Source organism: Hirsutella rhossiliensis (genome assembly GCF_020360975.1).
Source record: "Hirsutella rhossiliensis strain HR02 chromosome Unknown scaffold00018, whole genome shotgun sequence".
Taxonomy (NCBI): Eukaryota; Fungi; Ascomycota; class Sordariomycetes; order Hypocreales; family Ophiocordycipitaceae; genus Hirsutella; species Hirsutella rhossiliensis.
Genome location: NW_025408684.1, coordinates 1,237,250 through 1,485,710, shown reverse-complemented (window position 1 = coordinate 1,485,710; position 248,461 = coordinate 1,237,250). Strand labels below are relative to the sequence as shown.

The following is a 248,461-nucleotide window of genomic DNA, read 5'->3' as shown; positions in this document are numbered from 1 at the left end:
ATAAAATGCATAAGTTAATTACGAGTAGAACGGATAATTCTATTGCCTATTTTGGCCTAGCGGTTCGAAGATATCCGCGATACGAGAATAGGTAGGCATAGAACATTCTAGTTAAATCTACTACTTATACTAGAACCTATAGTCTACGTTAACTATTACGCTATAATTAGACCACCTACTAAGTTCGGAAGATATACTATAGATAGAGCTTTTAAGCACTATAGAATATACTAGAAAGCTAACTAATTAGTCTACTAGTAGGCGAGCAATAGTCTATGTAAGACGAAGGATTTAGAGTAGTAGATAGAATAAGTAAGTTTATAAGTATCTTTTACAACGCTATATTCTTAATATATTATTCGGCCCTTATATACTGTTATAAATTCAAACAAAATCCCCCTATACTCCTTTAACTGATCTTTCCGCTTACGTTATCGACACCGATTCTACGCTATTACTTATACCTTCTTATAGGTTATAAGCCTAGCTTCTCTTTATAAGTCGGGTAATAACTTCGAAAAATCTTCGAAATTCTAATACGACCTCGAATCTAAAATAGGCTCAGGGATAAGTTCGAATTTACTAAACTTAAGGGTAGTTCTAACTATACCTCTAGGCTATCTAATATGCTCTTTAGTTAGAGAGAATACTACTATATAGCAAGAAAATTACCTCGAAAATAGAAGAACACTTACTTTGATTTTTTTTCATTAAAGATAGTCCTTTAACCTAAATAAAGTATATAATAATGCTAAAGAGTGGATAGGCTAAAAACCTATATAACCTATTTCCTTTACCTTAAATTACCTACTTATAAAGGAGCTTTTAACACTTTAGTAGGGATTTCAATCCCTAGTAAGGCTACCTAAATAAGGCAAAAGAGGTATTCGAAGAGCTAAAACCACGGAATATTATAATTCGAAGAAGTTATTATAGCTTAGATTTTAAACAGCCTTCGGCCTGTTTTCTAGCTATATAACTAATATAACGAAGCTCTTCAAATAACTCGAAGCTTTTAATCTAGAGTCTCTCTCTAGTAGTCTTATAGACGAATTTAAGAGGACTAAGTCTCTAGAAAATCCTCCTAACAGGCTTTCTTTACTAAGGCCCAGAAAAAGAGGAAGGAAAGAAATAATGCACTTACTATAAGAAGAAAGGCATCTAGTTAAAGATTACTATCTTACTTTGAAAAGGCCCTGTGCGCTTTCTAAAAATTTAAAAATTTAAATAAAGGAATACCTCTAAGAGGCCTAGAAAACCTTTTATAGAAGGAAAACTTATCGATTAGACTCTTTACGTCGATAAGAAGACGAAAACCTCTCTCTATATATATCAGAAGCAGAAAAAATAGAAATCGATAATTAAATAAACGAAGAACCGAAATCGATTTTCTATTCCTCCTTACCCCTAGAGGCTATAAAAGTCTGAAGAAGAAGTAGAGGTATATATCTCTTCGAATATCTCTTAAAAAGCCATTTAATAATAGGTAATAGGACCTTTAAATTCCTCTCGAATTAAAGACCTTATATATAAGGTAAAGAGAAGGAAATCCTTATAAAACCTTAGAAAATAGTAAATTTCTATAATTTTATATATAATACCGGTACTACTAGGTATAAGTATCGGAAAAGAAATCTCTATTAATTTTCGAACCATTCTACGCATAATTAGTGAGCGTAATCCTATATAATTATTAAAGGCTACGGAGATCTTCTTTTAGATTTCCAAAAATAAAAGCTATTTATCTTATAAGAAACTGCCTTTTATACCTAAATTAGTGTAAATATTATAAGCTAAATCGTATTTTTAAAAATACTTATGCCTTTATTAATAGCAAGGAAATTTTCCTGCTAGATAACTAGGCTAATATTATATCTAAAGGAAAATAGTAAGATAACCTTTATATCTTCTCTTTAATCTTTCTTAGAAGACATTCCTATATAATAATAATATAAGGAATAATATAAAGGACCTTAACTTTTATTTATAGCATTTAAGGCAGGATATATAACGCTTAAAGCATTACTAGAAACCTTTAAAAGATATAATAAAGATATAACTATCCCTAAGAAGGATATTATAAAAATTAAAGAATGCGAGGCTTATATTAAAGCAAAGGCAACTAATAAGAGGGATAAACTCATCTAATAAGGTATATAATTACCTTAATAGAGTTACTATTATTATTTAGGACCTATAAAGACCCCTACTTATACAAATACACCTCCTTTATATCCTTTTAGATATGGGATAAGATATTTAGAAATATCTCTAATAAAATCTAAGGTAGAAGCCCTAAATAAATCTTAGAATATAAAGCCTTAGTTAAAAATAACTGGATAATATTACTATAAAGGAAGTCTTTTCGATAACGTAAAAGAATTCTATATAAATAAAACCCTACTGCTTAAGAAAGGAATTAATATTATACTAGCCTCCTAGGACTCGAATTAAACGGAGTAATAGAGAGGATTAATAGGACTATTTTAAATAAGTCCGAGCTATTTTATTTACGGCAAAACTGCCTAAATATCTATAGGAGAAGCTATTCAATAGCAGCCTATTTATATAATAGACCCCTTACTTACGAATAGTTTCTAAACTCCTATAGAGAAAAGAAAATAAATCTCTAGCCTTAAAAGACTTAGAGAAAATTAAGACTTTTAGAAGTACTATTTATTATAAAAATAAAGACCCTTAGATAAGCTAGAGATAAGAGCTTATAGGGTATTATTATAGGCTATACTAAAAATGCTTATAAAATATATAACTTTTCGAAAAGAAAGGTAATAATTTCTAGAGATATTATTATCCTAGAAAATAAATTTATAGAAAATTAAAAGGAAGAAGACTCTTGAATTTGACTTTAATACCTTACCTTCTATAAATAAGGTCCGGATAATTATTTATAAAGGGAACCTATATATAAAGAAGGCAATTCTCTTTGAAAAAGAGGAAAATAACCCTCTTATAGAGAAGGAAGATAACCTCTTTAGAGAAGGAAGATAACCCTCCCATGAGAGAAGGAAGATAACCCTCCTATAGTAAGGAAAGATAAACCTTTTATAAAAAGGGAAATAATCCTTTTAGAAAAGGGATTAAATAAGGATCTAAAACCATTAATATACCTAAGAAGCTAAACGGATTTTATAAAGACTATATCGTATACCCTGAAATAAACACTATATTAAATAGTAAAAGTAAAGAGATTATTCTATCTTTACTAGAAAATAAGGACCTATAGAGCCTAAAACATTTAAATAGGCTATAAATAGCTTAGAAGCTATAGAATAGAAAAGAGCTATGTTTCTAGAAATAGAAGAGCTCTTAAACTAAAATACCTAGGAATTAAAGCCTCTTCCTGCTGATAGGAGGCCCTAGGCGCCGTTAGGTCTATAAATAAAGCAGGATAATAATAATAATATTATTAAATATAAAGCCTGCTATGTAGTATAAGGATTTAATTAGGTCTATAGCCTAGATTATTTAGAAACCTTTTTACGATAGTAAGAATTCGAATCTATTAGAATTACTATAATAAATTATTTCTAATAATTATACCTACTATAATATAATATAAAAAATGCCTTCGTATATACCGAAATAGATATAGATATTTATATAAAAATCCCTATAGGCTATAAAGAGCTAATACTTAAAGACTAGTTTAATAAAAACTAGTATAAGTATAATATTAGCTATTCGCAGTTTCTAGAGCTATATAAAAAGAAAAGGCTAGTAGTAAAATTAAAGAAAGTATTATACGGCCTTAAATAAAGCCTAAAGCTTTAGTATAACTATCTTAGCTCTATGTTAGCTAAGATAGATTTTCGGCCCTTCCTATGTATTTAGAAGGTATATTTATAAATACGCATATAAAATGCATAGTAATCTACGAGATAACCTCCTAATATAGGGCCTAATAGAGAGTATAATAAATAGTCTGCTTAAAAAGGTAGTAGATTATATAAAGGTTTAGCCTCTAGGCGAACTAAAAGACTTCTTAGAATATATATAATTTATAAACTAGAGAGAAAGGAGATATTTATATCCTAGGAAAATATACTGTAATAAAATACGAGAATATAATAAAGAAGACTTAGGGACTTTAATACGCTTACTATAGTAGAGTAAAGCCAAAAGGCTACTATAACGCTTGAAAAAGAAATCCTTATTTACTAAAGGGAAATAAGGGCTCTATTATATCTAGCTACAATAAGTGCTAGACATTTTATATACTGTTATTTCCACGCTAGATTTACTTTTAAACTAGATAATATATATTTTAAAGCGTTAAATACTATCTAGAAATATTTAAATAAATATCCTAACCTAGGATAATTTATTATTATAATATCCCTTATACTTATAATTTTATAAAAGGTTATTCGACGCTAGCTAGGCGTCTAACCTTATAAACAGAAAATCCGTTTCCGGATACTATTTCTATTTATAAAAATATTATAAGTTAGGCCTACTAGAAGCAAAAATCTATAGCCCATTAATCCACGAAGCTAAATTTATTGCCCTTAAGGAGGCTAATAAAGAAGCTTTATATCTAAATCGGCTATTTTATATAATAAATAATAGCTTATTTATTAAAACTCCTAATACTATACCTCCTATCTTAACGGATAACGAGGTAGCTATAAGAGTCTTTAACTATTATAGGTAATAGGCTTAGGCCGCGGCCTAAGCCGTATAGTTACGTGCGGAGGGCCGGATCCCGTAAGTATAGGGGCGGGCCAGCCGCGCATAGAAGAGCTCTATATAGCTTATTAATATCATCCTACGGACGGCACCTACGCGCACGCCTCTGCCTACTCCGTGATAGTACAAGCTATTAATTAATAGATCTAATAGATATCTCTCCGGAGAGGGCGCCTCCCCCTCGAGGAAGCACTCCGCCCCTCCCCGGACGGATAGGAAGTATCGTAGCCATCCTAGAAGCGATTAGGAGCGCGATAGCTAGCGAGAAGGACGAGGTTCTCGCTATACTAAGGGAGCCGTCTACGAGACCGGCTTTAACACCTACGGCCTCCGCAACGCCGGTTACGGCGGCGACACCACTAACGAGGAAGCCGCTCCCTTAGCCGACTTAGGACGGTAAGCCGGAGTCCTTTTACTTCTTCCTTAGCCGGCTATAGACGAAGTTTATAACCGACGAGAATGGCGTCTAAATAGCTATCGCGATATAGCGTGGTATTTGCTCCTCTATACGCTGCCGGAGCCCTAGATACGGCGGATCTCAGGATTCTAGGATAAGGGCGGCCTTAGTAGACGCGACCTATAAGACTTCTTCTAATACCTTATATACGTTCGGCAACGTATAGGAGCGGGAGAAGGCGTAAGATGAGCCACGGACCCTTAAGTAGAGATAGATAAACCTTTGCGAATTCCTTCCCGATTTCGAAGAGACGCCTTACGGGCAGCGGGGACTACGGTATAGGAAGATAGCGCGAAGCTTATAGCTACGAATTCGATTACGCCGGCCCTACGAGGCTGCTTATCCCCGTAATTATGCCTACTAACTACGGCGAGTACGTGCCGGTTAATAAAGGTAGCTTAGGCCACGAGTAGACGCCGCGTTTTGAAGTTCGCACGCCGTATAGCGGCGACGGGATTACCGCCCCTCCGTAAGATAAATAACCGGCTATCGACACGGACGGGGACACCCTAATATCGGCTACCCGCACGGACCGGGCTAGACGCGGCAAGAAGACACCGTCGACTACCCCTTATACCGCCCCGCACTCTAAGTAGCGGGTAAAGTAGGTAATAAGCAAGGAAATCGGGAAGAGGAAGGCTAACGGCCGCTGCCTATATTACGGAGTATCTACGTACTTTATATTAAAATGCCCCTTCCTTTTAGCTAAGCGGCCTATAGCGGTTTAAGTAGCGAAGATAGAACCGCTCCTCGCCTTAGACGATAAGGAGGACTCCGCCCCCCTAGGCCTAGAGGAAAAAGAGTAGCTCCGGAGCAAAGATAAGCTCTAGAGCCCTAATTGCTAGTACTAGTAAAGGAAAAGGAAGAATTATCCGCCTATATAGAAGAGGAGCCTACTTTAATATAGGTTATAATTAATAACTCCTTACCCGTTGCCGCCCTTATAGACGAGGGCTGCTAGTGCTATACCGTAGTTAACGAGGCGCTTACGTAAGAGATATAAGTGCCGGTAGAAAAGATCGCCCTAAGGCGAGTAAAGGGCGCCTTAGGCGTAATAGAGGGTACGGTAATTAAGGGCATTACGTAGCTAGCTATAGAGGTCGACGGTTACTATAAGCTTATTATAGCCTATATAATCCCCTAACTAGAGTTTCCCTTAATCCTCGGGAAACCCTAGTTATTATATATAGAGTTATACTCGGTTCTATACTAAAGGAAGCTATGGTTTAGGCCTACGCAACGGTAGGTCCGCTACGACGACGGTTCCGTAGGCGTAGGACTAGGCGTGCGAGCTTTATGCTCGGCATAAGAAGTCCTTGCCTCTATCTTCGTAGGAACCGTGCGACGGGTAGAGCGGGGCGGGCAGCGGCTAATGCAGCGGTCTACGTAGTTAGCCTAGCGGATATCGATAAGGCCCTCCGGATAAAGAAGCCGAAGTCGCCCTCTAAGCTACGGCAATAGATACCAGAGCGCTTTTACGACCTCCTACCGCTATTCGAGTCCTAGGAAGCGGATAAGCTTAACCTATATAAGCTAGGGGTAGACTATAGGATCGTACTCCGTACTAATAAGAAGGGGCAGGAACTACCCGTACTATTTAGACCGCTATATAGTATATTATACGCGGAGCTACTAGTGCTAAAGAAGACGCTAAGGGACCTCCTAGATAAGGGTTTTATTTAAGTAAGCAGCTCTAAAGTAAGAGCGCCGGTCCTATTCGTGCGTAAACTAAGGGGCGGGATATAGTTCTATTACGACTATAGGGCCCTAAACGTAATTATAAGGCCGGACCGCTACCCCTTGCCCTTAATCTTAGATATACTCCGTAACCTTTCGAAGGCGAAGTAGTTTATAAAGCTAGATATAAAATAGGCGTTCTATAAAGTATAGATCTCGGAGGGTAACGAGTAGAAGATAGCGTTCTATATACGCTACGGCTTATTCGAGTAGCTTATAACGCCCTTCGGCCTCTTAGGAGCGCCCGCTACCTTCTAGCGTTATATTAATAACGTGCTTTAGGACTTCCTTAATAAGTTCGCCTCTATATACGTAGATAATATCCTTATCTATATAAGCGGCCCTATAAGGACTATATACGGAAAGTATAGAGGTCCTAGAGCGCCTTTAACTTTATAAGCTCTACTCGACCTAGATAAGTACGAATTCAGGGTTAAGAGGGTTAAGTACCTAGGCTTTATTATCTACGTAGGCGTAGGTATATAGGCGGACCAGTAAAGATCTAGGCGATTTAGGACTAGGCTGCTAACTACGTAGATAGGCGTCGGAGCTTCTTTAGTTCGCGAACTATTATAGGATGTTTATTAGGGCTTCTCTATATTATAATGCCCTTAAACGAGATTACTAGGAAGCGGACCGCCTTTCGCTAGGGGCCTATATAGGAAGGAGCGTTCTATACGCTTAAGGACCTATTCTCTTAAGCCCTAGTACTACTCTAGTAGGACTTTAACCGGTCTACGTTAGTTAAAGCGGACTATAGCGGCTAGGCACTTAGAGGAACGCTCTCCTAGGAGGTAGACGGGCAGAAGCAACCGGTAGCGTTCTACTCCTATAAGCTAACCTTAGTAGAGCGGAATTACGCTATTTACGATAAGGAGATACTAGCGATTATTAGCTACCTCGAGTAATAGTAAGCGGAGCTCTAGAGCTATAAAAGCTTCGAGGTTCTTATAGACTATAGGAACCTCGAGTACTTTATAACTCGCTAGCACCTCTCGGAGCGGTAAGCCCGCTAAGCGGAGTATCTCTTACGCTTTAACTTCTCGATTAAGTACCGCCCTAGGCGGGACTCCGCGGTCTTAGACGCGCTTTCCCGGAGGGATTAGGACCGGCCAACGGGAGCGGATATCGAGGCCCGGGATCTATAGCTTATCCCGTAGGAAGTACTACGGACTTATATAGGAGCTTCCCTAGTAGAGGAAGACGCGGTGCTAGCGAATAAGCTTCCCCCCGCGCCCTTACCTCGGTCTAGGAGGGATAGACCGGCCTAGGGCGCGGCGGAGAGTATTCTAAGATAAGGCCCTATAAGCATAGGATAGGATAGCGGCTCTGGGCCGTACCTACGAGGGCGTGCGCGCCGTTAAGTCCGGCGCTCGACGCCTAGATCTAAAGCTAAAGCTAAAGGTATAGGTAGCCGACTACTATATTAACCTATAGGGGTATCTACGCTAGCGGGGGAGACTATAAGTACTGGGCGCACCGTATACTACGGAAGCTAAGGAGAAGGAGGGACCGCCGGAGCTAGACGAACGGAACGAGCTCCGAGGGAGGCTAGTCTAACTTATCTATAACTCTAGCGTCGTAGGTCACCTAGGCAGACAGGGCATAGCAGTAGGCCTTACGAGGGACTTTTACTAGCCCCTCCTATAGTACTACGTTCGTCGCTTCCTCCGTAACTATAATATCTACGGCCGTATAAAGATCTAGAGGGCGTAGCTTAAGGGGCTACTTAAGTAGCTTCCGGTACCTAACTAGTTCTATACGTATATATAGATAGACTTTATAACGGACCTCCTACTTATAGAGGGCGGCAACCGCTATATATAGGTAATTAAGGACCGACTTAGTAAGTTTATAGTATTAAAGCTAATACCGTTTATAGATACGGAGTCCTACGTAAAGCGCTTCCTATAGTACTAGGCCCGCTCGTATAGCTAGCTAGCCTCTATTATAAGCGATAGGGGATCGAATTAAACTAGCTGCTTTTAGCAGCACCTATACTAGCTGCTTTAGATTACGTAGCTACTTAGCACGGTATATTACCTATAGACCGACGGAGGGCCTAAGAGGGTTAACTAGGAGGTATAGGCTTACCTATAGGCTATTATAGCCCGTAACTAAGTAAACTAAGACCGGTAGCTCCCCGCGGCCTAACTTACGTTAAATAGTAGACTATATACCTCTATTAGGATAGCCCCTTTCTTTATAACGTATAGCTTCGAACTACCCTTACTAGTTCCCTTTACCGTAAACGTAGTAGCGGAGCAGTATAGTAATACGTTACTAAAGGGCCGCGCCTCCGCGTTCGTACGAAAGCTATAAGAGACTACGGATTATTGCTAATCCGCGATAGCCGCCGCGGCGTAAGATTAAGAGCGGCACGCTAATAAGACTAGGGCCCTAGTAGATAGGTTCGCGGTAGGAGATAAGGTATAGCTAGACCTCCGTAACTATAGGTCGGCACGACTAAAGAAGAAGCTTAACTAGCTATACGCGAAGTTTACGGTATAGAGGGTTATTAGCCCGTAGGTTATAGAGCTCGATAGTCTCCTAACGGGGGTCTATAATAAGATTAACGTAGACCTCCTTTATAGAGCCTCCTTTAACCCGCTGCCCGGATAAGAAGCAACGGACGCCTAACCGCCTATAATCGAGGTAGAGGGAGAGGATAAGTTCGAGGTTAAAGAGATATAGGCCGCGCGCTAAAAGAAGGTTAGTAGGGGGAAACGCTAGGAGGTCCTCGTTAAGTAGCGCGGGTATCTCGACCCTACGTAGGAACCTATATATAAGTTTACGGGAACTATAGCCCTCGATAAGTTTAAAGCCTTATTTAGAACGGTAGACGAGAACGATAGACTAACGGACTACCGATAGTAGCCCGGGCTAAGACTACGAAGTAGGTATAGCGGAGGGGGCAGTTACGGCAATATAGGTAATATAAGCGCAATAGTATAGGCGGAGATAAAAATAGCGTTTATTATAGGGCGGAGCCCCTAGACTACCTAGGCCTATTCCTTATCGTTATTATTATTATTATCTTCGTTATCGTCGTCCTTATCGGCTTCCTCTTTCTTATTAGCGGCGGCGGCGGTCTCTAGGGCGCTAAGGCGGCCCTCTAAGCCCGTAAGCTAGTCGGCGGCGGCGGCGGCTCCGGGGGTAGAGCGGCGGCGGCTAGCGGCGGCGGCAGGGGCAGCGGCGGTAGCGGAGGCGGGCACGGCCAAGGGGGCCGCCGATAGGGGGACGGGGGCAGTGTCCCTAGCGCCGGGGACGTTAGAGGCGGGAATAGGAGCGGAGGAGTAGGACTTACTTAGGTGTAAGGCCCTATCGCTTAAGGGCGCGGAGGTTACGGTAGGCGGCGGCGGCGGCGGTAAGGCGCTTCTTAGCAGCCCCCCGCGCCTACCCGTGCGAGCCGGCCTTCTAAGCCGACGCCGTAGTAAGTAGGACGGGAGGCGCCACCTTATAGGCGCGGCCGGCTCGCGCGCACTAGTAGCAGCTACCGCCGCGGCGGCGCCCGGCCTAGTCGGAGTAGTCGAGCTCCTACGACGCACAACGCATATAGGGGGCCGAGCGGGCGGCGCCGGCCTATACTTAGCGCTTATGCTATAGGAGGTTAGCGGATAACGTCTATTACGCTTGCCTAACTACGGACTTACGGGGGTAGCGGAGACGGAGGCGGGGGCCGAGGGGCCAGGCGTTACGGGTAGCGGCGGGGACGGCGTCGTTACCCTAAGGGGCGACGTGAGAGCGAATAGCGCAGCAGAGGCGGCGGCGGCGGCGGTAGGAGCGGTAGCAGCGGCGCGGGCAGGAGCGGCGGCAGCGGCGGAGTCGTCGTCGGCCGCGGCTAGCACGGCGTCGACGAACGACTCCGCACGCTCCGAGAAGGAGGAGGTAGGAGAGGGAGAGGCGGATATATCTATCGCGGAAGTTAGCACGACGGAATACGGCCTCCCGCTCTATAAGGCGCGGAACTTACTAGTTAGAGTTATTATTGTTATTAGGGCTATTGTTGCTGCTGCCGCTGCTACTGCGAGCATACGTTAATAGAGCGGCCCGTATAGCTAAGAACGGACTAACGCCCTAGGTAGAGCGGAACTTACCTATTAATACTGCTGCTGCGGTTAAAGAAGGGAGAGAAGGAAGGGAAGAGGGAAGGGGGGGATACCGCCTTATATACCCCTTAGTAGAGGATGCTGCCTAAGGCAGAGGGGACGGGCAACCTAAGGCTTACGTAGGTCCGGACTAGCCGCCGGCTACCTAGGGGCGTATATAATAGGTTACGCCCCTATTTAAACGGTTAGCCGGCCGACGAGTATAGAGCTAGGTCCCGGCTGCCTAGGCTAACGGGCGCGGGGATAATAGGGCTAGTAGGGCCGGCCCTATTAACGGGAAAGGGCAGGGAAGAGCCCGCGGCACGGGCCTAATTATACGGGAGCCGTTAATAGGGCAGCACTACGCCGCGCTCGAGGGAGGGCATTATATAAGAGTCTTTAACTATTATAGGTAATAGGCTTAGGCCGCGGCCTAAGCCGTATAGTTACGTACGGAGGGCCGGATCCCGTAAGTATAGGGGCGGGCCAGCCGCGTATAGAAGAGCTCTACATAGCTTATTAATATTATCCTACGGACGGCACCTACGCGTACGCCTCTGCCTACTCCGTAATAGTAGCTATTAAATTAGCTAAAAATCCGGAATTTTATAAAAAGACAAAGTATATAGACATTGCTTACTTCTATACCCGAGAAAATATTAGGGAAAAGAAGATTCGGATTTTCTATATTAAATCCGAAGATAATATTACCGATATATTTACTAAGGAACTAAGAAGAGAAAAATTCTTTAAGTTCCGAGGGCTTCTTTCCCTTAGGGAATTAAAAGAGCCTTAAAAGAAAAGCTTATATCCCCTTAATAGAGGTTTTTTAGCTATCTTTTGCTTTCTTAGCTTTTCCTCTATATATAACTAATAGGTTTTTCCTTTAAAAAGGTTTCTTATTAATAAAAAACAACTTATAAAAATAGGTTTTTCCTTATTAAAAGGTTTCTATAATAATAACTCTATAAGGCTTTTTCCTTATAAAGGTTTACCTAAAAGAGGAGAAATAATTATAACTATAACTAGGATTTTTCCTACTAAGGTTTTTCCTAGAAAGGGTTTTAAAATTTTCCCTTATATTCCTATTATATACCTTATTCTTAATAAGGATAATTCTACTATAAAAGAAATAACTAGTAAAGAGTACTATTTACCTAGTACTCTTTAAAGGAGGCTATAAGAATATACCCTTATATTCCTATTTTACTATTATAAAGAAATAATAGGCATAGGGAGGCTTTATAGAATAAGCTAGTAAAAAGAGGCTCTATAATATAGTCTAAGGGAATAACCCTTAAAAGACAAAGACCTCTACTAGACATCTATACCTTCCTCTAGGAAAAGCGGGTTAGGATAAGCCTATCCTTATAAACAAAAATATGCATAAAATGCATAAGTTAATTACGAGCAGAACGGATACCCTATTGCCTATTTTGGCCTAGCGGTTCCGAAGATATCCGCGATACGAGAATAGGTAGGGCATAGAACATTCTAGTTAAATCCACTACTCATGCCAGAACCCATAGTCTTACGTTAACCATCACGCCACAATCAGACCACCTACTAAGTTAGGAAGATATACTATAGATAGAGCTTTTTAAGCACTATAGAATGTGCTAGAAAGCTGACTAATTGGTCTACTAGTAGGCGAGTAATGGTCTATAAAAGACGAAGGATTTCCCTAGGAGTAGTAGATAGAATAAGCAAGTTCGCAAGTATCTTTTGCAACGCTATTCTTTCAATATATTATTCGGCCCCTTATATGCTCGTTATAAATTCCGGACAAAATCCTACCCTATACTCCTTCGACCGATCTTTCCGCTTACGTTATCGATTACCCGATTCTGCGCTTATTGCTCATACCTTCTTACACTAGTATAGCTCTTCCGCCTATTGCCGTAGCTATTAGTGCTAGGCTTCTTCCTATAGTAGCTGCTGCTACTGCTGCTGCCTTAGCTAGTGCTGCTAAGGTTCTAATATCGGGTCTAATATAATAATAGCTTATACTATTACGGGGTAGGCAGAGGGTCATGCCGTAGGTGCCTTCCGTTATATTATAATAATAAGCTATGTAGGATCTAACTATGCGCCGCGCCCACTGCTGCTAAATACGCGTTTATGCGTGCGGCCTACCCTGCCCCGCAACGCTTGTCGGCTAAGGTCTAGGCTAATGCCCAGACCCACACCAAGGGTAAATACCCTTACAGCAGGGAGTTTCCTAGGAAAACGGGAGCAGAAGATAGGTAGTCTGAATGACCAGGTATCTAGCACAGCTAAGAGGGACATGCACTCGGATTCAGCCGTACAGGGAATCTTGGATTTAATACCTTCTTCCTATAAGGACTCGCAGACGGAGGTTGAGAGACTATATTTAGTAGACGGATATCCCTACGTAGGAAGCCAGTTAGTTAGACTCGTTAATTATAATTAACAATTTTCAGTACTTCTCATCCATTTTTAGTATCCTTCAGCAAATACTTCTCGCAATCATGAAGTTTATAGTTGCCCTTTTGGCTGTCCTAGCCGGAGTAGCAGTGGCGAGCCCTACGAAACAAGTAAGCAAATATCTAGAGGACCAAGATTTGTGCAGCAAGAGCCATCATTAAGCTCTCTCGTTACTAATAAAACGGGAATCATTTAGTGTGTAAGTACCTCTATATAGTCAACGGGGAGTCTGGTCGAGGAATGCTAACAGAGCTAATAACTCTAGCTTGTATGTTCTTACCCCCGTGACCGACAGAGCGTCTATTGCTAGCGACATACTGATATAGAAATGGACTATAGCAAGTAAGCTCCTATCTCGAATATTAATAAAACGTCTGACTAAGCTAAATGCTAATAAAGCCGGCGATTTAGAATGTATGTTCTCTCCCCGTGACCAACATGTCCGCTGATTGCTAGCCACATGCTGATATAGCGTGTGACTTTAGGGAGTAAGTTCTTGCCCGGCGACGGACTACTGTTATTAATACTGACGTATCTGGCGACTATAGGGGGTAAGCTTCTCTCTATCTTGGTAGGCTGTCTAAAGGGTAGCAGGCGCTAACATAGCCGGCGACATTAGCAAGTAAGTCATCGAATCTTGATTTAGTAGAGCGTCTGAATTCATAAACGTGGCTAATCTAGTTGTAAACGTAGTGCGTAAGTTCCTGTCCCAATACGACTAGGGCATCTCATCCCAGCGGCATACTAATATAGACGGCGACACTAGTATGTATGTTTTACCCTGAGATTGACAGGATATAAGATAGCTTGCATCATGCTAACACAACTTGCGAGCTTAGTCCGTATGTTCTTACTCCGTAGCTTATCAGATAGGAGATAGGTTAAATCATTGATAGCGTGTGACTAATACGGCCTATAACTTTAGTCTGTAAGTGCCTACTAAACGACTAACTGGCGGTTGGATTTTTGCAGAAACTGATGCAGCTGGCGGATAGAGAGTTAGTTCTAACCCAGGGTGCCAAGGTGTCTTATCTCTAGTGCCATACTGATATATCTAGCAACTCTAGTCCGTAAGTTCCTGCCCCGCACTTACTATACTGTCTTACCCGTGATAAAATACTAACGTTAGTATATCTTAGTGTGTAAGTACCTTGAGATTGCTCTTTAGGGCGCTATATCTTACGGCATACTAATTAAACCGGGACTTTAGTGCGTAAGTTTCTGAATATAACCTAAGGGATACACCGTTGGCTGCCAACTAATACAGATGGCGATTCTAGCCCGTAAGTCCGACCTTGACAGGCTTGACTGCTGACGATATGCTAATACTACTGGGAACTCTAGGGAGTAAGTAGATTCCCGTGATAGGCAGAGCATCTGACTGCTGGCAGAAATGACTAACATAGCTCGTGAATCTAGTCCGTAAGTTCCTGCCTGCAACTAATAGATTATCAGGTTGCTGGTGGCATGCTGATGTAGCGGACTATTTCAGAGAGTAAGTCGTTGATCCGCTCTGCTAGGGCGCTCGAATTGTTAGCAGAATACTAATATACTTGTGAAATTAGTGTGTAAGTTCTATTCGATAATAAGGCACCTGCAGTCTAATTACTTGCAACATGCTGATATAGCTGGCGACCATAGAAAGTAAGTTTCACCCTTAGGATAAATATAGAGTGTCTAGTTGCTGGCGACATGCTAACAATGGTTGCAACTTAAGCCAGTAAGCGCCCACCTCGTGCAATGATTTTTCTGCTAGCAGAATATTAGTGTAGCTGACAACTAAAGATTGTAAAATCTACCTCCTTCATTCGTGTCCTCTGATAGCCAGCAGCATGCTAATATAGCAAGCGACCAGGGAGTAAGTTCCTACCCCTTAAGTTATAGGGCGTCTTGATGACTGGCAGAACACTAACTCAGCTAACTATTTTAGGGAGTAAGTTCATACCTTAAAATTAACAAGGCGTCTGACAGTTAGAAGAATGCTGATACAGCTAGCGACTGCAGGCTGTAAGTTTCTACCCCGTGATAGCTCCGATTGGTTGCTAGCGGCTAGCTAATATAGTTGGAATTTCTAGTATGTAAGTTTCTCGCCTGTTGCTGACACGGTGTTGTGAGCCGGCAAAATTCTGATGTATCCGGCGACGATAGGTTGTAAGTTACCATTACTAAGAGACAAGTCTGTCTATTTGCTGTCCGAATGCTAATAGTGGGCGGTTTTAGTATGTAAGTCATCATTCAGCATACTGCCCACATGCTGATATTGCTGGCGACTCTAGCTTGTAAGTTCCCTCGGCATAACTAATCGGATGTTTAGTTACTGCTAGAATGCTAATATGGTTGGCAACTCTAGATCGTACGTTTTTGCGCTATAATGGGTCGCCTTGTTGCTAGCAAACATGCTAATACAGCCGGCAACTCTAGGCTGTAAGCTCCTACCCCGTGGCTGATAGGACGTCTGATTGCTAGAGATAGGCTAATAGAGTTGGCCACTCTAGGGGGTAAGTTTTATCCCTCCGAGTTCGTGATAGATACGGTGTTATTGCTATTCTAGAGCATTGCTGATATAGCTGATGGGTTCAGCGTGTAAGTTTTTGCCCCTGACTGAAAGCGTGTTCAATTGCTGGAAGAATGCTAATATAGCTTTAACTGTAGTGCATGCCACGTAACGCATAGAACGGTAGGTCGGCGGGTCTAGGAAAGCCTTGAGGAAGAAAGTGCCTTGAGGAATGGGGAGACGAACGACTTTCTAGCTCGCCCGCCGACTTGCGTTGAGGAAGCAAGATCTTCATGCCTTAGGGAATAGAGTGAGGAAATGCTTACTGCCGCTTAAAGGTGATTGTTCTAGGCTAATCGAGGTTATAGCTCAGACTTCGTGCCTGGAGGAACAAAGAGACAAAAACGCATTACACTTTACCACCATTCGACTCTCATGGTGTGCGGAAAATAGGGTTAGGGAACGGATGTTGTTACCTGCTTCTATTCCCTAGGAGGGGGTTTATAAATATATAAAAGTCGAGATTATTTGCGACATCTCGTATATCATGAGCACGCTGGTAATACCATCGTGACCGCTGCTTAGCGTCGCCCATAGGTATATCCCATCATCCCAATTAACAGCGTAGAAAAGCCTTAACCCGGTACTGATCGATTCTCTCAGGTCAAACCCTGACCGCCACAAGACCCGTTAGCTTCCTGAGATAATTCGGCCCTTTTGCCTGTCCGTGCCTTTATAAGTACTGTAAACTAGGCATGCCCCTCATTCCTATTGATACATGCTTTGCAAGTTTGACTCGACCAGGTTCATTCCTCTGCCTAGTCGCTACACAATTCTCGAGAGATCTTGCAATTCTCACTGCTAGCAAAATCTTCTCCCGCTTGCTTATAGTGTCCCTCCTCGCAGAAATTCAATGTGCCCAGGCAACTTTGGAGTCGCTTGTTGACCTCATTTGCCTCGAGCGCAGCAGTGCACTACACATGCTTGTCTATCTTCGACTGGCTCCTGGATATTTTTTTGTCGGAGGCTCGTCACGGTAGATACTTTCCAAGTTCTGATTTCTCGTCCTCGCTTGGTGGGCCAAATCATGGGAAGCTACGGCCTAGTTAATGGCCGCAGCGTGCCATGTGGACACAGAAGTGCCAACACGCCTTCCAATCTTACTGATCCGCCAAGCGACATAGAGCTGGGAACCAGATGCGACTCGAGAAGAGGAAGTCCTTCTATAGTGCAGTGCGGGAGGAGTGAAGGTGCCAGCAGAGGCGGCTCGGTTAGATTGAATCGGATGAGGACTTATACAAAGTCATCAACTGACACAATTTAGGACTCGATTAACAAGCAGATAGCTTACGCTATCAAGCGCACACAAAAGCAGGGAAGTGTGGCTGGTCAAGGCGCAGCGCCGATACTACATATTTAGGTGTGCATATTCCCTGCGCCTACGTTGCAAACTGTGAGGAAACCACTAGGTTGTGCAGGCAAAAGTGAAGTGACACTCCGACAGATGACCTGGAAGTGGACCCTATATGCCATGGAGGTGCTGGTGGCAGCTGACACAAACTATAGCAGTGGACTATTCCCACCACATCACAAGCAACATAATAGCCCCAAATTGAAGCTATTCGCACTACACTTTTCGTTACAAGCCTATAAAGCTACGGAGTCTCTTTTCGCCTGTTTGTTTCCCTCTCTACAGGCAGCATAGGTAACTGTCAAGCTGGTAAAATACCGCTACACCATGCGAAATGAGGGCACCCCCAATAGAGGTGTTACTAACGCGTATTATAGGCCCTTTCTTGTCCTGATAGTAACATATAATGAAACTGCCAAGGAACAAGCCTTCGCCTTCGCCGTCCATACAGAAAGGCCAAATGCAGCCAACCCAGTATACACTTGCCTTTGCTACTTAAAGAGCTACAAGCCTGTAGACCAAGGCAATAAGGCTATCGCCAAATACTATAAGACAAATACATAGATAAACTTGATGCCCCTTCCAGCTAGGCCTGAAGTTTAACAAGACAAGTGGACATCCATTTGTCCAACGTAATAACGCATAAGTAACTTACATACAATACTTGAAGTGGAACTTGCATAGATGTATTTGTAAGCCATCATTGTTTGCCTCCAAGATGAATAAGAAATGTCAACCAACCTCTCCTTACCTTGTCTTCCGCCTGACATCACACCCACATCGACACGCTCTCGGCTGCTCCGTCTGCCATGGCTCCCATCCTCTCCTCATCTTCGGCGGTGCGTCGATTGGCTACGCGTACGACAGGCCCGAGGCCGTGTCGGAATTGCTCAGGACGCTCCGGTCGCTGGGCATCACCCGGGTCGACACGGCTGCTCGCTACCCACCAACTAACCCCGGGGCTTCCGAGCGCCTCCTGGGCGAGGCTGGAGCGGCCACACAGGGCTTTGACCTGGACACCAAGATCCTTTGCTGGGGCGACGGCTCAGGCACTCTCGAACCTGCCGCCATCGAGAAATCGCTCCACGAGAGCCGTCGGCGCCTGCAGTTGCGTGACGCAACGGTCAACGTGCTCTTCACCCACATGCCAGATCCAAAGGTCTCCTGGAGGAGCAAGCCGCCGGTCTGAATGCTCAATACAAAAGGGGTCTCTTCAACAAGGCAAGGCCTTCGTCGGTGCTCTTTTCTGAAGAATCGGACCAAGAGTCTGACGTTGCATGTACCAGCTCGGCGTGTCCAACCTTTCCCCAGAGATGCTATCCGAGTTTCTCGGCATATGCGACGACAAGGGCTTCGACAGGCCGAGCGTGTATCAGGGGCAGTACAACTTGATATTCCGTGGAATCGAGACGACGTTGTTTCCAACCCTCCGCAAGCACGGAATGACTCTTAATGCTTACAGGTAATGTCTCCTTTCTTCAATGAACTGGGCCTTTGGTTCACGCATCACAGCCCTTTGGCTGGAGGCTTCCTCAGCGGTCGGCTCTCTGCCGGAGAGACCGAGGGTACCCGCTTTGCAGAGGGAAACATCATGAGCCAGTAGTTTTAGGACCCAGTACGACAAGGAGGAGATGCATGACGCTATCGATCGTTTCAGCAAGACAATCGAACCCCTGGCAATCTCCAACATCGAGGCGAGCATGCGCTGGATCAGCTCTCACTCTGCTCTTGGGCCCGATGATGGCGTCATCCTTGGAGCGAGCAAGCCGTCGCAGCTGGAGCGGAACCTCGAGGGCATTGCCAAACACAAAACTCTCAACTTATCCCCGGAGAGCCAGCAATGGGAGTCCCCGAACCTTCAGCTGCAACACCAACCTTGCAATTGTTCAGGGTACACCTCGGTCATTCAATGGCAAGACGATCGTTTTGACCATCTTGCTCATGAAGCCGTGCGTGCAAGCAGTGGGACAATCGCGAAATCGCCCGACGGAAAGGAACACTGCTCGACTTTGTGTTTCTCAGCGATGCGACCTGAGACCAGAACCCTATAGCTAGCTATGCTAGTGAGAATGTGGACATGTTGTGCGTTGTTGCCGAGCTCTATGACCCACTTTAGGTTTTCCAAAGACTTCAGGGGGACGGGTTTCTGCTGGATAAAGTATAGGAGATGCTTAGGCTGGCAAGGTCGAAATGCTAGGATTCCCGAGATACTAGAATTATCAAGACGCTGGGATTGTTGAGTTGCTAGGAAAGTTGAGGTACAGGGAAGACTGAGATGCTAGTTACCTTAGTATATTTCAAGGCACATAGTTTACCTGCTATTCAGGTGAACTACGGGTAGTTATAACGTATAGTACTTGATACGCGAGCCAGATAGACAAGCGAGCTGGACACTCAACCGCCGCCATCTGAAGGTGTTTCAAAAGAAATTTAGCCTCAGAGCGTCAAATCAATCGAAATCAGCTGGAATCATCTTGCTTAGATGTCTTTATATCTTACAAGTTCTTACGTTATGTTAGCCTCGTTAGGCAGGCCGCAGGACCAAGGTTCTGACAAATGTCTGCATCTGCTTAGGTAAACCTACCGCCGCATATGCCCCTTGGGAGGATAAACGGTAGGGGCCTCTTCGCTGAGCATACCAGCGGGGTTCGCCCGGCTCACTCGCAGTCGCCTGATTGGCCGGGGCGCTGGAGCCAAGCACGCATTTCCCTCTGTGTCCCGACGCGGGCGTTGCCCGGCAACCAGAGCCAAGTTTGCTTTTGAGCTCGTCCACCGTTCCACCATCCCTGCCACAGCTTTTGCCGGCAGCCAGCCACATTACAGAATAACGGCCAGACGACAACCGACGCCTTTTCGTGCGGACCCGGGCGATTGCTTGCATGCATCGGTAGCATCTTGGCGTCTCGAAGCTCAAGGGGCTTGCTCTCTCGCGGGCGGCGCAACGGCCTCTTCTCCCTTCCCCCGTTCTCGCTTCTTCTTGGCCCCCTTTTGCTCCTCTGCGGCCTGTCCCTCTTGACAGTCTCTGACGTCTTGACTTCGCGCCTTCAATCCTCCCACCGGATGCCGCAATGTCCATCCGGGTCGTCGCGAGGATACGTCCGCTGCTGGAGAAGGAGCTCGACAAGGACATGATTGTGCGATCCGACAGGGTAGAGCCGGGCAAGCCTGACACGATTGTCAAGATTCCGAATCCCAAGAACGAGGCCGAGGAGTTTTCCTTTGCCTTCAACGGCGTCTACGACCAGCCCACGTCCCAGGAGACCTTGTTTACTTGCGAAGGTGCGGGCCCGTCACCATGCAGGCACACACGAGGACCAGCACGAGCTAACATGGCCATGAAAACCCCCAGTACAACCGCACCTCAAGTCCCTCTTCCAGGGCTACGATGTCACGATATTCGCCTACGGCGTCACGGGCACGGGCAAGACGCACACGATGCGAGGCGGCCTCAAGCTCGCGGAGCGCGGCGTCATCCCGCGCCTGCTCAGCGGCATCTTCCGCCGCGGCCGCAAGATCGCAAAGGACACGGCCGGCCAGACGACGGCGCGGGTGAGCCTGTCGTACTACGAAATCTACAACGACAAGGTCTTCGACCTGCTCGAGCCCCCCGAGAAGCGCACCCCGGCCGGCCTGCCTCTGCGCGCCGAGGCCAACGGCAGGACCGTCGTGGCCGGCCTCTCGGAGCGGGCGTGCGAGGACCTGCGAGACTTTGAGAAGCTGTACATCGAGGCCAACGCGAACCGCGTCACGGCCGCCACCAAGCTCAACGCCCACAGCAGCCGCAGCCACGCCATCCTGCGCGTCAAGCTGACGCAGACGACGGGCGGCGCCGTCCTCGAGAGCACCGCATCGGCCATCGACCTCGCCGGCTCCGAAGACAACCGGCGCACCGACAACGGCAAGGAGCGCCTGGTCGAGTCGGCGGCCATCAACAAGAGCCTCTTTGTCCTCAGCCAGTGCATCGACGCCATCTCGCGCGGCGACAAGCGCATCCCCTACCGCGAGTCCAAGATGACGCGCATCCTGTCGCTCGGCCAGAACAAGGGCATCACCGTCATGATTCTCAACCTGGCCCCGCTGCGCAGCTACCACCTCGACACGCTGAGCAGCCTCAACGTCAGCTCCCGCGCCAAGCGCATCGAGGTCCGCGAGATTGAGAACGAGGTCGTCTTCAAGCAGGTTCCTAGGGCGAACCCGGGCGTGGCACCGGGCGGCATCGCCCGTCAGCCGTTGCGGCCGCTGGCCAACGCGCACAACGTCCACAACGGCAACATGGCCGCCAAGGCCGCCGAGGCCAACAAGCCGGTCAAGGCCTTTAGCGTCTACACGGACAAGGCCAAGACTTCGTCGTCGGTGGCGGCGGCGGCACGTTCCGCCGTCGGCGCCGCCAGTCTCGTGCCGCGCCCGAGCACGCACAAGCGCCCCCTAGAACACGAGCAGGCTTTGAGGCAGGCCAAGGCCGCCCGGCCGGCGGCAGAGGAGCAGATCACCATGTCGGCGGCCGATATTGAGGCCATGGTGGAGAAGAAGGTCAGCGAGATGCTGGCAGCGAGAACGGCGGCCGCCCCCGCGTCGTCGTCGCAGGCTGGCCCTCAGCAGGCCGACTTGAGCGAGGCGGTACAGAAGCGGCTCGAGGCGCTCGAGCGGCGCGTGGAAGGCGACGACTGGCGTGGCGACACCAGGTCCGATGGGCTCCGCTACCTGTTGGCGGCCCGACAATGCAAGCAAAGGGGCGACGACGCCGCCGCGCTCAGGGCCTACGAGATGGCGTTGCCGTATTTCCCCGGGCAGGCCAAGCTGCTGAGCAACATTGAGCGACTGCGGTCTGCCTTGAGCGCCTCGGCTGAAGACCCACTCCAGTCGGCAAAGGAAGGAAGACGCGCCAGGGCTACAGTCCATGACGACGAAGAGTGGGAGGAGGGGGAGGAGGAGGAAAGGGGGAGCGACGGCGGCGAGTGGAAGCCTCGCAGCAGAGCCAAGCCCAAGTCAAAGCCGAGGCCGACGTCCCTGCCGGCCATTGCGGACAAACATTCCCCCTCGGCTCCAGCATCGCCACGCACGAGACGGCTCCTGGATGTGGTCAACTCGCGAGACATGGCGCGGATCCGGGGCCTGGCGGGCTTCGGCGCCAAGAGAGCGCAGGACCTGATCGACTATCTGGAACTGGCGGCGCTCGAGGCCGACGACGGGAGCGGCGGTGGCAGCATCGAGAGCCTGGAGCAGCTGCGGGCGCTGCCCGGCATGGGCTGGCGGACAGTCGAGAGGGCCCATGCGGGCCTAACGACGATGACTTGAAGCGCTCAGAAGCGGGAAGCTATTCTTGGCTCCTGGCCTCCCGGTTTTTGGGCATTGAACAGCGAGTTTTGGGAGGGAGGCGCGGTTTCAGCATCAGGTGCGGTGATGGGCTTATGCGCGTCGTCCTGTTTTCTTCTTCTTCTTGTTCATTATCTTTGGCCTATTTCGAGGACGATGTCGTTTCCTGTGCGCTGCAGCGGAGTTTGGGTGGGCGTTTGCTGGCCGCGCGACGGTCGAGGCTGCATCGGCTTCGTTAAGGTCTGGCTTCGGGGGAGGGGGGGGGGGGATGAGCATTGCGCATAATTCTTCTTGTTTTGATTTCCCCTGGGCATCATCACACCGCTACGCCCAGTGTTTTGACTATATGCTGCGGGCTTGGGATGAAATGCCTGACTCCGAGAGTCGTGTTCGAATCGTCTGATCCTGGACCCCTTTTTTCTGTCCCTCCCCGTGGCCGAGTCTACGTGGAGATGCTCTGGACCCTCGTCGATGGCGGGAAATTCATGCCTCAGTTCCACAGCGTACAGTATGTATGCGAGCGTATCCATTCGGCTTAGCTGCAAGGAGGGCGCAAAGCTTCTTAATCCACCATCTGACTTTTTCCTTTCCACGGCCGTCAGTGCGAAGCCACCCACCCACCCCCTTTTCCAAATTAACAACACCAACGCAGCCGTTACAGACTGTCGAGGCCGCCGTCGCCCGAGTCAAACATGGCCTGTCGCACCAGCGACCAAGAGCGCTGCCCGTCTCGGGACCCGCCGCCCTTGTCGCAAAATGCTCCGGGGCGAGACACGGGCCTCGTTTTGGGGGCGTGTTGCTCCAGCCCGGACCGGACGATTCGAGGCGGCTGCTGTGCTTGGTCGAACGCATGGGGAAAGGGTTCACAGGGCCACCCTGTCGGCAACATGCATCCGTATTTCGGTCGCGTGTACACACCTACACGGTACAACAATGTACATGCTTCTCTCCCCCCAGACTGATATCCCGTCATTCCTTCGGGCCGTAAACATCGGCGTCTCGAAAACCCCCAGCTCCCTCTTGCAACCCCTTCCTAGCCCCCTCTTCTTTTCCCAGTGGATGAGGCATGAGGCTGTGTAGTCCCATCCGTGTGGGTATCCGTCCACACTGCCAAACTGCGTCCTTACCAGCGCGAAAGCCCATCACCTTGAGCTCCAGAAAATCAGAGAGAGCATCGTGTAGTAGTAGTCGTCGTCGTGAGAGACAAAGTCGCCATCGGTCGTGCGCACCGGAACAGGTTCATCATGTCCCAGTCCGCAGCCCCTGAATCGCCCCCCTCTTTCGCACTGTTTCCGGCTCCGGAAAGGTCACACCGGAACGGCGCCGCAATGTGCCGCCCAAACAGCAAGGAATACCGCGTAACTTCCCCCGTCTCTCTATCTGATCATGCTGGTCTGGCGTTCAATGACCTGCGGCCTGTCCTTGCCAAAGGTGTTTCCAAATCCAGGCATTGAGCTGAAGCGGTTCAGTCTCTTGCGCTCGGGCGGAGGGGATTGGACGGCCTCGGCGACAGTCATCATGGAACCGTTGTTCCGGGCGGCGGCGGCGTCCGCGACGGCCTTGTCGCCGTGGAGAGCGTCGACACGAGTTGTGCTGGAGTCGGTCGACGAACCGGTGCTGTTGGGGGTTTGGTAGACGTACTCGCCATCAACGTAAATGGCATTGGAAACAAAGGTGGAGCGGCGGTTGCGGTGACGGGTGTAGCGCTGCTCGAGGCGGAACAGCTCGAGCTTGGCCTGAATCCGATCGATGAGGCTTTGACCCATGGTTGCAGAGGAGCCCGGAGTAGCAAGGGGAGACGGTATGTCGCCGGAAGGTGATGTGTTGGAGAGAAGCGTTTGTGATGGCTTGCCGACTTCGTATCGACGGGCAAAGCCGTTGCAGTGGCCGGGTTCGAAGCCGTGCTGGCTGCGACTGGTATGGGGTTTTGGCAGTTTGTAACCGGCGGTTTGTGGGGGAGCCTTTGGACTCTCGAGACCGGTGATGGAGGGCGTTGCTGTCCGACGTAAAGGAAAAATAGGGAGCGAGGGTGGCAGTCAATGGGTCGGAGGATGGAATCACCAGGATTCAGGTTCGAGACGCGAGGCCAGGGCAGACAGGAGCTTGTTGGACAAGGAGGGCGTTTCAACTGCGTAGTGAGCGACAGACTGTGAAGGAGATGTGATGGGAGCTGGAGAGAGCGGGAGGAGCATGATTAATTAAGAGAAAATGAGCGGCAGCGAGAGAAGAAACACGACGTTGTAGGGGAAAAAGAAGCCGGCGTGGAAGAGGGGGGAGAAAGACTGGGGGGGTTGCAAAAGAAGACAGGGGACCGAGGGCGTTACAGGGGATGGCCGAGAGGGCGGGACGGACAGGTGGGGGGGATGGGGGGGATGACCAGTCTGGAACCTCGACTGTTGCAGGGCTCGCGTCGCCTGGACAGGCAGCTGTTACGGGGGCTGCGCCCATGTACCGACGCTGAGGCGCGAATAAGCAAAAGACAGGCAAGGCAGGCAGGACATCCATGTCCCGACGCTGCGGTGCACAGTAGGACAAGAGCCGAGACGACGTTTGTGGTCTCCTTGCTGGCAAAAGAAAGGCCACACATAATTAGGTAATTAATCAAGCCACAGACGAGTAAGGAGCCTCAGGCGCTGGTGCCTTCATCCATCCTCCTCCTCCTCCTCAACTCCTCTACTGTGCTGCCGTGTGGGAGACGGGGGGCATTGGGGCATTTCTTGCCGGCTCGGTTCTCACCGGGGCAGCGACCCTAATAAAATACACCAAAACGCCCAAGTTACAGCGGGCAGGCACCCAAGTAATTACGAAGTACCGGTAAATAGTCTCGTTGCGAGGGGTCACGTGGCGTCGCGCATAGGGCTCTGACGCGCATGCGCCCACACGCAAGCCACAGCCATGACTTGCCCCAAACTTGCCCCAATCAGCCCATGCACGTTTCTTTGTTGAAAACCCACCAGCTGAACGCCTCTTGTCATTGTCGTGTCCATGGTCTCGGCTGCAGCACCGCCAAAGTCTGTCTCCCGCCAAGACCCAGCATCGGCAGCGGTGACGACTCGACTCAGCCAAAACCATGCCCGAACCGTCGTATACCGTCCATCGGGCGGCCTCACCGCGAGCTCCGAGACCTCAGTCGGCCTCTTTGTCACTCAACAACCGGTTGCGCCTCGCTTGAGCCAGAACAGCTCCCGCTAGAACCGCGCCATCCCCACGACTCGAATGACGAGCCCGACTCGCGGAGCGATTGGCTGCACCGAGCCGTCTTCCTCGCCCAGAGCTGCCGCCAGCTTCGTCCCTGCCCTCTTCTCCACCGTCGGCCTCGTCTCTACTCACCTTTGACCCATTTCATCACTTGTCCGCTTCGCCCTCGTGCGCGCGGCACGGCGAATCTCAAGGCCACGCGCACCCATGGGCAGGACGTCCCAGTGGTCTGCAGAGTGGGGGTCCCCATACGGTCTCAACGCCGCAAATCGCATCCTGTTAATACCCGAGGCCGGTCAGCTCGCGCTCCAATGCACCCAAGTCGGAGAGAGAGCGCCCACGTGTAATTCCCCGGTGCAATCTGCGTTCGGTTGGTCAGCTCGCCAAACCAGCGGTACGACATCTTGCCGCGGGGTACCCTGTTGAAGGGGAAGCCCGTCGCTTTGCTCTTGTTGTTGTTGTCGTCTCCCGCCGACTCCTTCAAGACTGGAACCGCGGCGACGGAACCGACGTAGCCGCCTTTGTTCGCCTGTGGCGGGTACACCCAGTCTCGCTCTGTCCAGTTGCTCGCGAAGATCTGGAAACTTGGTCAATGGCCGGTTCAAAAGCAGGCATCTGGGCTCGCGCCCTCTCTGGGGTCGGAGCGACTGACATCCCACCGCAGATTGGTGCATGGATACGCGAGGACTGCCTTCAATTCCATGTACTTCTGCGTGTCCATGGTCCAACTACCGTCACGCCTGCATCAGCGTCTGGCGGTAGTGCGGCGTCTCAAGGTCTACCTACGTCCAAGTGCCGTTGTCGTTGGCGGTGCGGTTGACGTCTCGAAACATGGTGGCGAACGCCTTTCCCGTGTCGTATGCAGCCCCTGGTCGTCTTGTCAGCAGCGAGTACGGCATGATCGAGCCACTCTATGCTCCGTCACCTGCGTATGGGATGCAGAGCTCCTCCCCGTTGTCGCCCTTGATCCAGATCTTGCCGCCGTATACTGGAAGCATGGAGTCGTTGGCTTTCAATGGAAGCGAAAAATTTAAACTAATAGAATGCGAGTTAACAGTGGCGACCTTGGGCAGCCTGACAACAGTTCAGACCTACACGATAGACTTCATCTGCCCGGCCCTCACGACCTCAGGCTTCGGGAGGGAAATGACTGGGTCCAAGCACGAGGGCCTGAGTTTGGGCAATTTTCTGATGCCATCATGGCCATTGTAGATCTCGACGGCGGATTGTGACTCCACCTCGAAGCGGTACTTGACCTTGTCCTTGCCCTTGTTGACGATACCTACTTCCCACTTGGGCTGGAAACGCCTCGTGTCTCGCAGGGCAATGGGCTCGAACATGAGCTCTGTGGTGTAGCCAAGGACCTTTCCCGCGTCCACCAGGCCGGTTCCTACCTGGACAGGGGGGGCCGTTGCGTTCTCCAAGGACGTCTGGTTGTCCAGAGCCGTGTTTGCAGACCAGCTGACGCTCTGCCCGCTGCCAATGATGCGTTTTGCCAAGCGGCGCGCAAACTCGGAACCGTGAATCTCGCGCCCGCCGCGCTGGCCGATGAAGAGCGCGGCCACGCCCGCGATATACGGCGCAGCCATGGACGTGCCATCCAGGGCTTTGAAGCCCTGTTTCAAGGCCGTGCTCATGATTTTGACCCCGGGGGCCCCGATGTCCGGCTTCAGCCACAGCTCGTTTGTCGGCCCCCACGAGGTAAAACGGGCCGGAGTGAACCGAACTCGCTTGCTCTTGGCATCCTCGGTGATGTTGATGGCTGCCACGGACAGGACCCCGCGGCCGTTACAGCCATTTCCCGAGGAAAAGGGGCCGTTGTTGCCGTCGTTGCCCGCCGAGATTGTCACGACAACTCCTCTGCCTACGATGCGAGAGGCCACCAGGGACCAGGGACCATCGCTGAAGCCGCTTCCCATGCCAATACTCGAGGTGATGATGTCGGCCTGAGCCAAAGGTCAGTGATGGGCTCAATCAAGCAAGACGGGCCACCAAGGCGGGCGAGTGATGGATACCCCGGCACTATAAGCGTCGCAGAACGACTGGATGATGACATCTTCGGTAGTCCCATTACCGGCCTACGTGGTTATCAGCCTCAGCCATCCAGAGCGCGAAGCATGGGCCGGGTCCATACGTCGTCGAAGACCTTGTAGGCCAAGAGCTGGGCTTCCGGCGCCACACCCAAGAACCTGTGCGAATGGAATGCAGTCAGAACCGCACCAGCCTTTGGCGTCTAGCATGCGGAGAAGCAGCAGCCTACCCATCGGCGTTTCCGCCAACGATACCCGCCACGTGCGTGCCGTGCCCGTCGTAATCCACGGGATTGCCGTCAGGTTCCGGTTGGTGTTCCCCTGGTGGAAACCAACAAGGCCCAAGTTAGCCCTCAACACCCTTTTGCCTCCGTTGTTGGCTCCCGGCAGACCAGGGGGAGGAGTGCGCACATTTACCGCCCACAAAGTCGTAGCCTCCCATGACCCTGCATCCAGGTCCGAAGCACCCCCCGAGCTTTATGCCGTTAGCCGTTGAGCCGGCCCCCCAGCCAGAAAACACGTGTGATTCTACGCATACCGCCTTGTGCGTGTAGTCGACGCCCGAGTCGACAATGGCAACCTTGACCCCCTTGCCGGTCATGCCCGCGGCGTGAAGCTTGTCCACGCCGGTCCACCGATGGACCGAGGCATTTGCAGCCTCGGCTCCGCGGGGAGCGCTCTTGACCGTCGGGTGCCGCACCGTCGGCGGCAGCCGCACCGTCCGGACCGGCCAGGCGTTGATGACGCCGTCGATTCCGCGCAGTTCCTCGACGCTCTCGGCCTGCGCCTCGACGACGAAGCCCCTGAAGAGGCCGCTGCAGTTGAATACCTGGTAGGCGCTTGAGACTCGGGGGGCCCCCGCGGTCTCAGGTTGCCGAATCAGGTTGGAAGTGCGAAAGCCCTGTAGAGAGAGTTTTTGTGTGTCAGACCAAACACACGGCACGCGCTTTATCGGGAACCCAGTGCCGGGTGGTTTTAGGTAGGTATTCTAGGGGTCATGTGCGAATTTTGTCTTACCGGCTGCACCTCGATGATGAACTTGTTCTGCGTAGATCTCGGCCCTCGCCCAACATGGCGGCGTCTTGCCCGCCGAAACGCCTCGTCCCGCAGATGCTGCTGCTCTTCTCTCCCGGCGGCGACGGCGTCGGGAGCCGACACCGCCAACACCAGCACCAGTGCCGAGCAGACAAGGGCGCACAGTCGCGGTAACTGCATCGTGTCCGACTTCAGGGGAGAGTTCAGCCGGGGAGGAGGGACGCGCGCAAGACGCTCAATGTATTCACCTTATATATACCCAACCTAATACTCATTAACGTTCCTCATCCCAGATTCGTTGGGGGTATATTATTGGGCTTGCTCAGTCAATTGTTTTTGGTTTTCGCCACGTCGGTGGGTTGAGATTAAGAATCGGGTAGTTCAACCGTTGAAGAGGGGGGCGAGTTTGAGTTGCCCAAATGGGCGCATGCTGCTCCGCCGCTAAACTGTTCTTTTAACGGCCAGAAACAATATTGCCAGAGCTATCAGGCAGCTGAGAGTCCAAGGAGGCTCTATGGGGTCTCTTTTCCCTCTCACACACTTTCCGCCCCTCTTCTGTTCATCACGCATGCTTAAGAATAGCTCTCATCAGTTCAAGAACTGGTGTCATTAACAAGACTAGTATCCATTCATATTAGTTACAGTACCACGGACTTGGTCGTCTAGCTATATACTGAATCTGTGTCTGAACAATGGGGGAATGGAGGGCCCGCGCTATCCCGGCCTGCAACCAGCTCAAGCTGACTCTGCCAAGCATCACCACCGTGGGTATCAAATTCTTGTCGAGGTGCGGTCAATAAAATCGTGTCCATCATCAAGCGGCCCTACTAGGCCCATTTTCCAAGCAGACTCATCAGGGCCATGCCAGCCACAAGACCGAACCCCGCGAGGGTGACGGTGAGCATGTTGGCATCGGCCAGCTCAGCCCGGTGGCCATGGGCGCCCACCATCCAGTCGGCCGCCCACATCTCGACCACGCCCACCCAGACGAGGATGCCGGCCGAGAGGGCGTCGAGGGTCCCGATGGCGATCAGTGTCGATCTATCGTTGCCGTTGAACTTTTGCAAGACGCCGATGCCAATGGCCATGCCAATAGGAGTGATGAAGGCAAAGAGGGCCGCGAGTCCGAGCTTCTTCTTCATGGAGAAGCCGGTGCTGGAGGCCAGGGGGTAGGAGGACGCTGACGAAGACGAAGGATCGGCGACGACAGCCGCGGCGGCCGACTTATCGGCGTCTCGGACGTTGCTGTTGGAGGTAGTACCAGACGAGTCGTCTCTGTGATGGTCGGTACCGAGGGTTGCGATCCGGGTGCCGAGGGCGAGGCCTTCAAAGACTTGGTGGAAGAGAATGACGACAAAGAGGGTGACGAAGAAGGAGTCGCCGGCAACGACGAGAGTGAGGCCGATGACTTTGGGGGGGGACAAGGTCAGCTTGATCAGCAGAGGTGGTGGGATGCAAGACTCGAGGAAGATGAAGGGGGGAACACGATTTTCCAAGGAGGCGACTCACGGAGCGAATGGAAGAGGATGCCCGCCTCCATGACAAGAATGCTGACCACTTCAGCCGACAAGAGGGCATGGGCCTTTTCCTCGGCGGTGAGGGCCGAAGAAGACTTCGTCTTAGCCTGGACGATGCGCTGGCCGATGTACTCGATGAGAAAAGAGAGGAACAGGCCGGCCATGAGGATGGCTGACGTGGTGCCCTCGTAGCCGAGCTGGCCGAGGCATTTGTTGCCAAACATGAGCGTGGCATGAGTGTAGAGCTGCCAAGAGGGTTAGCGAGAATTGAATGCCAGCCAAAGCAGCACCCTCTCCGTGGATGATGGAAAAGACACGGAGAAAGCAAGGGAAAGATGAAAAGGGCATGTGCTGCAGCGGAGAGCACGAGAGCGTCCAACATACATGAACAAACGCCGTGGAGACGATGATTCCGGTACCAAACTGCTTGAGGACGATGAAGGCCAACGTGAGCTTCCGTGGAAGAATGCTTTGCAAAAGGATGGGGGCAAAGACACCTGGTGCGAGACAAGGTCAATAGGAGCAACAGAATCAGGCCTTACGCCCAAGTCCAGAGATAGGGCAATTTACCGAGGGCACTGGTAGCGAGGATGGCAAACAAAAGACCGACTCGGAGGCCGACGTTGTAATCACGCTTGGCACCCTGGCACTGGGACCCGGAAGCTGCCTCGTTCTCGTCACCTCCCACGCAATGCCTGTTTTGTTTTCCGAACAAGTCAGACATGAAACCTTGATTGCGAGAGGAAAGAGAAGAAGAAGCGGAGGAGAGGGGGTTGTTTCAAAGCGGGAGAAACGCACTCGACGCCGGCATGGAAATGGCAGTGCTTGTGGCCGGCAGAAGCGTCGCCTTCGGACCCGTGGTCCTGGGTTTCGGCGGCGTTACCGGCCTCGGGGCTGACCTCTACATCCTCGCCATCAGGACCGATACAGAACCTGGGGGTGAAGAAAAGGAGACAGGTCGTTAGCCAAGTCGAAGCGGTCAAGGGAAGCCGGCTCTCTGGAAGCTTACATGTCGGAGCCATGATGATGGCAGCCGGTAAACTGCGCGGGAATATTCGAGGTCTGCGTAGGGGTCGTTTTCACCACGAACTCGGTTCCTCCCGCTATACAAGCTCTGTATTGTTTTTCGAAAAAAACTCAGTTAGATTTCCAAGCCAAAGCTGTAGTTTCCAGCTCCTCCAAGGTCCCCAATTGCCAGCCCTGGCCAGTGAAGGCTGAGAGGGAGATGAAGACCGAGGACGAGAAGGAGGGCTTGGAAGACGAACAGTTGCGATCCATGAAGGTGGCAGCCAGTCACGGCGGTGACTTCGGGGGCGGCGGAGCCGGTGGACGAGGGCGCCGGCGTTTGTCGGGGGAACAGTCGGTCGGCGGCGGCGATGCTGTGCCAGAGGGCAAGGCAAGCGCACAGCTTCTTCTGATTGACGTACATGGCTGCCGGTGTCGGGGAAAGCCGTGCCTCGCTTTTTCTGGTGGCCGATTTCCGCCCTTTTTATCCCTTTGCGCTTGGTGGTTTGTTGGTGCGCGGGGGGGAAAACAGAGTTAAGCTTATGATGAGCCCAAAATACTTGGCCAGGCAAGCCTCGACTGCGCAGGAGAAGTCTCTTGTGCGTGCGCCGTCGTGTTTGATGGCGCTGATACCTTTTCCTCGCACTCTTCCTCTCACCCTCTCACGCTTTCTCTCCCTTGGAGGATTCTTCAACGGGGACGATGGGAAGACGTGGCGGAGGTGAGAAAAAAGCGAACGAACAAGGGGGAAGAGAAATGGGACGGGCAGGGGGAGATGGATATCGAGCAGCGGTTGGTTATAACCCAAATGTGGACACGACGGGCATCAAGGCGGCGAGGCTATCAGACTTGCCCAGCTTTCTCGTCCGGGCCATGGGACACACGGTCCAGGGGCCCGGCTGCATGCCTCCCCTCTTCTCTTCTTGGTCTTCGTTGTCCTTGACCACTTCTTCCCCCCCTCCCTGCCGAGCCGATCACTGGGGCCCCCGGCCGGAGCGAGGCGAACAGATGGTGGCCTTGGCGGGGGAGCCGTCAGTTGAAGCAGGCTTTTTGGGACGACTGGGACGGGGAAAAGAGGGCCAAGCAAGGCGTCGATTGGAGAGGGAGAGAGGGAGAGAGAGTGAACAGAGAAACAGAGGGGCGGTGGGGACGAATGGGAGAGGTACATACGTTGAACCTTGATGGCCCACGTTGATGGGAGAGGGGCGGATGGGAGAGGGGCGGGCGGCAAGAACCTTGATGGGCCGCCGCCAGAACGGCAGCCACCGATTCGCCTTGTAATTAATTAGTCAGTCATTGGACATGGAATACGAAGTACTGTACAGCGGAGTTGCAGTGAGACACGGCCTGGAAAATGTCGAGAAGCGCCTATTCCAAAGGAGGGGGGGGGATGGATTCATGCGCGCACCTCATCAGGGTTCCCAGGCCATCGTGCTTCGTCGTCTTTTTTACACATGACAAGGTCAATCCACACAATGGATCCCGCATCCGTGGGCCTTGACGGCCTGGTTGTCGCCAGCCTGTTGTCTTCAACAAGTCAGTACCAGCCCGGACATGGTTCATTGCAACCTCACCGGATCCTGTGTCACCGCCGCCCCAGCTGGCCATCCGTGTGGTAGCACAAGGCAATAATATGCACACGATGGCATGAGCGTCAAGAAACGTCCCGCCGTCTCGGTTGGCAACCGGTCGGCGAGGGTTTGTTTGCTCCCCCTGTCTGACTTGCATGAGGTCGATGCACCCGGCTCGCAGACGTTACCGCTCCTTGTCGACTTTTTCTGTTGTTGCTGTTCTTCTTCTGCTGTTTCCCTCGGCCGCTCTCCCTTTCCCGCTCGTTGGAATGCGTGCAACCATTCACCAACCAAGTCGAGGCCCGCGAGACGTGTCGAGGTCGTCGGGCTGCTCGAGTCGAAGCGGGTAACGCCGGCTACAACCATCCAACCACCTCGTATGCGTTCCTCATTCCACCAATGCGACCTGCTTGAGCAATATTGAGCCGAGAAACGTTCAATCTATAAGCGGATGCCACCAACCTGGCTGATCGCCCGCCTCGTCCTTGCCGGCTAGGAGTTCAACTGCATGGCCGTGCGTTGCTGAGCCTACGGCCGGGTTGTTTCCGACGATGACGATTTTCTATGACAGGGCGTTCCCAACTGCAGATGAGCAGGATGCCGCGACTTGTCCTCGAGCTGCGGAGCCATGTCCACGAGAGTCTTTCACTCTTTTCCCAATTGTCGTTCACTCGAGAGCGTACATAAGCCAATGGCAGCCCTGCCTTAGTCATCCGTACGTCCAGGCCGCCAGCACCAGTACCGTAGAGAGACGCACGTGCCATGTCAGGTGATAAAAGTTGTACCAAGTACTGAGATTCACCACGTGCAGAGTCCCCGCCTTTATCTCTTTAATTGATTCTGAAAATCGCGTTTCCCAAAGCGCGTCGCGTCCAAGCTTCGACACCGCGACTTCTCCCACCAACTGTCGCATCTGTTGGCATCCCCCTCGCCCTCACCAACCATTGCACCCCGGACAGCATCGAATTGAGCTCCCTTGTGGTGCCCATAGGCCCGGCTGCTGGCAAACATGGCGTCCAGACCCGAGCTCAAGGTGAGAAACTGCCCCTGAACAACCTCGTCATATCCATGGCTGACGAGGCGCACAGCTCGATGACGAGGGCGGCTTCATTCGCTTCTTCAAGTCTCTCCCCGCCGTCGGCGACGACACGATCCGCATCTTCGACAGAGGGGACTGGTACACAGCCCACGCGCAAGATGCCACCTTCATCGCCAAGACGGTATGCCTGAAGCAAAGGAAAGTTCTTTTTCCTAGCTAACCCTGCCTTCGCGACAGGTCTACAAGACAACCTCTGTGGTTAGGCAGCTTGGCCGCAGCGACCACACCGGCCTCTTGTCCGTCTCAATGACCATCACTGTCTTCCGCCAGTTCCTCCGCGAAGCCCTCTTCAAGCTCGGCAAGCGCATCGAGATATGGGAGAGCCCCTCCGGGCGCATGAACTGGAAGTGCACCAAGCAAGCGTCTCCTGGAAACCTGCAGGACGTCGAGGACGACCTCGGCGGCCAGATTGATTCGGCCCCCATGATCATGGCGGTCAAGATCTCGGCCAAGGCCTCCGAGGCCCGCTGCGTCGGCGTCTGCTTTGCCGATGCCAGCGTTCGCGAACTCGGCGTGAGCGAGTTCCTCGACAACGATCTTTACTCCAACTTCGAGTCTCTCCTCATCCAGCTCGGCGTCCGCGAGTGCCTCGTCCAGCTCGATAAGGGCGACAAGGACAAGGACCCAGAACTGGCCAAGCTGCGGCAAATCCTCGACAACTGCGGCGTCGCCATCGCCGAGCGCCCTGCCGCCGACTATGCCACCCGTGACATCGAGCAGGACCTGGCCCGTCTGCTCAAGGACGACAGGGCTGCCACCTTGCTCCCGCAGACAGACTTGAAGCTCGCCATGGGCTCTGCCTCGTCCCTCATCAAGTACCTCGGCGTCTTGCAGGACCCGTCCAACTTTGGCCAGTACCAGCTCTACCAGCACGACCTGGCCCAGTACATGAAGCTGGACGCCGCCGCCCTCAAGGCCCTCAACCTCATGCCCGGCCCGCGCGACGGCTCCAAGACCATGAGTCTCTACGGCGTCCTCAACCACTGCAAGACACCGGCCGGCAGCCGCCTGCTGGCCCAGTGGCTCAAGCAGCCCCTGATGAGCAAGCCCGAGATTGAGAAGCGGCAGCAGCTCGTCGAGGCCTTCTTCTGCGACACCGAGCTTCGCCAGACGATGCAAGAGGAGCACCTGCGCTCCATCCCCGATCTCTACCGCCTCGCCAAGCGCCTCCAGCGCGGCAAGGCCAACCTCGAGGACGTGGTGCGGGCCTACCAGGTCGTCATCCGCCTCCCCGGCTTCATCGGCACCTTTGAGGGCGTCATGGACGAGGCCTACCGCGATCCGCTCGACGAGGCCTACACGGCCAAGCTGCGCGACCTCTCCGACAGCCTGGGCCGCTTCCAGGACATGGTGGAGCAGACGGTCGACCTCGCCGCCCTCGACCGCCACGAGTACATCATCAAGCCCGAGTACGACCAGAGCCTGCGCATCATCCGCCGGAAGCTCGATAAGCTCGACAGCGACATCCGGCAAGAGTTTACGGACGCGGCGCGGGACCTGGACCAGGAACCCGACAAGAAGATCTTCCTCGAGACGGGCCACAAGGTGCACGGCGTATGCATGCGCCTGACGCGACAGGAGGCCGGCTGCATCCGCAACAAGGCGCGCTACCAGGAGTGCTCGACGCAGAAGAACGGCGTCTACTTTACGACCAAGAAGATGCAGGCCTACCGCCGCGAGCATGACCAGCTGTCGCAAAATTACAACCGCACCCAGAGCAGCCTCGTTAACGAGGTGGTCAACGTCGCGGCCTCGTACTGCCCCGTGCTCGAGAGGCTGGCCGGCGTACTCGCGCACCTCGACGTCGTCGCCTCGCTGGCCCACGCCTCGCTGCACGCGCCCGAGGCCTACGTCCGCCCCACGATGCACGCCCGCGGCGAGGGCCAGACGAGGCTCGTCGGGGCGCGGCACCCGTGCATGGAGCTGCAGGACGACGTGCAGTTCATCACAAATGACGTGGAGCTCGAGCGCGCCTCGTCGTCGTTCCTCATCATCACGGGGCCCAACATGGGCGGCAAGTCGACCTTTATCCGCCAGGCCGGCGTCATCGCCCTCATGGCGCAGGTTGGGTGCTTTGTGCCCTGCGCCGAGGCGGAGCTGACCATCTTCGACTCGATCCTCGCGCGCGTTGGCGCCAGCGACTCGCAGCTCAAGGGGGTCTCGACCTTCATGGCCGAGATGCTCGAGACGGCAAACATCCTCAAGTCGGCCACGAGCGAGTCGCTCATCATAATCGACGAGCTGGGGCGCGGCACCTCGACCTACGACGGCTTCGGCCTGGCCTGGGCCATCTCGGAGCACATTGTCGAGCAGATTGGCTGCTTCGCCATGTTCGCCACCCACTTCCACGAGCTGACGGCCCTCGCCGACCGCCACCCGCAGGTGCGCAACCTCCACGTCACGGCGCACATTGGCGGCACCGGTGCCGACGCCGATGGCCCCTCGGGCAGCAAGCGCGAGGTGACGCTGCTGTACAAGGTGGAGCCGGGCATCTGCGACCAGAGCTTCGGCATCCACGTGGCCGAGCTGGTGCGCTTCCCGGACAAGGTGGTGCGCATGGCCAAGCGCAAGGCCGACGAGCTCGAGGACTTTACCACCAAGCACGAGGACCAGGCCCAGGCCGCCTACACAAAGGACGACGTCGAGCAGGGCAGCGCCATGCTCAAGCAGCTGCTCGTCCGCTGGAAGGACCAGGTCGCCGGCGCCGGTGACTTGTCCCCCGGCGAGCAGGTGGCCAAGCTCAAGGAGCTCGTTGCCGCAGACACCGACTTGCTGGCCAATCCCTTTTTCCAGTCGGTCAAGGCATTGTGAGAGTAAGCGAGCTCATATGGGCCGTACCAACGGGTTTCTGTTTCTTCCTGATTGCTTTGCTTCCTTTTCTCTTCAAGAAAATGGGGCGTATGGAAAAGACGGGAAAGGAATCTGCATGACCAAGGGTCTGCTGGGGGTACCGTTCTTGATGCGCTCACACCATGTACAAGCGGGCGTTGCGGGATAAGACTCTTGGGGTCCGGACAGGACGGGGCGATATTGGTGCCTGGAATCTGTTTTTTTTTTATAGAAACATCTTGCCATGTGGACACCGAAGCACCTCCTTGACGAGTCAGACAGGACGTGAACCAAGAAAAAGCTCCCGTTCTCTAACAGTAGGAGCTGAGGGGGGGGAAGTCGTGGCAACAATAGTTGTCGCGCTTGAGATGGCGGCGCAAACTCCTCTTCCCTCGTCCCAGAAGAGGCGGAAATATGTATTGTACATGGGCATGTCGCTTGGCCGGCACCGCGACTCCTATTGGCTGCCATCGACGGTTGCCTTGACGGGCTTGATTTCGAAGCCGTACTTTTCCTTGATGCGCTCTCGCCTCCGCTCCTCGTACCCCGGGGGCTTGATGCCTGTTTAAGTTGGGCCCCTACGTCAGCAAGACGGCGGTAAGGGGAACCGGCGTAATCGTGTACCGGGGGGCACTCACCTCGCCCCTCGCCAATCTCGGCAATCGTCTGCTCAATGGGCACGCGCGTTGTGCGACGAATGATTTCCTTGCGCTCAAACTCGTCGTCCTCCTTCTTGTAGGAGTCGATGCGGCCACCGAGGTAGTAGAGGGGTCCTTGGACCGAGAGGACGAGGGCGCCGAGGCCAAGCACGACGGGCATTTTGCGGGCTGTGTAGGTAATGGTGGCCCAGGTCAGCAACTGACTCCCCTAGTAAAGGGTATTGCGTGGAGGTGGATGAGTGTAATCGAGTTCGAAGTCGAGGGACAGTCGTCTTAGGGGGCGAGAACGTACAGGGAAGGCCGAGGATGGCGCCGCACATGAATCCACCAAAGGCCGCGGCCCATGCGTCGTCCTTTTCGCGAAGGTTCATGGCGGTCCGGGAGAAGAAGGCGTAGGCAGCGGGGCCGGCAGCTAGCAAGGCAGATTAGCCAACCAAAAAAGAAAGAGAGCCGGCAGGCGATGGGCAGCATGAGAGCATACTGCATATGCCGATGATTGGGGCGCCGCGGGTAAAGACGCTCATGGCGCCGACGTTGCGCTTGGACATTGCGTTCCGGATGGCGGCGATGAAGAGGCCGCTGCCGAGGCCGATGAGGGCCGTGTTTGCCGTCTCGTCAAAGACATCGTGGGGGACGTAGGGCGCGTCCGACTCGGCAGCCATTGGGCTGGGACTCGTCTGGCGATCCATGGCGCCGGCTGGGACGAAGAAGCGACGGGCGGGGACGGGAGCGGTGGTTGAGCAGGGCCGGGGTTGCGGGACGCGAGGGTCGACAACGTCGGTTCGCTCGTTGGAGCTTGAGGAAGCTTGGGGTGGTGCGGCTTAGCTAAGGTGCAAGATGGGCTCACGTGATGATCAACTTGTCAATTCAACGCAGCGGATTGGGTTGCCTCAGTAGAGGGTACTGTGCGAAAGGTCCTTAATTCGCACATGAACAGGGCTAGACTCCTAACAGGTTTATCTGAGAAAAGACGGGCTTTACTGCTAGAGGCTCCGCACTACAGACTGAGCCGAGCACCGTTTTTTTCCTTCGCGAGGCACGTTGCACCGTGTAGCTTCTTCTCAAGCTCTCTTCACAATCCGGAGCGTCTTTTCACTTCGTCTTACGGCCCGCGACTCCATCTTGGACTGACCGAGGCCGGCATTTCGAATTGTTTTCGGATTTTCTCACAAAGTCTGCAGACAATCGGCGTTTGTAGAGTCCCCGTCGAGACGCTGGGAAAGCCGCCATCGAAAAGAATTTACACCAAGCAGGGAGACAAAAGCCATCAGGACAAGAACCAGGGCACAACCCGGCTGTCCGTTGATTTCTAGCTTTATTAACTGCTTTCCAGGCCTGAGGCTTGAGAGAATCAGGCGGCGGGAAAGCAAAGCCCCAGCGTTGGAAGACCCTTCTTGTCCAGCGTCTCGGTGTGAGTGGCTGGAATCTTCACCATGACTTCCGTCGAGGCCGGCCATGTCGGGCCCCAAGACGCCAACCAAGCAGACGCACAGCTCGATGCCCACGACGCTGGGACCGCAGAGGCTCATCTGCCATCGTCGGCAGCGCAGCAGCAGCAGGCAGAGGCCACCTCGGAGGATGCCACAACCACCGCCGCACAACCACCACCAGAGGCGCCCATGTCCAAAAACGCCCTCAAGCGCCTCCGCCGCCAGCAAGAGTGGGAAGACGGCAAGGAGGACCGGCGCAAGCGGCGGCGCGAGAAGCGCCACGACCGGCGGGAGCGGCAGCGCGAGGAGCGGGCGACGCTGCTCGCCGGGGGGGCCGACCCGGCGGCCGTGGTGCCCCGGCGCAAGCAGCAGCAGGCCGGGGTGACGCTGGTGCCCGTGGCACTCGTCGTCGACTGCGACTTCGAGGCCTACATGAACGACAAGGAGCTCGTCTCGCTCGCCAACCAGGCCACGCGCTGCTACTCGGACAACCGCAACGCCCGCTACAAGGCGCACCTGTGGATGGCGGGCTGGGCGGGCAAGATCCGCGACCGGTTTCGCGACGTCCTCGGCGACCAGCACCAGCACTGGAAGGGCGTCGGCTTTGTCGAGGGCGACTTTCTCGCGTGCGCTGACGAGGCGAGGCAGCGCATGAAAGAGCGGCCCGGCGAGATGGTTGCGCCTTTGCAGCGAAGCCGGCGGCGGGATGAGGCCGCGCACAACGGCGAGGAGAAGGGGGTGGACGGCGAGGGGCCAAGCGGCGGGTCCTCGTGGATCAAAGACGCGCCCGGCGACGAGCCCTTCCCCCTCCCGGGCCCCGAGCCAGTGCTCAACGAGGCCTACCGCGACGTCGTCTACCTCACCTCGGAGTCGCCTTACACGCTGCAGCGCCTGGAGCCGCACACGAGCTACGTCGTTGGCGGGCTCGTCGACAAGAACCGCGAAAAGGGCCTGTGCTACCGCCGGGCGCGCGAGCGCGGCATCCGCACCGCCCGCCTGCCCATTGGCCAGTTCATGGTGCTGCAGAGCCGCCAGGTTCTGGCCACCAACCACGTCGTCGAGATCATGCTCAAGTGGCTCGAGTGCGAGGACTGGGGGCAGGCGTTTATGGCTGTCATTCCCAAGCGCAAGGGTGGGAGGCTCATTGAGGACGGCGGCGCGGCCGAGGGTGAGGATGAGGATGAGGCAGGTGATGAGAGCGTCATTGACAAGGATGATGGCACGGTAGAGACCATGGCGACGGTGGTCGACGACGAGGCCCAGCCTGAAGCAGGGGTGATAGAGCCTCGTGACGACAAGTCACGGTGAGCCCGACCTGCCTCCGTCTACACACGCCGGCATTCCAGCCATTGTCCGCTTCTCACTTTACCCTCCCCCAGACGCCTAGACGCCCGTCAAAACATTTCTGGAAAGGGGCACGAAAGGGGGACAAAACAGAAAGGCCTCGCGCGTCATCATGATTGTGCGCCCCTGAAAGCCCTCGGCTACCCAAGCCTAGCCGCCCCTGCAATGCAAGAAAACAGCCAAAAACGCCTCAAAACTCCATCGTGTCCTCGTCACGCTCCCTCTTGACCCGCACGTCCCTCTCGTCCTTGACAATGCCCGCCGCAAACACCCTAAAGTACTCGACGTACGGCTTCAAGCTCGTCTTTTCCCAATCCGCCACGCCCCGGCCCTTGTCGGCCCCGCCCTCGTCGTCCTTCCACGCGTCAATCTCCGCCAGCAGGCCCTGCACCGTGGGGACGCCGAGCGGGTCAAAATCTTCGAGGGTCCTCGTGTCAATGGGCACGCAGACGCGGCCGGTGCCCGGGTGGACGACAAAGGGGCTCTTGAGCAAGTGGTTGAGCTTCTTGCTGACCTCGATGTCGAGGCGCGGGTACGTGTACTCGAGGACAATGTCCTGCTTGGCCTCGAGCAGCGCCCGCGGGTCGAGGTGCTTGCTGGCGCCCGTCTTGGCCATGGCGTCGATGTCGGCCCACTTGGCCGCCGAGGCCCGGCCGGGCGCCGCGTCCCACTTGCGCCGCAGCGAGTCGTTGAGGCCCCGGTCCGGCAGCAGCTGGAGGAGCCTCTCGGCCTGTTCGTTGGAGGCCCAGGGGTCCTGGACTTCGAGGACGTCTTGTTGGAAGTGCGTCTTGAGGATGTCGAGGCTGCGACTGTGGTTCAATTGAGTTAGCTCATCTGCCTTTGAGGGTCGTCACCCTTTTTGTTGTCGATTCTCCTTCGGACCGGGCCTCGGACGATGGGGGACGGGCCAAAAGCGGAGATTGAGAGCACGTACGATAGGTGAGGATGCAGCGGCCGCCAGACATTAACCTTTTTTCCGCTCTGCGCACCGCCCTTGACCACCTCGAGATAGCCAGCAATAGCCCTCCTCTTGTGGTCATCCAAGGCGCGGGCCTTTTTATCGCAGACCCATGCGTGGGCGCCTCTGCGGCCCGAGTAGACCCAGAGGATGTGCCTGAAGCCAAAGTCGTCGCGCAGGGCCACATCGACGACCTTGATGGCCATTGTGATGAAGGTCCAGCAGCGGTTACAGATGTTGGCCTTGTCGCAGCAGGTGCGCACGTCGTCGTAGTCTGTCAAGTCAATGTCGAAGCAGAGCTCCTTGGCGAGGGGCTTGAAGGCGGACGAGTTGCGGAGCGTCTTGCGGTCGCGCGGGTTGGCCGAGTAGACGGGGCCGATTTCGAAGCGCGAGGGCATGAGGCGCAGCACGTCCTTGCGGAGGCTAGGCATCGTCGCCGGTCAGTAAACAAGCGTCAAGCCCAAGGGGAGGGTGTAACGCACAGGTCGGCGGTGGGGAAGGACTGGTAGCGCAGGTAGGCGTCGTTTGGGAGGGTAAAGGCAAACTCGCGATGGGCAAAGTCGTTTGTGGGCGAGGGGCTGTGGTTGAGCCAGTGGAAGAGGTGTCGCCAGGGGAAGAGGCGCTGGTAAAAGCTGCGCATGACCTCTGGGTCCGAGGCCTTCTGGGCCGACGACAGGTCGCTGCGTCTCGGCGCGTCAGCCGAGGACCACGAATGAAGAAACGAGCGCCACATACACGGGCGACGCGGGGCTGGACGAGGGCGCGCTTGAAGACGGGTCCTCTTGCTTGACGGGCGCCGAGCTGGGAAACTCGTCGTCGGAGTCGACGTCGGCAAACAGCTCCTCCAGCTTGACTTCCTTCTTGACGGGCACAGCATCCGCCGCCGTTGTTTCGCCGGCGCCCATGTCGATATCGCCATCTGCAGCGAGGGCGCCGTGTTCGTCGTCCTTTTTCTTGTCTTCGTCGTCGTCCATGCTGGGAGCGCCGTGCCCGACTGCTGGGAGGGAGGAGGGGGGCCCTGCAGCGACCGAATGCGGCATTGGCTATCTATAGAGATCCCAAGGGCCTGCGTCTGGGAGCGACAGGGAGAGACGGGCTCGTTGCTGGTCTGCTTGGAGGAGTTGGGATTGACTTTGGAGGCGACGTCGCTGGCGATGCAGCTGGTCAAGCGGAACGCGTCGGCGCAGACGCGTCGCGCGTAGAGGGGCTGCCGCGATTATGTAAGCACTGTACGAACCTTTTCTGAGTGAACCACGTGGGTCTGCCACTTCAAGTAAAGTACAGAGTACAGATGCGGAGTAGGTATTACAGAGTACAGAGTACCGACAGCTTCACCGAAACTTGGCCCGCGCATATCTGCACCTCCGGACGAATCATTCACTTGATCCCACTCTTGTGCACATTCACCCTCGCACACAAACGTCGAAATCAAGCCCACGGGAGGCGGCAGCAGTCTCGTCCCTTCTAATCCCTTCCAATGTAACAAAGGGGCGCGCGCGGCGCAGGCGGCCCCCGACTCGCCTCCCCGATGCAGGCTGCGGCGATGATCAGTACCTTGGTGCCAAGAGCATTCTACCGCGTCGACTCCTCCTTGGCACTCCAACCCCGGCACGTTTTCCCTGGCTCTGTGCGTACAGGCTACCTACACCCAACGTATCGAAAACAAACTGAACGAGAAGCGCTAAGCTGTCGGATTTCGGCCGAGTCTCGACCCGAATCGCCATGCATCCTCCGTGCTGTATCCGCCACCCCCTGCGTTCTTCGGCATACGCTTGTTTGGCTTGGTAGGAATCTTGGCTGTTCGGGTAAATGTACGTACTCCAGTGCTTACAAGCTATACCCCACTATCCGCAGCGCAGGCCCCGAGAGCTCCAAAGGCCGCCGGTCGAGACCTTCGTCGACCCTCAGCTCGGAGCCGGGGGTCGGCACACGCCAGTAACTATATGAGCCTCTTTCCCCCTTCTTGTCTCCTTCTCCTCGCCCAACCCACTCGCACGTTCCTTATTGTCGCCATCACTTCGCGCCAAAGACGCTTCGACGAATTCGCTCTCGACTCGATTCCGGCCAACTATCGAGCGCCCGCATCCAGAACAAGCAATGTCAAGCTGAGATCCGCGCCGCCCTCCTCGTCGCCGCCATAATCTGTCACTCATGATACGGTCATGTAGGTTCTTTGTCCCTCCGACCCTCGTCCCGATCCTCGTCCCGACCTTCATCCCGACCTTCATCCCGACCCTCGTCCCTCGACCCCGACCATGGCACCCCATCATCCACGTACGAGCCGCGCTTATCCAAAACACTATGCACCCCCCCAAACGATCCGGGCTCCGAGCCTCCTCATGGGTATTGCGAGCTCTTCCATAACCCCTCCCCTCGTCGTGCACACGAACCCCGGTTGTCTCCGCAGCCGAATCCGCCCTCCGCTGGCCCACTCGAGTCGTCCGGCCGGCTCCCGGGACGGCCATGGGGCCGGCGTCCGCGCCCGCACACCAACCATTTTCCTGCCGTAACCGGCCTTGGGCTTGGCGACCCCAATCACCAAATAACTACGATGCTTCTTTATAATGCCCACGCCGCCTGCCTTGCCTTCAGCCATAGTTGCCCTGCGCGCTGACTCGCTGTCGTTTCTCGGGCGGGCTGTCATGGTCCGATATCCGCCCGGGCGTGGAATCCATCGTCGTCCCATAGTGTGGTCTGCCAAGGGCGTACTGGGTGCCTCCGCCATTCATGAGACCATAGCAGTGATCCACGCCGCCCTGCCCCATGTGGCCCGGCGACCAGCTCGTGGCCGACGCGCCAGGAGGAGGTGTCGACGTGTCAAACTTGATGGCATTGTTCAGGAATGGAACGTTGCCGATCACGTATCCCCCGCCCTCGCTTTCCTGCTGAGTTGGCGGGTTCTTCAAGAGGTGCGACATATGAGTCTTGACCGACTTTAGCATCCCTTCCTTTGTAAAGGGTTTGGCCAGCACTCCGTTCATTCCTTCATCGTCGTCAGCAACCGAAGCCACGTGGTCACCTGCGGCGCAAGCCCACTTACCGTGCTCAAAGTAGCCGTTGACTTCGTCCGGCCGAATGTTGGACGTCATGGCAATGACGGGGGCCGACGGGCAGTGCTGCCGGATATACATGGTGGCCGAGACGCCGTCTAGCCGCGGCATGATGATGTCCATGAAGATCATGTCAAAGTGATCCCGGCCGACGCTGCTTACCCTGCTATACGCCTCTGCGCCGTTTTGCTACACCAAGTCAGGATTCCGCATCGCCTCGAAGCAAATCAAGACGGCGGCGCGACTCACCGCATGCTCGACTTCGCAACCCATCGACTTGAGGAATTTGATGCCAATCTTGGCGCACGTGGGATCGTCCTCGACCAGGAACACGAGCGGCTTCTTGGGTCCCCACAGAGACGTCGACTTGTCCAGAGGCGTGGATGGAGCCGGCGTGACGGGGGTGTGCACCGGCGCCGGCGCTGGGGCCTCGGAAACGCTGAGGGACCCGCCTTCGTTGGGCATGGCATACGGTATCTTATGGATATGATCGGAGTGGAAAGGGTCAATGCCGACCGTCTGGCCAACCGGATACACGGGGTACCGGCTGAGGTCCGTCATGGGATCATGCAGCATGGGCATCGATACGGGCGTTATCATGGTGGCCGAGTCGGCTGGGGAGCCGTACGTGCCGTGGAGGCGCTCGAGCTCGCGATCCGTCACAGAGTCCGTCGTCACGCTCGAGAGAAGCTCACGCGCACGGCGCAGCTCGGGGGCCGACTCGTCTGACTCGTTTGTGCCGTTGGAGTTGATGGGCTGGTTCATCAGCCCTCTATTCCTGCCGTCATTGTACGGGCTCATGTAGTTGAGCATCTCATGCTGCGCCTGCTTTTGCGCGTTGAGCATCTTCTGCAGGGCCAAGACCTCGTTGACGAGTAGTCGATTGGTCTGCGACACATCTGCATACAGCTCCTGGAGCTGCTGCACCTGCTGCTGGGTGGCAGTCAGTTGCTCCGAGATGACGCCGACATGCTGGCTGGTTGTGAAGTCCTCGGCGGCCGGGGGCTTTCTGGGGGCGGGCGCCTTGCGGCGAATGTTATCGAGGCCGTCTTTGCTGTCGGCGCGAAAGTAGGGGTGCTTGAATTCTAGAATCTGTTGCTTTGCATTGGTTAGCCGAAGCCCCACGGCCCAAGCTTTCTGACGCCGAGCCTCACGTTTCCGCTGGGACTTGAGGATTCGCAGTCACTCGACGGCTTCACTTTATGGAAATCGTATTTGTTGAGCTGCCGGATAAAACTAGACATATTGCTGTGCTTGAAGTGCTTCGGCAAGATGGACCTGGTGAACTTTTCGCCCTGGATCGTGCGTCAGCACCTCGGGCGGCCTGCTCGTCGTGCAGAGTAGTACCTCGACCACGACGAAGGTGTCGCCTTCTTTCCCCCATCGTGCCACATCCTGATGCGACGGGTCTTCGAGCATGCTAGAGCCGTGTCAGTCGTTGGGCGCGATCAGTGGGCGACGGCCCGGGTGTGCCAGTTACCGAAAGAGCTTCCGGACCTGAGGTAATGTTCAGTCAGCGCGTCTCGGTGGCGTGCAGCCACGATGGTGTGCCTCGCCAACTCACAAATTCGCTTGCATTGTTGCCGCCCCCCTGGGGGGCAGACGTTTCCGTTGCCGACATGACGGCACGATGTCGCAGGCCAGCAGCCAGGATCGGCGTGGCCAAGACGATTTGCTTCAAGGGCGGGGAAGGAGTGCTTATGCCGGCGACGGGCAGAGCCCCCAAGGATTGCGTCTATCGAGACTCGCCGCTTCCTCCAATGCGGTCGCCGATGGGCGATGACCGATGGTCGGCGACGGTTTCCGAGGGTTGCAACCGTCGGTCATGCGTCGGGTTGGCGGCAAGTCTATGTATGGCGGGCGGAAGCAAAGGAGTCGGCGCAGAATTGATCGTGGGAAAAGGTTTTTAAAAGTCGGACACAGCGTCCCCGCGTCAACGGCGAACGAGGTGAAGCAATTGCCAAGCAGAAAAGGTCAGGATTGCTCTGGATCCGAGTGAGACGGGGTTGCGAGGTTTAGGTTGGACGGATGGATGCGGCTGGATGGGCCAGGGTGGGCCTGGGAGGGAGAGATTAGGTGAATGGCGGCGGGCAATGTCTTGGCCACCGAGGCAGGGGAGCCCGGCGGGGAGAGCGACGACAGCGGGTGCGAGGACGAGGGTCGGGGTCCGGGTCGGGGTCGGGGTCAGGGCCGGGGTTGAGGTCAAGGAAAGGAGAGGTTGGAGGAGGAGGAGAAGGAGGAGAGTGAGGAGGTAAGAGGAAGAGGAAAGAGAGCTGCTCGATTTGGGGGAAGCGGGAGCGAATCGTGGACTGGGACCGCCGGGCCATAGTAACGTTAGTAGTAGTGGCGCATCGGGCAGGTACTCGGGACAGATGCTGAGGTTCTCTGTTTGAAACCGTCTCGCCCGTCAGCTAGTGGGAGATACCGAGCAGTACATCGGAGGCCCGGAAGGGGTACAATGGGGTGGTCAGGCCGGCGTTGTTAGTGCAAGTACTCGTACACGGCTGGCACGCTAATAAAGGCCCCAGTCCGGCTTGCCTTGCCTCGGGAAGGAGGAGGACCTAGCACATACCTCTCCAAGTATCTGGTACCAGACGGGCTAAGGTAGGTAGTCAGGTAGGTAGTCTGTGACCCCGTCTCAGCTGATGGGCGGCAGTGGACTAAATACCAGGCAGAGAGCACGAGACATGGGTTGAGGGCGGGACGAGGTATTTGGATACATTCATCACTTCACGTCCATGGGAGAGGGCGCCGTTTTGGAAAACCCAACTAGTTGTCCGGATGAAGCCTGGCCGAGTGTCCAGTTGGCCAGCAAAGATGTCTCCAAGGATGCCAGATGTGCCGCTACCTTGCTTTGGGAGGTCGGGAGGTATCGCAGCGAGAAGCCTTGGTAGCAGTACTTGCTGCGTGGGCTTTCAGCTTAATTAGCATCTGTATCCGTACCCCGAGCGCCTTCCCCCCCGGGGAGAGGGATAAGAACTTGGACAGCCCGGCGCGCTACGGCCAGGAACCTACCGGCCTACCTTGGCATTCTTACTACTCCGTAGGTACTAAGCAAAGCGGTGCCTAGTATTTGTACTAGGTAGTGGCCATGGGCAGAACTGCGCAGCATCTGCAGAAGCAACTTTAAGAGGAGCCCAGGGCGGCGACGACGATGAGGGGAGCGCGCCATCTGGAGGCGAATCAACCGCGGGAGAGGCTAATGAACAGGATACTATCCGTACTTGCAGTCATCAACTCGCACTTGCTCCATTCAGACATTTTCCCGGGGGCAGTGTGTGCTGGCTGTTTGTGTGGTGGGGCAGCTGCCAGTTCGCCCTCCCTGGGCAGTATGTACCTAGAGAAGGGCCCCCGAACCCCCCTCCAATCCCCGGCGGGACACCCCATCCCATCCTTCCGCCCTCACCCGAGCGTCCTCCCACCTCCCGCGACGGAAGCAAATATTGAGGTCGCGTCGAAAAAGGAGCCAAAGCAACGCCTCGGCTGCAAAGGACACCGAGGGGTGCTGGCCATCCGACGTCGTCACCATCCGTGCCGCGCAGCCGGCCCCTGCTCGGTCGACCTAGGTATCGTCGGTTCGTTCTGGTGGTGAGTGATGAGATGGATGATAGATCTGCTAGCCGGCAATCGGCCAAGCCCGCGATTCTGGCAAACAGTTTGCCGATCTCTTCGCCTCCAGCCAAGCCCTCGGGACCCTCAACGGCCGCTCTCATGTCTCGCCACCCTGCCAGCCGCATTGCAATGCCCCTCGTCTGCTCCCAATATCACGATACGATAATCCTCGAGGCATGTTGGCATGTATGCATTGAATGCAGCCGAGGGTTGGACAGCATGCATGGGACTCATGTACGTTGTACCAACGGTCTGCTGATGAGAGATGGGATGGCATGTAGGGAATCAGTGCATGCATCATCACACATGCACGCAAAAGCAGCCCCCCCGCATGCTTCCGCTCTTCCTCGCCCACCTCCCGCCGTGTGTCTGGTCGTCTGTATGCAGTGTGTATGCGCGCGCATACATATGTACGGCCGGCGAGCCCGCTGCGCCCCCCGTCACTCGCTCCTGTCCGGCTGAGCACTTGCATGAGTTTATCAGCCCGTGCCGGGGTTTTTTGTTCTCTCCCTCCGGGGGTGGATGGTCAGGGTCTCAGGGTCCCACCCGCGAGGCTGTTTTGACCGCAGGTAGCCATCGTACGTTCAGAGACCAGTCTCGCAAAGGAGACGCCATTGGCGGTTGCTTTGCTGATAATGCAGCCCTTTGTTGAAGCGACCACGAGCAGGTCGAGATCATGTCCCATGTTCCTGTCGGTCTGTGCGATGGGCTTGACTGACGTCTTGACTGATGATAGAGGGTCCTAGGAGCGCGGAACCAAACGGCATGCTAATGGCAGACCGAGGGAGGGCGTCCAACACGGCTTAACCGCTTACGACCCTCGAGAAATGGTCAGACCACACACCGACTACCAGCCCTGCGTGAGCTTTTGAGATGTGGGCGTTCGCATTAGATCCCTGGCTAGAGAGGTCGGACGCACGTGCCATTGTGCCTTGGCTTCCATCCGACCCCCGAGGGATGGTCGTTGACAGCCACGGTGAGGGAATAGGCAACCAGCAGTCTTCCTCACAGGGCGGGCTTTCTTTCAAAGGTCACCATCATCAGCAGCACACGTGAACCCGCGCTGCAAGGAGCCCAGCGAGGTTACAGGGTAGCATCCGCAGACATTGATAACGACGGGCCCAGCCGCAAGGATACCTACTGGAGCGCCCAAGTCGCGGTATCATCGAAGGGGGAAGCGACTCGAAAAAAGCAACGACGCGTTGGGCTGGGAAGATATGGGAAAGACATTGAAGAAAAAAGAAAAAGGTAGCCAGTTGTCAAAATAGGGGGACCGCGGCCAAAGCCGAACCTGTGCAGGGGTTGGGCTTTGGTCGACAAAGCAAGCTTGGAAATCTTATCAGCCTTGATTATTAGTTTTTTCAATGTTCCAGAACTTGTTCTTGCAAATGAAGCCCGCAAGTTGCAAGACGAGGTGTCAATAGGGGCAAGGGGACTCTTGAGACCGGAGGTCGCGAGACAGGGCTAAGAATGAGTGGCTGGCATCTAGCATACATGAACTATGTGGATTCAGATGCCGCACAGCTCGGTCTCCTCGTGGCTCGCTCACTCGCAGCCGCGGTTAGGGCGACTATCCAGGAGGTTGATGCCCAGAACGTGGTTTTGACTAGTGGGGAAACAAGGCGAGGTAGGGTTCCCGATATCCATCCGGAGTTTTATTTCCTCTCAATGGCCTTGCGCATCAATGCGATGGCGCCGCGCAGCCAGCCAATGGGGTTGCGGGGACGTGAAGGGCAGTGCATGAGCCGTGGGCGGTCGTACAGACACGCGGGCGCGCCATGGTCTTGGTGGTGGTGGTGGACAGAAGCGAAGACGGGAGAGCTGCAGGGTAGGCCATTCGTATCTGTACCTGCCGATAGCTGGGCTGATAGGGTACGAAGCAGCATGTACCCAACCCCGCCCCCTCACCTCGGCGCGCACACACCGACAACGCTCACCTCGGTGAGAAATTTCTAGCCCGCAAGCCCGCTGGTGACTCAAAGCACGCCCAGCCCGACGCTGCTGCTACTCTCCAAACAGACGACTCGACAGCCAAGCCCAATACTCACCGACAGACCGCACCCCATCCCGCACCCCCTCGCCTGTCTCTCCCTTGTCTTCGGCGGCCATGTCGCACAAGGGAAAGAACAGCGCGAGCTCGTCCAAGGCCAAAAAGCCCGCCAAGTCGGGCGCCGAGAGCAAAACCGAAGATGTCCTCCAGGCTGTTGTGAGTCTTCCTCGCCCGCAGTGCGCTTCTGCAAGCTCACGACTCGCCACAGGTCCTCGCCGACTCGTTTCAAGACAGATTCAAGCCGTTCACGGTCGAGAAGCCACGAGTGAGCCTCCCCCTTCCGCCGCAAGCCTGCTGCCGTCAGACAAGTCGCAGTACTGACAACGACAGTGTCTCCTCCCCCTCGCCAATACGCCTCTCATCGAGTACACGCTCGAATTTCTCGCCATGAATGGCGTCAACGAGGTCTACATCTACTGCGGCGCACACACGGACCAGGTTGAGGACTACATCAGCCACTCCCGGTGGTCGACGTCGTCACGCTCCTGTCCCTTTTCCGTCCTGCAGTTCGTCCGGGTATCCGATGCGCGGTCGATGGGCGATGTGCTTCGCGACATGGACAAACGATCTCTCGTCGACGGCGACTTTCTCCTGGTACATGGGGATCTCGTCTCCAACATGATGCTCGGCGGAGCCCTGGCGGCGCATCGCAAGCGAAGAGAGGAGAATGCCGCCAACATCATGACCATGGTCCTGCGGAGTGGCGGTCCGCATCAACATCGCACAAAGACCAATGGCATCACCCCCGTCTTCGTCGTCGACGCTCGCACCCAACGGGTCCTTCACTATGACGAGATGAGCCCCCTGCAGAGCAACCGCCGCGTCGCCCTGGATCCCGCCATCGCGGACGAGCTCTCGACCGAGTTCGAGGTGCGGTCCGACCTCATCGATGCCCAGGTGGACATTTGCACGCCCGAGGTCCTGGCCCTCTGGTCAGAAAGCTTCGACTACGAGCTCCCGCGGCGAAACTTTCTGCACGGCGTGCTTAAGGACTGGGAACTCAACGGAAAGATGATTTACGCCGATATTGTCGACGGCGGATATGCCGCCCGGGCCAGCAATCTCCAAATGTACGACGCCATCAGCCGCGACGTCCTCGATCGGTGGACGTTCCCCTTCATCCCCGAGAACAACGTCGTGCCCGATCAGTCCTACCACCGACACGCCAACGGCCTGGTCATGGAGACCAGTGCCGGCCACGCGCCCGATGCCCGGTTGACAAACTCGGTCATTGGAAGAGATACCACGGTGGGCGCGGCGTCCAGCATCTCCAACAGCGTGATTGGCAGGGGCTGCAGGGTCGGCACCAATGTAGTTGTAGAGCGTTCCTACATCTGGGACAACACCACGATCGAGGACGGAACCAGGATATCGCACTCTATCCTGGCCGACTCGGTGACGGTCGGGGCCCGCTGCTTGTTGCCGGCGGGGACGCTTGTCTCGACCCGGGTTCGAATCGGCGAGGGCGTCGCCCTGGACAAGAGCGTCGTGCTGTCGACGGTGTCCCCCACGAACGAGTCCATCTCCAAGGACACGAGTCTCCTGGGCCCCGACACCAACGCCGCCGCCTTCACCGACCCCGAAGACGACGACCTGGACGAGCACGACCCGGCGCGCCTCCAGAAATCTCTCCTCTACTCCCTTGCCGACCTCAATCTCTCGACGTCGTCCATTTCCACGCTGGCGTCGGCCGGGCTGACCACCGACGACGACGGCGACGACGCAGCCTCCCTCTCCGCCGACGCCGGCGTGTCGTCGCGCTCGCGCCTCTCGTCGTTTGCCTCGGACGACTCGGCAGGCAAGCAGTCGTTCCACCAGGACGCCGTCCACGGGCTCATCGACGCCCTGCGCGCCGACTCGGGCGACTTTGACTCAGCCAAGCTCGAGTTCATGGGCCTGCGCCTCGCCAACGACGCGTCCGACTCGATGATGCGCCGCGCCGTCGCCACGGCCTTTGCCCGCCGCGCCGCCGAGCTCCTCACCCCCGAGCACGGCGGGCCCCTCGAGCCCGCAAAGGCCGCCGAGCGCGCGCTCACGGCCCGCCCCGGCGCCGCCAAGTTCGTCGACGAGGTCGGCGTCGGTGGCGACGGCGAGCCCGAACAAGTCGACTTTGTCCTCGCTCTCCAGCGCGCCCTGATGCACCAACACCCCGCCAGGGGCGTCGAGCCCGCCCGCGCGGGGACTCTGCTCGCGGCTCTGTTGCAGCAGCTCTACGCGCTCGACATCCTCGAGGAGGACGGCATTCTCGGCTGGTGGGATGATGCGAGGGCCGTCGAGGGCGAGGGCATGGCTGCACTGAGGGATAAATGTAGGGTGTTGGTGGAGTGGTTGGAGAATGCCGAGGAGGAGGAGGAAGACGACAATGATGACGACGATTGACGATGGTGATGACGGGTCAGGGAAAACGATTTAATTACCCATAATCTGCAGGGAATAAAAACGGGACAATAATAAGGGGGGGCTCGTAACCTGCAAGACACAAATCAGGGACCCGTCCAAAGCAGGGGGGCCAGTCAGTTTCTCGTGAAAAATACATTTGTGGTATCTGCTGTCGCTCTCGTGTTATGCCGGTGAGCTGTGTTCACTCCCGCACATGTGCCAACAGCAAAGTGCTGCTTTCGCCTTGCCCTTCCCCAAACGCCACCACCGCCATTTGTACCTTGCCTGTCCGCGCCGCGATGCCCTTCATCAACGTGCCGAGCATCAACGCGTCAAGGGACCAATGCGCACCACGGTATCCGTGCCCAACGCACGGCAACCAACGTATGATACATGTCGTGAACTGCACCTCACAGATCAGAATATCTGGGCACCAAGTAGTCCCTTGCCTGCCCAAGGGTCTCTGCAGAGATTGACAAAAGAAAAGATCCTGCCGGCAGGTCCGACGCCGGCCACTGTGCAGTCACTACTTCTAGTAGAGATTCTGCAGGTCCGGGTTGCCGGTGGCTGGACCGCCACCCATGGGCCGCCCAGCGGGTTGTCCGACCCCTCGGCCTTGCTGCAGCGCTCCGCGGCCTTGCAGGGCCCTCGGGCCCGTGGGCAGAGCCTGGAAATGGCTCGGCGGCTGGTAGGCATCGTCATAATCGACCTGGGGACCGTAACCGCCTTGCTCGTTCCTTGGCTCGACGTCGTCGAGGGAGCGGTAGCTGTGGAAACCACCTCGACCTCGGGCGCCTCTACCACCTCCCCGCGAGGTATTGCGCATGCCGCGTCCCGCGTTGCCGCCACCTCGTCCCCGGCCCCCTCCGCGGCCGCCAGAGTGAAAGCCTCGCGTCTCGTTCCGACCACCGTGGTAGCCGTGCGGGTTCCGAGGCGCCCAGTCATCGTTCCCTTCACGCTTGCGCTTGGTCGACTTGTTTGCGAAGAGGCTCTCGTACTCGTCTTCTCCGGGGTCTTCTTGCTCGACTCGGAGGGACGACTTCTCGCCCACGGTTGTCTCGAAGACAAACGACTGGTTTGGAGGCAAGGGTTGCCAGTTGGTGATGTTGCAGGCATCCGTCGGTCTGGCGCCTCTCCGCATGGACAGGACGACCAGAGGGATGGGATTGTCCGTATGATAGACGGCCGTGGAGGGCACCGGGCGCACCCGGGCTGCCCAGAGGTTTTCGTTGAGGGAACCGGTTCCCGTCACCTCCCAGAGCATCTTGCTTCCCATCCCGCCGACCTTGGCCAGAATGCTGGGAGGACACGGGCGAGGACAGATGAGGATGCTGTTGGCGTAGTGCTTCAGATCGCCTGTGGCGTCGTGCGGGATATGAGCGAAGCCGCGAATCTTCTTGGTGTCGTCGGGGCTGATCATGTAGCCCGTGAAGCAGACTGTCTTTTTGATCTCGAGCAGGGGTTGGCGTAAGTCGGGAGGAGCCTTTTGCAGAGACTCGTTGTGGTCCTGCATCATTTGTCGCACCACGGCCACCTCGACGACAGGGTCGAGGCTCGTCGAGTCGTCGGCCACCTGGAAGGCCTCGGCAGCCAGGGGTCCTCGGGTGGGATTCAAGGCCTGGCGACGATTATACTCGGCAAAGAAATCGCGAAAGCCCCTTGTGTGCTTGGGGCGGTCCTCGTAGATTTTGATCTCGGTCGCGTACTTGTACGTCTCCATGAGGGCGTTGAGGAAGAGCTGCTTGAAGTGCATGGTGTTCTGGAAGTGTTGGTTGGTCGGGCTGACCTGGGGCTTCAGACACACCATGTCGAATTCGAGACCCTTGCTGGCGACCATCTTCTTTACGAGGTCGGTGAAGGCCTTTTCAGCGCGGCCCGTCAAGAGCACGCATAGGGCGTCTGGCTGCTTGATGGAGAGCTCGACGAGCTGAACCACTTTTTCGTTCCAACAGCCTGCCCAAGCCCGGGGCTCCTCCTTTTCGAGGCCCTGGCCGGTAGCGGCAAGGACACGGCTATCGTGCCACCATCCGCCATTGACGAACAAGTGGGGGCTCAAGAGCTTGCCATATGTCGCTCCAAACCAGACTTGGGGATTTGGGGTAGGCGTCTTGAACACTCGTCGGCCGTCAGCAGGGGCAGAGGGAGGCGGGCACGAGCGGCCTTACAGGTATTGTCAAAGTCGTAGACGTGAAGAGCCTTAATCTTGTCCACGGCTGTCTCGCGGGGTTAGCTGGGTGTTTGCCATGCAAGCCAAGACGCGTGTAGCCGACCGGGAAGCTGCTTGTTCAGGCTGGACCAGCGGCCCAGGGCGGTGACGGTGAAGTGGGAGCTGTTTGCAGCGCCATGGAGCAGGGTGTAGGCCGAAGCCATGGCGCTTGGAGAGAGCCTGGGGCGGAGGCAACGGGCGACGATCATGCAGCGAGGGTTGGAAATGGCCAGTCGGTCTGTGGGTTGATGATGCGAGGGACGAGGATAAAGCTGGCGATGATAAGGTAATTACGCCGGATGACCTAAGGCACTAAACTCCCTTGGGGGTTATCGGTCAGGCAGAAACAGTTATCGGGGCTCTACATATTTCAGGTGGCTACAGGCCATAACAGCCACTGTGGCTGCGCTGCCCGTCATCATCCGCCCCTGGGTCTTGACTCAGGTCCAGAGCAAAGCCACATGCGTGCACCGCGGCTCCTCAGGACGAGCGGTCAACAATCCGCCCTCTAGACAGCCCTCGCCATGGCCTCTGGAAGCGCCGTTCGATTCGTCTTTGGAAGCAAGCAGTCGCCCGGCTCCGGAGCCCTCTGCCTCCGACTGCGTGTCAAGCCGGGCACCAGCAAAGATCGCGAGGGCGTCTCGTCGGTCCTGGACGATTGCGTCGAGCTGTGTGTCGCGGCGCAGGCAAGAGACGGCGAGGCCAACAAGGCCGTCGTGCGCCTCCTCAGCGACGTCGTTGGCCTGCCCAAGTCCCGCTTTCGCCTGACGCACGGGACCAAGTCGAGGGACAAGACGGTCATGCTCGGAGGCGTGACGGCCGGAGAGGGACCAGCCCTCGCCAACACCGTCCTCGGCCTGCTTCGGAGGGCCAGCGGCTGATGTATTCCAACGACCCGCCTCCGTCAGCATCGCCGAGTGAGTCAGCCCGCTCTTGGAGGTGCGGTAAACGCGGGCCACAGACGGCGTCGACTACAGAGCCAATCTACAAATTGTGCCACAGCTTGCTCAATTATGCCCGCAATGGCGCCGCGACATCAGCACTCGCCTCACAAACGCACAAGAACTGCAGTCCTGTACAGTTCGGGCACATCGGCGCGTGTCATTGCCGACCAAGAAGGCATTTCGGCTGGAAGTGTGCATGGCATCACGTCGCGATACGCATCTCAGATTAGTGCAGCTGACCGTTCCCGCTCTGGTCATCCGCCAATTCTTTCGGAAAGGGATAAAAGAGCGGTTCTCCGATGCATCGTGAGGGACCCTTTCACATCAGCCCGTCAGATTATTCTAGACACCAATATTACGTGTGCACCCGTCTCTTTGACGCGCTACCTCAAGGTGTGCACTTGAAGAAGTAAGTAAGATACAGGTATCTCATTGCCCTTTGCTCACCACGCAACACCCTGCAACAGGCGGCGATCTTGGCACTGATCAGACCTGGAGTAATAGACCGACTAGATTGTCTGAAATGGAGGCGACGCCCAAGCAAAGCTTCACAATCCACCATGTCCAGCCCGAGGATGTGTCCACCCTGGCTCAACTGAGCGCAGACGCATTCGAAACCGATCGCCAGACCGTGATGAAAGGGCTGGGCAAGGAGCCCTTCGACATGAAGGCAGAGACCCTCCGCAGCCTGCCTCACATGCTGCGAAGCCCCAAGAAGTGCGTGGTTCTCAAGGCAGTGGACGCTGTGTCGGGAGAAATCATAGGCTACTGCAACTGGGGCTTTCGCGGTCTCGAGCCGGACGAGATGCCTGTCCTAGAAGGGGGAGGTGACGCTCTGGCCCGCATTCCCCCACCAACGGATTCTGACGACAAGCCAAGTTTATCGAGGCCACCTGAGCCGGAAGCCGATCCTATCAGGCGGCTTGAAGCCCTCACCAACGCGGACATGAACGCGTGGATGGCAGAGATGATGCCCGAGGGGACACGATGCTTCTACGTCATTGGTCTGTCGGTGAAGCCCAAGCATCAGGGTCGAGGCGTTGGCTCTGCGCTGCTCAGGTGGGGGACAAGGGCTTGCGACGAACGGGGTGTCTTTGCTTGGGTTCACTCATCGGAACCCGCGTGGAGGATGTACGAGAAGAGTGGTTTCCAGACTATACGGAGCCTCGACGTCGACCTAGACGAGTACGCCCCGATGCCGCCGCCGAACGAAGGTCCCGGTGCTAAATGGGGACACTACGTCTTTCGATACATGAAGTACCTGCCGCGGAAAGACAAGACGAGCGGCGGAGGGAGCGCTGTGAGGACAGGATGAGTGCTCTGAAGTGTGTCTGCACCTTTTGTCCTGCCATTGAGCTACCTACCAAGTGAATACACGATTTAGGCTCAGACGAGCGGACAAGGATGTTGGGGCCTGTCGCGGGTCGCCAGGGACATGGACCCAGAGTGGAGACGGCAAGGAAGCAACTCGGCTTGCCCACGCTGCTTGCTTGCCCTTTTCCGCTTGGAAACGGCATCCCATGGGGGCTTGGGGGATATTTCCTGACCATGGCGGCTCCCACGAGCGATCGGGTGTGAGTATCCGGCAACCTTTGCCTGAAAGATGGACAGACAGAGGTGGATGCGAGCCAACAAGATGATGCCCCATCCGGATGGGTTTACCCTCATTTCGTCTGCGAACCCACAGATGCATCCGGTTGCGCTCATATTATAATGCCTAATTAGAAATCGGCAGCCAACAATAACAGCCCCGATGGCTTAGTGGTACAGCGTGTCACTAGTACTTCGGTATATGACAAGATCGTCAGTTCGATTCTGGCTCGGGGCATCGACACCGATTTGAGGTGATGAGTCTGGGACTTCGGATCTCTGACTCCTGATTTTTTTTGAGCGTCTCGGCGATCCGACCCCATTCTACCGCTCTCCATCTTTCTTTACTATTACATTGCGTCGGCAGTCTGTCCATGCCAGACCAGAATGGTCTGACGGCGCTGTTGTCACGCCTTTGTCGGGATGTTTCATGATATTCCAAACCGGTGAGCAACGAGGAGACAGTGATTAACCGTGATAACGCTTCCCGTATTTGGAGCGTCCGTGGACGACAAGGTCGGTGAAGTGCTTGGCAAAAATCTCCTGCATTCTTTCCGATGGGTGCAACTCGTCAAACCTAGCGGCCGACGGCTCACTCGGTCAGCAACAGGCCTGCGCTGTGCCAGAAACAGCACCGACTCACCATACGAAGCTCGAGAGCGGCTCGGGAGCGTTGACACAGGCCTGCGTGCAGCGGCGGTATGGCGCGGTCGCGTTGGCCGGCGCATCCAGGTAACCGGCTGGGTCTGCGTGGACGTCGGTGACAATGGCGTGGGCGTCGAGGAGGGAAAAGACGGCGTCGGGCCAGCGTCGCAGGTGAAAGGGCACGCCGTACTCGAACATGGTGTTGACGGCCGTCGTGTACTGGCGCAGCTTGTCGCGGAACTCGGTCACGTTGTGCGCCGCTGGGTCTCGCAGGAAGCGCGCGCTGCCCTGGCCGAAGACGCCGGGCCGGGCGTACATGGGCGCGAGCTCGAGCGGCAGCTGGTTGACGAGGACGAAGCGGCGGCCGCCGGCGTGGTGGAGGCGGTCGAAGACGGCCCAGACGCAGTCGGCAAACGAGGCAAGCGTCTGGCCGCGGCGTTGGGTGCCGCCGAGGAAGCCGTTGACGCCAGGTCGTTTGTGCCGATCCAGACGGCGTAGACGGAGTTGTCGGCGCGGCGGCGGCGGCGGTCCGGAAACAGCCGGGAGCCGTCGCCGTCGTCACGGTGGTGGCTGCTGTTGTTTCTGCGGCGGCGGTTGGCGGCGTCGGCCACGTCGGCCTCAAAGGCCGGGACCTCGTAGTCGAGGACCGAAGGAAATGGCCCGCCGATGATGTCGGCGAAGCGGTCGACGAGGGCGTCGGAGCACATGGCGCCGGCCACGGCGTAGTTGTACGAGGCGGCGCCGGTGCGGCGGGCCACGAGGCGGCTCCAAGCGTAGCCGCCGCTGAAGGTGGCGTTGTTGGGCGGCAGCACGAGGCCCTCGGGGGGCGCCGCGTGGTGGCGGACGAAGTAGTCGCTGCGGCCCTCATCGGTGTAGCTGTCGCCAAAGGTGATGAGGTTGTCCATCTCGGCGGCATGGTGATGACGGCCAGGGGTGGCGCCGACGGAAGCGCCGACGGCGAGCGCGGCCAACAAGAGCTTCGTCGCCATATTAGTCGTTGTCCAAAGTATCGACGGCACTGCCATGCCTGTTGTTAGTGACGACGCCGAGCAGGGCGAGCACGCCGGTCAATGAGGTTCTCTCTCGCTCTCACCTCTCTCGTCCTATACACGCACACACCCCCTCTCTATATACACACACATCTCGGCCACCCACCGACCTCGCCATGGTCCCCCCCTCGATCCAGGGCCATTGCAGCAGCAGCCAGGGTGCCCAGCCATTCTCTCCATCTTCGTCCGAGGCCACCACACCCAAAGACGCGGCCACATAGGCCAGCCAAGCCCTGTCCTGCAGACTGCATGCAGACTGCAGTAAGCATGACGCATACTGGCTGGGTGAATCGCGGGTTGGCTTTGCTTTGAGCTTGAACGACCGGCAAACCGAGACGTTGCGCTGCCGTTGCATCGACGCTGCCGCGCGCCGGACCCCATCTCTTATACGAGAGGGTGAAGCTTGAGCAGGTTGAGCCAGCCATGTGTTCCACGGCGTGGTTGTTCTGCGTGCCGGGTGGTGTCTGAGACCCTCGAGACCTGTTGAAGCCCCTTTCCATCATGCTCTGCATTCACGAATGGCGATACAGATAATGTCGGACAAGGGAGATAAGATATTGTCTCACAGCTTGCCGGGTCTCTGCGGCGCTCGTATTTCAACATGATACAGCATGTATGTACACCTACATATTCTACACAAAATGCATTCCACACACGTGTATGCATATGCCGCTTTGATGTGCGTCAAGCACCTCACAGCATAATGTCCTCGGCGTCGTCCCCCCTGCCGTACCGGTTCTTGTCGTTGTGATGGCACTCGAGCATCGAGCCTGCGTGCGAGAGACAAGATCACGGCTGTTAGCCAGACCATCGGGGCCAGGGGAGTTCCGCAAGGGCGAAGGACAGGAACAGGACTCACCGTCTTCTTGGTCCAGCGCGTGCTCGTCGGCGTGCAGCTGAAGCAGGTACTTGCCGGCCGAGTAGAAGACGCTCAGCAGCTGGCCGAGGGCGATGACAAAGGGCATGAACTGGCCGGGGCTGTCGAGCGAGTGCACGCCCGTGATGCCGTTCCACTTGAGCGCCACCTCGACGTAGACGATGGCGCCCACGTTGGCGAGCAGGTCGACGGTGCCGAGGGCCCGGCTGCGTTCCTCGGCCTGTTCCTGGGCGTCGTCGGCCGCCGACAGTTCGCTGCTCCGTCCTTGCAGAAACCGGACGACGACGATGACCAGGCCGTAGATTGCGGCTGGCCACGGGAAAAGAGCAACTCAGCACGTCGCTCCTTGCTTGGGGGGTGGGCGGGAGACGACGACTCACCTCCGCAGTACAGGATCAGAACGAGGCCGGTGCCCAGGGCGGCGATGACGGCCGAGGCCTTGTTGAGGCTCCGGAACCAGCCCCAAATGCTGACCTTTGCAAAGAAAAAGGCCTTGTCGTCCGGGCACGAGCGCGGCAGCAGATCCATGCCGCGCCACCAGAAGTAGTTGTACAGGGCGCTGAGGCCGACGAGCTCGGCCATCCAGATGAGCATGGTGATTCTGTTGCGCGACGAGACGCGGCAGACGCCGACCTGGATGAGCAGCAGCGTCAGGACGGGGAAGACCTCGACGGGTTCGATGGGCGGGTCGGTGCCGTTGCCGCTGGCGCTGGCGATGCTGGCGGCGACGAGGCGGACGAGGACGATGAGCGTCGACAGCACGAAGATGATGGTGCCCTGGCCGATGTGGTCCTCGACGCGGAAGTAGGCGCTCAGGAGGCCCGACAGCTGCACCGTGATCATCTGGATGTAGAGCCCGATGCGGATGCCCAGGCCGTAGAGGTCGCCGTTGCCCGCGACGGGGCACGAGCCTCGCGCCACCAGGCTCGCCATGCCGTCGGCCGCCGACATGGCGGGACTCTTAGGGGGAGGGGGGGAAGGTGTGAAGTGGAATGAAGATCAGTCGGTCGAGGGTTCTGGTGTTTCTCGCAGAGTAAGCGGCCGCCGTTGCTGTCGTCGTCCTCGTCGCCGCATGGAGAAGAGACGGAGAGATGAGGGGAAGGCGGGGGCTGTTATCTATTCCGCTCGAGGTTCCAGACACGGACGGATGGCCCTCTCGACCCTGGAGTCGGGCGTCTCGTCAGATGGATGGATCCTCTTGAGGCTGAGCTGGGGGGAGATGTGGCTCTTCGGGGACCGCGGTCCAGGCCCCCATGGCCCGGCTGGCGTGTCTTGCAGCGCTGCAATATCAACAAGCAACAAGCCTCCCCGGGGGCTGATGGCAGACAGTATTCGTATTTCTCCGAACCGAGCATCGTGTACCCACCGGTCGTCTGGGGGTAGGGGGGGGCTGGCTGCTGCCTGCGTAGTTACAGGTCCAACATGAAAGAGCCTCACTCGATTCAGCCCAAGCGAAGGGGATCGGTCGGCTGACCCAGCGAGGCGGCGCCCCATTGGCCGGGGCTACGGAGAACGAGCTGAAAAAAGCAAAACCAATCCCCATCACCGTCGCCAGTTCTGCCCACACGCAAGCAGGCAAAGGGGGGGAGCCGAGGCTGACTGCGTGCGCCACTTGGCCTCGATAACACACCCGGATACCTCTGGGCACCGCACGTTGCCTGGCCAGGGAAAAGTACCGTTGTTATAGCCGTGGCTTGTATGATTGCATGCTGTCGGCTGCTCGTCTAGACCCGCGGCGCGGCAGGCAGAGCTGACTTTTGAGGAGGACCAAGCACGAAGGGGACGTGTCTATAAACAGCTCCCACGTGCAATGGAAGTGTCGAAGCTACCTTCCGTGCATATAAACATACCGATCGTCCTCTTTCCTTGCCGCCCGCGCCCGCCTCCCCGGGTTCCCCAGAAAGCGGCAGCATCCGCAACCTTAAATCTGTTAGTGTCGAGCCCTAGAGACCGACCCTTCCTTCCCCACTTGCTTCGGCACCGTCTCCGGAGCTGCTCCCGGAGGACCACGGGGGCCGACCGGGGAGAAGCACCCCCCCCCAAAGATCGACAGAACAAGGACAAACAGACAGCATGGCTTCGCTTTCCCCCAGCTGCCCTCCCCTGGTGGGCAACTCGGACCTCTACGGCCTCGGCGTCCGCATCGGCCTCTACTCCCAGTGGATCGCCACGCTGCTCACCACGGTCCTGGACTCGGCCGACGAAGGCGACCTGCGGCTGCTCAACCTCATCGTCCAGACGGCCATATTCCTCGGCCTCTGCACCGAGTCGAGCCGGCGCGCCAGCGCCGTCGGCGCCCTCATCACCCAGATCCTCCTCTGCGGCTCCCTCTCCAGCGTCACCGGCGACGGCATCACCTACTTCGGCCACGCATCGGGCTTCCTGCGCGTCCTCTTCTACACGGCCCTGTCCGCCTACGGCATCTGGTTCTGGTTCGCCGGCCTGCCGCTCATGCTGCGCCCGGGCTGCGACGACGTCGCCGTCGCCTTCTTCGGCCCCACGACAATCACCGGCTGGTTCAGGTCCCTCGGAAAGGCACTCTCCGTCGCCGGCCTCGTCGTCTGCGTCGCCCTCGTCGCCTTTAGCGTCCATTCCAGCCTGCGCCGCTTCCGCCGCGGCCTGCGCGCCGGCTTTGCTCGCCCCTCGGGCCGCCGGCCCCAGGTCGAGATTGTCCTCATGCTCCTGTCCATGGGCCTGCTCGGCCTCTCCATCGCCACCGTCGAGTACCTCATTCGCGCCAACGCCATCCAGGGCGTCGGCGTCGACCAGATCGGCTCCGTTGCGCAGCTGATACCCCTCCTCGCCGGTGTCTTGGCCTGCTTTCTGTCCCTCTGGAGAGTCTTGACTCACGGTCTGCTGTTTAGGACGCGGTGTTGGTTCTTTCTGGGGTGGCATTTGCGATGACCAGGATACAAATGACAAGAAACATGTATCCAAGGTGTGTGTATGCTTATGTTTGTAGCTCAGCGTGTTCCAGATCCTGTATATTACTTGCAATGAAAGCACGATAACGGCCTTGAAGCCACTCCGGCTTCCGACCCCACCGAACGGGTTTGTTTTATACTTCTAAATCCGCGTCTAGATCAAGAGGGTCGCCCATCCGCGAGCAGAAGTGGGCAGTCGCCAGCACCGCGGCCGCCATCATGAGGGTGAATACTATGCCAATGCCCGATACGAACTGGATGGCGGGAACCACCGTGGTGCAAGTTAGGGACGTGCCGCATATGGTCCCAGATGTCTGCCGTCAGGAGAAAGAAGCGCAAGGCCGCGAGCATGATCAGCGACACACGCGTGCTCGACGTCCTGGAATCTATGGCTGACGATTGCCCCCCAGCGCTTCACCAGGCTGTCGACTTTTCTCATCATGATGGCACTCTCCTTATCTGGTACTCTCAGGGTTGGTGACGCTGGCAATGGTCAAAGTGAAGCAGAGTTGTTCTTCGAGGCTTCGACCCTCGTCGACATTAGTTCGCAACAAGATGTTGGACATGCCGAGCAGAGCATGTTCCAGCGGGCAAAGGCGCCAAGTAGACACGTCGTCACCGGAGTCGTCCTCTCTCCTTGGCGTCTGCGCCATGACAATACTGGTTCTCGGTCGCTGACGGCTGTATCCCTCGGATGTGGCATACGTCTTGATATCTTCGCCTATCCGGCCTGAGCTTGCTGGGAAGCAACACGAATCTGCAGCGGCGACCGAGGATTTCGTCGAACATTTCAATGAAGAGCTGAATTGAAAGCCTCGCTATGGACCCGCTGGCTGCATTGTCCACGCCGCAAGCGTCTCACCTCCTTGCCCTTTGGCTCTCATCGAGTGGCGAACAGCAAGGAAAACACCAAGCTCTCCTTCTTTCAGCTAACGAGAAGAAGCGTCCTCTTGGACGACAGCCCGGTGGTGAAAGTGTTGGAATTCGTTTTCATCCAACCTTGCGACATGCTCCATAGCCAAACAAGCACACCACTTCGGGAGTGCAGGGTCCCCAGAAGTCGACTCGGCTCGGCATGTGGACAATGCCGACTTGCAAGCCGGCGAGCGTAAAGCACAGGCACCAGCCGGCTGAATCAAGCTATTTAGGCCGCTCCTCAGGATGATGGGTATGGCTGCTGTCACAACAAAGCTGAGGAATAAAGCATTGATGAGGGAGAGGATAATCACAAAGTGGAAAGCAAAAAAAGCCAAGCCCTTCTTTTCGCCACAGTGAGCGCACACGTGGCCACAGAACAAACCCCGGACCAGCTGAGGTCCACGATACGGGGGCGGGGTCCCGCAGATGGGCAGGTTGTCGGAGATTTTCTTTTACTATTTCTCTTGTGTTTTCTTCTCCCAATTGTGTATTCTGAGGTCGCTTCCCCCCCCCGGGATGTTAGCCAGGTTCGCCGTGGTACTTGTAGTTCAAACCGTCTCTCGTCTCGTTATGGTGAGTCTTGTTTTAGATGGCCCGCGTTCCAAGGGACAAAAACAGCGAAGACCCCATTGCAGATCGGTCCCGGCGGGGAACCGGCGGGGAAAGGGCTTGGCAAGAAGTAGGGCAAACGTTGGGGGGGGAGAATAACAGAGACAAACGACACGGGCTCGACCGCGGCATATAAGACAAAGACTGGGGGGTAGTTGCCGTGAAGCTCGCACACGGACGGCCTAGTCCTCTGTCTTCTCCTTCATTTCGCCTGTTTCGCTGCAGTGCATGACACGCGCCGCCTCGGACGACGTTCCGCGAGGCTCAACTCGCGCCGGCCGGATCAGAGTCTTCCTCTCCGCTTGGACCCACTCCGTCCCAGGCCCGGCATCCGGAGCGCCGTCCAATCTACGGTAGGTACCTCGAGCCAGCCCCGCCTTATCCCTTCGTATTCCCCCGCGAGGTTAGTGGCGAAGAAATACCGGACTCGCTGGATGGCGGCGGGCCCAGTCCCACGCTCTGTGCCGCTGCACGGATTTCCTCGCCTCTCTGCCATCTGCGCCGTGCACTTGCAGCGCTTGAGCTTCTTCTGTCACCACGTCGCTGCGCCACATGCCACGCAAGCCACCTTGCATCGCCACAGCGAGCCCCAAGTCTGGACTCGGCAGGCCATCCCGTGCCGAAGCAACCACCCCCCACCATCCCCCCCCGCCCGGCACAGGCACACAGTGCGGGAGGAACCATGTGGCGCAGCATCTCTGGATGTTTTCTGCTTGCGCTTGTTTACCCGTGCGCACCCCCCCCCTCCCTACCCTCGCCCCTGCAAACCGGAGCAGTGGCAAATGAGTGTCGGCACGCCGCCATTGGTTCGTCCCTGGCCAACCCGGACCGCCTGTTTGTCGGGCCTGTTGATGCTCACGGCCACAACGCCAAGCTGGGGTAGTAATCAGTTTTTAGTTGCCGTAGCGCCATCTCTAGCAAATATGGATTTTAATCCTTGTGGAGGCTAGCCAGGGTCCTCCGTCTGTCCCCTGTTGCCACGCGTTCGTCCAACCTCCCTCCAATCTCCCAGTTTCGAAACACCCTCAAGGCTCCACCCCCTCTGGCCTGGCCTGGCAAGGCGCCTAGCTGCGGGTCAATGTCCCCTCTTTCTTCTCCGCCTCTTCGCCCGTGTCTTACTCGTCTTTCTTGATATGCGCCTCGGCATCCGAGTGAAGCTCGTCAAGCTCGCCAACCAGAGCATGCAGCAAGCATGTTGTGCATGAGAGAAGTCCAAGGGCCCAGCTGTCTACAAAAAGGGTACATGCCCGCCCCGTACCCAGAGTACCTCGAGGTGCACAGCACCAGCCAGGCCCGGTCCGGTCCCTCCTCCTCCCCCCTCCCCTCTTCCCCCCACCTTGGGCCGCCGCCGCGGGGCCACTCCCCTGTCACTCAGGCAAAGTACTTAAGCCCAGACCCCGGACCGGGCAAAGCGCTCTTCGGGCCCGAGGGCTCCGGACCTCTTGCTCCTACGCCCCCCGGTCTCGTGAACAAGTACCGTAATTCCTTTTTTTCCTCAAAAAAATCAATCATCCGCCACGTCGCCCCAGAATGTACAGTACATGCATGCGTCTCCCGTTGCACAGGCTCAACTCTCGACGACAACCGACTTCCAACTCACCGTCATCGCTGCACACAGATCCTCGTCTCCACAAGGCGGCGTCGTCGGCCTTTCAGTCGGTGACTTGGGCTATGTACGGTGCCAAGCACAACTCGCGACTCAGCTAACCCACTCTTCGGCACCCAGTATCCGTCCTTCAAATCACCGATACTCGTGCCTCGCATTAGTTTGCATCTCCCCGTTGAGGCCGACCCACAAGGATGCCGATGCTGCATGCTTGCGGCCTCGGATTCTCCCACCACCCATTATCTCACACAGCCTGTGGCCTAGACGGACCGGAAGGTAAGTCCCTGCACATAGAAATGGGCACCCCCCTGTTTTGGGCACCCAAGATGGGTGCCCAACCTAAACGGCTGCGTCAACTTCAACAGCAAATTTCACCGCGGAAACGCATCCAATCTGCTAAAAAATTGACGCATGTGTCTTCAAGCCACTACTGATGAAATATACAGAGTCTGACATTCACAGCGCCCTTGAGGCAATCGCCAATGGCGGATCCGCCAAGAAGGCTGCTCGCGATTGGGGCGTCCCGAGGGCAACTCTTTACAATCGCATGCATGGTCACGAATGCAGAAAGGATGCATTTTCTGCTCTTCAGAGGCTTTCTCAGACACAGGAAAAGCAACTTACCGAATGGATTCTCATTCAGGACGCCTTGGGCCTTCCTCCCACTCACTCGCAGATCAGGCAGTTCGCGCAGCGCATGCTCGCCGTCAAAGGAGACCACACACCGCTCGGAAAACACTGGATGCAAGCATTTTTAAGACGAAATCCTGCAGTTCGGACCCAGAAGTGCCATCACAGAGACTCTGCGCGTGTCAACGGCGCTTCTACCGAGGTAATTCGGCCTTGGTTCAACAATTTCTTCCTTCCCGAGATTCTGGCTATTAAGCCGGAGAACAGGTACAACATGGATGAAGCAGGCATCATGGAAGGACTTGGGAGAATGGCCTGGTCGTTGGCAGTGCTGAAAAACGATCTGTACAAAAGAAGACGCCTGGTTCTCGGGTCTGGACGTCGTTCATCGAGTGCGTGTCCGCTGCCGGCACCTTCCTCCCTCCACTCGTCATTTTCAAGGGCAAATCGGTCCAGCAACAGTGGTTCCCAGAAGATCTCAGTACTTTTAGTGACTGGCAATTCACTGCGACAAAGAACGGCTGGACTTCGGACCAAACTGCGGTGGAGTGGCTCGAAAGAGTGTTCATTCCAAGAACCCAGCCACCCGACCCTTCGGAGCGAAGACTGCTAGTATTGGACGGCCACGGAAGTCACGAGACGGTTGACTTCATGTATCTATGCTACCAGCATCAGATTCACCTTCTTTCTTACCTCCCATACCTCTCATGTGCTGCAACCGCTCGATTTGTCTGTCTTCCGCTCTTAAGCACTACTACCGCAAACAGGTCGGATTTCTCAGCCTCCTGACCGATTCAAGCCCAGTCGGCAAGCAAAACTTTCTTTCCTGCTACCAGAAAGCACGCGAGCAAGCGCTCACTGTGTCAAACATCAAGGGTGGCTGGAAAGCGACGGGTTTGTGGCCGGTGTCGATGGCGAAGCCACTTTTGAGCCCTCTTCTGCTGGAGAACAGCAACAGACGCAAAAGAACGCGAAAAATGTGGCCAATGCATTCAATAGCCACTTACCCACCAGTGACTGGCAATCAGACACATCCCAGATTGCGTGGTCGACCCCGAGGCGCTCGCAAGATCTGAAGGTTCAGGTAGTTCAATTCAACCAGCTAGACGACGACGTGCCCACGAAGAGATTGCTGTTCAGGAAGATCACAAAAGGGTTTGACGAGAAGGATGGCCTTTTAGCAAAAGCTCAATTGCAGATTCAGGCACTGAAACACAATTGGCGGCCGTCAAGCCGAAAAAAAGGAAGAGGGTGGTCACGAGCCCGAATTCGAGGTTCGCCAATATTGAGGCAATACGACGGGCGCAGGAGGAGGTGAACGCAGCTGAGAATGAAGAATCTGATGAAACCGAAGCTGAGGTTTCAGAAATAGGTGACGATTGTATCGTAGTGCACGGTGGTGGGCAGTGAGAAGGGATTGAATTAATGGTGTTGAAAATGGTCGTGATTTTTTTGGGGTGCCCAAAACAGGGGGGTGCCCATTTCTATGTGCAGGGACTTAAGTGGGAAGAAAACATCAATATTTATAACCAAAAAAACACAGCCGAGAGAGCCTGAACAAAAGAAACAAGAAAAGGGGGAACGGAGAACATGAAACATCGATGCGTCTGACTTCCTACATGTACTTTTACCACCCATTGCTCGGGCTACCTGTCAAATGTAAAACAAACACGGCATGCCAATGGCATCCTAAATTAGAGAAATCCTTCAATCCCCAACGCCGGGGTATCTGTCTTCGTGCATAAATGTCGTAGACACATCTTCAGTGTGCCGCCATACAACACCACCTTCATCCCAATTCTATCCTCGTCTCTGACCCTCCTCAGTTGAATATCATTGTCTTGGAAGCCAATCAAGTCACGAGCCGGAGCACGAGCCCTTTCGTGGCCGCCGGCTTTGCCGTGTTCTCGTCGCTCGATCCATCCGCCGACATGCCCCATCTGCGTTGTGTTGCATGTTCCTGCCGAGTAATCTCCTCGACTTCGAGCCTCATGTCTTGTCCCTCCTTGAGCTCGCGCACAAAGTCGTCGTCCATCTCAACCTCCAAGCCCGCCCGGACCACCTGGATCGTCCGTTGAATTCTCGGTGCCTCTAGACCCCATTTGCTCGCAATGCGTCCGTTGAATTCCTCGAGCGTCCGTTTCATGAGGTAGATGGCCCGGTGATATGTCTGATTCTCTGCCTCTTCCTTGGCTTGGTACTGGACGTAGAAGCACGCCACCGGCTTTTCGGTTCGTTCGGGGGGCGGTCGGTAGGACGCATCGACGCCGAGGGCCTCTATCCAACCGCTAAGCGCCCCTTCCTCATCCGTCTTCGAAATTCGCGTCGGCCGCTCCGACCCCCTGCGAGAGACATCGCCCGACGCTCTGGAGTCCAGGCTTTTCCAAGCGCCTCCCCCGGAGCCCATCGCAGACGTCTGTGATGCCAAGGAGAGGGAGCTAGGCGAGGGTGAAACCATGGAACCTGTGGCGGAGCTGTGCGAGCTGCGGGCTTGCCAATTGGGCCCGTCCCGTAAGCCGTCCCCGACGGTCTTCGTGGGCGGCGACATGTCTCCCGGAAGCGAGACGGGATGAAGATCCGGATCGTCCAGCTCTTCCCCTCGCAAGTACAGCACGCTGACCGGACGTGTGCTGGTGAACATATCCTGGAGTGTCTGTAGCTTGAAGTGCAAGTCTTCCTCCATGGTCATGCGGGGGCCTCCGCCCCCGGCCGAGCTTGCCGACGACATTGACCAGGTTCTCTTGTGCTTGGGAACTTTGCCCGGGCGTTGCGGGTCCGTCGCCCTGGAGGCGCCACTGTGTCGCTTTCTTTTGCCAAAGTCCTTGATACCGCTTTCGATCTGGGAGAGCTGTTGCTTCAGCTTGTCGATCGACTTCTTGACATGAGCCACGTCGTTGGACAGCTTCCGCTCGGCGCCATGGTCTCGAAAGAGCTTGACTTTGCAGAAGCATACCTCGGGCGTCGTCTCGGCTGCATCTGCGGGAAGGAGGCTAGTCTTGGCACAGAGCCTCACGGGGATGCCCTTGACGCCTTTCGAATGACTAAAGTCTGTAGAGAGAAAGTTGAACCTGACGGCAATGTTGACTTCGGGAGCACCGTTGGTTCCGGGAGTCCAGACCACGGAGAAGCCATCGAAAGATGACGCCTCGAGCTCGACGCGCGTTCTCTTGTCGTCGCCCTCGGCCGGCTGGCTGGCTTCGACAAACTCGACGGCCTGCAGTTTCCCTCCTCTTTGGTGGGCTTCGTTTGTGCCTCTTCCTTCCTTCCACAGACTCCAGCAGACCCCAGGCTTCTGGCGCTGCTCTTCATCCTCGAACGATATTCGCACAAACGTTCGGTACTTGGTGCCGGGCTGGATCGGGATCGCTCCGTTCGTGTCTGAGATGGACAGGGAGTAAGCCTGCCCCTTATTCAAATACGTCACCGGGATCTCGTCGGCGTGCCTGATCATGGCAGTCGGCGCGTTCAGGGCAGAGTGAAAGCGGAATTTCTCTGCAGAGGCAGGGAGTGAATGGCCCATGGGCATCCCTGTGAGATCCTGCGAGTGCAACGTGGTTGCCAACGACGGCATCCTCTCGTCAGAAGGATCCGAGTCCATCGGCGAGCCATCGTGCTCCATCGTCTCGTATCCGGTATCGCGGTGAATAAAGGAAGACGGAGCAAAGGTCTGTTGAGACTGCTGCGGCTGAATGAAGGGGTTGAAATGGTGGAACTGCTGCGGCTGCAGGGTCTGAAAGCTCGCCATGTCCACCACGGCCGCGCCAGAGTGAATCGCATCGCCAGAGGTCGGCATGGACAGAGGTGTTCCCAAGCCGGGCACCATGGGCACGTTTTGACTATGCAAGTCGCCGGCTTGTGAATGGAACAGAGTGTTTGCGCCCCCGGGCGTGGGGGTGTAATATCCTGGCCCCGTGCTGCCGAATGCGCTGAAGTTGTAGGAGTTGGGATCAAGAAGCGATGGCGTGAACCTCCATGGTTCGTGGGAGGCACGCGGGGTCGGGTCTTGATCTCGAAATGGCTCATGGTCGGTATTCGAGCCGCTACAGTAGCCTCAGAATTAGCATCACCGCTCTCGACGCATAGCTGGGCGTCGACAGAGGAATGGACGGCAGATACTGCGAGAGATGCCTGCAGTCTCCACTCCCGCCGACGCATGTAATAGACGCAAAGGGGTCGATTGCAAAGCATACCAGTCTTTTGAAGTCGTATGGTGTGAGATTGGATTATTCGCAGCAGTAGTTTGGGAGATTACCGGTGCAGAGGACTCTGTGCTGACGGCTACAACCTCCGGAAACTGCTGCCGAAAGTTGGCAAGCAAATCATCGCCGGGTTTTTGCGAGCTTGTTCTGCAAGAGAAGCGATTCAGTCAATAAGGAGTCGTTGCATACCCCAGAGCAGTATCATCGACGACAGGGGAGTGGCAGCTGCTCGATCGAGGACACGAGTCTGGAAGAGAGCGGACCTCCAGATGGGAACCGGTACACGAACAAACGAGGGAGGCCTGGGACTTTTCTTACCGTTGACGGAACATGGTGCCAACAGGCAGGATGACGCCGCAGAGATGGCGGTTTCCCTCGACGCTTCGGGACCCTCCGAAGAGTAGCTGAGCTCTTCAGGGGCACACGCCACGTTTGCCTCTCGCAGCCGTGACGAGCCAAGGACGTGATTAGGTGGTGACCATACGTTGGATGAAGCGGACGAAGGCTGGACGGGACGGCGGAGTGGGGCGGGAGAGCAAGCACAGCCCGATCGAGCCCGGGCAACGAGTTTTGCAGGATCAAAAAAAAAAGGAGCGACGAGCATCCACGACGAGGCGGAATATCCAGAAGGCAGCGAGAATGAGGAGGCGACCTGGGAAAGCCGGCGCGGTGAAGCGAGTCGCCAGCAGAGGGCGCAGTTGCACTGAAGCCTGTCCAGGCGGTGAGATGTGCTTCCAAGGTTGCAGTGGCAAGGCGGTCGACTGCTGGTGCCGAATCCAAGGGTCGCACCGGGTTGAGACTGCTGTGACGCTTGGGTCGGTACAAGGACAGAGCCCGGCCGTGTGTGTTTCCGGGTCGACGACGTGGAGAAGCGGCGTTTGATTTCGCGGACGACGGGGGGCTCTGGGATGAGGGGAGCTGGGAGGAAGAGCAGGAGGAGGAAAAGAGAGAAGAATGCGGACGAGGGGACAGGAAGAGGAAAATAGGCGCAAACGAGAGCGGCGGGATGTCTGGGTGAAGTAGTGATGAGGCGGGCGGAGGATCGGGCGATAAAAGATGGAAGTAGTATAATAGCATGCACCAAGGAGCTGGGCCCCGGGATATGTATCGGCATAGATCCGAGGTGGGCTGGGCAGTTCGGCAGAGGTTAATAGGACGAGAGATGAAGCTCAAGCAACCAGCAGAGGGGAGCTGAAGATGGGTTAGGGATGGAGCGGGCGGACGACAACGAGCGCCTCCCATTGGTGTCTCGGGGCCTATGCAATAATGATGGGAGGACGCTGAAGTGGAGTGGGAAAGTTCGAAGACCATCCATACCTGCCTTACATACAAGATAGACCCGGAGGTACTTGAGCCGCTGGGAAAGAGCTTGTAAAGGGAAAGGAAGGTAGAGGGGGGGACAGTCGCCGCCCCTCCCACCTGCTCTGGTCTCCCCCCCCCTTCCCCGTCCAGTAGTTTCCATGTGTCCTCCCAATTCCCAAACGGATTCCCCCCCTCCCCAAGAGAAGGGACCATGTTAATTTATCACGTACATGCTTCGGGAGAGGGCGCAACGTCCGCCGCGGGGAAAGGGAAGAAAGAAAAGAATAAACAAAAGGGCCAAAAAAAGCTTCCCGTGCAGCAGCAACAAGGTACCGGCATGGGGCAGGGCTCCAGTCTAAAGAGGTACCGAGCCGAGACTGACTCTTTCCTCGGGCGGCCTTGGGGCGATTAGTCCCTTGATGGTGGAAGCTCCCCGTTGCCCACTGGGTGATGCGACGGCGTCCGGCAGTGCCAGCGATTCCAGCGATTCCAGCAGTCCCAGCAGTCCCAGCAGTGACTCGGTCGGTGGGCGAATGTCCGTCCGTGGCAGCGTCTGTCTGTCATTGCTCGGGAAAAGAAAGAGAGAGGCTCTCTCTCGCCCGTTGGCACGGGTCGAGGACGGCAAGCAGGGGCCCTGCAGCACGCAAGAGCTGGACGAGGGTGGATGTGGGCTGGGGGATTTGCTCTGGACAGACGCTCTGGAACGCGGCCCCTGTAGGCGCTAGCATCGTCTGTAAGCGATCCATAGGAGAGAGCTTGATAATTGTTTAAGGAGATTGATCCGCCGCCAGCTCACCCACCACTGGCGAAAAGTGGGGTCGCCAGGTACAGGGAGCCAAAGCTACAGTACGGAGTACATGCAGCCCAGGTCTCATTAGCCACGCATTGCTTATCGAGGCGCCCCAATTTGGGGAAGTGGGGGGACCAGCAGCAGTGGTGGAAGCCCTGCCTCGTGCTGTGTCTTGCAAATGAACAGGACCATGATGCGATTCAATGTCCTAACTCAGAAGGGTTTGTTTGCAAAGTCAAACGACCTGCTCTCATGCGTACCAGAGTCCACCCACGGATACGGGTACTTGTCGCGTCTCCGGAGATTGTGGCGTTGGGGCCGCCACCAGGCTAAGCGGACGGGACACGCCACTGTGGCTAGTGCGCAGGCGGTCATCCATCCCGTCACCGACGCACTCGTCGCTGACCATGGCCTGGTGACCGAGGAACAATGTCACTGCTGCACAGGCTTTCCTGTCCCTTGAGGCATGCTCTTGTATGTACTGTACATGCGGTGTGCACAGAGACCACGGCCTCTTCCCACCTGTAAGCCGCCTCGACCAGTCACATACAGTACATGCAACGTCGCCGGACCAGGACCTCGTATCCAACCATCCACCACCCGCAGCCACGGAACGGACCCAACAAGCTCTCGCCGCGCCTCAAAAGAACCACCGGGGAGGGCAGCCAGTGGATTGGCTCCGGACCGGTGCCCTGCGCTACAGGTGCTAACAAATGAGGTACTGTACCGACCCTGCTCTGTAATTATTAGGTAAGTCGAGTAAGTACCACCTGGTGGCGGGCACGCCGTCTAGCAACCACGTTGGCGGTTTGCAAGGCCATGGGCCGGGAAGTACGAATACTTGGAGAGGTACTGTATGTACTAAGGTATGTACAGTGTCTGCAGCCGACCCCTGCCTGACAAGGAGGCTGCCTGCCATTAACAGACGATCCCCCGGGGGCGTGGAAGCCGCTCGACGTTGCACGCACAGACGGCTCCTGCTCTCCATTTTGTTGCAGACATGCATATGTACATGCATATAGACGCATGCTTGCACGAGGGGAGGGGGGTTGAGATCTCGGTGCCTCGCCTCGCTCGCTCCCATCATCTGAGCCACAAGGGATCGCCAGTGGCTGTGGACTGGACTGTGGGCTGGACTGTGGACTGGACGTGGACACCAAACCGCCGCCACCTGCAGCAGTCGTACGTTGTGGCTGTGCACGTGTGGCAAGTGCAGCCAGACAACGTCGCACGAGCCTTTTCCTTCATCCTTTCGACGTTCGGCTCGCCACCATCATTCGTTGCTTCTTCATCGACCAGGCCGCGCAATGCCTTGGGGCCAATCTTTGGTTTCGTCCGACGGCTCCTCTGCAGCGCCCACGTCATCAAGACGTGTCCCCGAGCCTTGCCCGAGCCTCGTCACCGTCTCCCAAGGAAAGGCCACTGTCGATCCGCAGGTCATCCATCTGCACACTGTCGCCCGTCGCCTGGGTAGGGCAGGGCTGAAGCCGGTGCACTATGCAGCTCCCTTAGCGTGGGACCCTTGGGCATGTCAAGATGTGGCCGTGGCTAATAAGTGACCACTGTCAGTCCCTCTAATGCTGGTGTCAACGGCCTCGACCGTCCCCCGTTCCTAGCGGCAGCAGCCGTGCCGGACGACAGAACACCACCCTCCTGACTCTTGGCCGAGAAACTTGCGCCACCGTCCCGTGACAATCGGACCATTTCCCGACCGACGCACGCATGTTGCCGGGGCCAGGCCGTCGTCCAACGATGGCAGCCCGGCCGCGCGCATCGGCCGTGGGGAGAAGGGCCAGGGACCGATGACACTGTGAGCCAGTCGAAGCACGCCCCATCGCTTGCAACCATAGCACACAGCCACGTCCGTTGTCGACCCCCGGCCTCTTCTTGTGCTACCCGCTCTTTGTACAGTACATGACGGTGGCACACACTGTCACTGTGGCTTCCCCGGTCCTTTGCGGCCATGTGGGGTACAAAGAAAGACGGCCGGCCCAGCAGTACAGTAGGCAAATGGTAGGGAGAGCGGCCGAGATTTTTTACCCGACTTGGCGGCCAAAGGGCGACACGAAGAAGCCGCATCGGACAGCCAAGACAAGCTGCAGCAGCCGGGGCCCCGGTCGCCCATCAAACCGCCTCCTTCGGTCCACGCATGTTCGCCGCCCCGACCTGCATGCCTATCGTTTCACCTTTTTCCCTCTTGTCCCCGTTGCGCTGCTATAATTGGTAGGTGGCTAATGTACGTGTGCAGGATGGGTGTGGCTGGTGACGTGGCTTGTTCGCCTCCCATCCTCCCGCATCGACGGTTTATGGCTGCCATCGAAGGCAACAGTCTTGCTACAGTGCATACAGGGGGCAGCAGTCTGCCTCTGGCTCATACAGTACATACATACAAGCGTATGCATGCATTGCATGTGTGCACGTACATGCATCAAGGCATGTGCATGTGCCGCTGGGGGAGCTCAGAGGCTGGTGTTGACGACTGGGAGGCGCCCACTGGCGCTTTACTTTTCATTGTCCACGCAATCTTGGCACCCTCTCGCCATTGCCCAGCCGAGCGCGGAATGTGGCAGCCCATGCCGTGCATGTGTGCTGTGTGTACGGCATGTACGTGAATATGCACGAGCCCGGAGCCATGCAAGCACAGGACATGGGAAACGCGCCTTGGGCGACCCTATCGACGGCTGGGTAGCCGGTGCCGGGTCGTATCTGCCGAGTTCCATCATCGAAGCACGCATCATGGCGCCCGGGGCTGTTGCCCTCTTTATCCTTCGCGGGGCAAAAGCATGCGAGGATGGATGGAGCTCGGCAAGGCGTCGTGGTCGGAGCCTGACGGGGTGAACGGGGCCAAAGTTTGGATTCCTACGAATGCATGCGCCTCAGATGCTTCACCCTCGGCGCGTCGGACAGTGGACGATGGGCACGGGCTTGGAGCTGTCACAGAGCTGCGACCGAGTCGGACCACGGACCCGAATTCGTCGGCGAACAGAAGCGCGCTCCGTCCGCCGGACCAACCGTTATGGGACGATTCCCCGAGGTTGGTCCCGTCAAGGCGTCAACGTCGTGCGCAAGGATGGGCCGAAAATTCTGATGGCACGGGGCGGCATCACGTACATGCGGTGTGGTGAGGTGAGGCGATCGTGAGTCTGGACTTGAAGTGCAGCATCTCGCTGCGTCCGAGTGGATCCTGTTGACTCGGTGCTGATACAGAGCTGGACAGTCGGGGAGCAGCGGACTTGGCCTCTCCGAGAGCTCGCTTGCCATGGCGGGGAGCCCTGGATGTTCCCGCACAGGTCGGCAGGTATTAATAGACGGCGACTGCACGAGACGAATCACAAAAATGGCTCCCCAAGGAAGGCCCCGCTGCCGGACGTCGTTCCGCTGGGCGCATGCATAACGAAGTAGACGCCATGTCTCGTTGCACGGGGGGATATAACTTGGCAGTATGCGGTATGCTTAACGGAGTGAAGACGTCGTATACACACACACACACACGGGCGCACACATATATGTATATATATATACATATATGAAAGTGTGTGCGTGTGTGTGCTTGTGTACGTACTGCCATTTAGTCTGTCCGTGGTGTACACGGGGGATATCAATGCAGGAATCGGGTTGGTAGTCGCCGACGGACATTGAACTCTCCCGCCCAGTCAGTCACACTATTCAGCTGAAGAGACGGGCTCCCACTTTCCCGGCAGAGATGAATACGGCAGAGGGGGGAGCTGGAGCGGCGTGATTCGTGAGGTCGATGCAGGCGTTGCGCGATTCATTCCCTTGCCGCGTGCCGAGGTAACACATGAAGGGCCCAGCAACGAGTAAAGGCACACTGTGCTGCGCTACCGGAAATGTCCACTGTTTGCTTGGCTGTCGGGGGTCCGCCTACGAGAAGGGGGTGGAGGCATTGATGAATGATTGATGGAGGGAAACATCGGCGATAAACCCAGAGGGCGGATGCTTGTATCCGGGGGGAGGGGGAGGTCGTCCGGAGAAGGCGGCGGTCAAGGAGATGTGGAGAGATGGAGAGAGATGGAGAGAGAAATGGAGAGAGATGGAGTGAGAAATGGAGATGAGACGAGGGAGAGTGAGTAGGTAGGCAGCAGACATGGTGGAGACATGGTGGGATAGGATGGAAGGGTGAGAAAGCGAACAAGACGCCGGCCGATACAGTGTGCATTTGCTGGCCGTTAATTACATTGCGGGCAATAATGGTACCGGGGATAGAAATACCGCCTCGATGCAATGCACAGGCCTCATTGCGAGCATTATTCGCTCGGCCAATGGCGCCGAACATCAGACGCGGCATTGAGCAGTGTTGCCCACCAAGGAGGGATCAATGCCCAATCCTGTCACTGTCAGCAGCTCGCGATGCCATGATGCTGCTCGCCGTGTTATTGAACCATTTGCCGCGGCCCTTCGTCTTCCGACGCTCCAGCGCCAGCCAACCGTTCGTTAGCCCCTTGTTTGGCGCCGTCGGAGGCGAAAGGGGGAGGGAGAGATGAAGAAGCAAGCAAGACACAAGCCCCAACACGTGGGCATGGGCGGACGCGAGACATGGAGATTGAAGGGGGCGTGGTGGTGGTGGCACCGGTGGGTGGGGGTGGGATGGATGGGGTGAATGCGTATATTCATTACCAAGTAAACAAACCTATTACTTTGTAACATTAGGTTTACTACCTTGCCTGGCTGAAAGAAAAAAATGGAAAAAAGGAAAATAAGAAAAGAGGAACAAAGGAGGGGAGCCGGGATGATGGGTTGCGGCAGGAGGAGGAGGATCGATGATGCCTGCTCCGGAATGCCGTTGGAATCTGCCACGGCGATAACTAGCAAACGGCTCGCCAGTCAAATATGCTCCAAGCGTCTGCCCCGGTCTGGGCCCTTGGACAGGCCGGTGCTGGACTGGCGAACCGGACGTGGGCCCTTTTCTTGGGCAATCAATCAATCAATCACATTCATCAATTGCCGCGTGTAAGCACACGAGCTGACCGCCTCGTGCGTGTCCCATCACCACGGACGCTGGGCTGCCCTGTAAGTCGGATGCTTCCCGTGCATGCGCACATACATTACTCCATACATACATACAATATTATTACAATACAATACATACATGCTACCTGGCCACGCGAGCGCGCAGGCGTCGCTGCATGTCTCACCCACGTCGCTTGTCTCGCTCGACATGTCTTGCAGGGGGGGGGGGGGGTTCCCGTCGACGAGGCGCCGACACAGCGGGAGGGCGGTGTGCGGCGACGCGGCCTTTGGGGGGGCTTCGACGGCGTCGACGACTGTTTGACCGACGACGCCAATGCCGGCCGGGTCTGGAATGGCCGCTCGAGGCCAGCGGGACCGAGCATGTGTTGGCGTGCGGTTGGCATGGCCAGCGAGGGGACGGGTGGCGGTGGCTCCGTCACGGACTGCACCGGTGAGTGAGCCACGGGGTTTGGGGGAATCAAGGGATGGAGAAGAGCTGACAGAGGGTAAAGGAGTCAGTCAGTCCGTCCATGCCACTCGCCCAACCACCCCTTCCTCTTCCTCCCCTTCCATCGAGACGACGGATCCTCAGCCGACCCTTTCTTGCCGAGCTGGAGTCGAGCATATCAGACACGGCCCGTTGGCCGACGCCCCTGCTTGTTTGATTTTGTTTCACGCCCCGACGGCCCGCGCGCGCGGCCCAGGCACTTTCCGCCCGCCTCCGGCCGCGTCGCAGCGCCCAGCGCGAGGCGACACGGCACCAGGCCAACCCCAATTGCCCGCCCAGCCGCCGTGTCGACGCCCGCGGGCGGTCCTTGGCTTGCCTCGTTTCCGCATCTCTCGCTCGGAGCCGTCGGGCTTGGGCGCTCTCGTCGGGCTCCGTACACGTCGGCCGCTCCCCCCGTCTCGGTCGGCTCGCCGGGCCCGTCGACGACGGACCAAGGCGCAGGACCTGGGGGCCCCGGCCGTTGCGGGCGGGAGAGATGATGGGGGAGGAGGCTGGTGTCGCTTCTGGGTGCAGCTGGACGGGCCCCGGGTTTGACCCGTTGGCGTTGGCCCGGCCGCAGCCTCGACGGGGGCCGGCTGGGCCAGGCTCGCGTCCTTGAACACGTCTCGCGGCGTCAGGGTCGTGGGCCGGCGTGGGCCAGCGTGCGACTCGGCTTGAAACCAGAGGTCGAGCGTAGAGCAATCGGGGCGAAGAAAGCAAGCGCGTCCATCGGCAGGCAGCCCGGAGCTGGCGTCGGGGACTGCTGACACGGCCGTGAACCCGACTGCGCCAAACGCCATGGCACAACTGTATTGTATTAGAGTGTAGAGCGACGAGCGACCCGTTGGATCGGCAGTCGAGCTTCAGCCGCCACACGCATGCAAGGCAACGTGCATATTGCTGGAGGCAGGCGGTGCGGCTGAGCAAGCCACACGACGCCTGCCCGGTGGCGGCTTTTGCTCAGCAGCAGCTCGGCAGCGTCGACGACACGCCGCAAGTCCGGGCTCTGGTCGCTCAGCGGCAGGGGAGGCCCGCGGGGGGGGGGAGGGGGTGGCAGACATGTCCAGGCCCAACAGCGTCCTTTCTTTTCTCTGCGCCTGCGGCATATTACGTACGTCTATGTAGACACGAGCAGCAGCTGCTTATGTGGTTACCTAAGGGCCAGAGGCGCCATGGGGTCGGGGGGGTGGGAAAAAGCCGCATCGTCCGATGCTGGTAGACGGGTCGAGGGCCGGGGGGGGGGCGGGCCGGCCAGCGGGGCGCTCCGCCGACAACGGGGCTCCGAGTCTCGGCCGGGTTCGGGGACCCGCCACATCGGGTCTTCGATGCGACGCCGAACCCCTGCGCTTACCAACAACCATGCCGGCCGTCATCGATGGAGCGTCCGTCGTCGTCGTCGTCGGCCCAGCGAGCTCCGGCCCGAGTCGAGGCATGGCTTGCAGAGGGTGCGTCGTCGGAACAGCATTATTTACAAGGGGGTAGGTAAAGTAAGAGCCGAGACGAAATGCCGCCGCCTTTGGTCAGGCAAACAAACGCCCTCCATTCCTCCCATCCATGGGGCCCCCGTCTGTCTGCATTGTCCGCCTGCCTTGTTGGGCGCTCTGGGTCTCTCTCATGGGCGCGCCTCGTTCAAGACGAAAAGAGACGGCCGGCCATGGTCGGCCAGGGGATCGAGACCAAAGACGCGAGACACGGAGAGAGGATCAAGGACAGGACGGCAACAGACCGACAAGGAGATGAGATGCAAACAGGCATGCGGGAAAAGCGTCGGCCGCCCTCTCCTGCAGCCTGCCCACGACTACTGCAGAGCATACCCAGCCGGCATGCATACATACATACATGCCAGCACTCCTTTGCCTGTCTCCGCTGTCTATGCGCGAGCGGCAGCCAAGAGAACCACCGTGCTCGGCAGTCAGGACCGTTCTCGCGCCCAATAATGGACCGACGACCGGCCATCCCTCCTCGGCTCGAACCTACAAACACCCTTCCCTTGTCCAGGCCCACCCACTCTCCCCTCTTTTTCCCTTTTTTTTGGCCCTCTTCCCTTTCTCATACGTATGTGTACTGTATGCATTCGTACCACCCGGTTATGTACGAACGTTATGTAGCCATGTATGTAATATCACTCACCCGCGACCCGAGCTGCGAGGCCATCTTCGGTCCAGCGAGTGGGGCGGGGGGGGGGGGCAAGAGTCGGCCGAAGATCGGCGAGGGTGCTCGGAGTTGCGCGCCGTGGGATATATCATCTTCGGACACGTTGGATCTGATCATGATCACGCCGCGCCTGGCTGATCTGTTGCTGCCCGCCGGGATAGAACAGACCAAGTCTGGGGGAGGGCAATCCGACCCGTTGTCGACAAAATCCAGCCATGGCTCCCAAGGAGCATCTCCAAGGCGCCGTGCCGTCACCGAGCCCGAGCCCGGCCGATCAGACCACGGCCATGTGCAGCAGCTCGTCTTCCGGCGACGAGTCTCCCACACAGGCCTTGTCCGCCGCCCTCGGCCCCTGTAAACTCCAAAGCCGGCCCGTCCCGGCCGCAGCCCCGGGCACCGAGGACTTGTCGTCGGACAAGCCCGAGCCAGCACCCGCGTCCTCGGGCCTTGACGCCGGCGCCGCCAGCATCGCCTCCCTCGCGCCCGACTTCGAGGTCACGCTCGACGACGGCAATGGCGAGGACCCCCGGGGCTGGCCGCTCTGGTACCGCTGCTGGTGCATCGCCGTCGTCTCGCTGTGCTCCTGGGTCGCCACCATGTACAGCACCAGCTACAACGCCTCGGCCCCGGGCCTCGTCGACGAGTTCGGCGCCTCGACGACGCTCGTCACCCTCGGCCTGACCACCTATCTGCTCGGCCTGGCCGCCGGGAGCGTCGTCGTCGCCCCGCTGAGCGAGCTGTACGGCCGCCGCGTCGTCTACCTCGTCTGTCTGGCCGTCTGGGCCCTCCTCATTGTTCCCTGCGCCCTCGCTCGCTCCTTGACCGTCATTATCGCCGTGCGGTTTATCGGGTGAGTGCGCGCTTTTGCTTCCCCCGTGCATAGTGCGCCCCCCCCCCCTTCCCCTTTTCCGTTCCCGTCCTCTGCGTTGCTAACCGTCCACGGACCACACAGGGCCTGCTTCGGGGCCGTCATGATCTCCAACGCCCCCGGCAGCGTCGTCGACGTGTCCCACCCCGAATATCTTGCCAGGAGCATGTCGCTCTTTGCCGTCGCCCCCTTCAACGGCCCCGTCACGGGCCCCATCATCGGCGGCTTCGTCTTCCAGCACATGGGGTGGAGATGGGCCACCTGGATCGTCCTCGTCATGGCGGGCCTGTGCGTCGCCCTCATGCTGACCGTCAAGGAGACGTACGCGCCCACCATCTTGAAGCGCAAGGCCGCGCGCCTGCGCAGGCAGACGGGCGACCCGCGCTGGTGGTGCCGGTACGACCAACAGCGCGTCTCGACCTTGCAGCTGCTCCGCGTCAACCTGAGCCGGCCGTTTGTCCTGTTTGCGACAGAGCCCATCCTGTGGTTCATGAATCTCTGGTTCGTGTGGTGTTTGAAGGCGTCGGAAGGCAACAAGATGCTGACGCGTGGCCGCAGGATCTCCATCGTCTATGGCATCCTTTACCTCTGCTTCGTGGCATACCCCATCGTCTTTTCCCAGCACCGCGGCTGGGGCCCCGGTGTCTCGGGCCTGGCGTTTATCGGCATCGGCATCGGCACCCTAGCCGCCATCTTGGCCGAGCCTCTCCTCCGCCGTCTCATCAACGCGCAGCCTCGCGACCCTGCCACGGGCAAGGCACAGCCCGAGGCGCAGGCCCTCGTCATGGCCATGGGCGCCGTCTCGGCCAGCATCGGCCAGCTCGGCTTCGCGTGGACCTGCCTGCCCGCGAGCATCCACTGGGCCGTGCCCGTCAGCTTCGGCGTGCCCTTTGGCTTCGGCAACACGCTCAGCTTCATCTACGGGTGCAACTACCTGGCCGGCGCCTACGACGTCTATGCCGCCAGCGCCCTGGCCGGCAACGCCGTCATCCGCAGCGTCTTCGGCGGCACGCTGCCGCTGGCCGGGCCCAGCATGTACGAGTCGCTGACGCCTCAGTGGGCGGGCACGCTGCTCGGCCTGCTCGAGGTGGTGACGATTCCCATTCCCCTGGTCTTTTGGCGATATGGGGGCAAGATTCGCGCCAGGAGCAGCGTGCTTCGACAGCTCCAAGAGGATCAGGACAGTAGAGAGGCCAAGAGGGCCCGTAGGCCAGAGAGGGGAGCGTGCCGCTCAAGAGGCTTCGGCCACCCTCGCCACCAGCCGGAAAGGGGCAGCAACGAGGCCGTGGGCGATTAGACGTCGGAGAATAGGTGCTGTCTCAAGTCTAGCGAGGGGCGAGGTGGTGATGTCGACGAGGAAAAGAGCGGCTCCCCCTTTTGTCTTGTGGCAGGTGGTCGTGGCATAGCTCGTAAAATATGCTGTTCACTTTAAACGAATTATTTAAGACTGCAGGCAAATAATTCTTCTCTGGAAGTTGGTGGTTTTCTTGAAAAAAAGAGAATGGGCAAAAGAAAAAAAAGAAGCTGGCATGAATTGTATAGGAATAGCCCAATGCGGGGGTCGAACCCGCAACCTTGAGATTTCATGCTCCCGTAAGAGTCTCACGCTCTATCCAATTGAGCTAACCGGGCGCCGATGGAAGTACTGGTCAAATTCGATTATATATAGTGTCCGCATTGGCGTCCTCTCGGAATGTCCTCCGCCAACCGGGCAAGTCGGTCAACGTCTTTCGAATTGAAAATCTTCTTTTTAGATACTGCAACCCGTTGCTACTCCCATTTTCTGTTGGCCCAGCGCCCATCATGAACAGTTCACCATGTCTATCACCAATGTAAAAGCAAAAGGCACCCAAGATAGTATCTATCATCAAAGAACGCAAAGACAGAGTCGAATACGATAGGAAAGCAACTTAGTTGCGATGCCGTTTACGCCCATAATGCCCGGTGTCATAGTCTTCGCTTGCCCGCGATCGCTTCAAGGCCGGAGATGGAAGGGTCGGACTGGTTGCCGCAGCCATCTCATCGTCGACTTGGCGCAACAAGTCCAGGTTGTTGACTTGGACGTGCCTCTCAAACCGCAACGAGTACTCAGCCGATCCCACGGCGTCGGTCAGGGTCCTGATCTTGCCTTCGATCAAGCGCAACAATTTATCCGTAGGCTTTCGACGAAGTCTCCGGACCGCAACGACCAGTTGGGCCAGGCAGTCTGTCGTGCTGCTCGCCACGTCGCAATTCTTGGCCCGGTGGAAGAAGTCAACCAGGTCGCCGGTTTCTCCCGCGCTCACCTCAAAGGCCGGTCCCAGGTGGTGGACAAGGGCTTCATAGTCTTGTCGGACTGTCGAGTTGCGACCGAGTCGTGCTGCGATTCCCTGGCTGAGCCTGGCGTTTGCCTTGTGCGCCTTGACCATCCGCGCTGTATTCGCATTCTCTTCATTCAACTGCCGTTTCGTGGCGCAAAGCTCCATGATGGTATCCAGGAGTGCTTCGTGCTTGTCCGTCGCCTCGGTGCGTGCCATGATGGTATTCTTCGGGATGGGGGTGGAGCCATCGGATTCTAGATCCGGAGCACCAGGCCCAGCTCCAGTTACCGGCTGCGAGCGAGCGACCGTTTGATCGATTGGTTTGGCCGTGTCGGACACGGGCTGAGGCGGACTAACTGACACAGGCTCGACAGGCTGTGCAGTGACTATCGGACCAGCCTGGCTTTCCTGCGCTCGTTTGGTCTCTGGAAGGCCGGGAGGCATCGAGGGCGCTGCTCCCGCTGCATCGACGGGCACTGCTTTCTTTGAATCCACGGACGCTGTTCCCGCTGCACCAGCCGACGCTGCTTCCTTTGCATCAACAGGCACTGTTCCCGCTGAATCAACAGAGGCAAACGGAGGACGACTGATTTCAAAGTACGAAACCCTCCTCCTGCCACAGACCTGCGTGTGGTGCTCGATTGCCGTCGACAGTTTGGGCAGCATGTATTGCTCATTGATCATCCGAGACATTATGTTTGGTTTATTCGTGACCTTGCGGAAATGCAAGAGTATATAGACGCAAAGTATGACTGGCGCCGTCAAGCAATAGTGTTTGCCCTCCAGCTTGGTCCTTTTTCTCGTCTTTTGCAATGATATGGTCATGTAGCGACTGCCCGGCCACTTCGACAGGGTCTGCGTGTCGAGCAGCTTCGTGGCCAAGGCCTTTTTGACAGTGCTCTCAACGCACTCTTTGTAGAGTTCGGGCTGGAACCCGACCGTTTGCATTGCTCCTTTGACCAACAGCGTGATGAGCCGTTCCTTGGCTTCCATCGCAAGGGACTGAAGAGAGAGTTGCTTGTTGTTGTCGGTTACCTGACATTTCGCGATGGCTTCCTGGATTTCTGGTGACAAGGCGAGAACCGCTTGAGACGGGTCGTCTGGCAATGTCGGCCCCTCGACAAAGGGGAAGACCTGTCCCGACATGATGAGCTTGCAATAGGAATCAAGCAAGATAGCGGGCGACGTGTTGGTGCGGATATAGGAACGGGGATGGGGTAGGAGGAGGAGGAGGAGGAGGAGGGGAAGGAGGGGATGAGGTAACTTAGTGAGGGAAGAAAAGAGGGAAAGAGGGGGAAGTGCAAACGAGGAGGGAGTGGAAAAGAGGTGGAAGTGGACAAGAAGAGGAAGTGGAAAAGAGGAGGGAAGTGGAAAAGAGGAGGGAAGGAGAAGGGAAGACGGTGGAAGCGGTGGAAGTGGAAAAGAGGGGGCGAGAAAGGGGAAAACAGGAAAAGAGAAGAACTGCAATCAAAGGAAACCTTGGCGTATAATATATCAAAGCCCGCAGCTTTCGTAAGTTGCTTCCCTTTGAGAGTTGCAACTCCATGTCGCTCGAAGCTTCAACTAGGCCAGCAGCTATACCGGCATCCAATTCTGTCGTCCCAGCCCAGGCTTTGAAAACATGCCCGAGCCTATGCATAGGTCAATCACATCTGGCGACTCGACACATTCACCAAGAATGGCTCAAGTCCTACACAGTGACCGGGGCAGCCCGAGAGCGCTCGTCACATTCTGTGGCCCCTTTGGCAGCTCGGCTACTAAGCAGACACCTTCTCTCATATGGTCGTCATCCAGGCAGTGTGTGCCTCGCCCATCAACCCTCTCCCGCCGCGAGCAGCCTCTCCCCGCGCCTGTGCCAAGCCTCGTCGGCCGATACCGGGCAAGGTCTCCGCAGCCTTTGCCCAACACTTTCATCCATGACAGTCATGTCCAAGACTCAGTCTGCCCACGTTGATTTCTCCCTCGCCGTCCAAGTCGTCGTTCTCATCCGAGTCTATGGGGCCCCTCGAGATTTCCATAGCATCTAGCCAAAGCGCCCGACCGCCACATGACACCCGTTTCCGGCACACAAACACACAGCTCCTTTTCCTTTTATTCCCCCTCCAACGCCTCGAGCTCCTTCAGCACAGCCCCTTTCGTGTTCATCTTTTTGAGCTGCGTGTCCTCGAGCTTTTCTCCGCCAGCCAGACGCATCTCCAGGTCCTCAATCGCCCGAATCTTCTTCTGAAGACCACGGATCTTCTTGGCACCAGGGCTCTGCGCCGCCTCGGCAACGGTGGGCTCTTGAGGGGGGGTGGCGCCACCATAGGCCCCGGTGTTGGCACGCACGCCGTATTGAGCATCATTGCGGTTGCTGCCGTTATGCTTTGGCCGGTTTCGTTGGTAGTCGCGGCCGTTGCCGTTGACGGAGCCGCGCCTATCAGGACTGCGGCCTTCGCCTCCAGAACCGGCACCGCGTTCGTGAGCCGGAGGCGCAAGGCTGGCCCCGCCGTTGGGCTCGGCCTCCATCCTCCCTTCCTGGTGGACCTTCTTGTTTCTCTTCTTCTTGGCCTTCCTGGACGCACCGTCGCCGTCGATGGGCTCGGCACCGGGTACGGACCTCGCCGGCGCAGACGAATCGGCAGGTTCGGCCCCAGGCACTGCACGACGGGTTCGTCCAAAGCCGTTCGGGCCTATGTTGGACGTCCCGTTGCTGACCTGGTGGGCGGCGCCGCCCTCGTCCTCGCGCTTGAAGTGCAGCGGGGTGGCAAGACCTCGGGCCCCGGGAGGTCGATATGCGCCTGCCGGCTTGCTCGGGGTTTTGACGGTTCCGAGGTATGCGGTAGCCGACTCGTGGGGGGTCGGCACGGTCTTGAGGGGGTCCTCGCTGGCCGTCGTCTCTGCGGCTGCGGGGCGCCACACGACATGGTAGAGCTCGACCATGTCTTCGTTGTACATGAGGGTGCCGCCGATGTGCCATAGTTTCACGCCGTTGTCGACACGCAGCCGAGGCGAGGTCGTCGCCGTCATGATGTACCGGCTGTCAGCGCTCCACTCGCACACGCTGGGGTTGCCGCTTTCGATGGTGCAGATCTTGCGGTAGTCCTTGTCCGAGTCGTACACGTCGATCTGCCCGGCGAGGTTGCCAAAGCCGGCGACAAGCACAAAGCGCCCGTTGGGTGCAAAGATGACGGTATTGCGCGGGGCGAGCGGGAACGAGTGCTTGACGGCGGCACGGTCGTTGAAGATGGTGGCCTTGGCTGGCATGTAGCCGTAGACGACGCCGAACTCGCGAGAGTTGGGGGACCACGAGACATCGTGGATTGGGCCTTCCTTGTCGAGGGTCACGCGCGCATCGAAAGCTCCGTTTGTGCTGAGCAGGTAGAGAGTTGTTTCACCATAGTAACTCTTGCCAGACTTGTCGACGTCGGTCTGAGCCAGCACCAGGATGCTCGAGCCACGTTTATTCCACTTGAGCTGAGCCTTGTCGCCCTTGAAGAAGGTCTTTTGCGAGATGGGTTGCTGGAACATTGGCACATTATAGACCTTGACTGCGGCCGGTTGACCCTTTGGAAGCAGACGTTAGCAAGCGATGACTGAAACGCATCCCGCTCCTCTTTGCAATGCAAGTCAAAAAGGCCATGTAGACGGACGGGTGGAATACCTTGCGTTCCGGCACGAAGACAGCCACGGCATGGTTCTGGCTTCCCGGCGCCAGGGCGAAATTGGCGGCCCCTTCGACGCGGAGCTTGTTCCAAACGGTGATGAGGTCATGGCTCTCGAAAAACTGGACTTCGTTGGAGACGAGGCGAGCGCAGTACTTTTCGTCGGCCGTGTACTGAAGATTCCAGCCTCCCTGCTGCTTCTGCACGAAGCGACCCAATGGTTGCTTGTCGGCTCCGGCGACGCCTTCTTCCGTCGTGCGCCAGATTTTGAGGTTCTTGGTCGCGTCGCCGGCCTCGTCCTTGGCCGGGCGCTCCCAGGTGATGACAAAGGTGCCGAGAGGCGAAAAGTCGAGCTCGTAAACATTGGCGATGGGCAGGCTGAGGACTTGGTGTCCAGTGAGGGCGTTGACGACAGTGACGGAGTCGGGCGAGGCCCAGGCAAAGAAGCGGCCGCACTGCGAGTAAGCGCAGCAGCGCAGATTGCCCTCGGGCTTGGAAAAGCCAGCGAGGGGCTCGTAGACCGGGGCGGCGTCGAAGATGCCGATGGCCTTCTGGGTCCGATACGCGAACTGCAACGGGGATGCCATGGCTAGTCAAAGTCACAGTATCTCGGGGTTTTGCAGTCGGCCTGGGTGGCTTGAAAAGAGGTGTTGTTGCAATCTTCTCACGAGCTTAGCTGGCGTGCAAAGCTGTCTCTATCGCCCACGGGTGCGCAAGACCAGGTAGTCAAAACCAGGTCCGATGTGAGGAGGCGGGGTTGTCGAGGCAAGAAGCAAGCAAGCTTTGCGGCTACTCGAGGTGCAAAAACAGTCGTCTCGGAGGAAATGTGATGTCGAGACGTGCGGTAGCTTGGGCAATTGAAGGCTTGGCCGCGTGAACTGTACCAGTCTCTCCGAGATGGATCGATCGATGTCAATGTCGGTTCGTTGACGCTTGTCGTCGCGCTGGATGAGCCGTCCGGTGCGAGGGGGGCTGTTTTTCAGGCGGCGGCAACTGTTGGGAGCAGCGAGATGAATCAATCACAGGGACTCGCGAGACGAATTGCAGACGGAGAGAAAGGGAGAAGAGAAGAAGAGGCAAGCACCCAGGAAGGAAGAGGAGGGGAGAGGAGGAGGGGGGTTTGACGGCTTTGGCGGCAATGCCGTTGTGTTGTCAGGCTGGGATGGGCGAAGAAGAAGAGGAAGAGGTGGAGGAGAAGAGAAAGAAACAAAGCGTGCGAGGGCTGATGTATTTTTTCTCCACGTCCGGTTGCCTTTTTCACCCCTGCAAGGCTAGCACCGGCCAAGCGACGAGGTAGCGGTACATGGCCCTCCCTCGCGGCGCTCGCTTGCCAGGCCGAGCCAACCGAGTACTTACCCGTACTCCGCACCTCGTCCACTGTATCCGTATGCGTCAGGGTGGATTCAGCAAGTTGGCGGGGAGGGAAACGGATGCTGGAGCCCGTGACGTTGGATAAAGGGTCGTTCTGATTGATTAGGCACCTACCTTTCGATGTTGCCTCCTTGCTTTGTGCTTTGCTGTTTTGTGTTGTAGTGATCCGCCGTCCACGAAATGGACATGCGCATGTATCGCGTGGCCCATGGAAGCATCAAGCACAGTAGGCGCCTTAGGTAGTCCCTGAGGATGTTGGGCAAAGAAGTACCAGGTACAAGCCATGGCAAAGGACCAAGCTAAGTATCAAAGTACCAGCAATGGGGGAGGGGGGGGACTCATCTCGCTGCGTCTTCCCAAACTTCCCATCAAGCCATCGCCGCGCCGTCACCTCAATCCCATCCTGTCTATTCGACGCCCGCAAACCATGCACGCCAAAGACACCGCGAGAGGTTACGCTGACCTCAACTAAACCTCGCCTCCTCGAGGCTGGTCCCATGACGCGTCATCACCGCTCTCCGGAGCCGCCCTCGTTGGATGGATGCAACAGGTTACATCCTCCCTCCCTTTGCCTGCTTGCTTGCTCGTGCCCTGGCTGTCTTGAACAAAGCATCTTGCATGTTTCCTTGCTTCCACCGTCAACGTGCCGTCCGTGGACCCCGACCCCATCTAGATGCCCGCCTCCATTGTCCGCATCATTCGTGCCACGGCCCGTGCGTGTGCAACTTGCATTTCACTCGTCCGTAATACAACGTTTCCTTTTTGCCGTGGCGGCCAGAAACCTGGTCCTCGGGACAGGCGGTTCCATGACCTATATATATCCCGTGCATAGGGTCGCCCAGACAAAGAGCCTTGCTATTTGCGTCACGGCGAAAACAGTCATCTAGCTGGGTTGCCTGGACACCAATTTTGCTATAGTAATCGCCTTACTGCGTCCGACCGGCTCGTGCTGCCCAAGGGCGTCGTGCCAGTTCAGTGCTATTTGAGTTGCCCCAAGGCGCTTGATTCCTTACCGTCCCTTGAGCTTCTCCTTCCACCCACCCTTTTCGAAGAGCCAGAGTGCTTCCGTGGCGTAGGCGCGACTTCCTCTGTGTCCGCCCTCGCCAGCTGCTGCCTCCAGCAGGCTCTCCAGAACTCTGCCCTGCTTCATCGAGTCCCAAACGCCCATCGCAATCGGGTCGTTCTCCGTCTTCCCCCACTCTCCGTGCCCTAGCCGATAGAGGATCCTGCCCAGGGTCTGGTAAGCCATGCATCGTTGGGCGGGCACAGCACTTCTAGCGAGCCGAGCCAGCTCCGCGACGGTATATCCGGCGGCCTCTGGGGCTTCCCCATGGTGATGGAGTCCCCTGGTAGAAGGAATGGACCGACTGATGCGTGGCGAGAGAAACCTGCCGCGAAAGTCGAACCGCAGAGCGGACACGCCGATTTCGGGATGGGGGTAGTAGGGCGATTCCTTGTCCGCGGGGCTGTCTTTGCTGGGCACGGGCGCCATCCAAGCGAGCTTGCTGGGATCGGCAGGCAGGCTGGGGAAGTATTTTTCGTGAAGCGTCGCAAGGAAGTTGGGATCGGAGGGGTCGATGTCGGGAAGGCTTGGGGGAGCGGGAAAGTGCGTCGACTTTGGTTGGTTGGTGATGGGAAACAGATTGGGTGGGATTTGCGTCAGCGCCTTGTCCTCGTCGAAAGGGTCATCGGCCGAGGAGTCCCTGGCTCTGGGTGCACTCTCTGTTGGGTTTGGTTCTTGTGTGTCTGCACTCTCGACTCTGACCTCGGGCGGTGCCGGTGTCTTTTCCTTGTGTTCGGAGGCGGGAGGATCGAAAGGCGAAGGCTCGATGTGGTCGTCGATGTTTGCCCGCTGGAGGAGTCGTTGCACTAGAGTGGGATTGAGACCTTGCATGATGTCGTCCTGTGCCTGTGCTATCTCTTGTGGCGACATGCTCGCAATCTTTTGCCGATTCTCTTGATCGATGCGCCTCCTCTCTGCCTCGTCAAGCCCCAGCTGCTGTGTGACGCCCTGCGCAGAGGACCGAGACGCGTCCGCATCGCTCCCTGTTTCTGGCTCAGAGCCAGCGCCCGACCGCTGCTTCTTGAAGGCCGAGCTCTTCCATCGCCTCTTGTGCTGCGGGAAGCCGGTAGAGGACGTTTGCAGGGCCGGAAACTCGACAGCCTTGGTCGCGGAGAGATGTCGTTCGACGACGTCTCCTATGAGGAGCGTCGGATCCATGGTTGACGTGAGGTGCGGATACCAATTTTGTCCGGAGCCCTGCAGTCGGAAGTTGAGGCTTGTAGCTGACAAATGATAAGTACCTACGTAGGTATCTAGGTACTTTGCGGCGGGGTGGACGGGTGTTGGTGCCAAACGCAGGCGGCAGCAGCCGACTCCCACGTGAGACAATATTCCCTGACCAAGTGCCGTACCTGGTAAGTTATCTCGCGGATAAAGAGAGAGATGGCCAAGGGAAATGGTACCAGGACAGGAATGTAAACATATCGTATCCGACTGGACTTGGCGCCATGCTGTCTGATTTCCTACGAGGCTGCCGAGTAACAGCAACAGACGGCACCTAACTTTAAATGCCCCGCTGGAGTGTAAATCCCCGTTAGCCCCTCGTTTGATGCGGGCTTCTGCCGTACTCGTTTTCCGCAAATCTCCCGGCAACGGATCTACGAGTGATTGCTTCCCTGCTCTGCTGTCGTGCTCGCCTTTGGCTTCAGCATGGAAGTGGAGGCGGCATCGCCGGCCAAGTCGGTGATTTTTACAACCTCGACCCGCCAGCCAAGCCCAGGGTAAATTGGCGTGCAGCCACGATGTAAGCCGCAGCTGGGGAGGGCCGGTGCACGAATCCCTCGCCTGTGTCTGTACTTTGTAGCCCACTATCTGGAAGACCAGGGGCGGTACTTCGTGCTCCTAAGCATGCACCGCCACGCTTGCATTAGCGCCGATCGATTCTTCACCTCCGGATTTCCCAGAACATGTAACTATTCTGGGTGACAAGGTACAGAGTACTTGCAGGTATGGAGTCGAAGTATGAGAAAGGTAAGTTATTCGCACGTGCGTCTCGAAAGGGAATCATTTCTGGGCACAGTCACCAATAGTCAACTTTATACGGGAAGCGAACACACGCTTGCTTGTACAATAGAAGATAGGAGAAGCCATCAAAGCCTCCATCCTTCTAACCATTGACGCCAAGGCAGGAACAGCAGGCATCATGAAAGTGTTCCGGACAATTCGCACCCTAGGGTAGCCCCGCTGGGGAGGGCCCTTCCCGAACGTGAAGCTGACACCACGCCTGACCGCAATCAGGCGTGGCCGTGTGGTGAGGTACTCGATACTTGAAACCATGGTTATCTCTCGCCGACATTGTGCCTCCCTTGGACCCGGGTAACTTTGATCCCTTCTTTTCCCTCATTTACCACCAAGTACCACCTGAAGGCTGCTGGCGTGGAGCAAGAGATGGCAGCCGGACGGCCGCAACAATATTAGTAGTACACATGTCAGTTCTCTGGAAGGGCTGGCAACGACAAGCAAGCAAAGCATCAGGTGTGCAGGCAAAGTAGGTACATACGTAGATGACCCATATATATCGAGGTACGTGCGTGTACGCCGCCGGTACGAACGGATAGAGTGCGTCCTGTGTACATGCGGCTCTACATGAGCCCGCACTTTGGCTTCTCAAGCAAGCTTCCACAACGAGGCATCACTGTACAGTCCGGATACGTTCGCCTGTTGTACCGGAGGCGAGCACCTTTCAATGCAAAGCAACGGGAAGAATAGACGTCCAAGAGCGGTGCCAGTTGAGATAGCTGAGATAGCTGAGACGCCGAGTACCTAGTAGGTCCCAAGTACGCAGGTTCTCGGTGGTAGCGGCGTGTGGCTTGGCCTGGGGTTCCAGTCGCCCCCCTCCGGCCCTGCATCTGTCTTTCTTTGCACGTTGCCCTGCAGAGCAAAGCAGCAGAGCAGCCCCACCCTCCCTTTTCTCCTCCGAAGAGTCGTCGTCTGTTCCCCCTTGTGCCCCCTGTCGCCTTCCGACGCTAAGCCAGAAAAAGAAACCAAACAGACTGTCGAGTACCGAGGAGGTACTTGCAGCGCAGCCATTCAATTGGTCGACGCACACTTGCACCTCCCTTCCATGTAAGCGGCGGCTGCCAGGCTTGGACCCCGGAACAACCTGGAAACTCTTGCCTGCAGAGCCGACTGTGTAGGTACTGTACCCAGGTAGTGTCTATCTTCTACGAAGTATACGGTCAATGGTAGCTTCTTCCCGGATTTACCTGCCCTCTGGACCTTTGGGGTATGCAACGCCGAGGTTCTGGGTACATTGGCCTTTTGTCCAGTACGGGGCCCGTCCAGGTAGAGGTACCTGGTCTTGCTCGCATTGCACGCGCACACACACACGCACACACACACACTCGCGCACAATGAAGCCGCCCCTCCCCGCGATGATAATTGCAAGTCTCGTCTCTTTGGCGTACGTGTTGGAGAGCAGCAAGGCCTCGTCGCCCTTCCTTTGCATGCTGCCTGATAGAGCGCGGCCACCCCCTCGCCCCGGTTTTTCCTCAGTCAGGTGCAGCAAGAAGAAATGCTTGCCGTTTGTAGGAGCTGTAGCCATTCCCAGGCCAAAATTCCGGGCCCGTCCTCATCCCCCATCTGCATCCGGGCTCTGTTCCTGACTCTCCTTCTCCCTCTCTCTCTTTCTCTCTCTCTTTTTCTCTCTCTCTTTCCTCCTCCCTCTCACCTTCTTCGTCCTCTCTTTCTCTGCCTGCCTCGTTGCTCTCTCTCGCCTTCCTTTTCTCTTTATTCCCCTTCTCATCCCCCACCTTCCCACCTTCCTACCTCCTCCGTCTCCCTCTCTCTCTCCTTCACCCTTTTGTCCGCAACAACGACATCGACGAACCCCCACCCACCATAAAAAACACGACGCAAAAACCGACCGACAAACGGCGCCTGATCTGCAGGATTACATCGATTCCGCATCGTCGCGCCCTCGACGTCATCGCCAAAGGTGCGCCTTCCTGCGTGGCCGTCGCTGCTGCACACGCTGCCAACTCCGGATCGGCCGTGGCCCCGCGTTTGGAGCGCGGCGGCAGAGGTCGTCCACCTGCCCCTGTGGCCCCCGACAGGCGGCCCCTGGGCTGAGGCTATTCGCAACCCGCCTTTTTGGCCGCCCCACGCTACTCGGCACAGTAGTAGCTCGACAGTATTGCCATCCCGTCCCATCATCCGGTTCCGGGCCCGTTCGTGCGCGTCCACCCACACACCTCCCCGTCCTGGCCACTCAGCTTGCGCGCCAACCCCGAACACCGTCAACGTCGAGCATCGAGTCCTAACCCGTTTGATTTGCATGCAACGTCGAAATCAATCCTAGCTCTGCACCGCCGTCGCGCTCAGCCGCCCTCTTTCTGTTTCACCCTGCTTGCACTCCATTCTGTCTAATTTTTAATCGACGCCGACTCGTGGTAGTGGTAGTGGTGGACAGATTTCATCACCTGATCACCTGATCCCCGTGGCATCTCCTTGTCTCGGTCACCTGCTCGCATTAGTCCCGCCATCAGCGAAAGCCTGTCTCTCTCCGCCTCAAGCGACGGTACGGAGGGCAGGCTGGTGAGGAGAGCATTGTCGTTACCGCTCCAGCCAAACATGGCCGCTGCTGCCGATACGCCCCGCTACGAATCTTCAGCAGGAGAACTCTCTTCGCCCCCGTCGGGCTCGCTCTCGGAGCCAGGATCGCCCTCGCGCCTCACCGCCGGCCGCCCAGGTAGCAACAACGTCAGTCGCACCATGGATCAAGGGGAAATTGTCGTTGGCAACGGCGACCAGCGCCAGCCGTCCTCATCGCAGTCCCAGTCGAGACAGATCACCTTCCAACAATACCAGCAGCCCTCGCCCACTGCAGTCACGGGCAATGGAACCAGCAGCGGTGTTAGTGCAAGCCGCACACAGTCGCAGAAGCGATACGAACTCATCGATGGCCAATGGGTGCAGTTGACGGCCGCCGGCATCCCTCGCAAGAAGCCCGGCCGCAAGCCCGGCACCATCGTGAAGCCCAAGACGACCCCCGACGGCGCCCCCGAGCCGCCCAAGGCCCGCAAGCCCCGGAAGCCTCGTGACCCAAACGCTCCGCCCGTTCAGCGCAAACGCAAGCTTGCCCCTGCCTCGGATATCGACACGGACGGCGACGCCCCACGGCCTGCCGCCGCCCCTGCCTCGGGATCGCACATGACAACCACGAGCGCCGCGCCCACATCGGTTCCTTCTCAGCACCAAGCACAGGACAATCATCAGCAGCAGCGCGAGCGCCAGCCTCCCGCAGAGCAACAGCATCGCTCTTCACCCAAGATGCCCAAGCGCGAGGGCTATCCCGGGTCCATGCAGAGCATTCTCAATGCCGACCCGCCTGTCCAGGCCTCTGCAACCACCACTGCCGCCAGCACCTCGGTTCCGGTGCGCAGCAGCGGCTTGAGCTACGACCCAATTCGCGGTAATTACGATCCCGTGCGCGAGACCATCACGGCTCACGGCACAAGCCAGTTTTCGTCGACATCGGGCTCTCCTCGGGGGCCGACTCAACTGGCCCACCGCTCGCCATCTATTGCCAGCATGCTCGAGCCCCAGGCTCCTACCGCGACGTCGCCAACCCAGTCACACCACCAAGGCCACCGGGGGGCCTCAACCCAGTCGAGGCTGCACGCAAAAGAGTCGCCCTCGATGCCTCCTTCGCCCTCGTACAGACCTGCCTCGAATGCCACGCCAACCCCGCGCCAGACAGCGCAGGACGCGAAAAAGGAGTCGGCCCAAGACGCGAAAAAGGAGACTCCGCCACCGCCGCCGCCGCCGGCCCCACGGCCTGTTGTGAACCAAGCCAGATTTACCACTATTGCTAACGGCCCCGTGCGCAAAACTGACAAGTCTCATACTGGCGTCTCCACGCCCAAGACGGACAACCTGGACGACGTGGGCCAAGAAAGCGAAAGTAGATCCATTCTCGACTTCGGCAAGGCGAGGCCCGGTGAGGAGCTACTGGCCCCAACCATTATTCTCAAAATCCCCATCAAGAACGGCGAGACCAACAAATACGTCAACTTTACGCGCCTGGCCGAGGAGCGATATGGATGGGACGCACTGCACCCTCGACTCGCGGCCAACCGAGACCGCAAGGCTCGCATTGCCGCCGCCGCCGCATCTCTCGAGAAGGTCGACTCGGGCCGCGAGTCGGGCGACGAGATGTCGGTAGACTTGTCCGACGGCGAGGCGAGCAACCCGGAAAACGGCGGAACCAGTGGACCAGATGCGCAAGCCAAGCCCAAGAAGAAGCGCAACTTCAAGGAGGATCAGTACGACGTGGACGATGACTTTGTCGACGATTCGGAGATGCTCTGGGAGGCGCAGGCTGCAGCGAGTAGGGATGGGTTTTTCGTGTATTCGGGCCCTCTGGTGCCCGAAGTAGAGCGGCCTCCGCCCGGGTATGTGGCCTGGCCTTTTATTGACCTGACCCGACGAGCTAACCAGCCTCTAGTCAGGACGGACCACCTAAGCGTGGACGCGGCAGTAGGGGCGGTCGCGGCGGCAGGGGAGCGGCGAGAGGAGGCGCCACTGGTCGCGGCGGTGGCCCGGGTTCTCGAGGTGGCACCGTCGGCCGCAAACCTCGAATTACCAAGTCGGAAAAGCTTCAGCGCGAACGAGAAAAGGCCGATCGCGAGAGTGCGGCCCAACTTTCCAAGACGCCCACAAACGCGTACGCGCTTCAACCTACTACGCCGTCCTTTACAGTCAGCGAGATTGGTGCTTAACGGGAGAGATGGTGTTCTCTGCCTGCCACATGTGACAAGCGCGCTCTCTTCTACACGACCAAGCATAATATGCAGAGCAGAATCTTGTTTGTACAGCCACTCACGACGGATAGACGGCGAGTCTCGTTTTCGTTCTTACTTTTTGACAACCACCCCCCCGCCGTTCTCACTCCTTTTTCTGTTTTCTTTTCTTTTGTCTTTCAATCCCCCCTTCTTCTCGTCGGCGGAGCAGACGTACGCGAAGGGTGTGTGAATGCCTATGGGCTTCTCGTCAACCATACGGGTGTCAGGCACTGGAGCGTGACTCCGAACTTGTTGCGGCACAGGACTCTTGATGGGAATACACGGAAAGGCGTTATGCTTCGATTTGCCACGGGCCGCAACCGCTGCGTGCGCGTACTTCAAGTCTTTTTGCTCGATTCGCACGTTGGGCGTTTTCCCCCTGAGTAGCACGAGGGAGACGATGGGAGATATCCTGCACTGCATGGGCTGGTTTGGGCTGTTTGAGCATGGGGTTGGTCTCGCTGCACGCGAGGGCCGGGATGATGATGGAAGGACATGGACGAAAGCTTTGTGTTTGTAGCGAGATTCTGCGAGAATAGAGCTGGTTCTTGGCACATGCGTCCCTTTTTGGACATTTCCGTGCAGTTGGTAGGACGGGGCAGGGCGGGGCGCGACGACGGCCCGGGGGTGGGCTGGACTGATGTGCATCATTGGTCGAGTCTACTTGCAGTATACTTTTGCATCTTCCCTACTCTGTACATGAGTTGTTTGCCTCGACACAAGCAGACCTTGCGGCATGAAAATCGCTTTGACAAGAGGAATATGATGGTAAGGAGCAGGGGAGCGGCCAAGCAGCAAACGGGGGGAGGTTGCGAGGGGTGAGAGATGTCAGGCAATGGCAAACTCAGGAATCTCGCCCATCTCGTTGCGCTGCTCGGCGCCGACGCGGTAGGCGGCACGCCAGCGCAGCTTGGCCGACTCGACGCGGCGGGTGCGGTCGCCGGCGTGCCACACGTCCACCTCTTGCGTGACGCCGCGGCTCTGCTTGGGGCCGAGGTCGCGGCCCGTCTGGGGCTTGAGCTGGAGTTCGTAGCCCTGTTGCGGGGAGGGACGAGAGAGGTTAGCATACGAGAGAGAGAGGGAGACTGGCACTCAGGAGGTTGGTTGAATGAATGTGGGTAGAAGTCATGGACGGACCTTGGTGACGGCCAGCTGAAAGTGAAGCTCGGTAATGGGCTGCGCCGTGTTGTTGCCAAAGGAAAAGACAATGTTGATGGCGTTGTTGGGGCCGACCCGCTTGGCCAGGAACTCGGCGCGCAGACCCGTGTCGGTGACGAGCGACTTGTGCTCGCGGGGCTTGGACGGGGCCGCCGGCGGTAGCGACGAGGTAAAGTTCCATTCGTCGTCGTCGTCGGCGGTGGCGGCGGCGGGCTTGGGGGGGGCGCTGAACGCGGCAAAGGGATCCGATGCGGGTTGCGGCGGCGGCGGCGGCGGCGGCGGCTGCTGCTGGGCGGCGGGCTGCGGTGTTGTCGACTGCGACGCTGCGGGGGACGTGAAGGAGGCGAAGTGGGAAAAGGACGATGTCATGCTAGGCCCGCTGGCCCCGGCACTGCTGTCCTGGGTCATGGATGAAAGAAGGGCCGGGCCTGGAACGTCTTTGCGGCTCGGGTTAGCTCCCGGACGGCCATTCCCGCTGCTGTTGCTGGCATGACGGAGGGAGAAGGCGACTCACTCTGATTGGCCCCGAAGCCGAGAACAATGTTGCCGCCCTGGCCATACGTACTCGAGGGGCCGCCAATGTCGAGGCCCAGCAGGTCGTTTTCGAGGCCGCTGGCTGGGGAATGCACCTGCGAGGCACCGTTGCTGCCGTTTGTATCGGCGGCGTCGGCGTCGGCGTCTAAGTCGATGAGCGACAGCTCCGTGGCCGGGCCGGCGGCCGCCGCCTTGGGGGGCGGGGCGCCGGCGGCCACACTGGCTGCCCCTTCCATGTCGCCCTTTTTCATGAGCTTGTAGCGCTCGACGGTGCGGTGTATGCTGTCGTTGATCTCGAAGAGCTTGGCCACGGCCTCGTGGTCCTCCGACTCCTCCTCGCACATCTTTTGTATCTTGGGCTGGGCGCTCTGCAGGGCAGAGGCCAGCTCGCTAAAGACGTCGCCGTCGGTCATGGTGTCGCCGGACTTGAAGGCCTCGAGGCGTTCCTCGAGCAGCCTTGCCTTGGCCTGGATCTTGCCAATCTCCTGGGCGGCCTTGGCACGGTAGTCTGTTTTGGAGCGGTTGTCGTATCCGGCCATGATCTTCATCAGGCGGTTGGCTTCGCGGAGGTCCTCGGGGGTGCCGCGTCGGATAAGCTCCTGCAACTTGGCCGACTGAGCTTCCTTGTCCTCCTCCTCCATTTCGTCGGCTGACTTTAAGTTCTAGGTAGGATATACGTTAGCAGGGGGGAGGACGAAGGCGGGAAAGAAGGCTCACGTCGCTGGGATTCAAGACGGCGGCATCCTCTCGGCGGACCTCGGGAAACATGTAGCCCTTGTAGCTCAGAAGGCGGTGCATGTCGCGGATGAAGCCCAGGTCCTCCCTGTAGCGGCTGGTGTCGCATATGGTGAGGCGCCATTCCTCTATTGCCTCGAGGATCTTGGCCTGGACACGAGTGGAGCGGATGGGGGGCCTCTCAGGGAACCTGCGGACGAGCTCGTTGAGGAATTCCTTTGTGCTGATCTGCAGGTGAAAGGGGTAGCCGCAGTTCTTGACGCAGTTGTCGAGCAGGTTGAGGGCGAGCAGGGCGACGTTTGGGTTGCGATGGTTGATGTAGCCGACAATGGCGGTGGCGGCCTCGCGCGGGGCACTGCCCTTTTTGCTGTTGATGAGGTCGCATATCTCAAGGTTGAGGGCGAGGTTGGGCTCGTAGTTGTCGGGGCTGCAGGCGGCCGAGACGAAGCGCTGGAGCTGCGAGGGGGCGCGGCCGAACTCGGTCCAGCGGTCGCGGGCGGCGGCGCGGGCTGAGGCGGCCTCCATGGTGTGGGTGTCTTTGCGATGGATGGACTCGGGAAGATGGGAGGAGGAGGAGGAGGAGGCGGTCGGGCGAGAGGCGAGAGGCGAGAGGCGAGAGAGAGAGAGAGAGACGGGCGGCGCTTCGGAAGACGATGGGGGCCCCTGTCACAGGGCAACGCAGAGCCGGAGGCGATGGCAAATTGCTCAGGGGAGTGTCATGGCATGGTTTCTCGGGGGAGCGGCCACGGGAAGCAGTCGTGGTTGTGCTTGTTCTTACCGTGGGCGCCCGAAAGGTTGCGAGGCTTGAGATGAGATGATTCGGTCGCGGAGAGAAGCGCTGGGCGGCCAAGGTGGCTATTATCTGCGCTTGTATTGTATTGTATTGTGCATGCGTCAGGTACCGCTGCCGCTCACGCTGGCCCAGAAGATACATGCGTTGGGAGCCCAGGAGCGAACGAGGTACATGGCAGGGCGGGGCTCTCTTTTTCTCACGATTTCTCTGCCCCGCTCACTAACAATTTATTTACTGCCGGCTCCCTCTTGGACCTCGAAACTCACGACGACTTCGAGTCAACGACGACGACGACGACGACGACGACTTTGTCCATCCGGAGCCAGCCACAGCAACGCAAAAACCTACCCCCATCCTCATTCTTCTCCCTTTTGCTTCTCTGCCCGAGCCACCGGCCAGTCCCGAGTTCTACGGCTGCTTGCTCCTCCATCTGCAGAGCCGCGCGCCCGCCCGTCACACCTGGACACGCACACCCAAGACATCCCAAATGGTCCGCCACAAAAAGGACTTTGCCGCCCGCGGCCGCAAATCCGGCCATCGCGGAGGCGGCCCCGGACGAGCCTCGGGACCCCGTGACGGCGACGCCCCCGCGCCACCCGCCTTCCGCGCCGCCTGCTGGGACCTCGGCCACTGCGACCCTAAGCGCTGCTCCGGCAAGCGGCTGATGCGGCTCGGCCTCATGCGCGAGCTGCACCTGGGCCAGCGCCACAACGGCGTCATCATCACCCCCAATGGCAAGCAGGTCCTCTCCCCGGCCGACGCGCCCCTCATGGACCAGCACGGCGCCGCCGTCGTCGAGTGCTCCTGGGCCCGCACCGCCGAGGTCCAGTGGGCCAAGGTCGGCGGCAAGTGCGAGCGCCTGCTGCCCTACCTCGTCGCCGCAAACACCGTCAACTACGGCAAGCCCTGGCGCCTCAACTGCGTCGAGGCCCTCGCCGCCGCCTTTTACATCTGCCGCCACCCGGACTGGGCAGAGCAGGTCCTCGCCCCTTTCCCCTACGGGCCCTCGTTTCTCGACATCAACCGCACCGTCCTCGACAAGTACGCCGCCTGTGACGACGACGCCCACGTGAAGAGGACAGAAGCCGAGTGGATGGAGAGGCTCGAGAGGGAGTATGCCGAGAGCAGGGAGCGCGGCGCTGACGACATGTGGACGAGCGGGAACACAAACCACCGGCTGCCCAAGTCCTCGGGAGACGAAGAAGAAGAAGAAGAAGACGACGACGACCAAGACGCTCAATCACAAGACGGGCGGAGCATCGACGGCATATACCTGGGCAAACGGCCCCTGGACCCCACACCCGCCGAAGCTCAAGCGACGGCGGAACTGGAGCACCCATCCAACAGAGACCCCTTTGACATATCCGACGACGACGACGATGCCGCCGCCATGGCGGAAATCCGCCGCAAGGTCCTCGCCTCCAAGACCTTTTCCAACCCCAACCCCGACTCCGGCCTCGACTGCTCCCAACAAGGCGGCGATGGCAAGAAGAAGCCGGCCACCATCAGCCGGCCCCAGCAGCGGCATCAGTTTGCCGTCGACCTCGACCCGCAGCCCGACTCGGACAACAGCAGCCCCAGCGATAACGATGATGACGATAATGACGATGATGAAGACGATGATGACTTTGACAACATCATCGAGGCGACGCCCGTGACGGACAAGATTGGCCTCGCCAAGCTGGAAAAGGATAGGAGTCGAGCCACGGTCTCGAGCAGGACGTATTCCTCCAACGCCGTCTCTGCCCCGAGTCGGTGGTAGACGGCTGCCCCGAGCCACAACAAGCGGAAGAGTAAACCGACAAGACAATCGCTCACTTCTTGAACCATCCTAGACTTGTGCACTCACTGCCTGATACCTCCTGAGCCCATGTCTCGGCTCGAGAAGCACGACTGATCCGCGAGCAACTAGCTCATGTCTATCCAGGCCCTGAAACTATAATACATGCTGGCCGGCTGGCCCGCTTGTCTTTCTTTCCTTTATTCTAGGAGTCTTTTTTTAGCCTTGTCACATCATATCTCTACATATACTAGCCATGCCGTCTAGTCGGCTGCCCTCTACCTCCTCCCATGCCAGCCTGTAGACACTCCCACGTCTAGGAAGACGGGTTCCCACCGATCCCATGTATATACACCGTCTTGGCACGTGCCCCAACAGTGCCCCTCTACAAGGATCGCTTTTCCTTAATCTCCTCGTAAGTCTGGATCTGATCGTCCACCGCAAAGTCCTGGAAGCCCTCCAGGCCGATTCCGCACTCGGTGCCCTTGCCCATCTCCATGACGTCCTTTTTGACGTGCTTGAGCGTGTCGATGTGTCCTGCAGCGCAGAAATTGTGAGCAAACGAGATCGGCGCCCAACGACAACGGGGAAGGGGGTTTTGAGGAACAGTGGTAGTAGAGAGAGGAAAAGGGGTTCGAGCTGGCGCGAGGAATGACTTACCGTCATAGATGACTCGGCCCTTGCGCAGCACCTTGATCCGCGACGACCTCTTGATGGCTCCGTTGCGCACCTTGCAGCCCGCAATATTCTTAAACGTCCGCTTCTTGGTGTTGATGGAAAAGACCTGCAGAATGTCTGCCTCGCCCACGACGCGCGTCGACACCGCCTCGGGCAGCAGCGCTGACAGCGCCGCCTTGACATCATCGACGACGTGGTAGATAACGCTGTGGTCCAGGATCCTGACCTTGGCCGCCTCGGCGCGCTGCTTGATGTGCGGCAGCACCGGCATGTTGAAGTTGACCAGGATGCTGTTGGACGCGGCCGCATGGTCCACGTCGTATTCCGAAATCTGGCCCGCCGAGGAGCGCAGGATCGTCGCCTGCGCCTCGTGGTTGCCCAGCTCGAGGATGCTGCTGCAGACCGCCTCAACGGAGCCGACCACGTCCGCCTTGACACAAAAGTTTTGCTGCAGCACCCCGGACTGTTCGGCTATCGTGGACTCGGCCGGTGCCTCCTCGCCCGCTGCCGCCGCCGCCGCTTCCGCAGCTTCTGCCGCAGCCTTTTCCCGCTGCCGCTGCTCTTGCTCGGCGAGCTGCAAGGAGCTCTCCTCCCGGTTAGCCATTTCCATGCGATATTCGACCGCCGACTTGGCTTTGCCCTCGTCGGGAGCCTGCAGCACCTGCTCTCCGGCAGGGGGCAGGTCTCGCCAGCCGAGTACCTCGACGGGCGTCCCTGCAGATGCTTCGTCGAGTTCAGTGCCCGCCTCGTTTCGCAGCAAACGGATCCTGGCCCACGACTTCCCTGCGACAATAAAGTCGCCGAGCCTCAAGGTTCCTCGTTTGACGAGGACCGTGGCCACCTTGCCGTCTTGCTTGATGCTCGATTCTAGAACCCAGCCCTCAGCCATGCCGTCCGTCTCGGCGCGCACGTCGAGAACCTCGGAGAGCGTGACGATGTTCTCCTCCAGGTCGTTCATGCCCTGGCCAGTCTTGCCGCTGACACAGACGACCTGGACATCCCCTCCGTAGTCCTCAATCTCAACCCCATGTCGCGAAAGATCGATCTTGACCTGGTCAACGCGCGCGTCCTCCTTGTCAATCTTGTTGATGGCCACAATAATGGGCACCTTGGCCGCCGTGGCATGCTTCAGGGCCTCAATCGTCTGCGGCATGACGCTGTCGTCTGCCGCAACCACTAGCACGACAATGTCGGTCACATTTGCTCCGCGCTGGCGCATGGACAGAAAGGCGGCATGCCCGGGCGTGTCAAGGAACGTGATGGGCTTGCCCGACGACATCTTAACCACAAACGCACCGATGTGTTGCGTGATGCCCCCGTGCTCCTGCGCGGCGACGGACGACTTTCTCAGCCAGTCGAGGAGAGTTGTCTTGCCATGATCGACATGGCCCATGATGGTGACAATTGGAGGGCGTCCAGGCAGAGACGAGGCTTCTGCGGGTGGCGGCCGAGGCCTCAGGTCTCTTTGCGAGCCGGTGTCAATGGTTGGCTCGAACCCATACTCCATCGCGACGAGGGCCGCCGTGTCACCCGCCATGATGGTGTCGAGCGTGATGTTCTCGAACCCCATTTCTTCCATGTCCTTGAGAAATCGGTTGGCGCGTTGCTTCAACGCCTGTCCCAGGTTCGATACACTGATGTATTCGGGGAGGAAAATGGGGACCGCCGTCGGCTCATCCGGGACGGCTCGTTGCTTTCGGGCCTCCTTCTCGGCCTTGGCACGTTGCCGTTGCTCCCAACGGTAGACAGCCTCGTCATCCCACTCGCTATCGTCCTGCTCGCCCCGGCCCCGCCTGTGGACTTTCTTGGACTTTTTCAAGGTCTGATTCCGCATTGACTCGTCTTCAATCTCATACCTCATCAGGCGCCTCTGCCGCTGCACTTCAGTCAATGTGGTGTCTTGACCGCCGCCTGACTTATGAGTGTTGGCATCGTGGGCTGGTTTTGACGACCCCTCTTGGGTTTGCTTCGCTGTCCAGGGGGCGGCGGCAGCCTCCCGGCCTTTCCTGCTATTGTCCTTGAAGCTGGCGAACCTGTTCTCAAGCTCTCCCCAAAAATCCTCATCGTTGGCCCTGGGCTTGCTGGGTGGCTGTTTGCTGGCATTGGCCAGCTCCAGCATCGAAGAAAAGGATCCGATGGTGTGCGCCACTCCGTCTCGCCCGGCGGGCTGTGCCACGTGCTCCGCTGTTTGTGCTCTACGGTCGCCAAAGGAGCCCCATGCTTGCCGCTGCGGCGGCCCTGGGCTGCCCGAAGGCTTTGGCGATTCCAGCACGGTCAACTTGCGGTTGCCGTAAAGGCCCAAGCCAGGTCTGGGTTGCGCAGGGGGTGATTGCGCTGGCCCTGCCACCCCGCCGGGGGATGCTTTCGACGCTGAGTGCTGATCCGGAGCTGTCCACGACACGGGAGTCGGTCGCGATCGCGGCTCGCGGTCCGTGTTGAAGACATTGGCGAGAACAGATCTTGACATGTTGACTTGGGCCTCGGCGAGGCCGTGCCTGAGGCCTCCCCTCGTAGGCCTTTGACCCCTAGGAGCCGGATTCGGGGGCGTTGGTCTAGGGGCAGCTGGCGTAGGCTTAGGCGGAGGTGCCGAGGCGGCCGTCTGCTTGCGCGCTTCTCGTTCATGGGGGAGGAGACCACCGTTGGCCAGCGAGCCGGCCGTGGAGCGAGCGACACCCGAAGCGAACGAGCCCCACGAACCGCCTGCTCCGCCTCCAAAGGCCCCTGGGAAGCGCGAAGGTTGAGAGGAGCCTCCGTTTGGAGCTGAGTCGTAGAGCGGTACCGAAGCGGAGAGATGGCGAGCACCCCATCGACGCGGAGCAGGCCGGGTGGCTGATACAGACTGCCGCGACGGCTTGGAAGACCCGGGCCAGATGGACGAGGGGCGCTTCGGCGGCAATCGAGCCATTGTAGAGAGCTTGTGTCGACATGAAGCGCAGACGAACGGTTGGCGGCGGCCCTGCATTATGAGGAAATAGGTTAGACGTGGGTTATTGTAGCTTGAGCTCTAGCTTGGGCTTGAGTCGCCTACCCTTGATGCGCGGGCGCCGAACATGGCGGCTAAAGGTGCCCGGAAAGGCGTGACGCAGGACTCTGGGGGCATGGCAAGCCGGTTGTCGAAGCTCGCGATTGGATTTTTTTATCGACGAGTGGCAGCCAGCCAATGGTAGGTAGTGTGGCGGAAGGTCAGCCGAGGGAGTTCGGGGGGCGGGATTACGTATCCGCTTTGTTTAGTGCCGAGCTCAAAGGTGACATAATCGACAAAGTAACTTGTACTATCCGTAATCTAACCCATAACTAAGTTATCTGAAGCTGCGTCTTGATTCGGGCCACGGCCGGTAAGAGTTCCTTGGGCAAAGCTTCTCTGCCAACAGTCTCGGATAGATTTACACCGGCTTCGTCACACCCGTCTGCCCCTATTTTTGTGGCCCTTGCCCTTGTGTTGGTGGCAGCATGTCCTGAGCCGTCCCGTCTGCCCCACCACAGTGGCAGTTCTTCCTTGCTCCCACGGCCGTTGACAGATCAGCCGCGGCCAACTTCAACGGCCTCAAACCTCATCCAAGCCACCAAGCCGGCGCTCGCCTCGAGGCCTGTCCACTGCGCCCGAGACACGCCGGAGAGAGCTCAACCCCCTCGTCTGCCATGGCCCCCGCCAGGAGAAAGGCGGCAAAGTCAAGGCAGTCCGGCTACGGCGGCGGCGGCGACGAGGACTTCAAGGGGGATCCCCCGGCTCCGTTCAAGCGCCCGCCCGAGGCGCTCGAGTCCTTTGCCGATGGGCTCTCGGAAAAGCACGTCTACATCGCCCACATTGACTCCAAGCCCGCCGCCTTCAAGCGCAAAATCTTCCTCGTCCCCGTGGCCATGAACGTCTGCGTCTCCCTGCTCTTTGTCTGGCGCATGTACTCGATCCTCCCCTGGTACTGGCAGCTCGTCGTCTCGGCCCTTGGCTACCCTAGCGAGGCAACTTTCCCCGCCGCCCAGGCCACCTGGGGCGAGCTTGCGCGCGAGGTTGCCAAGCGCGGCATCGTCATGTTCATCGACTTTGTACTCGTCGTCTTCGTCTGGCCCTGGCCGGTCGAGTTTGCTGCCGGCCAGCGTCACGGAAATCCAATGCGATGGCGGTGGAAGGTCGGCTTCCGTGATAAGGAAATCTACGTCCGCCGAAGCCGCGACTGGGACCAGGTCCTCGGCGACATCTTCAAGGACGCCGACGCCCGCAAGATTCTCGTCGCCTACGTCCAGCAGGCCACGTCTCCCCTGCTACAAGAGCAGAAGACGGGCTACCTGCTCATGAACGGCTCCTGGGACCTCGACTGGGAGGCCATGGTCTATGCACACGCACTCGTCGACAACAAGACAGTCGCCGTCGAAGCGTTCAAAACTGTCGTCTTGGTATACCACAAGGACTACGGATGGCTGTGTTACGACCTGAAGGTTGGCTCCGAGACGGATTCGGATGACAAGCGCAGGCAGGTCTTCGCCTTCCGGGATGCCCTCACAGCCATGGGCAAAGAGGACCTTTTCTATCGCTGGGTCGAGATTGTGCAGCTGGAGTCCACGCAAGCTGGAGGATTCGGCCCAGACAAGCAAGAGGCTGCGGCCACCAAAATCCGCGACATGTTTGCATCTGAAGAGATTGATTTCGATGAGCTTTGGAAAGAGGCGGCTCGCGACGTGTAGTATAGGGGACTTAGCGACGTAGAGCATTGAATCCTTCACCCGCGACTCAATCCGCATCATAACCGTGCCCTTTGTTGCCTTACCACCTGTGCTCTCGTGCAGTGAGTCACAAAGGTACACACAGCGAACAGTGGCGCACAGCACTGTCCGCGTTGGGCATCCAGTCCAGTCTCGTGACCCTGCAGAGGTCACGATGCAAGAAAAAGGAGGCCAGGCCTTCGAACCCCGACGCTGGCAAGGCCAAAAAGAAAGGAATCAAGGCCAAAAAAACGTCTTCCACGCCCTGCTACCTCTCTTTCTGCCTTCCAGCGGAGATACTACAGCGCGCCCCGGCGCTTTCGCGGCTGTGGGGTATTTCAAATCCTTTGCGTTGTAATCAGCTCGGAATCGACCCGTCGGTCGTCAAGGGCTGGCAACGTCTCTGAGGGCCCAGGACCTAATCGTATCGGGAAGGTAAAGGTGTGCACCCCTTTAACCACTCGACTACGATTAAGCAGGGTGTCTGGGCCCGCTGGTTGAAAGGGTTGACGTAATTGGACCTTATAAGGCTCTGAACACGCTTTGGTGCGGTTGCCATGGCGAAAGCGTGCCCGTACCTCTGAACAGGTGCGAGTGGGCGCCACCTCGTCCGGGACATGGATTGGAGTCGGTACCAACGGCGTTCAAGGGGCACAGGCTCAGCACAGCAAACGCTTCGAGGAACCGTGGACCGAGGGCTCGTTTGCGTGCTTGTAGAGGTAGCTTTGAAGCTAGCTTTGCATTGCCTGCAGTGTCTGGGACACATCTGTGTGGAGATGTCAGTGTAAGCCGATTCAAAAGCGGCACGCGGCAACGTCACTTACTGCTGCGATGGGTACAGGCCGAGAGAGTTGCTTTCCCACAGATGGGTGTTGGGCCAGGTGCTCCAACAGCGGGCTCCATCAAGCATCTCATGGCTTGCACACTCTCAGAGGAAAGGGGAGAAATGGAGATAGACATGCGAACGCCAGCTTTACCGAGGAGAGCAGCCCTTCCGAGGCAGCAAGTCGTCCAAACCCAGTAAATGCGACATTGCGCAGTCGGCAGAGCCCTCAGCTAAGTGAGCCCTCAGCTAAGTATAGCTGAGTCAGGGGCATCTCATCCTCCTGTGGCCTTGGTTTCAAGTAAGGCTGGATGTCATCGCGGGCGCAGAAGCGTGGTCGTATGCGGTGATGGACACGGAGCAAGACGGAACTCGAGGTCGAGGGTAGGCACGTCATGGGGAGGACCATCCGGCCATGCTATCCACACGGATTTTAGCAAATACTATAGAGTCAAACAGGCTTGGACACGCAGCATGGGCGTCGGGAACACGTCGAGAGGACAGGTTGAAGCCATCAAAGTGGTCCGACGACGTCGACAGGCGCTGACTAACCGTCGTGTACTTGGGCCCTTTTTAGGTAGGTAGGTAATAATTAGGTAGGTAAGTTAGTCGGCATACAGCCGGGAAGCTGCCGCCTTGGCACTTGAGCATGACGAGCCGGTCTTGAACAAGGGAAAAGAGTTCATCAGGTCGAACCATCAAATGCATGGTCGGTTAAAGAAGGAAGCATTTGTAGTTTAGCGAATATCAAATGTGAAGGCCAACGAGAAAGAAGGGGGAAAGAAATTTTGGTGAGCAAGGTGGAGCTGGAGCCGCACACTCGGAGCGGAGAAGGAGCCGGAAAAGGGGCTCAGAAGCAGGACATGCTCTTCTCTTATACGTACCTATGCACTGTATTAATAGTGTAGAGGTACCTAAGGTATTTAACACGAACTGGGACCTTGATTACCTAAGCCCTCGACTCGCCACTGGCTAGCCCATTTCTCTTCTCGAGGAGTCGAGGGCAATACGGAAGGTACTGTACTTTGTTATGCGTCGTAGAAAAGTCTTTTGAGCTGAGCACATGCCACACATTCCATCTGTGTCCGGAGATATCATGTAGGACGCCCTCTCGCAGTTTTGCATGATGGGCCAATTGCAAACTCTATCCCGTATGGCGAGGTACCAAGGCCTTCATGCGAGCGTTTCCTGGGCGAGATACCTGCTCTTGGGTGCAGAGCCCGGCGCTGTGTCAAGTACCGCCACCAGAGCACGGCGACTGCCGACTTACTCGCGCGCAGCGCATACTGGTAATTTACCAGGTACACACCATCTATGTACCTTTCTGCTTGGCCCTACCAGGCCAAATGCCTTCGCCTGTGTCGAATCAGTACCTCCAAACCCCGGTACCATTTCTCTCGCTGCGCCGGCCGCTTTCTGCCGCGCCCCATAATGGAGCACGGTACTGAATTCATGTACCTCGACTGCCTTGTTCGCCGTTAACTGACTCCGTCGGCCCACTCGTCCCTCGTCAGCCTTTGCCCAGCATACAGTGGGCCTGGTAGCGAATTTCCAGCGTCAACAACCACACTTGGCCTCGACGAGCAACCGACGACATCAGCCTCGTGCCTCGAGTAGGCGATACGTCCGTCCCGCCCACGTTTGCCACGTCCTTACCCTCCCTCTCTCTCTTTCCCGCTGTCTCTCTCTTCCCCCTCCTGCAGCTCGCCGTCTTCCGCCTCGCCTGCGCCCTCGAGTCTCGTCTTCGACTTTGTCGCCGTATCCTCCTTCCGGCCATCATCTCCCCTCCTTGTTCTCTGCAGCCGCCTCCCCTCCTCCGCCTCGTGCCCTCCTCTTGGGGGTCACCGTTCCCACTCCCAGGGCCCAAGATCTCTCGCCCGCGGCCTCGGTCCTCGACTCACCCGCTCCCTTCCCTTGGCCCCACACTGACCGCAACGGGCGGCGCGCATCGCCCTCGCACAGCCTCTACGCGTCTCGTCGCCACGCCCATCTCTGCACCGACCAAAATGTCCTCGACGTCGGGGCTGACACGGCGCCGTGGCGCCGGCGGAGGCGCCTTGGCAACCGTCGACGGCGAGGCCAGCAACGCTGCCTCGAGAAGCAACTCGGCCACCAATGTCAGGGATAGCGCCCCCGAGACGAGCTACGAAAACGGCGACAACGGCCACAAGATCGCCTTTGACCCCCGGGACATCAGCGAGAGCGCCGAGCGGGGCAAACAACCAAAACTGACCATGATGGAGGAGGTGCTGCTCCTCGGCCTCAAGGACAAGCAGGTACGCAACCCCTCGTACTCCTCGACCCTCGCCTCGACGCTAAACATTCGATTCTTCAACAGGGCTACCTCTCATTTTGGAACGACAACATCTCGTATGCCCTCCGCGGCTGCATCGTACTCGAGCTCGCCTTCCGTGGTCGCATCAGCATGGAAAAGGATCCCTCCCGACGCCGCTTCCCCCCAGCCGACCGCAATATCGAAGTCATAGATGACACCCTCACCGGCGAAGTCCTGCTTGACGAGGCTCTGAAGATGATGAAGCAGAGCGAAAAGATGAGCGTCAGCTCCTGGATCGACCTCATGAGCGGTAACCTTGACCCGGCCCCTCTCCCACCGCTCGACTGCCGGCTGACCTGATGACGCGCCTTCTGCGTACAGGCGAGACCTGGAACCTCATGAAGATTGGATACCAGCTCAAGCAAGTCCGCGAACGCCTCGCCAAGGGCCTTGTCGACAAGGGCATTCTCCGAACCGAAAAGCGCAACTTTCTGCTCTTCGACATGGCCACGCACCCCGTGGCCGATGGAGGCGCCAAGGAGGAGATCCGTCGCCGCGTTCGAAACGTCCTGACCCAGCGAACCGTGGTCCTTAACAGTAGCCAGTTCCTGCCCGAGTCTCTTGAGTTTCGCTATCTGCGCACCGTGTCCATGGTCTGCGCCGCTTACGCCGCCAACGTCCTGGAGAATGCCCTCTCGACACTCGGCCATGAGGCCAGGGAGCGCGCCTTTGTTCAGACGGACGAGCTGCTGGCCGACTATAGCCAGTGGCCGTTTGGCAAAAAGGCCGTGGGGAATGGCATTGGCGCCAACTTGCCGCAAGTCATTGGAGAGGTAAGCCGCCCGCGCCGGCTCCCGCTGCTGGCCGCTGCTGACCGTCCGCTCCAGGAGATTGCCAAGGCCAAGGACAAGGAGTTGCAGCTCGAGGTGGTTGCCGCCTGCCTGAGCGTCTTCACGCGCCTCGACTCCCTGCTATGAGGCCGCGATCGATGCCGTTTGGAACTCAGCCTCCACACCATCGCGACCATGTCTTGTCTACACCAGCTCAGTGCGAACGGTCCGCCGCTTCAAGGCGGTGCCCCGCGAGCCGACGTAATACCATCGACTTTCCCATCGCGTACGGCATCCTATCTTGCGTATGTACGGGATCACGATCTCACTGAATGACCGCCATCCGCCACTCGGGAATCGAGGCACGGGTTGGACATGCGTTTTATGTGCGGTAGTCAGGGGCCACCGAAACCGCCAGGCTGTGTAGAGGGATAATGTACTTGCCACCAATAGCACCACTTCTGTTCTCTCCTCCCCTGGGCCTTGTCATGCGAATATGGTTTGGGGGAGGGGGGAGAGAACGGGAATAGGCCGCCGTGAAGGGGAAAAGGGAGACCATGGTCCAGGAGAAAAAAGGGGGGGGGGGAGGAGCAAATCAAAGGCAGCCTGCATAGGAGTTTTTTTCCCTTTCCCCTACGTCTTTTTGTTTTTATTTGTAAAATTTCTCTCTATCTCCCCCAGTATCTTGCTCAGTGGTTTCCTCGAAACGGATTATCGTATAAGTTGCGCATGACGCAGATGAAGAACGGCCCCTAGAGGAGGCAGAGAGAGGCACGCAGCCTGTCACTGTAGAGGGAGCGGGCGAGCCGAGAATGAGCAGCACGCGCTTGTTGCATTCGTTTCCTGACTTACAAGCCAAACAAGGGAAAGACGCTCCTTTTGGATCCTCGACGTCCAGGCGCCCACACGAGCACAACCCAGCCCCAACGCGAGTCTCTGGCCCCGACGCTCTCAAGACAGCGTTGGTTTTTGTTCAAGCTCGACTCTTCGGTCTGGTCCCTTTTCACCCCCCCCCTTCCCTATTGTTCCTTACAACATCTCTCGCCTACTTTGTAATCCCAGCCTCCCCCCTTCCGCGAGACGCAAACAAGAAAAACAGAGGCCCTCACTTCTTGCGCCCGCCAACGCCAAAGCTGCCTTCGAACCCGGGCCGCCCGCCCTTCTTCTTCTTGGCCCCGCCCTTCTTCTTGCCCGCCTTACCCGCGAGCTTCTCGTCGCGGCGCTTGCGGAGGTTGTCCTCGCGCTTCTTCTGCCGCTCCTTCTGCGCCAGCTCGACGCCCTGCGCGCGTTCCCGCCACGCCTTGTCGCTCTTCTTCTTGGCCGCCTCCTTGCGCTTGACCGACTTCTTGAGCATGGCCTCGTCGTCGCGGATCTTGTCGCCCTCGAGCCGGCGCCGCGCCGTCAGCCACGCCTCCTTGTCGGCAATCTCGGCCCGCTTGTCGGCGTCGAGCTCTTCGAGGCGCTTCTTCTGGTTCTGCACCTTGAGCAGCGCCGTCTTAGGGTCCGACGGGCCCTTTTTCTTGCCCTGTTGCCGGACGTAGCTGAGGTCGTGCGACATTTGCGACCCGTCTCCAAACACCACCCGCCCAAACGAAAAGTTGCCCGTCGACTCGTCCAGCTCGACGGCGGGGCTCATGACTCCTGGCGAGTTGGAGGCCAGCGCCTCTTCCCTTTTCCTCGACTCCTCAATCTTGGCCAGCCTCCTGAGCTCCTTTTTGTGCGTCTTGCGCTGCGCCTGCTTCGCGCGCCGCGCCTCGATGAGCTCCTGTCGGGTGCGAATGGGCTTGCCATCAGGGCCGTCGGCTTTCCGGGCCGCGCGGAGGGCCTCGATCTTGGCGGCCAGCCGGGCCCGCAAAGCCGTCGTATCGGCCGGAATCTTGATATGCTTTGCCTTTTCCGACGGGGGAGCGGTGGAAGAAACAGATGTAGTGGCGCTTGCGGCTTCTGCGGCAGCACCGTGGGTAGATGCTGCTGGCTCGTCCGTGTCGAAAGTGGGAGAGTGGCGGTCCGACTCGGCATCGGACGATGAGCTTTCCCCTTCGCCATCCTGCGCGGCTGGGGTGCCGTTGGATGTTGGGGCAGCATTCGCCGAGCCCTCGCCCACAACGGCCCGCTCTGGCGTGTCGTGGAGATGCGGCGATGGGTGGTCCTTTCCGAGTGTGGCCTGGGCATTGCTCTTCTTTCCGGTTGATTTCTTGGCGCTAGCCGGCGTCTTGGCCGGCTCTTTGGTGGTTATAGCCTTGCCTGGAGTCGCCGGCGACGCCAAGTCGTCTTCCCGTTTCGCCTTTTTGTCTGCTTTCCTCTCGATTTTCCTGTCTCTCTTGGCAGCTCTCTTCTCTTCTTTTCTAGACGGCTTCGGTTGAGCTTCTTCGCTGGCGCTGACTTCTCCTTTGTCCTCGTCCTCTTCGAGCTTCTGCTTCTTCACCGCCTTTTTCCTCAGGCCCTCTCCGGGCTTTTCGGCCTCAACCCCATCAATGGCCTCTTGGGGCTCGTCGTCATCGTCGTCGTCGTCGTTTGCGTCTTGCCCGACGCCGTCATCTTCATCTTGCTGCTGCATCTCGCGCAGCTTGCGCTTGTTCTTGGCCCGCTCGTCCATGACCTCCTTCGCGTTGCGGTTGAGCTCGCTGTCCGGATCCAGTTTCCCTCTGCGGGCGGCGGCGGCCTCTTGCTTGGTTTGCTTCTTCTTTTGCCATTGGTCCTGTGCGCGCGGGCAGTCCAAGTCAGCATGCCTGTTTAAGAGTGGCGCGCAGCGAGCCGACGAGACGAGGCCGAGGCCAGCGAAGTCGAGCAAAGGCAGTCTGCCGGGAGCCGGGGGGGGGGGGTAAGTGCGCAGCAGCAGCAACCAGAAACAAGACGTACGCTGTTGTCTTCTCCGTAATACGTCTTGGCTGGGATCAAGCTCAAGAGACCATCAAAGGCCTTTGCATGACCGCGCAGGCGATCCTGTCGACGCCAACCACGGTCAGCCTCTGGTTATCGAGCCGGAACCGCCGCCGAATGCCTCGCCGACAGCGGACCTCGAGGGGCGACGAACCTGCAATGACGACTCGGCCATGGTCGACGTCTCGCCAGCTGACAAGGTGGCTTTCTCTTGCGGAGCTGCGGTCAAGCTGCGGTCCCCTAGGACAGTCGAAGCGAAAGCCGGTCACTGCGCAGAGCCGCACTCGGGTAAAGGATTTGGCTTCGAGTGGAGGAGGTTGGACGAGGGAAAGAAAAAAAAGGCGGCGTTGCAAGCGCTCGGCGATGTCTGGCGCCGTTGGGCCCTTTTTTTTTCGGTTTTTTCGGGACCCTGGCAGATACCGCCAAATGTGGGGGTTGTGCAACTCCTCCCTCATTGTGGCTGCAAGCACTACGATATTGCATGTAAGTTGTACCATAGTTCAAGTCTACAGGAGCATTTCACGAACCGAACTCTCCCTCCCAACAGAGCCATTGATGTAATAGTTGAATAACATATTCATCTACTTGGTATACGAATACATCGTGCGAGTCACGCTGCTTAACAAAGTCTAGGCGGGCGATCATTCACCGAGCATTGTTCTGGTTCCTCTCACGCCTCTGCGATGTCTTCATTGTTTACTCTGCCGGCCAAAGAGCCTCGACCATGTGTCTCGGCATACGGGCCCGTGGCAATCTCATCATCTCCGGTTGAGCAATTCACATTCACCATCGCGCCGGCCAACAGCACGCGACGCGACTGCGGAACAAGGTTCTCCGCCACTCATCTCGACATGACAATTTTGCCAAGAATAAGAAATGCAGCACAGGGCGGAAGCGTGGCATGTATCGTGACAGGAACAAAGCAGTCGCGGCAGGGCAGCCACCCCTGACGAGCTCTCGTTGGAAACGACTGGTACACCGTCCCTTATTTCTTCTTGCCTTTCTTGGGACCGGCCGCGGCCTCGCGCCTCTTGGCATCCCGCGCCTCAATCTCGGCCCGACGCGCTTTATCCTGTTCCTCCTTCTCTTCCTTCTCAGCCTGCGGACACCAGGTTAGCGTCTGCAGATCGACTCACTAGGGGTTCCTTGGATTTCTTACCTGTCTTCGCGCGGCTTCAGCTTCTCGCTGCTCCCGGATGAGCTTGAGTCGCGCCATGTCGGCCTTGGCCTCGTCCGTCTTGCCCTGCGCCTGCAGTTTCAGGTACCTTTCCTTGGCTGCGACCGCCTCCAACGCCTCCCTCTCGCGTCGGCTGGCGGGACCGTTCGTTTTCTCGCCGTCGTCCGAAGCGTCGGCGGCTTGCTGGGTCATGCTATGCGCCGCCCGAGAATGGTTGGGATTGGCAGGCATGTCTGCATCGTCGCTCTCGTCGCTCGAAGGCAAGTCGCCCGGTTCGACGGTGTGCCCGTTTTGCTTTGCAAGAGCGGCCTTCTGGCGGGCCTTTTTCTGAGCCTTGCGGGCTTCCCGGTCATTGGCGGGGACGGGAGGATTGGCGGAGCCGGCAGCATCATTGACCGCGCCATTCTCCTCCTCCTCCTCAGAGGAACTCTCGTCATCCTCGTCGGATTGAGCCTGTGAGTCTTTGCTCCATATGCTGACGAGGTTGCCGTCCTTGTCCACCGGCTGAAGGCTGCGCGAAAAGTGTTTGCCACCTAGCGATAAGAGTCACCAAATTAGCCAAGAGGGACATCAGAGGCCCGACGGGATGTGATATAGTACGACTTCACTCACCTCCTCTCGTTGGCTTGTTGTACTTGCCAGCACGTCGGGCGTTTGCTGTGCCAGTGCCACCAGCCATGTTGGATTGTGCAAAAAGGCGTGCGGATGAGCAACCAAGAAAAGTACTGGCAAAGAAAGACCAGTATGTACTGCGGTAATCGAGCCTCGAGTCCAAAGGGCCCAAAACGGTAGGTGGAGTGACCAAGACAGAGGGAGGTCCCGGAGAGGTAGGAAAGGTAGGTGAGGTAGGAAACGAAGAGAGGTTGTATCCGCAAAGTAGAAGAAAGAAACGTTATAAGCATCCGCCCCTCGTGCTGAGGCGGGGTAGCGGGGTATCGGCTACAAGGGCGGGAGAGCCAATCAATGAGCAGTTAATGATCACCATGAAAAATAAAATCAATTATAAAAAACACCGTCGAGCTACGAAGAGGCGGATGACTGAAACTACAGAACATTATGAGCTCTTTTGCTTGGAGTACTAAAGGGATGTCGAGCCAGGGCTCTCTTCGCTTTTGTATCGATTGAGAGCCCCCGATTCAGAATCAGGGCCCAATGGGTCGTCGACCAAGGCGGATGAGTTGCCATCTGAGCCGCACCTGCCACGGTGGAGAATAGGGGAACGGATGAATCAGCTTCTTGCCCAAGACAAGGGGAGGAGGTCTCGATAAGGTAGAGGTAGGTATGAAGCATCGCCAGGTCGTATTGCATCCTCACCGCCACTAAAGTGCATCATAGTGCACACAATTCCACTGACCTCATCACCCTTTTAGTGCGTGCTGCTGCCAGATGTAGGCTGCGAAGTACCTGCCTCTGCTCTTACCACGGATTGTCTGAGAAAAGAGGCAACTGCGACGCGAGCACGCCGTTGCCCAAATGCACAAGGTTGCTGCCTGAGCGTCCTTGCTGCCGCGAATCGCCAGAGCAGGTGCGAAGCAAAGCGGCAACAGCCCTCCCGCAATGAGACGGGAAACGACCCCGGCTCCAGCCAATAACAATCTTTGTACCAAGAGCTTGTACTTCGTACAGTACGTACTGTACTGTAAACTTCCTCCCCCCGCGGCAAATCATCGGCTTCACCTTAGGCGAGCGGAGCCGGCAGCACTATTAATTCTCTTGCCCCTCGCCCGGATTTTCTCCTTTTCTTCTTCTTCTTCAACCTACTAGAAATCCTTCAAATTCACTCTGGCATTCACATGTTATCCATGGATGCCTTGGAGGGGAAACTGGAGGAAAGAGCGTCGTCCGTCGATCTTACCATCTGTCCTGCTTGCACTTCCGGTGCCCGTGGCGCAGATAAAAAATGTTTCCAACGGTACATGCCCTTGCTGATGCTGTCATGTCCGCCCGCCGAGCTGAGGCTGTACAAGAGTAGTAACCATCGTCGGCGCTTGCTCTGAGGAGTGCCGCCATGTTTCCGCGTATTGTCATGATTGCTTCTAACAGTGCAGTCCTATGAGCTTGGGGATCGGCGTCATCCAGCCTCGTCTCTGACAAATGAGCAGCATCTCGCCCCTGCCGTGCATAGGCATAGCTCGAGAGCTTCACGGGACGCCCGGCATGATGACGCGCCGTGTCCGTGTCTTCTCTGGCGCATCGTTGGGGGTATTGAATTACAGCTCGAGCAAAACCCTTTTACTCTCTATATCCTTGTGCCAGCGCTACATCACGCCAGTTCCGAGGTGATGGCTCCGTGAGGCAGAATACGTTTGCTCCAATATGCTCTCCCGTCCCGAATCCCTGGTGGCCCTGTTCATGCCCCCTTTTCTCAGTCTCTTTCGAGTCTTGGTACGCCCTCTCAAAGCGCTTTGATATCCGAGTGCCTCGACAGGGCAAGACGTAATCAGTGGCTCGGTGCTTTTCCATGCACCAGCAAGGACTTTCCAGAGGTCCCCTTAGTTTGAAAACGACTGCAGCACATGGTCCAGGCGCCGTCTCTTCTGCTTCCGCAGGGAGAGCGCTCCTCGCTCGGAAACCCCGGCCTCGTCTTGTCTCGCCCGTCGCGTCGCCCTCGGCTCGGCCTCTGTCTGTGGGCGGACAACGGCAGACCTGGTAAAGACGTACCGTTCGGTCGCAAAGAGCCCGCGGCTGACGTACGACGGCCGCACCGAGATGCCCCCACGTCCGCTGTGGCCCAGGTACAGGCTGGCAAAGGGCTTCGAGGGCAGCACAAACGGCCCGACGACGGCCTGGACGTCGGCCTGGATGCCGCGGCTCGTCATGTCGTTGTCGTGGGTGAGCTGGCCGATGAGGGAGTAGAGCCAAAAGGCCCACGGCTCAAAGGCTACCCCGTGGCAGGACCGGGCGTCTGACGAGGCGGCGGCGGCGGCCGTGTGCCATGCCGGCGCGTTGACCTTTGCCGTGTCCGTGAGGTAGTCGAGGAGGGACGGGGCTTTTCGGTCAGCGACAAACTTGACGGCGCAGCGAGAGTCGTTGGACAGAGACACAAGATCCAGGTCAACGGTCCTGGCCAGGTCTCGATGACTGCGGGTGTCTTGGAGCGGCGCGAACAGCATGAGGTCGCGCAACAGGGAGTCTTTCGGGCCAGGCATTACAATGCTCATCTCCCAGCCCCCGTCGACGACATGACCCATCGGGCCCCGCCAGTCCTCTCTAGAGCCTAGCACATCGTACAAGGCCAAGCGAGGGAACTTGGACACCCAGCGGAGCGACTCCTGGGTGGTGGACTGGTCTCCCCAGATTCGTAGGATGCGCAGCAGCGGAAAGGGGTCGTCCATCTCGGTCCAGCCGCGTATGAGGCGATCGTTGGCATGGGGGAAGATGGCGTGCACCTCGTCGGCGGGCTGGATGAGCTCGAGGACGCCGAGGTTCTTGACGTCGGCCAGGCACAGCAGCTCGTTGGTGCTGAAGTCACAGCCGCCGCTGATGACGAGGTGGGTGATGAAGTCGGTCGACAAGCATGTCAGGGGCTGCGTGTAGCTCTTGAGCTCGTCTGCCGGGCTGCAGATGTGCTGGCGGAAGCGGTAGAGGCCCAGGGTCTTTTCGTCGTCCTCGCGCAGCAGCTGCTTGGAGAAGAGCTTCCAGGCATGCAGGCATACGCCTCTGCGAGGGGGGAAGAGGGGAGCTGGTCAGCCAGGCAGATGAAGCGTCCCCGTGTGTTTGTGTGTGCCTTGACAGAAAGGACATGGTCGAGGTTGAGGGCACGAACCTGGCTTCCAGAAACCGCCATATGCGCCACCGCAGGCGCGCGGGCAGAAACTCGAGGTACGCATCGGGCACGTCGCCGATGTTGTTTGCGATGACGTTGATGGCCGTGTCGACGAGGGACCGGGTGCCGCGCGAGCCCCGGGGCGTGAAGAGCGGATACGGCCGCCGCCGCGACCAGTCGGACTCGCCGGCGGCCCGGACCGAGAGGAAGTGCCGGTCCATGGTCCATTCCCGAAAGACCTGTCCCGTCGACCAGTCAAACATGCCGAGACGCTGCAGAGGAGGGGCGCTTTTCTACCAGGCCTGCTCCCGTGGCCGTTGTGGAGTCGCGAATGATGAGAGAAAGGAGGTGGTGGGTGGGTGGATGAGAGGAGAGCGGGATTCGGTGAGGCGGCTGCCCGAGGTGCTGTTATAGTAGTAGAGCGACAGCCCTCGAGACCGCAACAAATGGACCCGGCACAGACCACGGCAGAGATGGCGATTGCCTGCAGCCTTCCGGCATCCTCGTTGCGTCGTCATTCTTTCAGTCGGCTTCTTCACGTGCACGCGCCATGGTTCCAGCAGCCATTTCGGCAACGGTTCTACGGGCGAGTAAACGAGTCTGAACCCCCCCATGCATCCAAGAGTCGTTTGCACGCTGCTTACAGCCTGCTCGGGCCCCCTTCACTTCATTCCTCAAGGGAGGAAGACCATGTGCATGAGCCACCCTTCGGCGCCACGCCCATAATGAACAAGGACAATGACGAGGCAAGAAGAAACAGAAACCAAGATTTGTAGCGAACGCCTAGCGATGCAAAGTTGCAAACCCACAGAGAGCCGGCCGCCATCCTCGTCGTCGCTATCAGCCGATATAGGTGTCCCACACAAACCGGCTGCTCCTCGCTTCTGGCCCCCGATGCACTCATCCGTCTCGTCTTGGTATCATGACAAACCCCCTCATCTCACAGCATAGGCTTCAGATCCTTGGCCACGGTAAACGGCGCCTCCGTCTTGCTCTTGACCTCCTCGACCGTCACGCCGTCGGCGAGCTCAATCAGGGTCAGCCCGTGGACAAAGTCGACGTCGAAGACGCACTACATGTTCAACAAGGTCAGTCCAGAGCGACACACACAGGGGCTTGGGGGGGGGCGGTTGAGCGTCCAGCTACTCACCAGCTCGGTAATGATTCGCGACACGCACGCACGTCCCGTGAGCGGGAATGCGCACTGCTTGACGATCTTGGCGTTGCCCTTCTTGTCCGTGTGCTCCATGGTCACCACCACCTTTGTGGCCGACGGGTTGCTCACCAGGTCCATGGCGCCGCCAAAGCCTTTGACCTTGCCCGGCAGCATCCAGTTGGCCAGGTCGCCCGTGCCGCTGACTTGCATGGCGCCGAGGATGCTGAGGTCGATGCGGCCGCTGCGGATCATGCCGAAGCTCTCCTCGCTACCAAAGACGGCCGCCCCACGCTTGAGCGTCACCGTCTCCTTGCCGGCGTTGATGAGGTCGGCGTCCTCGTCGCCCTTTTTCGGGTACGGCCCCAGGCCGAGGATGCCGTTCTCCGACTGCAGCTGGACCTCGACGTCGGGGCCGACAAAGCCCGGTGCGAGCATGGGCATGCCGATGCCGAGGTTGGCATACATGCCGTTCTTGAACTCCTTAGCCGCCCGGCGTACGATGCGCTCGCGCTTGGCGGCCGTGTCGCCGGTGCCCAGGGCGGCCTTGGCATCGGCGCCGTCGTCGTCCTTGGCCCAAGTGTACTTTTCAATCTGCTTTTCGCTCGTGCTCTGGATGACGCGCTTGACGTAGATGCCCGGCAGGTGGACGGCCTCGGGGGGGATCTCGCCGGGCTCGACAATGTGCTCGGCCTCGACAATGGTCATCTTGGCGTTGCGGCCCATGGCTCCGTTGAAGTTGTGGGCGGCAAGACGGAACTGGCAGTTGCCCAGCTTGTCGGCCTTGTAGGCCTTGACAAAGGCGTAGTCGCCGGCGATGCTGTGCTCCAACAGGTACGACTTGCCGTTGAAGACCTTGACATCCTTGGGGTACGAATACTCGGCGGGCGTGCCGTCGGGGCTGTTCTTGAGCGGCAGGTCGCCCGTCTGGACGACGGTGCCAAAGGCGGCGGGCGTGTAAAAGGCCGGGATGCCCTTTCCGCCGGCGGCGCAGCGCTCGGCGAGGGTGCCCTGGGGGGTGAGTTCGAGCTCGACCTGACCCGTCAAGTACATGGTTTCAAACGTCTTGTTCTCGCCAATGTAGCTGGCAACCATCTTCTTGACCTGCTTGGTCTTGAGCAGCTTGCCGAGGCCCGAGTTGTCGGTGCCGGCGTTGTTGGACACGGCCGTCAAGCCCTTGATGTCGGGCTTGCCGAGGACCTCGTCGATGAGGGTGTCGGGGACGCCGCAGAGGCCGAATCCACCGCACAGAAGCGTCGTGTTGGGCTCCATGTCTCGGAGGGCTTCCGAGGCCGAGGGGAAAACCTTGTTGATGTTGGCGCGGCGGATCGAAGCCGAGAAGGATCTGGAGAAGACGGACGTTGGCTGCAGACGCTGCATGTGAGCTTGGGTGCGACTCGTCAAGATTCAGGTACTCACTCTGGTGCCATGGCGAACAAACGCCCGCAGCGTTCGGGCCCGGACTGCCGGGGAGGGCATCATGGAGAGGAGAGGCGAGAGACAATCGAGCAAATGGGGGTGGCAATCCGAAGTAGCGCAGTCAGTCAATTGCTTGACAGATGGCAAAGTCAATGCCGTCGGGACAGACCCAAGCTGAGGCGACAGCCAAGGGAGAGGCGGTTGTGCGGCGGGCGGCTTTATAACCGCTGAACCGCGGGTGGCCGAGGCGGCCGCTCCTCCGCTTCGGCTACACCAGCAGGGGTCCGTTCCGCGTATGCAGCACTAGGGAGGAGTCTGGGGTCCATCTCCATACCGTCTTTGGGCACGGGGTAACTTGGATATGGGATCAGGCCAATCCCGTGACCGTTATCCGTACCCGGTTCTGCGCCTCGAAGCCACTGGGGTTGCTGTTCGACCCACTACAGCGTCTTGGGGGAGGGCGTCCACGTCCCGATCCATTCTGGCTGTCCTTGGCTCGAGCGGCTCGAAACATCCAAGTGGTTTGACCCCTCTTCGATGCATTCCGTCAAGGTTCCGAATACCGACCGAGGTCGACGAGCGTGGAAAGCGAGATGGCCCTGAGGGTAGCCGCTGCAAAAGCAAAAACAAAAGCAAAAGCAAAAGCAAAAGCCCGCCAAAGAGTGCCGTGTGTGCCTCCTCACTCTAATTACTCCGTCGTGCGGAAAGACTTCCCGCCGTGGCTTATCAGCTTATCGCCCCGCAGCTCCAAGGGCCAGTCCAAAAAAATTCCAATGCAAGCTTCCACCGATGGACGTCGTTACTTTATCGCCATTTCTGCATCATGGAGTCGAGCTCAAAGCGTCGCAAGATTGACCATGCGGGCGCCGGCTTGTGGCACCATGGCCTCATCGACTTCGAGTCTCGAAGCGCCGTCCAAGTGTCGACGGCCACCACCTTTGTCCTCCAGACCGACCAGCTTCTGCACGAGGCCAGACTGAACTACAGAAAGGCGCTCAAGGGCGTAGATGATCACCTCTTCCGCCTCAAGGAAATCCTCGACGCAATCGAGCCCCATGAGCCAGTTCCCGTACGTCTGCTCGACCCAGCCGGGCTGCGACAAGTCGCTAACCCTAGCTTAGATCGGCGAAGCCACCGCCAAGTTCGAGAAGAAGCACGCCGTCGTCGTTCCGTACCCAGATCCCAAGCCCGCCAACGACGCGCCCTACAAGGTCTCGTACGCCAGGCCGTCGCAGTGCAACGTCGTCGGCAGCTACGTCTCCAGGACCATGGTCAAGTCGCAGCCTGCGCTCGCCGTCGACATGGTTGTCCAGATGCCCAAGTCGCTGTTCCAGGAAAAGGACTACCTGAACATGCGCTACTTTTATCGCCGGGCCTACTATCTCGCCTACATTGCAGTCCATGTGCGCTCCGCGCTGGACGACTCCGTGGACTTGACCTTTGAGCATCTCAACGACAACCCTTTGCTACCGTTGCTCGTCATCCACCCTCGCGCCAAGGAGGGCAAGTCCAAGAAAAGGGTCCGCTCGGAGCCCAAGTATAGCATAAGACTGATCCCTTGCGCTCCCGACGAGCTCTTCCCCTGGTCCAAGCTCACTCCCGCCTCCAACTGCAATCGAAACGGAGAGGCAACCAAGGAAAAGTCTTCGGCCACGCCCTTCTACAACTCCACTCTGAATGCGGAAAGGACTTTCATCCCATACCTGCGCGTCCTCGCCCACGCGCGAAACGAGTGCCCCGCCTTTCCAGACGCCTGCATTCTCGGAAGGATATGGCTGCAACAACGCGGCTTCGGAGGCGCAGTTTCTCAAGGTGGGTTTGGACACTTTGAATGGGCAATCATGATTGCGCTGCTACTGGGCACCGACGGCCGTGAAGGCCAATCCGTCCTGTCCACATCGCTCAGCAGCACCGAGCTCTTCAAGGCGGCCATCCAGTTCCTCGCGACGACGGATTTCAACAAGAAAGCCTTTGCCTTTGCCGCATCCACAGCAGACGCCAAGACCTTTCGAGAACCAGGCCCTGTTCTATTCGATCCAACCCGAGAACTCAATATCGCATTCAAGATGACCCCATGGTCCGCCGGACTGCTTCAGCTCTACGCAAGGTCGACGGCCGACTTGCTCGCTGATGAGGCCACGGACAAGTTTGATGCCACGTTTATCATGAAGGCGGATTCCGTGCCCCAGCTGTTTGACGCGACATTTGAGATTGAAAGCCCCGACGTACTGTCGCGATTCTCCGACACGGCCGACAGGAGCAGCCCAGCATTCAAATTCAGCCTAGAGGCCCACCGCATACTCAAGAAGGCATACGGGGAGCGTGCTCAACTCATCCACTTCAGACAGCAACCCGGAGCGTCTTGGTCGCTCAACGCCAAGATCCCGAGCCAGGCCCGGAAAGTCGACGTGGGCGTCATTTTCGACCCGGCACAAATGTCTCGTCAGATGGAATACGGACCTCCAGCTGAGGATCCGAAGGAGGCTGCTGCTTTCCGCCATTTCTGGGGTGACAAGGCCGAGCTGCGGCGGTTCAAAGACGGGAGCATACTCGAGTGCGTCGAGTGGTCAAGCAGACTTCCGCGTCAAATCTCTGAGGAGATTGCTCGCTTCGCCCTCAAACGTCACATCAAAGTTACCAAAGACGAGTTGACGTCCCGCGGAAGCGACTTCTCTTCAACCATCGGCCTGTCACATCTTGACAAGGAAGCCTTTGACGCGGCCAAGCGCGCCTTCTCGACCTTTGAGCGTGATATTCGCAGCCTGGAGGAGATGCCGCTGCAGATACGGCAGCTGTCTCCCGTCTCGCCCATGTTCCGGTATTCCTCTGTCGAGCCCCCAATGCTGGCCTTCCACAAGGATTCTGTCGAACTCATGAACGTCAACCTCTACTTTGAGGCATCTGCAAAGTGGCCCGAGAACCTGACCGCCATTCAGGAGGCCAAGATTGAGTTCCTGCTCGACATTGACAAGCGCCTGACGGCTGCACACGAAAACATGACAACATGCCTGGGCCGCGAGAACAGGGCCGTGGGCATTGAGAATTTGGCATATCTCGACATCGTCTACGACACTGGCGCAGCGTTTCGCATCCGGATACATTGCGATCTAGAGGAAGCTCTCCTGGAGCGGCATGCCAACAGCCGGGCGCTGGAACACCGCGAACGCGACGAGTCTGCGGAAGCCCTGGCTAGGTTCCACTGGCTATATACGACCCTGCCTTTGCATACTCAGACGGTGGCCACATTCTGCACAAGACTGCATCCCCTCTCGCAGTCCGTCAGGCTCATGAGGCACTGGTTCGACTGCCACAAGCTGAGCGGCCACTTCAGTGCCGAGCTGATTGAGCTCTTTGTGCTGCATGTCTTCCTCAAGCCGTACCCATGGAATGTGCCGTCGTCTCCCGCGACGGGCTTGTTGCGCACGCTCTTCTTCCTCTCTAGGTGGGACTGGCGGGATGAGCCCCTGATTGTCGACTCGGCCGAGACGCTCACCAGCGAGGATCGGTCTTCGATCCGCAAAGAGCTCGAGTCGTGGAGGAAGCGGGATCCGCACATGAACAGGTCCGCCCTGTTTGTCGCCACCAGCAACGACCAGTCCGGCATGGCCTACACCCGCGACGGCCCTTCCAAGCTCATCGCCTCGCGAATGACCCGCCTCGCCAAGGCAGCCTACAAACTCGTCCGCGAACAATCAGGGCCCCTTGACCCGTCCGCCTTGTTCCAGACCTCCCTGCGGGATTACGACGTCCTCATCCACCTCTCCACCAAGGCCGTCCGGGCCACCGCTCGCGAGGCCGGCGCCGAGGCCGGCGCCAGGAAGCCGGCGCGGTTCAAGAATCTCGACGACCGCACGGGCAAGGCCCCCCTGCCCGCGCGCGCTCACCCCGTCGACGTGCTGGCCGGCGAGCTGCAGCGCGCCTATGAGGACACGCTCGTGTTTTTCCGCGGCGGCGCCGACGAAGCCGTCCTCGCCGCCATCTGGTGCCCCAGGTTGCAGCAGCAGCAGCAGGGCGTCAAGTTCAGGGCGGGTTTGCCGTACAACTTTTGCAGGCTCGCGGGTTCCGATGCCGACGCCGATCTCGTCGAGGTCAACCGCGAGGCCGTGCTGTTGGAGATTGCGCGCGCGGGGGGGGACTTGATCAAGAAGATTGAGGTGGTTGACGAGGAAGAGGCGAAGGATTGAGAATTGGAGAGGGAAGGAGATTATGGAGCGAGTGAGCTGCGTCTAACCCACGCTTTTCACTATTTGAGATACCATGTTGCGTCTCGTCAAATAATATGACAATGGCAAATTGGACATATTCTGTTTCACCGCAGACAGTTCAATCTCTTGGATTTCTGAGAACCACATATGTCACTTGTTCTATCGCGGTTCGACCACCCGATCCCCGAGCAAGGAGTGAAAGTCGAAAGGGAAACCCCAAAAAAAAAACCGCCATGCCATGGTATAGATGCATCAAATGTACAAGACTCGGTCCATCATCTCTCCCTCTCCCAATCCTTGGTGCCCATCACATTCTGCCTCTTCTACCCGGTGCTAGCCCAACCACACAATCCCCCATAAAACCTTCTCTCCTCACCGCGCATCCGCCTTCTCGACCTGCTGCGTCGAAAAGGAGCAAAACCTATCCTTGATGGCCACCACCTCGTACGTGCCCTCCTGGCTGGCCTTGACAATTTTGCTGTGCTCGTACGAGATGTCGTGCCTCGTCTCCAGCACGACGCTGCGGTGGCCCTTCTTGACGTTGCTGCTTCTCGTGTACGTAAACTCAAAGGGCGGGGAGCCCCAGAACTCAAAGAGAATGTCCACCTCGTTGCCCTCGTGAATGTCCACGCGCGACTGCTTGCCGCGGCTGATCTGCACGCTGGGCAGGGGGTGGATGGCCTTGTGCAGGTTGATGGCGGCGCGGCACTCGCTGGCCTTGTCGGAGATGCTGGTGATGGTGAACTCGCCCGGCTTCTCGGCGATGCGGCGGAAGTTTGTCGTCTGTGACTTGGCGTTCCAGCGGCCGTTGAACTCGTACGTGATGTCAAAGGGGGGCGTCCCAGAGAGGGTGTACGCAATACGTTCACCGACGCAAAAGTCCTCCCTCGACTCCAAGGGGTAGATGGAAGGCGCGTCGAACAGCTGGATCTGGATGGATGGACCGCCAATGTCGTACTTTTGCTGGCATCCCCGCGCATCTCGCACTCTTCGGATGCGCAGCTGTTGCGTCCCAAGGCGAAGGTGCTCTCGAGGAATGGGCATGGAATACGAGTTGGAATTGATGGAGGGAATGCGATACGTGTCGGGCGGAGATCCTGCCTGATTCTTGATCTCGATCTCGACGTAGAAGGGTGCGACGCCGGTGAGAGTCATAGGGATGCTGTCCTCGTGCTCTTGCTCCTCCATGCAATACTTGAACGACTGGCCGGGCTTAGAGAAGGCGGCTGACGGTTTGGAGTTGACGCGCTGCTGGACAACCAGCGGATCAAAGTTCTCGTCGCTGTCGTAGAGGTTGTCGGCCAGGCCAAAGAACTTGTAGGTATAATCACCCGCCTTTGAGGTGTCCATGGAAATGGCGGCCTTCGGGAGCGCGGCGTCGAAGCTCTTTCGGCTACTGGCGTGCGATCCCTGAGGAGGCTTGTGCTTGACCTCATACTGCACGTGGTACGGAGGTGAACCTGTGACGGGTGAGCAAACGCGGCGCGGCAATGACTCGAGCGGGGAAAACTCACCTTGAAGCTTGACCTCGAATCCATCAATGTCGCCCTCGCACACCTCCTTCTTGGTAAACTCGCCCGAAGCCGAAGTGATGCTGTCCGTCCCGACCAGGGAGATTTGTGGGCGGGGGAACCAGTCAACCCGAAACGTGGACGCCGAGGGGTCGATGTTGCCAGGACACTGCTTGTCCTCGACACCCACAATCTCGTAGACGCCGCGTGATCGCACCATGACAACGTCGTTGGCGCTGGTGGCGACCTTGGTAAATACCTCGCCGCTTCCGTTGAGGTTCCGATAGGAAACGGTCCAAGGAGCCTCGCCTTGGAGGCGCAGAGGCAGGCGTAGTGGCGTGTCGGACTCGACGGCCATGATGCTGGTCTTCTGCTCCACCAATCCGAACCCGCCGCGCGGCCGTTGTCTGCGCACCGAGATCTTGAGTTGATCCTGCAGGAAGGTTCGGCAGCCACGCTTGTCCTGGACGCTGCTGAGGGCCAGAATGTACTCTCCTCCCTTGGTGAAAACAGGCGTCTGGATCCTGAAGCGGTTTTCTTCGACGCCCGTCACGCGCTCCGTCTTTCGCTTCCCGTCATGGACAGTTTCCCACTCGAGGTTGAAGGGTGGATCTCCAGAGAGGACCACATCGACTCCGACCTGGGAGTCCAGACACGTGCTGATGACCCTGTCGGGGTTCGCAATCGTGGCAGAGGCGGCGGGCTTGACCACCTGCTCCAAGAATAGATCTGTTCCGAGGGGCAGGCCCGAGTAGACTGCGTCATCGATGGATTTGAAAACATATCTATATCTGTGACGGCCTGCCGTCCTAGGGATCAATTCGAGCTGCGACCGCAGCCCGGAGACGTGGTGTGTCTGGTCTTCGACGTGGTCGTCTGTGATGATTTGATATCTGACGGTGAAGGGCGGCGTGCCTACGAGGTCCAAGTCGACGCGGAGGCCAATGGAATTGCCCGCACATTTGTCAGGAATGTCCTCGGATCGGATGGACAGGCGCGGCTCCAGCGGGTTCAAAAGCAGGCACGAAGAGGGTTCGTCGACTTCGCCTTCGCAAGAGCCGCTCGAGACCGACTTGAGTGTATAAAGACCCGGCTCGGAGACGCGCGGCTCATCGCGAGAGTTCTTGGCGAGGTGACTTCCGACGGAGATGTTGTCGCCGTGATCTCCGCTGTTGGTCAAGGAGTCGATGGGCGAGAATTGCCAAGTCAACTGATGCGACGTGTCGGCCACGTCGCCCGACAAGCCAAAGTTGACCGGCAGCCTGGCAGCCTGGCCCTTGGCGACCTTGAGAGGGTTTCTGAGATCGCAACCACGCATGCGGACCTTGGGTCGTTCCTTGACCAGGAATTTTTGGGCAAGGCCCTTTGGAGGAGTGGCATCGGCCTCGCTGCCCGGCTCGGCGTACTCAACGACATTGCCAAACGCATCGTGGACCTCCTCGACTGAATACTGCCACTCGCCAGAGGTGGTCATGGATTCGTTCAGGCTGACCATGATCTTGGAGGGGCGCACCCAGGAGAAGTCGTCATCGAGGCCGGAGACGGCGTTGGAGGAGGCTTGAAGAAGCGGCAACGTGAGACCGTCCGGCTGGAGGCTCTGAAAGTGGAAATCATCGTTTTTGCCGTTGATGGTCCTGCGATACTTGATTCGGAGGGGCGGCGTGCCGAAGACCTCGAGCGACAGGTCGGACAAGTCGCGGATGCATCGTCGGGACGAGTCGGCAGTCTTGATGCGCGCACGAGGGCAAGGGACGACGTAGGTATTCTTTGTCGCTCGCTGGACCTCGAGCTTGTACTCGTCCAAGACCTTGCCGAGGCGGTACACGCCGGGCCTCTTGACCTGGTACAGCCAATGAAAGCCAGCCGTGTTGGGGTCGGCGCTCTGCTCGCGAATCTGCTTGGCGACTTTGCCGACCTCACGACTCGAAACCTTGATGGTCTCCTCCTTGTTGTTGTCAAAGTCGAGGCGGACAATCTCGATTTCGGCGGGGACGGTGGCGTTGAAGTAGACGGGCAGCGAGACGCTGGCCTTGGGCTTTGAGCTGAGGCAGTAGGGGACGTGATCGGGGTTGAGAACGGCGGAGCCCTCGGGCAGGATGTTGATGATTTGCTTGCCCATGATCAAGGAGTGGTTGTTGAGGATGTTTGAGACCTTTACGCTTTGCTCGGAAATGGACAGTTCGCGATCGTAGAGCACCTTGACAAGGCCAAGGAGCCATGACTGCCAAGGTAGCTAGGGAAGGGGGGTTAGCCATGGAGCGGGCTAGGTTTGCACGTAAAGGCGAGCTCACCGGGATGTTGAACATCAACATGTAGTTGAGAACGAGGTGAGAGGCGAAGCAGGTGGTGACGACAACCTGGGACAGCTCGAGCCATGGTATTCTGAGCTCGGGAAGGCCGAAGAGAAAGGCAAAGTCGAGGAAGATCCATTTGAGGAAGAGCCACCAGGACGAGTCACCGTCCTCGACCACCTGAAGCCAGTCGTAGAGCTTCCATGCCCAGAGTAGGGCGTAGAGGCCGAAGGCGTAGAGACGTTGCTGCGGAGCATCGAGAAAGGTGAGGGGGATGACGGGCTGGCGGGAGACGACGCGGCCGGCGGCGTTTTCGGGGGCCAAGGGCAGCAGCGGCGGCGACTTGGCCGAGCCGGTGGTGGAGGAGACGGAGCCGGCGCTGCTGGGCGTCTCTTGGAGAGGCTGGCGTCGCGAGGCGGTCGCCGGGGTCGTCGGATACCCGGACCGCAGACGAGGCGTCGAGCTCATCGCATTCCGTGTGATGGATGCAGAGGGAGCATCGGGGGGGGGGAAGGGGGTGTTGAATTGACGCAGGAGGGAGAGACGATGGGCGCGACGAGATGGAGATGGACAGAAGTGAAGCGCGCGGATGGAGGCGCGTGAGTCGTCGTTATTGTCGGGTTGGTGTAGATGCTGGTGTTTGCTGCCGCGTCTCGACCGTTGTTTTTTTTTGTTTGAAAAATGAGGCGGCGTCACTGTACAGAGCGGGTGATTGCTTGTCAGTAAGTGCTGGGCCCGTCCGTAGCTGCATGTACTCGAGCTCTGGTCCAAGTCCCTCTAGCGCGCTTTGTAGTCCCTCTTTAGTGTCTGACGGTACTTGCCAGCCGCTCTCATCGGTCTTTGTACGTGGGCAAGAAGGGCGCGGCGCACAGACCAGTACATGACTGGTACGGACAGTAGAGCTGGCGGAACCTCGAAGACAATACCTCGCCAAGAAAAGTACCTGGAACAACTGCCGAGCCGCCATCAGCGGCTACCTTACCCGTACTTGTTAGTAGAGGCGAACAGTCCCTTGGCCGCGCTTATTAGAGACAAGAGCCCCCGTTCCCTAGAGGATGGAGGAACTCGACAAGTAATTACAGCGAAGCAAGACGGCGCATCACGGCTACGACATCCTGCAACAAACGCATCCGCGTTGCAATATTGCGCCGCCGCACAGCCATCGTCGCCTTTACGTCCGGCTGCGTCGCCGGCCTCGGGCGCCTCTCTCTGGTCCGGGCGCGCCCCATCCCGTCCACCCTATTGATGAGCGCAAGGAATCGTGCTCGTTGGAGGTGCGTGCTTCATCCAACTCCGTCCCGTGTCTCGCTCGCGCTCGGCTCCTTTCCTCCATCATTTCCCCTTCCCTCGGCTTCACGAAGCCATGGCGAGCTACGGCCAGCGTGTTCTGTAAACAGCAGCTGCATTCCTGCATGTCGGCCCTTGCCGGCGAGCGCAGAGGCTTGGCTTGAACACGCTCATCCATTCAACTGGCTCGAGATATTCTAGATAATACGATGAGAATGGTCATGAAGAAGCCATTGCGCGCATTTCATCACTATCTGATTGTTTCCCCATTGTTGCTATTGCAACTCACGCCTCGCTGCTATCATTGGCCACGCGTGTTACCAGAAAAAGCTTGCGCCTCCTATTCAACCTTGGATCGCAATAGACGCTTCCCAAACTCACTCATTGTCTTCACCTCCCCAATTCATCGCATCCTGCATTGAAAATTCTCTTCACCTCTTTCATCTTCGTCGACCCCACAGCTCTCTTTCTCCCTCCCTCTCTCTCTCTCTCTCCCCCCCTCTCTCCCGCTCTCTCCCTCTCTCTCCCCCCCTCTCACCTTTCATCCTATACTCATCGCCACTCTCCTCACGATACTTTCTCTCTCAATTCCAATCATCATCCCCTTTCATCTCTTTCTCTGACACTACCGCTTTAGCCCTTGGCAAAGACCATCTCCTCTTTTTCCCGGATGAAATCTCACCATGGCTCGCCGCGCAAAGACGGATCGTGAGGCTGCAGCCGCGGACAAGACTCTGACCTCTGCTCTCGGACAGTCTCTGGAGCAAGTGGCCGAGCGAATCGCGGACAAGGTTGCGGAAAAGCTGGCAAGCGTTGTGGCAGACAAACTCGCAGATACCTTCGTGGCAAACATCACTTCAGACGTCTTCGACAAAATCGCCTCTAGGGTCGCGGACAAGATTGAGGCAAAGACTCAGGACCAACCCGCAGAGCAGAGTCCGGGAGAGATCTCGGATAAGACCGAACCTAGCTCTCCCGCAGGGCAACTTTCAACAGAGGCACCGCACGAAGTTGAAGATGAGCCTCATGACGTTTCGACAGAGGCTGTCATCTGGGTTGCGGCAGCGTCTCCGGATCTACTCGCAGAGCAGGACTTGGAGACCGCAGACAAGGTGGAGTCGGAGCCTGCCGCCGCAGAGCAGGCTCCGGAAGAGACAGCACCCAAGGTCGAGGCCGAGCCGCAGGCCCCCTTGGCAGAACTCCCGGTTCCTGTCCGGCCCGATGATGGGCCAGCGATATTTGCTGCCGGCGGCAAACGTCGAAGCCCCGAGACTGAAGACGCGCCGCCACAGAAACGGGCGAGGACCGCCGACGACGTCACCCCGCGCCGCAACCCAAAGCGAGCCGCCAACGAAGCAGCAGAGCATGTGGCAAGGGACGGGGTCGCGCTGCCCGATGACCTCCTCATGGAGGCCCTGAGGCCTCTGAGCGCCGAGGAGATTGAAGCGTGGGAGGGGTGGGTCGAGCTGGAGTCTGAGCCCGTACGTATCGCCGCCCCTCGCATCCTTATCCCGCCGAGAAGCACCTTTGGTTACTGACTTGAATCTGCGCGCAGGCCTTCTTCAACTTCATTGTGAAGAAGCTTGGGGTCAAAGGAGTCACAATCAAAGAGCTTCTCTCTCTCGAGTCATGGTCAATGGGTCTTTTGCCGTAAGTTCCCCCGCCGTGTCAATTCCCTCGACAGCACGCCGACGTCTTTCACAGGAAGCCCGTCTTTGGCCTGGTTTTTCTCTTCCAGTACACGCCCCAGCTGGACGACGAAGAAGACGATAGCGACGATGACGCTCCCGTCTGGTTTGCCAACCAGGTGAGCTCACACTCCCTAGCAAAATTGTGTTTCTTTTGACAACTTCATGGCTCACATCCTTGGCCAGACCACCCCCAACTCGTGCGCCTCGGTCGCCCTGCTCAACATCATCATGAATACCGAGCAGGTGGAGCTCTGCGAGCAGCTCCAGGTCTTCAAAGAGTCGACCAAAGACTTGAGCTCCCCCCTGCGAGGCCGTCGAATAGGGGCCAACGGCTTCATCAGGGCGGCGCACAACTCCTTTGTCCGGCGCATAGACATGCTCGAGGCCGACCTGTGTCTGTCCAACGAGGTGGACTCGGCCAAGCCCAGGCGCTCCAAGAAGTCCGTTGCTCCCAAGAAGGGCCGGAAGCAGGGGCCCGCCGCGTCCGGTAGAGGAGCAAAGAAGAAGGCGGCGGCCAACGTGCCGCCAGAGGAGTTTGGATTCCATTTCATTGCATACGTCCCCGCCAACGGCTTCGTTTGGGAGCTTGACGGCATGAGGGCCAATCCTCGCAACGTTGGTAAGGAAAAGCTGCACGTGCCTGCTCAAATCCGTGACAGAACGCTGACTTTCCCTTTTCTTTTCCCGCAGGGCCTCTCAACCCCGAGGACTGGACCGAAGTCGCCACTCCCAGGATCCAGCAACGCATCCAAGAATACGGCAACAGCGCCAACGGCTTCAGCCTCATCGCCATGTGCCAGAGCCCTCTCGACGCCCTGCGGAGCGCCATCGCGTCCCACGCGAGCGCCATCGACCGCCTCCGCTCCCGTTTCCAAGACGACGCTGCCTTTGCCCGACTCATCTCCGCCGACGAGGGCCTCCTCGGCGTCATCGATAACGACACCGCGCTCGGCGAATTTGGGCTCCAGCAGCCGGACGTTGCCGACGCCGAGGTCCCAAAATTTGTCGCGGAGCTCATGTCGCGCCCGGACATGGACGCACAGCAGGCCCACGGCCTGTACGAGAAGCTCGTCGCCGGCACCAAGTTTGCCATGGCTAAGTACCGTGAGGAGACCATCGCCGTGTCCCAGGAGGAGGAGCGCGTGAGGGGGAGGCAGAAGGACTACACGCCGGCGCTGCACTGTTGGATGACCAAGCTAGCGAACAAGGGTGTCCTCGAGGACGTCATCCGAATGTCTCAGTGAAGAGCTGGCGGCTCGACCGTGCGACTCGGCACGGGGTGGGGGCGGAGGAACGCAGGCGGCTGATGGCTAGCCATATCGTCTCGACTTGCGTGGAAGCAGCTTGGGAACGAAATGGAGAATTTGGCATGGCTACACTGAGTTCAGGTTCATGAGGGCGTAGAGACGTTGAGATGGCGCGTAAAGGCATTGCGCCACATGATTAGTGCGAGACAGATTGCCACATCGACGACGAAAACACTGGCAAAAAGCTAATAAAGCTCACCTCAAACGCCGTCCTAAGCTCCCTCATCCCGCTGCAATTCCATGCCCGCCACCCTTCGCCCAAAAGACCCTCCCATCATGTTATGCCTGCCCGGGACCCCGTCAGTCGTCTGGATACTGTTCTTTGATGTTGGATACAAATGTGCAAGTTGCACGATCAAAACTTTTGAAGAATTTGCCGGCCAAGGGAAACATGTCATCATCGACTTGACTGGCGTCGTGGACGAGTTCCACGCTGTCGGCGGCAACCTTGTGAGGCTCCGAGCCGGTGCTGGGGCTACCAGTCTCCAGTCAGGCAGAGTAACAAGATGGGGACGTGGATGTACTCACAAGCACATGAAGAAGAACTGATTAGGAGGCCGCAAGGGTAAAGACGCCTGTGCCGTGGCATCTTGCCCGATCTGCTCGTCCAAGTTCCTGGGGTGCGTCACGGGCAGGTCGCGGGTTCCTTGGTCGGACCAGCCGGTGATGACGCCGATCCAGCCGTACCGTCGATGTCGGAACACCTGTCCGACCTTGAAGGGGATCGACTCGTCTCCAAACACGTTCCTCCGAAAGACGCGGGGCACGAGCGCGTCCTGTTCTCGCACACGGCGCAAATGCCCCCACGGATCATCAAGGCCACGGTTGGCATGACGAGCGAGCCCGTCCCTGGAGGGCGCAAAGCTATTGTACAACGGCTTGAGATATTTTTCTACCAACCAGGCGTCCTCGGGCCATGATCCAGCAAAGCGTCGGAGGAAGTTTGCCAAGCAATCGTCCCATTCGAACGTGTTGGGTGGCGTCAGCATCAGCGGGGCCCACATTGACGCGTAAAGTGCGGCCTCCATGTTCATCGAGCTGTTGCCGCGTAGGAGCTGGCTCAGTTCGGGGTGGGCGTCGTCCTGCAACTCCAAGACCCTTGCGAATGTCGCCTTTATGTTCCGCGCCGTCCTCAGCGCATTGACCAGGGTAGGAACGGGCGCAAAGAAGACGTCGGTGCTGGTTTGCCATCCAAACCTTGCCAGCAGGACCTGTAAGCAGGCGGTGGGGACCTCGTCGTCAAGACCATACGGGTCTAGATACATTCGCTCCCGAGGCTCGCCGTCTCCGACTACCGGACTCCCGTCTAGTGTCCGCCCCGGAGTGGCAAAGACGATGGCATGGACATGGCCGGGAAAGGCGCAGCACTGTGTTGTCAGGCCGAGACGCGCGGCCAGGCAGCAAAAGATGGCGCTTGATATGAGTGGAATAGACTCGTGATCCTCGTGACGCAGGGCTTGGCCGATGAGGAGATTGCGTAGGTTGCGATAGTTGCGCTCAGGGTTGCACAGTCCAGTAAGGCCATTAGAGCGGAGCCATCGATTCAAGGCGAGTGCTTTTTGGCGAGTCGTCAACGCGTCAAGATTCGGTTGGCTTGCTCGAAACTCGGCAGCCTTGTCATCTAGCATCTGGGAAACCTGATAGAGAGGTTAGTGCCGTCTTACACAAAAGACCCTTCCACAGGTGCGCTCAACGTACGTCATCAAGGTCGCCGAATTGATCGTGCAACACAAACATGTCGAATGCGCCAAGTGCTCTCTCAAGCCGTACACCGGCGACGTGCGCATCTAGCGAATCCCGATCCCGTCGAAGTTTGTGCCATTCCTCAATGGCAGTACTTCTGTGGATGCTGTCGAGGAGAGAATTACTGTAGTATCTGGAGTATTGCTTTAGCACGGTCAGGCGCTACGGCAGCGGCAGAGTAAGAGATTTGGTCATTACCTCCTGGCTAGAAAATCCGGAGCAGACTCGTCTATCCGGCATTGCTCCAAGAGAAAGTCCTTGGCGTCGTAGCCAAGACGAGCTATTGACTCGAACCGCTTTAAGCGGCCAACCTGTGTGGCGATGATACCATCCAGCAGGTCAGCCACGAGGCGATTCTGCTGGGCCCTCAGGACGAAGAGCTGCTTCCAGTCGACCTCGGAGGCCTTGCAGCGGAGCTTGTGTCGAAACTCGTGGCTCTGATGCCAGTGGTTGAAGGAGTTGCGGCAGTGATATCTCCAAAGCAGAGGCTCATTGGCGAGCCGATGAAACTGCCGCGAGAGGAGCTGCAAGCTTCGAAGGTTGTCTCGGGGAGAGACGTAGTGGAGAAGATGCTGGATAATTTCGTCGGGAACTTTATCCAAAGACATGGCAGCGCGCTCAGAGAGAGCGAGAGATAGAGAGAGAGATGAGGCAGAGGCGAGAGGAGAGAGGAAAAAGTGAAATAGTGAGAGTTGGAGAAGGATGGGAGAGAGGCGAGAAGGCGGCGGCGACGAGGACGGCGTCGGCTTAGAGGGACCCGACTCTTATAAGAAATTAAAAAAAACACTGCCTGTCCTGGAGCAGGCAAGAAGCAGGTCGCCAGAGGCCAGGGAAATAGCAGCCGCCCGAGAGAGGAAGCAGATGAGACGAGCAGCGCCAGACGTTGGATGGAAGTCGAAGCGAGGAACGGGGAGATAACGGCCAGATGCATTTATCGGGAGAGGCGAATCGTGGTACGTAGCACCAAGTAGCTAATATCGTGCTGCGTCGTGATTGGCTCTAGTTGACAGCCGCTCATTGGCCGAGCCCGGCCAAGGCTACCCGCGCGCTAGACCAAAGCAAGGCACAAAGTAAACAAGGTCTCAACGCGCCAGAGGGATGGATCACGAACCTCGTCTGAATAAATTACCCCAACTATCCGCCACCAGACTGCGTGCCTGCTGTAGCGAGCCATGGACCGTGACCGCAGCAGAGCAACGCACCCGAAGGCTTGACCTCGCCACGCATCCCCACAAGCTCCAATCTTTCTTTCTCGCACCCGACACGGCCCCCAATCCTGCCCTGTCGTCGTCTTGGTTGGGCCGGCCGTCACCGCGCGTGACTCCCGCCCTGCGTGTCCGACATCAACTTTACCCGACTATCATCGCCGCTGAAACCCCCGCGAACAGTACTTGAGAGCCCCGACTCTTGACGCGCACCCGCAATGGCCCCGCCAGGCTTTGGCGGCGCACTCGACACTCCGCGAACCAACATTGGCGACGCGACATACCTTCCCGAATTTGCTGACGTCTCCCAGGAGGCGTCCTTTCAGTCGCCAGGCAAGGACGGAAACCTTCTTCAGCAACTTCGCAACGGCCGCTCCAATGGCCTCAACCTCAGGACCCCCCGCCAGCGGGGGCCCCTCGCCGACCGACGAAACCTGCCACCAAGCGTCGGCGGCGCCGAGTTCACGCCCCTGCTCAAGTCGGCCACGAGGAACAGCGTGCGCCGGTACGGTAAGGAAAACGGCGCGGCCGTCCAAAACACACCAGTCCTCAACAAAATCGACGAAGACGACATGACGCCCATTCCCCGGGTGGACACGTCCGTCTATCTCGGCTCGCGGAACCAGTCATACCTAGACAACACGCTGCCTCAGGTCGACAGTAGTAGTGTTGCCTCGACTCCGGCTGCCATGCAACCCCGTCGCGGCAGGGATAAGGGCCCTCTGCAGGATGGGAATCAACTGTCGCTACGCGAGCAAGAGAACGTCATCGATCGCATCGAAAAAGAGAACTTTGGTCTCAAGCTCAAGATTCACTTTCTCGAAGAGGCATTGCGCAAAGCCGGGCCCGGATTTAGCGAGGCTGCTCTCAGGGAAAATACCGAGCTCAAGGTGGACAAGGTCACGATGCAGAGAGACCTCCATCGGTACAAGAAGCACGTAACCTCCGCCGAGCGCGACCTCGAGAACTACCGCCGCCAAATGATGGAGCTCCAGGAAAAGGCCAAGCGTAAGCACTCCGACGAAGGCCAGCGTGTCGAGCTGGAAGAGCTGCGGAAAACCCTGCAAGAGCGTGAAGCCGACATGGCCGACCTGCAACATCGACTTGACCGGAGCCAGCATGATCGAGGCGAGTTGGAAAAATTCAAAGACGACATCGAGGACCTCGAGGCCGATTTGCGGGAAAAGGACCGCATCATAACGGAACGCGAAGACGAGCTCGAGGATCTCCGGGACAAATTAGAGGACGCCGAGGACAGGGCCCGGGACTCGCAGCGGTTAGCCGCAGAGATGAAAAAGGCCGATTCGCAGGAGCAAGAGCTAGAGGAGGCCAAGGAAACGATACAGGATCTCGAACAGAACATTCGTCGTCTCGAGGAACAGGTTGAGGACATCAAGGACAGGATGGACGAAGCCATGGCCCAGAAAGAGCGAGCAGAACAGGATCTCCAAGAGCTGCAGGAAGACATGGCAGACAAGTCCGTCGTCACCAAGGGCCTCTCTCGCCAATTCGAAGGCAAAGCTGCCCGCCTGCAGAACGAGCTGGACAAGTCCGGCCAGGAGTACGCCGCGCTTGAGAAGGAGCTCGGCCGCGCCAACGAAGAAAACGCCGAGCTCAAGGCAACCATGAAGACTCTACGGCAGGAAAGCAAGGACTTCCGACAAGGCAGAGAATCCGACTTGATTCGGGTACAAGAGCTGGAAGCCGAGCTTTTGGCTGTGGCTGATGAGAGAGACCTATTGCAGTCTCGCCATGACGCTCTTTCCAAGGAATCTTCGTCGCTCCAGCAAGAAGTCAAAGGGCTGGAGACGCGAATCCAGGAGCTCGAAGAGAGCCTGTCGCAGGAGCGGGAATACGCTTTGGAGACGGAAAAGGACCTTCGCAACCAGTACAGTGGCGAGATTGAGCGGCTCAACGATGAAGTATCCGACCTACAAGCTGAGATTCGAGAAAAGGATAATCTCTACGATAACGACAGCGAAAAGTGGGAAAACCAGAGGCAAACGCTGGAGTCTGAGCGGGACCGGGCCGAGGAGAAGGCCGTCGGTCTTCAAAGGACCATTGACCGGTTGCGCGAAGCGGAGGGTAATCTGTCGGATAAGGAATTCAAATTGAAAGAGGCCATTGAGAGCGAAACAGAGCGTCACAAGAACGAAGAGGCCATTATGACTCGGCAGATTGACGATCTCCAGGATGCGCTGGATACCCGCCAAGGACTACTCGTCAACCTACGCAACGAGCTGTCGTCGGTACGCGAGGAGCTTCGACAAACTCAGATTGACTACCAGTCACAGGTCACCAAGGTCGTGGCTCTGGAAGACGAAGTGGAGGTCCTGCAGACGAGCTCGGCCGCGCGAGGGAGCCAGGAGCTCGAGACTGTCAAGCGAGAGTGCGACAAACTTCGAGGACAGCTGAGCGAGCTTAAACGGCAACAAAAGGAGTTCAAGCGCGGAGACAGCCCCGTCTCCGATCGTGGCGCCCAGCAATCCGCCGAGCTGACGGCCCGGCTAAGGAGTCAACTCTCCGACGTGACGTCTCAGCTGGAGAGGGCTACCAAGAATCAGCAGTCTCTTCAGGATCAGCTCGCGACACTCAAGGTGCAGCTTCACTCGTCAACGACGTCACTCGCCGAGGCTAGAGCAGAGCGCGACGAGCTCGACGACCAGCTTCGTCGTGTCAATTCGCACGACAATGATACGCTCCAGGTCGACCAAGAGCGCCTTGAACTCCGGACAGCCAAGATGAAGCTCGACAATGAAGTGCGCCGCCTAAAGGACGAGAACAGAGCGCTGGCAGACCAGCGCGCAGCAATCGAGAAGACTCTCGAGGACGAATTCGAGCGAGCAGCAGCTGAGGACGAGCGCCTGAGACAAGAGGTCGTGGAGCTTCAGGCCAAGTTGCGGCAAACGTCATCATCCGAGAGCCAGGACCTGGCCACAGCCCGCAGGGCGGTGCGCGAACTCGAGCGCCGGATCGAGGACTACCAGATGCAACTTGCGAATGTGCAGATGCGAGACGGCGGGGACATCAGCAGCGACCTGTCGATGATTCGAAAGGACCTTTCTGCATCGCGCCAGAAGGAGCTGGAGTTTTTGCAGCGAGATTCGGCCCATCGAGACGTCGTCAAGGGCCTCAAGAAACAGATTGCGGACCTGGAGCGGCAACTGCACGACGAGGAGGTCTTCCGGCTCACTGGATCCCCAGGAGCTTCGCCTGCCCGGACCGACGAGCGCGGCGCACCACCAGCCTCGGAGCTGCGGGCACAGCTCTCGACGGCTCAGCGGTCTGCTCACGAATGGGAATCCAGGAGCCGTGACAGCGAACGAAGGGCGGCTCGGGCAACGCAGGACCTGCAGCGGCAGCTCAGCGACCTTGAGGACCAGAAGCTGGTGCTCGAGGAGGTGCTCGAGGAGGCGAGGCTACAGGCCGAGGAGACGGCCGCGCAGCACGACAAGGCGATGCGCCGCATGCAGCACAAGCTCGACCAGGCGGAGCGAGGGCGCGAGTCGGCGGTTGAGGCGCAGACGGCCAACAGCAAGCAGCATCGTCACCTGCGTAAGAGCCAGGCCGAGGTGGAGAACCTCGAGCACGACGTGCGCCAGCAGCAGGACCTCATCGACGGCCTCGTCGCGGCCGAGGCGTCGCTGAGGCGCAAGCTCGACCGGGCCCGCAGCGAGCGCGCCGCGTACCGCATGAGCGCCGAGAAGCTGCAGCGCGACATTCAGCGCCTCCAGAGGCCGGCCGCCTCTTCCCTGGCCCCCGCTGCCGGTGCTAGCCAGGGACTTGTCGTCGGCCACTTGATGCCCGGCGGCACCGACGAGGCCCTCGAGACGCTGGTGCGTGCGGCCCAGGGCGCCGAGCAGCGCCACGAGAAGGAGCTCCGCGGCATGGTGATGCAGGTGGAGTGGATGCAGGCCCGATGGGAGCGCGAGGCGTCGCTGCGATCTGACGCGGCCTATGCAAAGAGGTTTCTGCAGCTGCAGCTCGACGTCGCCAACGCTTGGTTGGTTCCCCCCCTCCCCTTTTTCCTACTCTCTCTCTCCCTTTGCGCAAGACAGGCCGGCAACTAACGCTCTCGCAACAGCAACAAGGCCCAACTCCGCGAACTCGAGCACATCCGCACAAACCTCCTCCACAGCCGCAAGCCACTCGCCTACCCGCCCGCCTCCGCCGACGACGACGACGGCCACCCGGCACGCGCCGCCGGCGGTAGCCGAGCGACCAAGGCGGCGCCGTCGCTACGCCCCGTGCTCATCGCCGCGCGCTTCATCGCCCGGGCGCGCATCTCGGCCCGCGGCTGGGCCGGGCACGAGGCCGTGCGGCGCAGACTCGCCGCCGCCGTCGAGGAGCAGCGCCGCGCCAAGCGCTCCAGGCGTCTCCAGGTGGTGCCTGCCGACGCTGACGCGTGACGGGAGGCGGGAGGGGAATGAGAGAGGGACAGTTGAGAAGAGTTGCCAAGTTTGGGTACGGCCGGACTTGTGTGTGTGTGTGTATGTATGGCTCGGGAAAAGGAATGGGGCTGTATGGGACTTTTTTTGGCACGGCATCACCACCGCTCCTGGCTATGTGGGAAAAGGGGGGACACAAGCATCAGGCGCAGGCATTGGAAAGGCAGTGCGATATGCAGGATTCATGCGGACAAGGCAAGCGGTCGCTTTTATAACGTCCATTTCTCCCCGTGATACTCAATCAAGGCATCATCTTGTTTCCATCCTCCACATGTTGCGTTGCGCGCGCTACATAATGCCTTGGGCCAACGCAAATCCACGCTCGTTGGGGCGGGCGCGACCATATTAAAAGAAACGCTTCAGCAGAGATTGGTTGCTTTATAAGAAAAAGTCATGCATGAGTAGAAGAGCTTCTCCCTCTCCCACTCTTCTTGGCCAGCCAACATCCTTCCCCCATCATCAGACAGACATGGAGAGAGTCAAAGGCTCAGGTGCCAGACGCGAGATCCAAGAAGTCGTTACCATGAGCCCAGGGTATTACTGCCTTTCCAATTCATCAAGAGCCATCCATCACCTGAGGAGGCGTCTTGTGAGCCTAATGAGAAGCATAGAGATCCATGTACAGTCGAGGCTGTCACCGGTGCATCGCCGACACTTGGCCCCTAGGAAACCCAGAATTACATGACGAACAACAGGTTCGTGTCTGGGGCCCGTTAACCGAGAGCCTCTAGCCGGCACGACCGTCCATGTAGATCAAGGACTTACTCAGGGGATGACTGCAGGATAGCTGCGGCTTTTGTGTGTACTTCAAGGCCAACTCGTCTCGTATGCTGTTGAGAAGCTGAACATAACTCTGCTGGGGATTCTTTTTGAGGGCAGTTACAAACGCCCAGGACATGGCGCCGGTGGCCTGGGAGGCGATGGTGGCATCGGCACTAAGAAGCTTGGTTAGCTCAAGCCACTCATGACAAGTCGAGAATATGGCGACAAGGGTAGCGCAAACGAGTGCGACGGCCATCTGTGCAGGCTGGGCCGGCTCCGAGGCCCCAACGTAACCCGTCGCCTCGGATGCCAAGGTGCAACCGAATGATTGCACCTGACACCCGAGGCGTTCAAAACGAGATACAAAACGATTAAACAAATGAGTCCTGCGTTCTCCCAGTCTCCCATGCATGGCCGGGGGGGCATCCTGTACAGCCCGGCGGCACCCAAGCCGAGCGCCTTGCGCCGACTCACTTGCGACGTTTGCAGCCACCTTGGCCTCAAACACAGCCCGTTGAAGGATAGCGTGGTGCAAAAAAGGGACAGGCAAGATAATAGAGAGGATAGACCCACGATGTCTGGTCGTCTTTGCTGCCGGACAGCATAATTACGTCGGCCGGGGAAGTCTTGGTGGCTATGGCGCGGCTGTGGGCTTCCTCGCCGCTCGTGGCCTTTTTGAAAAAGCTCATGATGTTGTTGGCAACACCGCCAAGATCGCCCTGGCTGTACGAAGAAATGACGCCGAGCAGCCCTTGGCCTGCCTCTCTGGCAAGATTTGGTTCCTTCAGAATGCCCTGGGTTGAATAGATGTAAGGCAGGTCGAGCGCCGTTCCCGAGTGGCAGGAATCGAAAATGGCCGTTAGCCTGACGCCGCCCTGAAGGGGCCGAACCATGATTCTGTGCATCTCATCGTCGGTGATGTGGCCGGTCTGGCGGAAGTCGACTGGGTAAATGACTTCGTCGTAACCGTCGGGCTCGTCGCCGTCAAGATCTTTGGTCTGTCCACCGTGGCCTGCCGCATGTTAGCAATAGAGACCAGGGCTCCTAGTCGGCAGCATCGCCATACCCGAGTAGTGGAAAAACAGGGCATCATTGGGCCGGGCGTCCTTGACCAGCCAGTGCATGGCGCGCAGAATATTTTGCTTGGTGGGCTGGCTCATGGGGTTCTGCTGATCGTCCGTCAGGATGACCATGTCCTCCCTCTTGTAGCCGAAATTCTCGACGAGGTAGGCCGTCATGTTCCGAACGTCGTTGATGCAGCCGCGGAGCTGGCCCCGCTGGCCAAAGTAGTTGATGCCGATGAGCAACGCTTTCCTCCGGCCCGTACAGTTGGAGTATCTGAAGGCATAGCCCTGGGGCGCGCCCTGCCCAAAGTGCTGGGGCTCTGACGGGGGAGCCGGCGGGCCGGGTCGTACTTGCTGGTAGGGACTGTGTTGCGACGGGTGCATACCTGTCAAGGTTGTCAGCGTCAACGGCGCACATATCGCGTTTGGCGCGCCTCGTACCGGGACTGGGCCGTGAAGTGTAATTTGGCTGCTGGGGCGCATGGCCATAGGGACTGGGGCCGCCGTACGGCTGAGGAGGAGAAGGTTGCTGCTGTCACCGTCGCGCGACCGGTCAGCAGATGCACTTGGCGGGTGGTGCCGCGTGGCTCGGGCGGCGGGCCGAGGAGCGCGCGGGTCATACCTGGTACGCATACTGCGGCTGCTGTTGCTGCTGCGGCGGCGGCGGCTGCTGAGGCGGAGGGTGATTATAGCCGTAGCCGGGCTGAGGGGAAGGGAGTCCCTGCGGGTAGCCGTTGTAGCTTTGCTGGGGCGGAGGCTGGGGTCTGCTGCAGCCCAGGACTTGATCAGACTGGCTTGATTCGGAATAGGGTGAATGATGCTCACTGATAATAGTTGCCTTGGAATTGCTGTTGCGGGGGACCGTAGCCGCCGCCGCCGTAGCCCGAGTGGGCAGACATGTCGAATTGAATGGAAAGGCAAGCGTCGACTCTCTCGGCCCGAGGTTCAGGTGTCGGGTCGGGCCGTTACGATGCGTCTGAATATGCCGAGCAAGGGCGGCGCGGCGGAAGCAGCGGGCGGCAGCTTCCAAGACGGCGGGGGAGGAGGAAGGAAAGCAAGCGAAGGTCCGGGGAAGCGAGGCACACGCCAGGCCTGTCTGGGCCCCAAGGGTCCGAGGCGTGACAAGATGGCGCGCGAAAAAGGAGCTTTATATGTCGTGGAGGGGATGTCCGAGGCCTTGAATAGAAAGTCGATGACGGGAGCGGGGAGGGGAGGGTCGCGCGGGACAAGGTGAGGAGGGAGAGTCGAGGCCGGTGAAGCTAGGTAGCATGTATGTTGGCCAGTAGGCTGCGGGCTGCAGGCGCGGCTCCGAAAAGCCAAGCCAGCCTTGTCAGGTGTCGGGATGCCACGCGCGAACAAAGAAGGCGGTCAGTCGGAGCAGGCGTCGGTGGACGACGAGGGTGCGTGGTGGAAAAGAAGCGCGCGAGCAGGGAGGAGACAAGAGGGGGGTGGGCGTTGGTGGTGGTGGCGGTGGTGGTGGTCGAAGATGGAAGAGAAGAAAGAAGAAAGAGGAGGAGCAGGAGAGGGAGCGGGGTGCGTGGATGAATTCTCCCGCCCTCTACAAGGAAAGTAGAGTGTGCGTTCTCGGCAAGTCGCTGGTGCGTGGCAGGGGGCAGGCCAGTGGCGTCTGCAGTACCTGGCGTCTACTTGCACGTCAGACCATGATTAGCGAGTGCATGCGGGCGGTGGTAGTGATGGTAGTAGTGGTGGGAAGACAATACGAATAATGACGATGGTGCCGGGGTTGAGTTTTTTCGTCCTTCTTTTTTGCCTTCTCTTTCCCTTGTTTCCGCGACCTGGTAATTGCTGTCGGAGGCGCGTGGGAAGAAGAGCTTGCAAGGTCAGGGTGTGACGGGGGCGAGCTGACAAGCCGGACGGACGTGGTAACTATTATATTATAGGTACAGTAGGTAAGTTAAGGTAATCACCTAGGTACTAGGCCTGGCTGGGCCTTTGTCTTTGCCAGGGTCCAAAGCACGGAGGAGGAGTACTACCGGAGTACCGGTACAGTAGCAGCAATCATCAACGGTGCTGAGTGAGCTGTACTGTACAGTATGTAGTACTGTAGCTAGGCTAGCCCTGTGGAGTGTGGCTGGTGCTCGCATGAAATCAGCCATGTATGGAAAGGAGGGCAAGCAGGGCCGAGCAAGGGGGGAGAAGGGGGGGGGAGAAGGGGGGGAGAGTGGGTAACGGCAGGGGTCGCGAGAGCATCTCGACTGCGAAAAATTCACGCGCATGGTGCGACGTCAACAGGCAGGCAGTCTCTCTTCTTGAAGACGGCCTCGCAATGAAACCCACGGGTCCCACCCGAGGTGAGCCCGGCGACTGTCGATCCCGCGCGCGCTCGGGTCATCCTGGCTCGGAACTACAGCTCTGCTCTGCTGCCAAGCAGCCCACCCAGCTGCCAGCCCAGTTTGCTTGCCCAGTTGCTTGCTCCACGCGCAGAGTCATGTACTTTAATGTGGTTTAGTTACGCTGCGCATCCGAGTCCCGTCGGCATGCGATGATGACATGTTGTTACACGGCCGGCCGGCCCTTACTTGCTCACTTACTCGTACCGCACCGAGAACTGGGCATCAAGCATCTATCTACCTTGCCGTGCCGGGCCAAGCTTGCTGCGAGCATTCACCATCTTCCCCCGACTGACTGACTGCCTTGCGTTTAAACGCAGCTGCATGTCTAATTGCGCCCCGGGCTTGAAGCTGGCCATGGGTCATCACAATGGTCGTCGTTCGGACCTATGCATGCAACGGCGGAGGAAGCGCTCGGCAAGGGACACACACCCACGCATGTACGATGCTGCACCGTCTGATCGGTTTCCAACTTATGGTCTATTGCCTAGGTAGGTATTGTATTGCCTGTTGCCTGGTGCCCGTTGCCTGGGGCGAGTAGGTAGGTACCTAAGGTAGCCTAAGGTAGGCAATGGGAAGGACCTGAACTGAGCACGGAACTCCTCGACTTACACGCAACGCAGCGCAGGGTTTGGCTGCCCATCTGGAGCAACACGTGTAGCTGCAAAAAGAGGGCGGCGCTTGTCTCGCATGACCAGGGAAAGAAGACGAACCAAACGGCGACCCGTTCTTCAGGTTGACAGGGGGTAGGTAGCGGTACGTACTAGCATTCATTCAACCCTTCGAACACCAGCAGCACGGACTCGCCGAATGCGCCGACTGCGTGTGGCGGTGCGCAAGCCACCACCTGCCGGGCGGGCACGTCCCCATGGTCCTCTCCCTCCCCTCTCCCCTCCCCTCCCCTCCCCATCCCCACCTCGGCACCGCTTCCGCAATGGATGGCTGACGTCGTCGTTGTTCGTCTTCTTCAGCACTTGTTTACTTTTCCTGCTTTGCGGCGGCATCCGTCGACACGCCTCGGCAGCCGTTTCAACTCCCCCAGTTGCACGCAAGAGTCGCACCGGTCCGGCGGCAGCATCGAAGGCCATCTCGGCGCACCCAACCAACCAAGCCTCGTCGCCGGCCGTGCATCTCGAGCTCTAAATTTGGCATGCCGAGCGACGGGCCGCCCGCAATGCATTCAAGTTTTCAACGACCAGAGCGACGGCCTCGATCCGATGCTGCTCCCAACTTAGGCTCCTTCACCTCTTCCACCATGAGACACGTCTCCCGCCAATTCGTCCCTGCCACTCCAACTGTGCGCGCGCTCCGCTCCCGTGCGTGGGAGAAGGGGGGGGGTTCGATTAGTGGCACGGAAGCGTTTGCGGGGACACCGAAAGCTGAGCTTCAAATGTGGAAGCGCCCCCTGCCCGGCAAACGCGCGGCGTTTGCTTTTTTTTACTTTAATAGGTATTTCGTAGGCTGCGTATGGATGTGCGGCGTGAGCCGACGGATGATCAAGACCCGATGATGCTGTAGAACGAGAATCACGGCAATTGGTGGTTGGTCCTCTCATCCTCCCAGAATATCACATTTACTGTAGCTTACAGATATTATACAGACGTACTTTGTACCTACCGATTTTGATTGCTTGCTTTATTTTATGCCTCTACCACCCACCATCCAAGTCACCCTCGTTGAACGAGCCATGGCTCGCACGCATGCCGAGATTTGGATATCCGACGCAACCACAACAGAAAGGGCGGAGAAGATGCACGCAATGGCCCAACCAACGCTGCATCTTTTTATATTGGTGCTGACCCAAGGTGCCAGGCAATTTCGCCCGTTGCGTCTTCCCATGCCGCCATCAATGGTCGGCCTGCCCGCCTTTTCACTGCCCGCCGCATCCACCGTCAAATGCCACCGTGAGGCGACCCGTTATCTGGGGCTGCGTTGGCTTCTCGCTTCGCTGTGCCCGCTCTGCTCTATGCGTGCGCGCGACTCGTTGCCTGGAAATAGCCGGCTGCTGCAACGTGCGCTGTACGAGTAGCATCGCCAGGGGCACCAAAACTGTTTGGCCTTGTAGTCGACTTACTTGTAGCCCACAAAGCGTCTGCCTGCACCTTTCCAGAGCCCTCCACCCACGTCGGTCACCTGCCTCGAATGGAGCACGTGCTGCCAATTCATTGCCTTTATGTTGACAAGAGCCGAAATTTCCTTTCGAATGTCTTCTTGTCGTCCGCCAGGCCCGTCAGCAGCGGCACAAGGTCGGGGTAGTCGTGCTCAGACCTGCCCAGCCTGACGCTGCCGTAACTTAGCCCATCCGCAGGTACCAAGCCTGCAGCCGCAGCTTGACGGCATGTGCAGACAACGTAGGCACCAGCAGCTCGAGTTGTACCTTCATGCATCCCAGCTCGCGGCAGTGCCTCTTGGCAAAGCGTGCCAGGGTGGTCCCCAGCCCGCCGCCTCGGAACCTGGCGTCAGCAAGCTAAAATTGCCCAGGAAGGGCGAGAGCGTTTGATGTAGACGCAGCCGATGACCTCGCAGCCGCTCCCGCCCCTTCCATCTTCAACCGCGTCATCTGATACCGACGATGAATCTCGGAGGAATGCGAGTACGAGGTCGCCCTGCTGGACGAAACGGGCCATCTCGAGCGCCGGGAGCTGGGGAGAAACATGCCCGCCTCGGCCTCTGTGCACGCCTTTTACAAGGGCCGTCACTTGCGAAACCAAGTCGGCCTCATCAGCCGCCAAAGTAGAGGCAACTTCGACGGTGACGTCGTCCCGGGCGGAAGCCGCCGAGGACGGCTTCGAGGCAAGATCTAAGGTGACGATCAAACCCGGCTCCGCGACCTTCTCAAGTACGGCGCAGGGGCCGCTAGGGATTTTACCTTCACCTTTCTCTGGCCCATAGCTGGTGGAAGAAGATGGGAAGCTGCGTCATGGTCAAGTGCTGGTCTCATGAGGCCTTGAAAGCCCGAATTGGTCCTCCGTGGGAAGGGGAGGTCAGGCATTGCGACGTGTGCGTAGCCATGGTCGGTCCAGCCATCTCGATTCTCGCCCGCCCGTCTCAATTGGCCGTCGACTCCATGGAGATGCCAGCGTACGGCCCATGGTTGGGAGTTGCCCGGCCGTGGAACAGTGAAGATTCGAAGAGAGCGAGGTGAGACGGTGGCTTGTACAGGGGTCACTTAACGGATATGCAAGTCCTCGATACCTCACTATCGAGGTGTCTCGGTTGATGGCTGAGGGTCAAGCCACAGTAGGGGGGTGGAGGGACCTTGACGACCCGGTTAGGTACATGAGCTCAACGTAGGTATGTGCTTCGTGCAGTGACCAAAGCTGCTCTCGATTCACTTCCACTCCGTTCGCGATCCTCAACCTTTTTCACGTCGTCCAAGCCCTTTGTCACTGGCAGCAACCTTAGCCGCTCTTGCTCTCTCGTCTTCTCTGGCCGGCGCCTCACTCCAGCCATCTCAACCCAACTGCTTTGCCTCGTCCTGCAGCAGCCACGTTCGGTAGCGGCACCAACCAACACAAAAGGAAACACCGCCGTCTGCTGGCATCCAGACCGGCCATGGACACGCAGTACGGCCCCATCCCCAGCTCGCCCGCCCACCTACAGCGCCTGCGCGAGCTGGTCCCATCTGCTGAAGAGCTGGAGAAGGCGGGCTATGTCCTGGCCCAGCTCTCGGCTTCAGACATGGGCAGGAAGAGGCGCTGCGACCGCTGTACCCGTGGTGAGCATTACGTCTCCCATCTCGGCCTACCCTCGCCTGCTTCTTCGTCTCGCTGACGCTCTCCAAGCCCTGAAACATAGCGGCAGGGACACGCAGCATGGCCCACGTGCTGCCGTGACTGCTTCAGCCTCTTCTCTGCCGTCAACCGCACCACAGATTCCGTCCCACGCCCGCATAGTCGCCGCCCAGGAGGCGGCACGCATCTCCAAAGAATTCGACGACGCTTTCGACGAACTCACCATCTCGCTGGCAAATAAACCCGCCAAGCCCGTAGAGCCCATCATTCGCTGCAAGTTCCATCCGGGCAAAGTGGCGTACAAGGCAGGCTGCCCTCGTCATCCGCTGTTCGCACGCATACACCTTATCGGGACGTTGCTGGCTGACCACGGCTTTGGCGGCTAGAAATGGACTTGCTGTGGGAATCATGTCATGGCAAAGCCCTGCACCGGCGAAGAACACCACCTTCCCCGACATTATCGGGTTGGAGAGCTGGAGAAGAACTGGAGGTACTACCCGACGCCCCTTGTGGCCTTGTCGTCGCCGCCCGCGGCCGCAGTCGTGATTGATTGCGAGATGGGCACGGCCGCCACGGGCGAGTCGGAGCTGATCCGCGTCTCCGTCATCGACTACTTTTCCCGGAGAGTCCTGTTTGATAGCCTCGTTCTGCCACAGGTTAAGATGGCCCATTACAACACGCGATACTCCGGCATCTCCCGGCAGATGATGGAGGACGCTCACCGACGCCGCAAGTGCCTTGTTGGCCGGGACCAGGCCAGGAGCGCCGTCTGGCGGCTGGTCGGACCGGACACCATCGTCATCGGCCACGCGGGGCAGCAGGACCTGACTTCCCTGCGCTGGATCCACCCGCTGATCGTGGACACGCTCATGATAGAGAAGATGAGGCGAGAGACGGAGCGCCAGGCCGAGGAGGCGGCAAAGGCTGAGAGCGCCGGCAAGGACTCTGCCCAGAACCAGGACGGCGGCGGTGGTGGCGTCGATGACGCAGACGGCAACGACCAAGGCAACGAAGACGATTCCGCCTCGAAGCGTGAAGGAGGGCTGTCGCTCAAGGCCCTGGCCAGCCAACGACTGAACAGAACGATCCAGATCAGAGGGAGGGGCCACGACAGTGTGGAGGATGCCTTGGCCACTAGGGATCTGCTGTGTTGGCAAATCAGCCATCCCATGCTGGAATCGGTGCCACTCACGATGCCTGCCTGAGGATTCGAGGACATTGCCAGTCCACACCACTCCAAGTCCGATGGAATCAAGCTCGAGTCTTGCAACACGCACTGTGGCAAGGAGGCAAGGGGCGGACAGCAGTTCACTCGAAAGGCACTAGAATCATCGCAGCAATTGGTTTGCAGCTTCCCTTGGCCTTCCCAAGGTGACGTATGTATGATAAATGCCAATGACTAGCTGACTGCCATGCTGCCTGTACTCCTCGCTAAGATTCGGACTTATATGAACAATGCCTGTGGCGCCCTGTAATCAACCATGGATCAAAAGCGTTCATGCACCCAGCCATGGAATGCCTCTACATGGCCTGCTCAACACCCCTGCCGCCCTGTGCACGACCTTTGTCACTCGACCACCTCGCCAACTCGCCCGGCCGACCTTGTTCTCCCATCGTCGGTCCTGTCGACAGCCTCACATCGGCCCCCATTATACTCCAGTCGCTCAGGCTGACGCCGCTCGAGTACTGCGAATACGGAAGACTGGTGCCGCGTGTGTGTGAGCTGTAGTTCGAGCTCATTCTGGTAAGGCGTGGCATCTGAGCGACGTCGTCGGCGCTTGGTACCAGCCGGCTCTCGATTTCGAGGTCGAATGGGTCAGAACGGCCTTTGTGTCGCCGATCAGCGAAGGGGGTGACGCTCTGAAGCGATTCGCGGAAGGCCGAGTCCGGGCGGAAAGCCATTGAACGAGGCGGATAGTACGTGTCCCGCACTGATGTGCTCTGAGACCGCCCATGAGCTCGTGGAGGAATCGCGGAAGGTTGATCCGTGGAGAAAGTTCTCTTGCCGGTGTCAGCAAAAGGGTTGAGCGGGCTGACTTGGGCAAGTTGCGTTGCGTATGTCGCGTTGTAAGACGAGGCATTATTGTCGGAAAAGGGATCCAGGCTTCCGGAGCTGTCGAAGTTGAGGCCCAGCTGGGGTGGTCGAAACTGGGACGCGGCGCCGATAGTGCTGCCTTTCCTGCTCTCGCCTCCATCCAAAGTCCCTCCTCGGTCGGCTCGCACGCGAGCATTGAAATCTCTATCTTCCGCTCTTCGAGTCCACCAGTCCATCACGCGGTCTTTGGTCGTGAGCCCATCGGGCACCGGAGGAGCCATAGCGACGTCTCGTTGGGCAGCGGGCATGTTCCAGAACTGCGCAGTGCCTCTGTTCGTGCTCGTCTGGGAATTGTCGGCGACGACAGCTCGCGATCCCGAGCCTCCGTTAAGGAGACCCAGGGACGACGCTAGCTTTTCTGTGCCTGTTCGGGGCCCCTGCGCGCCTTCGATTTTCTCGCTCGCTTCGCGCTCCCCCATCTTGGGAGCGCTCTTGGCGAAAGGCCCCGGCCGAACGCCTTTCCGCTTCTTGGCTACTGACTTCCGCCATAGCCAGATTGCGAGACCAATGAGCAATATCGCAGCGAAGCCGCCGACCGAAATCCCCACAATGTGGCCTGTTGGGAGACGATGGGGCTCTTGACTCGAAGTTTTGGCAGCAGGATTCGTTTTCGGAGTGCCTCCGGAACCCCCCAAGCCCTTGGGGCTACCACCCAGCGGGATGAAATTTGATGGAGGGTCAGCGCCAAGGACCAAGGAAGGACTCGGACCCTTTGATGGTGTAGCTGTTTCTACCGGATTCGCGATCGGTGCTGCGTCCATCGTTTTTGAAGGCGCGCGCGCCACTCCTTGCGAGCTCGTTGACCCTGAATCATCAGGTCCACTTGAAGGTTGAGAGACGGGATCGTCGTCTTGCAAGCCGAGATTGATCTCAGGGTTGAGGCGAGGCGTATTTGAGGATGCCAGTGGTGAGGGCTGGGCAGAAGTAGGCGCTGGAGGAGGCTGTTTCAAACCCTGACTTTGGGTAGCTTCGACTTGAGGGTTTAGGGCTTCCTCCGTCGGCGCAGGAGCCGACTCCTGGACCTGGTTAGATGATTGTGGGACTTGTTTAGGCGATTGTGAAGTTTGTCTGACAGTTGTAGATGTCGACGTGGAGACAGAACTTGAGGTACTGGAGGGTACGGGACTGGCTGAGGATGCTGATGACGTAGAGGCAGCGGATTGACCGTTGTCGGGGCCGTTACCACGACCATCGTCCTGGCCTCGACCATCACCTTGACGATTCTGGTCTGGACGGTCTTGGCTTTGGGCATTGATTTGGACTTCTTGACCTTCAGGAGACTTTTGGCCTGAATTGCCCCTGTCCCGAGGCTCGTCTTGAGCCTGGGCAGGGCCCGGGCCTTTGGCGGTACCTTGATCTCGAGAACCAGCTGAGGGTTGAGGAGACGGAGGCAGCCCTAGGGCGGATACAGGCGTGCTTGGCGTTGCGGAGGCGGTGGGGGATGTCGTCGGGGAGGGGCGGCTGGTTGACGAGGGAGTTGACGCACGGCTCAGTGGAGTCATTGCCGTCGGAGCGCGAGGAGGATTTGAGTTGGAGATTGTCGCGGTCGAAGCAGCGACTTGGGCGGCAGCAGACAAAGAAACACCAGATTCTGCGGCGTTCCCAGGGGAAGAGGCAACACCAGCCCGTGCCACCAAAGGGCTATGTTGCTGGCCGCCTCGAATATCGGACGTGAACGTTGGAGCTGCGCAAGGGGTAGCGGAAGAGGTTTGTGAGACCACAGTGCATTCGCTGGCATCAACTGGAATGGATGGGTCTCTTGTCGGCACTCTGGCCATGGCGAATTGAAGGAAACTCGCGATCCAGTCGCAAATACGCGGAGAGGCGGAAATGTGGACGATCGTGGGCAGAGCACACCGAGGATGCTGTCGCAGTGGCCTCGGCCCGCTTCCAGGCGTCTATTTCATGTCGAAATGAAGCCCAAGATGCGGGAGATCCGGTGCATCTAGGACGGAGGCGGGAGAGGAGAAGGCGATGGCAAAACCGGCCAGCGTTCAGAGGATGTCGGTGACCAGGAGCCGATTGTCCAGACAAGTGTGTCGACGAAAGTTGGAAACCAAGACCTGGAAATCCAAAGCCCAGAGGTGACTGAGAAAGGTTCGGGAAGCCCGCAACCGAGCGTAGGGCCCAAAGAAGGACTGGGGTTGGTGGTGGAACAGGGGGCTTCACCACCCGGATCTGCGACACATTTGATGCACCAAATATCGTCAGAGGTGGGAGAGGCCGAGCGCAACAACCAAGTCAACGGTCGCCAACGAAGGCAACGCACCGGTACGAGCGATTTTATGGACTCGCCTCGTGGCCTGCACAGTGTCTTTGCCTGTCGTGAGGCTTGAAACGAGCCGTTGACGATGATGATTGTAACCGTCGGCCATGCATCGACTAGGAGTGAGGGACCTTGAAAGATGACACTCTTGGCACAAGTCCGGGCGCACGGATATGCCCTGGCCCTCCTCATCAAGGCCTGGACTCTGATGCTGGGAATCTTTAGTTGATGGCTCTCCAACGCGTACTGCGACTTTGATGACTGTCCAGCCGAGTAAACGCCAGCGGAGAGTAATTGGCGTGTATGAATGGCCTCACTCTCTAGGGCCCAGCCTGGTCTCGAGCCAACGGGCAGTTTTGGCGCTACCGACCCCGTATTCTGGGCCTATTGTCCCCTTGATGGCCGTGTATTTGTAGCATGGTCGTTGTGAGTGGCGTCAAGGACCCATAAGAACGCCCATCGAAACCGAGATGGATCTACTTGCGGAGCAGCCGGGCGTGGGCCCCTGATAGAGCCGGGAGCCGGGAGCCGGGAAACGGCAAGGTCCTGCGTCGTCGTTGGCCGCTGATGCCAGCATTGCGTATGTGTATTCTTGCGCATGGCCTTGGGAGGGAACGGCATGAGGATTGGGCCCGCCTGCTGTCATGCCAAGGGGCGTCGTGAGGCTGCAAAATAGTGGCGGTCGGTCGGGTGGCGTCCGTCGCCACCGGCCAGGCACGGCATCGAGGCATTGTTTGACTCGATGCTGCATCGCCTACTGGAGAAGGGGGTGTTTCGAAACATTTAGGTGGCGCCCGTGAAACGACCGAAGCCTCGAGGAGGGTAGGGAGCCATGCGGGAACACAGTGTGCCCATTTGCGCCTCGGCACCGGCCGTTTGGGGGGGATCTGGCCATTGTGGTGGATTACCTAAGGTAGGCAAGGCCAAAGTGCTGTACTGCAACACACGCCAGTACATGCAGTACCCAAGGTACAAGGCACCTACCTATCTAGGTAGGTAGGTAGATACCTGTTCCTACTTTACGCAGTCGAATGTCTAGCGCCAGGTTCTTCAACGCAATGTCCCGTATAACAGATGGGTTACGGTATGTAAGGTACTTATGTATGTAGCTTAGTTGGCCGGTTTTTCCTCGAGCCATTTTGTGGCATCGGTTACGGTTCCCGCCCGAATGATACCCCCAAGGCCAGGAGATGCTTGGCAAAACCACTCTTTTGCCATGCAAGGTACGAACAGACCACGGTACATACCTTACCTTACTACCTGGTAGGTAGCAAAAGTAACCCCCTCGCAGCCTCTCACAGCTGCATGGTGCCTGACCGTGTACCTGCTCAGGTACCCGGAGCACCAGGTGCCAACACAATCAGTACCCAGATACAGCACCTCGATGACTTGCCCAACCATGTCATGCTCGCAGGCCTTCGTCCATTTTCTCACGACCTCCTCTCCTTTTCCCCCATGACTGACTGTCTGCTAGACGTCCGTGACCCACAGAGGTGCCCACCAGCCTTACCCATCCCCCCGACTCAGCACATCCTTGCGTACCCGGCGCCGAGCTCGCAAGCTGCTCCGCTTCTTGTAGCCGACAGATCGAGAGCCGCCGACGTACGCTCGTTTGACCGCCGACGTCGAGCCCCGTGCCGCCAAGAAGAGTCCGAGAGCCGGCCCGCGCCTGGTAGCTGCTAGTCCTAGGTGTCTCGTTGCTTGACAAGCTTCCCTTCTTGGCCTTGTGGCAACGGGTGCCGCAGCCGCCTGCACCAAGCGTTGGCTGGCTGTCCAAGACGCCATCTCAAGCGCCTGGCTTGGCCTGGGTCCCGCCGCGACTCTACAGCTTCGTGACTCCCGGGCCTCTCGTCATGTTTGGATCATTTCCCGCGCTGGGTAAGCAAGCACCTATTTCCTTGTCTTCGATCCCCTTGACCGGCTGTTTCATCGTCCCTGATCTCCACCCACTGCCGCTTGCCCAGTGCATCTCGGCCGCGGCTTCTGGCCTTTCCATTGCACTTCCCGTTCAACTGATCAAATCTCGATTCGATTCTCGTTCTGACTTGTCTGCAGCGAACTCGCCCGCCCACGCAAAGGTAGATCCTAAGGATGTCCCTCCCCCGACGCCAATAAACCTCCCGCGTTACCAGCCTTACGCTCGTGAGAATGAGACAATCGATCCTTCCCAGGCCTTGCCCACTCTTCTGGAACAAAGTGGTCGTTCCGCCGGTGTCCTGGGACCCCTTGGTTTCTCGGCAATTGGACTCGACCTCAGGCCAGATGCAACTTTCCGAGACCTTATACCCGACCCGGCTTACATTCCTGATTTCTCGCAATGGAACACGTTGACGACGGATGATGCCCGCGACAGGAACCAAGCCACCCGTCGGCCGCTGAGGACCGGTAACCTATCCCCGGGATGCCAGGTCTACCTGGAACGCAGACGGGAGCTTTCCAACAACAATGAGGATGCTTTTCGTACCGTGCGAAGGATCCCTCCACCCAAGGGGAAACAGCAGGCTCGACTAGGAAACGCCTACGAATTTTTCCGATGCCTTGAGCTTCTCACGACGTACTGGGACGATCCCACCCACCCAGCAGAGCTCCCGCCCTCGCCGGAAATGTCGGCCACCGAGGTGGCCACCACGGAGGGCTCCGAGGGATCCCAGCTTGCAGATGCAGGTGAAGCCCAAGTCTCCAACATTTTTCGCATCTCCTCTGGTCAGTCCATGCCTCCCGAGTTCCGCCAGACCCTCGTGGCAGCCTTCGTCAAGCTGGTCGCCTATGACTTTGGCTGCAACGTGTCCATGTCTCGCGTAGAGCCGCGTCTCCACCTGGGGTCTCTTGCCGGCCCTCGTCAGCGCAAGACTTACATCCCGTCCCACTGTCACTTTGTCTTCCAGAGCCCAATGTCCCGCGAGGCTGCCAGGGCCGGCACGGTGTACGGTCCGGTGGCGGCCGTGAGCGCGAGGCCGACGGTCGACTTCACCACTCCCGACGTAGAAAGCGCGCAGTCGCTGGACCTCGCGCGCGAAGTGACGGCGGCGCTCATCACAGCACAACATCGAGCTCGGGAGGGCAGGGCGGAGACGCGGTTCGGAGAGGGCCAGTGGTGGTCGTCCAAGCCCCGATGGGGCGGGGGTTCGGGCGGCCCAATTGGCCGCGAGATCGACAAGTTTGCGGTTCCCGGAGACAAGGATGTCCGGCCGAGCACAGAAGACGGCGACGGCGTGCCGGCGACCAAGAAGCCCCGCAAGAACATGTCCATCTACGACAACTATCGCATGGTCCGACCGCCCGCGTCGGCCTGGGACCGCAAGGCCAAGTATGAGGCGATTGGAATGGTCAAGGGTGAGGGCCACGACGACATTTTCGTGGTGAGCTCGCTTTTCCACCACATTTCTGTACTGCGAGTCCGTGTGCCTCTTCGGCTGCTCGAGGTTCTGGAAGGCTCCCCAGAGCAGAATCCTGCGAGGCGCAGCTGGGGCATGGTGGGGGCGTGGAGGAGCCCCTGGTACGATCTCTTTGACACGGATCAAAGAATCGCGGCGATGCAGCTGCTGTGGTCAGTCATGGCATACCAGATGAGGCAGGAGAGCGCAAACGACGACGTGGTCATGGCTGATGCGTGAATAACCGACCTACGCTCGCGGGGCTCGCGGAAGCGGGACTTGAAAAGCATGATGGAACGGTGCGTGGTCGGGTGCACGACCAGAGTGCGTCGCACGTGCAGGAGGATGACGCAAGGGATTGGGGCTTCACGGCGACGGGGGAAGAAGATAACGGAAGGCTGCGTCCCGAGGAGTCGGGCCCAGAAGATGGTCGGCCGGGAGGAACGGGTAGAGGCGGGTGGGTTGACTACATTGAGAGTGAGCGAATAAAGTCCAGGATAGTCAATGAGACGTCGGTGAGCTGCTGGTGAGCTATTCAAGCAGCTTTGAAGCACAGTTGTCCGCGGCAGCCGAAAATTGTTGACGGCGCTCCTGTTCCTGTTGGTGACGGAGTCGCTAAGTCTGCCATAGGGAGGTGAGCAGGCGAGTGGGCGGGCGTGGACCCAAGCCTGTGTTTTACGTACAGTAGACGCCTCTTATTTCACCTCAGATTGTGACCTTTCGACGAGTTCAGTCGGGATAGCGTAGGGACACGACGCCATGGGTCAGCCGTCCAAAGAGGCTCTATCCCGACGGGAGAGGCAGTCGCTTCCCGTGGCTCGGCGCCCGATGCTTGATTCTCCAAACCCCTCTCGACTACCCCTTTCCCCTGCCCGCCCGACTCAGCCCCGGCCCGTCGACTTGTCGTCCCGGGGGGTTTTCCCGGCCTGACTCGTCGCTGGCGGTGGCGAGGGCGGAACACGGCGGCGCGACAGAAGTCTCTCGGAAAGTCGGTTCCGAAGCTTCTCAGCTTCTCGGGTGCGCCGCAGCAGTCTTTGGCAGAGACAGGTTATATTTAGAAATCCAACCAAGGGCGTAGCAGGGAGTTGGTGTCAGATAGCCATGTCAGGGGAATATCGCGGCGGCTGCAGGGTAAGTTACCTAGCTGGGCTACGGAGGCGGCACAGACTTCGCCGTGGTCATGACATCATCCAGCGTATGCCCATTGAATTTTGGCAACTAAAAACCTTGCTGTTGCGCCCGCTGATTGGCTGCAGAGGCACTTTATCCGACGCGCATTGACACGACTATGACGCGTCCTGGCCCAATCAATTACGTGTAAATTGCTCAGGCTGCTCAGGGCAACCGCTGGCTCATTTTAAGGCTTCTTCAGAATCTACTCGAAACGGCATCGTGTCTCCTCCCCTTCAGGCTCCCGTCCTTCCAGACATATACACAAGCTCCCGTGCTCGTCAACCTGGCAAAGAGACAAAGAGGGCAAGGACGAAAAGGCCATTTCTGCAAGTGCGGAATCAGGCAACATGAGATGCGGTGCTATACCAATATGATGCCCCCCGCGGACATGCCCAATAGGCTACCAGGCATCTCCACGCTCTCGCCCTTCCGTAAACTTGTCGCCCCCTACTCTGCATCATCAGGCATAGCCACCAGCCGCAGCGGGATACACCTCACGGGCAAGGTCTAAGCGCCGTAGCACTTGTTAAAGCCACAGCCGCTCCATCATGTGATGGTCGTCCATGGCCTGTCTTCCTGCCACTTCCCTAGCGGACAGACCAAAGCCCCTGTTGCCGTACATATCCAACAGACACAAAAAAAACCATTTCGATTGGAGAACAAGAGGTGCGGAGAAGAAAAAGGGAAAATGCGGCGCGTGCGAGGTGCGGTATGCGCAGTCATGGTATCATGTACACGAGGGAAAATAAACAAGAAAGGAGAGCTCGACACGGCGAGGTGACTAAGCCAGAGGCTCCTCAAACGTCAGTCGTCTCCTAGCCACGCTGAGGGGTGTTCGGCCCGGCCCGGGCGTCCTCCACTGCTTCTGGGCTGGACTCGGCGTGATGTTGACAAAGTCGGCAAAGTCGAAGCCCTGTCCGGGAGTATTAGGGAACAGGTTGCCTCCGCCGGGGGTTGTCATCATCGATGAAGGCAGATCGAGTTTGCCATTTTTGGGAGGGGGCGTCGTTAGACGCTCCATTCTGCCTCGGTTGGACTTGACCGCCGGCGAAGGCGAGGCGGCCAGGTAGAGCAGCAGGTCTGCGCCCTCCTCGCCAGATTTGCCCCCGTTGGCCGACGCCAGGTTTTCTCTGTTTCGCTTGCTGCCAAGACTCCGAGTCTGCATGGGCGGCGTGCGGGGTGGAGAAGAGCGCAGGTTGGCGGCGCTAAACGAGTGCGTCGGGGCGTCGTCGTCGTCTTCGTCATCGGAGGGAGCAGCAAAGTTGGGCGACTTGAGGCCGTTGGTCATCCGCCGTTGCTTGAAGAAGGAAATGTCGGGTCCGCCAGACGTTGTAAAGTGGGGTAGTCGGCGAGGCTTGATGGGCGACGACTGTGCGAGCTGGTGGCTGTCCTTCCATGCCGAGTGCCCCGAGTGGGACTTGTGTGCGGTCGGTGATGCGCGGAAGCGCTTGCTGGGGCTCGACGACGAGTTTTCAAACGAGGCAAAGTAGGTGCGCTTGCGGTGACCGGAACTGCCGTTGCTGGACCCAACGGCGTCGGAAAAAATTGTTGCCTTGAGAGGCGAGCTCATCAGGGTCCTCGTGGGATAGGGCAGGTCGGATGCACTCGAAGACGAGTCGGAGAGGACGTCGCCATCGCACAGGCGCTTCCGTCTCATCTCCTCCTCGAGTTTCGGTTCGATGGAGTCGAGCGTAAGGTCTTCCCACCCGTGCTTGGTTTTGAACTGTGCGAGAGCGAGGCGATTCTGCAGCCGGCGTGCAATCTGTAACGAGCCGGTGAGTGCCTGCCAACAACCATAGTAGGGAAGCTGGTAATGAGGTTGGGGGAGAGAGGGAAAGGGGGTGGAGGCATGGTTTTTTTTCACGTGCGCAGGCAGACGAGGCCAGGGAGGCGAGGGCATGAAGAGTAGAGGTGGTGACGAAGGATGGGTTGAATATTCTGTTTAGACGCACCTTGCTGACCTGGGCCCGCTTGAGGACACTGTCGACGACATCCTCGGGCTGCTTCTTCCATGGGGACGACATGGCTGGCTCATGGGGTGAGTGGTTTAGATGTCATCTGCTGGTTTCTCGTCGGTGGCTTCGTCGTCGTGGTCGTGGTCGTGGTCGCCGCCGCCGCCGTCAAGGTTGAAGAAGAAGAAGAGACGGGAGTCGAGGTCGAGGGAGGGGACAAGCCGGAGGGGTGAGGCAAGGGATAAAGAGAAGTGTAAAAGCTGAGTGGGTGGAGTTAAGAGGAAGCCAGTTGGCTGACAGTTGGAGGAGGCACTTTGGCGGCTACGCCCAGAAAAACGCCGCCGTGGTTTTTAGTGGAGGAGCTAGGCAGGTACTGTACTCCCACAGGTCGTCTCCCGGTTGTCTGGCGGCGGTACCCACGAGTACTCCCTGGACAGGTGGCGGCGCAAAGAGGGAGGAATTGAACTGCGCGGTACCTCGAGAATACTTAAGCCTCGCCAGGCGCAACGACTGCAGAGCAAAAGAACGGCAGCCAGTGGTAACTTCCATGCTCCGTACGTGGCGGCAAGTTATTAGTACCTAGTACAACATGCCCTGGCGCTATTCATGCATTCGCACCTGAGGCAAATGGCTTCCCTCGACTTACTCGCGAGGAAGAGAGGCAAAGACATGTTGGAGGGGTTTTGGGAACCGGTCCGTTGGTGGTGGCTTTTGCCCCCTTTCATTCATCCCCCTTGTTCTTCTGTCTGTCCAGGAAGGCTCTAATAAGCATTCCTCCGCCGGGGCTCGGGCAAGCCGCCGTTCATTTAAGCGCTGGCAGTTGAAGTCGCGACGAGGTAATGAATGGATGACCGCGCTGTACGACAACATACAGTACACTCATAAGTCATTATATATCCTGTGCTGTGCCTGCCAAGCAAGGGCGCTGAGGCCGACCAAGCGCCTGTGGCCGGCAAGGTGCAATGCAGGGAGCCTAGTTGCCAAATCACTTGCGGCGTGGACTTGTGCATGAAGCCAAATCTCACATGGACTTTGGCTGCGGCAAAGCAAGCATCTGGGTTCCCCCCGGCTGCGCTGCATGGACGAAGGCCAGCACAAAGATGTGCGCGAACCGGGACTGTGAGCATCATCGACCTTCAGCGCAAACCCATGGGGGGAAATAGGTATTTCCATCAATCATCTGTCATGAAACCTGGCCCAGCCTGTCGCGAGTGCTTTCAGCAGCTGAACCGATTCCTCGCTCCACGCCGGTTCCAGCCAGAGCCGCCAGACCGTTCCTCCGACACTGTCCATGCGACCGCACCACCAGTCATGGCCGAGCCGCCATCTCTCACCCCTGTATCTCCTGATCGACTGGATGAACGGGCTCATCTCTGCTCAAGCCCAAGGCAGCCAACGCCCCGTTCCGTGTTTCCAAGCCCACATCTGGGGGGGAGGCGGGTATCGCGAACCTCTTGTCGCTATATTTATCGCCTTCCTCTGCCCGACGGCTCAGCCAGGCACGTGGAACAGAGTCCATGTGGTCAAGGTCTGCCAATTTGAGCTCGGGTCACCACCATTGATCTTCGAGCTGTTGATCGTTGCCACCGAGCTTGGTCACCACGAGGGACCGGGCGCGAGAAGCCCTGTTTCTATTGTTGAATCCGTTGGTACCAGACTATGCTCCGCACTCTTTGCATGGGACCAGACAACAAAGGACAAGCGCCCGTGGTGGTCCTGGCCAACGTGCAAGCTGGTCGAGAGGATGCCGAAAGCGGAATTGCCCATCATCCGGGCAGTACACCCAAATACGCCGACCGGGCCTCGTCACTAGCGATTGTCCCGCCAACCCCAATGCCCTGGAAGCGGCCTCAGGCAGGGACCGACAAGAAGAAATGCGGGTGGGATCCCTGAGGGAGCTCGATTCCAGCCAATTGCCCACGCATGCCCCTAGCAAGCTAGACGTTGGATGCGGCCGTTGTCAAGATCGAGAGGGACTGCCGGCCCGACTGTGATTAATCGGCAACCCTTGGAGAGCCCAGAGCCCCGGGCGGCGCATCCGAGGGTCTTGTCTCAGCGTGGCAACAACAGAACCCAAGTTTGATGAGCCAAAGCCAATGCGTGCCTTTAAAAAGCTAGCGGTGATTTGGCGCGGCGTGGCGGCCTCGAGCTGAGCTTGTCTTGTACAGTAGCTGCTGAGCTGGCCTCGGTGCATCCGGGTAGGGTCGCCTCCGGCGGGCGATTCTGGAACAGCTGGCTGACCTGGCTCACCGAGTGCTTTGCGCGGACAAAGATCAGCGCTGAAGCCTGCTGCTGCTCACGGCCAAAGGGGGGCCAAAGGGGGGGAGACGAAGGGCGAGGGAGGGGCGCAAAGGATTTCCCCACACTGTTGCGGGGTGGTGGTGGTGGTGGCGGCGCTGCTGCTGCTTGCTGCATGCGGCTGGATGATGGATGGCTCCTACCAATCTTTCTACCTACCTAAGTACAGTACTGTGCGTGCGCTGTCTACAGTACTCGGCCGGCCTCTAACCTACCTATCGTACGGAGTACAGTACAGCTTGCAGAAAGGGGCAGCTTAATTACCTAGGTATTACCCCGTATCGTACTCCGCAGATAAGAGACACAAAGGGCACCGCCGTGTGTTGGTTGTACTGTACAGCACTGTACATACTTACAGTACGAGCGAGATAAAGCCCATCGGGGCGCTGGTCGGACGGGAACTCGTCGAGCGTCTTCTCATCAAGCCACCCGCCCCAGAGCACTTGGAGGCAGTAGCCGTTGCAGCAGACAGACGCTGCGACGCGTGCGGTCGCACGGCATAGGTTTGGCAGCGGCCATCGAGCCATCTTGGCCACTGGTGACGACGAGCAACCACATGTCTTTCTCTGACAGTGTCCGGCTTGGCGGAGGCCAGCAAAGAGGAGGGCACGGAATACGAGCTGCCTCGTAACCGCCAATGCCTGCGAACGAGTCGCTTTTCCCGTCGGCTGCCTTCCCTCGACGGCAAGACTGCCTGCACCAGGGCCACGGCCGTGATATCAAGACACTGCACAAGAGCTGTTCTGGAACTGTGCATGACCAGACCGCAGCAAGGTGGCTGAACACGCCGAGGGGAAATTGTCCGGTTGGCTACCTGGCAACGTCGTGACAAGCAGCGATGCAGCACTTCTCAAAGCACCGCATGAGCCGCGCATTGGTGACGGTCGAGATCAGGAGCTCACGGTCGTGATGGACGACTGCGGTATGCGCCGTAGCGAGGCATCTAGCGTTCACGGCAAAGCCAGTCTTCATTGCTATCCCCTACCATTTCTTTAGTGGCACGAGCTTCCCCTGATTCCTACCAGCAAGCCGGGAGGGGGGTTCATCTTGGAAGCTCACCTTTTTCGTGCATGCACGAGGATTCGTACGTACAGTATGTAGGTATGCATGTAAAAGCTGGCAAGTTTCTTGCCGTCACGGCTGGGGCTTGAGGAGAACGACGTCATTGCCCCGGCCAACTGTCCGCACATGCTGGAAGCGCCGTTTCCGCTTTTCCACGGCATGGGTAGGTGGGTGGCTGGGCAGCTGGGGTGCCCGCCCAAAAGCAACGATATATCCGAGCATCCCACCACAACACGTCTGGGTAGCCCAGTCGGGAAACGCGGCCTTGGTTGCGGAGACAACGAGGCTGTCCCTCGTGCATGGAACTTGGCTTTGTCTACGGAGTACGGAGTACGGAGGATGCCCTCGTCAGTCATGACGGTGCTACTCTGCATATTGCAGCACCTGTCGCCGTGCTACGTGTACTGTACAATGCTGGCCACCTCTCGAGAGACTGATGCACCCTGCCTCCACCGTCATACTTGGTGCCCCGGGCGATTAAGCGAGGACATTTTCCCTCCCGTCCTTGCCAGTTCCTCAGCTCCAGATATCCAAGTCGACTGTATTAAACCTACGGTGATCCGGACCTAGCAGCAGCACTAGGAGCCGCAGCCGCAGCGGGTGGGACGCATGCAATCAGCTGGCTCTAGGCCACTGCAGTACCTACAGGCAGGTAGGTGCCTTGCCTCCTGCTGTACCTCAGGGATCCACCTCCAGATGTACTCGGGGCGCCTGCCTACCGCATCGAGGTACTTCGGTCGTGCCTTGCCATCGACCCTCCTCCACCTCCCGACCTCCCAGCTTGTACCTGCCCGCTTACCCAGGACGGGTACCTCTCGATAGCACGACGGGAAGCGCCTTGGGGGAATTCCGTCTCTCAAATCTCTCCGAACCGCCCCCCCCGTTTTCGCTACCTCATCAACCACGCCCCCGTTCGCCGTCGTCCTGCTCCTCTCCTCTTCGCTCCGGTCGCGCCTCCTTGCATGTCGCACTCGCTCCGTGCTTGTTGCTCACCAGCGGCCCTTCAGGTACTCTACCAATAGGCACCGGCTCCGACACTCACTCAGCCCGGCCTCCAATCGTCTCGGTCCACCACCTCCCTCCTGCGTGGCGGCCAAGAGGACGACGGCGAAGGCGGCGACGACGGCGAATCTCCAACACCAGCCGGACCCCCCCAAAACGCACCCCAAGGCCCTTGGGCCGGCCCTCGACAGCGGCGCTGCGCTACCCCAAGATATCCTGCTCCTCTCCTTCTGCGGGTCACGGCCAATAACGAATCTTCGCCGGCCCCCTCCGTCTCCGACCGTTTGGCTCCGCTCGCTCATCTCCCGTGTCAGGAGCCCGGCCCTTGCTACCACGACTCTCCGTGACATAATAACATACCCAGTCATCTTCGCCGACCATGGCTCCGAGCTTTCTGAATCTGAAAGAGCTGCGCCGTCGCTCCAGGGCAAGCTTCCGCACCGAAGCCTCGACCGATGGCTCAAGCGATGGCGTTGTGAGCCAAGGAACCTCGCCATCGAGCGGTTCCGTCACGCCTCCGTCCATTGCCCACCGTTCCGACCCGGCCCTCGACGCCCAGGTCAAGAATCATGCCAATGCCCAACAAGAGAGCCTCCAGCAGCAACCGCCGCGCTCCATGCTATCTACCAAGTCTAGGGCCGGAAGGTACAGCGTCTCTGGCATGACTGGCCTCGGCTCTCCATCTGTGGACGGCAAGAGCGGCTTGCCGTTGTCCAAGTATGCGCCACGCGTGCACAATGTCTCGGAAAACTCGTGGGTGCGTATTGTTAATGCATCTCTCTTCCGCCCGCCGCACTCCCTCGCATTGCGGCGCTCTCTCGCCCACATTGGAGCGAGTCGGCCGAGGCACAACTATCGCTGACGTCTAAAATGCGCAGGTCTATCAAAAGGTCCTCTTGGTCCATGGAACCGTTGGAGATCCAGGCCTTAATCCAGTCGACGGCACCATTGTTGCGAGCAGGCTCGACGACAGTTTCCCGCCAATCAGCTGGCCAGTGTGCGAATCGCATTTCAAGGCCCTCCTTTACCTGCAGCCTGGGCCAAACAAGTTCAGACTCGACTTCTCGAGCCCCAAGCTGGCCAACAGCGCCTCGTCCAACCCTATCCACGCCTCCTACCTGACTGTTCACATGCTGCCGACCCTGAATGCACCCCCACTCCAGCTTGCGATTCTCTTGGGCCGCGATTCCCCGGCGACCTTTGATGCTGTCCCCGCAAGGGCGCAAAAGGAGGGTAACGGGCTCGAAACAGCCATCAAGAAGTTTCGAATGGCGGCCTATCTCTGGCAAGCCTTCACGGCCGAGCAGATGTGGCGAAACAGGCTGGGCCGACGTGTCTTTCGCTTCGAGGAAGAGTGGACTTTGGGATCCTCTAATTACCGCGACAGGGAATCTGGAGGAATGCGATCCGAGGCGAGAATCCACATCATCCGGTCCGACAAGACCGTTGCCGAGCTGCGGGACATGAACAGGGCGCAACAGAACGAACAAGCTACCGACAAGGACGCCCTCTTTGGCATCGCCGCCGATGCAGTGAACAAGTATTTTAATCCGCTCCCAGGGCAAAAGATTTACGCCTCTGTTCTCTTGCTCGACTCGCACTGGGACGCCAACATGAAGACTATCACTGGGCACGCAGCCTTGGGCGGGAATTCGGGAGACCTGCAACTCGCCATCTTCGGCTCTCATTGTATGCACAGCTATCCCACCTGCTTCGAGGAAGTGGTGCCCGCCTTCACCGATTGCACGCCCATCGACGTCAGCTGCGTAGCCAACGACTGCAACGACGCCGGCAGCTCATGGGAGGCGGCCAACATTGGCATCGGAGCTCACCTGCACGAGACCGGTCACTTGTTTGGCTGCCCACACCAGGAGACTGGCATCATGCTGAGAGACTACGTCGTTCTCAACCGCACCTTTGTTCCTCGCGAGGCTTATTCGACCAGGACCAAGTCCAAGGGCGGCCTGGCTCTGCAGGCCGACGAGTGCGGATGGCACCGGCTCGACGTTTTGCGTTTCCGAGCCCATCCCGCCTTCAGGCTACCAAGCGACCCCCCGATGAATCCGGATGAGAGCGTCCAGGCGTTTCCGATTGACGGCGGCGGTATAACGGCCATGGCGGCAACAGGCATCTCGTTTGTCGAGATATATGGCGACGACGACGACGTCTGTGGTTCGTGGATGGAATTTCCGCTAGAACAAGGCCCCGTGCAGCGGCAGATGGCTCTTCACGAGCAAGACTTGCGGTCAAGGTTACCCGACGCCAAGAAGAAGGGCCGCCTCGGGATATCGATCAAGTCACACGGCGGCGGATCACTGACGATAAATGACATGAAGGCGTTCACCAGCAAGCCGTCGTTTGTAAAGATTGGCAATGGCAAAACGGCTTCTAGGAGCCACAAACTTGGCGAGTCCAAGATGGACGGGAGCGAGCCCCAAGAGCTGGTTTTTACCAGCGCGGTCAAGCAGGATAGAGTAATGTCGCGAGTCATTGTCTACCACGGTTCCGCATTGGACGGGCTCGAGTTTGTCTACGACGACGACTCGACGCAGGTGTTTGGAAAGAAGGGCGGGAAACAGGGGGGCGACGTGGTTGAGTTTGGTGAGTGTCACGCCGTGCACTACGTACGACCTGGGACATGCGCTGACGAAGCTGGTAGACCGTCGCCGCGGGGAATACCTGAGTGGCTTCATCGTCCGGGCCGGCTTCTGGATTGATGGTTTGCAGGTCATGACGAGCCTCGGACGAAAATCGCCCATGTTTGGAAACGCCCACGGCGGATCAGCGTACGTGGGAAGTTGACGGGCAGTGGGGAGTCGAGAGCTGACATTACTCATGCAGGCACACGTTGATACCCCCTCGAGGCTACGCCATCTGCGGCCTCTCGGGGTCATGCGGCCCTTGGGTTGATGGCTTTTCGATCCTCATCAAGCATTAGTGAAGAGGTGGATGGGACTGAGAGACGGCTTTCTCCGGTTGACAGTATTGTTTAACAAGGTACATAAGTGGGTATGTATACGAAGGTCGTGGCAGGGACTTGGGGTCAGACGAGTTCATCATGCAGCATTCGATGCCCTTGGCTGGTGGGGGGCGGTAACGACATGACTGGGGATGGAGCCCATCCCCCCTTTCCCTCCTATTTTCCTCTTTTTTTTATATACAGCATGCATCAGCAGGAAACTCGATGGCAGCTGCAAACGCGACACGGAGCTAATCACATCAAGGGTGCTACGGTGCGCACGTTGCGGAGCATACGCAGGGTCAGATTCTGGCCCGGATGAGGAGTTGGGGGACATTGTATTAGCAGCACCATAATGAACAGCACGGAGACAGAGAACACGAGACGGTCATCAGGAGACGAGGGGTGAAAATTGCTTGTGTGATTGTCGGTGCAACGTGGTGTTGGAGCCGCGTTTGCGAGCGAGAAGACGTCGAGCAGGGTGAGGCGATGCCCATTGGTGGCTGCTTGCCGGACTCGTCCTACACGGGGACTGGATGAAGACGACCCGACCAAGGCAGTGAAAAGCCCGGGGTCAGACGCGTCCAACAACTTGGGCTAGATGCTTCGGAGCGCAGGGAGGAGCTCAAGCCCATGACTCTTGAAGTCCACGCCGCCCTCTTGCGACGGCCAGGTACTCCGAATGTCAAGCCTGTCACATATTGGACGATCCGGCCGATCCCTGGCAACTCATGGCATGCATGGCCACCATCCGAGAGCCCCAGACCAAGGCTCGATGATGCATGCTCGAGGAGGAATGTATGCTCGTGTGTGCTACATGAGATGAAACAGTAAACATCAAAGCTCGTCCTATCGTGCCGGGATGCCTGTTGGAAGTGCTTGGAATTGGGAAAATTAGAGGGGTTTATATCTGGATTCGTCCACGTGCGATAGATGTGAGACATTACATGTCTCTTGCTCCTGAGCGTCCCACAACGGATCTATAGATCCTGGTGCACTTTGAACAGGTTCGCATAGATGTGGAGGAATAGCACACCGGATAACAGTATAAGATATTTCCAGCAAGGCATGAGTTGTCGATCATGCTCGATGGCTTGCTTGTCTTGGCCGTCGAGTTTCAGGTTTCAAGTTTGCGCCTCTTGGGAACCGCTCCATGGCCTCGTGGTAGTCTTGGCAGCATATACTTACCCAGGCGCCACGTCGGCGTGGAAACAGTACTCACGACAAGCATCCCGTCTTTGACCCGAGTATCCACCGCACAGAGTCTCGAGATCGTGCATAATGTAGAGCTCCTGCTCCTGAACTGGAGCAGCTGAGTATACCGGCATCGTCCTTGATGAGTGTGCCATATACGACTTCCCTAAGTGATGGGCGTTCAATCGATGCGGTTCCATTTTGATAGATTCGAGCCATACATGTAGCTATAAGACGAGCTCATGTTCTCCCAATATTTCGAGAGCCTGATACCCATGAACAGCCAGAGCAACTTCTCGGTCTCCTGACGCAAGTATGCGATGGGTTCGTTTTAGTCTGGCCCTCCCGCTTCCCGGGCTGCGCCGCAGATGCTCCCGGCCCAGGGACCGCCGGCACGCTGTTTGATTTCAACGGCATCGATGAGTTGCCTGACTTGCAACCTCCGAGTAGCAACGGGCCTTCTCCGCTTGGTCTATCCGGCGGTGGGCCAGACGACGACGATTTTTCTCCTCTTAGGCTAACCAGCGGCGGGCCAAACAGCGACCCAACTGGGCCAACCGACAGAGAGCCAGCCAGCCCATTCCCCGATCCCTCGAATACTCCGAACAGTCTAGAGGCGGACTCGAGCCCCTCGGACGACCAGGGCGATTCGACGTCTTCCAACGACATCCATGGCAGACTCCCTGCAGGATATCGTTAACGGATGGTACAGTGAAGAGAAGGTCTTCCAGAAATACTATGGCAAGAAAACCAAGGGCCAGATTGACGCACAGAGCGCGCCGAGATCGTCGGGCACTTTGCTCAGGTCGTCTGGAAAGACACGACGCATGTCGGCTGTGCCGTCAAGGAATGCCAGAAGATTACAGACTCCCAGTCAAAGGACATGAAGTCGTCAGTGCCCCAGGGAAGGTTGGTTGCGTGCCAATGTTGGTTTCGAGGTGCGTTTTTCGACGCTTCTACTGGCCCCCCGGCGACTAACCTCGACTTGCTTCAGGCAATTAACCTGGCCGGTTTGATACCCAGGTGCTCCCGCCCAGGCTCGCGAATGTGTACAGTCGTTGTTTTGGGTAGATCATTCATTGTGCCGCCGATGACGGCTGGTTACCTGGGGCATAAAGGAGGAAAAAGTGTAATGCCCAGGTATAAGAGACTTTCAAAGTTTTGGCGTCGTAATTATACCAGCATCTGCTTATTCAGCAGGTCGCGTACCCATGTACCCATATACCCAGGTACCGAAGTACCGAAGTACCGGAATCCCGTCAAGGTACCCGGTACATGCATCAAGACAATCAATCATCCCCTCCGTCATTCGTCACCGCCTTGCTCCAAGAGTCTGAGAGCCCATACAGCAGCTCCTCCCAAACCCTTCGCTCCCTCAAGCCAGCCCCCCTCAACTCCACCATCCCCCATCTCCAACACCCGCCATCACAGCCGTCAGCCCTCCTCCCCCTGAGAAACCATGTCGAGGAGAAGCAGCGCCATGGCTACCAGCTCCAAGGACACCCCCGTCGCCCAGCAGCCCGGTCAGTCTGCTCCTCAACAGGCACTCCTCTCCAACTGCTTCATGGCTGACAAGACTTAGCTATGGACAAGCAAAAGACGCTGCTCTCGGCCGACGTTGGCCACTTTTCTCTCGTACGCGCCATGCACCTGGCCGATTTAATCACCCTCATGAATGGTACGTCCGCCTCGCCGCTGCATCGTGCCGTGCCGTCTGCTAACGCCATGCCTTTTCGCCTAGGCTTCTGTGGCGTCATGTCCATCTTCTCGTCGCTGCGGTACTGCCTTGGCGACCCAAAGACCCTCGATAATGTCTGGCTGGCGCTCGCCTTCCTGCCCTTTGGCCTGTTCTTCGACTTCTTCGACGGCAAGGTCGCCCGTTGGAGGAACAAGAGCAGTCTCATGGGACAGGAACTCGACTCTCTCGCCGACTTGGTATGGCCCTCATCCCCCATGGCCTTTGCAGCCGCACCCCCCTCCGCTATCGAAGCTAACAGGCTCCCTCCCCGCAGATCTCGTTTGGTGTCGCCCCGGCCATGGTCGCCTTTACCCTCGGCCTACGCTCCCGCCTCGACACGGTTGGTCTCGCCTTCTTCGTCCTCTGCGGCCTCACCCGCCTGGCCCGCTTCAACGTGACCGTCTCGGTACTTCCCAAGGACGCCACCGGCAAGAGCAAGTACTTCGAGGGCACCCCCATCCCCACGTCCCTCGGCGTCGATGCAATCATGGCATACTGGGTCTACAGCGGCTGGATCTTGAATGACCTGCCCTTTGGCGCGTGGTTCCAGGGCTCGGCCTTTGAGTTTCACCCCGTGGTGCTCATGTTTATGCTGCACGGGTGCCTCATGACGAGCAAGACCATCCGCATCCCAAAGCCGTGAGAGCTCTCAAGACGTCTGCGCCCACTCCGGGCGGCAGGCAGGGAGTCGGAGGACACGGCGGATCCGGGCGCACTGAGGCGGCCCGAGTCGTTGGCTGACACCCCCCCGACTCGCAAGCGCACATATGACGAGACGCCCGTCGACGCCGCGGCGTCACGGCCGGGTCTTGGTAGAGAGGCGTGCATGAGATACACAGGCGCAGGCAGGCTGCATCGGTCAGGCGGGCGTTGTGCTCGGGGGTTTCCCTTTCTACTTGGACTCGAGATGAGGACCTGGTCGGCGGACATAACACGATTTTACGCAGCTCACCGTAACCGGAATTGAACATGATACCCTGCTATGAACCGACCGTTACCCTGCGAGCCCTGGCACAATGTCATCTTGCAAGTAGCCACGGAAAGTGAAATGAGATTGACTACTGAACGAGGAAGCACAGCCAGGTATCCATCCCTAAAGAAACTCGACATCGAACCAGCCTCCAACTGCGGTACAAACAACCGCCTGCGGCGCCCGCAGGCAGCCTACTTTCCCTCCACGACATACCAAACACAAAATAAAGAAGCGCTGTTGTCAGCAAAGAGAACAAAGAGAAGCAGATGACGTAGGGGACAAGGGAAAAGAGACAAGGCTCCGTTCGTACACGGTGACGCAAGGAGACAGCAGAAAAAACGAGGAGCCTCGAGTGCATGCCCAGCGTCCCATCCAGGGGCTGAGCAGCAAAAGGATTATCCAAAACGACCACATCCGCGCCTCAAGGCGAGGTGGCCCCGCTCCCCTTGGGGTACTTGCCAGGCATAGGCAGGTTCGAGAGCGTGGCCACGCTGTCCGCCCTCGTCTCCGTCGGCCGCTGCGGCGTGGGCTTGTCCGTCAACGAAGTGTCGCCTTGCACCACGTGATCGACCGTCTTGGCCTCGGGCACCGATTGCAGTGCTAGTTCTTGGTGCGTCTCAGACCTGGGGATGCTGCCAGCCGTCATGCCAACAACTCTTTGGTTCTCGCCTTCGATTCCACCATTGACGTAGCTGACGCCGTTCAAGTCAAACGGGCCGTGGCCGTTCTGGCCGTTCTGGCGCCTCTCGTAAGCCTCAACTTCGTCATCCACCTCTCTACATTCTTGGGCGTAGCCCGGGTTGCTACGCCCAGCCGTCGCTGCTTTCTCACTCGGCTCGTAACGAGCCTGGGACGCGACGATGGGAGCAGCAAAGTAGCCGCTAGCTTGCTGCGCCTGGGGGTATTGGTGAGCGGGCTCGCTCGTGTATGGGTTGACGCCGTCGTTGTATGCCTCTTGGCTAGCGATGGCTGCCTGTGATGGCATCTCGTCCATGGGAGTCAGTGCGGTTCCACCATATCCCATATGGGCATCCTGATCACGGCTGCGGTCCTGCTGTCCGTGGCTTTCGACCGCATAGGCGGCGGCCGGCGCGACTCCGGAGGCGGCCATCGCTCGGGCATCCAGCGGGTACTCTTGGCGACCAGAGCTTACACTAGAGGGTGATTGAGCGGCCTGTAAGCCTCGCTGCGCGTTGACTTGAATGTCTGACGGAAACCGCCCACCTGGTTCGGGCCTCCGGGACGCGGGCTCTGGTCGTGGCTCCGGGGCGACATCCATCTGGCTGGCCGAGAATGGCTCTTCGTCGTCCTCGTCGACCATGCCGTCGCTGCTGGCCGACCGCCGAGAGGACTGGCTCATGCTTCGGGAGTGAGTGCGCACAAACTGGCTGCGTTCCTCGGGCGTTTTCTCCGTCAGGGCCTTGATGTCCTCGTACCAGGCCATCATGGTATCGTGGCTTTCGGCTCGGAATACCCAGGTGTGTCCTCGGTGCATCGTGCCCGTTTGGCGACCCTTGAGGACAAACTTGTTAGATGACCCTCCCTCCGTCGAGTGCGACCCCAGCTTTTGCTCCGGAAGATAGAGCGACATGACGGGTGCCTGGGCCTTGTCTGCCGACTTGAACTCGTGCAGATGTGTGGTCGAAAGCACGTACCTGAGAAATTGGAGTGCTAGAGTCAGCGAATAATGCCCTTGCGCGAGAGCCACTCGGCCTGAACGGGGAAGAGTACGAACCAGCCTGCTGTGTAGCTCTTGAGATATTTGCTCTTGCGCTCCAGGAGCCCGGCGCGAATCTCCTGGGCGGAGACATGATCCTGGCCAGGATAATGAATCTGTTCTGGGGACCGCATGGGGATGGTGGGGTCGACGATCTGATCGTCGTGGGTCACAAAGTGAATCCATTCCTGGTCCTTGGGCATGGCTATGGGCCCGTCACGCAGCTCCTCGATGACGTTGTAAGCGTTGTCTGCCTCGCGCTTCAGAATTCCGGTGTAGGCATTGTAGGCCTTTTGAATTTCGCCAACCACAATGGACTCGAGCTCGCGGCCCGAGCCTTCGAGATTGAGGTAGGCCTGGGGCTACAGTTAGATACCAGACAGCCATATGTGGGCGCAGCGGTGGCGGAAGGAGGAATGTGCGAGGGAGGCGGCTTTCGGCGGCTTTCGGGGCGCGGGAGTGAGACTAACCTGGTGAAGATAGTTCTCCTCGTCAACTTGGCGCTCGACCTGGCGATCTACGGCCAGACGCAGCAGGTAGGGATCCTGCTTGCCAGTGGTGGAGGCAGAATCGACCTCGTTCTTCTCAAGAGCGTCGGCGAGCGTCTTGACGGCCTTGCGTGTGCTATCCATTTCGCGATCCACCGAGTTCTTGAAATCGCCGGAGAGGTGCTTGATCTCCTTGATCTTTTGCTGGAGGTCACTGCGCAGGCCGGTGAGGGCCAGGATGACGTCCTCCTCAATCTCCTTGGCCTTGTTGGCCTCTTGGATGGCGGCGGTGTTGTAGTTGCGCAAGAACTGCAGGGCATCGTCGAGGCCGGCCGTCTTGAGGAAGCTGGGAGGGGTGGAGATGTTGTTTGCGACGTTTGCGAGCTTGACAAGGGACTTTGAACGGTGCTCGTAGTGGGATTGAATCTCGCGAAAGTAGGCGATGAGGTCCTTAAGGATCTTTCTCCATGCTTTTTGCCAGGGAAGGTCAACTCGCGAAATGACGGGGGGCTGGGGATAATAATGGGAGTGCGTGACCTACTCTGGAATCGACCGGCAAGCACGTCCGTCGGGGTGCCGGAGGTGGGAACGGGGCAGTAGAAGGCGCTCGATGCATCGTCGGGATCCGACGAGGATTGGAGGGCGAGGCTGCGGACGCTGCCGGCTCTGTTGCTGCGACGGCTGCTGCTGCGGCGCATGCTGCCGGTGCGGCGCATCGATGCCTTCTTTTTAAGGGTATTGCCCCTGGCGAGGGCCAGCTGCTGGTCGTCGCCGGCGGAGTAGCTGTGTATGGAATTGGAGCGCTGCATGTCGGCTGCTGGCCTGGAGGCGGTGGCAGGGCCGTCAATGATGGAGCTGCCGCGCTGGGTGGCGTCCCACTCCTCGGTGAATTTGCCGACAGCGGCGGTGAGATGGCTGTTGGAATCCAGGGACGGCGGCGGCTGTAGATGCTGCTGAGGGGGAGGAGAGGCGGGCGGGTAGGCGATGTCGGGCTGATGACGTTGATGATGTTGTTGGAGATGCGGCTGGTCGAGGGAGATGCGGTCCGAGTTGGATTGGGGTGGGGTATGACGCGAAGGCGGCGGGTGGAGCTGGGGATCCATGATGACGGCGGTGGCCGCCTCCACGAAATGGATTTGTTGTGCTTCTTTTTCCTTTTCTTTCTCTCTTACCCAATTAGGTGAGTGCACGAACCAACCACACACCGAGGTTTCTGCGCCCGACGATGGCTTCGGCGACAGAGACGGTGGAGGGAGGCCCCTCTAGTGCGAGCGAGATGGGGAGAGAAGCAGAAGCAGAGCTGCGGAGGGAGAGACAAACACATACATACATACACACACACACACACAAACACACACACAGGAGAGAGAGGCGCAGAGACTCACAGACTCAGAGAGGGGAAGTGTATACGTACTATCCATCCGTACTTGGCAGTTGGGGAGGCGGGCAAGAGGTACCGAGCTCGATACGTGGAACCAGAAGGCGCCCTTCGCAGGAGCGAGCAAGCGTCTCTGGCGGGATGACGATGATGCCAAGCCAGAGAGCTAGGTACCTAGGTACAGTACCTAGGAAAACACTCGTACCGTCAAAGTACCTGAGAGTTGCATTCGCAACCACGGACAGCACTTTGTCGACCGTTGCTCCCGCTTTCTCCTCGATCGGGGTACGAATGTAACTATCAAGGCATGTATTTTGGCTGCCACTTGCATCTTGATATTTGGATCGACCTCGAGAGACGCTCTCATTCCAAGTGCGCGCCTTCAGGGGACTCGTGTGTACTACCTTAGGCACCTACCAGCCTAGGTACCTAGGTAGGTAATGTAGCGGGTAGGTACGGAGATACTTTGGCGCCATTCAGACGGGACCCTGCCCCATGCGACTGTCGATTGTGCATTGGATGAATGAGCATGCCAAGACCTCTTCCATCGACACTGCATCATCCCTCGAGGCCCAAAACGCACCCAGTTGGTACCTCACAATGACGCCCGCCTTTATATTCGTACATCTATCTTCTCTCACAATCCTTCTCTCTCATTTGTTGGTCACAACACGCAGCTTGTGTGCCCCGCCCGTGCAATCACCTCCAACATGGCAAACCTGCTGCCTACCATTGACCAGACATGTCCATTGACACACTCGAGGCGCAAACATGGCACCATGGTCAGATGCCTCTGCCGAGGTCCCGCCCGCTCCAAGTGCCGGCGGCCCCGATTGTGCTCGGACGCGAGCTGTCGTGACGTCACGGCTCTCTAGGCCCAGCTGAGTCGTGTGGGGGAAACTTCAGCTCCCATGGTCAACCCGTCCGCGACTCGTCGCTAATAATAAAGTGCCAAGCCGGCAAATGACCAGGTTGGGTGCTTGCACTGTGCCCTTTGCACAATCCGTACATTAGCTATCATGACCAAAGACGCCCTCCGCACAGTGCGCGGCCGATATCTATGTATACCGGCCTCCGCCACCAGGCCCAGACAGACCAAGAGACGGACGTGCCCCAGGCCGAACGAAGCACAATCTCCAGGAACCAAAGACCCGTCTCGTCCGGTGAACGCTGAGTGCCAACGGTCGGGGTTCGGCACTTGGTGTCCCGCCCGGAACCTGCCGAACCTGCCGAATCCCTTTGGCCTGTGGCTGCCAAGTCCCTGTACCTGCCGAGGGTCCGTCCCTCCGGTGTTGCCGACGCCAAGTGCCTTCGGAGCATCTCGGCGTCGAGGCCGGCCGGGTCGCTGACGAAACAATGCAGGCCGCTTCACCCCTCTGTCTGAAACACAAGCAGACTTGGGATAAAACACATAGGGCATGACTTATCGTGTTAACAGCCACTGCTACAGCGGCTCATGCAGCTATTTGCATCTACTAGCCATCGAGACTCAACAGCTGGACATAACCAGCAGTCCCCGCAGGCCCGCAGGCACCCTGCCTTGTGAGCCCACTCGCTTGCATCGGCATATCCCTCCCTGCCTCTCGGATAAGTCCCTTGGTCTCATAATTGATCGAGCCCAACAAGGGGTATGCAGGTAGTAGCTGGTGCCGTGCCGCCCAGTCCGGCATCACGCTCGCTTTGGCGCCTTCTTTCCAGGAGCCCTATGTGGAATGGCCCAGTCATCCTTCTTCATAGTCTCCGGAGCATGACTCGCAGGCGGAACTCGATAGCTCCATGCTCGTCGCCTGGCACTTTGGGCCCGCGCCTCGGGGCCGACTTTAGACTCGATGACGCATCTAATGGGAGTTCCCCGTTTCTGTTCTCCCCCTCGCCCTCACTCTGGCATCGTCGGCCCGGGGGGTGGCTGATCAATCGTCTTGACCCTGCCGATTCGCCGCGGCGGCGGCGCTTTCGGGGGTATCTTCTTGCCGCTCCCGTTGACGTGCCTCTCCGTTGGCGGCTGTGTGACCCGAGTGCCGTGCCGATGCCTTGGCACGGCCGGTAGGGGCTTCTTAGTCTTGACTGCGGCCACGACTTCCTCCTGCGACGGCGTATCGACAGCGTCCTTTGCCCCAGAGTCGCCTCCATGCCGACTTGGTGTCTGGACGCCCGGCCTCTCCCTTACGCCCGCCACGTCGCCGACGCTCACGCTACTTGCGCACTGTGACGGCGACAGGCTGATGCCGAGTATCTTGCGTGCCACCTCGGCCTGTCCGGATGACTCCTTGTCCTCGCTCGACTCCCCCGCGAGCCACTGAACCTTGGCTACTCGGTCCACCAAGCGCAGCGTCGTCTCGTCGGCCGGGGCGAAGTGGGCATTGTGCGAGCCGCGCAGGATTCTCAGTACCCGAAGCACCTCGTCCCGTTTGTAATGCGGCGATTGGTTGAGCTGCGTATGGGCCAGTAGCGGATACATGACCCTGAGGTAGGTATGCCGCAGCGACATCTTCTCGTCTGGCAGGTCCATTAGATTGCGGATGATGACGTCTAGGAGCACCTGCAAATCGTTTGTATAAAAGTACTCGTATGTGGTTTTGGTGGTGAACAGCAGATAGAGAAGCTTCAATATCAGAAGCTGAAGGGACGTCTCGGTCTCGCGGTTCAGGAGCAGGATGATGTTCTCCCCGAACGTACGAAACAGGGGTCCGTGGAGGCTCAGACACTTGACGATGCGGTTTGTCAGTTGGGCCGGACGAGGACCGTCATCGGCGGCCGAGTCGGTCGACGCCAACATGTATTGCTCGTTGAGGACGAGCTACCGCTGGTCAGCATCCGGGGCGAGGCCGGGTGCGCTGCGCGGGACACTCACCAGGACTCGTATCGTGGGGTAGTGGTAGGGGTCCTGTACGTCGTCGGACATGCCCTCTATGGCACCGAACAGATGGTGGATAAAGCCGTCGTCGACGAGCATCAGGTCGTCGACCTTCAATCGTTCTATCCGCGACATCTCGTACATGAGCTGCAACAGCAGTCGATGCAGGCGCGGGTCGTTGTCGGCGCGGTGCGCGTTGATGAGTTCCAGCAGGCGAGAGAAGCAGGCCTCGTCAACCATGCGCGGAAAAGCCGACTCGTCGTGACGGCCGTCGAGAAACAGCAGACAAGCGATGGCGTGCAGCGGGCCTGCGTCGTCCTCCTGGAGAAGGCTGTGGATGATTTGGGTGCGGATATAGTCTTTGTTGGCGTCGAAGAGCTGGCTCTCGAGCAGCATGTGGGCACAGCTCGTGACGTCGTCTTGAGCGTCGGGGCTCCCATGGCATATCCTAGTCGTCAGGTCCAGCCATTCGCGCAGCGCATCGTCGATGGACTCGTGGCTTTGGCATTCGGTCGACAGGCATTCGCCGACTTCTGTGGGGGCCATGTCAGCTCGAAACTGCAGTCTCTATCCAAGCCGACGACATACCTGCCCACAGTCGCCTCGAGTCGTCGGCGGAGAAGGCCTCCTCATCGAAGTCGGCCATGGCTGCTTGTGGCTTCCCGGGGGTGCGGCGGCGACTTCATCGGGCCTCCGGTGGCGGGTACAAGGAGGCCGACGGGAAGAAAGCACGGCGGGCGAGGCTGGCAATGTATGGACAAAGGCTGCTGGCCTGTGGTTTGAAGTCAACGGTGGAAGTTGGTCGCGACTCAGGCTCCCGGGGGGGGAAGCGTTTAGGGGAACCGGAGGCTAGACGGATGTGGGGGCAGTGGTCCGGGGTGGTGACTGACTATTACAGCACCCGCCGAGCTCGGCTGGCACTGGCACAGTGGCAGTGCCGCAGTGCCACCGGGACATGGCAGGCAGGGGTCTCGGAGCGCCAAAAATACAAAGTCATTTTATGACGACAGGCAGCAGTTGCCTACGACGCAGAGCAAATTTAGCGCACTCTCAGGACTACACCGAGGATGCCCATCGTCAAAGTCCCATCCCGTCACTCCTTGTCCGAGGGTATAACCATCAGCTCTATGCACCAGCGCCGCCAACACAGGATCCTCCAAAATCAAACGCCAGAACCCCCATGGGAAACCCACGGCCCGCCTCCCGCCCCACCGCAAGACAGAAGCAGGAATCAAGCAAGAGAAAACCAACAACCGCCGCCAATGCAACCGAGAGAGTCCCGACGAGTCGCCGACATTTGGCCTCCTACTCGTCGTCGTAAACCTTGACCTTGGCCGCATACTCGCGGATGTTGCTCGTCACGTAGTCCGTAATCGTGTCGCCCTTGCCTGCCGCCACCCTCAGCACAAGCTCGTTGAGGTGCTGCCTGCCGAGAATGTCGACGTGGTCGGCCGTGTTGGGTCCGCCTCGCGGGTTGAAGCGTTCTGGCTCATGGGGCATCTCCACCACGACAATCTTGGACCCCCCGGGGTTGTACCGCTTCATGTGCCATCCGCGGTTGCACATGTAGCCCGTGCTCAGCAGGTTGACGGTGCCGTCTCCCTCGCCCAGTATCACGCCCCGATCAACCGTTCCTTCGGTGAGGCCTGTGTCGATGGTGATGTTTAGGTTGGTCGTCGCGGGCTGGTCCGGGGCTCGGTAGAAGTAGGCCCGCTCTGTGGGCTTGCCGACGCCGTAGAAGCAGTAAATCTTGAGGTTCGGCGCTTTGGGAAGCTTCGTCTCGAGCGGGTTGATCCACTTCCTGGGGTCTTGTTCGTTGGCCTCCACCTCGGCCGCGGTATGCGCCACGCCGTGAGAATAGCTGCCCTTTATCTGCTTCTGGTACCAACCCTCGGTTGTGTCGAAGAGATAGGCGAGGGAGTCGTCGACGGTCAGGTTCTTGGCCGGAGTCGTCCAGTTGGAGCCGACCTTGAAGTTGAGCAGAGAGCCGTACGAGAGTGGCTGGCCGGGCTGGTCGTCTGGCGCCCAGTCCAAGTCTCCCCAGACGGCGTTGCCTCCGAGCGGGAGCATGGATGAGATGCCCGGCATGGCCCGGAAGATGTCGGCGCGCTCCTCCTTGCTCAGGAACTTTTCTAGGCCGTATATGGCAAAGGCGTTGAGCTGGGCCGTGTCGCGCATCTCGCCCGACAGGACGGCCGTGAGGCCCTTGACGGCCCCGAGCATGCAGCCGCTGATGTTGATCCATGAGTCGACGTGGCGGTCCACCCAGTCCTCGCCGCCGCGGCCGCCCTTTTCCGACTGGACCCAGTGGAAAAAGTAAAAGACAACCTGGCTACCCATGCTGTGCGAGGCCAGCACCACCTTCCTACCGTCAAAGGCGATGGCTGTCTCAATGTAGGACTTGAGGCGGGAAAAGTACTGGTCGCGCACCTCGAGGTTGGGATACGACAGGCGCCAATCGTAGGCGGCCGTGAAGGAGTTTGTGGGGTCGTAGCCAATGGTGGCCAAGTTCTCAAAGATCTTGTTCCAGATCCAGTAGCCGGTGATGAAGAAGTCGGTGGCGTCGAAGCCCTGGGCGGCGCGCAGCTTGACCATGGGCGGATCGAGGCCGGTGCGTCTGTCGAGCATGATGTGCCTCTTCCACGTCTCCTTGTCGAGGACGAGAGCTCTCATCATGGTCCAGCTGCCCCAAAGCCGCTTCCTGAAGTATTGCCTCGAGATGTTTGCCGTTCCCCACGACTCGAGGCCGGTGGAGATGACGCCGGGGATCATGATCATGGGGTGGTGGGCATCCAGGCCCTCGGCGCGGGCCTTGAGTCCAACGGAGAAGGAGTCGTACGAGTCGGTCACTTGGCGCTCGCCTTGGACGAGATCCCGCATGTCGCGCACGAGGCCGGCCGGCAGGACGTCGAAGATGCTGTCCATAGTGAGGTCGCCGAGCTCGGGGAAGACGATGAGGTCATTGTTCTTTGCGAAGAAGCCGGCGACCACGAGGCCGCAGATGCTGCCGAGGAGGAAGATGAGCGTGGTCCGGCGCTTGCGTGTCTTTGTGACGTGCTCGACAACGTGGACATGGGCCGTCGGCTGCACCGCCGGGCTCTCGTCGCGGGCGGGCGCGTCGTCGTCGTCGTCTGGGACAGGCGGTGTCTCTGGCGGGAATCGGCGTCGCAACGAGGTGGCCATGGCGCGGCCGGCCCTTTTGTGCCTTGTCTTTTGGATCTGTCTGTGTCGGCGGCGCGCCAGGCCGGCGAGGCCGGTAGAGAGTCGCTTTGGGAGAGGTGACAGGCACGGAGAGCGAGACGGATGAGGTGTGGAGGGGACGGCACGATATGCCTAAGACTGGAGAAGCTCTCTGCGACGGCAAAGGAGGAGGACGGGGGGGAAGGGGAAGAGCAGGGGCAACAGGGCTTTGTAGCGACGGGCAATCACGAGCAAAGGATGATGATTGGAGTTGTAATGCCGCATTCGGCCGCGACTTTAACTAACACAAGTCCAGCGGGGCCTACCGCAGGACGTGACGTGGGAGGCTCTTGCCGGAATTGCACGTGCAGGCACCGTGCGGTTTAAGCCAGGTAACTTACCTGTCTTATCTCGATAAAACACCCGTCATCGCCGTCTCGGCCTCGGCCTTGTGCGTCGAGGTACAGACTACAGCGCCGTAGATAAATGGTACTTTCTCATCCCCGGACACGAGACTCCAGATCGGGAGCTCTGCGAGTGTCGGAGCTCGAGGTACTTTTACCTGGACTGGGGAGACGTTGCCTGCATTCCTCGAATCCTCCCTCACATTGCGGCGGCAAGCCTTGCGTGACCGAAATTCACATGTGATTGTCATGTACCTGTACTTGGAGCCGCTGCACCTCCATTCCTCCGCCCAGCCCTAAAATAAACCTGACAGCCGCCTTTGTGCTGCCCTTCGTCCAACGGCCGCCAACCCGCCTGCTCAGTCATCCTCGACGCCGTTCTCGCTTACACTCAACCTACTGGGCCATCTTCGCGGTTGCACAACACAATCTCGGTCTGCAGCTCTGCATGAGCAAGCGCCGGCGCCAGTAAAAGCGGTCCTGGGTGTCTGGCAGGCGACTCATTCAAGCCCAGTCCAACATCATCTCGATCTGTCCGGCCTCTTCCCCAATCGCCGTCATGGTCCCGTTGCGATACATCCAGTACGAGCATGAGCTGGAGTCGCAGTATCTCCCCGCCATCCGCTCCCTCATCTCCAAGGACCTGAGTGAGCCTTACAGCATCTACGTCTATCGATATTTCCTCTGCCAATGGGCTCATCTCTGCTTCATGGTACGTCCCTTCTCTGGCATCCTGACTTGCTCCACCACCTTTGACACTTGCACGTTCTCTCAGGCCCTTGACCCGGCCGACTCGTCGCTCATCGGCGTCATTGTCTGCAAACTAGAGATTCACTCATCCCACTCTCCGCCCACGCGCCGCGGCTACATCGCCATGCTCGCCGTCGCCTCTCCCTTCCGCGGCCACGGCGTCGCCACTGACCTGGTCAAGAAGGCCATCGAGGCCATGGCCAAGCGCAACGCCGATGAGATTGTCCTGGAGACAGAAGAGACCAACCTCCCGGCCATGCGGCTCTACCAGCGGCTTGGCTTCCTGCGATCCAAGAAGCTGCATCGGTACTATCTCAACGGCAACAGTGCCTACCGGCTCGTTCTCCCGCTGAAAGCTCCGGACCCGGACGCCAGTCCCGATTCTTTCGACGACCAAGCAATCCTCTGAATTCATCGTCTCTTTTTCTCTCGTCAACTCTCAAATTCTCTCGTTTTAAGCGTCATTAAAGGCGGCATTGAATGGAGCAGCATTGGATACAGGCGTTGGGACTCGCACCCCTTGGGATTTCTTTTCTTCATTTTTATCTGAATAGCGCCCACCTCTTGGTCGCGTATATCCCTCCTAGACCTTCTGGTCGGTCACAGCCCTCATTGTTCGCTTTCACCTGTGGAAAAACAAGTTGCTTGACATAGGCACTGGTGCAAACGGCGACGAGTCTGGCGACGGTCACGATGAGTTGATTTCAGAATACCCATCATCACCCCCATCAAAAGACATCTCGGGAAGTATAGATGGAGGCGCTGAGGCCCCAGGGATTTCCCTGGGAAATGCCAATGTACGTGAAAATATCTGGCGCTGTCGGTGAGCTGCATCCCTCGGCCTGGCCCCTGTCCCCCAACGCGAGCTAACTATGGGTGACTCACCTGGCTTGTAGTAGATGGGCCGAGCCCTGGACTCCACCAGCCTCAGCTCCCTCAGTCTCTGCAGAACGCGGCCAACGTCGGCCTTGTCGTGGAAGTCGGCCGTGTAGACGCAGACGAGGCGGTCTTTTCTCTGGTCCTGGTCCGGCGAGCGCGGGGCGACTTTGGCGGCAATGCCGAGCTCGTTGTTGGCAGTAGCCTTTGCCACCAGCTCCCAGATCTCGTTGACGTCTGCAGGCTGGCAAAACAACAGCCACTGCACAAGGGCGGCTGTCAACCAGGCGAGGCGGTGCGTTGGGGGCCGCGGGGCACACGCACCTTGCCCGTGCCAACCTTTGCTGCGTGGGCCAGGTTCAAAATATCCAGTGTAGCTTGCTTCGCCTCCTTGATCATCTCCTTTCTGATGACCGTCTGGCTTTTGCCTACCTGCTCCATCCTTTCTCGCAAGTTCGACACGAGCTCGAGCCTCTCCATGCCGCCTTGGACTACCATCTGTAGCTGACTGTTCTCCTCGACCGGAGCCTCGTCCTCGTTTGCCTTGAGGCAGCCGCCATCGCTGTGGCGCCTCTGGAGCCGTGGTATGTACGGGTTGCAGATAAATATCCAGGGAAGGGTTTCGCCCTGGACGGTCGTGGCCGGAGGCAGCCGGGCCAAGAAGTCGTCGACCGTCTCAGTCAACTGCCATGCGTAGGACACGCCGGCATACGGATTGTGAAGGCGGGCAGCGTGTTCGGCGAAGTTTGTCTGCGGCTGCGGATGTCCGGGGTTGATGCTCTGGGCACGAGCCCACTGGTCGACGTTGAAGTCGTCAACCCGATGATCAAGATGTTGCTTCAGGTCCTCTTCGCCTGTAGTCGCTTAGCTAAGAAGTGTTCTTGTCTCCTTGGAGAAGAAGGGGGGGCAAAGTTGCGTGACATGCGTACCATAAAAATCCGAATCGTCAAGGTCCATCATGGTTTGCGTGCGGGAAGAGCAGGGTCGTTGCACAGTGAAACGGAGACTCGTCGTGGCGGGGCAAAAGGAAGCAGCGGCTGGGGTTGTGATTCGACAGGAGAAGCGGCCGAAGTCGCACAGAGAGCCGCAACTGCCACGCGACACGACGGTTGAGAACTTGAGTGCCGGATGCACGAGCGTTGGCTGGCTGCTTTGGCAGTGGATGATTTTGAGATGCCAGGCCGCAACACGTGAGTGAGGCCAGCTGCCACAAGAGGCATACGGCCAGCAAAAGACTTTGGATCCTTGGTCAAGCTTGTACTTACTTGGTCCTCGAGGATTCCGCCGTCGCCGTCGACAAGGGCGGCAAATGGGAACCGCGTACCGTGCTTTGTGCGAGCCGCCAAGACCGCGTTTGTGCGAGTCTGTGAGGCTTCAACAAGGCATGTCAGAACATGGCACGGTCCTCGTAGCGGGTGCCCGCCGCCTCCAGCCGCCAATCACTTGTACCCGTTCCCCGTGCATGGGCGTCGACCAGGACCGGGACCGGGTCCGGGAGACGAAAAGAAAACAGAGCCAGCCCGATCCGCGCGACTCCGGCTCGTGAAAGACTGCTGCGGATGCGGAGTGCCGGTGTGGAAGATCTGCATACAGTGTACGGGGCACGGTATGCTCAAGAGCCCCACCACGCGTCGTTTCTCGTGAGGCCTCTGAAGAGCATCGCTGGGCGCTGTGCTTGGCCATGGACACGCTCGTGTCCAAGGCGTCCCTGACGCTGGAGCTGCCCCCGAGCTGCCTGCAATTCTCTCCCTCCAACTCGGCCTACTTCCTGGTGGGCACGTACAACCTCCATCAACAAGACGCTGCCGCCGGGGCTCCCCAGGGCCGGGACGGTAGTTTGATCGTCTTCCGCATCGACGGCCATCAGCCGTGAGTCTTTCGTCGCCGCGGCAGCAACTCACGCTCACGTTACTGACTCGGGCGCCTGCCAGCATCGAGGTTCAGACTGTTCTCCAGCCATCTGCTCTCTTGGATCTGCGCTTCCACCCGCGGCAACGCGACCATCCGGGCATCCTGGCCGTCGTGTCCAGCACAGGGACGCTGGCCATCTTCTGTCTGGATCCCTCTCTTAACTCGACGGCGCCACTGCGCCACCTCGCCACGAGCAGGTGTCGAGATCTGGCAGATGACGTCCTGTTCCTGCAATGCAGCTGGCACCCTGTTCTCAGAGACGTGATTGCAGTAACAACTTCCAATGGACTCGCCAGATTACTCCACTTGGGCCAAGACTGGACGATCCGGGGATTCACCGACCTCGACATTCGGAATTCGCTAGAGGCTTGGTCCGTTGCTTGGTCGCCTCCGACGACAGCAACCGCATTGGACGCCGACGGGCAGTCCTTGACGGTCTATTGCGGTGGAGATGATTCCTCGCTGCGATACACCTCGTCTTCCGCAAGGCTCGAGATACCCTACGGGCCCGTGACTGTCAAGGGCCATCACGATGCCGGAGTCACGGCGATTCTGCCCCTTTCTCTCCATGCCGCAGACGGCGGCCGGCTGGTAGTCACAGGCAGTTACGATGACCATTTTCGCGTCTTTGCCATCCACGACCTCGATCAGTCGCACGGGACAAGGCGGATGCGCCTCGTGTGCGAAAAGAACCTTGGGGGGGGCGTCTGGCGGCTGGGCCTGGTCGACGCGCGGCTCCGAGGCGACGGTCAATGGCGAGTCCGGATCCTGGCCTCTTGCATGCACGCAGGGGCTAGACTGGTGGAGCTGGCGAGCGAGACAGATGGCTTGCATTGGTCCTGCACGATTGTAGCGCGGTTCGAGGAGCACAAGAGCATGAACTATGCCTCGGACTGCGTGGCGGCGGCGGACGGCGAGGCCCTCCGATGCGTGTCAACGAGCTTCTACGACAAGTTGCTGTGCTTGTGGGAGCATCGCGGGTGAGGGCTATCATTGATCAGATTACAAACGCCGTCGTCATGTCGTTGAAAAGTCAAGACCTCATGTCTTGTATTTTCTAGCTCGGCCTCAGGATTGGAGGTTGCAAACGAGTCTACAGCTCTGGCGCTGGCCAATGGACTGCAAATCAAAGGGTGGCCAGCTTTCGAGCATCCAGGCCTTGAAGGCACATTTGCAATCTTCATGTTTTCGGAGATGCTTTAATTATCCCATGGCTTCAAGTGGTTGATGCCAACTTCAACGAGAGATTGATTGATTGAGCTGCTCTCAAATCCAGGTAGTGCCCAGGTAGGTACTTGGTACTAGGTAGGTAGTACCCACGCACAGATTCCAGACCGTTGGTGCTCGAGCAGTGAGGGGCGGCGGAGGGAAATGGGCACAGCAGTTGGCGGCGGACAGCACCTCAACCCCTGTACGTCGAGCAGCGGCCCACCGTACACCCACTGTACCCGCTGCTGGAGCTACCATTACAGCATCCGTACCTACTCCGTACCTTCTACAAGGTGTCTGTTCTAATCGCTGTAACCCAGCACCTGAGCCTGCTTCGAGATCAGGTGAGAATTCAAGTACACAGGACCTGAAGACACATGGTAGTCCTTTCCAGCCTGCACCCGGCTGTTCCTGGTATACGTCTAACTAATTATTGCTTCCACTCTAAACAAGGCTGCTCGCCTCTTCGATAACAAATCTCAAGCTCGCCGTCTTGTCTTTTTTTGCTCCTTTTTGCTTGTCCTGGTCCCCCCCAATATCGACTCTCAGTAGTACTGACTCAACACTCGTCGGCACATCCTCCGAACTCTTCTTCTCGTCGCCACCCGGTTCGCACAGCAACCTCCTCGCAACTCGCTCCCGCCGCTAAATATCGTCCCGCCGCCTGCACGTCGACTCTCGCCCGACATTGCGAGACCTGCTACCCTCTGGCATCCTCTGGCCTCCTCTCTCCACGCGGTGGCTCATGTCTTGACCAAGGTTTCTCCCGCTCTGAAGACATTCGAGGTCGTCTGCCTGCCGCCGCCACGAGGCTCCCGCTTACGTCGTCTCCCTTTCGAGCCGCAACTCCCTCCCGTCATCTGGCCCTCTCGGTTTTGGCGCACAGGTCATGGCTGTCAACGGAGGCGCCCTGCCTCCCGAGGGCACCTCGAGCAACGGAGGAGTTGTGGACATGCTGTTGAAAATGCACGAGGCTCTCGAGGTGGTGCACAGCCCTTCATCGGGAAACGATTCTCGCAGGCAGGCCCAGTCGTTCTTGGAAGAAGTCAAGGACGTCCCCGAGGCGCCCTTCCAGGGGTATAGGCTGGCCTCCGACAAGACTCGTCCTCCCGTTGTTCGCCACTACGCCCTGTCCCTCCTCGAGCACGCAATACGATACAGCTGGTCCACGTACAGCCAAGAGCAGGCTGCCGCTCTGCGAGGTTGGGTGCTGGAGCTTAGCCAGGCCATCTCGCGCGAGGATCCAGCCTATCTCAGGAATAAGACGGCCCAGCTCTGGGTCGAGGTGGCAAAGCGGTGCTGGGGAGCCGAGTGGATGGACATGGATGCCATGCTCGTCCAGCTATGGCAGGTGCAGGACTCGGCCGCCCACAAGGAGCTTGTCATGTTCGTTCTCGAGACTCTGTCCGACGAGGTCTTTGCTGGGGACGACTCGGTCGTCGCGATGAGAGAAGGCGTTCTTAGTAAGGCGTGCGTCGAAATCTTCACTCCCGCGGCCGTCTTGACCGAGTCCTTCCCGAATCGCCAGCCTGGCCCGGATGTGCGGCATGGCCATGAGGGATGGCTCAGCCGCATCTCGGAATTTCTCGGCTATTGCATCAACGCCCATGCCAAGGATAATGACGAGGTCAAGACCTGCACCATCAAGGGCTTTTCGGTCCTCCTATCACTCATGCCGTGGGCCATACCAAAAGCCATAGCCGCTGCGCAATGCGTCACTGTCATGACCGCCGGCTTGGCTTCACCTCACATTGATGTTCAAAAGGTAACGCGCTGCATCTCCGGGACGAGCTCGGCTTCTATTGACACGACTTGCTAGGCGGCCTTGGAAGCCCTTCACTCTCTCTACGGCCGGGCGAACTTCAATGACGAAGAGTTCCTGCAGCTCGTAGCCCCCATGTACAGCGGCGCCTCCGTCCAACTGTGCAAGGGGCTCTTTGAGTGGGCAGTGGTGGACCCCGCAGACATTGATGAGGACAGGTATCAGATCGTCAAGAAACTGTCTGAGGTATGCGATCTTCACGGCTGCGAACCTGCTTCGTACACGCTGACGCTTCCTCAGATGCTCTCGTCCCTCGGTGACTACTTTGAACGCAAGTTCTCCAAGGTCCCTCCCGACGCGGCCAGCGCCGAGTTCCTGCAGCTTTTGGTACAGGTGGTTCAGAGCCCGAGTCTCATGGTATCCATCCCTGTCCTCGTGACTTGGACCAGACTCCTTGGGCACAGAAATGTTGGGAATAGCGACCTCGTCAATCAGACGGTTGGCCCGTTGCTAGACATCTGCAGCTCCAGACTGGTTCGTTATGAAAACGTGCCCGACGACACCGCCGATACCACCTATCTCTTCCTTATGGAAGACACTGACACGATGCCGGAACGTCATGCATTCCTGGGCAACTACCGGAGATACAGCTGTCAGGTCGTTGAGTTAATTGTCCAGCTCAAACTCGTGGATGCCCTCAAACACATACTCGGCGGTACCGAGTATACCCTTCAGAAGCTCTATGACGGGCAACCACCCTTTAGCAGTAGGCAGCCTCGCGTTTCCGGCAATCGTCCTGACAGCGGCTAACGAAACAAGAGCAAAATTACTCCAAACACTCCATGCCCGCCCTGCGAGTCGACTCGCAACTTACTCTAATTGAAGCGGCGTTAAAAGGGTATATGAGGTGGAAGAGATATCACCAGAAAGACAACGTAGGTGACGCGATAGCCTCTTAGACAAAGACTGACCTCGCCCAGGAACAGCAAGCTGCCGAGGTGGAGGGGATCCTTGAGGCGTGGTGCGACAAGCTCCTCCAGATGAGCTTTGATGTAAGGCTTGGGTTTGCCGAGCAACCGAGATGTTTGCCTCACGCTGACCCGCATGCACGCTGCAGGACCCGATGATTCGCAAAAGGAGACTGCAATTGCTCGTTTATTTCTCGACAACAGCCCTGAACAAGAACAAGGACTTCATGCTCAAGGTCCTGGAACACATCCTCATGACCTGGCCGGCTCTAGAGCCCCAGTACCGCCCGTTCAACGATGCTGTGAAGGACTTGCAAGGGGAGAGCATGATTGAGCTCCAGCGGCTGGCGGCTGAAATGCCCGATCACCTCCTTGTGAGGAGCATCCCTCCCCAGCATCGCTCCTTCATCTGGCTAATCAATCCACCCAGGGCGTATATGAGCACATCGAAAGACGCGTCGGTGAGATGATGGCATCGGGAGCCCTGGACGAGAAGCGGTCCCTCGCGTACAGGAGCTTTCTCTTCATCATCATGTATGGAGCCCTTTTGGCGCGTGCAAAATGGAACAGTTGATCGCTAACTCTGGCCTCAGACATCGAGCCGGCAGCCTCGACACGCAGACAAAGATACAGAAGCTGTCCGAGTTTGTGGACCCGGTCAAGGCTCAGTGGCAAACCGACAACGTTAGGGCATCGCTTAACTCATATTCAAACTTTTGCCAGTTTCTGGGCCTGGACAGGGCTCAGGCATACTTGGCCAGCCGCAAGGCACACGAGATCCCGGACTGGGGCGCTGCTGAGCTCGACGCTGAGGGTCTTGCGCTACAGAGCGAGCTTGAAGAACGTGTGAAGGTGAGCAGAGAACCCTGCATGCCCTTCTCCGTACCTCGGAATGCATGCTCAGTCACTGACATACACCTCAGGCCTTGCCTTTACGACCTACGAAGTCGTTCCTCGCCTTCTCCGTAGAACGGCTGGACAAGGCTTCGCCGGCATTCCAGGCCTCGTATGCTTTGTGGCAGGAAGGATTCTCGAATATATTGGCCGACTTGCTGGAGTATCTGAGGTACGTGCGCCCAGCGTCTGGGCCTGCTTCTGCTCGGGCTAAGTTAATGAACGACAGATTTGCCCACGCAACGCACAACCCGGAGAACTGGCTGGGCCTACCCGGAGAGATGCGGCCGATGGTGGGCAGGATTTTGAGCGACCGCTTCTGGCAGGCGGGAATATCAGAAGGGAGCAAAGACGACTTCTATGCCCGCGTGGTGGACAAGAAGATGACAATTGAGGGCTTGGCCTCGACAATCCGCGGCTCGGTTCGTTTTGTTAGAGAAACGGCTTATGCGGTTGTCTACTGCATGAGTAAACTCGACCAGCAGTTTTACGGCTTCGAAGGCTTGTCTGGGCCACTGTCCAATGCCTTGTTCGCCGATTCCATATGGCTCTCGACTCATCAGCAGAGCAACCTGCTCAACCTTGTCAGGTACTTGGTGGACGACTGTCCAGTCGATCACCGGGAGCGCTTCCTGCCGGAGCTCATGGCATCGTGCTTTCGGCAGATGGACGCCAAAATCAACGGGGAGTGGGAGAAGATGGAGCAGCAGCAGAACATGGCAGCAGATGGAGAGGCGGAGCTAAGAGAGGAGATGAAGGCGGAGAGTATCTTGCGCCAAGTCACCTACACTGCTGTCTTGATGGTGGCAGACTTTCTCGACCCTACCAAGTCAAGTAAGTGCTCCCCCTTGACCCGTCCTACCAGCACCCTGAAACAGGAGCGGCGGCTGAATATCTCCTCAGATCCACCGACCTTGAAGTCTCGCGCCGAGAAAGATGACGGCAATGGAAATGGCAGCTCTACCTTTCCGTCGCTGAGGAAGTTTTGCCTTTCCCGTCAGGAGATTGTCGAGCCCCTGCTCGTCTTTTGCACGCACGGCATACGGATGAGGGACACACGCTGTTGTGGCATGACGCTTCGCCTGTTCGTCTCTCTCGTGCCCGAATTTCACGTCGATCAGGCAAGATCGAGCCAGGGTGGTGTGGACGGGCGAGGCGGGCTATCGACAGTGCCTGCGGAGCTCGCGTCGGCGATCCGAGAATACATTTCTTCGGACGTGCTCAAGGCTTGCGTAACGTCTTTGCACGAGCCGTACTTTGTCGAAGTGCAGAAGGAACTGGCGTCGCTGATTGCAGCCATCCTGGTCTACTATGGGCCCTCAACAACGACGCCTCGGAACGTGCTACTATCGCTGCCCAACGTCGAGGCAGAGGAGCTGGAACGGCTTGGAGCTTACATGGGGAAGCCGGGTTCGCATACGCGCCAGCAGAGGGCTATTGTTCTCGATCTGCTCAAGGACCTCAAGGGGGTGAGTGTATCGGAGATGGGGAAGCTAGCCAAGAGCACGGGATTCGGCAACGCGCCTCGTGGCAAGAGACAGACGCGAAGCAAAATGGCGCAGGGATTCATGAGCGAGCCGATGCCGTCTGCGCCTGGTGTCGCGGGGCCCCGTGGCGTTACGCCGGACGCTCTCGAAGGCGTGTCGAGTCTGTTTGAGAGCTAACGGTGTCAGAGAGATGACGCCAGATGGCCAGAGGAGTGGAAGGCTCAGCGGGAAGCTCGAGTCGCCGTCCTCTTTTCTCGTCGTCTTGGTATTTTCTGGTTGCAGCAAAGATGTACATGACGCAGTACCGAGCTTTGCTCATGCTCTCCTGCCCTGCACTGGGCAGGTTCGAGATAGAGCCGGGAAGTCTGAAGACGACGGTGGTTTGGGAATGCGGAAGCTTTGGAGAGGGGCGCACCAGGAAAGGAGGATGGCCACGGCTTGGTGGGTGGACTGATAGAAGGAAATGATCAAAAGAGCAATGATTGGAGGACGATGGATGCTGGGCCACGTAGAGGCTGGGGCTGAAGTCGTCCTCACACCGGACGGGGAGACTTCCGCTAGCTCACGGGCATGAGAGGTGGGCGGAGCGAACGTGAAGAGGCAGGTATAGACGGCCCATTCTCTTGTATCTAGAGCCAGCTGCTCTGTAAAGTCGCATTTATGTTGACAGTGGCCGGAAGGTAAGACATGGGGCCACGGACCCTGGATCCGAGCCAGGGGAACAAGCCGGCAGGGTAGCTTCAAGACATTCGGGGCAATAGCTTAGCTTGCAAGCACGCGCCGACGGAGCAGGTGGACTTGGTGAGTCTTCCATTCTCGCCGTGTCTTCTGGCAGGGCAGTGCAACGATGGGTGGTGGGAAGTTGTTGAAATGTCCGATTGGTGCAGCCGCCGCCTCGAGGGATGTCCAGGGGCTGTCGGGTCATGATCGGTTCGGTTCGAAGAAGGGGGGGGAGGGGCGGTAGACGGACGTAACGGCTCTTATCTGGACTATACGTACGAGTTGTCAGGATATGAAGCCCTAAGGAAGTAAAAGGGCACGGCCGAGAGGGAGTATTTGCATCTTGAGGCATGTACCAATGTTCTGGTATAGTAGGTTAAGGTAGGTAAGGTAGGGGTACAGGGCACAGTACCTAAGGTAGGTAGTTGTCAGCAGGATAAAGACTTATAAACCATAATTACCAATAACACCTCCACTGGGGGTGCCCCTATTTTGCTGGTGGTCAGTGTAGTGTTCGTAGTTTGCTGGGTAAGTAACTTACCTACTTACCTACCTTGGCTCCGCCGGCAGTTGTGCCAAGTACGTGCCGTAGTTGCGAGGCGTTCCCTCGCTAAAGGCCGCCCCACCACCCCCGGTTTCTCCCCCGCCAGTTGGAACGGACCCCTGCCGCAGGTCGTCGTTAGCGGACCTGTCAGTGCGGATGCCGAGTTACAGTACCTGCCTGGACAGGGGAGAGACACTTGGCACTGTGCAGCGCTCAGGGGCCCGTACACCGTGCGCGCCCTTGACCTCGCTCGACCTCCAACATCATCTTTCGGCGACCAATATTATTAACTGACAGACCATTTCGCTGCCTCGCACGACGGCATCCTACTACCTGGGCATGGATGCAACATGTATAACATGTATGTACAAGGCTCTTAGGGTACCGAGTATAGTACACTCCGTACACTCTACACTCTACACTCTACACTCTACACTCCACACTCGCGTGCTGCCTGCCGAAGCAGCACCCGATGAAAAGGGCCAACGAATCCCGGCCCCTGCCTGTCTTTGGCTCACGGCCAGTCACGCCGGCTCCGTATGGTGCCGTCGCACGTGTTGGTGGATGGATGGATGTGGATGAATGTGGATGGATGTGGATGGACCTGACACAATATCTGTACTGTATTACTTGGTATACATACATACTATACATACTATACCTATACCTAGTTATACCTACTCCGTATATACCGATGCCTTGCATCGTAAACGCCATGACGCCCTGCATCCGCCTGTTAGCGCGTTTGCTCATTCACCCAGGCCGACCGGCAGGCCCTATCCGCTGACACAGCCTCGCTTGCTCGCCGAGACAGGCCCGCCGTTTGTTGTTCTTGGCGACTGATTCATATAACGTCAGGTATCATACGTCCGCCCATCGACAACTGCGTGCCTCACCTACAGGACCTCGATTGCCTTCTTCCCTCTCGCGTCTCGTCTTGCGGAAGCCAAACTGCCTTCCTCGCCCCCCCCGCGTCGCGCAACGTCCGGTCGCTAGGCCATCTTCTCGCCTGTCACTGAGCTCAGCTGCTGGTTGTCGCTGTTACGCCATCGTGCACCCCAGTTCGACTGGTGTGTGACGCTGCCTTCGTCCCATCCCGTACGCTCCCTCTTCGGCTGTCCTCCCTTGCATCACGACCTCTGGCTGGCTCGGCCAAACCATCCCGCTTGGCCCATTCATGCTCCATTGCTTTGTCTCGAGCCGAGAGCCTTGCTCGTCTTGGCTCGCCATCTCCGAAACGAGCCGACTTGCCCTCTCCCGCCGCTTCACCCTCGTCTCCGGGTCACCGCCCATTGTCGAGGCCCTCGAGGCGGACTTGCGCCTCCTCCTACCGCTCCCGTCTTTGGCTGAATCAGTTCCTGTTTGAAACAGAACAGGTCTGCAGCTCATCATCCTCAAGCCCGGCCCATCGCCGGCCCTCGCTCTGACCACCATGGTTTACTGCGGCAAGCCCTCCAGGGGCTGCCAGATGTGCAGAACACGTCGGATAAAGGTAGCGATCCCAAGGCCTTTTGACCAGCAGAGGCAGGGCGGATGCGCTTACAACTTGCAGTGCGATGAAACCAAACCCATATGCAACCAGTGCACCAAAAGCCGAAGGACGTGTCCGGGCTACAAGGACGAGTTCGACTTGGTTTTCCGCAACGAGACTCAAGCAACGGAAAGGCGGGCCAGAAAGGCCAACAAGAAGCCCATGGCGCAAAAGTACGTCAAGGATGCCGATCCCTGCGAGAGCTCCGCGTCATCCTCGTCTCCAGCTTCCTCGACCGACATGAGCATCATCCACGCCACACCGCAAGTGCCCGTCGAAGACCAGGCGGCGTGCCACTTCATCTCCAACTTTGTCCTTGTTCCGCACCAGGGAAGCGTCCGAGGCTTCTTAGACTTTGTCATGCCGCTCATGAAAATAGACGACATCCCCCAGCATTTCAAGTATGCCTTCGACGCCTGTGCCCTGGCTTCCCTCAATAATCGTGTCGGCACAGGCAATGATTTCGAAAAGGAGGCCCTGGGAAAGTATACAAAGGCGCTATCCGCCACATCTTCCGCACTGCGCGACCCCGAGGTCGCAAAACAGGACGCCACGCTGGCCTCGGTCCTGCTCTTGGGTCTCTTTGAGAACATCACGGCCAAGCACGTGGGCATGCTGGCCTGGGGCTCTCACATTGAAGGGGCTGTTCAGCTTGCCAAGGCTCGAGGCCGCAAGCAGTTGCGCACAAAGATTGGCCTGGCCATGTTCATCGCCGTCCGGACCCAGATGGTCAGCTGTGCCCCTCATCCGTTGAAGAATGGCACGAAACCGCGTCACTGACGCGGCCCCAGATCATACATAGTCTCACTACGTCAAAGTGCCCGGTCATGGGAGCCGACTGGTGGATCAACGACGCCGTTAGGGATGAGCACGCCTCCGAGTGTCAGCGACTCAATATCGTAACAGGGGAGTTCCGCGCCGAGGCGAACCGACTCCTCACAATGTCCACACGGTCGTCTGGCCATGTGGATAAGGTGGCTGCCATGATCAAGAGATGCCAGGCACACGATCTAGCCTGCGCAAACTGGGCAAGGAACCTGCCCGAGTATTTCCAGTTCAAGACGGTTGCGTGGGAGGACAGTGTCCCGAATGGAGACTACGCAAAGGCTGAGGTGTATCCGGGACGTGTCGACGCTTATCAAGACCTATGGGTTACCAGTGTCTGGAACATGATGCGATGCTCACGCATCGTGCTGGCGTCCATCATTGTACGTTGCGCCGCCTGGACCTCGGCACCGGTGGACTATCGGACAACGCCCGAGTATGCGACGGCTGCTCGGACGTGTGCCAATGCCATCACGGATATCATAGCCTCGATCCCTTACCAGCTTGGTTGGTTCTCGAAGCGCAGAGAGCTCCTGGAAAGGGCCAATCTCTCGACCTTTGCATGCGGCGAGGAAGACGCCCAGAAAGGCCTGGGTGGGTACTTTGTGACGTGGCCTCTGGCCTGCATCTATGGGCAAGATTACATTACCGACTCGCAACGGATCTGGGTGCAGGGCCGCCTCGAGTTCATTGCGTCCCAACTGGGTGTCAGATACGCAAACATGCTGATCGCGGTATGCAAGCCCCCTTTTCCCGCTTTCGCTCGGCGTCTCTCGGCGGTTGGCACGACCGGCGACGTGTCTTCGCGAGCTGACGGTCTCTCGGTAGATCAATGTCCGGGTGCCGTCCATGCTCATCCGCAGGGACGGCCTGGTGTCCAGCCCGTATCCGCAGGCCCAGAATTTTGAGAAGCTACTGTCGGCAAAGATGGCGCCCCCGTTGGCGGGCTTCTCCATGAATCCGATACAGCAGCGCGAGGCGATGCAGAGGGAGACGATGCAACGCCAAACGGCCGAGCTAGTGAACAAGGCCATGGGTACGTCGGGCAAAGTTGATGAGTGGACGGCCAAGACGTGGCTACAGCTGCAGCACCTGACGACATGAGCTGTCAGTTGCTGGCGAGGTGCGGAGCTCGGCGAGGGTCTGGTCTTTACCGACCGACCGCCCGAGCTTACGGGGAAGCCGAAAGCTCAATGGCCTCGGCCATGCCAGGTATCGTACTGGTCTCCAAGGCCTGGGCGTTTGTGCGGCTTTTACGATTGGTGGTTTGGGAACGGCGTAGTTTGGGCCACGGGTCGAGGGTCAGTTTGCTATTTTTCACGGCAGTAGGACGCACGCGAGGAGTCATGTTGGAATACCAAATCGTGTTATTGGCGGTACTGGCTTCTATTGAGCCGCACGGCAACGACGATATCAGGCAGAGGAGTGTAGGGGAAGCCGGGCTTGGAACGGGCGTGAGGCTGCCAGCCAGGCCGGTGGTGGGTAGTCGGGCCCGTCCTCGTCCAGGGCCCAGAGCGCGACTTGGACGTCAGGCACGATCCCCGATTTCGATGCAGAACGCGGATGCGTGCCGGGAGTGTTGGCACGTAGAAAGACTGGCCCCAAGGACTCGTTCCTCGAGAATACAATTCATTAGTTGCAACTCGTCGACGGTTGAAGACTCAGCAGCAAAGCCCGATCCGCCCCGTTATAGCGTAAGTGCCGGGGCGTTTCGGGGGTGTTAGCGCATCGCCTTGTCTCGAGATAACGACAGGGCGAAGTTGCTGGCCCTAGAGGTCGTCGCCATGTTGGATGCCGCCTGCGAGGCACCTACTTGTTTCTTTTCCGGCTACAGTGCAAGCAGTAGTCAGCATCTGAGACCTGGGTGAATGGAGGCGGGCAAGCCACGGGGAGGCATGTGGTTGACATACAGCTCATCGTCCTTTGAGCTGCCGAGGTTCCAAGCCTTAACGACCCAGCTCTGTGTGGTATCGACGTATTTCTCGTTTTGTATTTGCTTGACGCCGACGCGCACGCCATCCTTGGTGAAGACGACATTCTTCTTGCCCATGCGCTCCGAGGCCGACTGACGAAATTTGGTGGCGGAGAGGTAGACCTGGTAAAGGACGAGGCCGATGATGGAGAGGATGACGAGGGCGACGACGAGGGGTAGGACTTGTCTGCGCGCGCAACAAGTTAGCGAGGTCAGGGCAACTGAGGGAGAAAGGGGATGCTCACCGAACGGTCGAGGTTGAGCTGGAGGCGCGGGCCATTGTTGCGGAGGGCAATGGTGTCGCGCGAGGGCGAAGGAGGGAGGAAGAAGTGGGAGGTAGAATGTGTCGGGCACGACGACGTGGAGAAGATATGCTTGCTCACCGAGAACGAGACAGAAAGATAGGAGAGGAACCCCGGCAGTGGCGGAGGGAAGAAGAAGAGATAGATGGAGGGGGTGGATGGTCGCGGTGACGGGCTGGTATATTTAGTGCCTCGTCGCCCCCGTCCTTCCGCACGGCTGCGGGCAGCTAGAGGGCAGCGGTGGGAGAGAGATTCAGCCCTGTCGGTGGGTAGGTAGGTAGGTGATTTTGTTGTACGACAAGGAGGATGGGAGCTGAAGGACCACGCAGATTCTGAAAAGCGAAGCAGGGCAGGCAAGAATGGCGATTCGCCGACGCTGAGGAAGCACGGGAGACGGGCGGCCTCAGCAGCCCGGGGAACTCTGTACGGAGTACCTAACCTAAGGTAGGTACCTACTAGGTATCAGAGAGGTACTAGTTGTCCCTGGGATGTCTGTTGCTCCTAAGATGTCTGCCTTGCAATCGCAGAGGCAGGTCAGCCAGGGTACAGTGTGGGTACTTGCACGTCTCCCACACCTTCAACGGACATGGAGGTTCGGCTTCGCTGGGGCAGATTTAAGGTCCCTGGGGGAGAGCCAGTGGATAGAATAGACAGCTTTGAGCATAATGCTAGGACTAATGCGGGTAAATCTTTTGGCTCAGCTTGCAAACGAATCTCGATTCCAATCACCTTCAAGTTTCTCTTAGACGCCTTGCAGCTCATCAAAGTTGGGAACAGGTGTCGGGACTTCCGCGAGGTGCACTGTACAGTACCGAAAGGGTCCACTGATGGGGACTCCGAGTACTTGGTACAAAGGGGACAATAGCCAGATACCTGCCCTTTGCCATCTTCAGCGTCATGCTAGCAAGTACCTGCCTAGTAATGGCTGCGGACAATGACTGCTACAGTGCGCGCACAAAGCTCGCCTTCTCCGCATCATCGCCTCTTACCGCAGCCGTGGATGCTTCCGTACCTTAGCCGGCAGGCGGTGACTCCCGACCCCGGGAAAAGGACACAACACAGCATGGGAGCTGTCAGCCTCTCCACCAACAAGCTGCTGCTGCGTTGCGACGCACCGCCCACCGTCTCTCTCCCTCTCCTCTCTCTTGTTGACCCTCACGACCGACTCGCAGCCTACGCTCTCCATTGCGGTCAAGTATTCGGTCGGCTCCACGCCCCTCTTGACCTCTCAACTCGATCTCCCCGCAACCTTTTTTGCTTATTGGTCGCGTCTCCGCCATGTCGGCTCCTCCCAACGACGGGTACGGGCAGTTCCCGGGTCATCAACAGCAGCCGTTCGAGCAGCCTGCCCCAGCCGGCACCCCTCAGCCCGACGCCGCGCCGGGCAAGAAGAAGAAGAGAGGCTATGCCGCCCAGGCCTTCGACGTGGGTTCCGGCGCAAATGCCGGCGTCCCTGGCCAAATGCCCGCCGGCGGACAGCAGTTTGGCATCCCCCCCGGCCCCCAGCCGGCTCAGCCCTACGGCTCCTATCCTCAACCCGACCCCCAACAGCCAACATCCCCCGGATTCCAGTATTCCCAGGGCTACGGCGCTCCGCAGCCTGCCGCCCAGCAGCAACCCGGGCCATACGGCTCCTACCCGGGTCCCGAGCAAGGCTATCCTCCACCTGGAGCCCCCCCCCAATCCGGACCGGCTGGCGTCTCCGGCATCACGCAGGGTATGGGCGGCATGCAGCTCGGTGGCCAGCCTCAGCAGCAACAGCAGCCGTTAGGGGCGCAGGCGCCGCGAGCCGGGCCCCTCAATCATCTGTATCCCACAGACCTCATGAACCAGCCCTTTTCCGTCTCGGAGCTCGACTTGCCCCCGCCGCCCATTGTGCTCCCCCCCAACGTGAGCTCGCCTTGACCCTTCATGCCGGGGACTCGAGTGCTAATGCGAGGCTTCTCAGACCAGCGTGACCCCCTCGCCAAGTGCCAATTGCCCCTCGCGCTACATTCGTTCGACCATCAACGCCGTGCCGACCACCAACTCGCTGCTCAAGAAATCCAAGCTGCCGTTCGCCCTCGTCATCCAGCCATACGGCGCTCTTCACGATGACGAAGATCAGATACCCGTCGTCCAGGACCAGGTCATTTCCCGCTGTCGCCGATGCAGGACCTACATCAACCCCTTTGTCACTTTCCTTGATCACGGCCACCGCTGGAGGTGCAACATGTGCAACCTCAGCAACGATGTCCCCCAGTCCTTTGACTGGGACGCCGCGGCGCAGCAGGCGGCGGAGCGCTGGCAGCGCCACGAGCTCAACCAAGCAGTCGTCGAGTTCGTCGCCCCTCAGGAGTACATGGTCCGCCCCCCGCAGCCCTTGGTCTACCTTATCCTGTTCGACGTGAGCTACGCAGCAGTGTCGACGGGCTTGCTCGCCACAAGCGCCCGTACCATCCTCGACAGTCTTAACAGGATACCCAACGCGGATAGGCGCACGCGACTTGGCTTCCTCGCCGTCGACGCCAGCCTGCACTTCTTTTCCATTCCCAAGGACGAGGACGAGAGCGCCGAGACCAGCATGCTCGTCGTCAGCGACCTTGACGAGCCCTTCCTCCCCGTGCCCCACGATCTCCTGGTTCCCCTGACCGAAAGCCGCCAGAGCATTGAAAAGTTCCTCCAGCGGCTCCCTGACATGTTCCAGAATAACCAGAACAATGGCTCCTGCATGGGCTCAGCCCTGCGCGCAGGGCACAAGCTCATATCGGCTCTCGGCGGCAAGATTGTTGTCCTTACCGCATCTCTTCCCAATATCGGGGCCGGCAAGCTGGACATGCGCGAGGACAAGAAGCTCTTGGGCACGTCCAAAGAGGGCAGCCTTCTGCAGACCGGCAATAGTTTCTACAAGAGCTTCGCCGTCGAATGCTCCAAGAACCAGGTCTCCATCGACATGTTTCTCTTCTCGTCCCAGTACCAGGATGTGGCGTCTCTCAGCAACTTGCCGAGGTACACGGGCGGTCAGACTTGGTTTTACCCCGGCTGGCACGCGTCTCGGCCCGAGGACGCCCTCAAGTTTGCCTCTGAGCTGAGCGACTACTTGTCGTCGGAGATTGGGCTGGAGGCGGTCCTCCGCGTGCGCGCCACAACGGGCCTGCGCATGAATACATTTTACGGCAACTTCTTCAACCGCAGCTCCGATCTCTGCGCGTTCCCAGCGTTTCCGCGCGACCAATGTTACGTGGTAGAGGTGGCCATTGATGAAAACATTAATAAGAACTTTGTGTGCCTTCAGGCCGCCGTGCTCCACACGACGTGCAACGGCGAGCGCCGCATCAGAGTCCTCACCTTGGCCCTGCCAACGACGACGAACCTCTCCGACGTGTATGCCTCGGCAGACCAGTGCGCCATCACCGCCTATTTCAGCCACAAGGCCGTGGAGAGAACGCTGAGCAGCGGCCTGGAAGCAGCCCGCGACGCCTTGCAGGCCAAGCTCACCGAGCTCCTTCAGACCTTCAAGAAGGAGCTCGCCGGTGGCAGCATGGGTGGCGGCGGCCTTCAGTTCCCCGCCAACCTGCGTGGCCTGCCGGTGCTATTTCTCGGACTCATCAAAAACGTGGGGCTACGAAAGTCGACGCAAATTCCGTCCGACATCCGATCTGCCGCCTTGTGTCTCCTGTCCACGCTGCCTGTGCCGCTCCTGATGCGGTACATCTACCCCCGGCTGTACTCCCTGCACGACATGCCGGACAACGTGGGCATGCCAGACGGGGAGACGGGACAGATTATACTGCCGCCGGCGGTCAACCTGACATCGGAGCGGCTGGTACCGTATGGCCTATACCTCATCGACGACGGGCAGACGCAGTTTCTCTGGATCGGCCGCGACGCGGTGCCGCAGCTGATTGCCGACGTGTTCGGCGTCGAAGACCGGACGCAGGTGCATGTGGGCAAGGGGAGGGTTCCCGAACTGGAGGGGGACTTCAACGAGAGGGTGCGAGCAGTGATACAGAAGAGCAGAGACCACCGATCGCTCGGAGTGGGCAGCATCACGGTCCCGCACTTGTACATTGTGCGGGAAGACGGGGAGCCCAGCCTGAAGCTGTGGGCGCAGACGTTGCTCGTGGAAGACCGAGCGGACCAGGGCGTCAGTGCGGCGCAGTGGCTCGGTACCTTGAGAGAAAAGGTCAGTTGATATGGCGACAGTTTTCACCCGTTGTTTGCTCTGACGGCAGCTGACGGGTGACGTTGCAGGTTGTGCAATAAAAAGCGCGGTTGAGCAAAAAAAGGAAAGACTTGGCATCATTGCATAGACAGGGGATGGTTGGACCCAGGCAGAGGGGCGAGCATGTGAGAGAGGAGAAGGGCGTTGAGGCGGCATACCAATGGAGCAGTGCAGTGCTCTGATGGAAAGAAATGCACCACAGCGGTGAGGGTCGAGTCACGAAGGGCTGCACGGGCCGCCATGACAAGGGTTGCACTCTTTGTGTGTACGAGAGGCATGACCGCCGGTATACGAGCCGACAGCAGTGTAGGTAGGCAATCCGTGGTACGGCCCGCGAGTGGCTTTTGCAGAGAAAAGACAGGGGAGTCTCACCAATGCCGGGAAGAAGGATGGTGGTGTATCAGGGAACAGAGCGTTGACGGTCATCAGCCACGCCTGGAGCCTCTCTGCCGATCCAATGGCAGTCGAGGAGGCTGGGTGAAGTGGCCAAAGCCGGGACACAACGCATGGATGTACTGTACGAGGACTTAATCGTGCGGTGTCCGTGTGTGCGGGCTCCCGTGCCTCTTTGTCTTTCTAAGGATACGGCTGGAGCGAGTCGCCCAGATGAAAAAGAAAGCGGCCCGGAAGGCATCACGATGCCGAGATGGAGGTTTAGACAACCATCAAAGTACATACGGATAGGGGATGAGCCGCTTAGCTGCGTTTATCCAAAACATAGCTAATTAATAGCCATGTGAACAAAGGGGGCAGGTAGAAAGCTCGTACATATTTGGGTGGGAAGCCCCCTGAAACGGCGCGGGATGTACGAACAATGCTTGGCCGTGCTTGTCGGTAACGAGGGTGGGGAATGGAGGTGAAACCTTGGAGATGGTGATGGGAGGGCGGTTTTGTCGAATCGACGGTTGGAGGCGCCACTGGTTGTGCCGGGCCGGACGCTGCGGTCATGTGAGCCCTTTGAAAGAGATCCCATCATCGGCAGGAAGAGCCTTTGTTCCTCGGTAGGAGCACAAAGCACAGGCCCACACCGCAGTTGGCTATTAACATCCCCATGTGGATGTATTTAGGCAGGATTCATACGCGCCTGGCGTTTGTCGTCTGCAGCGAAACGGTTTCCTGTTGGAAGTACTCGTAGGTACATAAGCTACATTGTCCGTGGATAGCCGCCGGCTATTATTACCTGGGTAGCGAAAAAAACCGAGACCGCAAATTGCAATTCCTTAAAATCCAGTGCAATTCAGTGCAGATTACATGAAAAGAATTCCCCCGAAAAATACTTAACACTGCTTCTAATCTACCTATTGAATACCCCTATATAAAGAGACTGTACACAAATTTCGTTGTCGGAGTCCGAAATAGCTGCTGGAGAGAGCGCCATGATCCTAAGCTCTGGCCCCTGTAAATGCGGGCGGAGGCGATTTTGCAGTCGCTTGTACTTTTGCCACGTAGGTACCCAGTCGCCGGCCCCTGGACAAAGGTACGTACTTCGCACTAACCTCAGCTCCCGGTGGAGCATCGGTGGCCAGTACGTAATTACTGTACCTCTCGTTTTGGGCTTTTGGAGACGGAGGCGCCGAGCTCTCCTGAGGGGCGGGACGGGCCAGACGGTAGGTAGATAAGGTAGGTAGATACTTTGTATCTAGCGGTAGGTGGAGGTAGGTACAAATACATGCTAGTACATACCTATAGCACGAGTTACTTCAGGTAGGCCAGATGGCCCGGGGCCTTGACTTGTAGGTTGCTTCAATTGGCAGCGTCTGGCCTCTGGACTCGCGAGCTCACTCTCCATGGAGGAATTGAGCACCTGCGACGAGAGGTGACCCACCTGCTAGGTTAGTTCCAACTGAGCAGAGGAGCTGGCTGCATTGATGCAGGAGCTTTGAGAAAGGCAGGGCATGCTGAAACCACCTACCTCACTGCAGCAGGTCTGGTATCAGTACCTACCTCGTACGAGGCGACCGATTGGTGACCATTCATTCACTTTACAGTACGACCAAAACACCCACCAAAAAAGATGCGTGTCTAATTAGTTACTTACAGTTCTTACTAAAACTGTAAGCTGTCTCGTGTCACTGCAAGCATCGATGACGAGGCACTTTACCTACCTTACCTTACCTAAGTAAGGAGTACCCACCCAGACACAGCCTCTGTATGAATGAATGGCCCTGGACCCAATTCAACGGCTGCCATCACCACCATTCAACACGCAAACCTTCATCACTCTCCCCCGGCGCCGAAGAGCTTCCGCCCTCTCTCTTTTCTCTGTCTCTCCCCCCCCCCGGAGCCAGTCCATGCACACCGTCGGCCGTGTTCGGCGCTAGGCAATTCTAAAAGGGCTTGGTAGAGGTACCTACCTGGACGAACGGACCCCGCCTCGCCAAATCCCCTTTAACCCCTCCTCCAACGCATCCACGTAACCGCCGTCCTCTCTCACTTCCCTGGCCGACGACAAACAGAGGCCGTCTCTCTCGTTTCATCCGTCATCAACAACAGCCTCATCTGGTCCTCCGTGTCTGCGACGGCTCCCGAACCCCGACCCCCGCTCTCCCCTCTCTCTCTCTCTCTCTCTCTCTCTCTCTCTGTCCCCAAAGTCAGCTTCCTGGCGACGAGGCCCGAGCGTCTTCCCCAACCTCGAACCAAAGCACGAGCTCAACTCCGTCTGCCCGTGCCACCCCTCGGACCTGCGTGCCTGGATCCTGCACGCTTCAACCCCCCCCCTTTTCTAGAAAGAATCACTCTTGTCGATCCGGAGTAGCTCTCAACGGCTCGCCTGTGCGATCAAGGTAGCACTCGAGGTCCTCCCTCTTCGGCCGGCCCGTAACCAGTCTTTCTCTCGTCAACGGCGCCATCCGCTCACCTGCTGCCTTGTATATACAAGGCAGAACGTCGGTCCCTTCAACCGCGAGCCTCCGACTGCCACCGCCGCCGCTCTCCGTATCCTGCCCGTCTCTCTCTACGCCTCACTCTACCTCTCCCTCACTCGTCTGTCCTTCTCTGCACGTGAGCGAAGAGCGAGAAGCCATCGCCTGCTGCGAGCCTCGACTACCATCGGTCCAATCCGACGGAACACCGTTCCATCCCACGTCCCTCTCAGCCAGCGACAAGTATCCATTGTCGCGTCGCGTCCCGGCCATGTCTCGCTCAAACGCTCAGGGCGGCGGGGCAGCCTCCCGCAAGATCTCGTTCAATGTGAGCGAGCAGTACGACATCCAGGATGTTGTCGGAGAGGGCGCCTACGGAGTTGTTTGGTAAGTTCCTGCATCGTGACCCACGTGGATGGACGCTCACAGTCTGCACCTGTAGCTCTGCCATCCACAAGCCCTCGGGCCAAAAGGTGGCCATCAAGAAGATCACCCCCTTTGATCACTCCATGTTCTGCCTCAGAACGCTACGAGAAATGAAGCTCCTACGATACTTTAACCACGAAAACATCATCTCCATCCTCGACATCCAGAAGCCCCGAGGCTACGAAAGCTTCAACGAAGTCTACCTTATCCAGGTGTGTTGTCGCCTTGTTACTCTGACACAAGAGCCATGTTAGGGCCACACTTACTTACTCCGTCTGTAGGAACTGATGGAGACGGATATGCACAGAGTCATTCGCACGCAGGACTTGTCCGACGACCATTGCCAATATTTCATCTATCAGACGCTGCGCGCTCTCAAGGCCATGCATTCGGCCAACGTGCTACACCGAGACCTCAAACCCTCCAACCTCCTCCTCAACGCCAACTGCGACCTCAAAGTCTGCGACTTTGGCCTCGCCCGATCGGCGGCATCGCAGGAGGACAACTCGGGATTCATGACAGAATACGTCGCGACCCGGTGGTACCGCGCCCCCGAGATCATGTTGACGTTCAAGGAGTACACAAAGGCCATTGATGTGTGGTCTGTGGGATGTATCCTGGCCGAGATGCTGAGCGGCAAGCCCTTGTTTCCCGGCAAGGACTGTGAGTTTCTTGTGCCCCCGTTTCTCCGTCCAAGCGTTTGGTGCGGCGGGTCATGCAGATGGCAAGACAACCCCTGCTAACAGACTGTGCGTCAATAGACCACCACCAGCTGACGCTCATCCTGGACGTTCTCGGCACGCCAACAATGGAAGACTACTACGGCATCAAGTCTCGCCGAGCCCGCGAGTACATCCGGTCTCTGCCCTTTAAGAAGAAGGTGCCGTTCCGCACGCTGTTCCCCAAGACGTCGGACCTGGCGCTCGATCTCCTGGAAAAGCTGCTGGCCTTTAATCCGGTGAAGCGCATCACGGTGGAGGAGGCGCTCAAGCACCCGTACCTGGAGCCGTACCACGACCCCGAAGACGAGCCAACGGCGCCGCCGATTCCGGAGGCGTTTTTTGACTTTGACAAGCACAAGGACAACCTGAGCAAAGAGCAGCTGAAGCAGCTCATCTATCAAGAGATTATGCGATGAGGCGTCGGAGCTCAGGTCGGGAGCAAGCGATGGATGAGAGGAGGAGGGGATCGAGAGGATAAAAGCAAGATATTTCACAAAACACGATGGCGGGAGGCAGCGTGGGGGCGTCAGACAGTGAATGGGGGGTTGCTGGAGGTGAGGCGGGGGTTGTGTGCGGCGGCGGATGGCGAATTAAGGACGAGGGGAGACTGATATATAAAGAAGGCACTATATATTTCTGCTTGTTGTATGCCTCTGTTTGTCCATATTTTTTAGATGAGTGACGCTCGTTGTGTAGCATAGTCGCCGACGCCCTCCCTCGAGGTGCCGTGGGGGCAATGAAACGTTCTCGAAAGGTGTCGCAACTTCAATGTCATTGGCAAGCTTCGGACAAGCTACGGGCGAAACACGAAGGGCATAAAGTCACCACGGCCTGCCTTCATTCCATGCCCTTCCATGCCAACGGAGAGGTATCTGGGTACTTTCATGGCACCGCTACGGTACATATCTGGGTATCTAGGTAGATGCATGGTACCTATAGGCTCTTTGCCGCGTCTTCCGTGTGTGAGTCAAAGACAGTGGGCCTATAGCCTACCTACTTAGGTACTAAGGTATAGTATATATTAGAGGCGATATTGGTACCGAGTACCTCCTAGCACGGCACAGTACCTGCTATGGCTCGGCATGAAGTCAGAGGGCTGGGTATCAATTTGTCTCCCTGCTTTATTCTCTGTTCATCTTGACACCTCACCTCATCCTCCTGATACCAGTCCTTTATAACCGTTGCGCACAGTCCTCCCTCGGCCCTCGCTGCTCTAATCATCCATCCCGTATCCCCAAGGAACCAACTACCAACCCAAGTACCCAACTCCATGAGCGGCTCCCCGCATTCCCCTCCTCGGCCAAGCAACCGGCACCACTCTGCCTCTGCCTCTGCCTCTGCTTCTGCTTCTCCATCCACCTCGGACCCCCGGGCCGCCGCACCAGCGTCGCCGCCGACATTGGCCGGCGACAGAAACGAGTACTCGTACCTCGGCACCATGTGGACCGGCTTGATACGGCGCTTTTCCTCGGAAGACGGGCAATTCGACTCCCAGCTCGAAGCCTCGGAGCACCACGAGCACCACGAGCACCAGCACCAGCACCAGCACCAGCACCAGCACCAGCACCAGCACCAGCACCAGCACCAGCACCAGCACCAGCACCAGCCGGCCAAGGACGGCGTCAACGGCGTCTTCACGCCCGCCGTCCGCAGGGCCAGCCCCTTCCGCCCGCCGCCCCTCGACCCCCTCGTGCTGCAGGGCTACCGCGACAGCACGCCCGTCTCGGCGCGGCTGCTGACGGCCACAGTGGCCGAGGAGATTCGCGCCATGGTGCCCGAGCGCCTACGCATCGTCGAGGACTGGCGCCTCGTCTACAGCCTCGAGCAGGACGGCGCCAGCCTGGCGACGCTGTACCAGATGTGCAGGCGCTACGAGGGTCGCAGGGTCGGCTTTATCCTCGTCGTCAAGGACCAGGAGGACGGGGTGAGAGCATCTTCACTCGCCGTCATCCATGTTGATGTGCCTTGCGCTGACCTGACTCTTTTCATCTAGACCTTTGGCGCATACCTCTCCGAACATCCCCATCCAGCCCCGTCATACTTTGGAAATGGCGAGTGCTTTCTCTGGCGCGCCTCGATGCTCGCGTCCCTCCCTCCACCTCCGTCAGCCAACACGACACACCTCACGCGCAACACAACGCTGGCTCCCGGCCCCGGCAATGCCCCGGGGAGCGGGGCGTCGACGCCGTGCGAGTCGATTCGCTTCAAGGCCTTTCCATTCAGCGGGCTCAATGACTGCTACATCAATTGCGAGACGGGGTTCCTTAGTGTCGGCTCCGGCGGCGGCCACTACGGCTTATGGCTCGACGACTCGCTCGACATTGGCCATAGCTCCCAGTGCGAGACGTTTGGCAACGAGCCGTTGAGCGACGCGGGCGACAAATTTGGTGTCTTGGGTGTGGAGCTGTGGGTGGTTGGAGCTTGATTTGCTCGCACGTTTGTGCACCGGGGATGAAAAGCCAGGACTGGTACTGGCAGAGGGAATACCGCAAAAGAGCAGGAAATGACAGGTTTACGATTTCGGACGATTAAAGAAATATGGCCATAGGGAAGGACAAGCATAACCAAATGGGGCCCAATGTGGCTAGACATTGGCGATGCTGCGATGATACCCGGAGTTGAGAAAACAAGCTCTACTCTTTTTCCCCTTGATCAGGCTCAGACAGCCCTGACAGGAATCATGAAGTTTCAACGGATACGTCATTGAAGACGTGAGTCTTTCAGCCGATCCATGTAGTCTACAATTGCTTGCAAGACGCCTCCGGGCGACGGGGTGTCGGCGCAAACGTCGGGCTCAAAGTCAAACGTTTTTACCAGATGGGCCCTCGTCGTCGGGCCAATGGTGGCGATGCATGTCTGGCCATCTCGGCGACCGGGCGGGACCTTGGCCGTGGCGGCGTCGAGCAAGCCGAGGCCGCGGAGCATGCTGTCGCAGCCGGTGGGAGAGAAGACGACGACCCATCGGACGGGGGCGTCGTCGGTGCGGCGCAGGCAGGAGGCGAAGTCGTCGGGGAACGAGTCCATGACGCCGGAGCCGTAGACGACGTCCTCGTCGACGCGTATGCGCTCATCGGGTGGCAGGGCGGCGTCCATGAGGGTGCGAGGGATGACGTCGCGGCGTTGCTCGCCGACGAGGAAGAGCAGGGGCGGGCGGTGGCGCCGGGCGTCGAGGCGGTGGCGGGTGTAGTGCTCGAGGATGAAGCGGGCGAGGGCGTCGCCGTTGCCGCAGTGTTGGCCGAAGATTTGCAGCGGCGGCTGTTGCGGGATGGCCTCGAGGGCGCGCGTCGTGGCGGGGCCGACGCTGTAGACGGGCACGTCTTGGAGGTGAGGCCAACCGGGCTGGCCTACGAGAGGGAGCAAAGGGGCAAGCAAGGGCTGCATCAGCAGGGACTTGGGCGGGCCATTGATCATGTCGTCATACCTTTGCCGTCATGGACCACCTGGGCAAAGGCCTCGACGGCCCGCTGCGACGTAAAGATGAGGCCGCCGTAGGCACAGCCGTCGTCGCGGCCGACTTGGCGCCGGTGGAGCAAGTCGCGGAGCCTGGCCGTGCCCGCGTCCTCGATCCGGTGGGACAGGACGGGGACGAAGCACGGGTCGAAGCGGCGGCGGCCGTGGCTCGCGGCCGAGAGGAGCTCGTGGTAGGCGTCGCTCGGGGCGGACCGCGTCTTGAGCAGCAGCACGGGCACGGCGGCGGCAGAGGGCGAGCTGGGTGATGGGCCGGACAGTGGCGCCCGGGAGTCGGGCGGCGGCGGCGGCGGCATGGTCAAGGATGCCGCCGGCGTTAGTGGACGGGGGCCATGGCCGGGATGGTTGGTTGGGGGAGGGCTGGGTTTGAGGCTTGGAGGGAGAGCTGAGGCTGCCAGAGAGATCAGGGCAGGTCATGCATGTACTGTACTGTACGTACTCCACGTGCAAGTAAGGTACCTTATGTCTACAGTACATGCGGGCTCCCTGCATGACGTTTTGCCGTTTTGCTCCGACTCGGCTTATCGATAATATGCCTCGACGTCTTTTCCCTCGCAGCCACTCGCATCCGCAACACCCGCCTACCAAAATCGACCTGGACATTGTGCGGCCATCATGATACCCACGTAATCCTCGCGGTCCCGCACCGACCACCAGTCCGTCGTCGTCGCCGTCGTCGTCGTCGTCATCCACCCTTTGCGAATCGCTCCGAATACCACCACCAGTCTTGACCCCGTCTGGCCTCGAACCATCCCGAGAATCGAACAGGCCAAGTGGAGAGCACGCAGTCTTGGCCATGGCGGACGGGGAGAGGCAAGACGCCGCGACGGGCGAGCAGCCGAAGAAGATACCCAGGGGCGTCGTCCTGGGCAAGGACGGGAAGCCGTGAGCAGCCCTCCCCCCTTTCCCATACCACCTGGTGATGCCCCAACCCCAGGGAAACGTCATGCAGGGCCTCGTCTAACGCCCGCGAGCCTCGCGTGCCTCTAGTTGCCGAAGCTGCACCTCCTTTGCCGCCTGGGCCGCACAAACCAAGCAAAAGACGACGGGCCAAGACGGCGGCGGCGGTCAAGGAGGCGGCGGCGCGATGACGGCGTCTTCCTTGACCGCCGCCGCCCCCCGCCCAGACTGCCCCCCCGACGTCGAGGCCCTGGGCCGCAGCACCTGGACGCTGCTGCACTCCATCGCCGCCAGCTACCCGGAGGCCCCCTCGCGCGCGCAGCAGTCGGACCTGCTGGGCTTCGTCGGCCTCTTCGGGCGCCTCTACCCCTGCTGGGTCTGCGCCGACGACTTCCAGGCCTACATGGCGCGCCGCGCGCCCCCCGTCGCCAGCCGCCGCGAGTTTGGCGACTGGCTGTGCGCCGCGCACAACGACGTCAACCGCCGCCTGGGCAAGCCCGAGTTTGACTGCGCGACGTGGGAGCAGCGCTGGCGCAGCGGCTGGAAGGACGGGCGCTGCGACTGAGCCAAGTCTCCCCCCCCCCACCTCCTCTCGTTCTTGACGAGAGCAGCGGGCCCTGGACGGAGGCCCTGTCCTTGCCTCGTCACCCCATTCTCGACTTGGCGAGGAGCCACGTCGCAACTCAGGGTCTGCGCTCTCTTTGTATAGCTATTGTATGAGCATGACCAGGTCGGCCCGCCGGTGGGTGATGGTGGTGGAGCCGCCGACACTCTCTCCACTCAGTTCACCGACACGTATGATGACATGTACATACATGTACGATAATGACGTCTCAACTGGGCACCACGTTGAAATCCATGCGCTTTATATAGGAATCGGGTGAGGGACGTGTGATATGCGGCAGTTCCGGAGCATTCGGCTCCGACTAATTTTCGCGGCACCTCGGCTGCCCCTCTTCGTACCAAGATCTCGCCTCGGCATATAACTATACAGGCCTGCCTGGATCCCCTGCATACATACACAGGCATCAAGCAGTCTGCAAATCGCGCCCTCAGGCACCCCCTCCCAGACAGGTGCCCGACCCAAATCGAAAGAACCCCCAAGCACGCCCAACTGAGGGAGCCTCTCTCATCGCCGCTCTCCACCATGGCGGACATTAGGGTCCAGAGTCTCAAGCAGCCCGTCGACGCCGCCGAATACCTGTTCCAGCGTCTGCACCAGGTAGGCATCCGATCAGTCCATGGCGTTCCCGGCGACTACAACCTCGTTGCCCTCGACTATCTGCCGGCGTGCGGGCTCAAGTGGGTGGGAAGCGTCAACGAGCTCAATGCCGGTAAGTCGCGCTCCAGGCTGTGCATTCTCCCGAACTCGCCGGCAAGGAAGTCGTCCCCCTGGCATGAGGCACACGTCCCGGAACAAGCTGACCGTCCGTCCCGCCAGCCTACGCCGCCGACGGCTATGCGCGCGTCAAGGACATGGCTGCCCTCGTCACCACCTTTGGCGTCGGCGAGCTTTCCTCCCTCAACGGCATGGCCGGGGCCTTCTCGGAGCACGTCCCCGTCGTCCACATTGTCGGCTGTCCGTCAACCGTCTCGCAGCGCGATGGCATGCTGCTCCACCACACCCTCGGGAACGGCGACTTCAACGTCTTTGCCAACATGAGCGCCCAGGTCTCTTGCGACGTGGCCAAGCTCAACAACCCCTCCGACATTGCCGACCAGATCGACCATGCCCTGCGTCAGTGTTGGATCTGCTCTCGCCCAGTCTACATCATGCTCCCGACCGACATGGTGCAGAGTAAAGTCGAGGGCGACAGACTCAGGACCCCAATTGACTTGTCCGAGCCGCACAACGATGTCGAGAGGGAGGACTATGTTGTCGACGTGGCCCTCAAATATCTCGGCGCGGCAAAGCATCCCATCATTCTTGTCGACGCCTGCGCCATTCGCCACCGCGTGCTCGACGAGGTGCACGCCCTCATCGGCAGGACGAACCTCCCTGTATTCGTCACCCCTATGGGCAAAGGCGCCGTCGATGAGCAACATCCCTGCTATGGCGGTGTCTACGCTGGCGATGGTTCTTTCCCCACCCAAGTCAAGGACATCGTTGAATCGTCCGACCTTATTCTCACCATAGGCGCTCTCAAGGTTCGGTTGCTATTCCGTTTCCTTTCCCCTGTTCTGGGTGTCGAGAAAGGGGGTTTGCTGGATCTGAGCTTGTCATTGCTGAACCTCGGCCTTGCAGAGCGATTTCAACACTGCTGGCTTTTCTTATCGGACATCACAGCTCAACACCATCGACTTCCACAGTGATCATTGCATGGTGCGATACTCGACATATCCCGGCGTCCGCATGAGGGGCGTTTTGCGCAAGATGATCGACAGGATCGACGCCAAAGAGCTCGCTGCACAGCCCTCTCCGGCGGTCGAGAACGAGGTGGAGAAGAACCTCGACAGCTCGCAAATCATCACGCAAGCCTGGTTCTGGCCACGAGTGGGCCGCTTTCTCAAGGAAAAGGATGTCGTCGTCACCGAAACGGGCACCTCAAACTTCGGCATCTGGGACACCAAGTTCCCGACCGGCGTGACGGCGCTAAACCAGACCCTCTGGGGGAGCATCGGGTGGTCTGTGGGAGCTTGCCAGGGCGCCGCCCTCGCAGTCAGAGACGCCGGTGCCCATCGCAGAACCATCTTGTTCGTTGGCGACGGCTCCTTTCAACTAACGGCCCAGGAACTGAGCACAATGATTCGGCTCAGTTTGAGGCCGATGATGTAAGTCTGTCCCAAAATGGCTCCTACGAAGAGGTACTGACCGCCGTTAGCTTTGTCATTTGTAACGAGGGCTTCACCATTGAGCGCTTTATCCACGGCATGGACGCCGAGTACAACGACATTGCAGAATGGGACCACAGGGGTCTTGTCGACGTCTTTGGGGGCAAGAAGTCCTGCCGCACGTTCGCCGCCAAGACAAAGGACGAGTTGGACAAGCTCTTTACGGACACCGACTTCAATGCCGCCCCCTGCCTTCAGCTTGTGGAGGTGTACATGCCCAAGAAAGATGCGCCGCGTGCCCTAGTGACGACGGCGGAGGCGAGCGCGAGGAACAACGCGAGGACGGAGTGATGCAACGATCTCTGATGATATCCGATGATGTCTATGACCGACCACTTGCGCGTGCTTTCGCGAGACAAGTTGTGTGTGGCGAGCTTCGGTGCGAATCAAGACAATCGTCTTCTGCTACCGTGTGTAACGCAACGCAACCACGTCAGGTATCGGCGTCTGGCATCAGCGTCGCTAGATGAAAGTGAGGCAGGCCCTGACTTTTTGAGTGCGAGCGTCAACTGTAACGTGCAAGCTCGTAATAGTCGTGTGCTTCGTGGTACCGTCAACGGGAGCACACGTGACGATGCACATGCTTATTGTCCAGTGCTCCAGGGTAGCCTGTGGGGCGTGGGATTCGTTGCGCACGCACTCCACAAACGCACCCATTTCGTCGAGCTGCGATCTCTCACGGTCAGGACATCGCCATAAAAACGCACCTGCCAGAAACCGGCACAACAGCATCCGTTGCCCAGATCTCGCCATGACAGACCGCGCACAAAAGAGGAAACAAGGGCCAAATGGCGCAGACGGGGCAGGCTCTGCGCAAAAGAAAAGCAAGGTGAGAGAACGAACTCGATTGACGGTCTTGTTCGCCAATGAGCCCAGGGACTGACGCCGACACTTCTAGGGCGGCAACGCTGGACGGTGGAAGACCCCGCACCATAAGGCCAAAATGGCCGAGAGGGTGGACATGGGCAGCGCCCTGGACGTTGGAGATCAAGGCATCTGGGTCACGTTTGTCCGGGGAATGAAGACCAAGGCTGTGCGCGAGTTCCAGGAACTATGTGACGAGGTACGTTGCATCGGCAGCCGGAACACGCTCCAGTCAGACACTGACCAGACCTTGCCCCCTCTACAGTACGGAGAGGGCCTGTACAACATCAAGCAGCCAGGCACAGATGATGCGTCCACGAGCGACAACGCTGGCGAGGGACAAGGGATCGAAGCCTCCATCGAGGATGAACTGAGCAGCATGAGGGAGCAGCGGAAGCCGAAGCCGGAACGGACATTTGCGCCCATCTCGACCGGCCTTGAATGTCTCTTCTTCATGAAGACAAGGAAGCCGGTGCAGCCAGAGGACCTGGCTCGCAAGATCTGCGAGGATGCGAGGGACTGTCCAGACCCGAGGCAACGGAAGTGCAGGTACATCAACCGCCTGACGCCTGTCTTTGACACCGACAAGGCAACCGAGAACGGCATCGTTCGACTGGCTCGGAAAGTACTGGCTCCGTCGTTCTCCTTGAAGGGCGAATCCGAGGCGGACGCGGGAGCGACTGGTGAGCCGCGGGATGCCGACTCATCCCCGGCATGCACGGTACGTCTTCTCGCACAATGAAACGGCGCATGTGAATGTGTCTGATGAGCTGAAGCAAAAATCTTGATAGTTTGCAATCCGGCACAACATCCGGAACCACACCGCCCTCAAGTCAGACGAAGTCAAGAAGATGATTGCAAGTGTCGTTGGTGCAGAGCACAAGGTCAACCTCAGTAATCCGGACAAGGTAATATTGGTGGAAATATTCCAGGTAATTCACATTGAGTCGCTGATGGCCATGGCTTGTGCTAACGAGACAAGCTGTTTTGCGGCATCTCCGTCGTGGACGGGAGGGAGTGGGAGGCTCTGAAGAGGTACAACGTCAACTCGCTTTACGTTATGCCACGGGCTGGGGAGACGGACAAGGCTGGCGGATCAGCGCAAGAGCAAGACAGTGCAGGAAAAGAAAGGAGAGAGAAGGGGGACAAGAAGCTCTGCGCTGAGAGTGCTGCCTCATGAAGGCGATGTCGCAAGGCGGGGCAGAAATGGATCCGCCTCGGAGACATGCGGGCTTGGGACCAACCCGTACGGCTCATCGTGGAGGGAGGAGGTGGGGTGGAGGAGATGGGGTGGAGGACTTTTAGGCGTACAGGACACAAAAGTCCCCGTGAGCTGCCTTGACATGTGAAGAATGGGCTGTCACAAACACGCCAGAAGATGCACATGACATTGGATCGGCTCGGTGAGACGCTCGAGCACGGCAGCGACGAGGCCACAGCAGACAGCCGCAAGGGGGCGGATTGAAGTGACGGTGAGCTTGGCATCCTGGGCGCGGCCAGTCGAGTCCGTCCATTCGTTGGCGGCGCCGGCTTCCCGGCCATAGAAAGCCGGCCCGGAAGTGGAAATGTCGTCGACAGGGGTGTCGGCACACAGACCGGCTGGATGCACTGGCGGATACGAGAGCGGCGGTGTTCTGGAAACACGCAAGACGACTCGAGGGAACACATGGCACAGCCCCTCGAGCCGGGGCTGTGCGAAGTCGACATGTGCGCTGTGAGATGTGTCGGATCCGTGTGCCGGGACTGGCCTCGACAGCGACGTCGGGCTTGACGCGTTTTTTGCAGGCCATGCATGGATGGCCATTGCCCGGCGTGGACATGGCGGCTTGGCCTCGGTACCTGCCAGCCATGAGGGCCATGAGGGCCATGAGGGCCATGAGGGCAAGGAGGGCAAGGAGAAAAGGACTTGCGAGCAGCGGCATTGTATATCAAAAGCATGCACGGTATATAATGGTCGAGGCAGGTTGGCCCGTAGGCGAAGCATCTGCATCAATCAGTTGGTGCCTGCGAACCACATTACCGGTACTGCACAGTAAGTACTACCCAGACGGCGCTGCAGCTGCACGGGGCACGTCAAGCGTGCTGTCGGGCATTTACTTACCGCCTTGGGCAGGTGCTGGATGGAGGAACACCAAGTCCTTGTGCAGGAGGAGGTTGTATGTACAGTAACTAACTAGGCAGCAGCGTCGAGGGGGTCGAGGGGGTCGAGGGGGTCGAGGTGGGTCCCGGGGGTCGAGGGGGGGCAATGCGGCTCGCTTAAGCCAACCAATGAGAGCGACAAGGCGCCAAACGGCATTAAACGACGTGCTATCAAGTTTCCTTCCCTCTCTGCTGCCGATTTGACCCTCCTTCGGCTAATAAAAAAGACATGACAACAACGCGATCCGATGGTACGTACCTATACCTACCTTTACCTTTGGCACAGTAAGGTGGTACCTACCTTAGGTAGGTGCTCGAGCACTCTTGTCCTCCACTGCACCAAGTCCGTCGTGGCTGATGCCGCAGAGCCTCCTCTTGCGAGTCGACGCTTGTGCGGGCCTGTCGACGAGATGCATCTTCGCTTGCCAAGGACCAATGGCTGCGCTCTCAACCGCCTCGGCCATGGCGGCCCCGTTTCGAGCCCGATCCTGCCTGACCCGTCATCATCTCGCCCCGGTCAGCGACGACCCTGCGGCATCTCGAGACCCTCAAACCCACTCCTCCTCGCTTCTCTCCCAAAACCATGGCCGAAAAAGATGGGCCGCGCAAAGAGGAGCTTTACCCCTCTTCCCAGTTCCCACCCCATGTCGCATCTCACCGTCGCGTCGGCAAATCCCAACTTGCTGTCATGTTGGCTGTGGCTTATGCCAAAGTGCTGACGACTTGACTTGTCTTCGCTCTCCTGCTCTCTTCCCCCGTTCCTCTGCCCCCCCCTGGCTTCTCCATGCTCCCAAGCGCTTGCAAGCCAAGGTTAGTACATCCAGAGACTCGCGCACGCGCCGGCGCCGGCGCCGTATGTATGTATGCAGGCCTAGAGCTGCCTTGGTTGGTAAGATCTTATCCATCCGTGACCCACCAGCCCTCGGCCGTAACCGATCTTGTCCTGCGTCGAACCACAAGTGTCCTCCGGACTGCCATGGCAAAAGCCTGTCCGAGACCTGGCCAAGCGGTAAGCTCTAGCTCGCTCACTTCACCGTCCGCCTCCCTTCTTGAGCAAGATAACTCTCATGACGTGTCGACTCTTGGGCAACTCTTTACGTTTTGTCATGACGCTCTCCCCTCGCCCTGTCGCTCCCTGCCGCCTCGCCATCTCACTCTCCCGATACCGCTGTGCCTTCATCGCCCAGGCAAGGTCGGCGCCTCTCTAGCCTGCCGTCATCTCGCGCACTTCTCTCTTCTCTTGATGCCTCGTCAGCCATGCCTGATTTTCACAGTCGTCCTGTTTCCGCCCTCCAGGTTGCGCCGCGCTTCCATATCCCGTGCGGCGCATTCTCATCATACCCCGGGCCCCTTGTCGCTACGACCATGGCCGACAAGCCACCAACAAGTCATCTTCGGGCCCTGATCAAGTCTGCGGCGCCCAAGTTCGCCGGTGCGGACCTCGAGCCGGTCCCGTCGGCCAGGCCGCAGGTGCACTTCTTCGCAACAGCCTCGGACGCTGATGTCTTGATGCTGTCATTGTCGCCCCGACCAACTGGCCTTCTTCGCTCCGAACGACTTCTTATTCTGTCCGAGGCTCTCCTGCTCCAATGGCTGTCCGGCCCCGCCACCGAGACCTGGCCGACACATGCGAACGATGCTGCGCCGCACCAGACCAGCCCAGCCGCCCGGGCCAAAAGCATCGGAAACAGCCATATATCCCGCCGCCCTTGTCGTCTGCTGCAGCAGTTCCTGCCAAGGTTGGTGGAGCACGGCATGGCAGGGTCTGCTACCCACGGTGAATACATCCTGACCAGGCCTGTCGCGGGCACCGTGATTGCAGCCTTGGCAAACCCCCTTGGCAGGGCCGAACGTAAAAGCGTCGATTTCCAGGTTGGCCAGCTCCTGAGGCGCATCTCATCACAGCAGTCGCCCAATGGCAAATTTGGCACCGCAATCGCCGTCCTGTCATCCGAGTCAACTGCTCCCACTTTGTCGCGGAGACGAGCGGCTGTACCGGATCACCATTTGCGCCATGACCGGTGGTCCGAGGCCTTCTTGTCCCTCTTGGAAGCGGCCCTACGAGATGCTGAGGATTTCAAGGTTGCTATTCAGTATGCCGCGGTGCGAGACCAAGTCAGCCGTTTTACGCGATTCCTGGATGCAGTTACGAGCCCCCGTCTGGTGGCGATCGATGCAGGCGAGGACACCAGCACGCTCGTCTCTCCCCATCCCGGTCCCCGTGTCCATGAGAACAGGCAACAAAACAACCAATGCATTCAACCCGACGGGCGGCGGCACGACGACAGCGCCTTCGATACTGACATCAATAGAACCTCAAGGTCGATGGCTCATCCAGAGCGAGAGTCAATTCAAGTCACGGGACTCCGACATTGGGGCAACTGCATCTTTGGAGATCCCCTCCTCGCTTCTGTGCTGAGCCGAAATGCCAGCCCAGAAATCTGGGACGGGTTCCAAAGCCCTCTCCGAGATCACGAGTTCGAGGTTCCTGATATGCAGCCTCAGCCATTGGAGGACTTGCGAAACGCAGGCGTCCGCCGTCTCCTGTATGAATGCCACCACGCAGTGACGGCAATAGTGAGAGAGTACTGCCGCCAGTGCGATGACAGCGATGACAGAGAAATGCCAGCTCGGAGAAGGCTTACGCAAGCCCTCCGAACGTTGGACAGCCTGGACGACTCCGGCAAGGAGAAACGCCCGCACCCAAGCGGGGAAATGTCCCCGGCCAAGAGACCAAAGTCGGACGGCGGCGGTGCCGGGTGAGGGATCGCCGCCGCAAAAATTGAATCGATGCTCAAGCCATGTATCCAATATACACATAGAGAGACAGTTATGGCCAATTTGATGCTGCGGGCGTTGGATGCACTAGGACGGCTCTCTCGCGGCACAGCCTTTTGAAACAGAACAAGGCATCAAAAGATATCACGCCGATCGCTGTGAACTTTTGTCGTCCGCCTCATCCTCATCCCTGGGAAGTCTGAAGCCCATCATTCCGAGAAGATTCCCCGTAGGACCAGCCATGCCCGCCTGACTCTTGAAACTCTCCAATATGTTGCGTGCCAGGTTAAAGTCAATATCGACTTCGTCGTGGCTATCTTCGCCTCGAGTCTCCAAAGTCAGGTCTGCAGGCGAATGTCCCTGTTCTGGTTCAATTGCTTGCCCGTTGCCTTCCACGGCGGCCTGTTTTTCGGAGGGACCGTCGCATGTCAATGCTCCATGGTGCTTGAGCTCGACTTCCATTTGGTGCGCCAGTTCTTGAAGTTGAGCGCTCTCTTCGTCCAGAGCGCTCGTCTCCGCTTCGGCCGTTGTCGTATGGCCCGCCGCCTGGCTGTCGATGGCACTCTGCAAATCCGCTGTGGGCATACCCATCATTTCACGCATCATTCGCGAGAAAGCTTGCTCGTCGAAACTGACCACCTTGTCCTCAAATTCGCTATCCTCCTCATCTTCGTCGTCGCTAGGGTCCTCGTCCGCTTCGTCAAGCTCGGCACCCTCCAGGCCAGCGCTTTCGTCGTTGAGGAAGCTTTCGAACCGCGAGACAATCTTCCTGAGATCAGCCTGGGTCTGGACGTTCCCGAAGCCAGCTTTCTTCCCAGAAGCGGGTTTGCCGTCCAATTCCCGTTCAAAGTCCCGGTAATCGATATCCATCCAAGTTTCGTCATCATCGCGATCGCAGTCCTGCCACGATCCCATTTCTTCGTCCGTGGGAAGCGCAGCGGCGCCAAGCTTGGCCGTCTTTTCTAGCAGGTTTGCGATCTCTTGGACAATTCTTCTTTTATTTTCGGTTTCCAGTTTCTCGTTTGCGGACGCAGCCAGCATTTCAAAAGCACATGTCAGCTTCATGCCCGACTCTAGCCGGGCCATCTTCTTGTCCACATCGGCGCAATCTGTTGACGATGCCTCCTTCAAGACTCTGTGCCATCTCGGAGGTGGTTCGAATCGTTGAGATTTGAGTTGTGCGAAAAGGACTCTGCTGAACCGCACGCTTGTCGTCACAAGATCTTCCGGTGGGAATGCAAGCACTGCCGAAGTGGACAGGACCGGCTTCAGTGAAAGCGGATCTCTGAGATAGAACGCCTCCACGGCCGGGGAAACGGACTTTGGCAATGAGTGTACTATGTGTGCCAGCTTTCTCGGGATTGTGGCGAGCGAGTTGTGAGCCGAGTCGGCGATCTGTCCCGGGTATTTCCCCAGCCGATAAAGCGCTTCGGTCTGGATCAAAGGAGAGTGAACGAGGCGACCTGGTCTGGACTGGAGAGAATCCACAGCCTGTGACAAAGAAAGAGATTGATTCTGGGTTCCGTGCATTCCATCGTCTTCGAGAGGAATGATGAAGAGCTTGCCATCATGAAGCCAAACGCGGTTCTGGTCCATCTCCGGGCTTAACCACTCGGGCAGCACGTTTGCAGCCTCAATTAGTAGAAACTCGCCATCGGCATCAACAGCCCGGACCCAAAGAGCTGGGTGAGACTTGGTCAGCTCTCGCAGCATGTAGACGATGAGCCACTCGTCCTCGACAGCGTCACCATAGTCCGTCACGCCGTGCAGATATGGCAGACCTTGAAGTCGATGCCGTCAGCTGACGCCCTTTGATTCCCAGGGTCTGGCAGACGATCCAAGGGGACAGGCAGCCGCGTACCATTTTCTGTTTTCAGTTTGAGCTCAAAGCCATCACGTTGCCAGATGTAGTCCTTGGTCAGAGTCTGGCCGAGCTTGTGAGCCGCCCTTTGCAGCCCTTCGAGGTTGAGGACTTGCTTCCGAGCATTGTGCTCTTCGTCGACAAGGAATAAGAAGTATTCGACGCAGTTCTCAGGCAACTGGCGCTCCAAGACACCTTGCACATCAGCGTCGGCTTGCTCTTGGCCGCAGTTGCCATCCCGGGGCATAATGGAAAACTGAGCCCAGGGGCCTGGAGGCGTGGGACTGGTGGAAATGGCAGCAGTGTGACTTGTGTTGATGAAGTTGGCGGCGATTTCGCTGTCAAATTCTCGAAATGCTTTGACGAACCCCGGACTATTATAGTAGCCAGTACCTCCATGGTTCGGTAGGGCGACGCTTCGAGACAAGTAGCGGGTACATAAGGTACGTTAATGGAGGGGTTGTTGAGCTGAGCCGACCCCGCTAATCAGGCTTCCCTCTGCCATCTTCAGGGACCTGCCACCAGACTAGCACTGCGGATCCACCTCCGTTTACGCGACACGCTCACGTCGTCGCGTGCGACAAAATCAATCGACGTCGACGCTGCTTGCCACCGCAAACTTCGCCTCGCTCAGAGAGCAACGAAGCCGAGCTGCATGGTCCAAGGATTTCCCAGAAACTCTGCTCTTTTATTCGAGGCGCCGCATGACACTTACGAGTTGGCGGCGGCGTTTCTCTCCCAATGGCGCCCCTAAAACGAACGAGGCATGTCATTGACAACGACGACGATGTTGACAATGGTGGGGAGCAGGCCGAGGGACAGGATGGGCGCACCTCGCCAGTCGGTGGTGCGCAGTCAGTAAGTGCTCCCTTGCGACGACTAGAGTCATTTTCTGACCACCCTGACCCCAAGCTTCAGAGAAAACGAGTGCGATTGTCTCTAGAGGGACAGTCTTCACACCACCACGACGATTCCTCAAGTTCCGAAGACGAAGACGACGAGAAGAACGGACCCAATTCCCCCCCTCTGACCCAATACGAAATCATGAGAGATAACGGCTTCAAGCACCTGCAAAACACCGACATGGACGACTTGCGAGCCACGCAGAAGCTCCAGCGGAGACCCTCGAGCCTGGGCGACAACATGGTTGCCGAGAGCGGAATCATCGAGAGCGTTACATGCATCAACTTCATGTGCCACGAGCGTCTCCATGTCGAGCTCGGGCCGCTCATCAACTTCATCGTCGGCGAGAATGGCAGTGGCAAAAGTGCCGTCCTGACTGCGCTCACATTGTGCCTAGGCGGCAAAGCTAGCGACACCAATCGAGGAGGAAGCCTTAAATCTTTCGTCAAGGAGGGCCAAGACCACGGGAGGCTCATTGTCAAGATCAAAAACGCAGGCAGCGATGCTTATCAGCACGACGTATACGGCGACAGCATCATCGTTGAACGTCACTTCTCCAAATCGGGTAGCAGTGGCTTCAAGATCAAGAGTGATCACGAACAGATCATCTCTACCAAAAAGCAAGAGGTCGACGAGATATCCGAGTGGTACGCGCTGCAAATGGGGAATCCCCTCACCGTCCTGTCCCAGGACAATGCCAGGCAGTTTCTGAACTCCGCCACCCCCACTCAAAAGTACAAGTATTTTGTGTCTGGCGTGCAGTTGGAACAACTCGACAACGACTACAAGATGTCTCAAGATACTCTGGACAAGACTCTGATTCTCCGAGACGATCTCAACGAGAAGATAGGCCATGTCAAAAAGGAAATGGAAGACGCCCAGAGGCTAGCCGAGACTGTCCAGAAGAACAACAGTCTTCGCGAAAAGGCTCGACACTATCGGAACCAACTGGTCTGGTCGCAAGTGGTTGAGCAGGAGCAGGCGCTCGAGCGCCGTCAACTAGACCTGTCGACCCGGGATCAACGCATCACGGAAACAGAAGCCGAGTGCGAGGAGATGAGCAAGGCTTTGCTTGAGTGCCAAGAAAAAATGGACAGGGCCACCGCAAATCGGAACAGCCTCGACGAAGAGAAAGAATTCATGGCGAAGAGAATCGCGGCCGCAGAGGCGTCTTTTCAGACTGCAAAGAAGGACCTGACTGAGCTACACCGAGAAGAGAGAGATGCTTTTAGCCGCCTCAAGACGGCAAGAGGAGAGATTGAAGCCTGCGAAGGGAAAATCCTGGAAGAGGAACAGCGCCTGAATGAGTCCACGGGCTCGGCCCACGCCGAGAAAGACGCCGAGCTCTCCGAAGCGACGTCTCAAGAAAGGAACATCAACGAGCAAATCTCGGCGCAGAATGAACAACTGCCGATGCTTCAGTCGACGCTCGCCGAGGCGGAGCACGTCTTGAAGAAAAAGCAGGAGCTGCGAGACTCCAAGCGCAACGACATATTGACGGCGGAGGCAGGTGTCCGGGAGCTCGAAAAGAGCACCGGATCGGCCTACGACGGGTTTGACCGAGAGATGATGAACCTTGTCAAGGCAGTATCGAACAGCGGGGGCTTCGAGCACAAACCTCTCGGCCCCCTAGGTGCCCACATCAGACTTGTCAAGCCTGAGTGGTCGGGGGTCCTGGAAAAGACTCTCGGCGAAACATTGAATGCCTTTGTTGTCAGAAGTAAACGAGATCAAACACGCCTCTCAGGCTTGATTCGGCAAAATGCGATGAGAAAGCCGCCTCCCATCTATATTGCCTACGGCGGACCAATCGACACGAGGGACCAAGAGCCCGACAGCAAGTTCGACACTATCCTGCGAGTGCTGGAATTCGATGAAGAGCTGGTCCGGTCGCAGCTAGTCATCAACAACCAGATAGAAAAGGTCATACTGGTCATGAAGCGCTTGGAGGCGGAGCAGATCATGATCGACAGCGGCCCTCCTCGCAATGTTGCGGCGTGTATCTGCTTTCACGACGGCCAAGGAAAGCGCGGCCAAGGCTTGCGGATCACGAACCGCTCGGGAACCATTGCGACAAGCCCGATTATCCCCGGCGTCTTGCGGCCGAGGATGCAATCCGACTCGGCCAGGCAACTTGCGCTTCAGAAAGAAAATCTCAAGCATCTGGGGCTCGAGCTGAGAGAATTGATGAGTGAGGAACGCCTTGCGCAGCAGGCGGTGCAGGGGAGCCAATCGGAACTCGAGACGCACCGCAGGCGGCAGACGCAACTGGCCAACGACCTCCGCAGGACGCAAGCCGACATCGAACGGATTCAAACGGAATTGGACGCCTTTGAAGGCGTGGACGACCGACTCGTTGTTTTGCGGTCCGAGCTGGAGACTAAGCGGGCTGAAGAGGAGCAGCTCGGCATTCAGTACGGCAACATGAAATTGACGAAGCGCGGGCTGAGTGCAAGGGCCGAGGAAGCCAAAAAAAGACTTGATACTGAGCGGGACCATGGCAATAACTTGGAAAGCCGGGTCAGCAAGGCCGATGAAGCGAAGCTCAGTCGCGAGTCCATGAGACGCATTGCGCTTTCGAAGAAGAACGATGCGTTTGAAAGGCTGGATATTGAGAGGGCGGAACGACGCCGAGCAGAGGTGAAATGCAACGAGAAGGCGGAAGCGGTGCATGAGTTCATTCAGCAAGCCGAGGCTGTCGCGCCAGGGCGTGTTTATATTCCCGAGGGGGAAGATCACCGGAGCATCGAGAAAAAGTACGAAAAGATTGGGGAACAGCTGGCTCAACGAGAGGCCAGGATCGGGGCCACGGACCAGGAGATTTATGATCGTGCGAACGAGGCGAGAGGCAAGTACGAGGGCGTGGTGAAGCAGACCCGACACGTGGACGAGACAATAGCATCGCTGAAGCACGCGATTGAACATCGCCTGCACCTCTGGCGACAGTTCCAGAGACAGATCAGTGCTCGGGTTCGCATTCAATTCAACTACCTGTTGAGCGAGCGTGGCTTCCGGGGCAAGATCGACCTGGATCATCGGGCGAGAAAGGTTATCATACACGTCGAGCCGGACGAGACGCGCAAGAGCTCGGCGGGTCGGAACACCAAGACGCTCTCCGGAGGCGAAAAGTCGTTCTCGTCCATCTGCATGCTGCTCTCGGTCTGGGAGGCAATCGGATCACCCATCAGATGCCTGGATGAGTTTGATGTTTTCATGGACAATGTTAACCGAGCCATCAGCACCAACATGCTCGTGAGTGGAAGCCAGTGCTTTGGGGTACAGCTAGAATACTGACATGGAACAGGTGGACGCGGCGCGGCGATCGGTCTCCCGTCAATACATCCTCATCACTCCCAACGCCATCGAAGGGCGGGCTAGGCTCGACAAGGACGTGAAGATCATTCGGTGAGTTGTTTGCTTGCATTCGCTTCCAAAGTCGTTATTTACTAACGGGTCTCAAGCTTGACCGATCCCCGCCAACGCACCTTGGTCTAAGACACCTTTCTTCCTCCTTTTCCCATGCTTCCCTCACCTGTCTTTGTGCTCTCATCCCTTTCTACCTGACGCCTTGAGGGCGTTCGGCTGCCTTCTCATACCATGCATAGGAGCGCGAAGAGAGTATGGGGGAAGAAACGAGGTCTGCCGGGAGATCAGACATCCGGCCCCAAGGTAGCAATTGTATTTTGTCTGCGTTCATCGTACACGTCTCGTATCGTCGGGATGTATTGTACAGGGGCCGAACGTGCGTCGGCTTCAGGCGAAATGATCAAGTTATATGGGGACTCCCTTGCTGCGCAATAGATTCAAGCTTGCGTTGACGGTAAATCCGGCCCATTGGCCTAGGGATTCGACGTAGCTGCCAGCTGTCCTGGTCTCGGCCAGCCTCCTGTGTAGGAAATCTCTCGTCTCGGCGTAGCCGGGAGACCTGTCGTTGGTCATCAACAGCTCGGCGGAGCTATAAATCATGGACAAAGAGGCGCGTTTGCTGTACCACGAGGGATCAACGGCCCGGTCACCAGCGAGGAACCAAATCTCGTCGGACAGCAGGGCTAATTCCTTGAGCGAAGCTGGCAGGTAGCTGGGCTGGGCCATGATGGCGAGTGCCTATGATGAAGCTTCCATCAGCATGCGCTGCGTGCCGCGTGAAGCACTGTTGGGAACCGTTTGACACGCACTTGTTGCCACTGGTGAATGACAGCCTCATTGGCCCTGAGGCGAGCCCAGGTCAGCTGTGTGACCTTTTCTGCCACGCCCGAAGCAGCAGGGTCCTGACTGGCGGCACCAGCAGCAGGGTCCTGGCGGCTCAGATCTCGGCGGCGGGTGACGAGGTGGTATCGGATAAGGCTAAAGGATCCTTCGGGGAGGATGCTGGGGCTGATGTCGAGGAAGCCGGCGTCGCGGGCGCCCAGACCGAGTGCGCGGCGTGAGAAGCCGTGTTCGGGCACGTGCCGATAGGCGGCGGCGAGAATGGCGTCCTCTACGGCGCCAAAGGGGCCATCGGACGGCGGGTGATGGAATGAATGGAAGGATTGGGAGCAGGACCGGGTGAGGCAGGGGCCGCGGAGGGCCAGGGCCAGGCTGGAAACTAGGGCCTGTCGTGGGTAGGGCGGCATGGCTGTTTGGTCTTTTCTTGCGGGCCTCGATGAAGCGGCGGCCTGGGCAGCGAAAGAGGCGGGCGATGGCACGAATGTACAAGCTGCGATGGAGACGGATGGAGCGATAAGATAAGGGTCGCTTCTAGGCCCCTTTGAGGTAGAAAGAGCATAGGTAGGTAGCTCGAGTACTGTACTGTGTTATGCCGAAGGTCCAGATCTAGGTAGGTACCCAAAGAGGTAATAAGGTAGGTACCTTAGGTAGGTAGGTAAGGTACCTACCTTAGGCAGGCAGCGTGCTGCAGGTAAGAATCAAAGGTTGTATTTGTATCCTTACCTGGAAGAGTGCTTTCGATGAAGATATTACGTCTTGTTAAAAGGACGAGTGCACCAGTTTCAGCTTGAACTATGCTTTTGGAGGCACCAAAGCCTGCGTTAGTATTCGCACTCGCATCCTATGTAACCCTGTCGGTCATTAGGCACGCCCCCTCACACCCCCTCCCTCGCCTTGCCGACTGGGTGGTGCTGTTCTGTACGAGCGACCATCCCCGGCCCCGATTTGCTACTTACGTCCCGCCTGCTTCTGCCAGAGCATGTACCTGCACCGACTGCCTGCCTGCTTGCCTGTCTGCAGCGTGCCCTTGGCTGTTGAGACACCACCACCCGTTTGCCTTGGCCTTGTTCCCTTTCCTTTTTTTCTTCTTTATTCTCCCACCACACGCCTTTTTTTCCTTCTTCACCGCGCATCTTTGGCCCAGAGCCTCGTCGTCTTCGTCTCCCGTCTCACGTCTCTCGCGCGTCTCCTTGTCACGCACGCCCAAGGAGGAAGAGGTAGTCGGTCTTGCCATGGGTAGGTGCTCCGTTTTGCTCTCAAGCGCCCTGGCTTGTTGTTTGGCCTTTGCGTTGCCTTTGCGTTGCCTTTGCGTTGCCTTTGCGTTGCCTTGCGTTGCCTCGCGCCGCCTCGCCTCTCGCACGCGTCCCCCATCCATAACATATGCATGCATTCATCGGCAGGCACTGCAGTCCGTCCTGTTTCCCCTCCCTCTCGCCCTCGTCCCGCCCTCTCACATGTCGCCGACCTGGGAAGCATGCGCAGCACATGTACAGGCTGTATCACGGCCGCTGCTCCAGGTCGACCTCTGTGATGACAACAGCACCGGCATGCCACCCTTTTCGTCGCTGCATGCCTTGATACCCTACCTAGGTTGTCAGAAAAAGCCCCCTCAACCTGCATGTCTCCCACCCACCTTGCCTCCGTCTCCTCGCTGGTACCCCCACCACCACCACACACACCTACCCTCCCGGGTACTTGGCCTACCTTGCTCGCCTGAGCTGCCAACCGCTCTCTCACCTACATACATACACCATGCCTTGCCTAGCTGTACTCCGTACCTAAGTACGAAGTAGGCCCTTTTTATTTCAACCGGCGTCCCCTCCCCGCCTCTCACGTCCTCTTCTCACCCTGCCTCTCCCCCATCTCGACGTCGTCGTCCTGTCTCGCCTTGGGAGACAGCCTCTCGCCCCGACACATCTCTGACGCTCGCCCATACTAGCTGATTCTGGCGATACGTACCGCCCTGTAAGTTGCTTTTCTCTGCCTCGCTCTCTGTCTGCCTGCCTGCCTGCCTGCCTGCCTGCCCACCCATCGTCGTTGTTTGTCTTCCAATCCAGTGGAGGGGCTGGAAACGGCAGCGACCCAGGAATGGCAGGGACGTGGTCCTGGCTGCCCCTCCTCACCGCCCTGCTTGGAGCGCCCGGTCCCCGCTGCGGCACTGCTTCGGCTCGCTGCAGCTCTGAAAGTGGAGCCTTTCCGTGGCCCGCTCCGCAAGCTGCCCTGCGCGGCTGCTGCAGCGAGGGAGTCTTGGGCTGCTACCTGGTCACGACGCACCGCCGCCACCGAAAACCTGTCAGCAACAACGAGCGAACGCTTCCAACCGTTTGCGCCTGCGCCATCACGCGGATTCAGCCGACCCGAAACCCCTCTCGACTCGCGCCCATCGACCGCCCAGACCATGGACGCACAAATGGAAGAACTTGCAGCTGACATGCCCCAGCGTGAGCGGTCTCGATCTCCTCGTCGACGCTCCAGGAGCCCCGGTCGCCAGTCTCGCCGTCGCTCCTACTCTCCACGCAGCAGGTCCAACAGCAGAGACGACTATCGCCGTGGCCGCGATCGCTCGCCCATGACTGGAACAGGCGCTCCTGGTGGAGGATCTGGGACTGGTTTCGCTGGCCAAGCTCCGCATCGCTCCTACGAGGAACGAGCCGCGGCTCGGGAGCAAATGATGAGCAACATTCGCGAGACTTCACAGCAGGACCGCCGCGTCTACGTCGGCAACCTATCCTACGATGTCAAGTGGCATCACCTCAAGGACTTTATGCGACAAGGTAAGCACCCTGCGGCCCTGCCGGACACGCCGTGGCTGACGCTCCTTCGCTTAGCCGGAGAAGTCTTGTTTGCCGACGTGTTGCTCCTTCCCAACGGAATGTCCAAAGTGCGTTTTCCACTCTACTCCTCTCTCCCGGCTACTTTCCATGTCGACATCTTCCTCCGGGGCCCGTGTGGCCTGCAGCGATTGAACTAACCACGGCGTTGCCGCGTCACGTCGCAGGGATGCGGGTAAGTCTTCCCTCGCCTCCTCAATCAGTGCCTTTGGCTAATGTACCCGGCAGGATTGTTGAATATGCCACCCGGGAACAAGCTCAGCAGGCCGTCGCCCAGCTCAGCAACCAGAACCTTATGGGTCGCTTGGTTTACGTCCGAGAAGTTTGTCCAGACCCACTGCTCTTGATTCCGTGCAGCCTAACATGTTACAGGATCGCGAAGCCGAACCTCGCTTCATCGGCGCCACGGCCGGCAACCGAGGCGGATTCGGAGGCGGCATGTCTGGCGGCTTCAACCCAGGCTACGGCGGCGCACCTGGAGGCGGCGGCGGTCGTCAGATCTACGTCACCAACGTAAGCTGGAATCCAATCTTCCATCGACGCCTTCTACCAATCAGCTGTCTAATTCTCCAACTCGTAGATTCCATTCAACGTGGGCTGGCAAGACCTGAAGGACTTGTTTCGACAAGCCAGTGAGTGCCTATGCTTCTCTTTCTCAATGGCAGTGTGCATCTTCTAACACCGCCCCAGCACGCATCGGAGGCGTCATTCGTGCCGATGTGCACGTTGGTCCCGACGGCCGACCCAAGGGCTCAGGCATCGTTGTCTTCGAGAGCCCTGACGACGCTAGGAACGCCATTCAGCAGTTCAACGGATACGACTGGCAGGGACGCATGCTCGAGGTGAGAGAAGACCGGTTTGCGGCAGCCAGCGGCATGGGCTTCCCTGCCCGCGGCGGATTCGGTGGCGGCATGCGCGGGGGCTTCGGCGGCGGCGGCGGCAATTTCGGCCGCGGCGGATTCGGGGGAGGGCGGGGTGGCTTTGCATTCGGCGGACGAGGAGGCTTCCCTAGCGGCGGCGGCGGCGGCGGCGGCTTTGATGCCCCCCCCGCTACCGCTGTCCCGCCGAATCCCTTCACTGACAACGCCACGGCCGGCACGGAAAGGGGCCAGGTCATCTATGTCCGGAACGTGAGTGCAGTGACGTCCCCCCTCTGGATTAGACACTAACCGCCCTCGAGCTCCCATGGTCGACCAGCAATGACGACCTGGTCGAGCTCTTCACCACGATCGGCAAGGTCGAGCAGGCCGAGATCCAGTACGAGCCAAGCGGCCGGTCTCGAGGCTCCGGCGTGGTTCGCTTCGACAGTCCTGAGACGGCCGAGACGGCCATCGCCAAGTTTCAAGGCTACCAGTACGGCGGTCGCCCTTTGAATCTCAGCTTTGTCAAGTACCTCAGCCAGGGCAGCGCCGACAACATGGAGACGGAAGCCCACGGAGGCCTGACCCAGGATCAGATCATGTGAAGAGAGTCGCGGCAGGTCTGCCGTTTTGTGGCCGGACGAGGACTCTAGCGACCCAGACACCATGCACGGACGCAGAGTCCCAGACCAGCTCACCTGACTCGAGAATGCCTTGGCCGCCCGTCGTCCGTCATCGTTTTCCTTTCTTTTTGCACCTGCTTTTGACGAATCTCGAGAAAATATTTGGTGGAAAGGCCTTCGCAACCAGCCAGGAGAAGTTCGCGAACCCGAAGTCGCATTCGAACTTGTTCTTGTATTCGGCCGAAGCACCGAATACTGGTAAAGTTGGTGGGCTTAGGGATTGGTGGATATGCGTTTGCCGTCCGGGCAAAGAAAAAGACAGAAAAAGAGCAAGCATTGTCTCGATATCGTCAAGATCTCGAGACACCACGACGAGAGGAGCTTCGTACCGACCCTACTTGGGCTACTTGGGAGGATGTCAAGAGGATAATACGGTATGGGGCAAGTTAGGAGAGGACAGAAGACATGGTTCTACCTAGAATGTATGAGGATTAAGCGTACGATGATGGTATCTGGTTGCCGGGCGGCTCAGGACTTCAGGTGTGGATGATCAGCGTAGGATGATGGAGCAAACGGAAAGAGTCGAGAATGGCGGATGACGGCAAGGACGCCTTGCCCAGGCCTGACGACGATATTTGGGCCGCCGACACCGACGAAAGAAGGGCTAGGATTGTGGCGACGCGAGACCACCGACTCCTCTCACCCCCAGTACTTCAACAGCGCCTTGCGGGGTTGCCCATGATTGCGAGGGACGAGGGAGCTGGGCGTTCTCGTCCAGGGTTGGTCTGCGGTCTCCTGGGCTGGCTGTTCTGGAGACGCGCCCACGCCGGTAAGGAACTTGGACGGTCGCAGGCTGCTTTCGGGCGGGCACCAGGCACGGCCTCGCTTTGGGTGATGAGCGAGCCGTTGCCGCCACGCCCTCGTGAAAGACGACGAGGCGCGACACCACAGCACGGTAGGTCGGTGTGTTGTCGCAGTGAGTTATAGAGGCACGTGCGTCCCTTGTAGACATGGGGTGAGGCACGGATACCGTGGTAGGATTGTCCAGTCGTCATCGTGTGGTGGCAATCAACAAATCTCCGATCACGTAGTGAGAGCCGATTTGCGAGAGCCGAGTCAAAGCTGCTCACAGCTTTAGCCGGGCTCCTCTCTCGACCGGCCCTCACAGCCTTCCATGCACCCAAGCCACTCATAAACAAGCACTGCAAATGGAATAACGACTAAAAATTATGCCGAATATGAGGCAGAAAGTGTAGTTGGTTCAATTAAGCGACTTGGCTGAGCGCAGCCATTTGACGTGTATTTCGCCTATGAGCCGCACAATGCCGCCTGCCCAGGCGAGCAGAGGAGCACCGTAAAGCGCTGGCAGCCAAGGCTTTAGTCTACATGATTGGTGTGTCATCTCAAAGGTGGTCCAGCGTGATGCGTAAACAAAGCCACCGCCGAATTCTCGGAGCTCCTCGGTGGCCCGTTTCCCTGCGGACGGGGAACAGAGTCAAGTCGTCCTGAGAACCTCATGACGCAGTCTTCTTCTTTTTGGCCTTTGCCTTCTTCTTGCTCCGATCCCGTGGTTTCAGAGCCGTCATGCCTGCCTTGCAAATCTCGGCGTAGCGAGTGTAAAACTTGTCGAGGTCATGGGGCTGGACGATGGTGGATAACTTAAGCTTGTCGGCCCTCTGCCTCTTGGACTTGCCGTTGGATGCACGGACAATAAGGGGCATGGGGTTTTCAGAGACAAGATCAGGCATTGGGTTGTCCGCCGTGGGTAGTGGGCAGTCCTGATTGTAAGTGACTGGTTGAAGCGGGACAGAGATTAGCCTTTTGCTGCTCTGATGCCAGTCAAGGGAGATGAGATGGGCTGCCCCGGAGACGCTGGGGGCGGGCAGGAAACGAAAAAAAGAGCATCGGCTGGGATGACATACGCCGCTTTTGGGTGAGATAGATGGCTCCGTGGTCGCTCCCCTTGCGACTATGAAAGAGCTCGCCGAGCTTGTCGAAGAACTGGGCAGCACGCATCAGCTGGACAATCGACCGGCCCCTGGAGCGTGTGGATGTTTTGGGCTCACCTCGTCCTGACCCAAGTGTTGTGACTCCATCGTGGGCTGGACCACCGGCGCTCGTGGATGAGGACGCACTGGAGGCGTGTATGAACCTGTACGTCGTGAGGGTTTGATGAAGTCGGGAACTATTTTGCCAAGAAGAGCGAGAGACCCAACTGTGTTGGAGCCCGATAAAGCTGCGCTCGCCCTAGGGGTCGCCCTAGCATTTCATTCTGGTACGTACTACCTAGGTAGACATGTAGGTACATAGGTACCTAGATACCAGGTACTTGATCTCTTCCAGTGTATGTATATACCTACCTAGGTCCCGGATTTCAAAGTTATTAGGTATTCTCCCAAGAGAATCTATTTCATAGGTAGTACCTTGCGGAGTACCATGAGTACCATGGAGTACTATTAGAGACTTACAGTAAAGTAAAGACAGACTACCGTGGCTGTTGGCAGTAAATACCAAACGATGAGCTATCAGTACCTGGTAGTAGGTACCTGGTCAGTTAGCGTGGCGTGGCTGCCTGGCGCGGCGGGGCGGCAGGGCCATGGTGGGCTAAGACGGATTCGAGATTTTTTAAATAATCCCTCCGAAGAACAGGCAAAGACATCTACACTTTGTGCGCGCAAAGGCCTCGACTATATGCCTTTGTCCCTGATCATGATTCCACCTTATGCAATTATTGTTCCTCATCTCCAAGCTCCTTCTAGCTCGCCTTGGCGCGGCTGAGGTTTCTTTTCCTGGGGCGAACCTCGTCTGCCCCAGCCATCGTCCACCATCATGCCGTCCACCTTGGTCGTCGAGCTGCAGCAGAAGCTCTTCAAGCGCATGGGTCTTGATGCCCCGGGACTGGCCCAAGTACCAAATTCAAATCGCAGAACCGGCGTCCCCAAGGGGTTTTCACGAAAAGACAAGCGAAAGGCAGAGAGGGCGCAAAAGAAGACTCAAAGATATTCGCGGCAAACGCAGTTACCTCATACCGCTCGACCAACCCACGACTTCGAACATGCAGAAGAAGAGGCATTGCCAGAATCCAACGAACAAGTTTTTGGGTCGGATAATTACGACCCGGAGAGCACCCAGCAAGAGCCATCACCGCCTCCTTCCAACGAGCCAGAAAGGCGGAACGGCCTATCCAAGTCGATGCGGGAGAGGCTGGCCCAGGACGACGCCGAAATCGAAGCGCTTGAAAGAAAGCTCGGAATCAAGAAACACCGCAAGTCCCTGCCCAAGGCATTCCAGGACGACGGACTAGATGAGATTCTCGGCAATACGGGGGGGGGCGTCTCAGACAGCGACGACGAGTCCAACAAGCGCAAGCGCGACTTTGATGATTGGCTATCATCGAAAAGGAGAAGAACGATATCAAAGCCCGACGGCCCGGCCAAGCGAGACGGCAACACTCGAGAACAAGACTCCAACCATGACGACTTCCCCACCGACTCCGATGAGAACGGTGAGGACGAGGACGGACAAGGCGCCGCGCACCTGGAGGCTGGACACGACAGTGAGCTAGACGGAGGGGACAGCGACGATGAGTCGTTTAAGAGCTTCAAGTCTGACGGGGATGCTGCCGTTCCTGTCCAGCCGCGACAGAGGGAGAACCCCTATGTTGCTCCCACGACTGGCGTCGTGGTCGCGAAATACATTCCGCCATCGCGGAGAATGGCCCCGGCATCGGGAGACGAGGCGAGAGATCGTCTGCAGAAGCAGATTCAGGGCCAAATCAACCGTCTCACCGACAGCAACATTCTGTCCATTGTCCAATCCATCGACGACATATACCAGCACAATGCCCGCGGCGACGTTACCGAGCTACTGACCGACGCAATCATGGCACAAGTGTGCAGGCCCGAGAGCCTGCCCGATCAGTTTTTCGTTCTGACGGGGGGTTTCTCCGCGGCAGTTTACAAAATCATTGGTTCCAGCTTCGGATCCCATCTCGCCCGCCGCGTGGTCAAGGAATTTGGAGATGCGTACGGGAAGGCCAGCCAGGAAACGGATGACCAGGGCTTCCATCGGAAGGAAACCTCCAACCTAGTCACGTTTCTCACCCAACTTTACATGTTCGAAGTCGTGGGGTGCAGGATACTTTTCGACTACATGGAGCGACTGCTCAAAGAAATTACGGAAGTCAACGTCGAGTTGTTGGTCCGCATGTGTCGCATGGCCGGTAGGCTGCTGCGGAGAGACGATCCGCAGGCGTTGAAGCATGTTTCAGGGACATTGAGCCAGGCCGTGTCCAAGGTCGGATACGCCAACGTATCTGCCCGAACCAAGTTCATGATTGAGATAATCAATGATCTTAAAAACGGCAAGCCAAAGGCCAAAGGGCTGGACTCTGCTGTTGTCTCGGAACACGTCCTACGCATGCGGAAACGACTTGGCGATCTCAAGTCCCAATCGCGGAGGCTCGACGGGCTTGCCGCAATGGGCATGGGCCTGGATGACATCGAAGGCGCCGATACGCATGGGAAATGGTGGCTTGTGGGAGCCAGCGTGCCTGTCTATCGCGAGGTGCCTGAGCGAGCCAAGAGCCTGGCCAAGACGAGGACTGGAGGCGACAGCGACACGACGGACGACGAGGACATGGATTTTGTCCTGCCCGATTACCCCAGCAAGGCTCGCGCGCAAGGTCTCGGCACGGGAGCCCAAATTTCCATCTTCACGGCACTCATGTCCGCCAACAGCCATGAGCAGGGTTACCAGCAATATGCGAAGCTCAAGCTTAAGAAGGACGAGCAGCTTGAAGTTGCACGGGTGCTTGTGCAGTGCGTGGGCAGTGAGATGCAATACAATGAGTACTACGGACTGGTAGGGAGCCTAGCCTGTGCGAACGGCAGGGTGAGGTTTGCTTTTCAGAATCGCCTGTGGAAGCTGTTTCGCGGTCTCGGGGAGTCACTGTTTGGCGAGGGTGCCGATGAGGAGGAGACGGCGGACAGCGAGAGGATGCAGGACGAGCGACGGGCGGGCCATGTCGCGCGCTTCTACGCATCTCTGGTGGCCAATGGCGCGCTGAGCATCAGTATCCTGAAGCCGCTGCAGCTCCCCGAGCTGAATCGGAGGACCTCGGCGTTTGTGGAGCGCTTCATGGTCAGTCTGCTGCAGGAGTGTCGGGGTAAGAGAGCCGTGGGGGGTGCCAGCGTCGAGAAGGCGTTTGGCCCGGCGAAGGAGCTGCCATCCCTCGCGGCCGGCATATACTGGTTCTTGAGCAGCAAGGTTCGCAAGTCGAAGCTGGTCGAAGCCAAGGAGGCCAAGGGACTTGTTCGAGTGAGGGAGAAGGCCCAGACAGTTGTCCAGGCAGCGACGGCCGACGACGGATGCTAGGCACTTACTATTTGCGCCATCTCGAGGCTGGAACAGGATAGCTTATTGAGTCTACCCCTGTCAAGCTGGTAAAATACCGCTACACCATGCAAAATGAGGGCACCCCCGATAGAGGTGTTACAAACGCGTATTATTGTCGCGAAGCGTGGCCTGATTTCGCAGTTCTCGGAGATATCCCTTGGCACGAGGGACCTAGGAAGCTGAAAACACCCGGTGTGGAAGAAGGAAGAAGGAGCTAAAAGAAGGTGCAGAGAAGAGGGTGGGGGCATGAGGGGAAGCAGAAGTGGCGATGGCTTCCTATAGAGGTGGCGAGAGATAAGACGGATATGCCGGCAACGGCTAGAAAGGAGGGGAAAAACCGGCAAAAAGCTCGATAGTTAAGAGGATATTAGTAGCTTCTTTAAGCAGGATCTTCTTTATTAATTAAGATACTAGATAGGTTTAAAGAGGGGCGTTAGATAGAGGAAAGAAGGATAATTAAGGTAATATAATAATTACTCCTTTACTATAATTACTGCCCCTATAAGAATTAAATATCTCTACCTTACCTATTAAACCCCTTACTTTTACTATTACCTTTATATATTTTATATATACTTTTTATATCTCTCTTTATAAGAGTTATAAGCCTAGGAGGAATAGAATTCTTATACCTTCTAGCTACTATAAAAAGCACTGTTTTTATATCCTTTATAGCTTCCTTTTACCCTTTTTACTAGAAAAGCTAATTTTTAACTAACTTTTCTACCTTCTTATATAATAAGAGTAAAGCTATTTATACAACGCCCTTTTACTATTAGTATAATAGATCCATTTTTTCGGTACGTACACCCGCCAGCCCGCCCCGCCTAAAGTACCGCGCCCGGCCTAGCAAGTATCCGTATCTTTTAAATGCCCTCGTCCACATATATATATATTGCGCCCACCTACACCTACCCACTTATCTATACACACAAATTTAAAGCTATCCGGCAGCGGCGGCGGCAGCGGCGGCAGCTGCAGCCGGGTCAATTAGTGGGCTATTGCAACATTAACTTGAGGCTAGAAATGCGTTATTTGAGCGAATTGAGTGGACGCGTTGTGCGGCCGCAGCTGCGCCGGCGGAAGGGGCGCAAAGTGTATGTGTATATATGGACGAGGGCATTTGGAAGGTACGGGTACTTGCCAGGGCGGACGCGGTACAAGTGGTGCGGGGGCCTGGCGCGGGTACGTACCGAAAAAAATGGATCTGTTGTACTAATAGTAAAAGGGCGTTATATAAATAGCTTTACTCTATAATAATATTAAAAAACGATTCCTTTACTACCCTTATAGTCTATAAAACGATTCTTATAAAGCCTTAGGATTAAGATAAGTAGGTAAAGGAGCTATAGGCTTATATAGATAGAACTATCTATAATTTAGTTTTCTTTAATAAGTAGGACCCTATTAACCCCCCTCTTTATCTTAGGGCTATAGAATTTATAAAGGGAGCTTCCCTCTTCTTTTAGCTAACCTCTATATAGTAGAGAGCTTTTTCTACTACCTAAGGTAACTATAAGAGTTATCGTAAGGAATACCTTTATAAGATAAAGCTACTAACTATTATATATATAATAATAATAAAATCTATTAGTACTATAAAGCTAATCTCTTTTTAAGAAAAAGAGACTCCTAAGTAATAGCTTTTAAAGCTTAAGACCTTAATAGCTCCCTTAAAGGGCTATATAACTAACTATATTAAGAAGACCTATATAGTATACCTAAGAGCCTTTTTTACTAGGAACCTACTAGCTTTTTTATAGCTAGCTAAGTAAGAAGAAATCCTTAAGGAAGCTAACTAATACTTCTTAATAAAAGCTCTTTCTAGCTAGTATATAACGACTAGTATTATTCCTAAGGGATAAACCTATCGAGGGGTTTATATTAGTAGATATAATAAGGCGTAGTCTAAGTAATAATATATATATTACGTTAGTAATAAGTTAGAGGTCGTAGACTATAGACTATAACTAGGTAATTAGAATTAAAGATAGAATCGTAATAAAGATCTATATTAAAAGCTAGAGAGCTATCTATCTAAAAGAGTAAAAGTAAGTAGCTATATATACCTATAAAGACTATCCTTAGATTATAGGCCTAGCTATAATCCCTAACGTTAGATCGTATAAGAGCGTAGTAATCTTATTAATCTTAGATTACTTAGATCTCTACGATCCCCTTAATCTTATATCTATTAGATAGTCGTGCTAACTATTTATCCGTTTAGACTATATTACGTGCTTAACGCGGTCGGCCGTTAGCGGCCTAGTAGCTATAGTTATAATACGATATCTCCCCTCCTTTTAGTCTTATCTATAAGACCTATTATAGCTACCTTAGCCGCTATATATAAATATACCCTTATTACGTTATATATAAGTATATCGTTCCTTATTTCTTTATCCTTTTAAGATATACTACTAATAGTATATCTAGTTATATACTAAAAAATTATTCTTAAAAAGCCTCTAAGCGCGCTACTCTTACTAAATATATTAACTTAAGTAGAGATCTTATTAATATACCGTATACTTAATACTTTAAGGTAAAGAAGATAAATTATTAAATAGCCGAAAATTCTTTACGCTATAATAATTATATTACTAGTAGTCGTCTATATTATAATAGTATTTTAATAGCCTCTTCTTATAGGTATTTTTTAATTCTTTTTATATATAGTAGCTAATATATTTCTTTTAGTAACTAAATTATTAATAAAGTAGCATAGGCTATATTTTAAAAAGAAAAAAGCTAAGGAAGCCTTATTAAAGCTTTAAGTATAGCTTAAGAACCTTTAGTCGTAAATATCTATTACCGTTAATTATTTAGCTTATATCTAAAAGATTTAGAATTATATAAAGGAAAAGAGTTCTAAGTTATTTTATTATAGTATTTAAGAAGTAGATATTAAGGATAGCGTTTTACCTATACTTAATATATATAAGTATTAAGTAGTAAAAAACTTATAATTATTAAGCGTTCTTAATAAAGCGAATTAGTCCTTATTTAGTATTAATAAAGAGTTTATAGATCTTAGTCCTTTAATCCCCTTTAAACCTTTTAGTAAAATTATTAAAGTAAAGAGCTATAGTAGGTTAAGTACTTAAGTAGTTCCTAGGTATTTTCCTTTAGTCTATATCCCTTCTACTTAATAAGGTATTTTTATTACTAACCTTATTTTCTTATATCTAGTATTTATTCTACTTTATATTCTTAATTATTATTAACTTTAAATTTTTCTTATAGTTTAGTATTTTATAGCGCTAGTTTTAATAATAAGATATAAAATATTAGGTATATCTATATTATTATTAATAGCGTAAGTTTATAGTTAACTTTTAAAATAGTTTTCTTAACCTTAAATAGTCTACGTTTCTTAAAATCTAATTTATTACTTAGTTATTTTATCTTAATATTTTATTATATAAGGTAGACTATATCTCTTTCTTAAAAGATTAGTCCTTATAATCTTTTTTAATTATAGTAAGTAGATATTCGTTCTTTAATAAATTAAAGTTCTTATTATATTTCTTTATATAATTTTTATAGCTAATCTACTTATAGTACCGCTCGTTCCGCTTATAGTCCTTATTAAGTAACCTTAAATACTTCTAGGTTATATCTATAATTAGTATATACTAGTAAGAGCTTAGTTATTTCTATAACTAAGCTATTATAAGCTAGTTATACTATTAGTAGCTATTTAACTTAATCGTTTTATTTATAGCTAATATAGTATTATAAATATTATTTAAGCGTCCTTTTTAAAAGACCCTATCTCCTTATATAAGGCTAGGTAGTCTTTCTAAGCCTAGAAAAACTAGTCTTTAAAGGGGTGTTTTTCTAGCTACTTTTAGTTTACTAGTAGGTCTAAAAGGTCTCTTTTATATACTTTAATAAGTAAGATCGTACCCCTATAAATATTAGCCCGTTAAAGGGATAAGACCCTTAGTACTCCCTTTCTAACTTACTTTTAAGTATACTTAAAGGCGTTATAAAGACCTTAATTATCTAATTAAGTATCTTCCTTAATTATAGTTAATTTAAATTTTTATTTTTCCCCTTTAAAGTAAAGGCCGCTAGTTACGCGACTTTAATAAAGATAAAGAGGTATAAAGTAAAGAAATCTCTAAGACTTATATTTATAACTTAAGGCCCTTAATATCGCGAAGCGTAGCTTAATTTCATAGTTCTTAAAGATATCCCTTAGTATAAGGGACCTAGGAAGCTAAAAAATAGGTTTTAAAGAAGGAGCTAAAAGGAGGTATAGAAAGGAGGGTAGGGGGATAAGGGGAAGTAAAAGTAGCGATAGCTTCCTATAAAGGTAGCGAGAGATAAGACGGATATACCGGCAACGGCTAGAAAGGAGGGGAAAAACTAGTAAAAAGCTTAGTAGTTAAAAGGATATTAAAGGCTTCTTTAAGTAGGATCTTCTTTATTAATTAGGATGCTAGATAGGTATAAAGAGGGGTATTAGATAAAGGAAAGAAGGATAATTAAGGTAATATAATAATTACTCCCTTACTATAATTACTACTCCTATAAGAATTAAATACCTCTGCCCTACTTATCCGACCCCTTACTTTTACTTTTACCTTTATATATTTTATATATACTTCTCGTATCTCTCTTTATAAGAGTTATAAGCCTAGGAGGAATAGAATTCCTATACCTTCTAGCTACTATAAAAGGTACCTTTCTTATATCCCTTATAGCTTCCTTTTACCCCTCTTACTAGAAAAGCCGATTTTTACCTAACTTTTCTACCCTTCCCTATAATAATAACGAAAACCGACTCTTTTACCGTCCCTACGGTCTATAGGACGATTCTTATAGAGCCCTAAGATTAGGATAAGTAGGTAAAGGAGCTATAGGCTCGTATAGATAGAACTATCTATAATTTAGTCTTCTTTAATAAGTAGGACCCTCTCGAGCCCCCTCTTTATCTTAGGGCAATAGAATTTATAGAAGGAGCTTCCCTCTTCTCCGAGCTATCCTCTATATAATAGAGAGCTTTTTCTACTACCTTAGGTAACTACGAGAGTTACCGTAAGGAATACCTTTATAAGACGAAGCTACTAACTACCGTACGCACGGTAATAACGGAATCTATTAGTACCGTAAAGCTAATATCTCTTTAAGAGGAAGAGACTCCTAGGCAGTAGCTTTTAAAGCTCGAGACCTCGATAGCTCCCTCGAGGGGCTATATAACTAACCGTATTAGGAAGACCTATACGGCCTACCTAGGAGCTTTTTCTACTAGGAACCTACTAGCTTCCTCGTAGCTAGCTAAGTAAGAAGAAATCCTCGAGGAAGCTAATTAATACTTCCTTATAGAAGCTCTTTCTAGCTAGTAGCTATAGGATATATCTCTGCTAATAAAGCCTATTAGTAACGGTTACTTAACTATCTTTCGAGAAGCTAGCTAGGAATTAGATAAAGAGGCTACTAGAGTATAATAGTAAGCAGTCTTATTCCTTCGTAGCTAGCACTCGACCTAGACGGCTCGACCTGCTGCCCTTATAGCTGCTGCAGCCCTTATTGCTGCGGCTCCCGCTGCTGCTGCTACGGCTATTACTCCTTCGGCTCCTCCTCCCTTAAGAGCCTTAACCCTATCTTTAACGGCTGCCCTAGTCCCGGCCCCAGCTCCGCCTTTTACTCTAGGCCCGGTCCCGTTAGTTAGACCGGCCCGACTAGTCCCCTAATAGACCTTTTAGTCCGTTAGTCGAAAAATTAAGGAACTAGTCGAAATCGAACCTCTTCGTTAAAATTAGTAATAAGGGGTAAAAAGGGGAGGTTTTTAAGCAGACCTTCCGGATTAAGATAAGGATTCCTCGAAGAAATAAAAGACTAAATAACGAAACGGCTGCTTAGTATATAAATCCCTAGGTTATCGATTATTATAATACTAGTAGGTCTTTAAGGAAAACCGACTTAAAGGATTTAACCCTTTAAAGAGGCTATAAGAAACGATATAATAGTCTCTTAAGGAGGACCCCTTATTATAGAAGAAGATAGATAAGATTTAGGTTGCTAAGAAATAGTAACTAATGCCGCTGCCCTTATTTAAGCTATAAATTTAAGGAAAATTCGTTAGTATAGTAAATCCGGCCTTTATCTTCCCTATAGATTAATAAGGCTAAGACTAACTATTAGAGCCCTCCGATTATCCCCTACGAAAATCAGCTATCCTTAACTCTAGTACTTCCCTTAATATCTATAATATACTCTTATAATTCTAGTCCTTTAAGAAAGCATAAAAGGAATATCTTATTACCGGGGAATTAACTATATAGATAGAGGGATATAGAAGGGTAAATTTCACGATAAAATTACTTAATAGGTCTATATAAATTCTTCGACGAAAAAGGGTAGCTTTTTGCCCTTGATTTTTAATAAGCCTAATTTCCTTTTACTTTCTTCGAAAGGAAGGGATCTTTTAGGATACGACGTCTAAGCCTACGAGGCTAGTCTAGAAGAATTAAACTATTAAGCTTATCGAGGAGAAATTCGGTTAATTTATTCTCGAATTCCGACCTATCCTTAGAAAGGAATCTCTTAAAAAGTTAGCTTTCCCTACTTAAAGGAGGGTAGGTTTAAAGGACCCTCTTTTAGTAGCCTAAGGAGACGGTCTTCTTTAGTACGTATAACTTAGTTACTTTAATAGGTAAGATCGTACCCCTTATAGATATTAGCCCGTTAAAGGGATAAGACCCCTAGCCCCCCCCCCCCTTCTTACCTACTTTAAAGTATACTTAAAGGCTTTATAAAGACCTTAATTATTTAATCGGGCATCTTCCTTAATTATAGTTAATTTAAATTTTTGTTTTTCCCCCTTTAAAGTAGAGGCCGCTAGTTACGCGACTCTAGTAAAGATAAAGAGGCATAGAGTAAAGAAATCTCTAAGACTTATATCTATAACCTAAGGCCCTTAGAGCTATATATAGGACCGATAATTAGATAATTACGTAGTTAATTGCTCTGCTAATCCTTAGCTATATACTATGCGTACTTTAAGTATATACCCTCGTTCCCGTTAAAACTAATCTCTAAGGCATAAACTTATTATTCCGTTCTATTTATATAGCGATAAGTAGCTTTACGAAGCCGAGAATACTTAAAGGACGATAGTACTATTTAGAAAAAATAAAATCTAGGGATTTAATAATTAAAGTAATAACTACCTTAATAGCTAAAGTTAAGGACCTAATAAGGCGATAGACTTACCGGGAAATAAATAATTAGATAATACCTTCGCTAGTAGTAAAGGAAAAGTAATAAGCTAATATTAAAAAACCCCGAGCTCCTATTATCGGCCCTATAACCTTTAATACTAGCGACTTAGTTAAGAAACTACGATCTTTATATAATACTTTAAAAGATATAAATAACGACGATAGTATAATCTAAACTATTCTAGAACCTTACTAAGACCTCTTACTTATATACGTACTAATAATACTAATATAGGTATTAACGAGGGATACCTTAATAACCTTAACCTTAGCTCTCTTCTACGCGGTAGCTTATAAAGAACGCTTACCTCCTACTAATAGATAAGAAAGTAAGTAATAAGATAGTTATAATAAGATATCCTCTAACTCTAAAAACTCTAACTTTAAATTTCGTAACCTTATAATCTACGGGCATACTATATCTAGAAACGCTAGCCGTTAAGAGGGATTATTTAATCCTACTACTAGCGATATAAAGAAAATTAAGGTAGATATTAATAAGATTACTAATAGACTTAGAGATATACTTACTAGAAGCTAAGATAACCTTATAAGAAGACTCCGCTAACTATAACTCTTACTTATTAGTAAATTTAATAGTAAAAACGTAACTAAATTCCTTAAGAAGTTTAAATAAGAGATATACGTTAACTATATTTATAACGAGGATAAAATAGACTAGCTCGAAGTCTATATCTCCTCTATATAAGCCCCTACTATTAAAATTCTTATAGACGGACTTACTTAAAAAGAAGTAAAGAAGAGACTCCTTTAATACTACTATATATATAATATTAAATAACTAGAAACTACTAACGACCGCTTAAACTATTATAATACTAAAAAGCCTAAGACTATTATAGAAGTTATAGAATAGCTTAGTCTCTACTTATACCTATAGCGTAAGGTATAACCTATAAGAGTCTTTAACTATTATAGGTTATAGGCTTAGGCTATAGCCTAAGCTATATAGTTACGTATAAAGGGCCGGATCCTATATATATATATATAGGCTAGCCGTATATAGGAGAGCTCTATATAGCTTATTAATATTATCCTATAGATAGCACCTATACGTATGCCTCTACTTACTCCGTGATAGTATAAGCTATTAATTAATAGATCTAATAGATATTTCTCCGGAGAGGGCGCCTCCCCCTTAAGGAAGCACTCCGCCCCTCCCTAGACGGATAGGAAGTATCGTAGCTATCCTAGAAGCGATTAAAAGCGCAACGGCTAGCGAGAAGGACGAGGTTCTCGCTATACTAAAGGAGCCGTTTACGAGACCGGCTTTAACCCCTACGACCTCCGCAACGCTAGTTACGGCGGCGATACTACTAATAAGGAAGCCGCTCCCTTAGCCGACTTAAGATAGTAAGCTAGAGTCCTTTTACTTCTTCCTTAGCCGGTTATAGACGAAGTTTATAACCGACGAGAAATAGGGCCTAAATAGCTATCGCGATATAGCGTAGTATTTACTCCTCTATATATTGCCGGAGCCTTAGATACGGCGGATCTCCGGATTCTAGGATAAAGGCGGCCCTAGGGGCAGACGCGACCTATAAGACTTCTTCTAATACCTTATATATACGTTCGGCAATATATAGGAGCGGGAGAAGGTATAAGATAGGCTATAGACCCTTAAGTAAAGAGATAGATAAACCTTTAGCGAATTCCTTCTTAATTTTAAAGAGATACTCTTATAGGCAGCGGGGACTATAGTATAGGAAGATAGCGCGAAGCTTATATAGCTATAGAATTCGATTACGCTGGCCCTATAGGAGCTACTTATCCCTATAATTATACCTACTAACTACGGCGAGTATATAAGCCGGTTAATAAAGGTAGCTTAGGGCTATAAGTAAACGCCGCGTTTTTAAAAGCTCTATAAGCGCACGCCGTATAGCGGCGACGGGATTACCGCCCCTCCGTAAGATAAATAACCGGCTATCGATATAGACGGGGATACTTTAATATCGGCTACCCGCACGGACCGGGCTAAACGCGGTAAGAAGACGCTATTAACTACCCCTTATACCGCCCTATACTCTAAGTAGCGGGCGAAGTAGGTAACGAGCGAGGAAATTAAGAAGAGGAAGGCTAACGGCCGCTACTTACGTTACGGAGTATCTACGTACTTTATATTAAAATACCCCTTCCTTTTAGCTAAGCGGCCTATAGCGGTTTAAGTAGCGAAGATAGAACCGCTCCTTACCTTAGACGATAAGGAGGACTCCGCCCCCCTAGGCCTAGAGGAAAAAGAGTAGCTCCGGAGTAAAGATAGGCTCTAGAGCCTTAATTACTAGTACTAGTAAAGGAGAAGGAAGAATTATCCGCCTATATAAAAGAGGAGCTTACTTTAATATAGGTTATAATTAATAACTCTTTACCTATTACCGCCCTTATAGATAAGGGCTACTAGTACTACGCCGTAGTTAACGAGGCGCTTATATAAGAGATATAAGTACTAGTAAAAAAGATCGCCCTAAGGCGAGTAAAGGGCGCCTTAAGCGCGATAGAGGGTATAGTAATTAAGGGCATTACGTAGCTAGCTATAAAGGTTAACGGTTACTATAAGCTTATCGTAGCTTATATAATCCCTTAACTAAAGTTTCCCTTAATCCTTAGGAAACCCTAGTTATTATATATAGAGTTATACTTAGTTCTATATTAAAGGAAGCTATAGTTTAAGCTTATATAACGGTAGGTCTACTACGACGACGGTTTTATAGGTATAAGACTAAGTATATAAGCTTTATACTTAGTATAAGAAGTCCTTGCCTCTATCTTCGTAGGAACTATATAATAGGTAAAGTAAGGGTAAGGCTAGGTAGTAGCTAACGTAGCGGTCTATATAGTTAGCCTAGCGGATATCGATAAGGCCCTTTAGATAAAGAAGCTAAAGTCGCCCTCTAAGCTATAGTAATAGATACTAGAGCGCTTTTACAACCTCCTACTACTATTTAAGTCCTAGGAAGTAGATAAGCTTAACCTATATAAGCTAGGGGTAGACTATAGGATTATACTCTATACCGATAAGAAAGGGTAGGAACTACCTATACTATTTAGACCGCTATATAGTATATTATACGCGGAGCTACTAGTACTAAAGAAGACGCTAAGGAACCTCTTAGATAAGGGTTTTATTTAAGTAAGTAGCTCTAAAGTAAGAGCGCTAGTCCTATTTATATATAAACTAAGGGGCGGGATATAGTTTTATTGCGATTATAAGGCCTTAAATATAATTATAAGGCTAGACCGCTACCCCTTACCCTTAATCTTAGATACGCTCTATAACTTTTTAAAGGTAAAGTAGTTTACAAAGCTAGATATAAAATAAGCGTTTTATAAGGTATAGATCTTAGAGGGTAATAAGTAGAAAACGGCGTTCTATATATACTATAGCTTATTTAAGTAGCTTATAACGCCCTTTAGCCTCTTAAGAGCGCCCGCTACCTTCTAGCGTTATATTAATAATATACTTTAGGACTTCCTTAATAAGTTCGCCTCTATATATATAGATAATATCCTTATTTATACGAGCGGCTCTTACGAGGACTATATATAGAAAGTATAAAGGGTCTTAGAGCGCCTTTAACTTTATAGGCTCTACCTTAACCTAGATAAGTACGAATTTAAGGTTAAGAGGGTTAAGTACCTAGGCTTTATTATCTACGTAGGCGTAGGTATATAGGCGGACCCTATAAAGATCTAGGCGATTTAGGACTAAGCTGCCCTAACTACGTAAATAGGTATATAGAGCTTCCTTAAGTTCGCGAACTATTATAAGATATTTATTAAGGGCTTCTCTCGTATTATAATACCTTTAAATAAGATTACCGGGAAGTAGACCGCCTTTTACTAAGGGCCTATATAAGAAGGAGCGTTCTATATACTTAAGGACCTATTCTCTTAAGCCCTAGTACTACTCTAATAAGACTTTAACTAGTCTATATTAGTTAAAGTAAACTATAGTAGCTAGGTACTTAAAGGAACGCTCTCTTAGGAGGTAGATAGGCGGAAGTAACTAATAGCGTTCTACTCCTATAAGCTAACCTTAGTAGAGCGGAATTATACTATTTACGATAAAGAGATACTAGCGATTATTAGCTACCTTAAGTAATAGTAAGTAGAGCTCCGGAGCTATAAGAGCTTCGAGGTTCTTATAGACTATAAGAACCTTAAGTACTTTATAACTCGCTAGTACCTCTCGGAGCGGTAAGCCCGCTAGGCGGAGTATCTCTTATACTTTAACTTCTCGATTAAGTACTGCCTTAAGCGGGACTCCGCGGTCTTAAACGCGCTTTCTTAAAAGGATTAAGACTAGCTAATAAGAGCGGATATTAAGGCCTAGGATCTATAGCTTATCCTATAAGAAGTACTATAGACTTATATAAGAGCTTCCCTAGTAGAGGAAGACGTAGTGCTAGCGAATAAGCTTCCCCTTACGCCCTTACCTCGGTCTAGCAAGGAGGGATAGACCGGCCTAGGGGCGCGCGCGGTAAGAGTATTCTAAGATAAGGCCCTTTAACGCTTATAGGATAGGATAGCGGCTCTAAACCGCACCTACGAGGGCGTACGCTATACTATTAAGTCCGGCGCTCGATACTTAGATCTAAAGCTAAAGCTAAAGGTATAGGTAGCCGACTACTATATCGACCTATAAGGGTATTTACGCTAGCGGGGGAGACTATAGGTACCGGGCGTACTATATACTATAGAAGCTAAGGAGAAGGAGGGACCGCTAAAGCTAGATAAATAGAATAAGCTTTAAGGGAGGCTAGTTTAACTTATCTATAACTCTAGCGTTATAGGTTACTTAGGTAGATAGGGTATAGTAGTAGGCCTTACGAAGGACTTTTACTAGCCCCTCTTATAGTACTACGTTCGTTGCTTCCTTTATAACTACGATATTTATAGCCGTATAAAGATCTAAAGGGTATAGCTTAAGGGGCTACTTAAGTAGCTTTTAGTACCCGACCGGTTTTATATATATATATAGATAGACTTTATAATAGACCTCCTACTTATAAAGGGCGGCAACTACTATATATAGGTAATTAAGGACTAACTTAGTAAGTCTATAATATTAAAGCCGATACTATTTATAGATATAGAGTCTTATATAGAGCGCTTCCTATAGTACTAGGCCCGCTCGTATAGCTAGCTAGCCTCTATTATAAGTAATAGGGGATCGAATTAAACTAGCCGCTTTTAGTAGTACCTATACTAGCTACTTTAGATTATATAGCTACTTAGTATAGTATATTACCTATAGACTAATAGAGGGCTTAAGAGGGTTAACTAAGAGGCGTAGGCTTACCTATAGGCTATTATAGCTTATAATTAAATAGACTAAGACTAGTAGCTCCCTATAGCCTAACTTACGTTAAATAGTAAACTATATACCTTTATTAAGATAGCCCCTTTCTTTATAACGTATAGCTTCGAACTACCTTTATTAGTTCCCTTTACTATAGATATAGTAGCGGAGTAGTATAGTAATTTATTACTAAAGGGCCGCGCCTTTATATTTATATAAAAGCTATAGGAGACTACGGATTATTACTAATCTATAATAGCCGCTACGGCGTAAGATTAAGAGCGGCACGCTAATAAGACTAGGGCCCTAGTAGATAGGTTCGCGGTAGGAGATAAGGTATAGCTAGACCTCTATAACTATAGGTCGGCACGACTAAAGAAAAAGCTTAACTAGTTATACGCGAAGTTTATAGTATAGAGGGTTATTAGCCTATAAGTTATAGAGCTCGATAGTCTCCTAATAAGGGTCTATAATAAGATTAATATAGACCTCCTTTATAGAGCCTCCTTTAACCTACTACTTAAATAAGAAGTAGCGGACGCTTAACCGCCTATAATCGAGGTAAAGGGAAAGGACGAGTTTAAGGTTAAAGAAATATAGGCCGCGCGCTAGAAAAAGGTCGGTAGGGGGAAACGCTAGGAGGTCCTTATTAAGTAGCATAGGTATCTTAACCTTATATAAGAACCTATATATAAGTTTATAGGAACTATAGCCCTCGATAAGTTTAAAGCCTTATTTAGAATAATAAATAAGAACGATAGACTAGCGGACTACCGATAGTAGCTTAAGCTAGGACTATAAAGTAGGTAAAGTAAAGTAAGTAGTTATAATAATATAAGCGTAATTATATAAGCAGAGATAAAAATAGCGTTTATTTTAGGGTAAAGCCCTTAAACTACTTAGACCTACTCTTTATCCTTATCGTTGTTTTTATCCTTATCCTCGTCGTCCTCCTCTACCTTATTAATAGCGGCGGCGCTTTCTAGGGCGCTTAGGCGGCCCTCTAGGCCCGCGAGCTAGTCGGCGGTAGCGGCGGCTCTAAGGGCTCTAGGGGTAGGGGGGGCCTAGCTAGTAGTAGTAGCGGGGGCAGCGGCGGGTACGGCTAAGGGGACCGCCGATAAGGCGATAGAGGTAGTATCCTTAGTACTAAGAGAGTTAGTAGCGGAAGTAAAAGAGCTAGATAAGAGGAACTTACTTAGGGACAAGGCCCTAGCGCTCGAGGGCGCGGAGATTATAGTAGGCGGCGGCGGCGGCAACTTTAAGAAGTTAGCGGAAAATAGCTACTACGCTTACTAGGTAGTAGACTTACGGGGGTAGTAGTAGCGGAGGCGGGGGTAGAGGGGCCGGGCGTTATAGCCGGCGGCGGGGATAGCGTCGTTACCTAGAAGGGCGACGTGAGGGCGGCTAGCGTAGTAGAGGTAGAGGCGGCGGCGGTAGGCGCGGTCGCGGGGGCGCGGGTAGGAGTAGCGGTAGCGGTAGAGCCGTCCTCGGCCGTGCTTAGTATAGCGTTAACGAACGACTC

The 248,461-nt window shown here is 56.7% G+C and overlaps 70 protein-coding genes and 2 non-coding genes across 72 annotated transcripts in view; 35 read left to right on the top strand and 37 right to left on the bottom strand.

Annotated features, from left to right (window-relative positions):
• Positions 1 to 18,063: 18,063 nt before the first annotated feature.
• On the top strand, positions 18,064 to 19,380 carry HRG_11128 (aldo/keto reductase family domain-containing protein; the record flags this gene model as incomplete). The annotated part of the gene is made up of 6 exons (XM_044869598.1): positions 18,064 to 18,452; positions 18,497 to 18,566; positions 18,632 to 18,807; positions 18,858 to 18,944; positions 19,003 to 19,236; positions 19,293 to 19,380. 6 exons carry the CDS (start codon positions 18,064 to 18,066, stop codon positions 19,378 to 19,380), a joined length of 1,044 nt encoding a protein of 347 aa, XP_044715549.1.
• A 1,033-nt stretch (positions 19,381 to 20,413) lies between these two features.
• HRG_11127 (kinesin motor domain-containing protein) lies at positions 20,414 to 22,640 on the top strand (the record flags this gene model as incomplete). Its single annotated transcript, XM_044869597.1, has 3 exons — positions 20,414 to 20,624; positions 20,695 to 22,296; positions 22,393 to 22,640. The coding sequence occupies 3 exons, from the start codon at positions 20,414 to 20,416 to the stop codon at positions 22,638 to 22,640; spliced, it is 2,061 nt and encodes a 686-aa protein (XP_044715548.1).
• Positions 22,641 to 24,034: 1,394 nt separating this feature from the next.
• On the bottom strand, positions 24,035 to 24,424 carry HRG_11126 (uncharacterized protein; the record flags this gene model as incomplete). Its single annotated transcript, XM_044869596.1, has 1 exon — positions 24,035 to 24,424. The coding sequence occupies one exon, from the start codon at positions 24,422 to 24,424 to the stop codon at positions 24,035 to 24,037; it is 390 nt and encodes a 129-aa protein (XP_044715547.1).
• A 1,560-nt stretch (positions 24,425 to 25,984) lies between these two features.
• HRG_11125 (subtilase family domain-containing protein) lies at positions 25,985 to 29,101 on the bottom strand (the record flags this gene model as incomplete). Its single annotated transcript, XM_044869595.1, has 12 exons — positions 25,985 to 26,132; positions 26,198 to 26,433; positions 26,509 to 26,596; positions 26,643 to 26,724; positions 26,782 to 26,891; positions 26,952 to 27,802; positions 27,872 to 27,934; positions 27,991 to 28,045; positions 28,117 to 28,207; positions 28,298 to 28,361; positions 28,425 to 28,787; positions 28,904 to 29,101. The coding sequence occupies 12 exons, from the start codon at positions 29,099 to 29,101 to the stop codon at positions 25,985 to 25,987; spliced, it is 2,349 nt and encodes a 782-aa protein (XP_044715546.1).
• A 647-nt stretch (positions 29,102 to 29,748) lies between these two features.
• HRG_11124 (ZIP zinc transporter domain-containing protein) lies at positions 29,749 to 31,867 on the bottom strand (the record flags this gene model as incomplete). The annotated part of the gene is made up of 7 exons (XM_044869594.1): positions 29,749 to 30,329; positions 30,431 to 30,683; positions 30,823 to 30,935; positions 31,009 to 31,133; positions 31,237 to 31,371; positions 31,448 to 31,552; positions 31,704 to 31,867. 7 exons carry the CDS (start codon positions 31,865 to 31,867, stop codon positions 29,749 to 29,751), a joined length of 1,476 nt encoding a protein of 491 aa, XP_044715545.1.
• A 2,156-nt stretch (positions 31,868 to 34,023) lies between these two features.
• On the top strand, positions 34,024 to 36,924 carry HRG_11123 (mutS family protein; the record flags this gene model as incomplete). The annotated part of the gene is made up of 3 exons (XM_044869593.1): positions 34,024 to 34,047; positions 34,103 to 34,234; positions 34,291 to 36,924. The coding sequence occupies 3 exons, from the start codon at positions 34,024 to 34,026 to the stop codon at positions 36,922 to 36,924; spliced, it is 2,790 nt and encodes a 929-aa protein (XP_044715544.1).
• A 475-nt stretch (positions 36,925 to 37,399) lies between these two features.
• Positions 37,400 to 38,290, bottom strand: HRG_11122 (tim17/Tim22/Tim23/Pmp24 family domain-containing protein; the record flags this gene model as incomplete). Its single annotated transcript, XM_044869592.1, has 4 exons — positions 37,400 to 37,503; positions 37,581 to 37,769; positions 37,894 to 38,013; positions 38,083 to 38,290. 4 exons carry the CDS (start codon positions 38,288 to 38,290, stop codon positions 37,400 to 37,402), a joined length of 621 nt encoding a protein of 206 aa, XP_044715543.1.
• A 744-nt stretch (positions 38,291 to 39,034) lies between these two features.
• HRG_11121 (tRNA (Guanine-1)-methyltransferase domain-containing protein) lies at positions 39,035 to 40,339 on the top strand (the record flags this gene model as incomplete). The annotated part of the gene is made up of 1 exon (XM_044869591.1): positions 39,035 to 40,339. One exon carries the CDS (start codon positions 39,035 to 39,037, stop codon positions 40,337 to 40,339), a length of 1,305 nt encoding a protein of 434 aa, XP_044715542.1.
• A 226-nt stretch (positions 40,340 to 40,565) lies between these two features.
• HRG_11120 (DNA primase small subunit domain-containing protein) lies at positions 40,566 to 42,307 on the bottom strand (the record flags this gene model as incomplete). Its single annotated transcript, XM_044869590.1, has 4 exons — positions 40,566 to 41,184; positions 41,310 to 41,756; positions 41,816 to 42,013; positions 42,069 to 42,307. The coding sequence occupies 4 exons, from the start codon at positions 42,305 to 42,307 to the stop codon at positions 40,566 to 40,568; spliced, it is 1,503 nt and encodes a 500-aa protein (XP_044715541.1).
• A 1,614-nt stretch (positions 42,308 to 43,921) lies between these two features.
• HRG_11119 (HSF-type DNA-binding domain-containing protein) lies at positions 43,922 to 46,004 on the bottom strand (the record flags this gene model as incomplete). Its single annotated transcript, XM_044869589.1, has 7 exons — positions 43,922 to 44,316; positions 44,374 to 44,572; positions 44,633 to 45,475; positions 45,538 to 45,678; positions 45,731 to 45,803; positions 45,864 to 45,880; positions 45,948 to 46,004. 7 exons carry the CDS (start codon positions 46,002 to 46,004, stop codon positions 43,922 to 43,924), a joined length of 1,725 nt encoding a protein of 574 aa, XP_044715540.1.
• Positions 46,005 to 50,102: 4,098 nt separating this feature from the next.
• Positions 50,103 to 52,424, top strand: HRG_11118 (eIF4-gamma/eIF5/eIF2-epsilon domain-containing protein; the record flags this gene model as incomplete). The annotated part of the gene is made up of 4 exons (XM_044869588.1): positions 50,103 to 50,201; positions 50,254 to 50,310; positions 50,376 to 52,115; positions 52,173 to 52,424. The coding sequence occupies 4 exons, from the start codon at positions 50,103 to 50,105 to the stop codon at positions 52,422 to 52,424; spliced, it is 2,148 nt and encodes a 715-aa protein (XP_044715539.1).
• A 532-nt stretch (positions 52,425 to 52,956) lies between these two features.
• Positions 52,957 to 54,794, bottom strand: HRG_11117 (uncharacterized protein; the record flags this gene model as incomplete). Its single annotated transcript, XM_044869587.1, has 3 exons — positions 52,957 to 54,539; positions 54,590 to 54,637; positions 54,695 to 54,794. The coding sequence occupies 3 exons, from the start codon at positions 54,792 to 54,794 to the stop codon at positions 52,957 to 52,959; spliced, it is 1,731 nt and encodes a 576-aa protein (XP_044715538.1).
• Positions 54,795 to 55,154: 360 nt separating this feature from the next.
• HRG_11116 (ACR, yggU family protein) lies at positions 55,155 to 55,511 on the top strand (the record flags this gene model as incomplete). Its single annotated transcript, XM_044869586.1, has 1 exon — positions 55,155 to 55,511. The coding sequence occupies one exon, from the start codon at positions 55,155 to 55,157 to the stop codon at positions 55,509 to 55,511; it is 357 nt and encodes a 118-aa protein (XP_044715537.1).
• Positions 55,512 to 56,097: 586 nt separating this feature from the next.
• HRG_11115 (acetyltransferase (GNAT) family domain-containing protein) lies at positions 56,098 to 56,889 on the top strand (the record flags this gene model as incomplete). Its single annotated transcript, XM_044869585.1, has 1 exon — positions 56,098 to 56,889. One exon carries the CDS (start codon positions 56,098 to 56,100, stop codon positions 56,887 to 56,889), a length of 792 nt encoding a protein of 263 aa, XP_044715536.1.
• A 432-nt stretch (positions 56,890 to 57,321) lies between these two features.
• HRG_12144 lies at positions 57,322 to 57,402 on the top strand. The gene has a single exon. It is a non-coding gene; the product is annotated as a tRNA-Thr (tRNA).
• A 230-nt stretch (positions 57,403 to 57,632) lies between these two features.
• HRG_11114 (acetylesterase) lies at positions 57,633 to 58,798 on the bottom strand (the record flags this gene model as incomplete). The annotated part of the gene is made up of 3 exons (XM_044869584.1): positions 57,633 to 57,741; positions 57,808 to 58,235; positions 58,301 to 58,798. 3 exons carry the CDS (start codon positions 58,796 to 58,798, stop codon positions 57,633 to 57,635), a joined length of 1,035 nt encoding a protein of 344 aa, XP_044715535.1.
• Positions 58,799 to 59,551: 753 nt separating this feature from the next.
• HRG_11113 (uncharacterized protein) lies at positions 59,552 to 60,686 on the bottom strand (the record flags this gene model as incomplete). Its single annotated transcript, XM_044869583.1, has 3 exons — positions 59,552 to 59,628; positions 59,718 to 60,044; positions 60,116 to 60,686. 3 exons carry the CDS (start codon positions 60,684 to 60,686, stop codon positions 59,552 to 59,554), a joined length of 975 nt encoding a protein of 324 aa, XP_044715534.1.
• A 1,122-nt stretch (positions 60,687 to 61,808) lies between these two features.
• Positions 61,809 to 62,639, top strand: HRG_11112 (uncharacterized protein; the record flags this gene model as incomplete). Its single annotated transcript, XM_044869582.1, has 1 exon — positions 61,809 to 62,639. One exon carries the CDS (start codon positions 61,809 to 61,811, stop codon positions 62,637 to 62,639), a length of 831 nt encoding a protein of 276 aa, XP_044715533.1.
• Positions 62,640 to 68,274: 5,635 nt separating this feature from the next.
• HRG_11111 (CP2 transcription factor domain-containing protein) lies at positions 68,275 to 70,953 on the bottom strand (the record flags this gene model as incomplete). Its single annotated transcript, XM_044869581.1, has 4 exons — positions 68,275 to 69,330; positions 69,376 to 70,462; positions 70,613 to 70,768; positions 70,940 to 70,953. 4 exons carry the CDS (start codon positions 70,951 to 70,953, stop codon positions 68,275 to 68,277), a joined length of 2,313 nt encoding a protein of 770 aa, XP_044715532.1.
• A 7,400-nt stretch (positions 70,954 to 78,353) lies between these two features.
• Positions 78,354 to 78,968, bottom strand: HRG_11110 (uncharacterized protein; the record flags this gene model as incomplete). The annotated part of the gene is made up of 1 exon (XM_044869580.1): positions 78,354 to 78,968. One exon carries the CDS (start codon positions 78,966 to 78,968, stop codon positions 78,354 to 78,356), a length of 615 nt encoding a protein of 204 aa, XP_044715531.1.
• A 1,569-nt stretch (positions 78,969 to 80,537) lies between these two features.
• On the top strand, positions 80,538 to 82,487 carry HRG_11109 (major facilitator superfamily domain-containing protein; the record flags this gene model as incomplete). The annotated part of the gene is made up of 3 exons (XM_044869579.1): positions 80,538 to 81,172; positions 81,275 to 81,691; positions 81,749 to 82,487. The coding sequence occupies 3 exons, from the start codon at positions 80,538 to 80,540 to the stop codon at positions 82,485 to 82,487; spliced, it is 1,791 nt and encodes a 596-aa protein (XP_044715530.1).
• Positions 82,488 to 82,736: 249 nt separating this feature from the next.
• HRG_12143 lies at positions 82,737 to 82,822 on the bottom strand. The gene has a single exon. It is a non-coding gene; the product is annotated as a tRNA-Lys (tRNA).
• A 278-nt stretch (positions 82,823 to 83,100) lies between these two features.
• HRG_11108 (uncharacterized protein) lies at positions 83,101 to 84,636 on the bottom strand (the record flags this gene model as incomplete). Its single annotated transcript, XM_044869578.1, has 2 exons — positions 83,101 to 83,898; positions 84,115 to 84,636. 2 exons carry the CDS (start codon positions 84,634 to 84,636, stop codon positions 83,101 to 83,103), a joined length of 1,320 nt encoding a protein of 439 aa, XP_044715529.1.
• Positions 84,637 to 85,581: 945 nt separating this feature from the next.
• HRG_11107 (eukaryotic translation initiation factor eIF2A domain-containing protein) lies at positions 85,582 to 87,721 on the bottom strand (the record flags this gene model as incomplete). Its single annotated transcript, XM_044869577.1, has 3 exons — positions 85,582 to 86,044; positions 86,090 to 87,036; positions 87,134 to 87,721. 3 exons carry the CDS (start codon positions 87,719 to 87,721, stop codon positions 85,582 to 85,584), a joined length of 1,998 nt encoding a protein of 665 aa, XP_044715528.1.
• Positions 87,722 to 89,514: 1,793 nt separating this feature from the next.
• On the bottom strand, positions 89,515 to 90,726 carry HRG_11106 (transcription factor Rba50; the record flags this gene model as incomplete). Its single annotated transcript, XM_044869576.1, has 2 exons — positions 89,515 to 90,177; positions 90,271 to 90,726. 2 exons carry the CDS (start codon positions 90,724 to 90,726, stop codon positions 89,515 to 89,517), a joined length of 1,119 nt encoding a protein of 372 aa, XP_044715527.1.
• A 3,414-nt stretch (positions 90,727 to 94,140) lies between these two features.
• Positions 94,141 to 96,290, top strand: HRG_11105 (HPC2 and ubinuclein domain-containing protein; the record flags this gene model as incomplete). Its single annotated transcript, XM_044869575.1, has 2 exons — positions 94,141 to 95,963; positions 96,017 to 96,290. The coding sequence occupies 2 exons, from the start codon at positions 94,141 to 94,143 to the stop codon at positions 96,288 to 96,290; spliced, it is 2,097 nt and encodes a 698-aa protein (XP_044715526.1).
• Positions 96,291 to 97,181: 891 nt separating this feature from the next.
• Positions 97,182 to 99,305, bottom strand: HRG_11104 (VHS domain-containing protein; the record flags this gene model as incomplete). Its single annotated transcript, XM_044869574.1, has 5 exons — positions 97,182 to 97,388; positions 97,491 to 97,834; positions 97,883 to 97,948; positions 98,026 to 98,707; positions 98,763 to 99,305. 5 exons carry the CDS (start codon positions 99,303 to 99,305, stop codon positions 97,182 to 97,184), a joined length of 1,842 nt encoding a protein of 613 aa, XP_044715525.1.
• Positions 99,306 to 100,060: 755 nt separating this feature from the next.
• HRG_11103 (putative fer4-like domain in RNase L inhibitor) lies at positions 100,061 to 101,335 on the top strand (the record flags this gene model as incomplete). Its single annotated transcript, XM_044869573.1, has 1 exon — positions 100,061 to 101,335. One exon carries the CDS (start codon positions 100,061 to 100,063, stop codon positions 101,333 to 101,335), a length of 1,275 nt encoding a protein of 424 aa, XP_044715524.1.
• A 403-nt stretch (positions 101,336 to 101,738) lies between these two features.
• Positions 101,739 to 104,936, bottom strand: HRG_11102 (elongation factor tu GTP binding domain-containing protein; the record flags this gene model as incomplete). The annotated part of the gene is made up of 3 exons (XM_044869572.1): positions 101,739 to 101,890; positions 102,014 to 104,752; positions 104,834 to 104,936. 3 exons carry the CDS (start codon positions 104,934 to 104,936, stop codon positions 101,739 to 101,741), a joined length of 2,994 nt encoding a protein of 997 aa, XP_044715523.1.
• Positions 104,937 to 105,670: 734 nt separating this feature from the next.
• Positions 105,671 to 106,708, top strand: HRG_11101 (uncharacterized protein; the record flags this gene model as incomplete). Its single annotated transcript, XM_044869571.1, has 1 exon — positions 105,671 to 106,708. One exon carries the CDS (start codon positions 105,671 to 105,673, stop codon positions 106,706 to 106,708), a length of 1,038 nt encoding a protein of 345 aa, XP_044715522.1.
• Positions 106,709 to 109,555: 2,847 nt separating this feature from the next.
• On the top strand, positions 109,556 to 110,801 carry HRG_11100 (golgi phosphoprotein 3 (GPP34) domain-containing protein; the record flags this gene model as incomplete). Its single annotated transcript, XM_044869570.1, has 4 exons — positions 109,556 to 109,825; positions 109,888 to 110,134; positions 110,206 to 110,657; positions 110,712 to 110,801. 4 exons carry the CDS (start codon positions 109,556 to 109,558, stop codon positions 110,799 to 110,801), a joined length of 1,059 nt encoding a protein of 352 aa, XP_044715521.1.
• Positions 110,802 to 111,759: 958 nt separating this feature from the next.
• HRG_11099 (surfeit locus protein 6 domain-containing protein) lies at positions 111,760 to 113,709 on the bottom strand (the record flags this gene model as incomplete). Its single annotated transcript, XM_044869569.1, has 3 exons — positions 111,760 to 113,352; positions 113,514 to 113,597; positions 113,689 to 113,709. 3 exons carry the CDS (start codon positions 113,707 to 113,709, stop codon positions 111,760 to 111,762), a joined length of 1,698 nt encoding a protein of 565 aa, XP_044715520.1.
• An 810-nt stretch (positions 113,710 to 114,519) lies between these two features.
• On the bottom strand, positions 114,520 to 115,390 carry HRG_11098 (casein kinase substrate phosphoprotein PP28 domain-containing protein; the record flags this gene model as incomplete). Its single annotated transcript, XM_044869568.1, has 4 exons — positions 114,520 to 114,633; positions 114,694 to 114,809; positions 114,855 to 115,244; positions 115,324 to 115,390. The coding sequence occupies 4 exons, from the start codon at positions 115,388 to 115,390 to the stop codon at positions 114,520 to 114,522; spliced, it is 687 nt and encodes a 228-aa protein (XP_044715519.1).
• Positions 115,391 to 117,203: 1,813 nt separating this feature from the next.
• On the bottom strand, positions 117,204 to 118,740 carry HRG_11097 (succinyl-3-ketoacid-coenzyme a transferase; the record flags this gene model as incomplete). Its single annotated transcript, XM_044869567.1, has 2 exons — positions 117,204 to 118,371; positions 118,478 to 118,740. The coding sequence occupies 2 exons, from the start codon at positions 118,738 to 118,740 to the stop codon at positions 117,204 to 117,206; spliced, it is 1,431 nt and encodes a 476-aa protein (XP_044715518.1).
• A 677-nt stretch (positions 118,741 to 119,417) lies between these two features.
• HRG_11096 (coenzyme A transferase domain-containing protein) lies at positions 119,418 to 121,109 on the bottom strand (the record flags this gene model as incomplete). Its single annotated transcript, XM_044869566.1, has 4 exons — positions 119,418 to 119,549; positions 119,628 to 119,792; positions 119,838 to 120,995; positions 121,050 to 121,109. The coding sequence occupies 4 exons, from the start codon at positions 121,107 to 121,109 to the stop codon at positions 119,418 to 119,420; spliced, it is 1,515 nt and encodes a 504-aa protein (XP_044715517.1).
• Positions 121,110 to 121,872: 763 nt separating this feature from the next.
• Positions 121,873 to 125,233, top strand: HRG_11095 (nrap protein PAP/OAS1-like domain 5; the record flags this gene model as incomplete). The annotated part of the gene is made up of 2 exons (XM_044869565.1): positions 121,873 to 122,118; positions 122,171 to 125,233. 2 exons carry the CDS (start codon positions 121,873 to 121,875, stop codon positions 125,231 to 125,233), a joined length of 3,309 nt encoding a protein of 1,102 aa, XP_044715516.1.
• A 393-nt stretch (positions 125,234 to 125,626) lies between these two features.
• On the bottom strand, positions 125,627 to 129,524 carry HRG_11094 (uncharacterized protein; the record flags this gene model as incomplete). Its single annotated transcript, XM_044869564.1, has 3 exons — positions 125,627 to 126,714; positions 126,769 to 128,998; positions 129,057 to 129,524. 3 exons carry the CDS (start codon positions 129,522 to 129,524, stop codon positions 125,627 to 125,629), a joined length of 3,786 nt encoding a protein of 1,261 aa, XP_044715515.1.
• A 1,502-nt stretch (positions 129,525 to 131,026) lies between these two features.
• On the top strand, positions 131,027 to 133,278 carry HRG_11093 (ubiquitin carboxyl-terminal hydrolase, family 1 domain-containing protein; the record flags this gene model as incomplete). Its single annotated transcript, XM_044869563.1, has 6 exons — positions 131,027 to 131,824; positions 131,899 to 131,993; positions 132,048 to 132,150; positions 132,218 to 132,521; positions 132,564 to 132,653; positions 132,725 to 133,278. The coding sequence occupies 6 exons, from the start codon at positions 131,027 to 131,029 to the stop codon at positions 133,276 to 133,278; spliced, it is 1,944 nt and encodes a 647-aa protein (XP_044715514.1).
• Positions 133,279 to 133,641: 363 nt separating this feature from the next.
• Positions 133,642 to 135,692, bottom strand: HRG_11092 (transglutaminase-like superfamily domain-containing protein; the record flags this gene model as incomplete). Its single annotated transcript, XM_044869562.1, has 5 exons — positions 133,642 to 133,816; positions 133,870 to 134,978; positions 135,040 to 135,217; positions 135,283 to 135,593; positions 135,642 to 135,692. 5 exons carry the CDS (start codon positions 135,690 to 135,692, stop codon positions 133,642 to 133,644), a joined length of 1,824 nt encoding a protein of 607 aa, XP_044715513.1.
• An 815-nt stretch (positions 135,693 to 136,507) lies between these two features.
• On the top strand, positions 136,508 to 140,698 carry HRG_11091 (centrosomal targeting protein; the record flags this gene model as incomplete). The annotated part of the gene is made up of 6 exons (XM_044869561.1): positions 136,508 to 136,879; positions 136,943 to 137,297; positions 137,358 to 137,758; positions 137,825 to 137,977; positions 138,059 to 140,292; positions 140,374 to 140,698. The coding sequence occupies 6 exons, from the start codon at positions 136,508 to 136,510 to the stop codon at positions 140,696 to 140,698; spliced, it is 3,840 nt and encodes a 1,279-aa protein (XP_044715512.1).
• A 716-nt stretch (positions 140,699 to 141,414) lies between these two features.
• Positions 141,415 to 143,462, bottom strand: HRG_11090 (caspase domain-containing protein; the record flags this gene model as incomplete). Its single annotated transcript, XM_044869560.1, has 7 exons — positions 141,415 to 141,440; positions 141,503 to 141,672; positions 142,073 to 142,511; positions 142,566 to 142,949; positions 143,005 to 143,095; positions 143,186 to 143,330; positions 143,389 to 143,462. 7 exons carry the CDS (start codon positions 143,460 to 143,462, stop codon positions 141,415 to 141,417), a joined length of 1,329 nt encoding a protein of 442 aa, XP_044715511.1.
• A 5,007-nt stretch (positions 143,463 to 148,469) lies between these two features.
• HRG_11089 (RNA exonuclease) lies at positions 148,470 to 149,853 on the top strand (the record flags this gene model as incomplete). The annotated part of the gene is made up of 3 exons (XM_044869559.1): positions 148,470 to 148,632; positions 148,700 to 148,953; positions 149,035 to 149,853. The coding sequence occupies 3 exons, from the start codon at positions 148,470 to 148,472 to the stop codon at positions 149,851 to 149,853; spliced, it is 1,236 nt and encodes a 411-aa protein (XP_044715510.1).
• Positions 149,854 to 150,169: 316 nt separating this feature from the next.
• HRG_11088 (uncharacterized protein) lies at positions 150,170 to 151,162 on the bottom strand (the record flags this gene model as incomplete). Its single annotated transcript, XM_044869558.1, has 1 exon — positions 150,170 to 151,162. The coding sequence occupies one exon, from the start codon at positions 151,160 to 151,162 to the stop codon at positions 150,170 to 150,172; it is 993 nt and encodes a 330-aa protein (XP_044715509.1).
• Positions 151,163 to 154,862: 3,700 nt separating this feature from the next.
• HRG_11087 (uncharacterized protein) lies at positions 154,863 to 156,623 on the top strand (the record flags this gene model as incomplete). Its single annotated transcript, XM_044869557.1, has 2 exons — positions 154,863 to 154,887; positions 155,065 to 156,623. 2 exons carry the CDS (start codon positions 154,863 to 154,865, stop codon positions 156,621 to 156,623), a joined length of 1,584 nt encoding a protein of 527 aa, XP_044715508.1.
• Positions 156,624 to 158,337: 1,714 nt separating this feature from the next.
• Positions 158,338 to 159,580, bottom strand: HRG_11086 (whi5 like domain-containing protein; the record flags this gene model as incomplete). Its single annotated transcript, XM_044869556.1, has 2 exons — positions 158,338 to 159,318; positions 159,509 to 159,580. The coding sequence occupies 2 exons, from the start codon at positions 159,578 to 159,580 to the stop codon at positions 158,338 to 158,340; spliced, it is 1,053 nt and encodes a 350-aa protein (XP_044715507.1).
• Positions 159,581 to 164,249: 4,669 nt separating this feature from the next.
• On the top strand, positions 164,250 to 166,808 carry HRG_11085 (putative peptidase family domain-containing protein; the record flags this gene model as incomplete). Its single annotated transcript, XM_044869555.1, has 5 exons — positions 164,250 to 164,627; positions 164,749 to 166,042; positions 166,109 to 166,471; positions 166,530 to 166,656; positions 166,712 to 166,808. The coding sequence occupies 5 exons, from the start codon at positions 164,250 to 164,252 to the stop codon at positions 166,806 to 166,808; spliced, it is 2,259 nt and encodes a 752-aa protein (XP_044715506.1).
• A 2,674-nt stretch (positions 166,809 to 169,482) lies between these two features.
• Positions 169,483 to 170,404, top strand: HRG_11084 (CDP-alcohol phosphatidyltransferase domain-containing protein; the record flags this gene model as incomplete). The annotated part of the gene is made up of 4 exons (XM_044869554.1): positions 169,483 to 169,546; positions 169,606 to 169,701; positions 169,765 to 169,958; positions 170,036 to 170,404. 4 exons carry the CDS (start codon positions 169,483 to 169,485, stop codon positions 170,402 to 170,404), a joined length of 723 nt encoding a protein of 240 aa, XP_044715505.1.
• Positions 170,405 to 171,155: 751 nt separating this feature from the next.
• Positions 171,156 to 174,042, bottom strand: HRG_11083 (phosphatidylinositol 4,5-bisphosphate-binding protein SLM1; the record flags this gene model as incomplete). Its single annotated transcript, XM_044869553.1, has 4 exons — positions 171,156 to 172,389; positions 172,470 to 172,807; positions 172,922 to 173,409; positions 173,481 to 174,042. The coding sequence occupies 4 exons, from the start codon at positions 174,040 to 174,042 to the stop codon at positions 171,156 to 171,158; spliced, it is 2,622 nt and encodes an 873-aa protein (XP_044715504.1).
• Positions 174,043 to 176,193: 2,151 nt separating this feature from the next.
• HRG_11082 (LDB17 protein) lies at positions 176,194 to 177,817 on the bottom strand (the record flags this gene model as incomplete). Its single annotated transcript, XM_044869552.1, has 4 exons — positions 176,194 to 176,520; positions 176,563 to 177,114; positions 177,169 to 177,704; positions 177,760 to 177,817. The coding sequence occupies 4 exons, from the start codon at positions 177,815 to 177,817 to the stop codon at positions 176,194 to 176,196; spliced, it is 1,473 nt and encodes a 490-aa protein (XP_044715503.1).
• Positions 177,818 to 178,476: 659 nt separating this feature from the next.
• Positions 178,477 to 180,354, bottom strand: HRG_11081 (lecithin:cholesterol acyltransferase domain-containing protein; the record flags this gene model as incomplete). Its single annotated transcript, XM_044869551.1, has 1 exon — positions 178,477 to 180,354. One exon carries the CDS (start codon positions 180,352 to 180,354, stop codon positions 178,477 to 178,479), a length of 1,878 nt encoding a protein of 625 aa, XP_044715502.1.
• A 960-nt stretch (positions 180,355 to 181,314) lies between these two features.
• HRG_11080 (acetyltransferase (GNAT) family domain-containing protein) lies at positions 181,315 to 181,914 on the top strand (the record flags this gene model as incomplete). Its single annotated transcript, XM_044869550.1, has 2 exons — positions 181,315 to 181,467; positions 181,531 to 181,914. 2 exons carry the CDS (start codon positions 181,315 to 181,317, stop codon positions 181,912 to 181,914), a joined length of 537 nt encoding a protein of 178 aa, XP_044715501.1.
• Positions 181,915 to 182,233: 319 nt separating this feature from the next.
• On the bottom strand, positions 182,234 to 183,341 carry HRG_11079 (DNA polymerase II large subunit-like protein; the record flags this gene model as incomplete). Its single annotated transcript, XM_044869549.1, has 4 exons — positions 182,234 to 182,316; positions 182,391 to 182,643; positions 182,706 to 183,235; positions 183,311 to 183,341. 4 exons carry the CDS (start codon positions 183,339 to 183,341, stop codon positions 182,234 to 182,236), a joined length of 897 nt encoding a protein of 298 aa, XP_044715500.1.
• Positions 183,342 to 184,062: 721 nt separating this feature from the next.
• On the top strand, positions 184,063 to 185,276 carry HRG_11078 (uncharacterized protein; the record flags this gene model as incomplete). Its single annotated transcript, XM_044869548.1, has 2 exons — positions 184,063 to 184,250; positions 184,313 to 185,276. The coding sequence occupies 2 exons, from the start codon at positions 184,063 to 184,065 to the stop codon at positions 185,274 to 185,276; spliced, it is 1,152 nt and encodes a 383-aa protein (XP_044715499.1).
• Positions 185,277 to 186,390: 1,114 nt separating this feature from the next.
• On the top strand, positions 186,391 to 190,789 carry HRG_11077 (uncharacterized protein; the record flags this gene model as incomplete). Its single annotated transcript, XM_044869547.1, has 12 exons — positions 186,391 to 187,266; positions 187,321 to 187,509; positions 187,564 to 188,029; positions 188,083 to 188,198; positions 188,244 to 188,315; positions 188,381 to 188,605; positions 188,662 to 188,765; positions 188,825 to 189,083; positions 189,155 to 189,297; positions 189,355 to 189,959; positions 190,029 to 190,237; positions 190,307 to 190,789. The coding sequence occupies 12 exons, from the start codon at positions 186,391 to 186,393 to the stop codon at positions 190,787 to 190,789; spliced, it is 3,747 nt and encodes a 1,248-aa protein (XP_044715498.1).
• Positions 190,790 to 193,308: 2,519 nt separating this feature from the next.
• Positions 193,309 to 195,336, top strand: HRG_11076 (fungal zn(2)-Cys(6) binuclear cluster domain-containing protein; the record flags this gene model as incomplete). Its single annotated transcript, XM_044869546.1, has 4 exons — positions 193,309 to 193,368; positions 193,429 to 194,136; positions 194,199 to 194,966; positions 195,061 to 195,336. 4 exons carry the CDS (start codon positions 193,309 to 193,311, stop codon positions 195,334 to 195,336), a joined length of 1,812 nt encoding a protein of 603 aa, XP_044715497.1.
• Positions 195,337 to 196,078: 742 nt separating this feature from the next.
• HRG_11075 (uncharacterized protein) lies at positions 196,079 to 196,484 on the bottom strand (the record flags this gene model as incomplete). The annotated part of the gene is made up of 2 exons (XM_044869545.1): positions 196,079 to 196,391; positions 196,450 to 196,484. 2 exons carry the CDS (start codon positions 196,482 to 196,484, stop codon positions 196,079 to 196,081), a joined length of 348 nt encoding a protein of 115 aa, XP_044715496.1.
• Positions 196,485 to 197,784: 1,300 nt separating this feature from the next.
• Positions 197,785 to 200,680, top strand: HRG_11074 (sec23/Sec24 trunk domain-containing protein; the record flags this gene model as incomplete). The annotated part of the gene is made up of 4 exons (XM_044869544.1): positions 197,785 to 197,931; positions 198,013 to 198,223; positions 198,278 to 198,396; positions 198,455 to 200,680. 4 exons carry the CDS (start codon positions 197,785 to 197,787, stop codon positions 200,678 to 200,680), a joined length of 2,703 nt encoding a protein of 900 aa, XP_044715495.1.
• A 3,162-nt stretch (positions 200,681 to 203,842) lies between these two features.
• On the top strand, positions 203,843 to 205,135 carry HRG_11073 (kinase; the record flags this gene model as incomplete). Its single annotated transcript, XM_044869543.1, has 4 exons — positions 203,843 to 203,958; positions 204,014 to 204,209; positions 204,279 to 204,660; positions 204,759 to 205,135. The coding sequence occupies 4 exons, from the start codon at positions 203,843 to 203,845 to the stop codon at positions 205,133 to 205,135; spliced, it is 1,071 nt and encodes a 356-aa protein (XP_044715494.1).
• Positions 205,136 to 206,157: 1,022 nt separating this feature from the next.
• HRG_11072 (TLD domain-containing protein) lies at positions 206,158 to 207,144 on the top strand (the record flags this gene model as incomplete). The annotated part of the gene is made up of 2 exons (XM_044869542.1): positions 206,158 to 206,643; positions 206,713 to 207,144. 2 exons carry the CDS (start codon positions 206,158 to 206,160, stop codon positions 207,142 to 207,144), a joined length of 918 nt encoding a protein of 305 aa, XP_044715493.1.
• A 275-nt stretch (positions 207,145 to 207,419) lies between these two features.
• HRG_11071 (uroporphyrinogen-III synthase hemD domain-containing protein) lies at positions 207,420 to 208,483 on the bottom strand (the record flags this gene model as incomplete). Its single annotated transcript, XM_044869541.1, has 2 exons — positions 207,420 to 208,063; positions 208,141 to 208,483. The coding sequence occupies 2 exons, from the start codon at positions 208,481 to 208,483 to the stop codon at positions 207,420 to 207,422; spliced, it is 987 nt and encodes a 328-aa protein (XP_044715492.1).
• A 500-nt stretch (positions 208,484 to 208,983) lies between these two features.
• Positions 208,984 to 209,652, top strand: HRG_11070 (erv1 / alr family domain-containing protein; the record flags this gene model as incomplete). The annotated part of the gene is made up of 2 exons (XM_044869540.1): positions 208,984 to 209,072; positions 209,178 to 209,652. 2 exons carry the CDS (start codon positions 208,984 to 208,986, stop codon positions 209,650 to 209,652), a joined length of 564 nt encoding a protein of 187 aa, XP_044715491.1.
• A 582-nt stretch (positions 209,653 to 210,234) lies between these two features.
• HRG_11069 (thiamine pyrophosphate enzyme, central domain-containing protein) lies at positions 210,235 to 212,210 on the top strand (the record flags this gene model as incomplete). Its single annotated transcript, XM_044869539.1, has 4 exons — positions 210,235 to 210,421; positions 210,529 to 211,235; positions 211,333 to 211,859; positions 211,910 to 212,210. 4 exons carry the CDS (start codon positions 210,235 to 210,237, stop codon positions 212,208 to 212,210), a joined length of 1,722 nt encoding a protein of 573 aa, XP_044715490.1.
• A 460-nt stretch (positions 212,211 to 212,670) lies between these two features.
• HRG_11068 (THUMP domain-containing protein) lies at positions 212,671 to 213,963 on the top strand (the record flags this gene model as incomplete). The annotated part of the gene is made up of 5 exons (XM_044869538.1): positions 212,671 to 212,748; positions 212,818 to 212,982; positions 213,049 to 213,504; positions 213,575 to 213,715; positions 213,766 to 213,963. 5 exons carry the CDS (start codon positions 212,671 to 212,673, stop codon positions 213,961 to 213,963), a joined length of 1,038 nt encoding a protein of 345 aa, XP_044715489.1.
• A 180-nt stretch (positions 213,964 to 214,143) lies between these two features.
• Positions 214,144 to 214,660, bottom strand: HRG_11067 (uncharacterized protein; the record flags this gene model as incomplete). Its single annotated transcript, XM_044869537.1, has 2 exons — positions 214,144 to 214,473; positions 214,538 to 214,660. 2 exons carry the CDS (start codon positions 214,658 to 214,660, stop codon positions 214,144 to 214,146), a joined length of 453 nt encoding a protein of 150 aa, XP_044715488.1.
• A 1,519-nt stretch (positions 214,661 to 216,179) lies between these two features.
• HRG_11066 (uncharacterized protein) lies at positions 216,180 to 217,685 on the top strand (the record flags this gene model as incomplete). Its single annotated transcript, XM_044869536.1, has 1 exon — positions 216,180 to 217,685. The coding sequence occupies one exon, from the start codon at positions 216,180 to 216,182 to the stop codon at positions 217,683 to 217,685; it is 1,506 nt and encodes a 501-aa protein (XP_044715487.1).
• Positions 217,686 to 217,844: 159 nt separating this feature from the next.
• HRG_11065 (SGT1 protein) lies at positions 217,845 to 219,808 on the bottom strand (the record flags this gene model as incomplete). The annotated part of the gene is made up of 3 exons (XM_044869535.1): positions 217,845 to 218,044; positions 218,090 to 219,481; positions 219,562 to 219,808. 3 exons carry the CDS (start codon positions 219,806 to 219,808, stop codon positions 217,845 to 217,847), a joined length of 1,839 nt encoding a protein of 612 aa, XP_044715486.1.
• Positions 219,809 to 220,302: 494 nt separating this feature from the next.
• On the top strand, positions 220,303 to 223,959 carry HRG_11064 (AAA domain-containing protein; the record flags this gene model as incomplete). Its single annotated transcript, XM_044869534.1, has 6 exons — positions 220,303 to 220,419; positions 220,480 to 222,984; positions 223,048 to 223,104; positions 223,150 to 223,716; positions 223,769 to 223,869; positions 223,926 to 223,959. 6 exons carry the CDS (start codon positions 220,303 to 220,305, stop codon positions 223,957 to 223,959), a joined length of 3,381 nt encoding a protein of 1,126 aa, XP_044715485.1.
• A 276-nt stretch (positions 223,960 to 224,235) lies between these two features.
• Positions 224,236 to 225,077, bottom strand: HRG_11063 (COQ9 domain-containing protein; the record flags this gene model as incomplete). Its single annotated transcript, XM_044869533.1, has 2 exons — positions 224,236 to 224,568; positions 224,640 to 225,077. 2 exons carry the CDS (start codon positions 225,075 to 225,077, stop codon positions 224,236 to 224,238), a joined length of 771 nt encoding a protein of 256 aa, XP_044715484.1.
• A 973-nt stretch (positions 225,078 to 226,050) lies between these two features.
• Positions 226,051 to 228,966, top strand: HRG_11062 (RNA recognition motif domain-containing protein; the record flags this gene model as incomplete). Its single annotated transcript, XM_044869532.1, has 10 exons — positions 226,051 to 226,078; positions 226,610 to 226,635; positions 227,111 to 227,444; positions 227,499 to 227,551; positions 227,669 to 227,676; positions 227,730 to 227,823; positions 227,874 to 228,014; positions 228,082 to 228,133; positions 228,192 to 228,631; positions 228,682 to 228,966. 10 exons carry the CDS (start codon positions 226,051 to 226,053, stop codon positions 228,964 to 228,966), a joined length of 1,461 nt encoding a protein of 486 aa, XP_044715483.1.
• Positions 228,967 to 230,498: 1,532 nt separating this feature from the next.
• Positions 230,499 to 231,080, bottom strand: HRG_11061 (signal recognition particle 14kD protein; the record flags this gene model as incomplete). The annotated part of the gene is made up of 3 exons (XM_044869531.1): positions 230,499 to 230,776; positions 230,907 to 230,985; positions 231,051 to 231,080. The coding sequence occupies 3 exons, from the start codon at positions 231,078 to 231,080 to the stop codon at positions 230,499 to 230,501; spliced, it is 387 nt and encodes a 128-aa protein (XP_044715482.1).
• Positions 231,081 to 231,813: 733 nt separating this feature from the next.
• Positions 231,814 to 234,360, top strand: HRG_11060 (MIF4G domain-containing protein; the record flags this gene model as incomplete). Its single annotated transcript, XM_044869530.1, has 2 exons — positions 231,814 to 232,489; positions 232,550 to 234,360. 2 exons carry the CDS (start codon positions 231,814 to 231,816, stop codon positions 234,358 to 234,360), a joined length of 2,487 nt encoding a protein of 828 aa, XP_044715481.1.
• A 13,788-nt stretch (positions 234,361 to 248,148) lies between these two features.
• The window catches only part of HRG_11059 (uncharacterized protein), a gene marked incomplete at both ends in the record, with an annotated part of 792 nt that continues 479 nt past the window's right edge, over positions 248,149 to 248,461 (bottom strand). Inside the window, 2 exons of the mRNA XM_044869529.1 lie at positions 248,149 to 248,195; positions 248,249 to 248,425. Coding sequence (XP_044715480.1) covers positions 248,149 to 248,195; positions 248,249 to 248,425 — 224 coding nt within the window. The remainder of the gene's footprint in view (positions 248,196 to 248,248; positions 248,426 to 248,461) is intronic.